Below are 243,850 nucleotides of genomic sequence, written 5' to 3'. Positions count from 1 at the left end.
CTCTCTCTCTCACTCTCTCTCTCTTCCTGTATTCGAATTCATACAAAAAAAAAAAAAAAAAAAAAAACGCAAATAGAAGAAAAAACGGAACGCCTACACTCACGGCCGACAGGAAAACGCACCAAGAAAAAACGCCGCACACACACCAGTACGCACATCAGCCACTTATTTTAGAGGTTCTCGTACGCAGTATGTAATATGTACACGTTGGACTCGGGAACACACCACCGCACTCACACTAAAAAGTCAGGATCACTGTAGTCTTCGTCACTCTCGCTGCTATCGGAGACTCTTCTCCTTTTCTTTTTTTTGTGTTTTTTCTTCACCTTCTCGGTCTTGTGCGTCCGATGTCTGCGGTGTTCCATCGTGCCCTCCTGGTGGTTTTCATACATCGTTAGCTTGGACACATATAACGTCGCTATGTGTAACGCTGATACGATGTTTATGCGACGCGTGGACCGGCGTGGAGACCGGAATGAGTCCACTGGCGGTCATCAAGTTCACCGAATCGGATGCTCGATGGACGAATTAGATTACCTCGTTTGTATCTTCTTCCGGTTCTTCCAAGTCAAACTTCAGCATTAACTGTTTGAAGTCCAAGTACTCTTTCACTAGCTTCCTCCTGCCATCGGAGTCGAGCTCAGCGCTACTCACTCCCTCCTTCAGTCTCTGCAGAGTGGCCTTTGGTTTGAACAGCAGATTGCTCTTACGGCTCACCGCCTTCTCGTACACCTTTGCTGCCTCTGTCGGCGAGTATTGGCCGATTTTTTGGTCAGAGAAGCCGTACAAGTCTTTCAAGTGCTGCCTTAGAGTAAGCAGCAACAAGAAGCCTTGGCTGGCGGTAATATAATCCCTCAGCAGCGTCGTGTCCTCTGGTAACCTCGCCAGCAGGGCCTCTTCGTCCTCTTCGTCATCCTCTTCATCTTCTAACACCGATAACAGCTGGTCTGGTCGCGGCTGTCCATCCGGTCCAATAGATGCATGGGCCTGATGTTGCTGGTGTTGATGATGGTGTTGCAGTTGAGATTGACTGCTGCCTTCTTTTGGTAACAGCGCCTCTTTAAATGACTGCACCAGATTTGTACCAGACATTGAGATGATGATATCAATGTGATGGATAATGAACAGAGGCTCGTCTTGTACTTGATATGTAAAATAAGCGAGATTGTCAGCCAAGTAGAGCATCTGCGATAAGCTTGTCTTTGCAGACTCATCGAACTGCTTCAGGAAGGACAAGACGATGGCTCTCCTCTGTTGTTTCGTGTTCCTCAGGATGGTGTACAGAAAACCGTTTAGTGCACCAGGAAACTCGCCATCTTTTACTCGCATTCCTCTTACCGTGATGTCGTTCTGCAGGATCTTCTGCAGCCGGTAGCTCAGCTTGATGCCTAATTGCGATTTCATATGAATAAAGCCCGGATATTTCTTCTCGATGTCCTGAAGTTGCTTGTCTGCGCTGTGACTCACTGCCTTTTCGCAGTCTGTGCTCATGCAGATCAGGTAGGGAACTATTTGGACTGGATGAACTAGACCTTGAGCCAGAATTAACTGAATTACTTTAAGTGCTGCGTGTCTAACGCTGATGTTCACGTGCAAAAAGGATTCCAAGATTTCTTTCACGTATAACTGGATCACTGTGCTAGCCATCCCTGATGATACGTCCCCCATTTCTTTTAGGTTCTCCTGTTTGGACATCTTCGCCCATTCCATGTCCTGTTTAATCATCCTTTTGTCTTCCTCCTGCAGATAAACCTCAACATTATTCAGCACCTGAATCCTCATATGAACCAACGCATTTTCTGAAGTGAGCAGATGATGGTACAGTTCCTTTAATTCAGGAAGCAACATAAATTCGTAATGACGGATACATAAAGAACCAATAGCGGACAGAGTAAAATGTCGAATATCGTCATTGTCCAGATGCACGAAGTAATTTAATGTTTCGAATACCTGATCCTTTATATTTTCCGCTAATCCTTCGATCACTTCAGGGTCGGTAAAATTGAAATGTCTGAGCAACAAGCCAACTGTGAATAACGCTCTCCTGACAAAAGGCCGATACTTTAAAAGCATAGGATTTGTAGGGTCTTTCTCATAAAAGGATTTGTACTCAGTCAGATGTCCGTAATATTTCTTAAAACAGTCTCGTATTAATTTAAAATTTCTGGTTACATTGTTCACTATTGAACCTAAGCAAGAAAGACAGCTAGCCACGACAGATCTATCGTGTTGCAAAATCAGCTTCACCGAATCCTCTTCCAACTGTGCTAAAAAAGTCTCGCTAGGATGTTCCATCAGTGGTACGACTAACTCCAATGTGTGAGCTACGCTACTGATAATCTGATAATCGCCCTGCGTTTGACACTTCAAGCTCAAATAAGGCTGTAACGTGATCGCGTGATTGACTAGCAATTGCGGTCGTATCTTAGCAAACAAATACAAGGTTGTCAAACAAGCGACCAATCTTTGAGAGGATCCTTTTTTCTCAGACTTCTCAGACTCTTCCAGGTTCGTCTCTTCTAGTCGAAGAACGTTTTCAATCAAGCAATCAACAATTTGTTTGCACGCCGTCAATAATGCCTTTGTGGGCTCGGTTTTCATCTTTGTACTATCGTCTTTGTCTTCCTTGGGCTTGAACAAGCTAACCAGCAGCTGTTCGAACCACTCCAAACCCATATCTTTACTAGCTGCCACAACATCCGTGATATTCATGACCTTCCTTAGCAATGACTCGGAATCTAACGTGGGACGTTCTCTGACCGGTGTGAACCACATATTTTGAAACACCTCCATTACCAATTTTCTAATACCTTCCTCGTCGTTCACTCGTCTGATCATCTTCACGCAGATCTCCGGGATCTTGGGAAAGTCAGGACACTCCATGCAGATATCCTTGAGAATCTTGATTACGCGCTTACGAACGCTAACGCCAGTATCAAGAATTCTAGCTGATAGCATGTCGTAGTATTTATCTATTAATTCGGGCCTACTTAGTACAAATTTTCCTACCAGATCGACGGCTGCCTCGCGCACCGACGTCGCATGGTCTAGAAACGAATGCTTTACACCCAGCTGCATGTCCACTCGCGCCAAAACGCTTGGATCCGCTTCAACGATCATCGTCAGGCACTTCATCGCCTTTGTCCTGATCGCTATAGACGACTCTGTGAGCACGTGTAGGATCTGCTTCAGGTATCGATCGAAACTCTGCGAAAACGGCCTTTTCGAAGCGAGATACTGTGATATCAGTTCTGCTGAATTATAATCGATATATGTCTGAAGAATATCCGGTTTCGTACCAGTGCTATACGGCCTTATTCTACTTATAATGTACTTCTTTTTCTCTTCTATGATTCGGTATGTTTCTGAGTACTTTTGTTCGTTATTGTCGTTTTCATCGGCATCAGGTTCATCTAATTCTGATTTTGATTCCTGATCACTCGTGTGATGCTTGTGTTTCTTTTTCACTCTCTTCTTATGCATTTTCTTACTGGGACTATTCTTTACCTGACCAACCCTGGATTTTTCTAACGCACAATCTCTATACCATTGTGCTAGATAGAAATGGCGGGCGTAACCTAAGGCAGAGTCCTTGGTTCCGTTTACAGCCAAGTAGTCTAGAAGCACTTTCTGTAAAAAACCCGTCCGCTCTTCGTCCTCGCTCAAACCTGCAATCTCTTTATCTTTCACTTGGTCATATTCGGAGTCCTTTTGCTGTTCAATCTTGATGTCCTTTATGATCTGGTCAATAGTAGATAGTTTGCATTGAGAACTTACCGCGTCCTTCCTTAATCTGGCTGCGACAACGCCGAGGTAATCGATGGAGGCCACCCTGAGCGCCATATCTGAACTTTTATTAGAAAAATGACCCACCAGCAAGTTTCCAAGTAAACTCAGAAGCAACTCAGCTGCTGGCCATTCCGGTTTGTTGACCGTAGCCAACAGATCTTGCACAAAATTCTCGAACAGTGGCCTGTAATCAATTTCCTCACCTTTGCTGCCGCATTTGTTCAGGAACACCGTTAAAAAATTCCCCGCTATTCTGGTGGCGGTTTCGTACTTGTTTATGATTAGGACATCTGCATCTACGTAATTTGTTTTTTTCTCTTCTTTCTTCTCTTCATCATCTTGTGACTTCTTATGTTGTGGGAGTACATTTTCGGGTAATACAACAACGCATTGAATCAGCTGTAAGACCAACGCTGTCAACATCTGTATGTGATCTTCAGAATTTAACCTGTAAGTTCTTAGACTCCTTTTGCTGCTAGGAAGTCGAGCTATAGACGCCAAAATATCATCTAACAACAATCTCCTATGCTTCTCGTACTTAGTAAATATTATCGTGACCAATTTTAAAGCGCTCAATTGAAGATCACTAACAGATTCAACAAAAAATGGCGCGACACCTAATGTAGAGGCATGAAGAACACTAGTGTCTGTTAGAACCTGGATGTTTAATAGTTCAGCAAGAAGACCAACTAATTCGTGCATTTTGTTGTATACTTGAAGGATACTCTTCTCACGGACTTCTTTCATATGACCTCTTTTCTTACGACCACTAGAATTATAATTGTCAGTCTTGTTTTTTGTGTCTATTTTGTAAACCGGATCGAATGAAGGATAAATAGTATTCTGCAATTGAAACTTCATGAAAAGGACTATTCTGTCGATCACGTCTTCCAGGTAGACCATTTTTGGCATGTTGCTAGATGTCATGATGTGTAATGCAATTAAAGACGCATCCACAGCACGTTGTACTCTCTCCATGGCCAGCTGTGTCCATAATCGACTTTCATCAACATCGTCGTCCGGATCTGCCAACGGAGACACCTTGGCTCCATCCCGAATATTTTTCTCTAAAATGTTTAATAGTCTAACCAATCTATCTGCTGGAATCGACTCCATTGCTCCTAATGCTTTCAATTTAGCTGCTTCTGTGCATAAATCGTGTAATTGGTATTTAGGAATTAATAATTCTGGAGGCACATCACCATCGTCATCCAATTCGGCATTAGTTGCTATATCTTCTGTGTTTTCAAATATCGTTTCGATGGTTGTGTTGAAACGTTGATACGTATTAGTTTCCATCAGCTCCTCCACGCTAAGTTTAGCCAATACAGGAACAAGTTTCTTTTCTACTTTGCGGATTTTTGGTTTCGTGGGTGTAAAAGGTTCTTTCTTCTCGTCTTCGTCATCATCATCTATTATCCTTTTTCGTCTGCGCGTTTTATCTTCGCTCTTCTTCCTCTCGGCTTTCTCTTTTTCTCTTTGAACCTGACGCTCTTTCGCGCGTGCTTTGAAATATTTATTATTTTTACCGATTTCTTCCTCGCTATCAGACTCAGACTTTACATCTTCACGATTGGAAATGCCCATCTTCGCGGCCCGGCTTGGCGACTTCTCAGCAAACGCGGTTAGACTCTTCTGCATCAAAGCTTGATCTGCTAAGGATAGTCTGTCCAACATGACAATCGGCTCTTTTAATTTCTCCGGCAAAGAAACGGGTATTTTCATCCCCTTTTCTGAATTGTTGTTCTGTTGGTGCTGTATTACTACTGGTGTCGTAGTGTTTAATGTATTTACCATGTCGGTGGTATCCATGCTTGGATAAGACGTGGTTTCCGTTGTAGATAACAGATGTTGCGTCACGTTATCCATGCTCTGCTGTTTCGCTTCGATATTTTCTATCGGTATATCAATGTCAGGAAGACCTGTGACTGGATCAAGTAAAAACTGCTGATTTTCTTGCACTGTACTATCAATGTCCATTGGTTGATGATTTCCTAATGGATGATGTACTTGTTGATTCATCATAGGATCGTACATATTTTGCTGGATATTAATAGGTTGATGTTGTTGTAAAGGTATATTAGCACGCATAGGAGATGCCATATGCATATTATGTTGAGGTGTCATACCAGCCATATTGTGGTGTTGAGGTGTTACATTACCGAGAGTTGTTAACGGCGTCCCAGGAGAACTCATATGTGCTGGAGAATACATATTTGGTTGCGGAGTCATGTTGGGTAGTGGGTTTATGCCGCCAGGCGGGGGTAGCACTGTTCTAGCAGCAGCAGGATGAGCTGGACTACCTTGAGGCGTCTGTCTCGACCCTGAAGAACTCGAGTAGGATGGAGAAAATCGTTCGTAATTAGCGGATGTTTGATTGGTATGCATCATAGGTGTGCCTTGGGCCCAGTTTCGTGGTGAATTGTATTGAGGCCCCTTAAACACATGCGGATTTATTTGTAAAATTGCCTTAAGTAACTCCGGCGTATTTTGCTCGGTTTCCAAAGGCTGTTCTGCATTTGCATAATTATCTTTCAATTCAATATGATCGGATGAAGTTTGAGATAAAGATAATATTAATTGCGGCACTAAGTTTTCATTACGAACACTTAGTAATATTTGTGCTTCCTCTGCCACTCTTGGATGAAATAAAAGGGACTTGTTAGTTAAAGTCTGAGGCAGCGGTGTTGGAAGGGGCATTTCAGGTAACAAGTCAGTAAGACTCGCAATACCAGCGAGAGTTGTGATTGGCACACTCGGTATAACCCCGTTCATCTTGAATTTGACTTGTTCTGGCATTACAGCCTGGACAAAAAATATTATTGAAATTAGGTCCAGTGTCCTTATATGTACCTTGAGGTTCATAGAATTATCCAACGTAACAAACACAGCACTGACATATTAGAAAATGTCTTATTCACAGTATATGGTAAATATAAATCAACAGAACATATCTAAATGCACTGTTTCCACGAATGCTTAAAGAAATCATTGTTAAAATCTTTACACTCGCATTTTCAAGGCATTCCGACATAAGAGATCTTTCACTGTCAAGGAGAATTGTACCTAACGCTTATTAAAGAACACTAGCACTAAGGCATATATTGGGAACTTAACAAAGTCTCTTTTAAGTTCCCATGATGCAGTAGCAATTATCAACCAAATTTTGATGAAGCACGTGGATCCTCCAACAAACGGTCCATTGTTAGCAATAATTTTTTGTCCTGAAACAGACATGTAATAAATAAAATGGCATTTAAATTATTAATTTGATATATTTTATGTATATAAATTAAATCTATATAAAAAATAATATTTTAAGACAATGAATAAATATACTTTTATTATTATTTCAATTTTTCAAATATACAGTATGAAATGTAGAAATAGGTATATTATTTTGATAAACAATAAGATAAAATTAATCTACACTTATGTAACGTCAAATTAATGACATGCTTTTATGAAAAAATATTAATTTCGGATAAATTTATTTTTCAGATCTATATTATATAAAATTAATAAAAAATCAATTTAAGTGGAAAATAGGATATTAATACTTTATTATATACTTAAAAACATTAAATATTAACAAAATATAAGATTCTTTCTATAAAGGTTAGACTAATTACAAATGATTTTCTGAAAGCTAAATAAAACAGAATTTAAACAAGTTCTGGTTTAAATTTAAAAAATCACATTATATTCCTATTCTGCGAAACTTACAACAATATTTCACTCAAATTAATTACAAAAATAATACTAGGTTATAGCTCTATATATTTGTACATACATATATACATATATATGCATGCTATAATGTCATAACAAAAATGTAACCAAATCAATTAAATCATTTCCAAAATCAGTGCAATATTTTTCACAAATATCAGCATCACTAATGGATTAAATATAACACATTGAAACAAGTCCACATTAACTCCCAATTAAGATCGGCAATCAAATGAAGAAATTGCTTCACACGAACAATGTCAAACGGAAGTGTCATAGTTTCTCAATACAAACCATCTTTCCTTCAATGATCCTGATCATTTGTCTCGTTGGAACAATTTTACAGAAAGTATTTGTCTAACATAAAATGATTGATTCACTATCACCACATCAAGTTGTTATTATTACCTCCAATTGTCAGGTATCTACCATCCAACATCATACATATGATAACATGGCCTTAACCAGGTTGCTACAGGCTGGAAATCTCCCAAGTGTGCTCAATTCCACTAAATAATAGAATTGCCATAGTCAGTGATGGTAACTGCGACGATCGTATGTCATTTGACAGATGAAAACAAACATCGGTGGAAGTTTTGTGTCAATTGCCTTACCTGGCTGTCCAACAACGATTATTTATACTGCAGAATGCGAGTAGTGAATGGAATTTTGGCGGGAGGCGTATCAATATCCAAGATCCCAGTGTTGTTCGACGCGTGGAAATCGTCGGTATTTACACGTTAGCCAAAAACAACGACTCAGTTCGTGCGAGTCTGTTCGAAAAAGTTTTCGTCGTGAAACGATATTCACTCAATTGTCATCCGTGGTTCTGGCCTATTTGGTTGGACGGGTTTTCTCGTCGATCACCAAGGAATGCACTTCGATTCGTGGCGTGTCACGATTTTCACTTATGTTTCTCGCGGTACCGCGCAAACATCGCCATGTCAAAGGGGATCCATCGCAGTGAAAACAGTATTTATAGTGTGAATACGAGGAAAACAGACACAAAGGCGTCCATTTTGCTCAGCAGCGAGTTAGCGGAAGTTGCGTAGTAGATACAGGCTAGATACAGGTATACCGGCGCTACGGCGTCTTATTTCGAATTACGATGAACCGTTCGCATGAAAGCGATACTGTTAATCCGAATTTTCGAACTTTTATTACATATATATGTATCTTGTAACATCATTAAATATTCATTTATGCTATAATATAAGTTTTTTTGGTAGCTTTTGTTAGTCAGAAATAATTTTTACACAAGAACAGCTATTTATCTTATAAATGTTATTATAAGATGATATATAATTCATATGAGAACAATTATTCATTTACTTTTATTGTATTTAAAAGATTTAGTTATTAGTAATAAAATGTTCAAAAAAGTAAGTTTAGAATTTTTTTATACATTAAGCGCATGTGAAATGTTACGTGTCCGCCTTCATATGATACAGATAATGGTTGTGAATCTCTTCTAATATTTCTGGCACGAATTTTAAATATTATCAAGCGTTTGAAGTAATAAATAATAGCACGTAAATTTAAAAATTGTTTCACAGTTTCGTTCAATTTATATAAAAATTTTATACAAAATGTAAGAAAATTATTTATAAAGTTTATCATTTATTTGAAAATCTGCGTAACAACATTGCACTGTTCACATAAAAGCGGTACAGTTTATCCAAATTTTGTAAATTCTATCAAATATATTTCATGTGTAAAATATATACACATAATTATATTGCATTATATATTACCAGTTAAAATTTGTTTCGTTTTATCAAATAGTTGTCCAAAAAACAGTTGGCAGAACAGTTGTCACACATTTTGAAGCACATTCGATACTATATTCAATGACCTAGCAATAAAAGTGTTCGTAGGTGGCGCCACTAGGCCTTTTAATTATACAACTTTTTGATAATTAACTTCTAAAAAGATATCTTTCAATTAATTATCGCTTTAATTAGTTGATTTAACATTGACATATATTAGTAGATTCAATCGTTGTTCTCGAACAACATATCTGAATGCTCTTAAATAATATCTAAGAATCGATTGTATAAACGATTAGTTATTCTTTTAATACTATAACGAACAAAAGTATACAAAAAGTAATGGAAAATTTTGGGATATTGACACGCGTTCTAATCTAAAAGCTTGGATATAAAACAAAAAGACTAATATTTATTAATTATTTACATATACATATGTATATATATAATTCGACACAGAACGTTTTCACGAATTGGCCAGCAGATCGCACTGCGGTCGATGTAATTTCACTTCTCGTGGTCGAAGGCTTGAGGAAAAATAAAATTCCGAGTAAAACTTCAAAATGGCGCGACTGCTGAGTGTAAACACCCAGTTTTGATGTTAAGTAAAGTGAATTAATCGCGAAGTGTTCGCGTGAAAGTTCGATCGACTGTTACATCCTTTTTGTGTTTCACGGTGTAACAATCAAATTTTACCTGAATGTTCACTGTATCCACGATCGCCCATTCCATACCAGGTAAGTATCGAAATTGTTTGACATTGAAAGTATTTTCTCATTTCATCCAATTTAACCTACTCGCGAATATCTTATTAAAAAGTTTTTTAGAAAACTTATTTTCTCTTGTGAACAGTGTTTATATTGAAATTTTGACAAATTCCGAGCAATTGTAAAGTGATGATGTCCAAACGAATTTTAGAACATCTTTCCCTAAGTGGGACGTTTTTCTATCATAAAATGCAAATTATTTTCTGTGTGATTTACCATGCTTAACATGCAAATCTGTTGCTCTAGTATAGTACGAACGTCTATATTCTTTAGTCTATCTTTAAGTAATGATTTTGGTGACAGAATGTGTATAGAGCTATATGTATAGTTTTGATGCACAAAAATGAAGCTTGGTTAGAAATGGATGAAAGTTTCTGTAATTCTTTTAATATGTCTAGGTAGTAGCACTCATAGGTACATTTATATAAGTATTATAATTTGTACACAGCGAATGTTTATGTACATTCATATACTTGCAACTGTGGATAAATACAACATTGGAGATCTATCTCATTCTTTATTACAGTTTATATATTTTTGTATATAATGTGCAGTATATAATGTATATAATGTGTGTAGATTCTTACATATATAAATTTTTCATAAATGCATATACATTCACAGTTTAATAATCATTGTTAAAATTTGAACAATAAAATACCAAAGAAAACAATATACGCATGTATATTTATTTGAATGATATTACATTCGTAGTACTTTATGGAAGCAGTTTATATATTATCTCATGTAAAATGAATATAAAAAATTTATTAAATTTATTAAATTTATAGAATACCAATATCATGATAAGATCTTTACTATTTGTAGTTGTTTTAGGAAGTGACCCGAACAAGATGACGCAAAAGCGTTGTGCTGGCATGTCACATGTTGGGTAAGTCCTAACGAAATTATTATTTTTTTATTTACCACAATTGCATTCATCAAATACTAGTTTATTAGATACTATTCAAATTATCTTTCACATTTTCTAATTAGTTAAGTTTTATGTTGTTGTGTAATTTTTTATTCAAAATTATTTTTTTAATTTATTAAAACTTAAATACATAATGATTGAGTATACTACATAATGAGTGATTAATTATTATTATCCAAATTAATTCTACATTTTTCAATTAATCAAGCACAAAGCTCTAATTTTCATTCCCAATCTTGCTTACTTCTAGTAATCGAATATCATTAATTATTCTTATTACTTTTATTGTCATTACTATATTATTACTGTGTTTTAAATTATCTTCTTTTTAAATTAATTAATCATTTGATTTTTAAATTAATCAAGTCTTCGTTTTTTATCAAATTTTAATTGTAAAAAAAAAATTAAAGAATGGTAAATAAAATTCTGGGATTCTTAAATATTGATTTATTCTAATTTAATCTAATTTTATTTGTATTAAAAATATTCTGGAATTTTTTATTTCTTAGAAAATATTTTGTAGGAAGGTTTTGTTATTAATGTTTTATTTTTAACAGACAGTGTAATATTTTTGTCGACACATATTGTGAATTGAGGAAATTTTGAGTCGTTCTCGATTAACACGATTCCAAGAAGTATTACAGTGGCAACAATGAGCCGGGCTACGATGTCTGGCACAATGGTAGGCGATTTTCTGGGTTGTCGATGCCCGCTAATATTCGTTCGTACAAGCGGTTGCGACATCGCGCTAGAAACATTTCGTTATCGTAAGTGTTGCATACCTTTACCTCCGTTGTAAACGGTTCTCGAACGTTACAACGCCTTGAAATGGCTCTTTGAACTGGGCATTTGCACGTTAATCGTCTATAAACGATCAGCAGATAAGCTTCTTGTTCATTGAAGCGGTAAATTTGTTCAAAGATGAAAAAGATACTGTGAATAATCATTAGAAACTAAGAATTTTAGTAATACTAATGAAATTCAATATTGATTTTTTAATATAAATATTAATTATTAATAATTTATTTTGTTTTATTAAAATTATATACAATTTTAGATAATTTCTTCAAAATTCTTAAATTTTATTTATTGTAATTTATTCTAATTTAAATTTGTAAAATTAAAAGATTTCCCTTTTCTAGATTTCTTTCCTAGAACTTTAAGACTTTTCCTGGAATACCAAAATTTTGATTTATCCCAATTTAATATAATATTATTTGTATTTAAAAAATTCTAGAATTTTTAAATACCTATATCTTTTTAGGTTTCCGCGATATGAAAGTAAGATTTCCTGATTTCTTGAAATGACATAGCAAATTAGTATTCCGTGATTAATTTTATATAAAAATTTATTAGGAAGGCGTTATAGCCGTTTCAGCCGTATAATCGTTTTAACACAAAAAGATTGCAAGCTGTAATTGTTTATGTTTATACAAAGTTTGCCCTCTAGCTCATATGCCGCTACAGTTATTTTTCTTGGGAAAAGGAAGTTATGCAAAGAAAAATAAAAATGTAATACCGCTTAAATCACAAATCACTTATAAAGAAAATCATACCGATATTATATAAATGTCTATTACATAAAATATACATTATCTGAAACGATAACTACAGCAATGATTCGATGTAATAACTTACTTCCTTCGGTGGCTCTCATTAGCCTGTCTCCTTTTATTCTAATAATTCGTTTCATCTGTCTAATAAGTAACACAATAGGCAAACAAAGTTTCCTATTAGAATATTGCTATCTGTCGTCTTGATAGGATTGGAAACTACAAATTTTCATTTCTTTTCATTTGGTTATCCAAATGAAACCAGTTTCACTTGATGGGCAGGTCGATTGAGTGAAAAGATCAAGGAAATTCTCCCGAAAGAAAATCACGAGCATTATTGCAAATCTTTCACAGAGGAGAGATAGCGCGGAACCTCTGAATCTTCTATGGAATTTCATAAGACAATCGTAGGAGTTCTAAGTCCGCGACATTGCACAAAAATTTCAAATCCTCTACAAATCAAAATGCACCACAGAAGCGCTAAATTATTTAATGAATCTTTCCAAGAGAATTAAAAAATAATGAGAAAAATTTAAGAAAAAATCCTACAAAAGCTCCAAACCCCCTAGGAGAAGCTAAAATCAAAGAAGATACCAAAAATTCTATTTTCTCTAGAATAATCTTCAAAATCTTCTAAAAAAAGAGAGAAAGAAAAACAAGACCAAAGAAATCTCCAAAGTTCCACCTTCTCCGCGAACATCATCGTTCAAACTGTTCTCCATTGCGACTTCACACCGGCAGGAGCGATCCTGATCCTGGTCGTCCTCCTCGTGAGCATGTAGCGTGCGGAACGAGGACGATGCATCCCGGTTAAAAGTCATGCTTTACACAGTGGCTGTGTTCCGCGGCTCTCTGGTGGGAGAAGTGATAGTCCTTACCGGGGTATAGCACAGCGGCACATTATGCGGCTATGGTGGAATCAGTCACTGGCGAGTTGTGGGTGGTGACTAGTCGGCGACCCATCCGTCCGAGTAGGAACGTGCTTCCGCGTTTTCGTTCCTTTCGTTTCGTTTCGTCTCAACCGTACCGAAAATCGCGATCAAAAACATCGATCCGTCGATCGATCGTCTCAAGTTACTCTCGAGCACGTGCCGTCGCGTTGCCTCGCTTCTTTCACCATAGTATTTTCTTTCTCAGAGTATCTCGAATCGTTTCATGGTTTTGGACGTCCGGACGAAATATAATATACGTAAATATATGAACTAAACGTTTCTTTTCAATTATGGAAGATTGTTCATCGACGGTGAAAGTGCGACGGTGAAGTTGTAATCGTGGCGGGATTAATTATGAGAAAGGTTTGGACGGCTTGGATTTGAACTTCTGCAGTTTGATGGAGGTTTGGAGATTTCGTGAGTCGTGGGGTTGTCGGAGGTGCATTTGAATATGTGAGGATTCTTTCGTGGGAGACTCGTGCCTTGTTTGGCTTTGGTGGAGCTGAAGATTCTGATGGGATTGAGATTTGTATTTTGTGTGGAATATTCGCGAGTTAGTGCTGTTGATCGAGAAGATTCTTCGAACAGGCAAACGTACTCTCTTTGATGAACATTATTTTGAAAGCAAAGAGTAAAAATAAAACTTTGTTATTTACGTTTGGAATAAGATCGATCGAGAAGATTCCTTGAGTAAGATGGAAAAATATTCCCTTTGCTGAAGAAGGCTTTATTATTTGCATTTACTGGAAGAAGTAATATTACCCTGATTACTGGAACTAATCTCGCAAGGCGTTTGGTCGATTGTCATATGACAAAGCTGGAGTTGAATTTCTGTTTCAAAAATCGAACCACAATTTATCGAGAAGAAGTCGAGCCGGGTCTCCCCATCGGTTCTAATGGAGCCAGGAACGAGAATCTCAGATGAAACTTTGTCTGTAATAATGGATGTCATTCAAGGGTCAATGGTGTAGATTACTTGGTTCTCACGACGTTCGAGTGAAAATATTTTGTCTGCAAAATGACACCAAAGTTGCCAATATTGAACAATGTTCGTTCCATCGAGTTGTTTTTTATTCTCATCGAAGCTTCCTGTAATCGTGCCAGAAATTGGACCCTTACTGAACTTTAAGTGAAAACTGGATCAGTATTCTGAATAATCCAGTTAAAAATCCAAACTTTGCAGTTTTTATGCAAATTTTTACAGAAATCTGTCTATTGTCAAAATATTCGTTGTTGAAATAGCAACTTTGGATTACGGTTTCCAAATAGATATCAAGTTACTAGAAAAGCTGAAGATTTCGTGTATCTTGAAGAACAGAGGAGATCCTTCGCAATAGCGTTGTCCAAACACTCGAAATAATTAAAAAAATCATCGACTCAACATTTTATGGAAATGACTATTTATCACTGAAATATCCATCGTGGAAGTGCAACACCGAATTAATATCCAAGTATAATTAATAATAATATAATTATTATTGCAAAAGTGGAGATTCAAAATATGTTGAAATATAGCTGAAGAGTTCCAGCTCGAGGATTGAATAAAATTCATCAAATATTCCAGATACTGTTATAGAGCCATGTACTCAACTTTTCACAGAAGTAACTATCTCTTGTTAGAATATTTCTTGTTAAGAATGCAACTTTGAACAAGTCAATGTATAATTACATTTAGTTACAGCAAAATCTGAAGATTTTAACTATCCTGAAGAATGAGACTTTTCGCAACAACATTGAGCAAAACAGTTATTGCATCATCGAAGAAATATTTATGACTGGAAATTCAACTTTGAAAAGTTGCTTAAAATTACAGAGAAGTCGAAGACTCAGAGTATCTTGAAAAACAGAACAAATAATAAGTTTGAAATATCCACGATAGTATTGCTGGAAAAGCTGGAATAAAGGTTGGAGGAGGCACGGATAATTCCTGCGCGCGTCACCCATAAATACCTGTTGGATCTCTGGAAAAAAGTCACTGGGGATATCTACGAGCAACAGGCCTGGAATATCTGGCAGAGACAGGCCCGCCGCGTCGCTGTGAACCGGGTGTAAAGTATCAAAGATTCGTCGAGCATAGATCTCTGCTAGAACCAGATGACGAGAAGATAACCCTGGCCAAGGTGAACGAACGGTCTCCACTTTTCCCATTCGAATCTTCCAATCCAATACGAATTACACATCAATGGAATTGCCATAAAGATGATCATTGAATTCTTACCAATGAAACTGTTACAAAAATCATAAAATAAAATAATTTTATCAAAAGCTCGATACAGTAGAAAGGATTTTCTACTTTGAAAATTGAAGCCACCAATGAAATTCCTTTGAAAATCGTCGAATAAAATCACAAAAGAATTCTGTTCTTGGAAAAATCATTTGTTGCAAAAATCATAAAATAAAGTTACGAAAATTTGGTACAATAAGAAGCGTCGAAAGATTCAGAGATGAAAGTTATAAAAGTGGTAAAATAAAATTGCAATAACTCGATATAGCGGTAAAGATGAGACTTCTGCAATAAGTCGTGTAACTATAAAAGTAAAATTGAGTGAAACTCCACATAGTAAGAAGGATATTTTTGAAAAACTATACAAAATAACGTGTGATGATTTTAGATTGCAAGAAGTTGGAAGGAATTATAATGAAAGAAATTTGTAAGATTGTCGATGAGAAGAGCATGCGTTTCGAGTTGAAGCTGAGAGTAGACTAGCTTTGGACTGTAAGAGAACTGTGGAAGATCCAGGTAATCCCTGTGGACACTTCCTGTGCAATCTGTGGGCCATCTCGAGATTTCGCGATAACCGGAGGAATACATGGAGTAAAATTTCTTTTAAACTGACCACGTAGAATCTCGTACTGAGATTAGAGGTAGCAAGATGATGAACTGATTTAACAACCTTTATGAACAATTTCAGTCTACTGTACGTGGTTGTGAGATTCAACTGTGACAACTGACTTTTCATAATTTGATCGAGGATTCAGGGATATTGTCTTGAGGATTCCAACGCAACAGATGATTGAGAAATATATGTAGGTTCTAGAACTTTATAAGCAAGATTATCGCTGATGTCAGATAGAAACTTTCAGTAAAAGCTCAGCATAAATCCATGATTAATGAACACTCTATGAATAATCCAGAAATGAGTCTGATGTCTGTAATCTTTGTAGAAGTCGAAAGAAATATTTTAGAATTAACACTGTAACGCTAAATCTCTGGATAACAGAAAAATGCTGTAACTTCGGCATTCCCAAGACTCAGAATAATAATTACCAATCAGCTTACAGAAAAGTCTTTAATAATTAACGAAAATTTGTCACCAAAACCATACAGTACGCCGGAGGAATTTAAAATAGCGAGAAAGTTTTATTACTGTTAAGACTGTGAAGAAATCTTTATTATTATTCAAAGACTTAGTGCTCGAAATGAATATTTAACAACTTCTACATGAACTAAACGAAATAGAATTTCACTATCCAACACAATAAACCCTAAAGCCATGAAACACTGACGAATGAAATATCTTCGTTCAATAATTATACCGTTCAAAATGAATATTTAATATTTATCACACCAATTAAATGAACTGATATTCTGCTACCCAATACAGTAAACTCTAAAAGCATAAAATAGTGGTAAATCTAAAAACATGTTTATCCTCGTTCAGTAACTCAGTGCTCAAGATGAATACTTAATATTCATTATATGAATTAAACGAACTAAATAATTCTACTGCTTTAATATAGTTCAAACTTTAAAAACTTAAAATAGTGGCAAGTTAAACTAATTTTTATCGTCGTTTTATGTGGATATCTAATACTCTTTATACGAACTAAATGAAGTAACATTTTCTGGGAGGTGTTCGGTACGAGTTTTCGGTGTTGATCACAGTGGCAAAAAGGCCGACAAAATAGAGTACCCTGGTGGTAGCGGTATGTATGGGGGCGGGACGGGTGGTGGCGGGTATGGGGTAGGTTTGGGCCCAGGAGCGGGTCCATCGCATTACATACCCTCCGCCACGTCCGTCGGCTACCAATTGCCGCCCCCGCCGCCTCCGCCGGCGTGTCCCAGCGCCGGAGGTCAGCTGCTCTCTTACGGGCCTAACCTGTCGCCCCATCATATGCAACAGACCCATGGGGACGCGCAACAGTCGAAAAGAAGGAGGTAACTTGTGTATTTCGATTTTTTTCTTACATTCCTTTGGGGCGCCGGATTTTAATTCTGCTACGATCCTCGAATTTTAATACTCGAGTCTCTATCATGTTAGCGACGAGAAGGATTTATAGCGTTTCAAGAAAATGTTCGACGTAAAATTGAGACGAAGAAACGTTCCAGCGACGATTTTTTTCGGATTTTAATCGAATTTGAAATATTATTTAATGTCAAGAAACAACATCGGGTCGGAAATGATGGAAAGAACGTAGTTGAGTTAAGACGAGTGTGAGAAGGGCTTAAGAGTGTTGAAGATTAGCTGTCGAGTGGAAAACAAATTTTAATCTGTTTAATGTGTTGTAGTTTGGCTTTTAATTCGTTTGTAATTAAGAGAGATCAGAGATAATCTTGATGGATAGGTGGCTTGATTTTGCGGACGGAATGAAGTTAATATTTTCAGTTACGTAGGTTAGTTCTTTGAGTATTTAGTATGTTCATTGTTAGAATTTTCGTTGAAGAAATAGGCTGTTTTCTTAAAAAAAAGAAACCGCGCAGTTCGGCGTAATCGATATAGAATAGTTATAATTAGCACGAGAAGATGGCCAAGTGAATTCTTGACCCATATGCTTATGAAGCTGCCTTGGTCTGGTCTTCTCTTTGATTAAAAAGATGCGGCCTTATAAAAAGAAACGCTGCATCTTTCCTTTAAACAAAGAACTTGCATTGTGTTACAATATCATTATGTGAATCACTTCCACTATATACTTCAACTCATGATTTGCTTACTAACACTCTAATTTCCAACACCTTGATATGCCGTCTGTAGAAAGATTTAGAAAAATCAATCGAATACATAATCGCTAAATCCCTTTGACTTTTTACGATTGAATTTTTCTTTTCTCACGACGAAAAAAATGACGATTAATTATATCTTTCTAACAGGAAGAAGAATAGGAATTCGCAATTGTTATTAACGAGTTGTTTCACAACAATGCAGCGTTATTAGAATAAAATAAAATAATACCTAAAAATATTTATGCAACTATTGACCATTCGGCGGTATAATAAAATGAAGGTTTTAGAACGAACAATTTTGAAAATAATTATACATTTCTTTATCCTCAAGATTTCTTGTATTTCTAATATTAGGGAAAAGAAATGACTGAATTGAAATAATTACAAATAATATTACGACACATTAAATCTCAACTCCATAGAAACTTCTATTCCGCTAATTCTATCGGAAATTCCAACAAGAAACGACTACATTCTCGGATCTATTAACAACTCATTCCTTTTTCTATCTGTTTAGTTTATCTCTCCTCAAATCGTTCTCGATAGAAAACACGTGGTCAAGTGAGTACCAGGACATGAATTCTAAATTGTAAATGACTATTCTGCATGTTTAACGAAGGAAATAAAGTAAAGAAGGAGGGAAAAAGAATGAGATCGGAAAGGACAAGAGAGACTGGCAAAAGAATTCCAAGCTATGCTGCGTCGTGTTCGATCTAGTTTCACGTTGAAATCGTGACCGTTGTTCTCGCAATTGCTTATTGAAATTGAGAGAGGCAAGCGTGTGTTAGCGGTCATGGATTCGCTATTCCCTTAAATCAATAGCCCACGGGGGATACTTCTGCGGTTACCGTTCGGGAATTTCTTCTATCAGACCATTACCGTGTCGATTTATGCCAGATAGATCGGACAATGAGGATTATCGCGAAAGTAATCCGGATTTCTAACTGAACCACTTCGAGGATTACTCTACGTGTGTCCTTTCAGCGAATTTTTATCCTTTCTAGTTCGAAGTATTATCAATTTTCTTTCGTTTCTTTTTTCGGTGGAAGAGGGGGATTTTTATATTTACATTATGATGGAACATGATCCGAACAAAAGTTAAAGAGATATTGGAAAAATGAGACAAGTCTTATTGTTAGCGAAGGAAAGTTTAGTTCTCTCTTTTTCTGTTCTATGAATTCTTTTAGAGTATACAATAGTTTCAAGTTTTGCCATTTTTCTTCCTTCCTTTTGTTATACTTTTATAAAAACTCTGGTGGAAATTTGGAGAAAAGATTAGAAGAGTATTGTAAGTAAGTATCATATAAAAAAAGGAAACAGGAAGTGGAGGTTTGGTAAAGGTAATATTAATCTTCTTCTCTGTTCTATGTTAGTCCATTTGCAGAATTTCGTTGGTTTCTACATTTCATTTTTGTCGAGTCATCTAAACGATTAACAAATCCAACATTAAAATCGAATTGTTTAAATCGATCAAAATCATTAACCGTCTCTAAAACATCTATGTGCTATCGAAACTATACGACTTTGCTATCTAAAACTTCCGAAATTTCTCAATTTGACCTCCTTAATCCACATTGATCGTTGATACGTTCGCAAACCTATTAAAATGAGTTAAATATGATCAATGCCTTGTATTTGATTGCAATCGTTTCCTCAAACTCTGAACAATCAAACACTCGAGTAAAATTAAAATCGCCCTGTTATCTCTGAAATTAATCAAAACTCGATTAATATTTTAAGAAAGTATTAAATCTACAAAATCGATCTATTTTGATGATGAAACAGGAAACTCGAAATCGTGGAAAGAACAATGTAAGATAAGAGGACAGAATCATAAGAGACGATTGAAAGGAGTGCCTTAATTGGCCAAGTGAACTTTGATACGGACGACGATCATCGAAATAGCATCGTCGAATGCCGAGTTTCTACATGAGAATTATCACGTACCGTGTTATCAGTGACAAAACAGTCCCGTCGTATTGGTAATAATTTCGCGTGGTTTGACGATTGGCCAGAAACGGTAGCTACTACTGTTGTTTTTGAATCGAGATAGTTGGATTATCGGCCAAATCCGCGTAAAAACAGCGTGGACCGTCGTAAAATCGCTTTACCGTCATCACGTGGACGGAAACATAGAATAGATAGCGAATTTGAAAACGTATTTACAGTGCACTAATACCATGTTACTCTGGTATTTTTATTCTTCTCTTCTTTTATTTCATCTTTTTCTCGTCTTATTTTTAACAAGGATTTCTTATTTAACATGTTTACCGTGACTGTGGTCATCGGTTATGATTACGTCGGTTACCAAATTTTGTTAGAACGATTAAAACGAAATAAATTTCATGGACTAACAAATTTCCAGCGATGCGACTGACTTATATACTATATTGTGAGAGAAAATGTGCAGATAGAATATAATATTTTGCAGAAACTAATCAACGTTAAAAGATTAGGAAGTACTGTACTATTTGTCAAATGTGTTATTCGAATAAATTTGCGAGAAAGGAAATTTCAACGGCTAAGAATATGAACTGATAACTTTTAAAGCGGTTTTAATCGCTTTGCTACCTTTTTCGTATCTTTAACGCTTGCGATACCTAAATTCAGCTATTCAAATTCTCTAAACAAATGATAAAGTCTTCTGGTCTATATAGAAATTTTTCTTTACATTATCGCAATTTTTGTAATTCTTATTGTTTCATATTTCTCCTCCTATTTACTATGCTTACCTATTTTTTTTAATTAATCCACTCTTTACAATCTTCTTAATATTTTCCAAATCTTCTCTCATTTCTACACCATCATAAAAAAAATCATAAAAAGTAACATTACTTAAGTGAACACAATTAAATTTTTTCCAATGTGATCTTTAACCTACAACGTGTCGAACATAATACTTGTAGATGGTATGTAAACAGTTTATTACAAGATCGGCAAATTTTTACAATGATATCCAAAACACGTCGGTTGGACGGATTATAAATAATGTCACGTTTTGGCGGAAGTAAATTGCTTCATTATTGTACAATGTCTTGTGTAACCAACGGCAGAGTTCATTATATATACAAAAGGACTAAAAAACGAATGTGCGTACGCGTACGACTTCCTCATACTTCGGCCCCCCGATACCTCCGGAGTTATAATGTTTATTCCGTGACTGTTTTTCAATCAACGCGATATCGTTTCTACGAAATCTTTTCCCCGTTTAATTTCCGTTTGATCAAAACGAAAGCACAGAATTTTATACGGCATAAATAGCACATAAAATTGATTTATCAAATTAATTATCGAAATTAATTAATTGAATGAATGAAATTATGTAATTGAACGAATGAAATTAATTTATGAAATTATGTAACTTAATAAATGGAATTAATTTATGAAATTGATTGTAACATGTAATTGATTAAATGCAATTAATTTCATCCGATACAGAAGACCAGAAAGGGTATCGAAATGGAAAAAGGAACAGACCAAAGAAACGAAGATGATTAAGAAACATCAGGCGACATTTTAGTCTGAAAATATTTCGCAGGAATACTAATGTGTTAATTCAAAAAAATTGCAAGAAATTTGACGAAGTTACAAATTTACCCCTAGTCTCGTTCCTTTTTCTAAATTAATTTCATTTATTCAAAACCACCTCAGAAAGAGGAAACCGAGCAGAAAAAGAAGATAAACGAAGAACACGAAATACGAAAGAGGAACATCGGATAACCCGTTTCGCTTTCCAGCTATTGCTATTTTCTATCTTCACACGTCGACAACAGGGGTATAAAGATCCCTTTGTTGGAAACGAAAAGAGACCCTGAACAGCGGTAGCCGAGCATTGGCATTTCTACGATCGCGTAAAAACTCGATCTATCGAAAGGGCAGTCGTTGCCGGTGGTAGAGCCGTGAAAGGGGCTTTTTTTTCCCTGCCGCCACCGCTGCCGCCTCCGCGATCCTCCACGCGGTTTTTCCATCGTCTGGCCATTATCCTCGCCGGTTTATTCTCACTTTCGTCGAATCCGACCGAGTCACGCTCCATCGACTTCTTCCTCCTCCTCCTCCTCCTCTTCTTCTTCTTCCTGTTCCTCGTCTTCTTCGTCAACTACTGTTCCCGGACATTCTTACGGTTAGCCGCGTCACGAACGAATCTTCTCGTAGCCTTGATGATGTATCAGTCGGGGATCTGGCTAGTTTTTACGAGATCATCGTTGTCTCTCGACCATCTCAAAGAGATGGCACGAGAAGTGATTTGATTTTCCATGGATTGCGATTCGTTTCTGTTTCTCCGTTTCGTTCTTCTTCCTGTTTCTTTTCTGTGTGATGTTCTTTTATAATTCTTTAATGAGCGTTCTAATCTGTTAACTGGGTCGTTTCTTAGTCTAATACTCTTTCGGAAAAGGAATTTAAAGCGGAAATCTGGTGGAAAGCTAAGCCAAATCATACTGTGCTAGACTGAGACTTATTTGATATATTAAAATAGAAATGAACAACAAGATAGAAACTAGAGTCTTGCGTGAGTATAAAAACAATTTTTAACTATCTCCTAAACCTAATCGAAACAAATTTAAGGTAAATTTGATGTGAGCTATTGATATAAGAAAAAGAGAATAGCAATATTTTGATATGTTAGATCACCATATGTTGATATATGAAATACTAGTCGTTAAGCAAACTCCAGCATTTCATATATTTATAATTTGCCTCGAATACTAAAATAGTATACCTTCATTTATGACATTTTAAGACAATGTGATATTAATTACCAATATCTACCAAGGATAGAGATAACACTCAAAGGGATAGCGTAAATCAACACTATACCAAAAGAAGAAAAATTGTTACTTATAATACGTACCGGTATACTTTTATAGTAAAAGATATTAATTTTCTACTTAAAATACATTTGTATGCTGTTTATTACCTAAGCTTATAATGAGCGAAAGCCTAACACAAGAATAATAATGGAAGGAAAATATTAACCGTTAAGCTTGATAAAAGATCAGAAGGGATTACAAAAGAATACATTTAAGAAGAAGAAACCACTTAACATTTTTCATAAACTCTTACCTTTTAAATAATGCATCAATAAATACATTAATCATCGTTCAAATAAATAAACCTGCACTTTTCAATGAATGGAGCTTCGCTTTCGATTAAAGAGTTAAATCTAAAATAAATTGGATCTTATGCAACAATTTAATATTTAGATTGAACCATTAAAATAAATTTTCTTCGGTTGGTACGATATTTGTAACAATGATTCTTTGTTGAGATTTTAATTCGCGTATGTTAGACGCAGGAATTATTCGTCTGTAATACGTTAATTTTGCTGAACAATCATGGCTCGTATGAAGATGCGTGTCGATACACGTTGTATGACATAAATATGCATTACGCGGTGCGTTTAGCGAGCGTTACTAATAAGCAGTTAATTATGAACGAAAATAATAAGCACGGCCGCCTCAATCTTGAAACATACTTTTCTCGTCGTCTGTTCATCCGGTTCAACGACTCCTCGAGAGAAAAGCGTCTATTGTGAATTAGATGATATATTGAACGATTTGTTATCATATTAATTAGATAAAGTTTTTATTTAGGATTTCGTATACAATTACGAAAGATAAAGATAGATTTCTTTAAATTAAACATTTTTTTAATATCAACACTCGTAGGAAATTTAAACGTAAAACATCTACCTGATGCTATAACACGGAAAAATATAAAAAAATATTCATTATGACGTTCAATGCACATAACAAATTTGTATTTACATTCGATTTCTTTGATTCCGTTCATAAAAATATGAATATACAGAAATAGTCCATCAATAAGAGCAATGAATAAATATTACGCGTATAAATAAATAATGTATATATAAATAAAGAAACCAAACTTTTCAATGAAATTCAAAGTTTATTTTAAAAAAGGTACAGCAAGTTGTTCAATCAAAATGTATTTCGCCGTTGCTTTCTATAACTTTGAGTCATCTATCAGGTAAGTGATGAATTGCATGGTGGAAAAATGCTACGTCTTTAGGCAAGATCCAATCGTCAAGTGATTTTTGTGTCTGATCTTCTAATTGAAAGTGGGTATCGGACAAGGCGCGTTGCATCCGACAATTAGTAATCCGAAGGAGTAATGTCTAGCGAATAAGCTGGCTGCTGCAAGACGTGCGGAGCAAGACTCATTATGACGTCTTTCATAGTAGAAGCAATGTGTGGTCCATCGTCGTCACGCAGCAATTTCACAGAACGTCCTTCTTTTTTGGTGCTAATTTGTCATGAGGTGATGTTGCCAAAATCCGCAATCACTTAGTTGTCAACCTAATAGATAGATCAAAGTCATAAAAAGCAGCGATATTTTGATCGTACAGTTTGTGGTATTTTTCTTTTAAACTTAGACTTTGAATTTCATTAAAAAGATTAAATTATTCGTTTGTATATTTAATATAATATCAAGTACATCGCAGATTAGATGTCTGCCGTCGATGGTGAAAAATGACTAAATGTAGAATAAAAGTGTATATATAAAATATAGAAATTGAAAATAAATTAAGAGATATGTAAGATTTAAAATTTACTAAAGTTCATCATGTATCAGTATGAAATTTTCTGTTATCCTCCATTATTGTATACCGTCCTAAAAACAACAGGGCCGAGGCGAAGAATTCTCGAGTGGTTAGGATGTTACGTAACGTAATGATCTGGTAATCGGCCGCGTGAATTCGCGAACGGCCACAAATCTCTACTACGTGACGAATTCCGCGAGCAACGGGTTTTGTTTGGTCGACGCGTACCACGTTAAGCTGGTTGGCATTAGGCGGACAGCTCGTGGCTATCATCGGAACAGCTTGTGTTTCCTGCATCGTATTTAAGAGGAATCCACCGATAACACTATCCAGCACAGATTCTTCTCGTTGAATTTTTATCGTTCTCTGATAATCCTCCTTCAAGGCTTCTTCGCGTAAATATATTCCATTTTACTCTTTAGTAAATTTGTGTACGTTATTTGAATAATAGCGATTATTTATCGTTTGAATCTATCTTTAATTATCATTTTGTCGAAAAGTTTCTTATTCTTAAGAGAAAAATACGGAAGAGTCTTACGATTAAGAGTTTCATTCTTGTATCAAATTCTTCCCCCAAAGCAATACGAATCTTCTTATACGTTAAAAGGAGAACGAGACTGGGATATAAAAATTCAAAGACCATAACGTAGTTAAGAAAGCTTGTTACATAGATAGCAACTCTTCTTTCTCCAAACGATGTTCAGAACAGAGTGAAACTTCATTAATTACATCCCCTCTTAAAAACAACCGACCACCCACTAATTAAAAAACTTTTCACCCGGCAACCAAAATGTGGCCTAAACAGCCTGGAAAGTGGCGTAATCGTTCTTAAACGAGCGTGTAATAACAAAAATGAGAGAAAAGAGCGAGATTATGGGTAGAAAGTGGGAGCTAGAGTCGATAGAGCAGTTACACGGTGCATGAACAGGGTGGTAGCAAACGTTCGGCCGGCAATTAAGCGGATCTCCCTCTAATTTCCTCTTCCTTTTTGCGTTTTGGTCGCGTGACTTTCCGCTCGAGGCGAGCCCCCTATACTTGTATCGGAAACAACAATAAGAGTTTCCTCAGCCGTGAGAATGTTCCCCTTCATCGTCGTTTTCGTTCCATTCTACCGTGAAGCTCAAACCCCGATTCTCGTCCACTCACATTGTATCTTTCGTCGCGGTCCGGACGACCTAAAACGACCCAGAAATTTTCTGGCAACCGATGAAAATCCACCCTTCGCGCGAACGTGCGCTCCGATGCTTTCTTCTCCCTTTTTGTTTCCTGTGATTCTATTGTTGCCTGGAAGTAATTCCATTCGTCGAACCGTTCCGCTATGATTAACGAACTGAAACGATCCAGATAAATTGCTCTATTTTTGCTACGTTTTTATCGAGCAAAAAGCAAGAGAGGAGAGTGTGAGGAGATTTTGGTAAGAGGTGGAAAGAGGCGTGAGTGATCGGTTCATTGAATTCGAGGGTGAGAGTTCCTGTGAGGGTGCAACAGGTATTGGAGCGATGTTGATGACATTGATTCTGACGAATACTCTCTGACAAGTTTTTTAATGTACAGTGGCTATAGATAGTATTGATATACCATTGTATTTATTATAGTTTTTACGTACTAATTGATCAGTCTAAGTGGTGAAATATTAATTAGCTCTTACGTAAGTAGTACACCACAAGTTATCAATATTTGATACCATTATTTGCTTATTTTTCTACTTCACGTGTAAAATTTCGCAATTGAAAGCCTGGTATGATGTAATTGTATCGATTGTAATTGTGATTTGTCGTTCATATAGTAAGATTTCACGATAAGCAGATTCAGTCACGTGTCACCAGATGTGCATTTAATCGAGTACTATCCTAAAATTTCGTTTCAATGAATGCAGTTCTATTGTACTATAAATCCGAAGCAGATGATGTTTAATACTAAAAACAAAGAACATTAAATTAAATCATTTTGAAACAAATCACTCGTCCTCTATAAATATTTGTCACTCAAAGATTTAACCTCCAGTTATCTGATGCAAATAGTCCAAACTCCTCGGCCAAGCTCTACGAAATCAGTGGAATTCTATCTATGTGAACTTTGGAGACAAACACTTTGTATAATGAAAAGTCACCGATTATTTCCATTACCAATGACTGTTCCTTCGTACAAAAACAGCTCACATTCAGATAAGCGCTAGCCCAGACAAGTTTCAACAGAAATATAGCTTTAATTGGGTATTAACTAAAATTCTATTCCGATAAATAGAGCTCTACTATAAATGCAATACAAATCACAATTGATACTAGAATAAATTAAATAATCCTGAAACGAGCTACTCATCACCTACAAGTATTAAACATTCAAAGGGTTGAATCTGCACTTAGCTAATCCAGGTAACCCGAGTCTCCAGCCAACCTCACTCTACTCTACAGAATCTTGTATAGCGATCGTGGCTCGCGGAAAACTCGGTGCAAGAAGTCGGCGTATGTACAAGAAGAGGGTCGGCAGGAACGATCGGGGAGGCGGTGACCAATAAGGTCGGCGGAGAACGGATAAGAGTCCCGGAGTCGGAGAACGATGGACCGCCTCCTGGGCCCGTTCCCCGGGCCCGCCAATAGCTTCGCTCTTTCCTTTTAATATGCGAACACTCGCCGCCGTTCGATCGCCGTTCTCCTAATGAAAAAAACTCACGCTACCTACCGCCTAGGTGTTAGATTTCTGGTCACCGTCGCTGGACATTTCTGCTCGCTTGCGCTGCGCCTTTCTTACCCTCGGCTCACGTCGATTCTACTTTGGTTTCCTCCTTTCGATCCTCTTTTTAGGTTATGGCTAACCTTGCATTTCTCGAGACATCGTTCATGGGGTATCGTGACCGAGGTTAATTGAAATTAGTGTTTTATAGAATTGTCTAGAAATCGATGAGAGTATGAGGATATGACATTTCGGGAATTAGGGTGCATTAGTTTGTTGGATGTTGGAGGAGCTTCGCAAAGATAGTCGAAAATTTGGTAATGTTCTCGTCGCGTAATTTCAATTTAAGTCATGACTAAGTCCTGGATCTGGAAACGTTGTTTATGGAGTGTCGTGGTCGAGGTTAGTTGGAATTTGCGTTTTGTGGAATTGCTTCGTAGTTGATGACAGGATGAGTAATATTTTGGTGGTTTTTAGTGAAGTACTAGCTTCTTTGAGGTTGGCGAGATTTTGGAAAGATAACAAAAGATTTGGTAGAGTCTGTTGATTAGTCATTTTATTTTAAGTATAATTGCTATTGCTTCATTTTGCACGTCTTTTTGTCTGCGCTATTTTATCGAACTCTATGAAGAATTGACCCTACAGGACCGTAATGTTTGCATGATCCTGTATACGAGGCAGATCAGTTGCATCCAAAGTACACGGCTTGGGCTGCAGATACGGGCCGAGTGTCGGACGTACTACAGGAAGGAGCCTAGGTGGATGTAGCACACGTGGACGTAGAGGAATGGCGAACGTAAATGTACGAGGACGATCGCAGACAACGAGCAGAAAAAGGGGGAGGAACAGGGGGACAAGGGGGTCAAAGTCGTGACCACGGTGTCGAGCTGGAAAAATGCAAAAAGGCGCCACCGTAACCTGAACAGAGGCCACCGTATCACGTGACTCCCCTTCTTCTTTTGTTTTTTCCTCGAATTATTTCGGTCCTCTGCTTTCATTTCGTAAAGCTCTTAGGTCTTACCCTCTTTGTCTAATTTCGTGTATTTTATAATACAATTTTTGAAAGTTCATTATCTAACCCATAAGCAGTGGTAGCTTTTCATGTATTATGAATTTTAAATATTTCTGTTGATAAACTAATTTAAAACTTGAAGTTGAGTACTTGATTAAAATGTGGTGTTAAGTGTTTCGTTCTGAAAGTTAATTTAAAAACAAGTATCGTGTCTATGGAAAATATCTCTGAGTTGAAGTATAGTTTGTCTCTGGGTCACACATGTTTTTCAGATTGAAAAAATCCAAAAATTTCTCAAGCTTCCATCCGTTCTTAGAATTGAGAAATATCGTGATCATCGAATAGCTTTTCATCAACTTCAAGCAGTTATTTTTCAGAGCTGTATAGAAGTATCGGAATTGATCAAAAAAATTAAAAATATAAAAATTCGTCGAGTCATGAATCTTCTTATTTATCCCGGTACTTGTCCTATAAAATCGTCGAAAAAATTCCAATAAGAACGAGACTAATAACCGTGTTAGTTTAATAGAGTTACCTAGATAACGTACCGTAGGAGTTAACGAAGTAAAACTTGATTAATGAAGATCGTTACGCTTCGTTTCTAGAAACGTATGATTTTTGGTACGATACAGTCTACAGATTTGAATATTTGTAAAATGTTCTCTTCTATTCTATCAACTCCATCATCTCGATCATATCCTCACCAATTCATCAACGGTATCCCCACTATTCTTCATTCTTCTCCTCTATTATCTTTATCGTAATTGATCTCGATCGACTACCTAAACATTAACGTGTTAATATCTTCCCCAATCGTCGAGTTAACAAATCGATCTCGTCTCTATCAAAAACAAACGAATCAGAAAGAAATCCCTGAACGTACAAGGCGACGATCGTTGCTATTCGCCGCGTGTTAAGATCGATCGCAACGCGTGTAACGACGCATCTCATTAACGCAAGCCGATACGAAGGAGAAGAGGAAGAGGAACCGGTCGAGGAAAGGTTATCAAGACATTATTACGATCCTTATACGCAGGATAATGGCCGATCAGGGAACGTGCTGTTCCCGGATTAACGAAGCTATTATTTGTTGTTTTTGTCGCACGTTCCTGGGATGAGATTCGCGCGTTTGCAAGACCGTTAAGAAGCTCTTCGTTTTATGTTCGAACGTTTTTGCACGGTTGGGTAATCGTATATGGTGATTGGGAAGATGTATTTTATTTTTATCGAGAGAGAGTTGATCAGGTTGTTTTATATAATAGCAATTGTAGTCTTGGATCTTTTGTAGAATTTTTACACAATTTAATTTGTAACGGATGAGATCTAGTTGGGATTGTTTTATATCATTGGGACCTTGAAATTCTCGTAGAATTTTTATACGAATATAATTTAGAAATTTAATAAGTGGTTCGATTAAATTTTGTTTGAATAAATTTTACTTGGATTTTATTGGAATGAATAGAAAATAAAAATATTCAATTTATAGCCGGAAGGTTCGGTTAGATTCGTTTTACGTAATTTGTAAGATTTTTATGAATTCGATGTGGTAACTAAATTTAACTTAATCAAATATTAACTAGTTTTCATGAGAACAAAGGGAAATATAAAATAAAATGTAATAGTTTTTAACAATTGATTGATGAAATGTAACAGATAATTTAAATGTTTATAAGAGTGGATCAGAATAATGAATAGAAAAGAATAAAATAAGTCAACAAGAAACGAATGAAAAATAAATAAAAATGAACAAATACAACATATTTAATAAGCTGGAGCAGTGCAAGGGTTGGAGAACGCAATAATTCCTGGTTCGTAACACAAAGATCTAGCGTTGCTTGCTTCCGATGATTTACTAACCAGATAAGAAAGATAAAAATCAGAATCGAGACTCCATTCCCACGGCGTTCGTGGCTACAAATTATCGAATGCTCCAAGATCCGAGAAATACAGAGATTTGTGATCTGACTGCAAAATCTACACGTGCGCGGTCCCCCTCTGAATCACTATACTAGACACTTTCACCGTGTTCTACCATCGATATCCAAAATGTCGTTACCTACGATTTCTAACGCGTTCTCCAAATCGTTTCAAATAATTAAAATAAATACGATAAATATGAAGGAAAACGATCATTGAAAATTTCATTTAAAGAACACGGAAAAAGAAAATAATTAATATGAATTATTAATTCCTGAATTATATTATTGCATCATAGGTGATATCTAATAATTTTATATTTGAATTACAGTACTGAAATTCTACTCAAATTCCAGTTGAAAAAAATATAAAAAAAGATTTCCTCGCAGCACCTGTTTATCCAAAGTATGGCCTAAATCATCTACAACCTATGACTACAAAGACGACCAATTAAAATCTAACACAAATAAGCCGTGCCCACAGATCAAAGTGGTTGACTATACTTTAAAATTTCCCATAAGTGCATCAAAGTCCACAGTCTATTTATATAATTTCATTGGTTTCCCCTGTTTCGTGGAGTCAACCGATTTGTCAAACAAGCAGCTTAAATAATCCCAAGAGCCCTCCACTATCCTCACTCCTACCACCCAAACGCGGCAAATCTCCTAACCGATCTCCGCCACGCACCGAGCATCAACGTCTCAATGAATCCCAAAATCCCCTCCCTCTGGGTCCCCAAAAGCGGCGGCCTCTTACGGTGGTCGAGAAGATTCGGGCCCATGTCCGGGGACACCGCGTGTTCCCTGGCTACCAAGCATGCATACGTATCTGTTAAGTCGACGTAATACCGCGAGCCGCATCATTATGTACTCCATAAGTCTCCGGGTCCTATCGTCTCTCCTCGTCTCGCTGTGTATCCGACTCCTCGTGGCAAAAAAAAGAAAAAGGAGACCAGAAAAAGAGGTTCAAAGCTGGCAGACATACAGAGCGAGTATAAGGAAAGGGAGGGGAAGAGGGACGGTGAAGGAATATGGGGCCTTCTCGTTGTACCCGGATACAGTACGGGCCCTACAACCCCCACCGCCACCACCTCTGTTACCTATGGGTAGAGTGGTAGGGGGCAGATGCTGATGCTGTAGCACAGTGTAGCGTTTGCCAGGGCAGAGGAAGAGAAAAATGTATGTATGGGCAAGGGAAGGGGATGGAGGAAGGGGATCTCGGTTTTTCGCTCAGGGTCAGAGGCGTACATTAGAGATGGGATCAAGTATATCGCAAATAGGCTCGAATATGACTAGAAAGTTTCGAATAGATATCGTGGTACAGTTATGAAAGTGTATACTGGCCGAAATAGTTAAAGGATCGCTGCTGTAAATTGAGAGTTAGGGTTGAGAGTAAATTAAGCAATGTAGTTATGATGTAAATTAGGTAAATGGGCTCAAATATGACTGGAAAGTTTCGAATAGGTAATAAGGCGTATTTATGGGTATGTACGCGACTCGATATAATTAAAGGATAATTAATACTAATTAAGAACTAGTGGCGAAATCGGATATATTGCAGGTGAATTTGAATATGTTTGAAAAGTTTCAAATAGGTTATACGATATAGTTATGAATATATACTGAACACATACTGAAATTGATCCCATCCCTAGCGTACATTAGCTTGATACAGTAGCTTGACGATCGACTGGATTTGTATATGTAGTAGTGTGGCCAACGACAGCACAATTTTCTATCCTGTGCTTAATACAACCGCTTGATCGAGGGTACGCGGCTGACACCGGAGTAACGAGATGCCAATGACGGATTTACGATGCATCCTTCACTCTTCCTGCCATTTCACGTTTCCTCTTTTTCTTCTTCTAAGTCTACCTTAATTAGATCATTCTTGTTATTGACTCTTATTCTTTTGTATCGTCGTTTGATTTTTTCCTTGGACAGGGTGGTTGAGAAATATTTTTATTTTAATATTCCATCTTGAAACATTTTCATCTTAATGTTCAATCTTGATCGGTTACACTAAGAGAACCTTAATCAAGAACAAGTTAAAATGGGGAAGATACCAGGCTTAGAAACGCTAAAGTATAAATCAAGTGTACCTATATCTTTCGTACCTTGGTCAAATCAGTACATTCACACCGGGCATGTAGTAATTTGACAAATTAACATTAGTAGCATATATTCTTCTCTGAAGAACGAAGACGAAGACAAATTGTTGGTTAGGCAAGAAAGAGAACGTATTGCCGAGAACAGATGCATATATCAAAGAAGGGATTATACCTCTAGTAAGAAAAAATGAAGTTTTTATTGAGATATAGAGGAAATTGTAAGGTATTCTCGACTGTATCGATTAATCAATTATAAAGTGTGACTTACGATTTAAAATTAATTAAAAGAATACTCAAAAATATTTCAATAATTTACATAGAATATTCCTTGACCATGTTTTTCTTTTTTTTTTTCTTTTTAGAAAAAATCTTGTTTTATTATATTTAATTAATACACGCTTTTTCTTACCTAAAACTTCTGAAACCATTTAGAATCTAATTAAACGAATATAACATCACGCGTGTCCAAGAATCCAAGTCTGTGCAATGTTTAAAAATTGTATTACTGCATTTACAACTGATAAATGTTTCGTGACTCATGAATAGAGGTATGTCTCATAATTTATAAGTTCGAACCTTTGCTTAATCTGCAATTCCACCCCGCATAACTGCGAGCCTATAGAAAACTAAAGCCGAATAGTATAGTAGAACCAAATGTCGTAGAATAAACGGCCTTGACCAGGCAATATATTTAGACCCGTCTGAAAATTACAATGAAATTCATATCGAAATCCATATTTATCCTTCAAACTCGGCCACGTGAACGCGACTTCGTCACCATAGTGATATAGAGAGCAGAATGCTCGCGTGAATATTGCATGAGAGGGTCTTCTCTATTCGCGCTTACTGTTACACGAACGATCCAGATTTGGGGAAGTTGGATAGGCGACGGCCAATTTTGTAAGGCCTCGTGTCGCGTTTGGTAATCCGGAAGTGATTACACTACGACGTATCGGCGACGCGACATTTATTCACGACGTACATAGAATATCCGATCGGTTAAAACGGCAGATGGACCTCGAGTAACGACGTTCCACGAGAACGAGAAGGTCGAGGAAGAGTTTTCGCGTGGCTTTTTTGCGCAACGGAATCCTCTATTTATGCCGATCGACGTTGACGACCGTGGCTTTTGCCACGTGCCTCTTCCTCACCTTGTTTTATTTTATTTCGCTCGTTTATTTTTTCATGTCTCGTAGTTTGAAATATTAGATATCGGGTATTTTTATGCACAGGTGTACTTGCTAATGTCTTCAGGGATATTGACATATACAGTAAATTATAAATTAATCACATATTGATAAACTTATAGCATAGTTAAAATAACCTTGTTGAAATAAACCATCTGTTTTTTGAAAATTGAACAGTAATCGTATTACGTAGATAACGTAATTGACAAATTTGTAAAAAATGGACTCTATCAATCCCGCTTCTAAAATAAGAAATAAGAAAATCAAAATCCATTTTTGATAATTGTCTGTTATTTTACTATATAATATACTATCTAATTGACTGAAAAACCAAAGATTACATAATTATGTTCTTATTGAATATGAAATATAATTGAGATACTATGCAACGACAAATCAATATATGTACATAGATTCAACTGCAACATGTAGAATGTACAATGATTACTTTCCCTATACTTATTTTCTATCAGTAGAATCTCTACTTTCATGTTTGACATAATTCATTTGAAATATTAAAAAATACATAATGTCTTTTTAACTAATTAATTCCTATTGTAATGAGATACAGGAATAACAATAATAATTGGACCTAGAACGTCGTTCTAAATGATCATAAACGCCTGTATCTTTGCAGATCCGACGAGGATGATCCTAGCGGGTGTAAATATAGAAGGCTGGAGAACGAGAATGTACAGGACAAAGAAAGATTTGCGAGGTGAGTGTCAGGCTCGACGTAACTTGCATGCTGTTCGCCTTACGATAAATGAGAGGGGTCGGTGAACGGGTTAAACGTCTCCCCTTTTTTTTTCGTTGGAAAAATGCGTCCTTTCCTGAGCCAAGGGATTTTTGCGAGTAAACCATTTGCATACTGAACATAGAGCACTTGTTCTCTGGAAATTTTCAACTAGAAATCTGCTAATGAACAGAAGTATTATATTAGTGGGATTTAAATAATGTTAGGCGAGCTTTAGGAATTAAAAAATGTTTAATTTAAAAACAAGGGTTGGTGTTTAGTAAAATTTTTGTTAACTTATTAGAAATTTCTATATGATTCCATCAGCAAAAAATGTTGTCTTTTATAAAAGAACGTTTAATAAGCCTTTTAATTACAATTCTATCAATGCATTTTGACATCGATTTATTTTAAAAAAGTACTTATTTGCTACTTTCTTCTGCTGTGTGAAGCTTCGTACACTTAGTTCTAAGACTCAGAAACGTCAAAAAAGCCGAAACTATCTAAGAGCAATTAATTCCCTTAGTTTTATAAGAATCTATATTTTCGTTTGATAAAAATATTAAGTAAGAGAGAAGCACAATATAACCAGTGTATATATAATTTAAAAAAAACTTGAGCTTATCGAAGCAGTTCGTCTCCTTGGTTTCGTAATATCTTTATTTCGGCTTGACGAAAGTATTAAGAAAGAGAGAAGCAGAGACAAAGGGAGGACAAGTCTCCTTCCTGATACTGATGGAGGAGGGCATTGTTAATTCGTCTCACGAAATCCTGGGCCAATATGTTCCACCGGTACACCCTGTACATGGCCAGCCAAGTACGAAGATACATACATACCTACATGATACCCGCCAATGTGAGTCGATAGCGGAATGGGAAGCCCTCCAGGCTGCTCCAGCGTGGGAACACGGGCCACTTATACGCGCGCAGCGTTCGCATAAGTCCCGTCCGCGGCGAAGACACCGAGGATCTCGATCTTGCGACGCGATACCACCGTTGACACGCCAGGATCCATCGAAATGATATACGACGAGCGATCGATATTATGCCGAACTGTTTGACTACAGGAGTGCTGTCGCGTTTCAGGAATAACAGATGGGTTCTGATGAGTTTGGCTCTGTTTGCGTATACATACATACACGTAGAAAGGTGAAAAATGAATTGTGTTAGAAATAGGATGATAGATATTACGTCAGACTTCTCGTCTAGAGAAGCATTGTAAATTTTCAAGAATGGGTTTTGATGGAATTTTGGAAAAGAGAGATCGATATAGGTTGGTTAAAGTTTGAACATGTTTGTAGATGCAAGGTTGAGTATAAATTGTATTAGGGAAAAAGATGGTATGTTCAGGCACATAGACAATAGAAGTATCGTTGGTTTTAAAAAGTAACATACGTTTCATATAATATATAATAAGCTGGTTGATATATGGGGTTGTTTGAATTAGGTTTGAGCATGTTTGCATGCAGGGCGAAGGTTGAAAATGAATTGTTTCAGACATGATTGAGATGGATATATCAAACTTCTCGGCACAGCAACTCTTTAGATCTCAAATCCTTCAACTCTATACCCTCGTTCTTCAATTCAAATCTCCCACGCCAACTACAAACTTGTTCTTCAACAGCAATTTTTCCAAGGGAGAAACTACTCTTCGCTCAGAGAACAAAACGAAACTTTACTTTCAAAAAAAAAAAAAAAAAAAAAAGAAAGGAAGAAAAATCAAAACTACCACCTACAACTGGCTGAAGTTCTAAAGAAGACATAACTTCCGTTCGAAAGAACTGGATGCAGCATCACCATCGCAAATTCTCGATGCAAAGGTATACTCGCGGTGGACAGACCTTCGTCTGTAACCGCGAATTTGCGTCGGAACCGCTGTATTTTACATTCGCCCCGGCACCGGGGCAAACTAGGGGGGTGTAGTGATTGTAGGGATGGGCCACTGTACGTACGCGTTTCATGGAAAAGTTGCGGCGGCGGCGATGTCGCGGCCGCTTGGATACCTCACTTTTAACGTAATAACGCAATTACCGCCTCCCGCCGCAAGGCGTACAACCCTCTTATCCTCCTCCACCCGGTGAAACAGGCCCGTCCACCCGCCTCCACCGCCATTTTCTTCCTTTCGTTGAGTTTCTCCTCGGTTTTCGGCGGCAAGGTCACCGCGATAAACCGCGAAATCCGCGATGAGGTTGGTTTCTAGTTGGTTTCTCCGTCGGGAATTTTTTTAAGAGAATTTTTTAAGACTGTATAATTAAAGAGAATTAAAGAATTTTTACATATAATCGTTCCTTCTTTCTTTCTTTTTTCTCTTCGTTTGTCTGTTGGATAAGAATTTTTAATACTGCAATTAGTGGGGATGCGGATGTTTATGCATTTACAGGAATCTCAAAATGCTGAAAATGCGCAGAGTGTATACGATACGCAAAAATAGAAATATTGTATTTGCTGTGATATCTAATGGATGAAATGAATTTCCGTTGAAGTTTCATTCCTTTGGTTACATTTACAAAAATTTATAGAAACTGTTGTCATTGTCTAGCGATAACTGAATGGTAATTAAAAGCGTGTGAAACGGAAGAAATGGAGGGAATAGAGTGAGGAGCGATGAAGGAAATGAAGGGAGAAGAGATGGTTAGAGAAGGAGGAAAAGAAGAAACAAAAAAAGAGAAAGGATAGAAAGAAGCACCAGATTGAATCAATATTTATACATAGCATATATTGATAATGTGAATATAATATAAATAGGTATGTTCGTATTATGAATTATCGATATTTGTTTATGAAGAGTTTCTTTACAAAATTTCCATTTAAAACAGAGAAATTCGAAAGAATCATGGCGGCATTTATAGAAAGCAGGCAACGCTTTTAGATGCACTTTCGATGGAAGTCGTCGACACGATACGATCTTTCCGACCGCACGAAGATAATACAGAAATATTTGAACTATGAAAATATAAATGAAGATTCGCCGATGGAAATGATTTTGCGAGCTGGTTATAGTCATTAGATCCTGACGGTCTTCCATTACCCGTAATGTCAGGCCTGTTCCTGCCAAGCATAATGGAATTATAAGACGATCTGCTCGTACAGTTAATGGCGGTCAATGACAAAACGAATAAAGAGTCGAGGGAACCTAAAAATGAAGAACAAGAGTTTTAAAATGTCGTTAACCTGCTGTAACCAGATTTTCCTTTGCTTATAAAAAGATCAAAAATAAAAAGATTGCTTATAAATCATCTCTCGTTATGATTTTTAATAATCAAAATAAATAACCATTTAGGTTGTGCTTCTTTAGTTATGTCCATCAAGATAAAGATATGAAATTAATGAAAAATTGAACAAATATAAAATTGCGAATAACCACTTAGCATAGTGGAATCAACTTCTGTGTACATTTATAGAGTCCCGTACAGGATTAAATTAATAACAATTGACGTTTTATACCCAATAATTACTACGATATTATCCCATTAAAAAAATTATTCTATCATGTTTAAAGAGTATTATTACTTGAAAAGATTATTATATATGCATGTGCAAGGTTAAAAAAGGACCATTGGAAAGATCATTGGTTGACTTACGGTTGCACAGCAGTAAACCCAAGACAGGAGAAAATTTATCGTTCGACACTGGCCGAGATTATAACATCTTCGTTCGTAAATGATTTAAAGGGCTCTCAACGGGTCGCATATTCGACGTGAAATTGCCTATTCCGATGTTCTATTATTTTATGAGCCGGTTTATGTTTGCACGAACCTCAAACACGACTGCTGGCGACCCTTTTCTTCTTAATCACAATCTTTTCTTTCCTAAAACTATTTAAAATTGGTTGTGTTATCAGTGCTTGAAAGAGAATTCAAAATTATTCAAATGGCAAGGAAGAATTGGTATAATTACAAGAACTAATTAGACACTGACATTTGTGTTTTCTGTTCAATCATGGTGCCCTATTTTGCCAGATAACGTTGAACCGTAACCATTTTATCAGCAGGACCAAACATGATACTGATTTTTTTTTAAATACAGAATTCCAAGAAAACGTTATTACAAATATTCCACAATTAATCGATTTTTTTACTAAACACTATATCATATCATTCGCTGTTCTTAGGAAAATACGTCAGAATTAAATATCTTTATCTACTTAATTATTTTATCATACAGATGTTCTTAAAGTTACATGAAAACTACGTTTCAGCAATAAATTTATTTTTATATTTATCATGAGATAGTAAATATGTAAAATGTACACAACGGGACATTTTCACTCTAATGTCGTCTTCATCATCGAAATCCTAATCCTGAGAGAATTAATCCTCAACGATGAAAAATTCTTAAGTACCATCTTCATTTTGTTACCACTCGAATTATCCAGTTTCCAATAATAGGAAAGGAAAGTTGATCGAAAATCGGAAGCGTAAATTCCTAATCATAAAAGAATTAACGCTAAGGGAAAAAAGGGCATGAAAATATCATTCTCACTCTAACACCATCGTCAAATCTCCAACGAATAAGAGAAAGAGAAGGAAGAAAAAATCGAACTTCCGCGAAACGAATATCCAGAGCCATTAAGCATTCGGAATATTAAGATTTGGCATAAATCAATCGGTGTCTACAGCTCGTTAGCATACGTCCACGGCCGGAATATATTCGATAACGAATAGGATCGCATTAAACGTTCTTCGATCGATTCATAATTCATTTCATTGTTCGAACAGGAGGGTGTACGTAAGTTCTATCGACACGCCGGCGGACTCGATCGTTAGACGAATCCATAATTCACATACGGACATTGTCATTTATAGGATTGCCTCGTAATACCGAGCGTATCGATGATGACTCGAAACGATCTCCTACGCGATCTCCTTTCCTACCGTATCTATACGTGAATTTCTCTATGTATATGTTTGCAGGTGTATGTTCGCGTGTGTCGAGGAACTCGTTTTTTCCCCCTTAGAACGATTTTATGTGTGCGGTACGTGCATTTCAGTGCCGACTTTGTATCATCGTAATGCACAGATCGATATACTGGGTGGCAGCTTCTTTGCTATATCTCTTTGGTTGCTCTGATGCTTCAAATGAATATTTTGCAGATTTTGAAGTAGTACAGCTAATGATTACTGTATTACAAGTTTAGAGAAAAAGCGCTACAAACGACAAAATCGTTGATCCTGTAATCCACACCTGTTTCTACACCTGTAGAAATGAATATTGTAGGTTTTGAAACGGTACACTCTTCGTAACACTGTGTGTGACGAGTTTAGAGGAAAAATGGTACAAATGACGAAATCCTCGATCCTTTAACACCACACCAGTACCACCGAACATAATTATTATTCAAGTGAGTTGAAAAGTAGGCAGCTCGACTTCAATTCTTCGTCTTTAGTATTTCTTCCGTCTTTCATTTTTGAAGGACACGAATAAATCGTGACTGAAGTACTTCAAATTAACGCGATCAATGCAAAGCTATGACAAAAATGACCGATCTTTCAACATTTGAGAGAACTTGAAAAATTCTCTAACTTGTAAGAAAATAAATATAAAATCGTGTTAACGCGTACGTACTAACGATATTGAAATTGGATACATTATTTTTATTCATTGAAAAGTTGATGACAAAATTAACATCACATTGAAACGTTAAAATAGTACATTCAAAATATTCTTTTTTTACTCTTAATTTTTTCGTGGCTAGGAATTTACTTTTCAAATCCTAAAAACAAAAGACGCATGAAAATTGAAAAACACGCGAAACATAGGAAAATTGAATCGCAAAGGGACCCACCGTAAAACGTAAGAAACGTTTGATCTGCCCACCCTGTATAGCGTTCGCTGGACCCACGGAGCGAGCGGGCAACTTCGGAACGTCTGACCCTTGACCCAGGAGGTTCCCTCCGTCCTGCTCTCGTTGGATCGCGTTCCTCTTCTGCCCCCTTCCTCCTCTTGTGTTCTTCTACCGTCCTGCACGGTACAGACTCTGCTTTATACTTGCGCTTTAAGCGTCCTGGCCTCTTTTAAATAGCGGCCCTTGCGCTGCTTCGACTTCGAAGCCCCACGTCGTCGAGGGCAGCGTTACCGATTCCAGCCGACAACTCTTTCTACGAAATGGATGAGAGAAAGTCCTGAAAAGTTGGAATATATGTAGAATATAGAAGCAACTGAGATTTGGCTGATTTTGGTGTATGACGAAGGAAAGCTTCAATTTTTTTTTCTTTTTTTTGAGAATTCAGGTGTGAGAAAGTCCAAGGTTAAATGATTTGAATTTGGTAGGAGTAAGTCGACGAAAGTGGAGGATTTGGAGAAATCGTCGGTCTTTTTGAAAATTGGGAGAAGAGGAAGATTGCTTTTGATTTCTATAGTATCGCAATTGATATGTTCTATTACTGTTCGTGGTACGGAAAATCGTAGAATTAGGCAAAGTTATGCAAATTGCAGGAATCTTCTGAAACGCGTTTTTCTTTCTTGAGGAAATGTTGCGTTAGGGAAATTCACAGAGCATACTCTATAATATACTTTAATAGAATTTTCTGGAAAAGTTGTTGAACTTTCTGAAAATGAGAGCAGGCGAAAGATTCCTTTAATCTCCTGTGATTTAGTTGCATTACTAACGTTCGCTGTATGAACGTTCATAAAATAAATTTGTCGTCTCTTAATTTTATAGAAACATTGCCAAATTTCCGGTATTCTCAGCCTTTCTAAAAATTAAAGAAAAAGAAATTGAAACATTCGTAGTGCTATTGAGGAAGAAACCCAATAATTATAGCTTCCCAGTTGTATTTCACACTAAACTACCTTAAAATCGAGGATTTGGTGTGTTCAAAAGCACAGAGTATCTGAAACTAATTACGTTACAATAGAAGTGCTATCGCCGGCTTGGTCAGAGCAAGCTTTTGTACATGGAACAAACTGGAGAACAATTTTTCTGGTGCGAGGTCGCGGTGTTTCAGACGGGGTGGACGTCCTGGACGCGGAACTTAACGAGAGGTCAATGTTCACGACACGAAGACATCAGCCTCGCGTCAACTTCAGCAATATTTCACTCGAGAATCCTTTTGTCCGATCGACAAAAAATGCAAACTGCTCCTCCATTCAAAAAATTTAGTAAACCGTAGTAAAACGTAGAACGGAACACAAGTTCTTCAAACTATTTCCGTTGAAATTAAAACAAGACAACATTAGAACTTTACGTATGAAACGAGAAATTAATTATAGCTAAACTCTTCATAAATATATATCATTCGCATAGAGGTTTTAATAAAAAGATTTGTAAAAGATCTGTAAATATAAAGAGGTTAAAAGAACTATGTAATAATTACTAGAATTATTAAATAAACTGTAATAAAGAAAAGAAGCATCGTAAATTAAAACTACTTCCCTTGAAATCGAGAAGAGTCCTTACATATAAAATAAAAAATCAGTTATAGCTAAAGTTTTCATAAATCCAAAGACGTTCGAAGAATGAAATGAAAATACATAGAGTTTAAAAAATTCAACAAACTATAGCAGAAAAGCGTAAGAAGAAGCATGGTGAACTAAATGAAATTAGTTTCGACGAAATTTCAGATATGAAACGAAAAATTAATTACAACAAAACCTTTTACAGATATAACGGGTTATAAGTCAGACATAAAGATTACAACAATTAAATGAAAAAATATAACTAGAGTTAAATTATAACAGTCAGGTAAATATCATCCCCAATCACGTTGGATACGATGAAAAAAGAGAATCGAGTAAGAGTTGATCGAATCTAGAGTCGGTTTGCACGAGGGAGAACGAAAGCTGGGAATCTGAAAGTGGAATAAGCACGGGGTAATAGTTCCTGATGGACCTGGAACGAGATGGAGGGTCTTATCTCGCGAGTAGACACAAAAGGAAGTTCTCTACCCCATAGCTGAGAGAGAGTCGCGATAGTTGAGCCAAGGAGAGAAACATCCCGGATACACCCGGGTCTAGAAAATAAACGAGTTCATTCATGTATTTCAAATTGCCTTTAATCTTCCGCAGTGTGCCTCTTCCATCCACCGAGAAACGACCTTGGTTACTTAATAAGAGGGAAGTCGTGCTCGGAAATTCTCACATTTGATATGAAGCTTTGCAATTTTTATAAGTCTACGTGCATTATGGAATTTTTATTATTATTATTATTTTGCTGTATATCAGCAGCGAGGAATGAGAACAATTTTATTTTAAGGGAAAATTCATATTGCGGAATTTTGATAAATCAATTTCATAGAATTTTTCCTATTTCATTCTTATTATTTCTTTTATATTAATAGTAGAAAATGAGAAGAATCGTATTTGAAGAGAGAAGTCATCTTAAAGAATCTTTCGTTGCATAATCGTAATTTTCGCTTCGAATCGAAATTCTCACAAATCAATTTTATCGAATTTTTACCATCTTGCTTTTTTATTTTAATTGGAAAGTTCATCCTGAAAAGTTCTTAGACGTACCCCCATTTCTTCTTTCTCAATTTCCAATCGTAAATTCCACGTTAACCTAATCCTCCAAAATTCATAATAAAACATGCCCCCTAATTTCCGTGTTACATATTTTTCTTACTGATAATGATTACTTACAATCTTATAAACACGTATCTATCCATATTTTGCAATGAGCTTAGTATGAACATAGAATTTCAAGAAATGGATAAAACAGGGGATGTTTCCGATAAATTTCATACGTTTCACTCTCGCGACGTTGAAAGTCGTTTGTTGCTCGTCCTTGTTGTTGTGTGGTACATTCGACTGAAATTATCAGGAATTAAATGCCATTAAATTTACGATTGCTCGCCGACAATTACCGGTCTATAGAATGCGGAGAAAAGAAGCGCGCCGTTATTCGCGCCGGTTACCCTCTGGTAGCGGTAATAACAGGGGACGCCTGAAATTGTGGTTTCACCCGATACCCCTTTTCTCGATCGGAGCATCGTTTCAGAATTTATTGGCTGCATTGATCACTAGTACCCTTATCAATGACGTCGCCAATCAATGGAAACGCACGTCCCATCCGTGAATAGTTTTCTTAATGTTCCACGCACACTCGTGCTTCCATTATGGAAGCAGATGTATGCATATGCATATCGTATTTTTGAATTGTAGAGATCTCTCTCTAAATCTCTCTTCTTTTCTTTATATTGATGGACGCGTTTTGAAAGATTTGCTGAATAGAAGTTTAAGTGTAAACAGCTTTTTTTAGCGTTTAAACGTTTTTCAGCTTTTTTTTTAAATTTCCAGTCATTTAAAGGATTTAGGGATGAAATAGTTCTCTCGAGACATCAAGGCTTTTAATACCTTTTTTTGGATTTTTTAATTCGGAATAGTTTGCGGATTTTATGAACGAAAGTCTTAAGGATGATTAATCTTCTTAAGTCCGAACTTTTTAACGTCTCTTTGTACTCCTGATTATATGAACTAATAAGCGCTGACATGTTGCGTTACGCTTTTCAATCATCCAACCACGACGACTCGTGCGTTAAAGTCTCCTCTGTCTATCCATTATGCGCACGTTTCACCGTCTGAAAATCGCACAATACAGAGCGGCGTAGTATCCGTATCTTGCACCTCTGAATCATGGAAACGAACCACACGCATACGATTGGGGTCATGCGTTTCCATAATCGACGGAATCGTATTCACGGTCAAGTTTCTTTTGCAATCGGATAACAGGACGCTGGAGGGGGAGTGTACTAAGGATACTGGGATTAATTTCGTATTTGTATATAGGTGGAGAAATTTGTTGTTGACTGATATTTATTAATAATTGAGTTTTGAAACAGTAACTTTAGGTTTGCTTAATTAAGATATTAATAGAAATTAGCTTGCCATTTTATTTCTATATTAAAGAAAGATCTAGATTTTTGTTTACTAAAATTTCACAGGCATCTGGAATACATTTTCGTCACAAAAAAAAAAAAAAATAAAAAGATCTATACATTTGATGTACCTATCTATCGTTCAGTGAACTATGCAATTACCTTGGTTTTGTCTTGCGTCTTACTGTAGGGAGAATCATTGCGAAATTGAACGGCGGCGGCGGAACAAGATGACCGCCTATATTACCGAATTGTCCGACATGGTGCCGACGTGTTCAGCCCTCGCCAGGAAACCGGACAAATTGACCATACTCAGGATGGCGGTCGCCCACATGAGGAACCTCAGAGGTAAGTCCCTTTCTTATCTCCTATTGTTTTTCGTACTTCAAGAAAATAAAGGGGATCCTAAGGACGATGATGATACGAAACAATTGGAAAATTTCTTAAATTCTTTTCAAAATTTTCTAGCATTTTCTTACACTGATAAACATTCATTGAAAATTTTAATCCAACCAAACAGAGTCGTTTATGATCAAATGCAAATTTCCATTGTTCCAGGCGTTTAAAAAATTCAGAAAAATTTTGAAACGCCTGTTGAATTCTTGTCTGCATTACGCGATCAATTTTTAAGTCAAACGTTGTAAAGGTTTTTCAAGAAAAATAAAAATTTGTTTTGTAAACAGTCATTAGCAAAATCTCGCTCAAAGCGTAAATAATATTAATTGTAATTATAAATTTCGGCACGTTTCTCTTACTCAGTATCATACTATAGATATTTTTATATAGAAACGTTAAAAAAATCCGGGCGATATTTGTTATGACTGTTTATAATGATCCTTATCGTATTTTGTAATTTCTTGTTCAACTTATGAATCATGGAAGATAAAGGTTAGTTTACAACATCTTCTGCAGGATATTAATGGTCCCTGACTCGCTCGATATTTCCAACCTTTCATATCGATAGCTGCGAAAGAATCGAATAAGCTGTACAGAGCGTAATTCAATCGGTCCGAGTCAAAGCTTAAAGATCGCGTTGCCAAAGTTATTTTACTGCTCGTGACGGATAACTCAAACATCGACAATGCTTAATCGTCACGTCCCGCATTGAACTACTTTGTTCCTTATCGGACAGCCAGCAACTCGTTGAACATTTTTATTTTCCTGTGTAACAATTCTATAACTTGTGATTATTTGAAAAACAGTGTTATCAAAAAAATAATTAACTACTAAAATTACTCTTGACAATGAATTAAATATATTATTGTAATTGAAATAATATAACAAAAATTAATAGATAGATACAATTACATTTTTATCCGAATGAAAGTCAACATCAATATTGCAAAAGTTTCTTCAGGTTCTTGATATTAGGTTGCTACATAATACACTAAAAACATTAAAAATAATTCTGATTCACTAAATAACCCAACTAAAATCTACTCTACTCCTACCAACTAAGAGAACCATCCATCCCATCGGTTTTCCTGCACTACACTTGCAGATACTCGAGAAGTCCAATTTTGAAGCTAACATTCGCATACTCCAGTTGAAACAATTATCCTAAAAGAACAATGCCTCTATACGGTATTTCCAATAACACACTAAAGGTATTAAAAATAATTCTAATTCGCCAAACAACGCGATCGAAACCTACCCTACTCTTGTTAACCAACAAGACCATCCACCCCATCAATCATCAAAAGAAACACTAAGAACAATCAACCTTGAAAATATACTTTCAGATAACTCCAAAGTAACTTTTACAGTCCAGTTTGAAACTGAACCTCGTATTCGGAACACTATCATTCTGAAAGAACCACACCGTCTTCATAATACAAGAAGTCCAAGTAAGCAAGGGGATGTCGCTTGCGGCACGGACACAGTGGGTTCTTTCTTTACTCGCGTCTCTTTCTCCGCGGAGAAAATTCATCCGGCCGAGTCGCACCGGAACGGTCGTAATTCAACGACGGTTTCGTCGTGTGCTGGGTCATATCGAATGCAGAAAGCGCGATATATGCTTCCGGTGCAAGAATGGGTGGAGTTGCCCCGTCGGCTATCCCTTTAGCCCCGGCTCCCTTCTACGATGCGTGCACACACGCGTTCGTTCATACGACCTCTCTTTACCTCTTACTCTGTCTCTCTTTCTCCTCGTTTTGTTGGTGGATCGGTGTGCGTGCCGTGATTCCAGCTAAGTATTGGTGGTGCGTCGCATTGTTTATAGCCACTTCTCCTCTTTCCCGACAACGCGGCCGCTGAATACAAATTGCTCGAACCGGAGAGCTTCTCTCCTGTTCTTGCCTCGTTGCCTGTCTCTCTATACAATCTTTACCTACTGGGAGGAGAGAGGCGATCGCCTCCGGGATACGTAGCTCGTTCGCGCGCGTACACGCACCCACCCTTCGGCCAGGACGCGGTGCACCCACGGTGGGACGTCCAAGAGACGCTTTTCTACGGAGTTTTCCTGCTTTTCTTTTTTTCTTTCTTTTTTTTTTTTGTTTGTTGGTTTATTGAACCGATATATTTTTCGATAGTTTTGATAAATCAATACACATTTACCGAAAACCTTGTTCGATTCCAATTAACGTATAGAGTTTCCTTGCTCTTTCTCTTTCCTTTTCTTGCTATTTTATGTACCAGTGTATGTTTTGCTGGTTTTACTAAACCAATACGTTTTACCGATGGCTTTATTCAATTTTGATTGATGGTTTGATACGTTCGAACCTGATGACGTCAAATTACGTGTTCTAATAACAGGCCACAATTGACGTAAAAGTACGTGTTCTCGTAACAGACTACAATCGACGTAACATTACTTCTTTTTGTATGGTATTACTTATTGTAGCTAACGTAGAATTAAGATTGGCGTAAGTTGTAGTAGGTTACACCTGACGTAACATTACGCCGCTTCGTAAAACGTAGCGGGTTATCATTGACGTAATATTACGTTCCTTCCAAAGTTATAACTGATACAGGTTAACGTAGAATTACATCCTTTCGCAAAATATAGCTAATTAACACCAATGTAAAATTACATTGCACTATGAGGTACGAAGAATGAAAAGATTCAAAGTATGTAATACTAGTAACAAAAGTGTGTCCAATTAGTAGTTTGTAGCGAAAGAAATTTAATCACAAATAGGTGTTAATGATTGATTTCTCTTGAAGTTTTATTTTTACTGGGTGATTGACGATTTACTAATAAGAATTATTTCTGTGAATCGATAGATCGTATCAGCTTCCGGTGTCTGTGTCCCATACTGTATAGGAATTAAATTCCAATGAAACTTAACAATGATCAGAACAACAAATCTAACAAATAGAATCTAAATTCCTTCCATTCCGTTTCTAATAACTACCACAGAGAAACATGTACTTAAGTTGCTGAATGACTTCATCGGTGAATGGGTTAGGTTATCAATCATAAATTTACTCTTCAGTATCCTTCTACTAAACGTCATCATCGTTTCTTTCACTTTGCACTCCATCATCAATTACTCCATCATTCGACCTATCAAAAGATGTGTCAAACACAATCAATATCTTTTCCTCTATCAATCCAACCATAATTTTAGTATCGAACTCTCTCAAAACTTCATCACGTATTTTCCTCTTCAACAATTCAATCGAAACATTCCACAGTCCACCCATCTATTCACTTAAACATATTTCAGCATAATCGACATTATTCCCTTATGAACTTTGAATCATAAGAACAGAACCACAGATGCTCGATTCCAGTATTCAATTTTTCCAACACCTCGCAACGTTCTTTTCTCTTCAACAAGCCCCGTATAAATAAAAAAACTCTAGCCCGTACACATAAAATGAAGATGAAAAGCGTACTAAAACCACCTCTAGGAACATGTTTCGCTAGATAGGTCAAGGGGAGCATCCGCGTCTTCTTTCGATGGAAGGAAACCGAGTAGAATCACGGCGGCATTAATGTCCATCGAAAGACCGTTCCTCTACGTGGAAGGTAATGGTAACGAAGGTCAGCCGGGGTCTTCCATAGATCTTGTTTGGAAGTCGTTAAAGTACCTCTTCCCGGAATTTCTCCGTATATCGGGGTAAAGATCGCATCGCGACCCTCTCTCTCTCTTGTTGTTTCTTTCTTTCTCCTTCTACCGCCTCATGCTCGCGGGATCCTGTCCGCTTTGCAATTCCGATCTTGCACCTCGATAGTTACCTACGCTGCCGAGTTGCCCCGTCCTCATTTTTGGTACCACGCTTCTTCCTTCTCCCTTCCTCTTTTGCTTGTTCCCCTCCGTCTCTTGCTTTAAGTTGGCGCTTCTTGTTGAATTTAAAAGATTTTGTCGTTTAATGTTGTCCTCGAAGGTTTGCGAAGGAAGACGCTTTTTGTAGTTCGTCTCGTATAAACGTTGGGTCGCGGCTAAATTATTATTCGCTGAAGCAAGAAATAAAGCATAGAAACGAGCCGCTTATTTGCCAAATCGATGAACTCAACAAAATAGAGGGTAGAGAAGATTGATGAAATCGATGTAAGATAAGAGTGCTTAGAATTTCAAAGATAGCAGAAAGCGGAGTTTATCACTTTGAGCTGTGAACAGCGTAATACGTAATTTAGCTCTAGAAAGATTGTCACTCGGGACGACACAATCGTCTCACATTTTCTCTCTCTGAACTCTGACTCTTATTATAGTGTCCTCTCCATTCTTCAATGATTCGAATCGGAGATTTAGCAACGAATTAAAGATTTCACATATGTGATACTTGGTTCTTGCAATTTCCAAATGGTGTCTCAGTTTCGTTGCTATAAGTATTCTAGCATAAACACTAGTTTTCAGTTTTCTGATTAAATTCTTTAAGGTCTAATTGAACCTGTCTTTCACATGAATTCTTGGTCTCATGGTTTTGATGAGACTAAGAATTATCGAGGGAAATAACGTGACGAGATTTGAGGTAGCTTGAAGAAGTTCTTAAGTGGGTCTTATAGTAGTCCTATGTGGACCAATGACCCTCTGTAGAATTATAAGCGGCATGTGATAGATGAGACGAATATTATGTGATTAGTATACGCTGTAAAATAAAATGATTTAACTGCTCCTGGACATATTCTGATCTGTTTTTAATTGCTCGTATTAACAATGAAGTATTAATAACTCGCGTGTAATCGTCTGAATTTGGAACTGCATTTAATTCCTTTTGCACCAGTTACGTCGAATATCGTAGGATTCAACTATTACAATTCTTAATAAGAAAGGGACATTTCATTCGAGTGGACACACTTCGAAAAAGAACGCCCGATCTACACGTGGAGAAGTAGTGGCACGTATCCACGGACAAGCATTCGTTTCGCTTGAAAAGTGTTCCTCGTTACACGTGCATTCGATGTCGAGCGACCAGGTAGATCCCTCGATCGATACGGACCATTTACATCAAGCGCGATATAAAAGTTCAGTCTTCGTCAAAGAAAAAACACGTGCCTTAAAGGAGCAACTAATTTTCTCTTTCGAAAGGTTAATTCTAAGGTTAATATTACACCAATCCTTCAATACCGAAAATCAATATCTTCATTAAATAAGAATAATTCCAAATCCAATATGCTTTGTTCCTTTAAACAAAACACTTCTATTAAGAAAATCCTAGTTCTAGTAACAAATCAGTTTCATAAATAAAATTAGAAATAAAATTAATTTTACAATAAATACACCACAATCTACAGTCAAATGTACTGCAAATATACCACTTCTATGTCAATACTAGCCTGCTAAAGTAAATTTATACAAATCAAAAATATAAGTCACTTGAATATTTTCTTCGATTAATTATTAGGTTGTCGCAAAAGTTTCCTTCGTTTTATAAGGAAATAACAGATGCGGAACATTTTTTGTTTTATATTATTTCATTGAATTATGTACGACCGATTTTGTTCCAATAAGACAACAATTTTTGGGAGAACCTAATACAATTAATTAAAAGCCATAGAAAAAAAGATATAAATTCTGTGGCAGGAACAGGAAACACCAGCTCAGATGGTGCGTACAAGCCTTCGTTTTTAACCGATCAAGAGCTGAAGCACCTGATTCTGGAGGCGGCGGATGGCTTCCTCTTCGTCGTGAACTGCACCAGCGGCATGATCATCTACGTATCCGATTCTGTGGCGCCTGTTTTGAATTACACTCAAAACGATTGGTACGGCACCAGCCTCTATTCGCAGGTCCATCCGGACGATACAGAAAAAGTGAAGGAACAACTGAGCGGTGCCGAACCGGAAAACGGTGGCAGGGTACTTGACTTGAAAACGGGAACGGTGAAAAAAGAGGGACAATGTAAGTATATCTTCTCTTACTAACTTCTTCAAAACTAAATATCCATTGGAGGTGTCCTACATAGCTTGGTGTATAATTTTTCTTGGCATAGTTTATTCTAAACTATATATCGAGCCCCCAAAAACTCCACGTTTATATAAAATTACTGTATCCTGAAATTACAACAAATTTCTCAAAAAGCCATAGTTAATATCTACAACCTCATTTAAATCGCTACATTAAAATTCCGTTTATACGAACCTGAAAAACAATTCACATAATAATAGTTCGGACAAGCGAATTCAATTAATCGACGATAATTCATTTAATCAAACAATAGGTAAAATCTCATTGAAATAAACGGAGTTCTATTGTATGTTCTAAAAGAAAACCATGCATAAATACACTAAAATCCTGCAGATCCCATAATCGGTACAAACAATATATTAATTAATAATGAAATACAATGAAATATAATATGAATATTATAATAATAAACTCTTAATTAATATGCATAGCATCGATGAGACTGTGCATGGGCTCGAGGAGAGGGTTTATCTGTCGCATGAAGGTTGGAAACATGCAGACGACTGGCGACATGGCTGCCGCCCATGGCCTCCACCACGTGAAGCAGAGGAACTCTCTCGGTCCTCCAGCTCGCGATGGTCAAAATTACGCCGTAGTTCATTGTACAGGGTACATCAAAAGCTGGCCTCCAAACGGTGAGTGTTCAACATAGGTTCCAACTTGTCGATGTTGTTTCGCCAATTGATTGTCATGATGATGGTGATGATGTACATCGTTGTCGACGTATAACGGGGCCGCTCTGTTGATGGCCGCGCGCGAGACGTAGCGCCAACTTTCTATTTTAAAGCGAGGGAGACGTCGGCGTGCAGCAAGAATATGAACGAACCCGACGGCTTCGTAGAATACACGAGGATAGCGACGTTTGTACTATAAATTAAGGGGGCCGGCACTCGGTGGCGGTCACGGATAGTATGATCGGTTTATAAAGAATGAATGGAATCGTCTTGACCTAACAGCCGACAGAACGGCTGGAATACCGATAAACTATGTCGAGACGGGGCCCGATACGGAATTCGTATGCTTTATCAAGAACCTCAATGCATAATAACGGGCTCCTCTGCGAGCCATTTTTCACGCGTTTCCGCCTTCTATATCGCTCCATTTTCGATCATTTTATTAGGTCGCTCCATGAGTAATTTCATCTCTTATTTTGTGTTTTAAGCTTGCAAAGTGAATTGAAATAGCAACTGGTAAAACTTACGATTGGAGAAATTTCTGAAGAAAAAGTTTTGAGCGAATATGTACGTAGGTATGGGACGTATTTTCTAGTTGGATGGATTTCTATGAAACTTTGATTTATTTTGTAGATGTAAAAAGGACAAAGTCTTTTTGAGAGTTGGTTTTCAGGGATTAATTTATTCCAGTTATTTTATGTCATGGAATTGTTCTCCAGAAATGTAATTCAGTCAGCAATTAAAAAAATTAGGGAAATTGTTATCATTTAATTAAATTTTTATTTTAAAATTATATACATAAAAACGACATTACCCATGGAGTGATCTAATATGTAGAGTTCAAGGTGTCCTTCCATTTAGATTTCTTACATAGAGATTCGTTGGGAATTTGTTTGTTACCATTGAGTGCTCGCGAGGGGATATTTTTGGAACTCTGTAATTAACACGTTCTTTACCGCATTACTCATATGTGAGTTATGATGTTATCTTGTGATATACATACATACATATACATATGATCTTTTTTAGAACCGCGTCATGCATGTGTGATTCATAGAATCTACTGTTACTTATTTTAAATGAGCTGATAAAAAACAAAGAAATAATTCCAATGAAGAAAAGAATAAAAGTAACACAAGTTGGATAGAAGTTGTAAGAAATTCTAAACATGCATGTTTATATTGAAGTGTAATTAAATAATATTCGAAATTCTATCCATCTTAAACGTACTTAGCATTGTTGTATCTAGCAGCATGTAAATCATAATCAGTTGTCGGTTATGAGGAACCATGGACTGACTCAACGTTTTACGCTGTAGGTGATTTTGTTCCCCCATGTGTACCAGGTATGGGACTAGCTGACAGAGAGGCTGTTCAAGTCGGACATGATGGGGTGGTCGCAGATGAGAACGTCAGCACTCACTGCTGCCTGGTTGCCATTGGGCGATTACAGGTCACCAGCACACCGAATAGTAGCGATTTAGCGGGTTCGAACAGCAATAACGGTAAGTATCAAGCATCTTTATCCAAGTAATTTTGGTTTAGGAGTGACTGACTTTGACTCGTTTTGCAGTCTAAATATTTCACTTTGTATTTCACAATATCCACTTTGTAAAATATGAATTAGACAATTAATTTTTTCTTTTTCTTTTTTATTTCAGAATTTATTTCACGCCATTCAGCAGAAGGTAAATTTACCTTCGTGGACCAAAGAGTCGGTGGAATTCTAGGGTATACGCCGTCCGAGCTCTTAGGTCATCCGTGCTACGAATTCTTTCATCCAGAAGATTTGACGCATATGCGAGAAAGTTTTGAGCAAGGTGAGGCTTCTTAAGACTGAGAAATATCGATTGTACTCGTGTTCCTTATTGTTAATGAGCATCTATTGTTGCAGTATTGAAGTTGAAAGGACAAGTGGTGTCTGTAATGTACAGATTTCGAGCCAAAAATCGTGACTGGGTGTGGTTAAGGACGTCTGCATTTGCATTTTTAAACCCGTACAATGACGACGTTGAATACATTGTCTGCACGAATACACATGCCAAGTACGAGACGTCATGCTAGACACTGAACTGTTTATTTCACTTATTTCGTATTGTGCAATTGTTTTTTTTTTTTTTTTTAAACTTAACACGTTCACGACATCCCAATTTTTGTATACATATGACATAAAAAATTGTAAATGTGTCGATACAAGAGCAAACATAGTCAATTAAAACATCTGTGTTCTAATGTTGAAGGTCGTTCCATCCTGGTAGTGATGGTCAGACAGAAAATGAAGCTGTACCTGCTTATGGACAACCTGGCCTAGATTATTCCCTGCAGAGACATCCTACAAGGGATCCTCTCTATTCTGGGCATCATATGATGCAGCATCCAGCAGCTGTTGCTACAGCTGGTAAATTAGTTTAGCTCTCTTAAATCATGATAAAAAAGATCATGATATTAATATATTCAGTATACTAAGTTCTAGTTTGGATTAGATTTTTTACTAGATTCTTTATATTTAAAGTTGAAAAGTATATTGTATCAATATAATCATAAATTCATCAGGTCCTCAACAACCTAGGCCGTCCAGTACACAAAATGTTTATCAGGGATATGAAACGACACAGTCGCCCATAGCTTATGGTTCACCTGGTCAACAAAGCGCATCTTCTTCTGTTTTAAGTAGAATTCAGAAACCAGCTAACACATCACCAACTCCTGTGCAACAAGCCTGGGCTATTGGAAGACAGGTAAATATATAACAATGAATCTGTACTTAACTTTAATCTAAAGAATATTTTACAAAAGTTAGATTATAATACTACTCATTGTTTTAGCAACCTGTAACAGAAGGATACCAATACAATCAGTTAAGCCCTTCAAGGTCACCGAATGGACCAACATATACTCAGTTAAGTAGCGGTGCTAGGACACCAGCTACACAATATCATGCAGTCACAACTGTACCTAACAACCCCGGTAAGCCTAACCTTTAATTTAATATAAGTAGTCTGCAGATGTTCGTGCATTTATGGAAATTTTTAAAAGTACACAGGATGAATATAATATGCAAAAATATACAAAATATCCTACATAAAGCTTTCATATAACATTAAATAAATCGAACAAATCCCTATTAGATTCTATTCATAAAAATATAAATAATCATTATGATGTAGATGAATGTTATGATGATAATAATTTTATTTAATCGTAGATAAAACAACGCTAAAATGGATTAAAAGGATAAATAATTTAATTTTTGTAGGTATGTGGGGATGGCAGAGCCAGCAACATCAAGCACCTCAACAAGATGGCGGACAATCAAATCCTCAGGTGGCCGGACAAGCACAACAGCCTCATCCTTCTCAAGGTGGACCTGGCACACAACCCCAGGAACTGTCAGATATGTTACAAATGCTACAAGACCAGGGTGGGGCTTCCGGTTTCGAGGAGTTAAATATGTTTAATACTAATTTCGAGTAGCGACAAGAAAACAATATGACCGATAAACATCTACCTTAAGGAAGCTTTAAGGTTCGAATTTCATTGGTAGAGTCCCGGGATCGCTCGAAGTATCGTAAATCACACTTTTACTCGAGCAATTAATTAGGATATGAGAAATCGCCAGTCAGCACCTCACGCGCAAAACTTCAAACGAATTAACTAACTTCACAATAAGTTTATCTGAATTTTATAAATTGATTTGTTAACGCATCCGTTTTGCGAGAAGTTTTTATTTTATTGATAAACAGTACAATTTTAACGATCGTACGACAGCACAATAAATTATTCGAAATTCGCGAATATCGTTTTCCAAAGTGCCATGAAATGTCATATTGGGAAAATATAATATAGAAAGTGGGGACTTATAATATGCACAGATGGATCAGTTGATGAGATACAGGTTTTAGCGTTTGATATCACAAGTAACACAGAGGGATTTTCTGAAAGGAAATTATAATTTATATTTTTAAGTCTTCTTTTTTTATTCGCTTTTTACAACTAAAATGTAGGTTAGGCTGTATTTAATGAATTATCTTAAGATAATTTTCTTGCTATTTCTTTACATAAATCTGATTTTGCGATAATAGAGGAAGTAAGTTTAACGAAAGCAGCGTAAATTAAAGACAGAATTACTGACTTTCCTTCCTGTTAAAAAAAACACAATTATGGTAAGGTAAACTATATTTAAATTGTACATGAAATTTCAAGAACGATAAAGTAATAGGGTGGCCTGGAGTATCATCGAGCTATTATTAAATGGATGTGAGTATCTGTATAAAATTTTGGATTACAAGAAAACAAAAATGCGTGCAAGATTTGTAACTGTTCGAGAAAAAGTAATGTTTCATTAAGATTCCAAACGAACACGTTCGTTGTGTATTGGACTGCATGTATTTTGTACGATTATTATCACTTTACATTTTTATAGAATTTTAACGCCTCATCTGTGCTTATTAATAAGTAGAAGAAAGTAATCTCTCTCCTTTTTTACGTGGTAGTGATTTTATTTCGAATAAGAAGCTGGCGCACTTCAATAAACGTTCAAAGGGGTGCATTCTAAACGATAAGAGAAAAAACAAAAAATAAAACAAAGTATTTTTTAAAAACTTCTCAATCAAACTTACAAATCATGGTAATTTTAATACCAGCTTATCATTAGATTTCTAAGATTAGCTTAATTATTTTAATTTAGACCTTTGTAATTATAAATAGTGCAATCGTCAAAATCGACGCGGAATGAAACGGAAGGCATCGTTTGAACTGGACAACAACAATGATGTACAAAAAAAAAAATTATATGTAATCCACTTTGCTTCTCTGTGCAAAACAAGAAAAAAGCAAAAACACCATTTTTAGATATTTCTAAAGAAAAATATAGATAATGTTACGCATACGAAAACATAATTGCATTTATAAGTAACCATGTGTGATTTAGTGCATTGTAGATGTACATGTCTAGCAAATTCTTAAGTAGATCGAAGGAACAGTTGCAGCATATCATGATGAATTGGGAACATTTGTCACTAATATATATAAAAATTTACATTACACGTATAATTCTTTTTAATCATCCTTTGTCGAAAGTAGCTACGATTACTGACAATAATTAACATATTGAAGTCGACGAAGGCATCAATATGTATAACGCAAATAATTGATTAAACTCCGAAACATATTTCTGAAGCATTCTATGATCCTTTCTCCTCTATTATTTGAAATTATCTTTCCTTCTTTTTATATTATTAAAAAAAAATAATAAAATTAAACTTACGGACAACATAAGGGGTAGAGAAACCGATATTGCATATAAAAATTAATTTAATTTATTAACTTTAACTTAGGATCGACTTGGGGACAGATTAGAAATCAAATGCTAATTATATAACATTTTCAATTTATATTTATATAACTTTATGCAAAAATTATAACTTTAATTTCATCGCAGATAGAACATTGTTTTGCTTCTTCTTATTATCTGTGTCAGTCTTCGCTTTAATATGGCTCTTTACTTCGTCTTGCAGTTGATTAAAGAAAGCTGTAGAGGACTTAGGAGCTCTAAAACTAGACTCGTCCATTTTTATAATATTCCGATCCTTGCTCAATTTCTTTACCAACTCTGTTGCCTTTTCTTGCTTGTATTTCTTAGCAATGCCTGGTTTGAGTGCATTTAATTTTTCTTTTTGCTCCATGGCCTGTTGTCGTGCACGTTGTCTCATCTTCTTGCGTCTTCGATCTCGTTTCATATCCGTTTTGGTTCTTTCCGATTTACCAAGCACATCACCTCGTGGTTTGGCTTAAAGAAAAGGAAATGAAAAGCATAATTGAATATGATAAATATGAAAAATTTAAACAGTGTACAAAATTTCTTCTACTCAATATACCTTTAATTTCCTCTGGAGCTAATAAAGCGGCATCACTCATTCCAACTGGTGCCACTTCCTCCATATTGATTGCAGGCATGTTATTAATGATCCTTATTTCAGGTTTAGCCTAAAAAAATGTACAATTATTGATAAGCTGTAGAGAATTACAACATAAAGAAACAAGTTTTTTTTAATAATCTTCTTACCCGTGATGGTGTGTAATGGAAGTTAGACAAAGCATTTAACTTGGAGAACACAAAATCCATCCTTTCACGAATTTCTGTATGTAATGTTGGTTCCTCTTCTTCTTTCTCATTGTTATTTGGATTTAATGCTTCCCTTTGTCTAATGTACTCATTTTCGTAAATTTGAGATAAACTTTCTTTACTTTTTTCCTGATTCAAGATCAACTTCTTTTTGTACTCTAATGGTGTCTCAACTGGTTTAAATTTCTTCTCAACATCATCCCAAGCTTTGTCTTTTATCCTTTGCTTAATTATATCTTCTAGTTTTAATGTTGTTTGTTCAGTAATTACAGGTGCGGGTCGAGTTGTAATGTCAAATTCAACAAATTCCTCTAACAATGAATTCTGTGGCCTATTTGATGCAGTGACTTCGCCCTTTAATTGCCAAGGTTTGTCTCCTATAGCTTCCTCTTCTAGCTTTTCAATCCTCTTTTTTAATCTCTCTTGTCGCGTTTCCAGAGAAGACTTAATTTCTACATCTTCTTTCAGATCGATATTTTTATTTTCTATACTATCTGTTTCATCAGAATCATTTGTGAGATTAAATGTGACCTTCTTCTTGGAAGACTTTGGATCTTCCATTTCACTATTTATATCCATTTCATTATCTGAATCACTACCATCAGTTAGCGATTTATTATCATCAGACTCTTTGTCATTTATACTTTTGCGTCGTTTGGAATAATGAAGATTTTCATCTTCACTTTCTGGACTATCAAAAAAGTCTGCATACTTTAATAGCTCTGCTTTTTCAGTTTGGTTGTCATCATCGGAAAAATAATTGAATAAATCTACAGATTCATCACTAGATTCTTCTTCATTCTTTTCATCCTCTTTCTCTTTTTTTTCTTCTTTCATTAAGTACTCATCCAGCTCTTCTAATTTAAAAAATTTGTCATCTACTATTGATGATTTCTTCTTTCTTTTCTTTACATTCGTTTGCTGTTTTAAAATACTTTGTAGCTTCTCCTCATCTTCTGAGGTTTCATCCTCTATCATCTTTTCTTCATTATCTGATAAATCTTCTTCATTATCTGATAAATCTTCTTCATTATCTGATAAATCTTCTTCATTATCTTGTTCAGGTTCCGATATAGGATTAGTTGTACTAATTGGTATTTTGAATACTTTAGTTTTGGCTAAAAGTTTAGAAACATCACCAATCAGGTGATCAAGTTCACCCTCATTTTGCAATTCAAGCTGCTGCCAGATCTGTTCTTCATCAAAGCCTTCTGTAACAAGCTCTGGCAAGGCATTCGTATTTGTTTGTGATTGCTGTTTTGTAAAATCATATAAACGCTTTATGGAATTTTTAAAATCTATAGCAATATCGTGTTGTATACTATAAACAAATGATTGTTATTATACAATGATGTAGGTTAGGAAAAGAGAATATCGAAGCATACTTACCTTAAAAATTGCTCCGGCTTCTTAGTATTATTATTGATCGTATTTAAAATGCTATTAAATATTTCTGTATCAGCCATTATATAATTTTATGTTTAACTTACTATAAACAAAAAATATATAATTGATAGGTTATACTCTTGTTACAAGAAACCACCATTAGTATAGATTATGTACTAGAGGTTAGGTACTAGAAATAGGTTATAGCATATATCGATTTATTAATACATGTAATACCATTGATCGGTATTTGGTTTCATGTTACCGATAGTTATATTTCTCATGCGACATTATCAATTAAGTATAGTAGTGGTTTGAATTAAAATTAAATTTTGGATTAATATAATTCATTTTTAAATTAATATTTTCGGCATAAGAATGATGAAAATAGCAAACATTAAAAACTCTTTTTAATTATCTGCTCTAAAAGTGTTGTAGTTCATGGACTGAATCACCAATCATACATTTCAATTTTGCGCGCGACTTTACACGAATAAGAAGCCGTTCCACATCAGCCAATCAGGAGTCAGCTAGATGAAGTTTTGGCGCGGTTCGTCATTGTACTGTTGAAAGGCATATCAAGAGATATTATCATTTGAAACGCGTAATTTCAACTACGTAGTATTTTTGTTACTATTCTATTGTTTTCTACCGACTATTATCAGGTACGTTTAATTAATACATATCTTATTTAGTTTATTATGTGTTGTTATGACGAAATTCTATAGCTTTCCGAACTTTTTCTGTTCGTTTATCATCGATTGCTTATTTAAGCGTTAGCGTTACCAATAGCTCATATTATAAACTTTTTTTGAGATAAGATTTGAGTTGGATTATTTCTTTATTTTAACATAACTACTTGAATTTTTTACATTAATTCTAAATCTTTAGTTATGTTTTGTGTAGATCACTGATAACGTTTAATTTATTTTAAGAAAGATGAAAAAATTGACGTCTTTAAAAGTAAATTATAATATCCCATGCTTTGTTACAGACTTTTCTCAGCTTCCAATTCCTCTATAGAGTTCTGTGGTTTCTGTTTGATAATTGCTCTAGTGATGCCTTCCTGTAAGCTACTGCACCATCGATAACAATGTTTTCGCATCTATTTTTCCTTTGTAAGTTATTTTTTGTTATGATTTTGTTGGCCCTTCTGGCTAGAGATTTGTTCTCTTTTTCAGCAGCCCGTAAATTATAAGGACTATTATTATTTAAAGTATGCATTGCTAAAGTATATTTGTTTGTTAATACTCGCCGTAGTAAATCACAGAGGGCGTAAGAAACACTCCGACTTTTCAAAGTCGGTATTTCAGAACGTGATACAGTGAGACACAAGTATTGACCATCGGTGCTATAGAATCTGGTCTGTGATTTTACCAATGATTTACTAGAACTGAATACAAGTTGTCTCTGATGTCAAAGAGCAAATTGTAACTACAAATGGAGATAAGATAAGTAAAAAATTGTTTAGAAATAATTGTTTTAAACTCGCTTAAAAGTAAACATTTGGTAATTTTTTTCACATCTGCAATTATTTCGTATAATCTTATACGAAACTGTAAAATTCTAATCCAATTATATACATACATACATACATACGTACATCGTCAGTGTATATATATAGATATTTGTTTCATCAATAAATATAGTTACCGATTGATGGTCTTTCGCCACCATTAGTCACCACTTATAGCGTTCATGTTAAGAAAGTTCAAATCTTTCAAGAACTCTGTATGATGTCGAAATGGAATCAGTTGCATATTTCAATTAAATTAATTATGAATAAAGTAACGAGTTATTTTAATCTTGTTTGATTTTATAACCATACGTAAGAAGAAGTTTTAAATAATTACCGGACATTTTAGAAAGAATTTTAGAAATCGTAGGAAATACTATAAGTACCAGAATATTGATGTACACAATATCCTCATCTTTCTTACTTACTTCCTCAAACCAATAGGAGTCTCGTGAGGCGTTAATGGTGTACGTTTTAACGTTACATCACATCGCGACTTTCTACATCCTCTTCGCGATACTGTTATAAAAATTCCCTCGACATTTAATCACGTGAAAGGAATCCTACAACTCTCGGACCCCGAGTTAATGCTTGTATCGACATAGATTACGCTCTTTCAGAACCGATACAGAAGAAAGAGGTAAAAGTAGGATTCTAATTCTAGTATTAGTCTCTATAAAATATTACCACGTCTCGGTGGTCCATAGATGTTTACTGTAATGTTCTTAAGAATCAAATTTATTTTCCTGGCGAATGGTCTTGGTTTCGAAATATTAGAACTTGAAACTTGTAAATTGATACCTTTAATTTTCACTTTCCACCGTCATTATCAACATTTTTGTATATTTACGATTCACATAGATTAGAATTCAGATATTTGGGGATTAATTATTTGAACTGTCAACCTTTCCATGTTCGACCTTCAACTTTCACTTGGATCCGGCGTTTAGTCATTTATTTTTATTACTATATATATATATTTAAATATTAAAACTGGAAAGCCAGAAATTCCTTAGAATTTCTACTCCTTCATGCATCCGCAAATATTATTCTTCAAATATTAGAACTTGAAACTTGCAAATTAACTGGTTTCTAAATATTGAAATTCAAAACCTGCATTTTAGTTGCTTGAATTTCCAGTTCTTATCCTCCTTATCACCACTCTTCGTAATTTCCACGGTCTCCAAATATTAAGACTCCTAACTTACAAACTAATTGCTTGAATCTTCCGACTTTTACATTATCAATTATCCTCACTAATTATTCATAAACTTCTGATAAAGATTCTCGAGGCTTTTAATTTTTCCGACCTCGAAATATCTTTTATAAATCTATTTTTCTAGAATATCGATTATAGGGATAATATATCGATCGATGGCGGATCTTCGGCGAAAGGATGCGTGTTTCATGTTTTCACGGTTGATTTTACGTTGTACCGGAACCGTTTACTTTCTCAGCGGCGTTCTACCGTGACTCGTTGGGCACACGAGTCCTTTTCCTGTTTTCCCTATCTTTTTCCCTGAACGTTATCCCGCGATTAGGCGACAGGGCTCGTTACGTGAAATTACGTAAACTTGTTTCCACGAGTTTCAGACCGTATTATCGGCGTAATCGACGTAAGCCGTTATTTTGATGAGATTGAACTTCCTCCGACGATTAAACGTAATACCAAGCAAGCCGTGTATTTTATTTAAAAACATATTGCTTATTGGTATAGTCGAATTGCTGGTTAACAGAGTATAGCTCATAGAGAAATAGCTATATTATACTATAGTCGATTCACCTGTGCCTGGTCGGAGGAAACGTTGATATCAAAGTCACGATTTTCTTATGGTTTTATTAGTACAGCAAATGGGCCGCATAATGTAACGGTAGGAAAATAATGGCGATGATCAGAAATTGCCGTATTAATCTGAAAATATCATATGCGTTAGATGTTACTGATAACACAGTAATGTATAAAAACATTTGATATATCAGTATCATTTAAACGTACAGGTATTCCGATAATCAAGTTATTCGCGTAAGATCTTGTGGACGAGTTTACAAGTACCGCAATACCAAAGTGAAGATCGTGCTGAAATATTAGAAATTTCAAAATACTTAAATAATCGAGATGTAAGGGGGAAAATAAACTTAGCCATTGAAGTACTGAAATTGACGAAATAAAAAGGAACAGGATAGGAAGTGACGAAGAAAAATTCCTCTGGTTAGTGTTGAAACAGATAACCGTAGAAGGTAGAGGCCCCATTTTTATACGGTTTAAGTGAATTGTCTGGTAGTTTCCGCGTCAGTGAGCAAAACTTGAAATCAGTTTTTCAGTGAACCTTCCTCCTTTTCGTTTTCCGTTCCTTTACTCTGTTATAGATGTCAGTCCCGTTGGATTTGGCTTGGAAAACGTGTTTCGCATTCCATCGAGCCCGGAGAGAACGCGCATACCATTCGTTAGGATCTTGTTTCACCTAATCGTTGACAAAGGTGCGAACTGTCGTTCACATGCACAGCGTTTAGATTACAAAGCTTCAATTACATTGATTCTTACCAACGATTAAGTATTTCTTGTTACATATGTACTGCCTTTAGTTAATCCATAGTACAGATTGTAATTTACATATTACAGCGATTGCGAGGCGTGTATTTCAAATATTTTACGATTATATGTTTGTTCATGGTTCGTTATAGGCGAACTGTTATTCGACAATTGTGCTACAGAGCGTTCAGATTAAAATGCTATCCCCGGTTAATTCTTAATCTCATAGAAATTGTAATTTTCAATATGTAGATACAAATTTGCCATCTGCGGATAAATAAACGAACGTATGGAATATAAATTGAACAAAATATAAATTTGAATAAATGTAAACCGACTGAAGTATAAAAACATGAATTTAAATAAATATAAATTGAACGAAATAGACATTTAAATAAATAGATACAGATTGAACGAGACGTAAATTGGCCAGCCGTAAATAAATAATAAAACACAGTAAAATATAAATTTGCACGAATAGCGCGACTAATTACTTTCAAACTGCACGAACAAAGAGAATACGCTTTTTTCCATAGTCTAGACGCACCTTGAAGCGACCTTACTTGCGAATGGTTGAGTGCTCGAGTCGTCCGCGAGTTCGCCAACGATACTTAGCGCATCTGGTTAGCATTCGTGGCAGCGGAGGTGTACACGTTCGCCGCGACTCGCTTTTGTCGATGGTCTCCTATATCGGGTGACCCGAATAAATAATACGACTGGATGATGATCTAGCTCTAATTTCTTTTCTCCACCGTTTTCGTCATCGCGCGGTCGGATACGCTCGATCACCTGTGCAAATCGATACTCGTGGATTGAGCAACCAAACACGATCAATAAACACGATAGATTTTCATTTTAATTAATTTGTATCTCTGTTCGCGTGGTTAGACGGTTGTAACTTCGAAGAGGAGGCGTGACGACGCGTGTTAATTAATTGCAACGAATATTTCTTTTTCGTTATCAATAAACGAAAATAACTCGTATGACTTCTTCAAAATTATAGGAAATGGACAGAGGAACTTTGTACTGATTCATATACGCAAGGAAGTATAGTAGAAGCAAGATATTTTATTCTTTTTTGGTCAACGAACGAGTCAGTGATCTAGTTAGATACATATGGAGGGCTAATTTGTAAAAAGTATCCTGATTAAGTTAAAGTTTCCTTTAAAACTTGTTCAATATCTTATTATTATTATGTTATATTATATAATATAGTCGAATATGAATCTTTGTTTAATCATCGAAAAATTACGAATCGATGTTACAATTTGAGGATGGTCCTTTTCGTATTTAGTCGACCGACCGATGCTCTACATGCAGTCCGTCCTTGCGAATCGTCTCACATATTAATTGACCTGAATAAATAATAAAGATAAATAGCCAGGTTTAGTTTTAGCCTCGCCTTTCATTTATATTCGCCGATTGGTTCTAATCCGCGCGTGCCGGGTTAATGTAATCCGCCATTGCTAATCCTAACCTCGTCCACTTCATGAACTGAATAAATATATCCATCGATTAATAAACTCCAAAGAAACAATTACAACGCAATATTATAAAGAAATGAGGTGGTGTTAGATGTAAATGACCGAGTAATACTCTCGATGTTCAACAATAAAGTTTATTTAACAATTAACAGTCAACAATCAACAATCAATGATTAACAATTACACTCCTCGAATATGTTTGCTTCGCTGTTACGCTACACCCTTCGCACTTCGCTGCTCGAAACGGAATGAATCTTTTGTTCGAAACCAAACGGATTCTTTTCTTTGTTGCCTCTCGATATCCCCTCTACTCTCGCGTTCGTTAGACGTCCACGACCATTGCCGCGTAAGCTTTCTTCCGAATATTCGGCGAAAGGACCGTAGGGATATCGATGGTACATTGGGCATGTCTGCCTTACGTTTTGATGGTATAGCGCTTTGTGTCGCAAAGCCATCAGAAAGTTCCGTCGTCGAGTGCTGCCACAGAAACATCTATCAATAAGCGAAAGAAATCTCTATTTAGATTTCAGTTTTTAGATCGTTCATAAGAATATCTATTGTATTTGCATAATCGTCTGCAGTCTGTTTATTACATTTTCATTAATTTTGCAGAATTTAATGGTAGACGAACGAATTGATACAAGTAAATGATTTACTTTTAACGAAATGAAAATTAATCGTATACCTGGATAATGAAAGTGGAAATTTTACAATGAGCGGAATTACTCATTTTAACTTCTGAATGGCTAGATTTGTAAAATTTGGAATTTCGGTGTGATATATGGTTACGATTGGAATTTGCACTGGAACATTTGAGTATAGATCAGGGCTTGGAGTAAATATATTATTTTATTTTCACTCGTGCGATACGGACTGTATCATTGCTGATATGTGATACATTTCGTTTTGTACGGTGCGCATACGAAACTATACTGCGGTTTGCTATCAGAGAACTGACGGCCTATAATTTGAAACAGTAAAGCTGAGTATTTCGATGATCGACTCGTACGATCTGTCGTTACTACGCTTCGGTCGATTCTGGAATTTTCCGAGAAACGATAAACTATTATGTATAAGATACTACACGTATGGTATGATCATGAATCGATTTTCTTTTGCTTGTTAATGTTGTATTTTAATCTTAAGTACCGTAATGTTTGCCTTTCTTCATATACGTTTTCATACTATTAGGTCGTCCGAAAAGTTTCTTTCGTTTTATAAGGAAATAATAGACGTACAATGTTTTTTTATTTTATATTAGTTTATCGAATTATGCACGAATATAATAATAGAAATAGAACGAAATGGATCATACCTAATTTAATAAAATGATATAAAACAAAGTTGTTGTTCATCTATTATCACCTTATGAAACGAAAGAAACTTTTCGGACAATCTAATACTCGATAAATATTCGTCCCTTTTGTCTCATAAATGAAACCAGGTTGTAAAAAAAAAGGTAAACGTCTTTTGGACCATTGTTGGCTATTTTAACGAGTAGGAGTAGTCGAAAGAAATTTTCATTCAATGATTTCTCATGTAACAGGACTTTATGAGTCGTTGTTTAGACCGTTACGATAGGAAAAGCGGAAAAGCACCTATCAACGTGGCACGTGTATACAGGTAAAGAGTCATTAAACAGATACATACGTGGACGATGAAATGAAGTCATTTGTACCGATGAAATTCGAACGGCCCCGAACGAAACGATCGTGTGACGCGGATGAATATGAATTCGTCCTTCGCCAAGCAAGAAATTGTAAAAGCCTCCGAGGGAGCTTTCTATAAATGCGTATTTTTACGATGCTCGCGTAATGTTTATGGCATCCGTGAATTATGAATGACGTTATGCCGTATGACAGCACGGTGAAATTGCTTTGCGTTAGACAAACCTCACGGACAGCCATTAAATTGCCACCTTTTATTAAATATTTTCCATTAATTTACGCTCGTGTTCGATAAATGGGACGGAAAATAGAAACGTATGGATTGCTTTGCGTCGATCGGGGTTACTTCAAATATTTGTTGTTAAATATTGGATACTTATATCGATGCTTATGAGTATCATATCCGAACACTTGCTTATTAACATTCTTAGCAATCTTTTAACGTTCGAATTTCTTTTTTTGCGCCATGGTAACATTTTTTAGGAAAGAAAAAGGATTACTGTTAGTTTACTAAATTAATTTATTTTTCATTTATTAAATTATTTTACTTATTTAATTAATTTGTTTACATCGAAAGGATTACTGGAGTTTTATGCAAATTCATATTTTTGTGAACGTAAATATAAGAATGGATTTTAAATGGAGATTTATCTCGCCTATTATGCATTTAATAAACGACTATATTCAATTTTAATATGCCATTGATAAATTCGGAATTAATTAAAATTTTGAATTTTTATTATTTTTTACTATTAGCTTATTACTGGTTTGTACGTATTACTACCACACATCGACGAAAGTGCACGCACATTTATAACTGGTAGTATAATTATCGTAGATGAATAAGCGGATTTGAGCGGATAATCGGATTACGAGAGTTGGATAACATTATTATTCGAAGAATTGCGCACTCGCGATTCCGTAGGCTCACGCACCCACCTTTGCAGAATCTTCTTCGTGTCACGGTTAATAAGACCACACAGGTCGGCGTCTCTCTGCGATGGTTAATTGCATTGAACATGCACGAGCGTATCGCCTTCGTTCACGCATTCTTATTTGCCCTGGACAGGCACGAAACCTCGTCAGTCATGGAATTCTCCAAAATCGCGATTATCTAGTCGAGAAAAGATAGAATTTGTTTTTGCAAGAATCACACATTTCTATAAAAATTTTCGGATTTGTCTCAAATTCTGACAACGTAATCTCGCAATAATCTGTCTGAATATAGTAGTAATGAAGTTTCAAAAGCTTGGATATAGCACACGTAATACAGCCGTAAAGAATTCCTGTAACAAATGTTCGAATAATTTCGCAATTGAATAATTTCACTATCAATTTAATGTTCTTTCTCGTTACATGCAAGGAGGATTTTATCTTTTATTATTGTCAGTAATAATTTATTCCAATCGTATCTCGTAAAATATTACGTGGTACGTTAACATTTATTCCTAGTGGTTAATGTGCAATAATGGAATCGACATCTGTAAACGTCAATCTGTGAACCTTACGCAGGAAGTTTATTGGAAGAATTCTTTAGCATCGACAGAGAGATAAGATAACCCTGGAAGCACGATCGGTTGCACCTTCCGATCTCGTCGGTCGCTCGTTAATCGGTACACCCTATAGAGGCACCTGGCATCGGGTTAAGCGAGTCGAAGAGTATCTATATAAACGCGTAGGTGGAGGGGGCACGGTCCCCGTTGGAGGCCTCGACGGCAGAAAATCGTATTGGGGGACTGTATCGAGCTGAAGAAGGAAAAACCGATACGCAGACCGAATAGAAAGGAGAAGAAAGATAGTAATGGGACGGAGATGGCGCTAGTTGTGGCCAGAAGAGGAATCGCCCGCCATGGATCTGTTGCTTGCATTAGCGGTAGTGATGGGACCGACTTGATACTTATCTACCTGGTTTCGAAACCCTACACGTTAATTTGAATATTACGATTCTCCACGTGCACGTGGCAAAGCGAGATGGAAGGGAAAAAGGAGCACTCACCATGCCAGAAACATAGTCTTATACTCTACGTAATAATAGTTTTCATCTGCACAAGCTGCATCTCTGATGTTATCCTGCAAGAAAATCTCAGGTTTTAAGTTCAATGACTAATATCTGCCATCAATTTCGCAACATGTGCGAACACGATCACGTCCATGAAACCAGTGTAGCTCGATTTCACGGGTATATAACCAGACTGTCCAACGAGCAACGCTTGAACCTGACACGCTAACATTTGAAGAGAGAGGGCAGTTGAAAAAGTTGACAAGCAATCGACACCAGCCGCATGTTGTTTCCATCGCTAATCAATGGGGGCCTCTCTCTACCTGCCTGCCTCTTAACCTGCCATCCTCGGTGCAGGGGCAACGCTTACCGAGGAGGCTGAAACGGTCAGGTAGGGAGTCGTGGACGAAGACAGACGAGGAAAGACAAAGAAAGAGTAAGAAGGAAGGAGCGAGAGAGAAAGGGGAAGGGGCCCGGTTCTTCCACCACCTCCACCACCGTTAATGCCATCTCTTTCCCTTTCCAGTGTCTCTCCTCTTTCCTCGACGGGCCCCGGGACTAAAATTCAGGACAGAAAACCGTCCGGTTAGTTCGAGGCTGCTGGCAGAGAACGCGTTACCGGCGATCGCGAGTCGATCTCGGCAAGGTGTGGCGGTTCGTCCGAAAGAGAGAGGAGAAAGACAGGAGAGGAGAGCGCAGAGAAGATCAAGACCCGTCGAAACGGGCATTCGAAACGAGCGAGAGATTCCTCCCCTCCCCGCTAAAGGACAGACATAACCTCGACTCGAGTCGGTTAGTTTGCCTCTTTTTAACTAACTTTGAAACGTAGCTCGGCCTTTCTCGCTCGCTCACTCTCCCTTCGTCCGCGTTTCACTCGAGCTCTTCGCGGAGGATCTCCGCCGTGGAGTCAGTATCCCGTGATGGTTAGGTACGCGCGAATCCACTCGCGCCGCGTCGTTGACAAGTGAACTCTGCGAACAACAAGCGACGCCTTCGTACATATACGATATACAGAATTATTGGAATTTTTCTATATATTTTTGTAGCATTACAAATCTGTGTTTTCATTTTCTAAACTTCGTGCTTCGGATTACGTTTCCGTTCCGTTTCGTTTGCTTCTGCCTTCCGTTCCAACCGAGTTTCTTTGGCCAGCGAGGAACGTACACAACAGTAAACAGAGAAACGCAACCGTGTGCATATAAAGAAACGCCTGGCGAGCGTGGAAAAGTGCTTTGGACTGGAGTCGCGCAGCTGTCAGATCGACCGAGGCGAGCTTCTACTCTTCTTGTTCTTCTTAGTCTTCCTCTTCTGCTTCCTTCGCTTCGACGAGCTGGTGTGTGTCTGCCACAGGATTTGTGTACACCTATAGAAGCGCTACAGAGATACGGTTGTGCATGCTGTATGCACTACGTGGGCCGTACGTACCGTACAACTTGTTCCTCTGCTCACCGAAACCAGCCGCCGCCACCGCCGCCGCCGCTGCTGTCTGCTTACCGAAGACCCGTTGATTCTTGGCCGCGGCTGCGTTGCTTAATTTCTGCGAAAATCGCCGCAAGCTCTCAGCATCCCGGACCCGTTCCGCTGCCGGTCAGTTTGTTTTACCATTTCTTTTCTCTTCCCTCCTGGCATTTTTACCTTGTACAATATTAACACCATCTTTTTTCTTTTTCTTTTTTTTCGAGAAGCTAGTAACGTAATGGAGATTAATTTTCGTTACTTTTGCGTGATTTTGACTGGAAAGTATGGCACAATAATAATTTGTACTTCATAGAAAATTAATATGATTTTTCTTTTTTTAGTTGTTTAGAAATTAAATCGAATCGAAATTTCATAAGCTCGAAGAAATAAAAAGGCGATGATGTGTTACAAACACTGTTTTTCAAATTTACCATTATTTAAGATATCTTCTTGCAATCAGTGAATTTATGAATAAATTATTTGTTTCTTGAGGATTAAATATATAAGTATAGCTATAAAATAATGAAATTAATAAATTAATAAAAGGTTGATCAGTTTGGCTTCTAAGTGGTTCTAATATATACTATCGCATATAATATTACAAATTATAAGTATAAAAAAATACAAGTTAAAAATAGGTTAACCAAAGTATCCGTATTTTATGAGTCATATTTGAATTTATTAATACCAATTATTTCTGATCAGCAAAATTTTAGAAACAGTCTCAATGCAATTACAACAACTCTATTTTAATTTTCTGTTGATTCGACACATTACTCAAGAAGATGTTAATTGACAGAACTCTTTAAAATCGTCAAGTCAAGGCTGTTTATAGCTATTCATGCTCGTAGTAAATACGATTTAAATTTGAATACACGGCGCTAAGGATGAGACGATCAAGCTAAACGCTATAAATACTATTTGAATTTGAATACTCGCCGCCGAACATGGAATAATCGTTTACAACATCAAGTCGAAGAAATTCGAATCTAATCATTTCCGGCGTGGTGATGAAAGCTACAGATTCGAAAGTTGCAATTCTTACATCGCGATTCTCGCATTAATCCCAACTGTTCGAGTAACCGTGGTTTTGTAACGTTTAAACGATCGTAATTTCCATTCATCGGAATGTTCCCAGCATCTGATAACAAGTAATAAACGACTTGAAAGTTCATAGATCATTTCTTTTTCCTTCTTCCACGCTTGTGATCTCCACGTTTCCTCTAACGAAGTTTCTTTTAATAAAAAATACTTCCTTGTTGTATGTAGAACGCAGATCGAAAGTCGATGATATTTAGATATCGTTCGCACGTGATCCGTAAAAAGAGGAATTTCGATACGATAACATTGATTTTTTAATTATAATAACTACTAGAAAATAGTAATCATAATGTAGCTGAAACTTGTAATCGTCAATTTTTCTTACATTTCAATCTTGCTCTCACTTTAACAACGTAAAAGATTCGTACGATTTAAAAATATGTTCAACAGGTTGAACGTGCCACGTGAATTTTATGCTTTGTCCTGGCAAATATACTACTGCACGATAATACTGAATTTTTGCAAAATATTACAAATAATAATAATAAATTATCCATATCGTCGAACATTTTCTAGTCCATAAATTTCATCTCATTTTAATCATTCTATGAAATTTGATAACCTGAACCATCGACGAACATCGTAGCTGGTCAACGTGTTAACGTAAAATTGAGTCGATTTATATTTCGTTGAAACTTGAGATATTTCTTCGCGTTAGAAGGTTATAATTGGATCGAAAATGGGCGAAAGAACGTAGCAGGGTTAATATAGATGTTGAAAGACTGTTAATCAGGGTTTGTACGTTGGATGGTGTATATGTAGCCGGATAAACGAATGCGATTTATCGTTAAAAGAAACATAACTCTTTTTGTAAACGGTTCTGTGTCCGTAGGTAAAGCGAGCCTATTACATATTTACGGCTACACGCGAGCGTATAAGATTTCGAAACGCGTGTAATGCATAAATAAAGAGAACAACCGTAAGAGCGGACAGTATCGTGTACAGTTTCGCGTGCTTTAGTCGCATGTATATCGAGCGGATCAAGTTCGAGCATTTCCAAAAGCGAGAGTTCACACTTTTTCAACGTTTCTTTGAAAGTTAGCTGGTTTTTACAGTTATAAAAATGTACACGTCTTTTTTCTTCCTAACAAACACATTTTATTCCTATTCGAGCTATCCTATTGATTGTGCTACGATTCTTTGAATTTGCTTTAATCGTGTTTTGTTTTCTGTCTAGAAAAAGACTCGATCTTCCAGAGAGATTAGCACGCCACTGAATTATATGTATTAATAACGACTCGTTTAAGTTTCCCTTACGTTTTTAAGTCGGATGTAATCCTGGAATTATTTAAATCTGAATCTTGTTTGAGATTCAACCGAGAAACGGGTTTTCAATGCCTCAAGAAAATCACTAGCACGTGATTAAAACTGAGAAGTCGTATCATGTTGTAATAAGGATTCCTTCGTATTTTTCTTAAATTTGAAAAATTTTCTGACGACATAAGAATATGATTGGAAAATAATTCAAAAGATTTAACAGGGTTAGAAAATTTGCAACGAGAAATGATCGTGATTTGTCCTGGAATACAATTCTATTTATCTTAAATGTTCTTTTGTATCCTATTTCGAATATCTTGGATATTGTATTATTCTCTGTATTTTACAATGCTCATTTATAAGTACTTCGTTCATTTAAGTGTACATTTCGTTTCATTTACTTCGTTTAAGTTTAATAGGCAGTTACTTTATTCGAATATTTAATTCGGGCTTAATCAGTTAATTGACTGTAATCAAGCAAAATTTATTGAGAAAGTTAGACAAAAATTAGCGTTAAATACGTACTAAAACCAGTTGAATATTAATTTCTTGGAAAAGTACTTGAAAATTTCAATCTCGTATCTCAGGACAGTATCTTGGACAGTTCAAGATAATTGTATGGAAGCTATCGAAACGAACAGGTTATGCATGAAAAATCGGTGGATAATCGATCGTCCGAGGTCGACATTGATCCTGAACGTGTTTTTGTTCCGGTTCCTGGGATATTTTCGCTTTAGATCGGCATGGACGCGATGCAGATCGGTGGGAACCGATTCTTCGCGAGACGGTTAACGTAGAAAACGGGTTTAAGCGTGAAAGTAATTGAGGAAGCGGATGAACAGACAAGCCGTTCGTGTTCTTCGCCAGTCAGCTACGGCTGTGTAAGCTTGCCTCGTGGAAAATCGCCGTTTTTGCGCCAGGGAAACGTTATGAACACGCCATGTCCGATAAAAAGAATCTTTTATAGTAAGAATTTCAATAATTATCGCGCTATGCTGAAGTGTCATCTGGTGTCCCGATTCTCACACTTGGCTTGAGCAATGTGTTCGATTAACTATCATCAAACTTACGAGAATTTTTATAAACTATTGACAGTTTTTTCTTCAAGAAATATATTTTTAAAATTATAAATTTTCAACTAATAAATTTGAATATCTGGACATTTTGGAAAATGCGCATCTTTGAAACTTTAATAGGAATTTCAATATTTGTCGTGCTATGGTTTCTCAAATAATTAAATCGTAGATTTCTCAATTTCACAGTCGTTTAATTCTCAAGAATTGCCACATTTTCAACCAGACTTTTAACCAGATTTTCAACCAAACTTTCAATCAAATTTTCAAGCAAATTCTCAACCTATCACCGTTTCCTTCCTCAACTTCCAAGCGTTCATTTCTCAAGGAGTGCATAATCATCCCACCTCTGAATAAACTAAAAGCTTCCAAGCTAACGAGCGATGCATCTTTTCTTTAGTCGAACAGCGAGTGATGGCCCTGCGTCTGAGGAGCAGCAAGGATGTCAAGAAGAGCTCGTACTATGTTTGGTACCTGGGCGCTCGAGAGGCCAAGGGGGTGGATGCGATGCCTGGTGCCATAGCTTACCTGCTCGAGCGAGAACGGCTTCAGGAGCCTTTCAAGGTCACGCTGCAGGTGAGCGGTACCATTTCGGAGATCCGGTTTCGTGGCCGAAAATATCGCGCGAAAGAGCATTAATTGTCCGGATCAGAAAAGGGAGACCACGTTTCTTCATTAAGTTTAACCCTTTGCGGTCCTGTAGCGGTCCTATAGCGGATGTAACTCAACACCACGTTTCGTATTATAATAACATACAATTCGTACAATATAATACAATGCGTAGTATATAGGAACATTATTGTATTCTTTTCTTGATAAAGGTATCGAAATACAGGTAAAATCATAAAACACGAGATTGATTTGATTTGACTGAAATGAAAGTTGGAAAATCTGAGATACAAGGGCTTTGCTGGTATAGAAGTTTGAAATCTTGGAAATTTGGAGAGTGGAGAATTAAAATTCTAAGATGCTTGGAAAGTCAAGAATTAAAAGTTCCGACAAGTTTGGAAAATCGAGAGAAACAGAAATGTTAAAACTTTGCAAGTTCGCGTTTTATATGCTTCAAGTTTTGAGTCAATTGATATAATACTAGATACGCGAATAATACAGCGTATACCGCTGTCATAGCGATACCATCCGACTATGAAGACAAGTTTTAAATGCTTCCACCGTAACGACATTCGACTGCAAAGGGTTATTACTTGTACGCGTCGATCGGTTGCCAGTGAAAGCAGTCTGCAGGTCGAATAAAAATCACCAATTTATGACCTCAGCCTACATACTTGAGATCGCCAGTCCTCGACCTATTCGAGGCGGTTATCAATTTCCCGGAGAACGTTCATATTTTTCCACCAAATTCACCTCGAAATAAATAAAAAAATTTAGGAATGGGGTTGTACCTTGAATTAATGACTCTGTTTTGATCTTTTCGAGGTTACACAGATAAAAGCAACAGTTGTAAAATCGAGATATGCAAATGAGTAGTATAAAATGGTCAAGGTGACGGCTAAATTTTACGAAGGATCTTGTTTTGGAAATTGATAGCCACGAGTTTTCGGGGGTGGAGTTGGATTCGTGGTTTAACAGCGGTCGTAAGCCAGCTTTTTTAAATTCCTTCGTCGTAGAAATACCATTTTGGGAGCGGTTCTTTGTTTGGAAAACAGTTTGGATGATGTTGGAACGAAGAGGTGGAAAAAGTCAGTTAGAGCAGGATTATTTTTAGATTTCTTCGGATTTTTGTTGAATTGTTTGGTTTACAGTCTCAAAAATATCCGGACGCTCGCTTGTTTTCGATAAAATGTATGAAACTACGTACAATACGATGAATTAAATGTTTTGTATTATTCATGACAATCAATAATAAACATTTTGTATTTTCATTATAGATCTTCTTCATATTATATTGTCATTTATAACAAATTTCTTCTTCTTTATTGTCGTTGGTAATTGACGATTGGACAAAATCGGATGGATGGTAATCTGATTAAATTGGACTTTGGAACTCAATATGCAAAAATAAAACTGGTGTTTGTAGATTGTTAAATCTTGCGGAACTATTTTCTTAGAAATTCTTCTGGACAAAACATTTATCTATCGATTTTTTTCATTTCTGAATTATGAGATAGATTGAGAAAGGTCTTCTAAACTAATAGAACATTTTTTATGTTAACTAACAAATGTAGTTGGAAAACATAGTACTAAAATATTAAAATATATTATTGTTATATCTCTTAATAGATAATTTAGATTTGTATCCTAATGGTTGCGTAAAAAGGTAGTAAGCGTTGTCCGTAATTAGTAATTCGTCACTAATTTGCATACTTTGGTGAAATTCACATACTATCACTAGAAATTGAGTCAGAGTATATGCTGCTCCTAATTAATGATTCATCATTAATTCGTATACTTTGATGAAATTTACATACTATCACTAGAAATTGATGAAAGTATCCGGATATTTATGAGAGATAGCGTATATAGAATTTAATGCGGTCTCTTAAAATTCGTTTCGTGTTGTTTCTAGGAAAGTTTCGTTCCTTGATTCCCTCGAAACCTAGATTTTGTTGTTACGAAAACGTTCCACGAGCAATTGTTGCATCAGAAAGTTAGAAAAGTTCCTGGAACGATGTCAAGCAATTCTTCTTCGCCCCCGCTATAAATCATTCGTGTGAACTTTCGTTGAACTTTCAATAGAATCGATAGTTTCTTCAGGTGTTTCTTTTTATCTCGTTTAGCCAGAATTAAATACACTGACTGGCTTATGAAATTATTTGAACACTTACAGATTCGTTTTCTGAATGTACTACGATTTCATTAATGCTCTTATGGGACTCGATTATTATAATTATATTAATAGAGTTCGAAACAAATCTGAAAATTTACGCAGAAGCTACAAGATATTTGGCGCAAGTGTACATTATTCAAGGATCCGAAAAACATTTAAATTGGCAATAATAATAGGATATCGTATACTAATTTTTTACTACATATATAATGTTCACATTTGTATTAAAAATTTCGTAACTGCTATATTCATTTTCAGATTGGTTTCAAGTTTCCTGTTCTAATCGTAATAGTCAGATGTAATTACAGTGCTAATAGAATTTCAGAAAGTTTTCCATAATACACACAATATATTCATTGAACATTTCTACGTTTAATGCTGAACCACTGCTGTGAGCGTATTAGTAGCATCTATACACGGATGTAAATAAATACATTAGAAGTTAGACTTCTCAAAACATTTTTCAGGCTCAAAGATCCAGTTATATATAAAGACATTAATAAGTGGTTTCATTGAACCAGATTAATTAGATAAGCGCAATAAATGATTCGTTGACCCGAATGTTAGCAAAAACGAGCACGCCGCTAATACATCCGGTGCGTTCAATATGGGAAAGAGAAAATAAATGGATGACACCGAAATTGTCCCGTGACCGTTAAGCTGGCATGTTGCTCGACATTCCCGTTGCATGTCAATCGAAATTTACTGAAAGGGGTTGCATGTCGATTTTAAAATCACCTCGTTATTCTTCGTTCCTTACCAAATTGGTCTTGTCTTCCTCGTCCGTACGAAGTCCACGATGAATGATCGTCTTTGAGTCGTCTTTTATTTCTTCATTTATCGGAAGATGCAGTTAGCTACAGTTGAAGAATCTAAAAAACCTTTATGATTCGTATTTCTTGTTCATAAAGAGTATTAAGAATTTTTTGCAAAAATTTAGGGAACCTGTGGAAGAAATTATTATTTCTTCCTTCTGGACAAACAAAAATATATAATTATCATAGTAGACTTCTCAAAACCGAAGAAGTTGTTTTTTCATCTACTAAAATATACAGCTAACTGCAATCTGAAAGTCTGAAAAACACTTATGAACCGTATTTCTTGTTCGCAAAGAGTATTAATAATTTTTTGCATAAAAGAGGAATTTAGAGAAAAGTCACTGTTATTACTCCTCTTTGAACAGCATAAAATATAACCATGGTAGACTTCCCAAAATCGACGTTATTTTTTTATTTACTAAAACATCCAATTAACTACGATTCGAGAATCTGAAAGAAACCTTTATGATTCATATTTCTTATTCACAAAGGATATTAGTAATTTCTTCTAGGAACTTGGAGAAATGTAAAAACAGATTATTATCATCGTCCTCTGCCCAACAAGAAAAAAAAATCCTATAATCATAGTGGACCTCATATAAACCGACAAAAAATCTTTATAAAGATCTGAATCATAGAATTTAACAGGTGTCGTCATAAAAAAGTGTATCTGGCGTCCGAGAAGCTTATCGTTGGGTGATTTATTGCGCGTTTAGGTACCGGCAAGCTTCTCGAAGCTTTATCGCCTGGAAAACAAAGGTGTTCTTCTTATCGACGCGTTCAATCTTAATGGGCGTCGTTCTGCGTAGATTTAGGCGGCGTGTTAATTCGTTGCGGGCACGTTTTACAAGGAACAGAGAGAGGGAATGGGCGCGAGAAGAAAGAAAAAGGAAAGAAAAAGATCGTTGCGAAATTACGCGGGGCCCCCCTAATTGTTGTGCAAGTGTAATTGCCAGGTCGTTGCGAGAGATCGCTCGCCTTGAGAATATTTTAACGCGCCGAATTTTCGCGATGGAGACTCGCGTCAGCTGTAATGAACAGTCTTCGCGGCCGACGAAAATTGCTCGCGTCATTTTCTCCTTGCCCGATCTCGCCGAAACCGCAGACGCGAGGACAGCGCTGATTATTGTTCGTGCATCTGTTACGATGTTCGCTTCGGAATTGGATTTTGTAATTTTCTTGCCATTCCAACTGCGAGCAGAGTTGTTCTCGGCGTATGGGCAAAAATGCCTGAGAAAATTTCTTAGTAATCGCGTGTGGTAATGGAGTTTTTCAAAATACATCGGATATTTTAATGCCTCAATGCGAATATCACAACCTGAAGCAATATTTTGTTAACAATTTGCAACTTTTTCAGATAGTTTCTAAAAGGAAGGTTTAATTCTGCGAATCAATCGCAGTAGAGAAATAAATTCGAGGAAGATTCTTGAAAATCGCGAGCTAATGGATGTTTGAATATAACATTGTTTAAATATCAAAGAATTTCCTTAAGTTGGTATATTTTTAACATAGCAATGTTTCTGATCTCGAATAATCTTTCTCGACGTGCTTATATTCTATATTTTTTTAGTCATCTTCCGAAATGAAAAGTTCATTGTAAGAATCGACAAGAGTCAGGGATTGACACTCGAGAAATTTTCTTGTAGTTCGTGAACTCTCTCCCTGATGGACTTTTCTAAACGATATAATTTATCGACGTGGAACAATTTGTTGCGGTTGATGCACTTTTGGAAGATCTTCGCGAATTTCTATACTTCTAGACATCTTCCGAGAGGAGACTTTAATTGTAAGATCAGAGATTTCAACTTCTCAGAGAGAATTTACGTCGATAGAAACAACTTATGTTTTTTACCAATGCCATATCGTGTTTACGACCGACCCATGTTGAAAATCAGTTACTCATCAGGTTACTCATCGACTTTTTAATGGATCTTCATGGCCGCTAATAAAACGGCGTTGCTGGTAATTTCAGCACCTTGGGGCGAGCAATAATCATCGATATGCTCGTACGCACATTCCTAAGAGCGCGATCGTAAAGTAGAGAAAGTCCATTTTTTTTTTCTTGAACTATCGTGTTCGCTTTCATCGTTACGCTGTTATTATATGCTTTCCAAAAGGAAATTGCATTTTTACGCAGCAGCAAATAACATGCAGAACATGGTATTGTTACGGGGAAAGCATTTCTTCTTCGATATTATTGAACAATAATCAGAGTGTGCTTGTAACTATCGTCAAAACTTAGTAGTACATTAGTAATGGTATAGCAATTAAAAAATAATTCAGCAGTATATCAGTAATAATACATCAGCAATACACATTAGGAGATAATTATATGCTCGAGTACAAGTTATAACTGTAACTGCATGATTCAAGTGCATTTGTATTTTTATGAGCGCAGAGCTAACTGTATCTGTAGATGTAAATTATAAATCGAATTGGACCTTGACAGCGCAGATGCAAATGTCAATTATCAAACGTCTATAAATAACTATATTAGACTACAGCAATAGGAAAAGGAGACACTCACCTCATTGAGGTTCTTCCTTGCACATGTAGATACTGTACACATCCGAACTGCAGATAAATTCCACAGAGAGACTGTTATAATTACATTGTGATAATATTGTAAAAAGAAGAAAATGAATTATTCTACGTAATTTACCAAATTTTAGTGGCAACGATTTAGATGTAAACTAACAACGTATAGATATAAATATAAGTACAAACATGTGTGAAAATATTCTTTGTGAAACGAGGGATTAAAACAGAATAATTTAAAGACTTAAAAATAAGATAAGAATTGCAAATAGAGAAAGATCTCACAGCTCGCGAAAGATTTGAAGTACAATTGCATTTGTCAACACGAATTCGGGTTAATTGAAACTGTAAGTATAAAAGTGTCTTTAAAGCTTCGTTGAAAGACGAAGAATTGAAAGAACGTGAGTTTATCGAGTCAAATAAAAAATAAATAAAAATCTCCAAGATGATAACTCTAAAACGAAAAAATGCAAAAATGGTTGCAACGTTCCCTCGGCATTTCGTTTCCTTTTAAGGCAGAAAATCGAGGCGACGTTAACGTTCATTAAAGCTCGGTCCGCCGATGCGTTACAGCCATCAAAGTAGCACGATCCTCGCTAGTATAATGTATCCATCGGTCGATTTGCATTTTAGTACGCAACAATGGTGCGTTTCCGTGGCCGCGTAACTCATCGTCGAGGCTACGTCGAGCGCGCGTTAAACCACCGTTAAACGTGTACCTGCTATTAAAGCGGCGACCAGCTGATCGTCCACGTTTTACGATTGTCAGGTGAGCAACAAAGGCCTGAAGATTATACAGACGGTCCATCCCGGCGGTTCGACGAGATCGGCCGTGAAGCATTTAGTGCCAGGACACGCTGTACTCGCTGCGGTGCAACGTGAGGACGTCGTCGCCGCCACTCTTCTGCTTCCAAATCCGGCCACCAATAATCCTGTCCACGTGCACGCCTACAGGTTACTATATACACGCTTTTAAGAATCATACTTTCGACCAACTTGCATAATTAACCCTACTGCGATCCTCAAATTTTTATATTTCATTGTTGCTCGTTTTAGCAATTCAGGTGTTGCTCTATTCGTCAAGTATTCTTTATGAAACGAAGAAGCAAAACGACCCATGAAACAGAAGTAAAGATGAAGTAGGAGAAATACGGAAAAATTGTGCAGCTCGCGAAATATTCAGGGTACAATTGCATTCGCTCTGGTTTAATTAATATTTTAGAAGAACGTTTAGTACAAAATTGAAACGAGAAATCATACGCTAAAATTTTTCATCAATGCCGACATACTTTTTAGTATCAACAAAATGTAATTGGGTTGAGGATGACCGAAAGGACGCAGCAGGGTTAAAGTAATACTACAATAGAACTTCGTTTATTTGAACTTATCGAAGGATAAGTAGTCTGTACGATAGGAGTTGAATGATTAAAATAATTTTAGTATACAATTCTCTGTCTGAAACAGACCGAGTTCACTGGAGAATCAGTAGTTCATAAATTAGAAGATTCAACTACAAAGAAGTTTAAATTGGACATTAACTAAGGGATTAAGTCAGGCATCGTTTGAAATCGCTTACACGTAATCCAATGAGAGCATTCGCAGTGGACGGTTCGGTCAAGTCAAACGAAAATCTGACCGTGCCGTGACTGCCAGTCTGAATCAAGTTTGAATTTTTGTCCTAACGTACAGTTAGTAACGGAATGAAACGATGAACCAGGGCGGCCCTGAGGCAGTAAAACAGTATTTTTCGACGCTCTCTTTTTCTCTCGTAGAGATCTTTGATACTTATTATCATAACTTACCATGAATCTCTAATTAAATAGAACCACGAGAAACGACTAGTTCGCACAATTTGATCGCATTAGTACCAATTAACAGATAATTATCCGGCAAACGACCGCGTTACCGATTCCGTGAGATCGTTCGAAATGCGTTAATTTCCGGCCACAACCTCGTTAACTCGGCTAACCTAGCGCCAGTAAGTTCGGTGAACGTAAAATGCCAACTTTTTGGAAAATGAAATAGATACTGATCGCGTACTGGCAATTAAATTGAGAAATTTATAAAAGGTGGAATTAAATCGATTTGGCTCGCGAGAGTCTTAGAAACTACACTCTGACAAAAAGAATTTCTGGCGGCCACTGTGTGACCATTTTTGTTAGTTCAAGGCGTTCGCTAATTAACGATCTGCGCGATTGTAACGGGTCACTAATAACGCTCAGAAGCCAATGTTCGCACATGCTAATCCCATTGGCGCTATAGAAGAACAGCCTTGCCATTGAAAACAAGATTACCGTATTTTTATCCCGTGAGAAGAGCGCGTTTCTTTTTTCTTTTCTTCTCTTCCATATGGTACAATGATTTCCTGATACGTAATGGAACCGCGGATTATACAACATCGCCATTGAATTCATGAATCGACTGTTTCGATCGAAACCAGGTAAATGGTTCATTCGGGAACGCGGCTCGTTTCGAGGCATGCGATCGTTCGTTGGCCGCGATTTCTTGCCGAGTTCATGGAAAATAATAAAAGGTCATCGATCGCGGAGACTATGGTTTCAATGGCGGTCGCTTTGAAATTAAAAGGCGACCTCTGCTCTGGTGTGAGAAATAGGAAAATAAGTCGATATTTGTCTTGATCACGAGGTTGAGCCTTCTAGTACTTTGGTTCTTGAACTTGTAGAATCGTAACAAAATTGTGCAATTTATAAGATCTTTCTTCGAATTTTAACAAACTTACCGAGTAACTTTCTCTAGTGTTTTGGTCTTTGAACTTTTAAAGTTTGAAAAGAGATTATGAATTCTCTTTACTCTCCTTATTGATGTCTACTTGAAATAAATGAAAAATTCTGTTACTAGAAAATTGATGAAATCGCAAGTTAAAATAATTAGCTCTACGCATGTATATTCAATAATAATCAGGTTATCCGAGTACCCACATACGAGGAAAATATTAGATTGCTGCCAGAGTGTATTTACAAATTCTATTTACAACATTCATCTATCTAGATATTGCATTAGGCTTATGTAAAGATCTGTAAATTTATCGTTAAAAACTAACTTTACATTTTTGTTTAAAATTATTTAATACTTTTCGTCTACATGTATTAAGATTTATATTATGTTTATACATTTATCATAAGTTTATATAGCTTACTCATATGAACGAGGAGGTGAATAGAATTTACAGAACAATTTGATATGATGATCACATAAAACATTCAATTTGCATAAAACACGCAATCAATGAAAATAACATCTCAGCGTGGCAAATACATAAAAACGAATATTTATTACAATAACCAGATTCTCTGTAAAACATCAATCTGTCCACCTATTGGGTCATAACTAGTCGTTAAGTATAAACAGACAGAAAAGAATGTTAACTCATAAATTTATTGGTTATTGAATGACATTGAAAGCTTTTAGTCACTGACATACTTGTTGAAAAATTCGAGAAATTGAATTTAATTAAAATTTTGATTCTAATCCTAGTTAGATTAATAAGTTTTAAATTAATAAAAGAACCTTCCTAACATACGTTGTTCTTACGCGTGGATTTGATTCTTGTAACTTTAGATGCGACTCGGTTGAGACAGCCGAATTATTGGGTGGCCAGTTGAAAGCATTGGCATCACACACCGACAATTTGGCAAGGGTGAACTCGCTTGAAGGCAGAGCTCGTAGCACTTTAGGTAGCGACGGTAGGAGCACCAGAGAATCAGAGTCATCGGAGGGTAGTGGCGAACTTAGACACGATACCGTGCAAACTACCACGATATACGAGTCTTTGGCTGCGGAATTGCGTGCCAAGCTGGGTAAATATTTCTTTAAAAGTAATTTCCACCATTAAATTATTTAAATTAGAAAAATCTCTATTCGAACGACGTCAGTGAATACATCTCTAAATTAGAATCTCATTTTATCAGACGAAAATACAGTTATATTCGTGTCATAAAATTTAACACTAGAACTAGCAGAGTGGTCAGAATGATCAATTCGTTTTCATAGAAATTTTGTAAATTTACGCTACATTTCTAAAGATTTGTATGGTATTTCGTAAAATATATGAATAAAACATTATATTGTATAATACACATAGTATACCTATAAATACAAATTTTCTGTGCCGAGTGTTGAAATACCTCGAGGCACTACAAATATAAGAAAAGTTACAAACATGGGTACAAGTAGGAATATCGATGACTGTCTTGGTACGAGAGGGAGATGAGCGCGAGACACGGCTTATTCCTTTTCAGGCAGAGGCAACTCAGGGGACAATGACGTGGGTCCGATTCTGCTGCCTCCGCGGGATTACGATACGGTGCACCGACACCGGGGCAATCTGGCTGGGATAGAATTCAGGCGCTGCCTGAATCAAACGATCGTAGGCGGTAGTACTACGGTTGACAGAGGTGGCACGAGGAGCGCGGCGAGCAGTGGAATAGGCTCGGACAGCGCTGCTACACCTCCGCCTTATCAGAGTCATCATCCTTTGGGCCCTAGACCTTCCAGACCTTCTAGAGATTCTTCCTCCGGTAAGTCAATCATACCAGCTTCCATTCTTTTTTCTTTTTTTCCTTCTGAAATTCCTATTTTTATATGTCGACTGCCGTCAATACAAATTTTCATTCTCCTTGTTCCCTTCGAACTTCTATTCTTATTCTTTGACGTCCTAATACGAGCCTCCATTCTTATCGAATTTCGTCCCACGAAAAGTATTCGGATTTACAGCGGATTTATCGCGGTGAATTTTCCTCCGGTAAGAAGATTATACCGTTCTTCTCGTTTTCTCTAAAGGAAATTTCTATTTTTATATTTCAACTGACAATAGAACTCTATTCGTTCCTTTTATTTTTATTCTTATTTTATACTTTCGTTCGTATCGTCCTCTTCTTTCCGGATTTCATCCCATGAAATGTACTCAGACTTGCAGTGGATTTATCGTTGTAAATTTTCCTCCGAGATTTTCCTCGTTTTCTTCTCCTCGGATTTCTATTTTTTTTATTTCGTCTCTCAATAGAAGCTTCCATCCCATTTGTGTGCTCTGAATTTTTACTTTCATATTTTGACATCCTTTCCGAATTTCATTCCACGGAACTCATTCGAATTTCATTCCACGAAACTCATTCGAGTTTATCGTCGTGGATTTATCGCGGGACTCGCGAGAATGATGTCACGCGAAACATCGAAACGGATTCCGTAACGAAACGCCAAGCTAAATAGCGCGAAAGAGGGGAAATTACGACAGCACGGAGGCGTTACGTTCTCGCGGCGATTCGATAGTCATGCTGAGCAAGTGTGAAATTTATTGTGAATGAAAAGCGCGAGTAAACTCGTTGTTTACCGTGACTTCACGGTGCCAGCGACACGTAGCCGTTCAAACGAGTCTAGTTTACTTTGGTAAAACCTACCAAAGCAATTGCAGTTTTTTTTTTTTGTAAATATTTGTATCGTTTTAATAAAAAGGTCAATCCACACCGTGAGAATTGTTCTCCTCGAATTTTGACCAATTTTTTAATCCGAGGAACCTGAAATTCTAATACTTTTGTATAATATTCAACGAGAAGAAGCTTTCACAGCCATACACAATACCATCGTTCACTCCCTTGAATAAAAAGATTCAATAGCATCGTAAAGAAAGAAGAATACAAGAGTAATTACACACGATTGTCGTCTAACTGCCAAGTGGAAAGCGGTTGAAGTGTTTTCCTGGGAAATTAGGCGATCTGGCTGAACGCGCCATTACGCCCGCTAAACGATCGCGCGTACTGTTGGTTGATGCTGCACGAAAGTGAAAGTCTTCGCTTCTTGTTTTCCTGGTCCCGCTCGGGAAACGATCCCGTGATCCTTCTCCTTCACGAAAACTGATGAACCACGACGCAGTTGCTCTTCCGCGATATTAAATCCTGGAAGAAGTTCGTCATGCTTTTTGCTAACTTTAATTACATATAAAGATTACAGGAAAAGGCATGATAAATGTATTTCTGTTATCGTTTTTCCTCTTAGTATCACATTATTATTAGAAAGGAACATTTTTACGCACGATAGATAAAAATGAGACGAACCTGTTATACGAACACATGGCTCATCTAGAAGCAAAGACTGTAACTGTTGTGAAATAAACAATATTATATAATATTTTTTAAGTTAAGACTCAGATAAAAGAAATACGTTTTAGCCTCAAGACCAAATAATTTATCAAATAAAAAGGAAGGAAATTATATTTGTGTATAGAAATGTTATTTCACTATACTAAGAGACCAAACAATTCAGAAGAAAAATATTTGTATTTTCGATAAAAAATTTTGGCTATTTACTGCTGTCCTCTTTTTGATAACGATATCACGAATGTCCACAGACAAATGTGATATAATCGGATAATTCAGAGTAAATATAATCGTCACTTATTTCATATTCATCGTGTTAGAAATTTATTCCATTTGCCTTTTTTGTTACTTCCCGAAGAAAAAAAGACGTCGGTAAACTTCAAAGCTAAAAGCCGAAGCTATAAAATTCTAAAAAAACTTTCGTAAAACGTGGACGATACACGTAAAAAGTGAACTTTCTCCGAAATTTCGAGCGCAATGAAAGAAACGTGGTCGAACTTGAAATACGAAAAAGAAAAAAAAAAGGGAAGCAGCATTGCGTCGAAGATTCGTGACGATGACAAAAATTTGGACGCTTTCTACCGGGTTGAACAGGTGGCCGCGCGTGTATGTTCCACCTCGAATCTTATCGGCGCTCGTAGAAAACCGGGCGGAAGGCGACCCGGTAACCCAGTTTCTCGTCGAGCTACGAAAAATCGTTTCTTCGTACGTTCCTCGTCGTCGTCGTCGTCGTCATCCCTCCTCGATTTTTCTCTCTTCGCGTCATTGCTCCTCGAGCTGAATGCAAACGCGCCTCTAATATCGCCAATCCTCTCGTCTGCTTTCACTTCGATCGCTCGACGACGATTCTCCTTCGGAATTTTATCCCGACGAATCGCTAAACGAATACGCCTTCGTCGAAGAAAGTTTCGTTTTTCGAAACGTTTCTAGGAATTTTGCCTTGTCCCGTCCTTCTCGATTTATTAACGACACTCCGCGAATTTTTGTATTTCAATATTGCACTCACTTTGGCAAATAAAAAGAATTCGTAATATTTCGACGAGAAACGAGAAATCATAGTAAATTATGTAGTACCAATGAGATTTATATTTCATCCAAACAGATAATACTTTCTATCAATATTTTTATTTGTTAGAAAAATATAATTGATTCGAAGATGATCGAAGAAACGTAGCAGGGTAAAGTTTGAAATGCAATAGCGAGATAGTACGTCTCTCATTTATTTTTATTGTAGTTTTTTAAGAGATAATTGTTTGTTATTTGTGTGTCATTCGGCGATCTTTTGATAATAAAGGACAGGGACTATTTAATAACAGATTTGTACTTGTTTGAAATACCCGTCAGTACAGTTTCAAAAATGTCGAAAAATCTACTTATATGTAATCTACTTATACACCTACTTATCCAGGACGAAGAATAACTGAAAATTGACAAAAACCAAATTAACCCATCCGATTCTTGGACATCTTACATAAAACGAAAACGAGGTAAAAAGATTGGGATAATCAAAAACAAATGAAAGGTAATAAAGAGGAATGGCTGAAACTTGTCTGACCACATAGCGGCGCAAGCTACTTAAACCTGCTATTACCTGGCGGAACACTACCTATATTCAAAAGCGTGATTCCTAAGAAAAAACAACGTCGCGTTTGTCGAAACGTGGCAAGCTCCCGCAGGTTGCCTTTAATCGGCGATAAAACAGGATTAAAGAGGGCCTCTCCACTCGCTCAGGGATTGAAACTTCAAAGTCAGTCGGCGGTCGTTGTTAAGGCGTGCCGCGTTCCCCATCTCACCGTGAAACACGTTTTTAACGGACGACTGACCTATATAGCGAATAAACGAATAAATTTCGCGAACGAAGGAAGCCAATGAAAGAGAGAAGAAAAAAAGCACGAGAGAAAAAAAGGAAACAAGAAGAAGAAGAAGAAGAAGAAGAAGACAGAGGAACCAGGTTGTTTTTGTGGTCGTGTGTCGGTGCTGACCGAGCTCCGTGTTTTAACTACGTGCACGAAGAGGACGTTAGTATTGGGCACCTGTTACAGTCCAAGGAATACCGTTAGGACGTCGTGTCAGCGGCAGGTACCAGCCTACGGGTACACGCATACATCTTCCCCGAGCTCCGCAGGCAGCCGCAACCGGGCAAAAATCGAGCTGCTTCGACACCAGGCCCTGATGTCCAGACGCCGCTACCGGAATCGCTACACGCGTTCCAGCCGGAGAGTATCTGTTCCGCTAATTCGACGTCTGTCGTCCGACTAGGGTTATCTCCTGAGCACCTGCACGGTTGAGACAGTCGATGTGTTGTAAATTATGTTTGAGTCGGAGAGGAGTTAGAAGAATGTTCGATCGATGACAGATAGGATTGGAATCATGAGTGTTAACTGGTAGATGGTTTTTTTTTTAATTTGTTGCGTTAGATTGCTTTGATGGGGATTTGGAAATGGAGAGCGTCGAGGTTGAGGAGATCGATATTTGAAACTTAGGAAAAATGTTACGAAATTAGTTCAGGCGTTTTGTAAGTGGATTTTCGATTATGTTACATTAGGAGGTTTCTAAATTGGATTTTGAATTAAGTTTCTCAGGAGGTTTCTGACTGGTATTTCAATCAGGTCTCTTTGGTAGATTTCTAAATAGCGTTTCTTCGATCACTACCATTTGTCAGTTCTACCTATAGTATGTTAATGAGGCGTGTTTTCTAATTCGAATTAACCGAGTTCATTAAACGAAGTGTTTCAAATAAATTTATAGTTCGACGAATTGAATTGCTTTGATTAGAAATTAGAGTATGCAGAATGGTCTCTTTGAATTAAATTAATTCGAAAGGTTTTCTAACTGGTACTTCTGCCAGTCTACGAAACTAAATTCCATCGAAGTGTGATTATTAACTCGAATTAATTCAGCCAATTTGTATTAACGAGCGTGGAATTAAATCAGCGAATATCCATAAATCCCAGTTAAAAATTTTAATTCCGAGATACGACACGGTCGTTCTTTATTCCTGTGCAATTTGCATTCTGCGGAGCTCGAATGACTAGAAAGAAATAAATTTCAAATGTTATGAGTTGAAATCTGTCCAGGTGTCGTGCAGTTGTTTTTTGGTCCCATGCAATTAAATCGTGAATGGATCGGAAGTCATTTGGCAGATTTACGACCTTAAAGCGAGCATACATCAGCGGCTTAGATAATTATGCGATTTTTCATTGAGCACCAATGTTTTCTAGCCGAACGTGCCACTGACCGACTAAAGCCGCTTTTCACCAACGTCAGTTTTTATGGACACTCGCTATTAATCTTTCCTGGATTTTCGGCTCCATTTAATCTTTTTACGGCGACCTTAATACACACAGCCTTTTAATACTTTCTCTATGAGCTCGAAATCTTTACAAATCGTACTCAAAAAGTAAGCTTCGTGCTCTAGGGAATTTTCCCTAAAGCACGAATTTTCGTTAGATCGTTAAACGCAGAAGTTTACCATAAAACAAAATAGATTTGCGCCTGTAGTAGAAATTAAGATAACTTTATTAAGAACTGTGCCATTATCTACACACCATTATCTACGCTGTCGATCAAGAAATTAATTTACATACATCTACCGAGTCTTCTGTCAATTTAAAATAATGTTTATAATTTACCTCGTTACTATATACAGCGGCGAATAAAAGGATATTTAAGATTGCTACACTATGAGCCCCAGTAACTTCTGTGCTAAAAATTTATTACCGTGTTGATGACAGTCATCTGCGTATTATATTCGTTCACTGCTCCCATTAAATGTAAATCCATTTTTTAAACTTTTCTTTATCCGTCACGGTAGATGCTTGATGAAATAATTTCCTAAGACAACAGAATTCTCAATTCACTTCCTTCTTTAAATCCTTGACTTCTACGAGGCGCACGGTGATCCCAAACGTTTGTCGCGAGCGTGTTAAAATCAAAAGACGACAAAGAAGGAAACGTTGAAGTCTGTTTAGGAAAATAGTTCGGCTCGTTATATCATTGGTGTTCTACGCGGCACGAAGGAACCCGTTTCGCAACAGGTGTCTCGGGGACACGGCTCGATCACGATTTCCACGTTCGTATCTCCATATAAGCGGCGCTTCTCGCTTGTTCGCGATCTGGCACACTTTGCTCACGATCCGCGATCCCTGTATCGCTGTTTCTCGCGCGCTGATGCATCGCGCGAAACCATCCTGTGCTTGCCAGATTCTGACCGTCGATTAGAGCGATTAATTTATCGCCACGTTCGGTAGCTACTTTATCCTCGAAGTGTTACTTCGTCGCGTGTACTTTTGATATAGACCTTAATAAATGATTGGTAGATTGCAGATTTTTATGCATTTATGGCAGACTGAAAGGTGCAGCATTGCAGAAAATATAAAATATCCACTTAAATTCTTAATTTAACACTGCCTGTAAAGCAGTAGACATAAAAATACACGGTCTAGCGATTGGTCTAATGAAAAATGGATTTTTCGTTTAAGTAATCATCGTTTGGGGTTTCAGATTCGCTAATTGTCTTTTTTGTGCAGGAAGTTAAGTAGGACATTTTTCTAAAGGGGTTTGTAGTTGGATAATCGTCCTGTATATAGGACATTTTTTCTAAAGAAACTTCTAATTATACAGTTAATTATATGTTAGGGTTATAAATTTGATTGCCGTAGAAATGTCAAGCATTCACAATGTGATTCTTAATTGGTGTATGTGTGCAACTGCACAAAGAATAAGTAATTAACTTTTATTTCATTTTATAAATCGACTGTCTTGCTTTCAGCGTTTAATTCGTTCTATAAATCAATCATTTTACTCTATCTTTTTAATCAATCTTACCATTAGTGCTTAGTATGTTTTACAAATCGACAACATTTCCTATCCACTCAATTTCAATATAAAATCTAATCCCTTTTTTCTCTAAAGACAATCCACTTTCTCATTCAATTACTCACGAACACCAGAACGACCGAGAAAAAGCAATCGAGCCTATAGAACGGGTAGAACTATAGTTGCAACCTCTTCTCAGGATCCCAAGCATCGTCGATGATATTCAGAAGAATCTCAGGCTCTTTGCCTTTTAACTTTTACCTGGTGCGGCATTCGCGTCCGCACGGTGTATTGCGCAAAACGTTAGCTCTCGAAAGGCTGATTTCCATGAACGTTCGCCTTCTCGCGTCCTTTCTTATTTAACCCGTGTTCTGTCATGCCCTTTGATCATTTTCGACCGATTCGTACTTCTGTATAGTTAGACAGTTTCCTAAATTTAAGAAAACTACAAGAGAATCGTTATCGACGCGCGTCAAATTTTCTCATTTAATTTTTACACTAGAGATATTTTTTTTTAATATTAACCCTGCTACGATCCTCGAATTTTTACATATATATTTCAATCCTGCTTTCGTTTTAGCAAACAAAAAGAATTTGAAATGTCTTAAAAAGGTTTGTGACATAAAATTGGAAAATTAGAAAAATATAAGATTGAGTCGGAAACGACCAAAAGAACGTAGCAGGGCTGAGAGTCTCTTTTTTTTTTGGCGAAAGTAAAACGAGACAAAGATATAAAAAAAAAAAGATTAATAAACGTCATCGTGTATCGAAAGATAATGACGAGGATCGATATGAACGTGTACCAATCCACCGACTGTTGATGAATTCGCGCGCAAATCGACCTCGTGGGAGGTCACACACAACAGCGGAATAAAGTTCCGCATTCTCGGCCCACAGCCTGAGGCAGCTGTTAGCCTGCCTCCTCTTTCGGCCTCGTCTCGACGTCACACGTTGCCTTCGTGTCTTTTCCAGCTTCTTTTCAAACCTTCCTGACCTCTTCGAACAGATCTGAGAAAGAGACACGCGTTGATCTTTTTCCTCCGTTTCTTCTCCCTTTTCTTGGCCAAGCGACAGGTTGCTTGATAAAAGAGAAATTGAGACTCTTACCGAAGACTCTCTCGATTCTTCTTCTTCTATCCTCGTGTTTTTAGCTGATCCATTGTTCAATCGTAGCTTTCTACTTTGTAGAACGAAGGATTCATGGCGGAGTGATTAATTCTCGAAATGATGTCAATCATTTTCTATACCGATAGACTCATTTCAAACGCATCTGTACGATATAAGGGATATGCGCTTATAAGATATATCAAAAGGAGAAAAGCTTGTTCAATCACTCCTCAGCTGTAATCATCATAATACAGTAACGTGTACAGTATAGCGTTGGTGAAATTTCAAAATGTTTGGTATAACGTATAATTCATTCATAAAAATTTGATCTGTATAAAAACTGTACAAGAATATAGTCTCTTTACTAATTTATTTACAAAGTTATTACGTTCTGTGTATAGAAGATTGATTGTAAATAAGCTTGCTATATAAGAAAAAGGGAATGTTAATCATTTGTGATTTATTTCAGACGACGACTGGGGAGTGCCAGCAGAAGAGAATGATTATTTGCCAGAGACGGAAACGACTGGGACGAGTCTAACGCTGCCAAGATTACCAAGAAGTCCTGAAAGATTGCCCAGTCAAGTGAACAGAGGTGTTTCACCAAGTTGTAATAGAAGTCGTAGAGCACCAGAGTTTAGGCAACGATCGCCTAGCCCTCAGTATCAACCGAGGATGAATCCTGGTGAAGTGACTAGCCCTAGAGAAAGATTCCAGGATGCTAAGGAGATGTTTCGAGCTATGGAGAGAGAGGCTGTCTCTAGACCTGTCCTTTCAAGACAGAGAGATGTTGACAGTCATCCTGCTCATAGGTATGGCTCTATTATCGTGATCTTTCTTCTTTTCGTCACTTTCTTACTCTTTATCTTCATTTTTTATCTGCAGTCAAACCTTTGATCTTCACCTTCAAGTAAATTTCCTTGATTAAATAAAGGAAATAGGTAATGGAGCACTAAAAAATACAGATATTCCTCTTAATTAGTATTATCAGTTAGAACCATTTCGTTTTACGTATGAGTCGCTTAGAAGTCAACTGAATCAATTCTGTCTTTTACGCATTTCCTCGTTTGTGTACGCAGTAAACGTATTATTGGTGTTTGATCTATGAAAAATAAGATTAATACATTTTCTCGATAAAGGTAATAAAATTAGTTTCTGTTTGGTTGACGTGCAAATCAGGAAGATTTACATTGGTTTGACAAGCGCTAAAGCTATCCATAACTAAAAAGAAAAGATGAAGAAAAAGATAGTGAAGAGACAGTTCCACTCCTTGTTATGAAATACAGATGACATAACCCAGATACCATCACTGAAATACCTGTAATATCTTTATGTCTCTAAAACATTTTAAAATCATAAACACTTTTTTTTTTATTAAAGACACTATTGACAGAGTGGTTGGCAATTGAGAAAGACACGATGTACCACTAATAAAAAGTAAAAAGTCAAGGTACATATATATATATATGTAGCGATCAGAATCAATTGGAAACAGCTTTCAGTACCACAAATGCCATTATGGCAAACGTGGATCTTAACGAGTTCGACGTATTCGTTTTCTAATCCAAAGAATCTGCACCGATTCCATTGTGAGGGACCGATTCGACCGGCCTCTTCTCATTTTCTCCCGTGCCCAGACCAGAAAGACTAGTTTTAAAAGGCCACGCGGTTGTCTTTGCTTTTTCCGCCGGTGGCATTCGTTTTGGGCCAGCAATCACCGGTGTCAATCTCAAGTAAAAGCTGCCCGACCAGCTGGAGAGCGATTCCAGAGCAAATAGCAGCTGAAAAGTCGACGATTGTCTCATAGATAACATATACCTATATGCGAGCTCGGTCCATTGATGCCAGTCAACAAACTTCTCATTCAGAGCACGAAGAATATATCTCAATGGTGTTGCTTGACTTCCTACTAACTTTATTTCTATGAAAATTATCGTTTCACTCGACGGCTATCCGAGTTAAATAGAAATAAAGCGATTCAATTCTATCGAGGTTAAAGCATTAGCTTTCGAAAGGTTTGACATTAATCACTAGATTGCGGACTTTTTTTGTAAATTTATGAGAGGTTTGTAAGTATGAAAAATGAACAGAATGCAAATAATACATGAAATGTTTAGTGTGGAGTGTTTATCGCAATACTTTATAGGCGAAAGAAATTTCTACTTAGGTTTTATTTCTTTCATTGAAGCTATAAAATTTAGATAAATACTCGCAGTTTATTAACAACTAGATTACGGATATTTGCTTATCTATGGAAAATTCACAGGTACAAACATTTGCAGTGTACAGGTAGCTTGAAAGAATATGATATTTTCTCTAAGTACACTATTTACTGGATGAAACAAATCACTGTTTATATTTCATAAAAATATGAATTCCAATAAATATCTGCAGTCTATTGATCATACAAACGCACACACACACACACACACACATACACATACATATTCTGTATTAAGAAATTGTTGAAAATTGGATAGTATGTTAATTTGGTTTCTAAGCGACTCATCTAGGATTCTATTTATAAGTTTGTAGTTTAAGTTCGTTGTAGGATGTTCAGGGAAATTGATGAACGTCCCTATCGATTTATTTCACGACAAGCGACTGCCAGAAGTAGCACATGGCAAGTGGAACGAATTCGGAAGTGGCACATAGTGATATAACTCTGTGAGCTCTTCCAAACGTGTCTAGAAAATTCCAGATACCTTGTCCATTTGTTTTAAATAGACTCGATGACTTAGCCTCTGAATTTAATAGAATAGGCTAAAAATTTCCATCGATGCGGAAGTATTAAAACTCGCGAATGATCCTGATAAACTCCACTTTCTATTAATTTTTTCATTTTTCATTACATAAATGTACAATTAATATTCAAGAAACGAATGTTTTATTCCCATAGGATCGTTAGCCTCAACAAGAATAGCGAAAAATTCTAAAATAAATTTAGAAAATAGAATTTGTAACGTCCTCAGTTCTTTGTACTTTTCAATTTATGGAGATGATCAGCATCGTGACTTTAATTATGGATCAACAGATCCGTAGTGTCACGTGAAAATTTCCCTGCACGTTTGCTGCGTGTTTATGGCACTATGAGTGTCTTGCGTGTCTGACTATGCGATCTGCATCTCCTTAGAATACCGAGTGCAACCTGTTGCACGAATTCTACTTCCGATTCAACGAAGACAGGTTCTGATTGCAATAAAATTTGCTTTGAAGTCGGAGCTCTTGTTGTTTATTTCTTATTGTTCATACGGAAAGCAAATAATTAACAAGTTGTTAAGTCGTGTTGTTAGAAAAATATTAACAAGTTAAAAGTTCAGCATTATTAAGAATGTTGAATAAAAACATCTATTACCTTGAAAATAAGAAAAATTACATCTTTCCTGGGAAAAATTATTTACATCATTTTATCATGTTTAAATATAAACATTTATCGGTTTCCTTCAAGAAATTAAAAAAACAAAGAGTTTAAAAAATCTGTTATCGAAGGAGATAAAAGTAAACTTGGTAAGATCTACTTATGTTAATCATCATTTGATGTTTTCTGATATGTGACGAATTTTTATATATAATAGGGTCGAGTCAGCGAGGCAGAGCCACGAGGACCAATCTACTCGTCAGCATTCGGCGAGCAACAGTTCAACGACTGGCCACGAACACCTGATCAGACGGAATCATTCGGAGGTATCGGAACGAGAGAACGATATTTCTTACAGGGCCCGACCACGGCCGCGAACCCATCATTACGCGATGGAACGCCCACCGGAGCAAGAGGTCTCGAGGCCTCGGCCGAGAAGCTTCTACGAAAACCCAACCGTTGGAAGAGACTTCCGAGATCAAAGGAACGTCGTTGATCCGAGAGAAGTAAGGGTCATTGATTCCACGCCCTCCTCTTCGACCATTCCTCGAGTTTCCTGCCACGAAAAAATCCTGAAACTCGTTATTGTCATCTCATCGTCAGAAATTCTCTGGAATTATTTCCATAATATGTTTTGTATATGTTTTGCGTATAATATATGAAGATCATAGGGGATTGACATAATATGCAACATTTTTCGTCTCACATACGAAGATTACAGGAGAAGAACACGATAAGTTACATTTTTCTTTCTAAGATAAAAGAAGGTTTTTAAATTCAATATGTTATCGTGTATGTTACCAAAATTATCTTTTTGTTTGCTGAGGAGCTGCAGGCACGCATATCCCCTTGGTAATTTTAAAAATACTGCTTACTCTTAGTATTATCATTTTAGTCATTTTTACAAAACATCGTAAACTAACAAGCTATTTTTAAGAGGCTTGTATCGGATATAAGGGATGGTATTCATTTTCAATTATGTCATACTATTCTTCGATCATAAAATGACGTTAGAATTAGAAAATCAACAAAATTATGTTTGTCATATTTTTCTCCTGCAATCCTCATATTCATATTTTCTAGATTCGATTTACAAATGTATTTCAAGATTCTCGATTTTGCGACTGCATGATTCCAAGTGTCGTCTGAAACTTTCTTATTTGGATTTGCACTTTCTACAACCACTAGTGGTGATCTTGCATGGAAATGCTAATTGCTTGTCCTGTGGATAAGGAGTTGCGTGATTTCTTGCTTCTTCTACTATGTCGTTTGCTTGTGAATTTTACTGCAAATAATGCTGCTCTCTAGTACAAGCCTATCTCGTAGCACTGTTTGTGCTTGTAGGGTAAAAAGAAAAGCGTATTACTGTGAACTTCCATAGCGAAGAATGTCATTGCTAGTCATTCATTGACAAGTTGATGTCTTTTTTAAGAAACGTGAAGTATTATACTCCGTTAATCACTTTCAATTCTATATGTATTACTACATCTACGAGTTTCTACTTTATACCGACATTGAAGTATTCAATGAATTGTTGTATTAAATTCCAACATCTTATATTATATATCGTAGTAATCGTTATATTATCAACATCCAATTCTTCACAATCTAAGCTGTAAAGGTTCTCATTTTGCATTGAATTAAACTTCTTCTATTTACCAATTATTTTTGTTATTGAAGAAGATCGAATTATGTTTTGCATTCCTACACAATGTGACATTATGTCGTCAGCCTGTTACTATTTGAACAATATTTTATTATCGATAAACGCATCATCTATCAATTACACCTGTTACATTTATGTATTCTGTGCATGCCTTATTACGTTGCACATTTTCATACCACTGAGTTTCACTACCACTTCTACATTTTCACGAGACTATAGTCGTATGTGTCTTCTATCAATTACGTCTGTTATATTTATGTATGTTATGCACGTCTACGATTATATTATACATTTCTACGTAACTGAACTTCACTACTACAATATCTTCATTAAATTGTAGATGTACTCGTGCACCTTCTACCAATTACATCTTTTACATTTATGCATGTTTGCTATTATACATTTTTACATAATTTACCCTTACGTCGTCAATGCTTAAACCTTTATTATCGCTTCTACAATAGGCATGTTCATTAAATCATCAACTTGTTTAACTTTTACCAATTGTTTCTGTTACATTTACATATGCCTACTATTACTTTATACATTTCTACATAATTTAGGATTACATCGTCAATGTTTATATATTTATTATCACGTCTATAATAGGTATGTTCATTAAATCATCTCGTCTTGTTTAATTTTCGCCAATTATTTCTATTTCATAAAATTTTGTCGACAGGCTCGAGATTTCCGTGACCGTGCACACGTGCGAGAGATACGCGAGAAAGTGCGTGCCAGGGCAACCACGTACCAGGAACTCTCCGAACACGAGAGATACCCAGGTCTGGATCGCGACAGCGCCAGGCCACCCTTGGAAATTGTGCCCACACCGGGTCGATATCGACACAGCTACGCAGAGCCGCCTAGACTCGGTCTAGCAGCCCTTCATCCGTACTGAGTCGATTTGCTCGTTGTTAACTAATAAATTATTTAATTAATCGACCGTATCGTTATCGTACTATTCGCGGCTGTCCAGCGTCCTCGACGATTCTTCGTGAAGACGTTAAGTGTAGTAATTACGGGAAGCAAATGTAAACCTCATGACGATGATTTCATATTAGGATATTTTGTTGAGAATTTCTTTAGAAAACGTGATTCGTTATAGAAAAATCTAGGTGTATCTTCGAAGCTTCTGTTTTTAAATAGCAACATTCTTTAGATTCCTCTGTTTAATTAATCCTTTCAGGAACAATTTTGTCGACCCTGTAGTATAGAAACTTGTTAAAAATAATTATAGATAGTAATTTAGATAAATATTTATCTTTAGAAATTTCATTTCACTAAATTGCATTGATGAGTAGTAATAATAATTTTACTCCAATAGAAACACATCTTTTGGAATGATTTTTTAAAGAAAGTACATCGCATCAAAATTTCAGATTAATTTTACAAACAAGTACGGTTATCGTTTGTATTAATTAATAAGTTACTAAAGTACGATGTTGCTCGACATTTTCTGTTGACATTGCATAGCGTGAAAGGGTTAATTGAAATCTGATAAATCTTCTCATAAATCTTATAAACCTTCTTAAGTTTACAATTATTGCTGTTATAATGTTCACTGCCATATTGCATCTCTCTCAATTGACATCAGAATCGAAAAAGGAAAAGGAATAAAATTTATTCTTCTGAAATTATATTATAATGGCGAAGCTACACGTCTTGTGTGCTTTTCATTTCGATGGTTTCGTTTGCCTCACTTTTATACGATAGATTCAAGGAGGTCGTGGATTTTTCTATGGAAAAACGTCGATGGCCCTGAGCGATCGGGACGAACGGCGATCGAGCATTTATTATTCTCTCTTGAGCTCGTGCCGTTCGTCGCGACATGATCCTCGAAGTCGTGGGTCGTCTGTTGACCTTTGACTTCCGTCCACTATATTGTTATTCGCGCCGGATGCCAGACTAACGATAATGATAGGAACAAGTAACAAGCAATAATATTGACAGTAACAGTAACAATAATAACGGTTAATAACAAACAAGGATTGTCGTTCTTTTCCTTCATCTCCTTCGTGCATCCTTCAGATCAGATCGTGGCTCCCATTTTGGAAAAATTTATTACGAAAAATATTTAGTTTATTTATTACGATAGCAGTGCTTCAAAGGTAGTTTAGTGGCGATTTCTTCTATGTTATTTCCTTCTATGATAATTTTGTTAAAAATAATTCCGCTTAAGATTAATTTTTTAATTAGATTTTTAAGTTAAGAAACACTACTTTCTTCTTTGACATTTTTGGCTCTTTTAGTTTAAAGATAAAAATAGGTATTCGAATGTATTACAATTTATAAGAACGTGCATCATCTAGACATAGTTTACATCTTGGAAAATATATGCATCATGTTAACGACGTTTTGAGGGTAGTTTAATGCTAGTTTCAAAAATGGAAAAAGCAATTCTGAGAATAATTTAATGGTAGTTTCAGAATTAGAAAAAGTGCTTTGCTTTGAAAATAGAAAGGCGTGTTTGAATGTAATTTTTTCGCATGTGCAGCCTGTAAACCGATTTATGCCTTCCACTTTGAAAGTAGTTGATATAATAATCGCAACTAAATATTTATTAAATTAGCGATGTTTTGAAGATAGTTTAATAAGAGTTTTCGTGGTATTCCTTTGGTTTAATAGTAAAAGTGAGTATTTATTTATAATTTATAAGAATGGTAAAGGGGCAGTTTGTTTAATAATTCATGAGTCGACGCACTCAAGAGAAAAGTTTCCAAATATATATGGCAAGTAAATCTCAGAAGACCGTGAAATAAATGTTTCATGGAGATAGATTCGTCTCTGAGCAGCATAATGCGAACTGCAGTTGGATTTTTGTTTCCGTTTATCTTTTCATTGCCTTTATTACATTCTTTTTAGTATTATCTCTGAATAAATGCGTAATTACAACGATTATCTTAATGTAATATTTAGACACGATACACTGTTGAAATCTCCTTCTTTTATTTTTCGATTTACAACTTTTTATTCATAGCCTGGATGATAATTAATTAGAAAGTATTTCCCGGTACCTATCTCAATTTTGTAATAATTAATTCGCGCACGAAATACTTCACGACACAGCGAATTATGGAAAGCAGTTTGGCTTGAGAAAATGTGCGCACAATTATCTCCTTTGACACCTCTGTTATTGCACATTCTTTCATCGCAATTTATACCCATTTCATCTTAATACCTGCTCCGAAACAACCAGCATACCACGCGTAAATACACGTAGTCTTCGTTAAATTTAGAACTTTCACAAATTCTTCTTCCCCTGAGACATGCATTATAAAATGTCAAAAATAATCGTAATTTCCCTTTCCAACTAAATTTCAAAAATAAGCACGATGAGTCCCCGTCTCGTTCAATTTTCGATATTAGATACTATATACCAATTATCATGGTCACTTTTCTTCTCTTCAAGTTCTAGGAATAATCGTGATAAAATAAAGTACCCGCTGCAAGGTGCGCCGAGATTCGCGTGTAATGATATGCGGTCATTAACTTACTCGCGTATACATTTTCTCTCTGCAGATCGTGCGTCAATTCATTAGCACCGTTTCGAGACGGCACGAAAATTTCTCTGATAAGCCACCGGCACACGTCCATTGGCTGGATCACGTACGGTGGCTCGTTAAATTGCTTTCATGGTTAACGGAGCAGGAAGTGGCCGGTTTGCATTGTTTCGATGTCTATAGTTGTTGCACGAATAACAAATGAATAGAAAGTCTTTCGTGCCAGAGCGACGAATAAATCTCAGGCTCGTCCGTTCCGTTTTTTCTCCCAATTGGATAATTGAATTTCCTCTTTGTTTTGAAAAAATTCATTTACCCGAAGAATTCTTACTATTCTTCTTTTCTCATTGGAAGAATTAGCGTTTAACTAGCTTTTTCAATCCTTTTCGCGATTTAAACAATTCTTCGTATCACCGTGAACGGTATTACTTCGTGGTTTCTTGAATTAATCAAACAGATTGCAGAGAATCGTATTAGACCGTAGTAATCGTAATCATCGCGATTCTAAGAAATCGCCAAGTTCTAAGAAACCGCCACAGCGACAGCAGTCGCGTTCACCGCACAAGCCAGATCCACTTACCCCCGATTTCTAATGCGTCTCGGTTAGCCCGCGGTTTTCCTCGTTTCTCGGTGGAATTTCGCAAGCTTCGACCGGCTTGTTACGTAAGATATGCCGCTGAACTAAAGTATCAAAGTATGAGCGAAAACTCGGCTCTGCCTCGCGAAACAAAGTGGAAAAATATCGGACAGAATGGAACTTGTGTTCCCACAAACATATATTGAAGTTCTTTATCTCTATTTTTGTCTAGTCTAGGATCAAAGAAAATTCCAGTCGCTCTCGAAGCATCGTTTTTGTGTTTTCCATCTGTCACAGGTCCTTTAATCGCACAGAAAGAAGAAAATTGAAGAAATTAAATATTCCGTGGCGAAAAATACTTTAGGTTCTTTATCACGGAACTGAAAGACAATCTTCTTGTTTTAGACTCGAACAAAACTCTTCAATTTTCGTCCACGTACCATTTTGGCATCTCTCGTCCTTCATAAATACTTTAAACTCGTAAACTGATAAACTAACCGAAAAATGAAGGAAGAAAATGGGTTAAAGAATATGATAGAACTCAAAGCTTGCGTGTCTTGTTTATTCTAGAATCAAAAAAAGATTCTCTTTCATAGAAGTAAAATCTTCCATGTTTCTTAGAGTCGAAGCGTTGATTAATACCATCTACCTGTTTTTATCCTCCATTTCCTAAAATCGATGTCGATTTAAAGAGAGAAAGAGGGATAAGATAAAAAGAGTCGTAGCCGTTGGCGAACTTTCCTTGTTAGATGATGGAGGCCAGAAATCGCGCAGAACGTCGTCGGATTCGCAGGCCAAACCGTTATAGCGGAGACGTGGGGAACGGTATCGTGGAGTAGGTCCGGTTGCCGTGATTGGGTAATGAAATTCGCGCGTCTAGTGGAATTCAGAAATTTGATTACCGTTGCCAGCGACCACGCTGACGCATTCTGAACGGAGTTGACACCTTGGCCTTGAGAAACGAGCGAGGACAAACGCGGTTTGGATGGAATGCGAAGAAAGAAACGAAACCTTGATTCCAAGGGAGCTTGAGGGAAAAGTGACGAGTCAACTGCACAGGAATGTTGGCAAAAGGAAACCGCGTCTTGGTTGATTTTACCTGAAAACGCAAAGAGAAAGTTCTTTGTTTTTGGAAGATGATATTTGTTCTGTCTTGACAGAGACTTGAAGAAAAAGGACTTGAATTTTAAAACACGAATATTCGCAATTCTTTACGGCGTACGAAACTTTTTAGTCGTTTGTTAAACCATGTACGAAACTATTATATTAGCTGAAGATGAAATATGCAACGTCACGTGATAAGAATAATTTTAAATGTAATTTTACGATCGACAAAGCTTCAACAATACGTGTAACTAGTAATCAAAGAACGCAATATTGTATCGGAAAAATAAAAATCTGGAGAACTTCGTGAATTGTATAAAGCTTCCTATCGAGGAAAATGTTAAACGATACTAACATATATTTTTATTATATTATACTTTGTTATGTCTTTACTTATCTTTCTAATGTTAAAGAGGCTCCGGTTACACTTACTTGAAAAAATTCTTAACAAAAGTTACAAGTAGGACGAATGTCGAATTCCTCGAAGATAGACTTCGGAAGAAATCTTGATTAAATATCGTTTCTCACAGTTGGATACTTTGACGTTTAAAGTTGCAACACGTACGGTTCGTCGCAGGCCGTGAGAGAAACAGATTTACGGATTAAAAGAAGTAACTCGACGATGATTGTGTGTGTTCCATGGACACGTACATGGAATAAAGTGGATCCCCTTCTCCCATAAAGAGACCTGGAACTACGAACCTGCTCGCTTCTCTCGATGGCAGTGACCTGTTATAGGTCTCTCTCACGAGGCCTCATGCTTTATGCTCACGTGCGATCCCTCGGTTAAATGCCAGGCCTTTTGTGCGGCTAGGAAATTCGTCCGTCGATGTTATTGTTCGCCATTACGCAAACCTAAACCGCGAGAAATTTCGTAAGGTAACCGGGCGACTCCAGTGGATTCCACTCGATCGAATTACTCGCATTTTGAACTTTTAAAACTTTTAAAACATTTTCATCGTGGGTTGATCAATGATGAATGAACGTTTGCTTTGTCGTACTTTTACAATTAGGAAAGTTCAAATTTGTGATATTTAGATCGTAGATTTTTATGCAATTATAGGATATTTGAAAATGCACAGACACATATAATGCACACATTATGCAAGAATATATAAAATATCGGAAATATAGTACTCTTTATAACATTTAATAGGCAAAGCAAATCTCTGTCCAGATTCTATTCTTTTAATTGTATGCATGAAAATATTTGCATACAAATTCACAGTAGCTACTTAATAATTTTCCATTTCACACCAATTTCTCAGAAAATTTATTTCCCCGGTTTACGTCAATCTTCTATGAAATCGACAATTCGTTTCTCCGAAGCTACGAATTCTCGGTATGCAGAACAGTCTTCCAGACTAAAGGATACCTGTCTCGGCTTCTTTCTTTTGGGCCATTTTGCTGGACCGTTTCCCATTAAGATCACGAGATCAACCCTTCAGAATGTGTTTCTGCGAACTCACCTTGAAATCTCAGTTTCCTAAAATTTCTGCAGCGTAACGAAATTAGGAACGGACAGAGAAAGGTTGACCATCCTGGGATTCGGAGCAAAATCGTGAAACGAGCACGGTTCAGTGCACAAGCATCGATGAGGTCGTAGAAAGAATTGGAGTGGTATTCCGTGAGACGCCCATGGGTGCACGTCACTCGACGCTGTTTTCGCATGAGTTTCATGTTCGTGGCTCCTGCCATCAATAGTCATGTCGATGTATTGCAAGCTATGACCCGATGACTATCTAAAGGCACACGGCTACGTGACGGAAAAGCGGATATTCCGTGCCGGAAGTTCCCGTTGCTCCCGATGCGCGTACCTGAAAGAATTTTTCTAGTTTCTCCTGCGGTATTTGCGCTGATTATGAATATAATCCTCCTTTCTTGGTGTTTGTCAGACAACCGAGAGGCAATTAAAACGTGGTTACTAATTAAGGAAGAAAGTCGAAGGGAAATTTATTACTTCTCATGGATCTTCTTTCGATCCTAGTCCATATGACTTATTTATCATTTTCTTTTTTCATTGAAATTTTGCAGGTTTGCTATAGCATAGTCTGGAAGATTTTTATGATATTTGTGATGAAATGTATACTAGAGCAATGAGAGGCAATCGAAGCGTGGTTACTAATTAACGTGGAATAAAATCGAAGGGAAATTTATTACTTTTCATGGATCTTCTTTGAATAGTAATCGAGATGAAGTATTTGTAATTTTCTTTTTTAATGGAAATTTTATAGATTTGCGATAGTATAGTTTGGAAGATTTTAATAACCTTTTGTGTAAAATATATGGACAAGGGTTTGTACTTGTTTGTTAGACCACTAGGAGGCAATTAAAAGCAATTAAAATAAAGTCAAAACTACAGAAACAAAGATCATTTTCGTATGTACGAATGGACTCTATAAAAACGTGTAATATTATTCAAATCGATTCAGAAAGATAGGTATCGCGAAAACGGACAATAATTTCTAGATTGCGTGCAGCAAAATGATGTTTACAAAATGTGTTTCTCAAATATTAGAAATTTTATTTTATCAGACATTTCGAATGCATTTCTCGGAGCATTCGCGAGAGCATTCTTGAGAGACTATCAAGAATGTTTGGTGCAAGTATCTTGGTGCATATTAAATGAAGTGTTAATTAATAGAAGGAATGTTCAGTGGAACGACACCCGTTAGATTGGCAGGGCAACGACGTCTTAAGTCGGCCGCATTAGTAAAAGTGAACCGCTATGGAGCAACACACCTCATCTCTCCTTCCGTTATTCTAACTGGCTGGAGATTTCAATGCGCGCATATACACAGCGCGAACTATATCGATACAGTGCAGTCAATAGATGGTTGAGCCTTATGGTTGAATGAGATTACCACAACGGGCGTACTAAGAAGGATACTCTTAATATAAAAATGTAAAAATTAATTTTTATAGTTCATTAAGCCGTTTCTTTACGATATTGGCTCTATTCAAATTGTATTCTTATTTTACTTTCAAATTTTAGTTCATCACATCGAAATTCATTAGAAGCAAAAGTTGATCACTTTCATATCATGTTTATGTATTTATGAGACATTTAAAAATACAATCGTATAAGTATAGTGCTCGTACGATGTTCACCGAATGAAAGAAATTTGTGTAGGTTCCATTTAATTTTCTATAGTTACGTTCATAGGAAATATAAATTTGCATAAACACTCGCCATCCATTTGTATATGTTTCGAAAGTGAACAGCTCAGTTTAATAAGCGAAGCCGTAAAACAAATCATAGGAATAATCATCAAACGGTAATTGTCCAATTTTCCAACCACCGGACTAGTAATTTAATTATAGAAAAGCGTTCAAGCTGAACTCCTCGACTTTTATACTTTTGTATTCATCTAGCTTCGATGCTTGTTTTATGATAAAGGAGAAAGTTTCGTAATAATCGAACTGCAGATATTTTCTCAAGACGTAAAAACATTCCGAAGTAATCGCGCTTATTAGCAGAACCGATTTCGCGTTTCTTAGACGTGCTTTCCACGGATCGAACGTTAACCAAATCGTCTTAATTAACACTCTACTCGTTTGGCCAGTCGCCACGTAACCGGAAGAGCGATCATTACGTCAATGCAACCCCTATTTTTACGTTCGACGAACTTTCTCGCGTTCCTGCGACTCTCAAACGATCCTCAGACTGGAAACAGCTTTCTTAGTGTTGGAAAATGATGACGCGAGATGGAAAGTACGAGGTGTTTGAAGTGTTAAGGAGAGATTCTTACGTGCGTCTTATAGCCTATGGCTTATTTGCGTAGAACTTTCGAAGCTTCCTCGGCACGAGGTAGTAGAAAGCAGTCAAGATCGTCGACGTGCCTTGCAGACGATTGATCTACGACTCAAGGATCTACATGGTACGCGGCAAGGTTGAACTTCGCGAAAATCGTGTACAGAGCGCTCAGATAGAAACGTAAGAAGAAACTATTTAGTCGGTGAAATAATTTGATTACGAAACAGAACGGTAGGAAATTTAAAAGGACTGTGTATTTTGGGCAAAAGTAGTTGATATTTTTATATTGAAATAAATATCACATAAACAAAATATTCGAAATATATAATATAATAAATATTAATATGAACAATCGATGATATAAATGACCTGTTAGAAAGTTATTTGTGTAAGTGAAAGCACTGAAATATTTTAATCTTTTAAGTATGACGTGACTTAAATGTTCCTGATAAATAAAATATTCCGTGGTTAGATGAGTATAAATTTCAATTATTTAAGAGTAACTTGGTTTCCATGTGTTTGCTGAATAAAATACTCAAATTAATCGACACGAATTTAATTTGATTTTTATCAGGTGTAAATTACATTAGGATTTAATTAAATCTGCCTTAGCTATATGCCTATAATATAGTATTATAAATTTGAATATAATATTCTCGTATATGAAATATCGGAAGCTTATAAAATTAATCGAAGAAGAACTTAAATTTTTTGAAAATAATTCCGTTTTAAAACAACTTACTCTCTCAGATGGAAGCATCTTTTCGATGGAAAACGAAACATTCAAATAACGATTCCACAGACGAATATAAATATTTCTTTTTCGCAAAGAATTTAAAAATACACGCGAAGCGCTCGGGTCGCAGACGAGAAAGGATACTTTCTTTCCTTTTTATCGGGGTACCGTGACTCGAGTCGCTAACGGTGAGGTTATTGCATTTCCACCGGACAGGATTCTCTGCATATCTCTTGGCTTTTCTTCATACCGCAATTGAAACACACTGGATCATCCCGTGTCATTAGCTCGCTCTTTTAATTTCTCGCTCGAAATTATACCTCTTTTAATGATTAATATTAACTGTACCACTTTTTCACGTTGTTCTCTTGAAAAACATTAATTCCTTACCTGTCAAAGACGTTGATAAATCGTGTAAAAAGAGAATCATCAACCGCGATCGTTCTCACAGAGAGCAATTAAATTAAGAAAAAAGTCGCCGATCTTTTTGAGGATGTTTTTAACAAATTCGAAACGGTATACCGTTTTATACCGGAAACTCCGAGGCTGTGTCATGCATCGACGCTTAGAATATGTTGACCGATATTACTCTTAGTCATGGGAAGGCTTTTTGTTGCAGGCTCAAGCCGATCAGAACGGTGATTCGAAAAAGATGTCAGCGTTCCTTCGGAAGATTGCAATATCATTTGTGCATCGTAATTTTTCTTTTTATTCGTATTACAGTTACGCCGGCCATAAGTATTTGGCAATATAATGCAGTTCTATCAAATGGCTGGTATTTTCGTTACTAATGGATTGATGAACTGTTTGCAAACGTACAAAAACATAATGTTACAAAGTATGGAGGAAAAGGAAACGACATCGTAACATTGACGATCATTAGAGGCTAATTAATGATTTTTCTAGTAAAATGTGCAATTGAAGTTTAAGTATACAAAAAAGGAATTGAGATTCCTCGTCGAAATCGGTATACAAAAAATATATAGAATGCATATAATTTACAATTTACTGGCTGAAACAAATTTGTGTAGGTTTCACTAAACTTTCACAAAAATTGTATTATTCAAAAATTGTTCAATTATTAAAATAGTAATTTAATTATAGTAATTTATAATAATATAATTATTTGTACACGCGATGCAATTCGATGAAAATATTGGTATTTCTATTACAATTGGATTGACGAGCTGTTTGCAAATGTACAATGAAAATTACAATGTTGTGAGCTGAAGTATGGAGGAAAAAGGAAACGAGCAAGTGTCCCAACATCGTTAACCCGGAAAAAGAGAAAGAAGATTGCCAAGTATCTTAAAAGCTTTCCCCGGCTACCTCGAGACCGGTATTGCTCTTTTACCGGAAATATAAGTGGGATTTCTTTGTAGCTTCGAACTCTCCGGTAAAAGTTTGTCACGGTTCTGGTATTACTCGTTACTCGACTATCATTATTCGTAATTATTCAGTCGCAAACCCAAAGACGTTTAAGCAATTTACCGATAAATATCGCACAGTGGAGTATCCTAGAATGGGCAATTTTTGTCAATAAATTCAGGACGTTATAATGTTATAACGAAAGCAGTTACGCTATAACGATCGCAATTTATCCTCTTCATACAAGTGTTAGATTATTTATTCTTCCTTTTAGGGAAAGTTTATTCACGATTTAACAAATAACGGTATATGAAATTTAAATAGGTCATTATTATTATTTTTATGTTATTTTTATCCAGCGATGACTTGGAGTTTCTCTAAATAGAAAATTTTAATATTTTAATTAAGCTGTCGGCTCTAGTGTATAATTGACTATACTGTACGTAAACGGTTTCAATTAAAATAATGTAAGGAGAAGGCATAGGTCTGAATAACAGCCGTAAAATAATAATCGCCCGTTATTCGTATCAAATAAAAATCAATTTTCCTGAAACCATTTACATATTTTCAACAATTGGAAAAATTTGGAACTGAAACTCATCAAAATGCCAAATCTCGCTACGAAACATGGGGCTAACGTATCCCATTGTGTAAATTTCGGTATAAAAGATATTTTTCATTGCGAATATGAGTGACTTGAACAAAATATGATTTATATGACAGGAATGTACAACGAAACGTTTCATTTCCATGTTGTGATTGTCGGAAATGGCGAGAACGAAAAGTAAAGGAGGAGAAGCGAAGAGAATTCCTGTACAAGGAGGTGATTGCTCGAGGTGTACGCAGCCTCTGGATTCCTCGTAATTAACGTGACAACGACCCACTGACCCACTCGATCGACGATTTCAGGAACCTTCGAAACGTCAGGGTGCAACCCACTCTGTTCTGAAATAAAATCGCTCAACAGGAATATTTTTCGCATACCAACGATATTCTCACCCATGAACCGAACTAAGCCGTCTCTTCTATAAATATAGAATCGTCGTAAAATTTCTAAGAAAGTCTAATCTCTTTACCAAGTAATAACGTAATCGATTTATACAGATATTAAATTTATTATTTAGCAAAGTTTCTGACAACGATTAGAAAGCTCGTCCTTCTCAACGTTCTTCTCATTTTCTGCGAAGAAAATAAAATTACTAGCACCGTGGAACAGTTCTCTCGGCGTCGATAAAAAGCAAACACGGCACAGAAAAGGACACGGTTCGAGTTTAGATAAGATCGCAAGGAAAATCATAAAACGAGGATACAGCGAGTCGAACGATTTACGTCGATTTCAACGATCGTCCTTCGAAGGATCTCGCGTGGTTCCATCTTCTGAAATAAATACGCGAACGAGTCGGCCCTGGACCCATTTGCATACTAATGTTCCATTCTCGACTGGTCCAGTGTGCTCGCGTGTTTTCGGCGTTCTGCCTTTTTTATCCACTTCGAACGAGACCGTAAAGATCGGAAGATACGCCTGGTATTCGTGATATCTCCGCGGGATTTTATTTTCTAATTATAGAAGTTAGTGAATTCTGTCGGAACTATTTTGAAGTTTCTTCGATGCTTCGATTCTTGATTCCAAGTTGTCTAAATCCATTAATATATAATATAATCGTGTTTGATCGATTTGACAATTCGCTCAAAATGTTAAATTTTGTATTCTAGTTATTATTCTAACATATTTTTCAACGTTCTTCTTGTCAGAAAATTTCGTTACAATGGTTTAAACAAACTACTAGATTTATTTAGAAATAGACGTGAAAGTCGTCTCTATTGCAAATTCGTCTACCTGACAATCGTGCAAAATATAACTAAAGTGCTTTTATACAATTTATTCGATAATATGTATACCTGAATGATTACTATAAAACGATATTTCCGATTTTTAGCATTGCCTTTATTATCGTTTATTTTCGACAGTTACAACATGCCTATGATTTTGTGAAATTTTTCTCACATAAAATTGTAAGTACACAAGAGCAAAATCTGGCGACTTTTCGTCCATTATAATTTCAAATAATAATGAAAAATATTTCCTTTGCTACTGACGAAAGTGTACAAATAATTAACGTCCAACACGCGCTTCTTTACAGAACAGTTTATTTAGTAACATTACACCGTCTTTTTCCTTAATTTTAGTTTTAATTAACATTTACGATTTATTTTCGAAAGGTTAAAATACGCTTATGAAAGAACTCTTCAGTCATTTTATTCCATCGTAATTTCCACTAATAAAAGTGAAAAATATTTCTTTTACTGCCGTGGAATTAAACGATCGAGTGAAAAAAATACGAAGCTATTAAGAATCCTGTTTGCGGCGTCATACGCAGACTATGAGTAATTCCGGTTGGAATTTCCGGCGTGGAAGAGCCGTTCCCCCACAATTTCTACGTCTTCCCTTTGGATTAAGAGCGGACGACGTTTTCCATATAATTAGTCGCGAGTACAGGAAGCGGCGAGGAATCGTAGAACGCGAGCGTGTCACGTGAAGCCAGAAAACATGGAATCAGGGTCGCGTGACCGAAGACCCTGACAGTGGCCAACTCGCGAGATTTTGTCTTGTGAAACCACTTGAAAATGAATAATTATATAAAATACAGGAAATGTGACTTAACATGTTTCCCACCTGTGATTTACAATCACGGGGCATCCTGTAAAACGAACAGATAGATAGAAAAAAAAGGTAACTAAGAAATTGTAACTTTGATTCGATTTGGAATTTATTAGAAATAAAAGCAAGGTCTATAAATCTTTCTCATTAGCGCGTGTAATTAATGTTTCTTATCGTGGGTTATTGGAGTGTGAAATTTTCAGATTACGAAGTGTAGATGTTAATTCTAGATGGAGGGAAAAAGTTGATAATGCAACGTGTACCTAATGCTATTTATAGCGATTAAATTAATTAAAGAATTCGTGCGAGATAGAAGTTATTCGACTGTGATAAGCGGAGAGTATCTAAAGATTATATACATGTATGCAAAATGATAATTAATTCCTAGTATATGTATAATCATTCGCCAACATTTACATGCTGTTTCTTCTTTGGAACTAATAGGGGATAGTTTGAAACATATGTTGTTTAATATCTGACAGCCGTCTGCTTTACGTAATTAAAAATCTTATCTCTAAGAGGTAGGAATCGCTAGATCTCATAAATAGTATAAAAAATTTGTATATCACGGAATGACAGAATCGTTGCAATTTCTACTAACTAACGGGAGTTGAGGAAGTTACAAGAGATTTATTGCAAACATACACCGAATAAGAAATTAATATACACTAGGAATAGCAGTCTTAAACGTGCAATTAATGCATTATATACACGATAAAGTATATGCGGTTTGTTAATATAGAGAATAATTGATTGTTCGAATACTTTGATTTTCTCTGCTTCCAGCTTCTAATATAAATTTTCAAACCCTTTCCAAGTTTTATCCATATGATCGTGATAGTCTTATTACAGTGTTCTAATAAGATTTCAAAATGTTTCCTATAATATGCACTATAAAAAGATTCTAGAAGTGTTCGAATATTTGTATGAATCAATGGTCGCATTGTCTACGATAGCTAATGGTCCTCCTGTCGAATGAAATACAAATACGTTGCAGATAAAATGACAGATGAGAGAAAACTAATCAAGTGGCAAGTATCGAACATTTTGACACCTGTATGTAAGATCACATATGCCGACCTGTCCTTTATAGGTCAGAGACTGCACGATCACAGTGAACGAGGTGAACGCTTACAATTCTCTTTTGACAGAGGCCGATTCCAGGTCTCCAGGTCGAGTCGTCTGGATGTCCGCTTCGCTTCGCGGCTCGTCGCGTGGCCACGAAGGCGAAATCGCGAATATTTATTGCGCAACTGCACGAATCGAAGCATTCGCCGTTAATGCTTTGAAAAGGGAACGCGCCTGTGAAAATCGAATCATTGCCATTTAATGGTAAACTGGCGTTGCAATTCCTTTCGTTATCTAATCCACTCTTTATTCCGAGGAATTTCTGATTTATTACGTACATTTTTCTTTGGCGCTTGAATTTGTGGTTGGCCTAACGAAATTTCCAGCCCACTTTCATCGAACACTCGATTTTTTTAAACAAAGAAAGAACATCTATTTTTGGGAATTTGGAGAGGCTCCAAATTCCCAATTGCTCCTTATGTATTTTGTTCCTCTTTTGGAAAAATTGACATAGTATTTCGAGAAAATTTGGAAATAGTTTTCGTTGAAAAACGTATCTGTGATTTAATCGTGAAAAGGATGTTCGTCACTAGAAATATATCGTGCCGTAGTTTAAAGGAGAGCTGAATTTCAAAGTTCAGACGTCGATGCTTAAATCTTGCCGCGAGATATATCGCTACGACGCGAAACTGCTTCGCTAAATATTTATGAACGGGGTATTCATGAATTCGATCGTAACGTGTATCGTTTTCGCGAGTAATCCGTGTTAACCCTTTGCCTGCGATTTCGTCCGTAAATCAGGGTGTCGAAAATACTGTGTCGACATACAGACTCTGTCGATTTTCATGAAAGCTGCCTTTGCAACACAAAACGCTTACTTTCTTCCACGTTCTAAACAGCAAGATTTAATCATTCCTTATTAATATTAATAGAACTATCAATGTGAATAAAATTCTAATTCTTAAGTTTTCAGATATATGTCGGATTTTAAAAAAATGCCTTTTACCGAATTTTATCTGATTTGTTGGAAAAATTTGTAAATATGAACGCACCTGTTGTATCACGAAGTGTGATATTTGTTACACGTTGAATGCTTTTCATTACTTTAGTTGTGTGCTTGTATTTAAAAGAAAACCTCGTTGTTTCATTAGTATAGCACATATAGAATATAAAAATATTAAATAAATTAAAATTTGTTAGATTCTGCAGAAGATTGGTGTCTTAATACCTGCATTTAGTAATGCACATTGTACGTGGTTTTATCTTCTCCTGCATTATGTAACATTTCTTATACCATTCATTTTAGTTTCTTTGGCGTTATTTCCAGCAAATTACTTGAATGGCGTCGAAAAAAGAAAAAGGTGGTACCCATTCGTTTCTTCTCTTCCGTAGCCATAAACTCTTCTGACTATAAAATTTACGACTTCGCAATTCAAAACTTATAATTAATTCTCAGAAATGCTGTGAGTATCGAAAGTGATATATCAGATTCTATCAAACCGTCTCTTGTTCCTCTTGTTTTCATTTTCTTGAAATCGATTGGAATAATTTTGAATCTTAGAATCACCAAACTGGCCAAAATAAATGGTTCCTTTCAGGTCCTTTATTTTAGCCAAATATTCCAAAAGTACTTAAACGTAATTTTCATGCTTCGTTCCTCGCTAATCCTAATCCTAGTCCTAATCACTTCTCCATTCCCATTACAAATTTCTCCAGCTTCCTTCATCGTCATCAGGAATCCATTCAACCGAGAACAGCTCGGAACAAAACACTGTTGGTTGCATCACTCTATTCCGCGAAAAAGAAGTACCATGATAGAAAGAGAAGGCTATCGGCGTTCCTCGGCAAAATCGGCTCGGAAGAATGTCCATTTTCCTCGGCACAGTTCCAGACACCCCATCGGGCGAAGGGTTCCCGAGGCAGATACGGCCTTTGCCAGGGAGTGCCTTTCCCGAAGCAGAAAAGCGGCAGAAAGAGAATCAGAAGAAGAAGGAAGAAAGAGGGAGAAGAAGAAAGAAAGAGAGAAGGGGCCTGGTGGAATAGTGGGGCCCAGTCGGTCGAAGTCTCACGCCTTCCGTCAGTCTTCAGTCTGACGGGGAGCGTACAAGCGTCAACAGCCTCGCTGTTCAATTCCTACCTTCTCTCCGTGCGCGTTCTACCATCAGAAACCTCGCTGTGGAACAGCAATCTCGTATTCCACTTCTACGTACCCAACACGATCCTCCAGGGACCATAAACAAGAAATAAATTCGTCAAAGTGGGACCAGTCGTCAAGTGAATGCGACCTCAGCGCCATCTATACGAAACACAGTACAGTAATAGTGAAGAACGTCGGAAGTAATCGTTGAAAGTTCGGCTAATAATATCGGATAAACGCAATCAGGATATAGGTACACGTATATCTGGATATTTATCCAAGTTGTGAGTGCCGATGAGACATAGAGGAACGTCAGAGACGACGGCCTGCGTGGCTGACGAGGCCTGTCGACCGCGCCTCTGGATTCCAACGGCGGCGACACACTCAGCGCGCCCGTTCGATCGTCGGTGAGCGTTCCCTCGGTGAAAAGAGTGTCTACCTGTCGGTGGATCGGTACACGTGGAGGTAAGGGGCAACCAGGAGGACGTAGACGCCACTGGTGTACACCGCATACCACAGGAGGACCTGGCTTGAGCGGCTGGTAGAGGAAGGTGGGAGAAAAAGGATTGGTGGGGGGTTGAAAAAGGTTGGTAAGAGTCGGGCTGGGACGCGCTGGTAGAAAGAAAAACGGACTGACACAGAGGAGGAGAAGGCCAGGTAGAAGAGGAGACACGGCCAGGTAGCTAGTTGGTGGGGAAGTCGTCAGAAGGCGGCCATAATGGCCTGACGCGATCTCTCGCGAGCGGCGGCTACAGCTGCTGCGAAATAGCCGAGAGCGGCTCTCTCGTCCACGCACGCGTATTTTGCAACCGGGCTACGTCTTTGGAAAGTGACTGCGTAATCGCGAGTGGAGTGTGTTACCGGGTGGAGTCCTCTGTAACGTTGTTCCGTGTGTACCTTACGGTCGCGTGTGTTCCTTGAATTTTATTCAATCGAATCGATGGTTACACGGTGTCCGATGATTCGATGGTTCTGAATGGTTGCTGACTTCTTTACGCGTAGTATGTTTCTGCTCCTCTTCCGAGAGTATTCATCTTGATAGAAGAGGATAATAAGCCAAAACGACGTAGAAGGATCATCGCAAGAATCTTCGGTCTACTGATCAGTGATCGCTAGTATTGGATCCGACGGACTGACCCAGCGAATACAAAAATGAGAGGTGCCAATCAGGATACGGCGACGCCGTACTGTCGCTGCAGAGTCCTTTACTTAGGCAGCTCGGTGCCCCATGCGAGTAAGGAAGGTTTGCTAGGGGTGCAAGAACCTTTGAGAGAACTATACCCAGAACAGGGTGCCTTGGGAGCACGTGGACTGGACTCCTGGCTGAGCGTCTGGAGCAACGGCCTGCTGCTGGAGAATGTGGACGAGCACCGCAAGAAGGTCACCAGGTTCTTTCCCATCGAGGCGCTGCACTACTGCGCTGCTGTGAGGCATGTCAAAGGCGGAAGCGGCGATGCCTCGAACACGAGGTTCCTTCCCTTGGACTCTCCCTTCGCTAGAACGCCAAGTGCCAACCATCCGCCGCTTTTCGCCGCGGTTCTGCGACGAACCACGGGTATCAAGGTTCTCGAATGTCACGCATTTATATGCAAGCGCGACATGGCGGCCAACGCCCTGGTCAGGTGTTGCTTTCACGCGTACGCGGACAGTAGCTACGCCAAGGGCCTTGATCCCTCTGCCACGACGACCAACGGAGTCACCAGTGGACATCCTTCGAATAACAGTCTCTACCACACGCTAGGAGGATCCAGTACTACTCTAGACAGTCCACAAGCAACTCGTTTAGACGCTACCTCAACAGACGACCTTAGCTTGTATAATGGAGATGAGAATCATAAGGTCTGGGCCAGAGGTCGAGAAGAGGTAGACGGTTTATATCAGGAACAGGGGACTCTGAGAAGCACCAAGGGATCCAGACCTCGTCAGCTGGTCGCTCCACCTCCTCCACCGCCTCCGCCCCCTCCACCTTCCCAACCTTTACTCCTCGAAGAATCTTCATCGTCCTCAGTCCGCAGAAAAGCGAACAAGAAGCTCAAAAAGCTCAAAAACCGATCCTCTCACGAAGATCCCTTGCAACAAGCTCACCTTCATCCTCAGTTGCATCAAGGAATATACACTAACGGCCATGGACACCATACTCTGGGTCACCCAGTGAGGCAACAGCACTATCATCCTCATCCTCTGCCACCTAGCAGTCGATCAGTCGCAGGAACTTTGGCCAGACCAGCGCCAGTTTTATTGGTACCAGCAGCAACTTTACCTAGGAAGGCTCACCATCATCCTAAAGGGCTCAGACCGATTCCAGCAGCCGCTCCAATCGTTCCGGTGTACGCTCCACTACCTGTGGTGCCTCCTCCACCCGCTGCAGCCATTTATCCAGCTGGAACTTACGGGACAGCTGGAAACAGAGGCAGAAGACAGCATCTTGAGGCGGATTCTTCGACCCTAGGAGCTTCCAGAAGACTGGCTGCCTCTCACGCGGATCTTACCACCGCAGAGATGAGCAGAGCAGCTGATAGCCCGGAGAACGAATCGCGTTTTGGAACTGGAATCTACAGAAGAAAAGGTCACTTGAACGAAAGAGCGTTCTCATACAGCATTCGCGCCGAGCATCGTAGCAGAAGTCACGGAAGTTTGGCCTCTTTGGGCTTCAGCGGGCAAAATGGAAACGCGCTGCCCAAAGAAGAGAAGAAGGACAGGGAGATTGCTCAGTTGGTGGCTGGTTTGAACCTGGATGACAGCCCTGAGAGGGTACAGCCGATGCCAGCTAACTCGAGGAGCGGTTACTCGCACCATCAGCAACAGCTTCAGCCCCTACCTAGGCCACGACCTCGTTAGGAATTTGCCGGATGTCGATTCTTATTGTAATCATGAGAATTAATCGATGAGTCAAGTCTGCAAGTTATACAGTCGGTCCAATATGAAGGCAGATGTTGTTCTATTTGGATTTTGGTTGTTGAAGACGCTTTGTTGCTTCATGGTAATGTGAAAAAGCTTGTTTGAGACTGGACCGTTTAGTCAGAGACCAAATAACAGTGTGAACAGACGACTTGGACCGATTGTCTTTCTATTTGTTGAATAAGAACGTACGGTGTTGTCCATTGTTTTGGATGGAAAGTGATTCTCATAGGAAATTTGGACTCGGTTTCTGGAGTCTACGGACTGTTAATCGAGGCACTAGTTTATGGGGGAAAAGATTGGTTCGTGGTGTTAGCGTGGAAAATCGCGATGGGTGGTCGAGTGCCCGACTGGTTCAGTTGGCTTTCGTTTCTTGGAAGAACCTTGCCCGAGTAGGAAAATTACGGATAGGCAAAAAGCTGAAGAACACCCGGCCTCATCTTCGTCTCGCTGGTTTCTACCTGTGACCTCGATCGTCTTATCTCGAGAGTCGATCACCTTTGTCGAATTCAGGACTTTGATCGTGGGACGCATCGAAAAAACTCGAGTAGAAATCCAATTCGAATAAATTGAGTTTTAAAAGATTTTTGTGAATTTTTAGATGGGGTTGTAATATTTTTATTCTTCTATTTAGAATTTCTTCGGTTTTATTTATATCTTACTTATTTTCTTCGTAAATTGCCAACTATTTCTATTTCTACTTTTTAATTTGGAATTTTATAATTTTTATTTATATCTCGATTCTCTATATAATTTGAAATTTTTCGTTCTTTAACACTGATTATTTCTGTTGTCGTTTTTCGTTTGACAAAAGGTCCGAGAATTTTTATCGCAGCTGGCGGAAAAGATTGACGACGACGTAATATTTTTGCGCGACCTTCCTGTCGCGAAATGAACAGGCTAATTGGGCGAGCTCGAATTATTGTCGTCCAACGAAGATCGTTCTAATGGCCGGAGCTCGTTAGACACAGACACGCAACTTTGCAATGCTTCCTTTGAATTCGCAGAATTACAACTCTGTTTAGGATCCTCCTTCACTAATAGAAAATTACTCAGGAATCGTAAAAATTTGTCAACAATCAAAAAGTCGCCTTTTTCCAATATTGCAATCGTTCTTTATTTGGCAATTCGTTAATGAATTTATTGCGCACGAATTTTTGAAATTTCTACAAATTAATCATAATATAAAATTTCGTTTAATACAATTAGAGGATTTATTAAGAACCTTTTTAAGAATTTTCTCTCACTTTATTTTTTAAACCTTAGAATTTCTTATACTCGGTTACAATATGAAATTTTGTATGAAACTATTGGAAGATCGTCTTTGTTTAATGAAATGGTCATTTTTCGTGTTATAATTTCTCTATGAATTCGATTGAAATTTCTTTGCCGTATTAATGATGATTACCTCGTTATATTTTGTTATAATCGAGGAATGGTATCAGTGGTTTCCCCTAGAAAAGATTACGCGACGGTTCGAATCTCCGACGCACGAGTTACAGCCGACTTGCTCGTGAGAACGTGAACGTTAATCTTAATTGCATGAGAAAAAGTTATGCTGCGAGGGTTTCGAGAGCCTTAAGAAACAGAGAACTTTGCATTTCACCGCCTTTCTTTCGTATAATGCTTCGGGAAAAGAGCGAAATAATTAAGACGCTTAGAAACCATGTTGATCAATTCAATGCATTGAAGCACAGCAAAAAAATAACGATATTGCAAACATTACTTCTAAAAAGTCTGTCTTGAAATTTACAATTATTTATCATAAATGAATTTATGAAAATCAGTAAACTTGTTCTAAAGAAATGGAATGTTTCATAATATCTAAGCGATCTTGCGCAGTTAAACTAATATCGTTAGTAACATTTTATAACTTACAAGTTATTAGTATTAACTTTCCTATATAATAATCAACAAGTTTGACGAGAAATGAAATTTTAAAAATTGTGATTGGATTTTTTATGGAAACTTTCTAAGGCGTAGAATGCATATAAAATGCGTGTAAAATAAAAAAATATTCAAAGTGTAGTATTCGTTATGATATCGATGACAATATTATTAGTTATTAAATTGTTGTGCAAGAACGCTCAAATATAATAAAATTAACCAATTTACAAAAGACAGGATAGAGCAGATTTTGACTTCGCCAAAATTCTTCACTAATAATTTACACGAATCTATCAGAAAGTTAACGCAAACACGAAGAATGAACGATCAACGTTATCGCTTTCACGACAAATCAAGTTTCGTAAACGCGATTAATCGCGAACCGGCCTTGCGGTATTAGCCTCAAATCCTGTTACGACCGCTAATTACTCAGATCTATGAAATATCCCACGCAACGCATGATAATTACGATCGTTTGCATGGTGTTCGCTTCTTTATCTTTTTATTTGACCTGCAACACGATGAGAAAAATGAGAGGAGATTGTAGGGGCGCCAACATTAACACGAGGGGGATTTGCATCGCATTCCTTTGACGTACGGCCTCGTTTTTCCATGAGAAAATACAGCGATAATGAACGACTGTTTAATAACCACGGAGACATCGAGATTGCTTAAGTCTAATAGTTCGACGCGATTTCGCGCTTATGAGAACGAAATCTGGGAAATCCCAGATGCAATCTCGAACACTGTGCAACAGTATCACCAGCTTACGGAGCTGGCAAACACGTTCCAGACAATTAACCTAACGATCGTAATTAGAACGCGGTTTAATGGCGAGGAAAATTTCGCGAGACCTCTGATTCTCCACGTTCTAATAAAAAATTGAGAGATCATTTTGATCTCCGTGCCTTTTTGTCGAAAATATTTGACATTAGAAAATTTGCACGGATTTGTCCTTGGCGATAATTTGAAAATTTCGTACTTTGAGAGAAATATTAAAAATTGAAAGGGCGAGCCGAATAGATTGGATTCTCGTTTTTCAATATAATAATTATCGATAATTTGGCGATAATAAATATCAAATTATTTGAGAAATATCGTCGTTTCCTAATTTATTTGCAGGCTACATTATTGTTAATTCAAAAGAATGATAGGTATTGTTTGAAAAGGATGATAGAAATATGATATTTTCGGAAATAAATGAATGCAGTGAACATGCATAAATAATGAAATAAAAATATTTAGTAATCGTTGTTTTAACAAAATGATGAACATACTTGGATTAATAAGTCGAAAATATTGAAAGATTATTTTTTAATCAAGATAAATTCCTCGTCCGTCGAAAAAATTACACGGAGGAATTAGAAACTTAATTAACAGCAACGATGAAATGGAAAAAGAGTCTGAATTAATTACCTGAAATTTTACTATTCAATTCAGAGACGCGTGTTTGCTCAAGCATCGAGCATGCCTGTTTCGAAACTGGTTACAGATATCTCGTATGCTCGGATGAATACACATTCCTATCGTCGCGTATGCATATACAATTAAGCTCAATTATTATCGATTCGTAGTCGACGCGAGTCTGTTACGCTTGCCGCGACATATTTCGTCATTTAACGTGGTTTTTCTCTCTGGCTTTCTCATCTCTGTACTCTGAAGAAATATGTACTTTAGCCCGATGAAAATGAAAAATATCTTTATCCATCGAGTCATCTGTCTTGTTTGACTTTGCTAATATTTTTCAGTTGTTTTTATAGGTATATTAAGCCATCGAATATGTACTTATGAATATTATTTAAATATTAAAAAAGCCAATACATTTGATGCTTCAGCTTAAGAATAATCCATGGTCATGGGAGTGAAAGGAATTTTTCGTTAAGCAAAATAATGTCAGTGTGTTATATTAAATAATATCGGTAAATAATAACGAATAATTTCATCGGTAAATCTGCATTTCCCTGAAAAACCGGCAAACTTGCTTCCATCGATCTTATTAAGTCAAGAATCGAACACTATTGTAATTTCTTCAGCTTATAAACGTTTCATAATCTTTCGGGAGGAGCAAATCTTTTTTTAACTGCATGTTTTATTATTAAAAGACGTCAATCGCCTGTCTGTGGCTGGAAGGAAAACAAAGTCGGAAAGATTACAACGTCTACGATTCTCGACGTTCCTTTCTTGCTAGTCGAGATTGCGCAGCGATCTTCTGACAGGACGAGAAAAAGGACCTAAAAGGATTAAAGGCATAAACGTGGTTAATGATCGGCAGACGAACGTATGCAAATGAATGGGTATCACGCAGCATAGCCTGGAAGCGTTGCTTTTTGCTGCTCGCGCTTCATCGATCGCATTGATCGACTCGGTGAAAAGTGTCGCTTCGGTTTCGCAACGAGTTTCTCCGTTCTCGCGACACGTAACTCGCGACGATTGCAATAAGAGAGAGAGAGAGAGAGAGAGAGAGGGGGGAAGAAAAAAAACTGGAGAAAAAAAGAATGAGTTGCGTGGTAATTTCAAGGTATCGCGAGTGCAATGGACCGAATTATGCCGCTGAATATATTATTCATAGATAGCAAAATCCCACGTGCTTTGCATGATTTCGTTTAGCAAGGTCGTAGATACATTTTCGATGGAAGAATCGAAAGGAGAATTGAAAACAATCTTTCTGCATCGAAACGAAGTGATTCGCAAAAATTGCTGGAGTTTGCAAATTTTCGTCAAAGGCGCGATTAAAATGATGTTAATGAATATATGAAACTGAATCTTTTTCATAATAAAATAGAAAATTCACAAGAATTGTCCATACAAGCGAAGAAATCGCAAAAAATAAAAAAAATTCACAAGTTTTCCATAAGAACCACGTTTCAGAGTTGATTTTTCCAGAAGATATATTCACGAACAACTATTTCGTCTATTCTTGCCTCCACCATGTGGTTATGGGTTTAACAAACGGAAACAAGTACGTGGACAGGCCACGTAATCACTTTTCGTAACCACATTCGGTGGTCGAAGGAGTTTATGAAACACTGACGACCCACTGACACTTATCAGGCAACAAACTGAAGTCTCTATCTTGCGACATGACGAAAATTCCTTTCACTGTTCGCAAATTGGTTGTTCTCGAGTGGACCGTTCTTCAATTCTGATGGCGTCACTATCTCAAACGAATCTGAATACAGTCTCGTTATAGCAATCAAAATGTTTCGAAAATTTCTGTGAAGAAATTTCAACGTTAATTCGATTTTATGCAAACGATCTACCAATTGTTCCGTTCGTTATAGTACTAGAAATGATTTGCTAAATTGGCCACTGAAAGTCAGAAAGAACTGGAAAAATACACAGAAGAAATCTCAATTTCAGTTGCATTTTATGACAGGGATCTTCCAATTGTTCCATTCGTTATAGCAATAAAAAGAAAAAAGATTTGTCAAATTGGTTATCCAATTTTCCACGCTAAAATCACAAATTCTTCCCTTCGACAGCGAACTGTTAACTGTGCACGCAACGAGTGCGGTAGCTTTTTTATTCTGTAAAAGTTCGATAAACAGCGACAGCTTTAGCAAAGCGTTAGCCAGCATGGGAATCAGTGCCAAACGCCATAAATTGTCCGACTTTGCAAAATTGTATCGCGACTGTTTTTGCTCCTTTCAGAATGTCACGTTTAATTCCTTCGCTGTGCTGAATTTAACAGAAAGAAGTGTCCTGTTCCTTCAAACTTAATGGGGATGACACGCGAGTTTTCGTGAATTCGCCTAGTCATTAAGGTTATCAGGCTGGAACGGAAGTTTCGCTCGTTTGTTCCTCGAGGTTGACAAAAATTAGTTTTAGTAGCCTTTTTAACACGTTGTCTACCACGATGAACACCTACGTTACTATATCTTTTTAGTATGTTCAAAGGAAGATAAATTTCATGTACTAAAAAATTATTAACAATATGAATGACTTAGGTAACATTGTTAGAAAAAGCGCAAATGTGATATAATATTTTGTAAAAATCGAATATTACACGACGCAGTGTATATATCAATGTACCGCGAATCCCAGTGCAAAATAGTATATAAAAGTGTATATAAAATTCGCGTGGCAGTCAACGTGTTAATTATCAGATGGTAGCATAAGTAATCTCTAGACAGCGGATTTTTATGCATTTGTAGGAAATTTGAAAATACAAAATAGTAGAGAGAATACACATAATATAAAGTATCCGAAGTAGATAGCGCTTTCTATGATACTTGGTAGGTAAGACAATTTTCTACCAAAGTTCTACTTTTTTAAATATATATTCACATGTATACTCATAACATATTTATATTCTCAAAAATATGAATTTGCATAAAAATCCGTCATCTAGTAATCTCACTTTTTATTTTTCGTGCTGATTCGTAAGATGAAATGAAATAATACGTAGACTGCGGATTTTTACGCGATTGTGGGATATTTGAAAATGCAAAATTACACGGAATGCGCACAATATGTGCGATAATACAGAGAATATCCGAAGTATAGCACTCGTTATGATATCTTAGCAGGTAAAGAACATTTCTGCTTAGGTTCCATTGTCCCAGTTGCGATCAGAAAAATTTTAGGTTTGCATAAATATCCGCCGACTAATAATAAGTAGTACGATGATTTATATCGATGCTAATAAAACGCGCAACCATTGAAAATACCTTACGATATAGTAAAGCCAATATCACATAAAATGAAAGTTATATTTTTCATTCCTGTTAACTTTAATACATTTATTTTATTCTAAAGTAAAATTTACTCGAAAATAAAATGAAAGTATTGAAAGGGATACTAAAAATACTTTGTCCGCTTTTCGTCGAGCTTATCGAATTTTCTTATTCGTAAATTTAGCTTCACAGCGAAAGGATCGAACGAAATATCGAAAGAGCGACACACGGCTGCCTTCGACGTTCTTAAATCGCGATCGAGGACAAGGTTAACAGTTCCGTAACAGAGATCAGCCCGGTGTCATAAAAGAAGAAGAAAGAATCGATCTTCGAGAGTTGCAAGTCGAGCAGGAGGTGTGCAACTGGAACTTATTTATTTAATCGTATGTGCCAGATGATTGTATAGGAAGTTTCAACCAGTGGAGTGTTTTCAACTCGACGATAATTATTGTACTCGAAACGAACCCTTCGATCGAACAGAATCGTATAAATCGTGGCAAATATTTGCAGAGAAAGGTTCTCTTATATTCCTTCCTCGATGAAGTTCAACCTTCGATGATAATTGCATCGCGGATAACAAAAAGATATCGTGTTTTACTCTGCGAATAATTGTACATTTCTGTTGAAGGGTGAAACGAATCGTTCACGGTCGATGGTAGTTAGAGTTTCTTAGGATTTTCTAGGCGGGAATTATTGTTATTAACTCTTCGTTTGACGAATAAAATCAACACTAACCATTAAAGAGTAAAGCAAAAGAGAAAGAGGTGAAAAGAAATTAACAGATCAAGGGAGAAATGGGCTGCTCAAACGAAGAGTTAAACGAAAAGCGGAGATTGGGCCATTCAGAAGTCAAATTTATCGAGGAGTCATTTTTTTTAGAATCTTTTTATTTTACTTCAATAATAATAATAATAACAATAATAATAATAGTAAGTAAATTATTGTTAATCGTTGTTTACTAGAATATATGATTTTACGTCGTTTGATTTTCGAAAAAAACGCAAGATAGACGTCGATGGAGTTGATAAGTTTGGTTTCTGTGTGACTCAGTTGCGCGAGATCATGACGAAGCGCAAACGATTATTTATTTATCGTGGTCTGTGCTTGTTTCGCGGACGTGTACCGTAATGAAAATGTATTTATCACACGGCGAACGCGATCGAGTCTCGCATCTGTTTTCTGGTAGCTTCGTGTTGCCCTGCATAATGCAAACTTCTCTCGTGACACGCTTATGTCTACATCCATCCTCTTACGTAAGCCTTTTAAAGATCACCGATTCGAGCATGCAGAGTGCTATTTTCTTGTGCACGAAATATTCAATAAAAGTCGAGGAATTTCCCTTTCAACTATTTATCTTGTATTTTTCTGGAATATTTGTGTAGTTTAAAATTAAAAAGAATATTAACTCGGGTATTCTTTTATTCTTAAGATAATGCGATTTTTGTTTCTATTGAGATCTAAATTGATATGAGGTATAAAAATTAAAGTTCCGCTGTTATTAATTAAAGTCTAACCCTGTTAGCCACTTTTGTAAGAAAATAGATATTGCTTCGGAAGAATGTTGTTAGAAATCATAAGATGAAGTAATTTTATCTTCGTCATTTTGGAAGATCGACAGGCATATCTGATTTAATTCGATTCAATTTTGTTGTGTTGCGGGTTTTTTGTTTTTTATTCGATATTTGGTTTCTATAGCGTGTGCAAAAGCGTCGTGGTAAATTTTGTAAATTGAATGGTAAGCATTCTGCATGGGACGAGTTCGATTCAAGCTCGAAGAAGAGAGCGAAGACGTTTCTCCTAAAAATGGCGCGCATGAAGTACCAGAAGCGGAGATCCGTCCTATCCTCTTGAATTACTTGTGAACATATTATGTATATTGTTACGTGTCGATTGCCATGCAAGATTAATTAATAATAAACTAACAATGCAACTAAAAATCGGTCAGCAGAATTTTAATTTTCTAAACTGAAAGCAAGATGTAAAATAATAATCGAGAGGTTGAGCGAAGAAATAGCACAAATTACAAAATCTCCGATTTGGAGAAGTTGTTTTCAAAAATGACTTAACAAACGAAACACTGAACATAGTATAAAAGAAGTATATTATAAAAAAGAAAGCTTCTATTACCTGAAACAGAAATATTCCTAACAGAAAAAGAAGAGAAATGCAACTCTAGATGTGGATCATCTTACGAACCATTCAGAAGCCACATTGATCAATTCCATAAATTGAAAAGTGCAGAAAAGCGATGATATTGCAAAACGTCGCTTTTTTCCATTCACCTTACAATTTACTATTATTTATATGACATCTTTTTACAAATATTTTAGGCAAACTTAAGTCATTTGTTTCTTGATAATTAAAGATTAGATATTAGAATCGTGTACCGATATGGTGAAATTAAAAAATTAATAAAAAGTGGAATTACGATCAATTCGAAGTCACTTCTAAGAGGTTCATCGATATTTAACACTCTACAACGTCAGACTGCGGATTTTTGTGTATTTAGAGGAAATGTGAACCTTGCACGTACTATGCAAAAATATACGAAATATGCAAAGTAAAGTACTTATTATCATTTGAGTAGATAAAACAAATATCTATCTAATCTTCATTTTTTATCTATATTCATAAAAATATAAAATCGCATAAACATCCGCAAGTCTATTAACAACAATTGTATCGATATGTAAGTATAAATAATTTTATGACAAATAGTACGGTCTTAGTTTTCTTGGCGAGATACGCAGAGTTCGATAGATATTAACATACAAAGCAGCTTTGATAAAATAAGCAATAAATAACGTAATACTTGAGCGGTGCTATGCGCTATGTGCTATTTTCAGTCGATAGGGATAATTAGTCACATGTGTAGACTTTCGTAATTGACTATACGCTGGTCTCTTCACGCTCACACATTCGTCGACCACATTCCATTCTCGCGTGCAATTTTCAGGGTTAACCACAGCCGACGATACGCCAGTTTCGCGATCGCGGTAAACGTCCCTGGAATGCAAATCGCCTTGATTGGCAGCCTAAGTGGAACGCTTTTTTTCCTTCTTTATTTCTCCTCGACGGTTTTGAAAACGAGTCTCGTTGAACTCTTCTATCGCGAATCCTTCATTGGTAGACCTACGTTAGACGTGTTGTATTTCCAATCCAACGTGTCGAGAATTTTAATGAAATTTCCTTGCATCTCCTTTATTGGCTCGTTTCCTTGTTTTCATCGACTTGTTCGCTTCGCTGGGATTTCATTGGAAATTTCCACGATTAAGTTTATTAATAATTGAAAATTGATTTCACGAATGTTAGCTTCTAAATCGTCCATTCGAAGATTCAGATATTCGCGATTAATACTTCGTCGTAGTAAATTAGAAATTAATCATTAGAGATTAGTTGCGAAAAGTTTAGCTTCAAAATGAAAGCTTTGGAGATCGGAAAGTTCTCGATTAATAATTATAGAAGATTAATCTCGAAGCGTAACAATGATCTTCCCGATATTTCTTATTTTTTATTTGCGCCACCTTTACAACCATAATAAACAGGATTCCCATTAACTCGTCTCCAATAAACAGAACTAACGAGTCTCCTAATCACGAAGAAACGTGTCTCCTTGCACATGATCACTGCCAATCGTCACGTTTAATCTGCAAAAACAGCATCACGGTTGATCAGTCTTAAAATTCTCGTGATACGCAGATTACCGGGATCGAGGCGATGACACCAGCTGTTTAGACGTGCCAACCTTACGGCAGGTCGAGTGCATCCAACCGATTCGCGTTCCTACAGCTAATTATCGTATATTACGCGTTCGTACGCCACTTTCTTCCCCCTCAACTCTATGGAAGTCTCAGAACATCCATCTAAATTACGATTGAAATTACATTTTGATACTTGGACGAGCTTCTGGAATAGTCCTCGATGATGATAGACGATTACTTTGAACGATGACAAGATATAAAGAATATAAAAAGACAGCCTTGGATTATGAACGCGCGAGAATCGACCTTCGTTGTGCATCTGCACCTGACGTAACTCAGAAAATCCGTGTCCCATCCTTTAATCCGTTTTCCTTCTTTTGAAATCATCGATATCGCTATTTTTAGTTTTATCTTTAAAACTTGCATAATTAATCATATAGCAACTGATAGATCACGGGTTTTCATGCAATTATGAGACATTTGAAGGTACAAAGATTACTTTATACGTATTAGTTATTTTCTTAAATTTAAGAAATAAATTGTACGATAGTCGAAGATAATCAATTTTGCTTAAAGAAAAATTATAAAAAAAAAATTATTCTCAAAAAAGATTTTGCTTTTTTTTTATAAAATCTTTCTTGCTCAAAGGATTTTTCAATTTTAAATAAATTGATTTTTCCCAACAGCTATACCGTATCAACGTGGGAGTGAACGGTATAACAGTACTTACTAAAACAATGGTAACACAAGCAGTCCCGTTACAGATTGAAATTTACAAACAAGAGTTACCGAGCACTGCGAATAATTCATAAATTATAATATGATGGCGATTTACGCAAACTGCCGGCAACTAAATCGTGGGAAAGATTCAGGAGAATAAAGATCCACCCCCACCCCTCATAGAAACTTTTTCAAAATTTCTAGATACGTGTTATTCATAATAATTACATTTTCTAAATAACTAAATTTTCGGCATACCATTATCTAAGCAATCGATGATTCTTTTAAAGAATTTTATGAACGTTCAGAGACTTTTTCATAGACTTTCCTCTAGAAAACTTCCACGTTGATTATGAACTAATTATTCTCAGGATTTAGATTTTTTAAATGCAATTTCCGATAAAGTAATATCCACAGCTTCAGAGAATTCTTCGTATACCTTCTCTGGAAAAACTTTCAGATTCTTTTTAAAACTATTTTTTCAAGGATTTTCCGCAATGAAACTATTCAACCACAATCGTAATTACAATCGAAGGACGAATACGCATAATCTCCTAAGACGTGATTACCAGATAAGAAACGCGTCCTCGTTTAAAAAATACGAGAGAAGGGGTGAAAATGTAGAATCGAAAGATTTTACATGCGTAACTGTGATTTTCACATTGAAGGTAATCATCGATTGGAATATGCCATCGAGAAAATTACTCGTTCCATTCGAAGTACATGATTTTACAATAAACTAAAACTTTGATCGAGCAGTTTTCATTTTACGACAATTAGAGAAAATTAATTTTAATTGAAGAAAAATAAAAAAAGAAATATTATTTTTCTCCTTTTACGATATTTTGTTCCTAGAATTTTTAATCTTTCACAACTAGAGAGTGAGCAAGATTAGTAAAAATCATCAAAGAAAAATCATAGTGTCAAGAAAATTGATGAAACAAACAATTCAATGATAAAACAAATGCACGTATACTGCTGCTCATAAGAGTATTATGGCAATATTCTCGTTATATTTATTGAGAAGCTATGGCAAATTTTATTTTATTTGCTACTTTAAATTATACGACAGATACGAAGCAACTGAAACAACATATCTGTAGAAAAATATCAAGTAGATAAAAGCTGAAGAGAAAAACATTCGATTTGTACGAGACATCAGAAAGTGTTTGAAATAGTTACGTTCGGCAGTGTACGCAATGCGTAGAGAGAAAAATGATCTTTGTTAAGTTTCCATGTAATTTCGTCGTGAGAACATCAATAGCCTGCATTACAGTTAGAAGGTAACGCGACAATTTTACAGTTACATATACGTGCACGCACAAGCGTATACGCTTTTAGGTAGAAACAAGGTCAGCGACGAAACGACACGGTCATTCGTGAAATTCCGTGCATCAGTTATCGATCGATATCTAATTACTCGTAAAATTTATTTTTCTAACGGGACTATGTAATTGAGGCGATTTGCGAATCGAACGCTGCACCGTTACCATATTAAAGTAATCATTTTTTCGTAGTATAACGACTTTGTTATCTGCATCTTCGATCTTTTCACGGGCAAGAGTATTGGTACTTTAGAGGTACAGGGATATTTGCAAGAAACGATGCTAATGTAAATATTTTCTGAGAAATTCCAAAAATGGTAAAATATTCAGGGAAATTATTGTATTGAAATAGAAAATAAAAAAGAGATACTTCAAAAGGTTTCTGGATACATTTAATAAGGATATTAAATACTTTGAAAACTTTGAATACTTGAAAACCGTACACTATCACGATCAAGTTTGAAAATGCAAATTATTACGAAATGGAAAATGTAATAATTACTTTATTAATTTTTTTTTTTTTTTTTTTTTTTGAATCTAAATTATGATCGAGTTATTTTTACAAATTCAAATGACCATTTGATTCTTTTAAAAATCTCATTTATGCTAATTATTTCTAAGAACGCAAGAATTTCGGCAAGTGAAAGATTTTTAATTTCTAAAGAAAGGCAAGACCAAACTACATGCAGGCACTTCGGTTCGCACGAGAGATTTTCCTCTACAAATGTGGCAGATGAAAGATTAAAAGAGACCTCCAAAGCAAATTACACTTTCAATCGTCTAGGTCAGCGAATCCGAAAGAAACACGAAGGTTAAAAGACGAGGTACGATAAATTCCAGTATTACCTCCAATTGTCCACGCGTTTCTCAGTCGTTGACAATCGCGCGTTCCTTTTCGTACGAAGCAGACTGTGTAATTGCATCACGCATGCTCGCGACTGGATCAAGAGGAAACAAGCGGAGAACAGCACAAAGGAAACTTTTAAAAGAGGTCTGTATTATAAACGGGGAACTTGTAAGTGGATAATGTATCCGGTTTTGAATAGGAATGAGAAAGAAACGACCGATGCATGACGCGAATTAAATTAATTAGATTAAAGTTGATAAGTTGGGGATTTTAGTTTCGTTTTAAGGTAGAAACGACAAAGGCCTTCTTGTAGAACAATTTGATAAATAATAATGTTGGTCAATTGACAAATTATCAATTGCGCATTGTAAACTTATCTTTTATAATTTTATAGCTCTATGTCAAATATAATAATCGAATGATCAAAAAGTATGACGAATCGTTTGATAGCTTATCATAAGGAAACGTCAAATTTCAACCTGGTATGTCAAAAGGGAGGGTTGTTACAATGAAAATTCAGATTATTCATTTTTGTACTATTTTTCTTATTTAATGGCATGTAAATGTGTTAACAAAATTCTGGAATATGTTACAGAATATTTGTGGATCCTTTTGCCGCGAATCCTAGACGCAAGAAATGAGAAACGCTAAAAAATATAGATTTCATGTTAGGGTTATTAGTTAGAATGTTAGATTAGGATTTCGGCGTAACTATTGTCCTCAATATTTATTTTTCTTCAAAGCATCGATTGCAATATTAGTACAATAAATAAAATCGACAACACCAATGAATGCAATAAATATTGTTGTGTTCGCTATATTGGGAAATATATGTCTGACATCAAATGGCATTAAGGACTAACGGTCAGCCATTTTCTTCCAGGAATTCCAATTGTATTTCGCTCCACTTTTGCAGAAGGATATAATTGAAGAGCGATTATCACTGAAACACAGTTTCAGCGTCCAGTTGTCGCCTTCGGAAGGAGATAATAGAACCAATTATGAAACCAATGTGAAAATATGATTGAATGGTGTAATTACCGAGCAAATAGCAGTGCTAGAGATCATTTTCGAAGATCAAAGGATATTTATAAACTTTGATATTTGTGCAAAAATCTGCAATAACCAGAAATGCAAAAACATCGAAAACTTCGAAAGAAAGCAATGCAAATAATTGAAGTATCAATGTGAAAATATGGTTAAACGATATGACTATAGAGAAAACAACGATGCTAGAGATAATTAGCAAATACCACTGGATATATTTATGAACTTGGATATTTGTATAAAAACGTTGCATAACCGGCGATTGAAAAAAGAAATAGGAGGCAGCGACAGCTGCGAAAGCGAGTCGATGAAAAATCAGCGGCCACGATAACTTCCGCTTCAAAGCGGTATCCACCAGCTGTCGTTAATGAAACGATACCTACGTAGTCGTATAATGGTACAATGCATAAAATAACTGGACATTATTGTAAAATTGCCGGCATGTATTAATCAAAGCAACCGCAAACATGGGAAAGGAGGAACTTCGCCTGTCTTCCGAGAACCTGAAGAGTAGGTGCAATCACTTTTTGCTGTCAATATCGGTTCTTGCAGCTTTTAACAGCCATTGCCCCCCCCCCCTCCAAGTTTTACGTTCCTTTCGAATAAATCGTAAAGAAGTGTCCAGTTTTTTCTTTTTCGCCGAAACTATCCATATTTTTATAAACCGAATTAAGCAAATATAATCAATTATAAGCAGAGATTTATTTCATCAATTAAATGTTATAGCGAGTGCTATACTTTGAATGTTCCGCATACTTTCTTGTATTTCTATATATTTCGGTATATTTTTGTATATCTTTGTATGTGGTGGAATAATTTTACATAATTTTGCATAATTTTGCATATTTTTTCATATTTTTGTATATTACGTGTATTTTACTCCTGTTTGGAATTTTACTTTTCCTATAAATGCATATTACTTAATTATTATTTAATTATTAACAATGCTCTCTTTTCTCTAATTATCTTTAGAATGAAAACGAAACAATTCTTTTTTTACGAATAAGAAAGAAATAATTCTCAATTACTACGAAAATAATTTTAATTATAATGTCGTTTTTCATTTTTTATAAACCTACTAATGTTGACAGCTTTCCAAATTATGATTGTTTATGAATACATATAATTGGAAGCATAGGCAGTATCCGAAATATAAATTTACTAATTCAAGGGCTAGTGAATAATTGTTTACCTTAATATCTAGAATAAATAAATCATTGATAAAGCAATGTAAATTGTTGCCTGTGTCAAGGGATTATGTCTCAAAAATTGGAATTGAAAAAAGGGAGGGCTCAAGCTAAATTCGTGGAATAATTGTCGGTTGAAAGCAGAAGAATTTGCTGAGAGCGCGTTTATCGTTCAAACGATTACTTTCGCCGCGATAATGTCGCCATAATGGAGAAAAAGGCGATCAGATACGAGGATCGTAAACAAGAAACTAAAATATGCAAATGGATGGACAGGGAATATACCTATAAACAGGGGTACTTTACAGCGTTCTTGTACCGTTAAAATTACTATTTCCAAGTCCACCTTATTTCAAGATGAACTTTGATCCCATCGTGTATGAGCGATCACATTAGTGATTATTACATAAGAATAAGCGTGTCTAATGCGATCCATCTAGGCATACACAGCTTGAATATCAAGTTCAGGATGAAAAGAAACGAAAGATTCGTGTGGGAAAATATTTTTTTATGGAAACATAACTGGATGCATTTTTCTCCTAGATTTTTGTCGTCGATTTTTCTGATAGATCCCTTTCATCGTTCGAAATATAAATTAAATCTTTAGAAAGCGCGAATGTATTATAGAATATGTCGATCTTGCAATTTGCAGCTGTTTTTATAAATGTTATTTCAAGATATACATAAACAATTTTAAAATTGAATAATCGAATTCCATATTACCAAAACTGTTCTTTAATCGATTATGAACTTACACATGTATTTTTATACCCTCTTCGCCGTTCAAAAAATGATTTTTTTATTAAGATTTCATAGCTATATTACCCATTTTCAGGAAACTAAACTTTTTAAGTTGTATGACTATCAAAGTTGTTCGAAATAAGAAAGATGAACAAAAATGGCCATGTTTCGTCCATGTGCTGCATCTATTATTAAAGAAATAAAAGTTAATATAATTGTTTTATTTCTAATATAATTAATATAATTGTTAATATAATTGTTCTGTAAATATCCTTTATTTTAACGACAATGATCTCGTTGAAGTCTAAGAGCGACTAATTGTAAGAACAAATTTCATCCTTTCTCTTAAAATTAAAATTTTCATTTAATAGCCGAATATGTAAACCCTTTTGTTACTGCTGTCTCATTATCACTGCTAAACCTCGTCTACTTGATACCCACAAAATTACCATTTACTATTACATATTCCCAATATATTCTCGTTATCGATATAATCTATTCAACCCCACATCTAATTTTTTTAATTAGAAATTTCATTTAATAGTCACTTACGTAGAACCCAATCTCCTGCTCCCCATTTTTCTCAAAAAATCTCTTTCATTGCCACTACTAAAATCTCGTCTACTTGGTATTCGAGAAAATTACCATTTACTTTTACATATTCCCAAAATATTCTCCTTATCAATTTAATCTACTCCATACTTAATTTTCTAGCATTCCTCCGTCAACAACGTTCCTGTCGAAGGCCAAAGAACGACTAACAACCATCCGTGTTGCTTCACGCTCGCCGGTCAGTGAAGGAGCAGGACAAATAAGACCAACTAGTCTATGGTGGAACAGAGAGGGCAACTGCATCGTTGGAATAACAGTACTCTCACATTGGTGAACGCCGTCGAAGCAAGGTACCGTTATCGGTTACCGCGTTACCACGCCGACGAGGACCAGCGACGGAAACCAGAGAATCCAGACTGCTCCTCAGCTTCTCCCGTAAGGCTCCTCCTCCACCTCCTCCTTTCTTTCTTCGTGTTCTCGTTGCTCCATGTGTTTCCTTGACCCCACGCGTCCTTTCCCGGACAGAATAAAGATGTTGGTCACTAGATATACGATGCCAGTGAAAAGTATTATTATCAAAAGTACTACTAAAAGTATTATTATAAGTATAATGATACTCTAATGGTATTATAAATATGTTGATATTTGGTATAGGTCGAACGCTTCTCACTGTTTCTAGTTTCTAGTTGCTTTATTACAAACCTGTTGTTTCTTTTGCGACATATCTGTCTTTATAGGAATTTTGTCAAATTTTCCATAAGTGTATAAAAATGTGTAGTGATATGTTAATAACTTTTGTATTAGATATTTTTCACGATGTCGTTGACAGTCACTTATCCTGGAATTTATTCGTGTATATGCTCGTATAGTAATTTTTATATTAGATATTTTTTACCGTTTTGCTGATAGTCGCCTATTCTGGAATTTAGTTTTATATATGCATATATTAATAAATAGTGACTTGTATTGCAGATTTAAACATATTTTGTAAAATTATGCTGGCTTTTATTAAACTTTCTTCCGTCCGCTGCTGTATATATTCAGAGTAAATCTCGTTATAGTTGTTTGGTAGTCTGATCTTGGTTAAACATTTTGGTTTATGAGCTGTCTTTTTAAATTTATAGAGATGAATTTGGGGACGATGTTAATGGATTAACAATTTTGGATTGCTTTCTATATGCTAATCTCAGGTCAACTGTTTGGACTTTATTTTGACCGGATGAAATGGCATGGTTTCTGATGACTGACGTTTAGTTGAGTGGAGGATTTTAGGGCTAGAATTTTTGGATTTTGTGAAAATTGTAATTAGATACTAATTGAAATTTATTGAAACTAAATTTTTAACATTTTGATTATTAAACAGTTTAATTGATAGACATTTTAATTAACAGATCATTATCAGAATAGAAAATATTCTTTTTAGAAAATATTCGCTGTATTCTTTAGAATAATTATTTTCGGCCCACAAAAGTCGAAAGAGTTAAGAGTGTCTGTTATTTTCTCGAGGGAAATTGTTCGTTAGAAAACGTCTCGAAATTTCTTCGATAGTAATCACATGTGTTCCTGCTGTGAGAGACAATGGGGTTTGGTTTTCTTCTGTAATTCAACTTCGATGTAAATGTTTCAATTTAGTATTATAATGGTAATAAGAGACAGGAACGTTTTTCAGTTCCTCGATACTTTCGGTCTTCCCTGAATGATGGTTACCACATTAAATGCACCGTAATTAGCGTAATATACGTAACTAGTTTTCGACCTACTTTCCTACTGTTGAATTTCTTCGGCTTGCTAAAGCGCAGGAGTTTAAATAAACTATCATTACCAGTAGTCTATTGTAGTTTTCCAGTACCTTTTGTTCCACAAAAGTACTCATCGAGTACGTGGAAACGTTTAATCGTGATCTTTGAAATTTCGAAATTGGTATTCTCGTGTGTCCTACTTTTCCTGTCTCTTTTTGAAGAATATTCCGTATGATAGTTATAGTGGAAAAGGAACGAAAAGAAACAGGAATGAAGTAAATTTCGTAAAAGATGTTGTTGGAAAAATCAATACTAATTAATAATAAAATTAATAATAATAAAGAAACACAAAATATCTTTAATTAATTGGTATTTCTCACGATCGAGAAAAGATTGGCATTTTTCTTATTAATATTTCCTACTGTTAAAAATTAATATTTTCCTCGTTAATATCTTTTAAAAGGAAAATCAATAGTTCAAGTCATTGAATTATGCCTCAAAATATTGAAGTGTGTAATTCTCCTCAACAAGCAAAATAAGCAAGAAGAAAATTATCTCTCCACATCTTCCAAACTATCCACTTCCCCAAAAAGTGCAAAATTTCTCCAAAAAATAATTCTCTAATATATTCCAAACTGTTCCTGTTTTCTCAAAAAGGCCAGTAGTGACAAATTTTCCTTAAGAATCGAACAAAAACTAACATTTCTTAAAAAACTAATTTTCTAAGATATTCTAAATCGTCTATGCTCCGAGAAAAATGATAAAGTACCAAATCTCCATTAAAAATTCAAAAGCTAATATTTCTTCAAATATTCCAAATCTTTGTGAAAAGCCCAAAATCGTTAGATTTTCGTCGAAAATCGGTCACAACAACACGTCTCATCTCTTACCCTAGCCACGAACGTCAAACTCACGAGAAATAGATATCGATATTGGACCAATTAATCGCAATGATGCGTACGTGTCAGGCGAGGCACGACGCACAAGATTTCCGGTAAAAAGCCGCGACCAGACATTCACCCTTCCCGTGGAGCAGCAGAAAGGCTCTCTCCGTCGATCTTTATCCTCCTGCTCCTCCTGTTCTTCCTCCTTCTCCTCGCTCCAGCGTGGAGGAGCCGACTCACTGGCTAGAGAACTCGAGTCTCTCCTGCGGAACATCCCCGGCAGTTTCACGTCGACGGTCATCCGGATCGACTCGTGGCCAAGGTCGATCGTCAACGGCAACGTTCTTTTCGTGTGAAAAACGTCGGTTTTTTAATATTTCTTGCTGAGCAGTCGATTGTCTATTGAAAATCTGTGCAATTATAACAGCTGATCATCCATTGAAAATTTGTGAAATTACAAAAATCGATTGTTCATTGCGACAGTCGATGATCTATCGAAAATTTGTGGAATTACGCCAATTGGATTATCCATTTGAATATTTGTGAAATTACAAGAATCGATTGTCCTCTGTTACGACGATCGATTATCTGCTGAAAATTTGTGAAATTTGAAATCGAACAAGTGTTTCTTACATTTCATCTCATATTGTGGTATCGATACAAAGAAGATGGAGGAGTCCGGGGAACCGTGGATCTATACGATCTAAGTGATCTATACGATAATATGGGATTCGTGGCGGTGGTGCGCTGGTGTTTTTCGAGAAACTTTAGAAAACTTTTGTTTAGGAGACTCTGTTTGAGGATTTTTGGGCGAAATTGAGATCGTGGAGCGATTGGAAAGTAAGTGAATGAATTTTGATAGTTTGTTGCATATTCGAGATCACGTTCTACAGAAGCGTCGATGGATCTCTGACTCTGGGATATTATGGTGGGGTACTGTGTCCTCCATTTATTTTTGATTTAGTTATTTTTTAGATATCGTAGCTTTCTGTTATTTACACTTTCTTGTATCCGACACGAGACTGTTTAATCATTGGTTTGAACTTGTTTGAAGTAGACATTATGATATTAAAATTGTACTTTTCAATCATCTTAATACCCTACTTTTACTCATTCTCATTATCTATTAGGCTGATTAGAGTTCACATTTGCTGATAATTTTCTGACATGGAGAAACCAAGGTTATTTAATAACAGGTTTGAACTTGTTTAAAGCAAGTAGTATGTCAGATTATGAATACTTTTCAACCATTTAAAACTATCTTTCTATCTTGCCCCTCATATATCATAGAATTAGAAATGCAAATAACGAATTAGAATTAGAATTACAAATATCATCTGCCTCCTCGATTTTAAGCAGATATCTTCTTTCATTATCTAAGATTCGAACGGTTGCTTAAATTGTACTTTCTTCTACCTAGATTTTATTTATCTATCCGAAATTGGCACTTCTACCGCGAAGAGACGACTCCGATACGATTTTCCCTGGCACGCGAACAGTTTCGTGCGTCCGGTTACTTCCGTTCGTTTATTCGATTCCCATTAGACCGAACTCGGCTGGTAAACGAACCGTGAACTTGGTAATTGCAAGTTGAACGATCCACACACGCTTTAAATCCGGCCGCGCATGTTAGCTTCTCCACGCGATTCGTCGACACGTGATGCTGTAATCTGTTTGTCGACCTTAATACCGTTGCCTTCGACGCGGCGAACGAGGATCCTTCGTCATCCGTAGCGCTGACAGTCGCCTAAACGTCCAACAATTGGTTTACCTTGTAATTGGCTGTAAATTAATGGAAACTGGCAAACCAAGAAAACTAGTGGCTTAGAAAGATTAATAGCAGAGTAGAACAAATATTTCGATAGAGATCCTGAATAAGAATTTCTTAATTAATATAAACCTTCTCCCTCGAATCATTAAATTTTGAATATGTTGATTTTTTGAATACTTCAAATATTAGATATTTTAAATTAAAATTGTGTTTCAAATGTTTGAATCTTTTAATATTCGCAACGTCAAGCTTTTTAGATTTTGGCAAACTTTCATTTGTATCCAGTAACTTTCAAATCCTACGGCACTGCAGTGGATATAATTCGGACTCTTTCCTTCCAACGATTTGAAATCGAAGTAGAATCTTGTCCAACGAGGTTTAGCCGAAACGAAAATAGGAATATTTAATTGATACGGTCAAAGATCAGAGAGACGTATAACTGTGAATCGAGTCTAGTTGTAAAATTTACCCTCGTTATTCATCTTGAGCAAAAATTAAACGCGTGCCTTAATTGTCGTTAATTGACCGTGCCTTAACTTAATGAAGCATTCAACAAGATTCCATTTTGTAAAGGCACCAGAAACAAAATAGTGGTCCATAAAATTGAACGAAATCTGTTTCTCGTGTTCACGAAGCGTTAACTTTACGACTACATCTTGTCAATTAGATTAATTTTATTTTTAAATAAAAAAAAACAATACGTTTTAAAATAAATTAATAAACATAATAAATCGTATTATCCTTCTAACCAATCCGTCTTTCAGCCTTAGAATTTTATCAATCGACTTTCCTGATTTCATAGTATGTACGTGATAACAAATATTCAAACGAAGAGCATAAATTAAAAATCGCTAGGATTTAAACGAAATTTTCATGATATTCATAAACGAAACTCATACGTAAGATTTTCCAACACAGAAATATATTTATACAAAAATTATTTATCAGCACATACATAGGATAGAAACTAAATCGTTAAAGCAAATTTTGAAAGAAATTTGCCATCGGTATTATTGTGTTACTAAATCAAAATTTCATATTAGTCCATAATTCGAACGAACAAGTAATCGAATTGAAAGTTCAATTGAAAATCTATGACCAGGATTCCAACCATGATCATCTCGAAATCGATTCGTTCCCGTTGCCGTAATTAGCTGGTCGGATCGGTAATCGTCCAATTTTCGATAATCAGTTTCGTCACGACCTCGGCGTGCAACGGTGAACACGTGAACAGATGGGCTCCGTTTACGTGTACGTGTCAGCGACAGTTATTCTCCATAATACGCGAGCCGACAGACGCCTTTCTGAAAAGTCCCTCGATCCGGCTAACTGTAAAAGATTTCACGCTGCTTCGTTTCCCAGCAGAATACGACGTAAAATTAGAAATTATAATTACCAACGGATATTCTGTACCTTCGACTTATTTTCGACAGAATTTTATATGGTTCGCATCAGATATTCTTTTATCGGTTATTCTTTATTCCTTTCTCTTCCATTAGACCACTTATACAGGTTTCAAGTGGAATAATAAAGAGTAGCGTTAATCACTAATCGTGACGACATCGCTAACGTTTTCGAGGATATCAATATCCAAATGTCGAGTGGATCAATTTTTATATACAATCGGTGATAAAGTTTTGCAATGATATATTAGGTTTTACGTAAGTGAGAATTGAGTGGCGGATTAAACGAATTCTTTTATTGTATGGAGAACGATGAAATTTGGCAATAAATTGGATATTTCTACGAAAAAAGGAATTGAAATTTTGGGACTATGAGTTGGGCGTGCAATGGCTGAGGACTGCAGTAAACCATTTTAATTCTACGAGAAATTGGGTAGAAATTTGAATACACTTTTTGTTTCGAAAAGAATTGAATATCGAGTAAGGAGGGATTGCAATAGATGTTTGGTTTTATAGAAAAAGGATGATATCTGCGGACGATGGATTGGAAATTTAATAGTTAGGTATAGAAAAGAAAAAAAGAATTGAAATTTTGGAACTGCGCAACAGTCAACGTATTAAAAGAAACGCGACGAGCCTCGCGTTGAAAATCGAGCGGCGGTATGCCGATGGCATGCACGCGATAATTCTACACGAGTGGGTATCGAGTGCCGCGCACCCGCGATTTCTACCGCGGTGAACAATGCGATCTTTCGCGAAATGCAATCCCTTCTTGCCACTTGGAGAACCATATTCTTCGTGTGATTGGCGAGCTTGTAAATGAGTGACGGCGCGGCGCCACGAGTGTGAAAATTTCGCTGGAATTCGCTGATGCAACAATAGCAAAAACGTTCCAGTTATTATGTTTTGCGAGCAGACACGAACTATAGGCAAACAATGATTCATCTGACATAGTTATGGGACAGTAAATCTTTTCGATGATATACACGAAATGTTTGTCGGGAATTATAGGCTGAGAAATGCTCGTAGGAACGATATTATTAGGTTAATTAGGCTGATGATGTTTATGCAATTTCATGTTTTATGAATGCGACTTACGATATGGAACTTTAATTAGAGCTTTGAATATTTCATAAATTTCTGCTCTTTGTTAATGTCCCCAAAACTTAAATCAACGCTCGTAGAATTTTATATAAATTATAATGAATATTCTTCATTGATGATGTTTATCATTTAAAATGTAAAATGTTAGGTGATTAAGTAAGTCAAAAACAAGTAACCCGATAAAGCTTGTCCTAGCTATTTACGATCCAGAGATACTTGTTAAGATGGATAACCGATCATAAATGTCTCACAATCTCTGTTCCAACAAGCACGTTTCACGCTACATGTTTGAAAAGGATACAGTCGATAGCCTTGATTAAAAGTACCGCCTTAAAGGGTGAAATTACGAGCTGCCCGCCACTTTTACTCGAGCCCAGATTCGAAACGGTGTCTGTCGATCGTTCTTCATCCAGTCCCGTCTTGCAATTACAGTTTTAATTGCCATTATCCGACGTGATACGTATTCTCGAATAAATTTAACGCAGACTGCGGACTGGCAGCAAGGGTCCGTGGAAACGAGGTGAGATCCTGTCCAGATCTCACCTCTTTCCAATCTTTCGAACTTTGTTAACTGCCAGTGTTTTTGAACAAATTTTTGAGGCGTTCATTGTTTATGCTTAGGTTCGATACAGATGTTACGTGGTTGATTTTTCAATAGCGATACCGTGTAATTAAACAGGTCTATAAATACAGTCACAAAAGTCTACACAAATCTCTTAAATGTAAAATACAGTAAAATCTCTATGTATATGTTTTGAACGCGTTAAGACACATATTGTTAAATATATAATAATTTACGTGGATATGTGTGGTGTCTGTACTTCCATGAATTAACACAATTAAGTGAAGATGCATTGATCGATAGGAGAGATGGTGTTTCCATGAAATAAAACACGATTTTTACATTGACTTTATATTTAACCTTTTTACGTTTACATAATACTTAATATTTCTATAATACTTAATATTAATTAGACTTTTAGAGAGCAGATTTCTGAAATAAGTAGACTAGTTTCTGCTTTATTTTTATTATTTATTTTTATACGTCCATGGGAGAATTTACACAGAGTGTATATAATATAGAAAAATATATAAAATATCGAAAGTATGCCATTGGTCGTTACAATATTTAACGAGTGAAACAAATCTCTCTACTTATTTTCAGATTCTATCTCTTTACTTGCATTTATAAAAATTTAAGTTGGCATAAATATCCGCAGTCTAGTTATAAGAATTGCTGTTTGATATAAAATAATTACTATTTCATTGGTATAATTAATCGATAAAATTATGAAAGGAGATCGCACATACATATTTAGAAAACGATCGAGACTAGATATTCTTCATAAGGATGGTTGAATTGTTCCAGAACGAATGACGTCGCTCGATGAAAACACGACGAAGAGAAAAGCTCCAGGGAGCTTAAAAGAGATACAGACGTGGATCGTGCTCTAGTTTAGATCTAGAGCCGAATATGTCTTGCGTGGGAATGTCCTGTTACGAGGATGGCTTCCGGTTGGCTGGTCCCGCATCGGAATGCTCCCTCAGAAGCAAGGCTCGCATCGATGCCCTGTTCGAAGATTCGAGGTATGATTTTCAGTTAGTAATTCAATCGAGACTCGTTTTAGAATTTTTAATACAACTTGATAAATTGTTTTGACTCGCTTTACAATTTTTAATACAAGCCAGTAAAAAAGTACTGTACCAAACTCAAATAACAAACTATACATCTCTTCATTCATTTCGCAAGACAATACAAATTTTATAAAAAGATTCCTAAAAGGCTACAATGAAACTTATTGATTCAGGTCGATCTACGGATCGAACATTGGCGGTTGGTATGGCGCGGTATCAACCATGAACTCGAATCGTCTGGAGGACATGGGGGTGGACGAACAGAGAAGGGTGAACAGCGCCGTGCAGGCGAGGATCGAGGCGATGTTCGCTTCCGTGGAAGCCGAAAGCGAAACACCTGGAGAATGCGCCGCCGCGATTTTACCGGTAAATATATCGATTACTTTCCTCCGTGGTTCTTCGTCGTTTTCGTGCCACCAAACACTTTTCTCTACTCTCGTGAACCTGTAGAACGATATTATCGCTCATTGTTGGTACACTCATTAATCAAACTCATCGTTGGTATCACTGCTAGTAGTGTATTGATCTCGAAAGTATGCATACAGTGGCGTTTATAATAGAATCTTTCTTCTGAAAGAATTTTTCTTACATTAAAGATGCAATATCGTAATTTTAACTGTAGCAATTGTGGTCTTTGTAATGAAATATTACAGCGTAAGTTTCAATGCACTTAACTTAATATTATTAAATACTCGACTTACATTCCAATATTATTAAAAGACATTTCTTTCTGCTTTTACTGTTAAAGTTTCTTTTATTAAAGATAGAAAATATCACAGTACAAATGTGTTAATGCACTTGTCGTTTCAAATGTCGTTAGAAGACATTGCTTTCCTTTCATTGTCAAACTAGAGTTGGTCAGAAAATTCTTCCATCGTTCGAATTTCTTCCATCGTTTGTATATTCATTCGTCGAGATACGAGAACGAAGTCAATTCGATCGAAATTAGTTGTCGTAGAGTCGAATGCAGCGCGGATCCGCGCAACAAAGATTTCACTGCAATTAGACGGGATCACGAAGAAAAAGAGGATTTTCACTTATGTTAATTCGATCGTACGGCCGCGTCGCCGCGTCCCTGCCCCCGTGCACAGAAAAATCTCGGGGAACGGCCATTCGTTCCACTCTCGAGACGAGTTCGCAGCTGTTCGCGCCTTGGCCAAGGATTCACCTACTTCGCGGCCTGAAAATCGCCTCGAAACACGCACCGACCGCGTATTTCATATTTCGCTACGAAAACCTCGGACTTTTACGGACGTTGCACGAAAACGCCTCGCTGTCTTTCCATATTGCTTTTCTCGTTTAATTTCATTGCATTTTTTTTAGAAGAAATATTAGCAGAACATACGAATAGACTGGGGATTTTTATGCATTTACGAGGAACTTGAAAATCCAAAAGTGCACGTAATATGCAAAAATATTTAAAATTATAAAGTTATATTTTGCCTGAGTTTCTTTTTTTTTTTAATTATATCTGCAAAAATATGAATCTGCATAAATACTCGTAGTCCAAATATGGGAAATACGAGAATATAAGAAAGAATGAAATATTCAAACGTCAAACGAGTTTAAAATAAAAAATGTTCTAATCATTTTATATAATCCTGACTTACTCGACAATTCGTTCGTGTACAAAAATCAACGAATTTATCTGATACATTTACGAATAGAAATAAAATCGAGATCGACGTATAATTGGTCTGGTGAACTGCTTGCTCGTTCGAAGACGAGGAGAAGCAAAAAAAAAATAAAAAGGTAGAAAAAGGGTAATAAAAATAGAATTTTTGCAGTTTTGTGCTCAACTGGAATATGATCTAGTGTTATTTCTAGTTAAGTATGAATTTAGGTGGATGATTATGAAGAATATTTTTCGAATATTTTTGTTTAATGTCGAATTAAATATCTTTGCTATCTGATGCTTCCATACACGCGTGTATTAAATAATATTTAGTTGAATGAGAGTAGAACGAAACGTGCTGGCAGAGATTAAGAACGTCGTAACACTTAATATTGCGTACTACTAATTATGCGACACGGTCGAGCGCAATTTTCATCGAGTAGGAGGCGAATATCGTTCTTGATGTCTAGGGAACGGTGGAAAATATGCCGATGAGGATTGTTCGTACTATGGAAACATTATTTCCGTTCGATTTCAAGTTCCATCGCATGATATCGTGCCATAATCTTTTTTAAAATTTGATTTCTCCTGGGAAAAGCCTAATTTGAAGTATATAGCTGCAGTATGAAATATAATTGGTGTAGAAATTGAACGATATATTATATTTTCTTCAATTCAACAGAATGATACACGACTTTCTTTCTTTTTTTATTTTTCATAGTTCGTCCTCTCCAAGTTAGGGCCTAATAGGTACTTCCACTTACATTTATTACATATTGATTACGTTTGATTTACGCTTATGGTCTACTTTTCAATCAGCAAGCTTAACATTTCTCGTACTTAAACTTGACAATTACAAGAGTTAGAATGTACAGTGGAATCTCGATTGTTCGAGTCCCGTTTAACCGAAGTGCTGTACTATCAGAGGTGCTCTGAACTTTACGGTAACTTCATTTTTTTTCGAAACTTTAACGCGAAGAGTACGAAAGTATAAATAGTCAAGTATTGTGAAAGTAGTTAAAAAAACTTTCAACCGTTTAAATAATTAATTAAACCTAAATACGTGTTCAACATCGTACTATCAAAAGTTTTCTACGATTTTACGATTTTATAATTTATGAAATTTATAATTTAGGAAAGTTAATAGATTATTCCGTATTATCCCAGTTTTCGACTGTCCGAGATCGGCTCGGTCCACATCACCTTGGATAATCGAGATTCTACTCTACCTCTCCTATCCTTATTCTCTATACTTTTATTAATTATATTCTATCGACGTCTACACTTCGATAACATACAAATCCAAAAGGGGAGATAAAATATGAAACTTCGATAATATAAAATATAAAGATGCAAAAATATAATATAAAACACACAAAGTAAAATTTGTTTTTTCCAGTCATGTCGGTCCGGTGGTAAAAATGCAAAATCATATTCCCCCGAACGTAATTACGTAATTAGTATTTGGATAAAAAATTGTTTTATCTGTTAAATATTGTAAAAGGTACCATACTTTGGATATTTCATATATTTTCGCGCGTTATATACATCCATTTGCATTTACGCATCTTCAAATTTTTCATAAATACTAAAAAGTCCGCAGTCTCTCGATAAGTACCCTAAGTCATTCTTAAAGACAAATTGCATGACTTTCCTCGAGCGGCCGTGGTCCCAGCGATTTTTAATCATCACTTTCATTCCGTTCACGATTCGCGAAGCGTGACGGGGCTTGCTCCTGACTATTTGGAGCATTGAAAAATTCCCCTTCGTTGCCGCGGATCGGTATGCGGATTTTTCTTATTGCCCCGCTTTTATGGCCTCCCTCTTCCGCATCGTTTCGTTGCGCCATCCTCGATGATGCCTTCGTCGAGGTCAGCAACAACTTCAGATCATTGCCTCGACGCCCATAGAGATACGATCTTAAGACCTGTAGAATTTCATCCACACTTCGAATTTATGAGCTTTTATACTTATCAGATCTTAACCGTCCAATATGTGCGGATGAAGAGCACGTTTTATGAAAGATAGCTGCTCTGAAGCTGCGATGGGACGATAAAGAAAATGGGTAAGTAGGTTCCTGAGAAATTTGAAAAAGGGATGCAAGAAGAACTCATACAGCGTCTCGTGAAAAACGTATTCGAACACTTGTAGAACACTTGTAGAAACTTTCATGAATACACGTATATCATTTACGTGAAACATTCTGAAATTTCATTAACACAGATCTATGAAATTTTATACAGAATCGAGCAAAGGATCATTTTCCAAATGTACAATGGGGTGCAAAAGAGATGCATAATTAATTCTACAACTAATTGTAGGACTGCATTGCTAACATTAAATTGATTATTTAACTTTTCAATTATGGAATTCTAAAATTTTGAAATATATGACAAAATATCTGATAATGATAATAATATTAATTTTACGAAGATTATACATTCAAGATAGTTATTAATATTTTTTGGATAAATATATATTTCTATTAAATTACATAAATTTTCAGAATATTTTCAAACTTGACCAATACAATCATGAAAATCGTGTCTCATTAAAAATATTATTAATACTATTAATTTACTGCAAATAATTCGTAGAATTTATATGCATATTCACTGGAAATTATGTACATACTCGACCTTGGTACATTCAATATATTCTTTTACGTATTTTATAAACCGTAAAAATGTCAAGGTATCTCAATTTCTTTCGTCGTGTGACGTTCAAATATAATCCATTACCATATCGACTATTGTCCATCATCCGCAAATATGTGTCCCCATATGCAAATCAGCCTCGTCATTACATCGGAGGATGGCGAACGAAGACTCGTAGAACGATAAAAGAATATGTCACGTTGTTGTCTCTTCCAGAACAGGATAAGAATTCATCATTTTACTGCCTCGATTATAATCGCATAATTGCGTTTAGAAATAACTTCTTCATTAAGAGCCACTACAGTCTATATCTTCATGAAATAAATATCCATTCCTTAGAAGACACGAAAGACAGGAATTTTTATAAAAATGGCACTTTATCTCGTGTTTTGACGTTCTTCCAATGAAAACACGCTGCGTCTCATAATTACGAAACCTCAGAGAAACTTTCAACTTTATATATTGTATTAAAAATATTTTACATGTTGACACAAAGTTTGAAATTATATTAAGAAACAAGTTAGCCTTTCCTTTCCTAAAAAAAAGGGTAAATTACGTTCAGTGGAAAAAAGAAACTCGTTAGAACGTAAGAAAAAAGTAGAGAATCGTTTATCTTCGTTTCATAATTGCAAAACCAGCACGACATCCAAATTATACAAAAAAGTGGAATTGGACAAGTTGACTCAATAATCGAACTCGCGACAAAAAGAAATTGTAATAGGAACTTTCAGTTTGGCTGCTCACTTCTAGATATTTCTAACCGGACTTATCCTATCTGTTATTATCCCATACCAAGTACTTGTATAAAAATGGAGAAAATGGTTTCACGCTTATGACAGGCAATATACTTTTCGTTTCGTTCATAGAAGATAAGGAGATAAGGTTTAGTAAGTATTCTAAGCGTGAAGATAACCGATACTTTACGTTTCGCTTTTAATGGAAACGTGTTTCGCGCGCATCGTGAAACGTTTTACACTGGTCGTAGTTGGTGCTAATGGCCGATGAAAACTCCTGATAACGGCTCACCATCGATTAATCTACGTAATTTACACCGTACTTGCATCTTGGTGAACTTTCATTATCCTGTCGTTCATGGCGCCTCCTTGTGCTTCTAGTAGATGTTATCTCTTTCTCGTCCTGGTGATGTCGGTAAAAAGCGAGGTGCTTGCCACGAACTTGATGCTCTTCGATATTTCCTAATTTGGAGTACTATAACGATGTATCGATGAATCACATTCTATTGTATTTCTTGTAATTTGGTGCACTATGAAAAAGGGGCTTAAGTGGCCATTAAATGGCCATTAAATGACCATCAAATTATCGTTCCAGGTGAAATATATGGGCGCAGCACCTGTGGGAGGTCGCGTGGCAAGCGTTCGAGGCCTCCAAGAACCCCTACGTCAGCTTCTGGAAAGAATCCAATGTTCTGTGCGGGCGGAACTCGAAGTCTCCAGACGAGGGTTGACTTTCCGCACTTCTGACACCTGCGAGAAGAACAACCCCTTCCGCAGGATCGCCGTGTGGAGTGCACTGAGGCTTCGCAATAAACGCATGCCATCGGGAGAGCTGCATCACGCTTTCTTGCCGTTGGTCGGCGATCACGAACAGAGCCAGACAAGCGAAGAGAAGCACGCAGACTTGTACAGGTGAGCATGGCGATGGAAAGCGCCATCAGGTGAAATTAATGGCGTTGTGGCTACCTGTAATTAATTTTCAGTTCACGCTTGGATTGCAAAAATTACTTTGAAAAGGTTTATTCGGTTGATTTCAGGGAAACTTTGGTTTGAGAAACTTTGTCCAGGATGTGGATATTTCAGATTAATCATTTTAGAGTTTTAGGTATCTCGGTATTATGTTTTCCAGTACTTTACAGGAACATACTGAATTTTTAGGTATTTCAGGAATTTTCAGATAATCATTTTAGGATTTTAGGTGTTTTGGATAGCCAAATTTTATATCTTGCGGTGTTTCGGATAATCGTCTAAAATTTTTATATATTTTAGATAATCAATCTGGCTTTCTGGATGTTCTAGGTAATTATTTTAGACTTTTAAGTATTTCAGGTAATCACTTTAGGTTTTCAGATATTCTAGATAATCGTTCGAATACACATAAATAATGATTAATTACGATGATGGATATAAATATAAAAAATGATTGCTTTTTAATTACTCTACATTATTCTACGTTTTTGAAGCGTATTTTTGGAATAGTTGATATTTTTTAATTAGCGTTATGCTTCATTCAAACAAAAGTCCAAGTAGAACTACGAAAGTAGGTTTACAACGATTTACGAAATTACAACTAAATTTAAAACACACGTGTTTCAGAACAATGCGTGGCCTGAAAACGACATCAGACCACTATTCACCGATATTTGCAGTAGTAATGCGACGACCAGGGGCGACCAGGTTACTAGAATGTCACGCGTTCGTGTGTGAAACGGAAGAGGATGCAGTGGCTGCTGCAGCGACCCTCTACAGATCTCTACTCGCTGATTTGGACGCGAATCGACGTCGGCCAAGGCACACGAACGGCGTTGGTTGCATGAGCATAGCCTCGGTAGCCTCCAGCGCCAGAGAACCTAGTCCAAGCAGCAGGCTCAGCACCAGAATGAACATATTACAATCGGAAGCTATCAGATCGACTCCTCAACACCCTGTGAGACCTCCAAGAACGAAGAAGACCTCCGTGTCCAGCTCGGTAACGGAGGAGGAAACTGAAAAATCATCTGGTTTACAAAAAGCTCCTAGAAGAAAGAAGAAAAATTCTGATATCAAAGCAGAAGACGTTTTGGAGGCTCGAGGAAGAAGAAAAGAGGCTAGTCCGAAAGAAAAGATCGATCCAGTGGTCCAGAGCTTCAGTTCTATTCAGACGAACTTCGACTCGAAAGTTTCCAAGAAAGAGGAACGCGAAAATTCGAAAAATAAAACGTTCGGAATTAAACAAGAATTAAACGCTCCTGAAAAGATCGAAGTAGAAAACTCGAATAATTCTGCGAACAAGATTTACGACATAGGGGCCAATGGATTCTATGAAACAGTCTATAACAAATACGAGAAGCATCCGATAATTGGAAAAGCGGGGAAAGTCGAGAGTCCGGCACAAGAAACTCCGATTAAAGAAGCAGATGACGCGAAGGAAAGAATGTACGAAAAATCTCATGGTTCCTATGACCTGAATAATCCCGCGTCCTCGAGAGACGCGTCTAAGGATCAAGAAACACACTCTGCGAGGTCAGACGTTATAATCTATGACAGGATCGAAAGACCAGACTGCAAGAGCGAAGAAAATGCATTGTACGAACGAGCTTTGAAGAGAAACAGCAAAGAGAGGCTCTACGAGGAACACTTTAAAGATGTTGACAAAATATACAGTCTTGCCCAGGAAGAAATTTACAGTGGCAGAGGTAGCAAACTGGGACCAGGGAAGATAAAGAGTTCGCAAGAAGATATATTCTTCGGTAGACGAGATAATAATAACGAGATTTATCAGTTGAGCCAGGAGAGTCGTGGGGATTCTGTGTCAGTGGAACGGAAAAGATCCAGGGACCAAGAGAAGATCATACCTGGAAGACGAGTGAGCAGAGTGGTTACCATGGATAAACCTTTGAAGAAGCAACTGAGCGATTCCACGTCGAATTTGAATTTGATAGAGCATAATCAGCCAAGAGTCAGGAAGAGAAGCAGAGCTGGAAGTGAACCACCTGTTAGCAGGTCTGAGGATGCTACGAAGGCTCTCGAGGAGACTAGATTGAAGAGATCTCAGAGTGATATAGACGTGGATAGAGGAGATTTGATGACCAGAGTCGAGTTGCCCAGGAGAGGAAGCTTTTTGAATCCTGGAAGCGCTAGGAGACCTAATAGTATCAAAGGTGGCACTCCTTTGGGATTCACCGAACTTTTTGATGAGTTTAGGAATCAAGAGGGTCTGACTAGTGTCGACGACATCTTGGCTGCTATTATCGGTAAGTATTAATCGAGAAAGCTTCAAAATTGAAGATTTACTATTGTTTGATTAATTTCAAGAAGCTTTGAAGATGCAGAATTATAGCTGACCATATTAGTTTTTTATGAATTGCATTTTTTTTATAAATTGTAGGGGAATAAAATAGAAACGATGACGAGGAAGAAACGTATATTATTATACTAATATTATTATAGCACTTCCTCTTACTTTTATGTTAATAATATTATATGTATTCTTTTTCTTTTATACATATAAGTTTCGTTTTTTAGTTAACTTTTACACGCTGTGTACTATTTCACTGTGCCTAGTCCTTAATAGGTTAATATGAAATGCTTTTCTATTTCATATTAAATGCCTCTTCTATTATCACATTCTATTACTGTGTTATTCGATTTCTTTAGATCCTGAAGGGATGTCATTCAACGACTTGAAACCCCTGTACAAAGAGTTCTTGTTAAAATTGGCCGCCACACTGACACAGGATGAGCTATATCAGAGATCAGCGAGCATAATGAGGAGGCGTCGAAGGCCGCAACGAAGACGATCCAGTCGACGAACCTGCTTACTTGGCAGGGCTATCAAAAGGTCTGTGTCGAGGTTGAAGGGTGGACCGACGGAATTCACTTCCGTGATCTTCCCTGCGAGAAGACTGAACGATAGTTTCGGTAGTAGCTCTTCTTGCGACGCCAGGAACAATCATAGGAATCGTGTATTGGCTAATAAATTGGGCAAGAGAAGATCTTCGTGGAGGACGAGTAAAAATGGCGCCTGCCATACTACTTCTGAAGATAGCGACACTTGTAAGTGTTGTAATATATTTCAGCATCGTCTTAATATTTCTAATTTCTTATCTGACACTAATATGATACAAAACTGATGTATCCGAAGGTGTAAAACTTTCTGAAACAACGTATACGTTTACACGATGTATCGTTTAAGATTCAGCATTTTTCAGACAATTCCGATAATCTGCCAAAGAAATGCTTTGAACAAAAATATTAAAAATTTCAAGGCGACCTTAACTTTTTATGGAATTAAACATTTATTGGAAACTTTTAATATCGAAATGTATGGCGCACTGCAAGTTGACTAACTTTTGTTCCAAACGTTTCTTTGGCAGATGATCGGAAATGTACATATATTTCGTTTATAGGGCAGAAAATTTGTGTAGTCGTATGAAAATACTAAAAAATGATACGAAACTTAATGTACTTAAACATAATTAATTAGTATGTAAAATAAGGCAATGGTGTTCAAATATGTTTCTCCTTTTTTTTTTTTTTTTTTTTGTACCCACTGTAAAATAGGTTTTACTAAAACCCGATAATATTGCTGTTCAGGCAGAAGACTAAACAAAAGCGCAGGAGCGGCAGCGAACAGGAGCAGCAGCGGTTATGTGAGTTGCAGCGAGTGTAGCTACGATTCGGAGTCGTGCACCTGCGTGTCAGCGGACAAATGCTACTGCTCGTTGTCGAGGAGGATCCCGACGCAGCCTCACGTTCCTCCAAACACGGTGGTATGTGCTTGTGACACTGACAGCTGCTCTGAAAGCAATAAGTGTTACTGTGCTCGGCAGCCGATCCGGCCGACGATACTGGAGCAGCTAAGGCAGAGAGGCATCGTGCCCTCTGAAGGCACCCTCAGCCGAGCCGGAAGCCCGGACAAAGCTCGAGCGGTCAAGACCGGCAGATGTCGAACGCCCTCCCAAGGTTTGGATGTACTCAAGGTAATTCGAAACGTAAATATCCTAATTCCTATACAGGGTAAGTTGTAAATGTTCGTATTTCAGGAGATGAATCTATACACATTGCAATAAGTAAAATACATCTGATGAAAACGCGTACCATGTACTTCAGTTTTTGAGTTGTATACGATTATACAGGGTGGTTGGTAACTGGTGGTACAAGCGGAAAGGAGGTGATTCTATGCGAAAAAAGAAGTCGAAAATATAGAATAAAAATTTTTCGTTTGAGGCTTTGTTTTCGAGAAAATCGACTTTGAATTTTCGTTCGGTACGCGTGTACTTTATCACGTCTCGTTATAACGGATCTCACTTGTCGATTTTCTCGAAAACAAAGCCTCAAACGAAAAATTTTTATTCTATATTTTCGACTTCTTTTTTCACGTAGAATCAGCCCCTTTCCGCTTGTACCACCAGTTACCAACCACCCTGTAGAACATTTTTGAACTTCATAGGACACTTCTAAAATTCGATATATTCTTCAGTAATTTTATATCGAAGCTATCCTTTCATTCGATTGTTTCATTAAATATGCGTTTTTCTCGTTCTCTAGAACGCTTAAACAGTTTCAATAACATTAACGATACAGAGTAATATTAATCAAGTTAAATTAAATCGAACTGTAGGAAAGTTACCCCATCTCCGATTTCGATTATTTTTGGATATGTTGTAGAAATCGATATTTTGAACAACTTTTTCATACGGTGGTTTTGCTTAGTTTCCGAGATATTCGCAAAAACCTGTCGGTAGCGCTACAGTGAATTCTGCCTATAGTTGTGAGTTTGTGGCAACGTGTGTATCAGCATTGATTGGTAAATTAACGTAGGTAGTAAAATAATCGTTTCCTAAATTGTTGATTGTTTTATCAACCCATTCTCTAATCTCTTGTATTTCTTGATCTTTTATAGAGAATTGTTAAGATGAGAGGAATGAACGGTTCATCGGTCCATTTCAACTATTAGAAAAAATGTTTGTTTGATTATAAAAGAAGAAATTTTAGTTGATTATAATACGATGAATGAGGCTTCTTATTGTTTTTATTCGTTTCCAGAAGCAGTCATCGTCAAGCTACGGTAGTTCGAACAACTTCGCCCTAGATTACGACCTGTTCAATCCAGGACGAAAGTCTCAACAGTCTTCAGACAGCGAGAAGGTGCTAGTCGTTAGTGCTAGAGACACACAGGGCCGTTTAGTGTACGTCGGTGGCGCTGACAGAGACAAGAAATGCCTTTCCCATTGTTCCAGTCGATCTGGAGCGCATCACGAAGCCCTTTCGATCAAGAAAAGCGCGGAAATCGCGGCCATCTTCGGCGCTGAATCGAGTAGAATCAGCAGGCGAACCAGTAACGCTTCCAGCGTCAAGAGTTCCATTAGTCTGGAGGCTGGTTTAGGATATTTACCATGAAGATCCTTTTTTTCCTTGATAAAATTACACCCTCTACTTGATCTGATTGGAAAATTATAAGGATTAGAAAATATAGTTATATCACAGGATGATTGTAAATTAAATTAATGCGTCAAATTATACAGTAATGACATTTACATGACCTTAAGTAAAAAATAAGGTACCGAAAAGATTAAAAGATATAAATTTGTCCTAGCAATTTTCTAAATTCTTTTTTGATAATTGTTTTCTTTTTTTTTTTGTAGAGATAATATCAAAGCAGAGAAATTTCTTTTTCGCGTATAATTTTAATTTTTAACATTTATATGCGCATTCTTTTTAAAATTAAATAAAGTATAAATCATTAATCAATCGTCATGTTACAACTTGATATCGAAAAATATAAAAATGTCTATTCTTGAGGATGAATTTCCGATCAGATTTAGTAGATATTATACATAAATATACATAAATATACATAAATATACATATATAGCTATTTTTTTATTTTTTATTAAAAAAAGACACCATTTAGCAAAGAGGTGTATATACCGAAATAAATACTTCAAAGAGAACGTCTAGGAAGAAATACGTAAAAGATATCGAACTATTTTTTACGACGGCATAAACGCTCCAGCGATAATAGTTTCTATTTTTACTTTTAGAATATTATTTGTCTTTTACTAAAGAAATACCTTGAACTCGCGTTTTTGATATTCAATTACTATTTAGTTGATTCAAGCTAATTGGCATGAAAAATCACGGGAATGTCATGTCTACGTATATATTGATATTATAGCGCGTGTATATTTAATAACGGTACCATATTCTCGTTTCCGCGAGACTTGATCTCAGCAAAAGTGGCTCTGAGTCGAGCATGCTAAAATTAGCGATTTACTGTTCGCACTACAGACATTATAAAAAAGGAAAATATTCAATATCGTCATTCATGATAACGTGTACGAATATCTTGCAAGTACCTGCATTATCACTTGTAAAATTTTTTTTTCTTTATTTTTGCATTCTTGACAATTATTTATAGATCAAAGTATCTATTGAGATTTAAACAATTTTTTTATTCATCTTTTTGACTGCTGTTTAATGTATGCGTGAAAATAATTCGCAATGATAGCTGATCCAGTTTAGTATAGATCTGTTTGTAAGATTTTTGGTTGAATATGATCAATTATTAGTTTGTATGTTTGTCAATCCTCTGTTGCTACACAGGACCTGATAACTTGACTAAAGATAGTTTAACAAACGAAGCAAGGGAACAGTGCAATACCACGCGCAGCCTCGTCTCTCCTCTCCTCGAGTCGAGGTAAATTATCGTTTTATTATAATATGTACATTTCTCGTGTAATGTGTATGAAATATGAGGCAATTCATATTGCTGCACAGATATTTCTTCATGTACTATTAATAAAATCTTGATCCATTTTATGGAATTTTTCTGTGTACTCCGAGGGAACTTCTATGTCTTTCAGATTATCCAAGCCTATTTCCTCTTCTGTCCTAAAATTTAAGAAATATTCGCTAAGAATTACAATTTAAAAAGGAAATTGGAAAAGATATAAGATCGTAAAATAGGAGCAAAAAATTCGTACCTGATCAAAATATCTACAACATTCTCACAGGTTAACAACGCATTCTTATCCTGTTCCCATTTATGATACTCTCTGAGTATTATATATGTATTTTGTGTTCTCAATATTTCCCTGCCTTTCCTCGTTGCACAAAGTTGAGCTAAGGCTTCTAGTAATATGATCCTAAAACACAAAAGAAAAATAACAATTTCCATTTAAAAATATTATTGATTTCATAGACACGTTTCTGCACCTGATATCCAAGTCTGGCTCTCTCTGTTTCGTCTCTGACAAATATTGCAGACTAGTTGGTAATTTATCATTGTCTTCATCATCAAACTCTTCTGGCCCAGCCAATGGCAATAGAAGGTATGACAAAATATCCACTTCAGGACTTAATAACCATTCATGATTTTGTACGTCAAAGCAACAGTTTTTTAAAGTGCCAGCAATTCCACCGCGTCTCACTAAGCTGCCTGCATATTCTGTAAAAGGAAGTAGTCTCTGGATGACACTGCGTTCTTTGTCCATTAAATACCTATGGACAGTAAATTCGCAATTTGATGAATTATAATTTATAAACATATTAATTAGCGATTAGATATAAATTATAAAAGATTAATTAATGATCACCTTCTTACATGTGGAGACTGACTGAGATTACTGAAAACTGGGCCTAAATAATGAAGGTTGGCTCCAGAATTGTTATAATGCTTTGCAGTAAATGCTGCCACTATAGAGTCCCAAGTATAACCGCTCGTTTCAATAAGTGCTATAACTCTATCAACCAAGTGCTGTGGTCTGGTCATATTGGAAAGGATCATGCAGCATGGATCTGCCAAGATGCTTTCTTTGTCCATTATACAACTACCATGGAAAGGAAACGATGAAAGAAAAAAAGAGGAGTGTTATTTGGTTTTGTTAATAATGTGTTTACCTAATACAAACATGTATTAGATTGTAATTATATTTTCCATCCTCTGGTTGAGTTTCTGATATCAACAGAAATGCACTGGCTCCTGCTTCATCTGCAGTTATGTTTATTAAAGCCAGAGCTGCATCTTTGGAGATTGCCGCAGAAGACTCTTGTGTCAACGCAATTAATTGCGTCAATAAATCTGGAAGTTTTAATAGCAGCTCTCGTCCTTCTGTGGTTCCAGTTACGCCTGATATTCAAAGATTATTATGAAAATTAATAAAAATAAGAGGTTAGGATCACAAACATTGACACTTTTTGATCATAACTACTCACTGAGGACATTTTCCAATGCAACAGCTTTTAAGTCTAGTCGCGTATTCGGATTTAAGTATTGACAAATTTCTTGAAGGGACTCCATTGTAATTCAGTAACTTTATAAAATAAAATATGTATCATATATTGATCGAACACGCGTGAGAAAACAACTATAGTGGCATCTAACGGTCAACGCGCTAAACTGAATAAAATGGTACTAGGGTAACCATTGGCAGTACCTGTTGAAGTCAAAATAAGTCACGAATTTATTTTGGGTAGAAATTTCCAGCATATGTTGACAGATGTCTCTAACTTATCAGGACCATTTTCAATATGGTGTTCGTAACCACGTGGGTACATAACCTATTCTAATTGTTTACTGGTAAAAAAAGCAATATTTATTTATAATACTGTTATTGAAATAAAAATCGTTAATGAAAAATGACGACTGACGAAAAAGTAACCACAGCAGAGGAAATATTGAGTGACAAATTGTCTGATATTGCAGACACAAATAATATAATTATTGCCAATAATACGAAAAAAGTAAAAGCTAAGAAAGAGAAATCATTCGAGCAACAAATTCCAAAAGGTAAACCAAAGTCTGGTAGGATATGGAAGGAACAAAAGAAGAGGTTCGTAGAATAAAGAAGAAAAATATATTTGATTTTGTTGAGGTTAACCTTAAGGGCTGTGTTTGTTTTATAAACAGGTTTTCATCTATCGTGAAAACACGTGGCATACGATTGTCCTTTGACAAGAAACAAAAATTGAGGGATGATTTAAAACACGTTAAAGAAATGTCAAGAGCGATAAAGGCAGAAAAACAAGCAGAAAAGGAGGCGAAGAAAGAGAGAAGGAGGGCTAATCTAAAACGCACAAAGGAGAATGAGAAGAAGGGTGAAATTGTACAAGTTGTAAGTGTCATTGTTAATAATTAAAATTGTTCCAGTATAAAATTAAATTAATAATTTAAAAAAATGTAAAATTACGATTAAATATAACGTTTATTTATAGATTACAAATACTGCAAAATTAAAGAAGATTAAGAAGAAACATCTAAGAATGATACAAAAAAGAGATACGCTCAATCTGTAGAAAAAAAGCATTTGTTGGAACTAATGTTTGTGATCTATTTAAGATGAATAACAAAATTGTCTTCCTTTTATGTATTAAGAAAAAAAAAACAAATGTTTGTGATGTATATAAAATCTAAGATTATGTCATTCATGGTAAAAGTTAGTATATCATGTGATATATCAACAAAATGTGCATTTCGTTTACAAATACAGTTTTTAAATCGAATATATGTATATGCTTTTTAAATGTCATCACAATTTGTAACACGTACATAATCTTACTAAATATCATCATATTCCTTAATTTAACCAGTTTCGTTAACTGTTCGTAATTCCTAATTGTTTTTCTTCTCTTGCCTTTTGTTTTGATACAAAGTCTTTAAGATTCTCTCTCAAGTTATATCCATTTTGATTAACCCACTGAAAATAAATCATTAATGAAACTATTAAAGCAATTAAAGCAATGCTAAGTTAAAATGCTAAAAAATTTACCATCGTTTTGACCCATTTTGGGAGATTTTCCTTATTTTCATGCATCAGAAACCTAAAGAATGAACGAATCAATCATACTTCTAACAAAAACTTTTCATTTATATTCTGCTAAATTATCAACAACCTTTCATCGACTAGCAATACAGCTCCCCAATCGTTTATATGTCTCAAGCAACGACCTAAAGCTTGATTCAATGCCCTAAAAGCCTGTATACTGTACCACTCTGAACCCTTCAATAATCCTCTCTTAACGTTCATATCATTATAACTCAATTTCATATCAATCACAGGATCTTTCCTTACTGCATATGGTATTCCAACCTAAACAACAATATTGTAAATTTGTTCGTGATTTTCTCTTTTCAATTCTATTAAAGTGATTTAAGTGGTAGAAACTTACAGTAATTACACAACGTGCTTCATTATCCTTGAAATCAATTCCTTCTGCTACTTTTCCTCTGAAGACAGCCAGAAATAAAGCTCCAGTGATTTTTCCTCTTTGTTTATCAGATGTTTGCTCTATCACTTGACGATATTCATACATGATATCTTTAAGATCACCACCATGGCGTGGTTCTATAAAGATTTGCTTCACACTGGTGATTTTCGTCCAAATGGAATTATTTATCCACCTCTGCATTTGTGTGTGCATCACATTATAGGATGAGAAGAAGCAAAGGATTCCATGTGGCACTGATTCACAAACATCCAACAATACAGCACCTAGTTCATCCTGGAAAAAGATCATATATCAGATATCAGGAAATCAGAAATTTTATCAAAAATTAAATAAAATTGTAAAGAAAGTGACATAATACTTGAAAGATCGAATTTTAGTATGCAATAGTGAATACGTTAAACTATTCTCAAGAGAAAATGTGTAATTTTGTTATTAAAATTATAAAGAAGGAAATATATATGCATAACATACTTGAAAAGCCCAGCTGTTCACAGATTGATAATTCGCCCTTAGTTTAACTTCATTCGGTCCTTGAGGTATGCAGATTGCGTAAACTTGTTCCTTGGGTATCACGTGGCCGGTGTTGAGCACGTGTGCAAATGACGTTCCCAATTCGCTTTGGAACGATGCAGTCGGACTCAGGGTACCGGACGCGAGGATTATAGAGCGCGCTTGTCGAGCAAGCGGTGCAAAAGTCACACCCGGATTCATGCACAGTAGTTTCAAGGTTCGTACACGCTGTGTACACACTTTCGAAGACAACCATGTATTCTCAGTGGCCTGCGATTTTGGGAAGAAATCAGAAATTCTGTGAAATTCCTTTTAAATACAATCTTTTTTAGGGGAACAGAGATTTCAAATTCTATTAAGTCAATTGGATCTGAAATATTTCAAAATAGGAGAATATAAAGAATTTGTAGATCTTAAAAAAGTAAACTTATCATCTTTTTATTCAACATTTGAAAAAATAACTTTCCAATGATTCCTAAATCCTAAATATAATATCATTGGTGATTGCAAAATTTTTTAAAATAATCGTCTTAGAGAATTCTTCTATTTCAAATTATTTTTTCCATTCATAACTTGGAAAAATTATTTATATGTGCCTTGTAAATTTGTTTAATTCTCTTCAATTTTCAATTTTCAATTTTACACTTACGTATTTGAAATCCTTTACTGTGGTTTCTGTTATACAGGCCCTAAAGTCGTTCATGTATTCGCTAGAAGTGATCATCCGTATAGTGAACATTAGTTGTTCAATTAATTTCTTGGTGGTGGGTGAAATGACCGGCTGTAACACTTTCTGAAATATTCTCCTCTCCTCTTTCGCTCTATTTGAATCTGCAATTGCTGCGTTGCACGCTCCCAGGAAACTAGTATACATAGCTTCGTTTAAACCGTTCATGTTAAATAATTCTAACAGCTCTGCACCGGTCCAGTACGGACTTGAAAGATTGTCGCTGTTGTAGCCCTGTTAACAGAATCTACTATATTGCAATTTTAGAGGAAGATCTTTAGAAAATATTTAACTGTTCGAAACAATAGTTTTACAATTTTATAACAATGACATAATCGGGTTAAAATGAATGTGGTAAAAGAATTAATAGATTAGATTTCTCTAGTATTAAATAATTTGAAATTAGATTAACTAAAAATGAACTAAATACTAAATAATTGTGGAATTTCAATTAAATTAATTAGATACCATGATAAAATACATAACAAGGTATAATATCTTGAATTGAAAACTGGATTGAAGTGCCAGATATACCATACGTATTTTGATATCATAATCAAGCGATCGTGTAATTTTATTGTATAAATAATTTCTTGAGTAATTAACAAAAGGCTTACGACTTTATCGACGACCGTGGTTTTCAGAAAATTCATCAGCTTGAGGGAATACGTTTGAAGAGTTCCATAAATCTCGGAATCTGCAGCTCTTTGCTTCATAAGAGATTCACATTCAGTCGCAACGGCTGTAAGGTGATCCTCGCGAAAACTAACGCTTGCAACTTCTCTGCAGATGTCTTCTATATTATGAGCTTCGTCCAAAATAATCACATGGCCGGCCACATCGAGTTGCATCTGAATCAATTATAAGATATTCTATGAAACTTCAGTAGAATATTTTCTACGTATTATTATAATAAACGGACTCACGCTTTCACGAATATCGGGATCGACGATGTAGTTATAAGGGCAGAAAATAATGTCCGCGTGTTCCATCAAACTTCTGGCAGCAAAATATGGGCACAGTCCTTCGTTTTTTCCGATGGCTACCAAGTCTTCGATGTCCCATATATCGTCCAAACCTCGACTTTTCGCCCCGCGAAACGTTGCAATGATCTTTTTGTTAGATTCGTTGTAAAACGGACAGCCTTTGTGCTACAAGAATTTTTTGGATTTTTAACTATATTGGAAAACTCGGCTTCGAAGTTGGGAACAAAATGTAGAAATTCGTCTGGAGAACATTTTTACGCAAGGCAATTGTTTGGGAAGATTATCGAAGAAATTTTGGAAACTTTGCAATTTAGGAATTTCTCCACGAAGATTTCCTTTTCTCGAAACATTGGAACATTTCTTCGAAAATTAGAACTTGGAATTTGTTTACGAAGATTCTTTTTACAAAATTAGAATAGAGTCAAAGCGTTGGGAGGAGCAGTTTCGAAAAATTTCACGGACAATCAGAAAGTCGATTAATTTTCGGGATCTGAGTGAAAACAAACATTTTGGGTGTCCAACAGGTCGTTGCAGAGCTCAGTTTTATTTTTCGTAGTCTCTTGGATGCAAGTGTGCTCTCTACTGCTCAAAATAGTCATTCTGAAAAAAGAAGAAAAAGAAAGAGCAATCAAATTAGAAATTTCCTTCCAATGTAAGCCACTGAAGAACTTCTTCTTACTTTTTGTGTCTGTACGAAGTTTTCCTTAATTCCCTTACAACCTGTTCGATTTGCTTGTGCGTTCGCGTACCGTAGAATATTTTTGATATCTTTATCTTCTTTCTAAAACGATAATATACATTTATATGAACGAAAATGAATTGAACAATTTGATTACGAAGTCGGAGTAATTCTCACGATTTTTCATACGAATCCTCGAAATCTTCCTCCTCGTCGTAGTCTTCGCAATAGTCCGTACATTTTGTATTCGAGCTTTCAGCAAGGTCTTCTCCATTGTTTTCGTGCGACGTCGTTGATTTGCAGTCCCCTGAAACAAATTCCGCTTGATAAAAATATTTAAATCTGTGCTTTACCGTCGTTCAGTTCAAGAAATTATGCTTGAGATTCTTTGACGAGAGAAAAGGTATGTCAATAATTCTTTTCTTCGGTAAGTATCTTTCTTCTGCAACCACACTTTTTACAATTTATTCGCTATCAACCGAGGAACTCGTGTTATTAACTCAAAACCTTCCAGTAACGTAGAATCGTAATACCAATGAAACATAAGAAATTTTCTAATTTTATTTTTTCGAATAAAAATCTTTCTTCCACCTCTTGCGCCCAAAAATGTGACAATACAAAAAAATACAAATTATATATAAATTTTCTTTCCATTTCTAGAAGCTTTGTTTCGCTTCGTTTATTAAAGAATTTACCGATCCTTTACTAAAATTAAAAAAATCTATATCTTCCTTAATGTAATCTTCCCTGCGTCTTCTTATACACTTTGAATTTGTTTATTTATATACGATAAAAATACAAAGATAAACAAAGATGCGAAGTATAATAAAATACAATGAAACACTATATAACAACAAATGTCATTCCATTGGAAAAGCTTGCCAATTTGAAATCTATATGCGCTACATCTCAATCTTCTTCAACCCTTTCTCTCATATCTTTCCTTGTATATTAAAATTTTTATGGAAAGAAATCCTACGCAAAGATTATTAGAGAAATTACGAATTTTTCCCTGAAGATTTCTTGAAAACTTGGAATATTTCTTCCCGGTCGTTCGTAGTAATACATTGCGAGATCCTGTGCACAATAAAAAAAGCCGAATGCGAAATAAGCGCCGAATCCGCCGATTCGTTCGTGGATCGCAAAGAGCAGAAAAGGCAGCTGCAATAAAAAATATCACATTCTCAAGAAATTTCCTAATCTCGTATAATAAAAAGTAGCTCTCGAATCTATATCCGTTATATCTCAGCCCTCTTCAACCCCTTCCCTTATACATTCCAAGTCCCGCGCCATTTATACACAATGAGGAAGCCGAATAAGAAATAAGCAAAAATCCGCCGATTCATTTTCAGATCACAAAGAACAAAAAAAAAAAAAAAAAAAAAAAAATTACAGAGAGTAGAAAGAAGAAGAAGAAGAAGAAGAAGAAAGAAAATAAAAACGAGGCCAAGGGGCGAAACGTCGAAAAAGGGACAGGAATCTTTCATCGAATTCGCATGATCCCCGGGCGCATCCTCGATGCGAGCGATTTCTAAGGGGCGCGCTCGACTAACTGAAAAGGATTACGCTTATTTAGGAAGTTCCTCGCCGTTGAAAAGGATCTCTTCTCCGCAATACAGACAGAAAGAGAGAGAGAGAGAGATCATCTTTCCTCTCGTTTTCGCTCGTTCTGTTCTATTAATGCCTGTGAAAACGAGACGAGGAGACGAGCGAGAGGAATGTCAAAACAGCGGGATCGGTGGCAGGTGAAAGGGCAGGGAATCCATTGAGCGGGATCAATAGGGGTGGTTTAATCCACCCTCTCGCTGGATGTCGACAAAAGGGGCCAAGCTACTCGAAGGAAACGCACAGATGGGGCCGAAGAAGATGGAGAAGGGGCGGTTTTAATCCTTTCGCGTGCCTCGGTTTGCTTCGAGTCAGAAAAATAGAAATGATGGTGAAATGACAGTGAAAAGCCAATGAAATGGATGTTTATTCGTAAGCGGATTTCGACGAACGCGCACGAAGATCACTGGCAGAGGTCCTTCACAGGCTATTCGAAGATTTTCGAGAGGTAAATCCATTTCTCGATGCAGATGGGGTAGTTTGATGAATGATATTTGACATGATGTTTGACGAGGAGGAATGCGAGGTGAAGCCATTTCGTGATTGAGGACGCGGTACTGTGATGGATGATATTTGACGTTGATAAGATTCGAGCAGCAGGTGGATAAATTTCTACCGATGTAGATGGGGTGGTACGTTCGACGTTATTTTTGTGTTCGTTGACATCGTCTTTATACAGACAGATTTTATTTTTATATCGATATTTCGTGTGCATAATATATTTTAGATTGTCTTTAGACTGTATTTTAAGATTGTATTTGTGGATGGTTGAACCAATATCGATAGGATACGAAGATTCTGTTTTGGAGGTGGTACTATTATGAATATTAATCGACATTATTTTAATGATTCTTCGTGAGTTTCTACATAGACGTTTTGTAACATTGTGTGATAAGATTATTTATTAATTTAGGACGATCATAAAGTATCTGATTTTATCTTATCGCTTCTCACGAAAATTCTTCTTGGAGATTTAAAATAACAAATATTTAGAATGAAATGTAAAAAGTGTATCGTTTCCATATTAAATACATAAAATTTAAAAAATACACATTTTAATTACGAAACTATCGTCTTCTAACGAATTTCACGTCGAACCATTTCCTCGAAGCGATGTCTCCACCAATATTCAATATTCAATATCCGTATATGAAGGAGAAAATCCTAAGTTTCAACATGATATACAAAACGATCAATGAAGATGAAAATATTTGACGAACAAAAGGAAGGTTTCAAAAATTGATACAACAAAATTAAACAATAATTCATATAATATAAATTTTCTCGACGCGATGTCTCCGTCAGTATTCAATATCTGTATAAGAAAGAGAAAATCCTAAGTTTCAACGTGATATACAGAACGACCTATGAAGATAAAAATATTTGTTGAACAAAAAGGAGATTTAAAAAATTAATACAATAAAATCAAACTATAATACGTACACCGTAGTGTAAATAATTAATAATTCATGTACGTATGTTATAACACCTACTTTTATAATCCTTTAAAATACAGTTCCATTTTCATAAATGATTCGCTCCAAAAGTTAAATACCAATATGAATAAGTAATTCTACCTTGGAGAACCACTTACGTACAAATACAAATATTTATTTCGTAGAAAAAGAAATCTACAGGACAAACACAAAATGCCAATTACTCACATAGTAAAGTAATCTATAAAACAAATTTGTCAACAATTTTCTCGAACTTTATTCAAACGTTAGTACATTTATAGCTAACATCCTATAGTTATGAACAAATAGCTAACAATAAGAACAAGAAAAGGATATTCAAAATCTATTTCTTTAAGCGGAAATTTACACGTTCATGGCTTTGGCATAAACGAGACGATACCATGTATAGTGTAAATAATTAATAATTTCTCGGTATATGCCTCCGTAAGCAATTCCAGCCGATATCGACTATCCTATCGAAAATTCCGGCTTAACGAACGACCATTTTCGAACGAATTCGAGGTGGAAGCGTGTCCTCGACGTCTCCATCGATCCCTTTTGGCTGGCACGAACGCAACAACCCGCAAGTGTCCGGACGTCGAGGGCGTAATTCGATGGCGACGTTAAAGGGGGCGTCTCTCAGGGGTGCGATAACTTTCGGCGTCGACTGTATCGCTGGATGATACCCCTCGGGGTTTTCTCCCCTCGGGTGTTGGGGTGTGTTTCGTTGCCAGGCAACGACACCCTCAAAGTCCCCGCTCTGATTGGCCCCGTCCCGCTTCTTCCTGTCTTAGCCTCTCTCTTCTCACCCCCTTCGACAATCAGCCAGCCGCGACCGTGCCTCCTATCGACGATCAAAACCACCCTTCCCCTCTGCGCCCCTCGCTTCGCCCATCGAGCTGTTCCTCAGCGACGAAAATGGAAAGTCGAACACCTTTTCTGCGCTCGATTGAGCCGAATTCGATTTATTTGATATCCACTTCCACGATTTTGCTAATACGCGATTAACCCTCCATTCATGAGTCACCTCTTTATTTCTCTGTACAAAATCGTCGAAGCGATTTACATCTCGTATAGATTTATCATCGAGGGAATTTTAACGGAATAGAAAAGTTGAAGTAAATAGAAAGAAGAAACAAGGGAAATATTTTTGTTCGTTAACTTACGACTTACAAACAGTGTGATCTGCTAAAATTAATAGAATAGAGCGCGATTTCGAATCTCTCGACTTCTGTGATTTCTTCGATCGTTTCGACTGCAGTGGATCGAATTCGATTTATTCGACGTATCTACTTGTACGAGTTTCGAATATGATATGGGTATTTGATTAATTTTCTTCACTTGTGATTTCTTTGATCATCGCTTTCGACGAGTAAACTATAACGCGGTTGGATTTTATAAAATCTTTCATTAAAATTTTGCATCTCTTTTCTTTTTGCTTTGATACAAATGTACAGTTTCGGTATAAATTTACAGTCATGTTTGAACCATCGATTTCGTGCAGGATTCCGTGTTGAGGGAGAATAATCTCAACTTGCCCCAAGGACCTACTTTAAGAACCTTCTCGTCGAGATGTTCCATTTTTCGTTTGTTTTAAAGTATCATCACAAAGTTTCTGTTACATTCTCTGTAAAGTAGGACGCGAACGTTAACCTACTCCAACAAACGATCCATAGATCCACAAATAGCAATAGTTTCACGACACTATCTTATCAAACGATGTATCCAAATGCATGTAAATGAATTCACAAAAAAACGTTAGAATTATATCTATAGAAATATGAATTTTTCTCAAAAATTCGTAGTTATAAAATAAAATTATAAAATAAAATAAAAGTAGATCACAAAAGTAACAGAAAGCATTCGACTTCTGATTAGGCACAGCATAGGTATTAATACTTATGGGCGGCAGTATGATTGCTAGAAGCATGAATTTCTAAGTGAAATAAATAAATTTAACAATTACACTTTACTACCTTGTGCTATTAAATTATTTTAACTAAATAAATTTAGCTGCTTACGCGTGGCCAGTGTAACCGCTAAAAGTTTACATTTTCGGTATAAATAAAAAATACTGGTCGCTAAAAGCTCCAATAAATTATTCTAACAAGATAAATTGAACTACAGTTGATGTAACTCATTGCGTAAATGGATTGAAACAATTTTGCTGATCATGAACGAAATTACAATATGAGATAATAAAAACTGTGCGGTATTCGAATATCAAAGTTACTCGCTGTACTTAATTATACGATGTACAAATTCAAATTGGAATTAACCTCGTCGAAAAGCGATACGCGAGAAAAGTGTTGCATTCGAAGATCATCAGTTTGGCGCGCGAAAATGTCAACGAGACCGCTCGAATCCGGCAATTAATTTGATTCTCGGTCCACACGAGTTAATTCGTATCACCGTGGCGATATTTTGAAATTTATTATACGGCGCGTAAACCGAGCTTCCTCCGGCAAGCAATTATACCAATTAACCATCGGCTCTCATTTCCATTCGTCGATTCGTTAAAGTATCGCGCTACTCTTTCATTCGATCCATCCCCTCTCCCTCGCCGAATTAAAATTATCAAACAAAAGATTGACTATAAAAACGGTATGACTGTGTTAAAAATGAAAATCGAGCGCAGAAATATGCGCTCGTATTTTTCATTGATCGAGGAGGATTTAATTGGTATTTAATCGCGGAGAACGACCTTTGTTTGGAACGAAATCGAGGTCAAGATGCGTTCGATGATATCGCGCGTTATTGACAGACCCCAAATGAATCGTCCACTGTGCCGCTTCTTATCTTTGCGAATAATTCTGGCCGAGAAGGAAGAAGCAGAAAAAATGGAAGAGAAGAAAATCCAAGAGGAACAATACGGTGTCGTGTCCCGTTGCGTATTTCATTCCCATTCATCGTGGCCAGTATGAATGAACTCGTTTCACGTCGATCACTCGCTCCGTATCTCGCGCATACTCGTTCACGTATATCGCGAATAAATAAACAGTTGATTCCGCGAGCATAAAGCGGTCGATTCTTCGATTCTAGCCCGTGGATCGTTCGTACGATTTGCTGCGGAGGATAATTAATATCGGTTATCGTAAGCATAATCGCTACTTGGAGAAAATATTGGAATATACAGGGTGTGGTCGAATAACATGCACAGATGGGTACGGGGCGATTCTTTATGGAAAAATAAGAACGAAATGTGGAATAAAATTTGTTCATTTAAAGTTTAGTTTTCGAGAAAATCGAGTTTGAAAATTTATCAAGTATACTTGAACATGAATATTAGCTGCGATCTGTGGATCGTGAATTTGACGCGAATTCTTCTACGTCAATTTTTCTCTCGTTTAAACAAACGAAAAATATTTTCTAATTTCGTAACATTTCGAAAAGATGTCGAACGTAAAATTGAAACGAGAACACGCATGCCAATGTTCTTCCATTTTGTTCGAACAAGAAATAATTTTTAAAATATAATGGGTCAAGGAACGTAGCGACATTAAGCAACAAGGGGTAAATAATCATTCTTCAAAATTCGTACGAAACTACTTTGTTCCTGAGTTCGTAGCAAACTTCCTTCGAAACTATCTCTCCTGAAAAAGATCTGAATTTTTACTTCCTAGAAGCGAAACGTTCTCCATCAAAATATCCGTATTTTTTCTTTTTAAAGGGTTAAATATCAACACATTTTTGCGCAAAAGAAAGAGAAACGAGGAATACGAGGGGATAAATTAAAATATGATTGGTATCGTAATATCGTAAACGAATTTATCGAAAGTTGGAGTAGAGTCACCCCGGCATTCCTTTTGTCCGAAGTTGTCCAGAGAATTAGAGATTATTAGCGGGGGGATTTCGGTCTCTATCGATATGGCTTTTGTCTTGGCTCGCCATAAAGTTTCGCGAGGCACCGCAATCCAACCAATTAGCAACGATTTGCTAAATCAAGCCGCAGCCACGAATTAATTGGTCCTCGACTTTCTTCCACTACCCCAACCCCCTGCCATTCCGCCCTTTCTCGTTTTCTTCCTCGTCTGTCGTCGACAACAAATACTCTAAGTCCTCTTCGATGAGAGAAACCACCGCTCCTCTCCAAGGTTCACCTCGTATTTTTCTTGCTCGTTTTTCCCCGCCCGGCTGGAATATCGCGTTAAGAACACCGGAAGAAGCCGCGATCCGGGATCCCAATTATCGGTTCTGTCGAGGCGATCTCTTCTTTTTTAAGCACGAATCCGTTTTATTCTTTCCTTCGGGACCAAATAGGGGAGACAGTGTTTGATCGATATTTTAGAGCAGGATAGAACGACAAAAAAAAGACACTCAAAAACAGATATTTTGAGATCGAGATACTTGGTAGATGAGGTCTGACTTACTATTTAGCCAAGATAGATTGTTGCTCAGAATTATAACATTCATCTAATTCTCTATCTATAGTGCAGTTAATTAATTATTGTACGACTCTTCCCTACATGTATTTTTTATAATATGAGATAATATATATGTGGATCAGTGAATTGGATTCTTTTTTAGAAATGAAGTTAACACAGTCACGAACTAGGGCAACGAATTGTTTCTTATCTTTGATTTTTCGAAACGCAATACCTCGAAACGATTCTTTCCTTCTCCTTTCTTTGTTCTTGTCGGCAGGCGATAAACGAAAAAGAGAGGAAAAAAGAAAGAAAGAAAGAGGAATCGATCGTGGCCATTGTACCGCTGGAGATGGATTAGAAATTCTGCGATGCTGTGGCCCTCGACAAAGGGATTACGGGAATTTAAACGATTCGCCGTAGTTTACGGGTGCATCGTGTCCATATGTCGCGCACATCGGCGCCGGCATTGTGTCGCCGGATCGTTTCGCAATTCGCTCGCGCAGCGGGTGCATCGCGAAAACGCGGCAATTTCAATGCGAACGTTTCTGCGATGCTGCGCCCGAATGGGGTCGACGCCAGCTCGTTGATTAATTCGCGAGATTTTTCTCTTTTTTTCTTTCTTCTTTCGCTTAATTATTCGCCTGTGATTCGAATGCAGTTAGAACAAATTAGAATTCCGAATGAATGCAAGTAAATAGAATCAATCTTCAACGTTGTGCGACGCTTTGAATTTATTATATGTATTTTACATACGTAATTTTATTTATGTTTTATTTGTTATATATTACTAAATATTATAATAATTAATTGAAATTGATATTTTCATTGATATCTATTCTTACTGCCTGTCCATTTATTTGTCTGCCTAACTCTGTACGAGGAGCAAGGGAAAATCGAGGAATGTCGACTTTTCGTGATTTTCCGTTTTATAACTGCGACATATTTCGTTTATGAGAATTGCACAACTATCAAATTACAACGATTATGATGCTTCGAAATTTCTGCATAAGACAGCATTAAAAATTTGGTATAGGTACTGGTTAAAAACAGGAAATGTTCACTCTGTACTCGAACAAAACAGTAAGTATATAAACTTCATTTTATGAACAGTGCAGTCGAATTCACTGAATCTTATTCCTCTTCTGGTGGACTACAATATTCAAAATTAATTTTCCCAATAAAACCATTTTGTGACATTCCTTGTTTTTCTCCTTTTCCTTCATCAATACGTATCTAAATGAAAAATAATTTCGAAACTATTCCTAGATTATCAATATGGAATAAAAGAACGTTTTCTTCCAGATCCTCGTATTATCCTTCGTCCTCGTCTGTTCGTATAGAATCTTACTAAGCTACTCTATCTTTTATTTCTTCTTTCGTAAATTTTCCCTTTGTTTCTTGGTAACAATCATTGTACGATATAGATAGATGGAGAACCTTAAAACAACCCCTGAATAATCAACAGCGAATGAAACAATAGCCTTTTTCAGTTTATCTATTGGATTCTGTGTGGTCATTTCAAAAGCTGTTCATAATTCAGTAATGAATAATGTACAGTGTGGCATAGAATTATTCGCACAGTCGAGAATGAAATAGAAATTTACGAAACAATAAAACGACGGAAAGGACTTCTTAATATTTGCTGTTTAAAATTGAAAAATTGTAGTTTGAAAATTTACGAGATAATTAGTCATGACAATCCTTTAAAATTTTGCCACGTCACAAAATTAACGCTGACAACAATAGCAACGATACTAAAAAAACAGCTACTCTAAGTTATAACGCAAAAAGGATATCCTACGTTCCAATTAATATTTCATAATGAAAAGTATTATTTTCAATTCCGCTATTTGAGAATCTCGATCATATTATGTCTAAATAAAAAGATGTCAAAAGAGCCAATTTTATTACATTTTCACCTGTTGACGTACTAAAATTAATTCATAGTACAGAAGATTAAATTGTAAGGAAATGAATGAAATGGAACATCAATTGTCTGTCTTTCCACGTAAAGCGAGAAAGAATTAAAATTGCAGCAATGGAAGCTACGCGAATGGTGGTTGAATATACGCCATTTCTTTGGCGGAATAAAAGCAACGTGGAATCATTACATTCCTGGGCAAATAGGGGCGACGTGATCGCAATCCTCGGCAATAGTTCACGGCGTAGAAAAGACCGAGCCAGTGGAGGCGGCCAAACAAAGGGGGTTGCTGGCGATCGGGGCCTTCTCGTTTCGCGAAGAAAACGGGCAAAGAGTCGACGAGAATGCGGCATCCGGGATAGCATCCCCCGTGTCGTACAGAAACGTTATTAGCACGAGCCTCTGCTTGTACAACCACCCAGTGACCTCATCCCTCTGTGCGTTGCCTTTGCAAGGATGAAGAGAACGCGGAAGAGGAAAAATTGAGAAAAAGAGGGTGCATTACGATGTAACGTATGAGATGCACGTTTGATCGTTCCAGATTCTTAATTTGCATTGCATCGAGAAACGCGTACGTTCGTAAGCGTACAGTTATGGATAAGAGAAATTTAATGAGAAATTTAAATAAAAAATCGTTCAGCTAAAACTTCTCACTGAGAAACCAGTCGATGTGAGAAGCTACGATGAGAAGTGGACGAGTCGATTATGAGAAATTCAAAGGAGTATGCCAAGCATCCGAATCTAGTTTGTGGAATTATTTACCAAACACGTGGGATAAATACAATGGAAAATTCAATAGTGCAAATACCGAAAGACGAACGATGAGATGAAAATGATACGGACGAGACAAAATCGTAGCTGTATTAGGAGGTTTTCTTCATATGCTTTGAGATTCTAAACGAAATTGTAATTTCAAAGGTCGTAACAAGTTGCTAACGATTTTTTAATAACATCTAGTATTCAAGAAAGGAACTGTATATCTACGGAGATTCGATAAAGTTTAGAACAAAAGTATCTTTAGGAAATTGACGGCCTTAAAAAATTAACGATATTTCGTTAAATTATTATTTCAATGAAACGTAATAAGATATTTATTTCGAGTGAAAAAATTGACATCTTTGTATGTTGCGATCTAACAAATTCGCTCGAAGAATACCAAAACTATTTTGATAAAATAACGAGAAAATAAGAAACGAAGAAAAGATGAGAAAAGAGCCGAAGTTTCTAATCGAGAATGCTTAAGGGCAAAGCAAATACGCAGGGGAGAAAAATGCCTGCCTTAGTCGGATCGAGATACGGTTACTGGCGGAAAGTGAAGAAATAGGTCGAGCAAATACATAAATAAAAGGAAAAGTAGCGAGAGGAGCGTTGGGATTAAAGTGGGATGGGATCGGGGAGGCAAAGAAATACTTTCAGCGTTGGAAATACTTTTCTCCCAGCGATATTACTTTTTCTCGAACCAAGAAAACATTAGCTCCGAGTGAAAATGAGACACAGAGAACCTGGCAACCACGTCGATATTACGTTGAACGGAAAGAAAAAGGGATGAAAAACCGGCCGGAAAGAAAAACGCAGAAAAACCATCAGATGGAAGAACAGAAAACTAAAACTCAGAAAAAAAGGATAAGTTTGAAGGAACAAGATGGACGGGAGGAGAATTGCAAGAATCGTGAATGATCTATCAGTACATATGTCGATTACTGTTGTTAGCCCTGCTTGGAGGAAGGGAAAAATCGGGAAACGACGGAAAACCATCCAATATTAAGAAAACCATTAGAAAGAGGAACAAAATGGAAAGTTAGAAATGGTGCAAGAATTCGAATGACCGAAAAACGGCCAAATAGTAAGAAAATCACTAGAAAGAAGAAGAAAATTAAAACTCAGGAAATAGATGAAGACAGATGAGGTGTATGACGCAGGAATTCTACGTCAACTACTACCACTAACGCTAATGCTGTCCCTACTCGAAGAAAGAAAAACTTTGAAAACTATAAAGAGCCTTGCGATACTATAAAAACCATTAGAAAGCAGAACAAAATGAAAGCTCATAAAATAGACGAGATCGAGGAGAGTTTCAACGTGGAACAGAGTACGGCGCAAGAATTCGAAGAATCGCGGATGATCTACCACTATACTACAGCAAACTTGTAGCACTAATACTACCCCTTGGAGAAAACGAAAAATCGTAGTGGAGGAAATGGTTCGAGGAGGAAGCAAAGAGACAGCGAGAAACGAAGAGGGAAGTGTGTACCGAGGGACAGGAACCGGTGTTTGGTCGACGGGGGTTGGGCGAGGAGGGTTCGGTCGCCATGGCGACAAGCAACCCCCGGGACCCACGGAGCTCGTCGCCGGGGTTGGTCGAAAAGGGTGGCCCAGGGCGTCTGTCGGGCAGGTTAGGCCGGGCGTATAGCCCGAATGTCACTCGACACAAGGGGGACACAAGGATGTCCTGGACGCGAGCGAGACGGAACGTTCGTTCGTGGGTTGTGTGAGCGAGCAAGAGGTTAGGGTGCGAAAGGTAGACGGGAAATGGGGGGATCGAGCTCGGTACAGAGAGAGACTCTGAGCGGAGGAGAGGGTGCAGGCCAAGATGGCCGACGACGCGACACCCACCATGTCAATAACACCCTTCTTCGACGCAAAACCGAGCCAACCTCCCTCGTTTCGCCCCGAGAGTCACCCTCAGCCCACCCAACGTCGCCCACCCACGCCACTCTCTCACCCATCCCTGCTTTCTAGCAGCTGCTTTTCCTTCCACGACCTTTCGTCAGCCAGCCAGCCAGCCAGGCCTCGCCTGTTCCTGGACTATATTCACCGAGGACGACGTTGATGCGCTCTCTCGCCGCGATTTTCCCCGGCTTCTTGCCTCCGCTCGCGGTAATTAACGCGACGGATCCCCTGCCACCAGAAAGGGAAACGACTACGGAGGGTGGCAAGAGGGACAGAAAGAGAGAGGGAAGAAGAGAGAGAGAGAGAGAGAGTATGAGAGAAGGGAATTCACCGACACACGGAGCGAAAGCAGCACTCGCAGAGGCCATTGCTAGCGAGGGCGTAATTCCGTTAAGTGTCTTCGTAAACTTCGTTAGCTGCATTTCCCGACATTACTCACCCCAGCGCGCGTTTCTACGCACCCTGCGCGCTCGCTAGCTCGCCCCTGATACGTGTACCGAGCATGTTCGATGTATCTCGGGCTACGAGTACGACCAGTGAAAGTGCGAATAGTTTTTCTTTTTTTCTTCCTTTTTTTCCTCTTTCTACCGAGTGTTCCTACTCTGAGAATTTAGAGAATTTAGTAAAGACGAACGTAATGTCGAAAACTTCTGATGAAACGTACGAGCTTCTCGGAGACCATGCTGATCAGCTGAAAAGATTAAAATGCAAGTGTTTTCTAAAATGTAACTTGGAATTTGCGATTATTTGTGTCACGTCTTTGTGATAAATAAATTCGTAGAGGAATATCCTCTGTTTTTTGAACAGTAACCACGCGCGTAGGTACATGGCTCGTAAATAGGGGACTTTATAGAAAGTGGAGTCGGTCGGTTTGGCTTTTGAGAAGCTCGTATTTTAATTTAATAGCGAACGATGACGAGATGGAAGAAATATTTGGAGATATTTTATGAAATGGTCGCAAGAGAGGATTTATCTTTATTGGAGGAATCAATTACTAATATTCGGATCGTGTAGTTAATGCGCAATTGTTCTTGACAACTTTGGCGCTAGCAGGCATTAAACGGTATCAAACGAACGCATTGACAATCTGTTTGTACTTGCTAAGCCCCCTTAGGACATTCGATTTGCAATTCGTGTCATAATTAACGATCATCATTATCATTCGTAGTCATTGAAATGAAACTACAATCGGATTCGCAACATTAATATGCTTTACATATTATCGACGGAATTAATAACCGCGTATGGTATTCATTACATCTCTGCCGGGCCATGCATCAACATCACTTAACATTCTAATTTAACAATAAAATCATTCGATCCCGTGTCCCACGTTTCCGTGCAATTTTCGATGACGATCGTACTTGCGTTTGTTACCGTTCGATGTGAACCTACCGTGTCTAAACAATTTCGATTACGAGCACGCGTTATTTTATCCATTAAAATTGCTGTATACATTAAATAGGGAAATATAATTAATCATAAATATTCCACGAATCGTATGGTTTGGACTGCAAACTTACTTCTAACAGAAAATCAAGGATACACTTCGATATGCTCACAATGCTCCAGGATTAACCAATTAATATTGGTTCGCGTTATTAATACGTAATTGAAAAAAAAGTAATTCTTCCTCCCACATGCCAGAAGCATTTAGAATCGTTGAAAAATTCCTGAAATTCTTTAATCTAACGTCTTCCGCATTTTTCTTTAATTCCTCCGCTGCAGTCTAAAAAGAACAACAAAACGCCAGGAACGAAACTTCATTTGAGAATCATTCGAGGGTGTGGAAACTATTTTCACGGCGCGTTGTTCAATACAACTTCAGAAACTGAACGAAACAAGTTCCTGTTTCCTTTCGAGATAATCAATGCGGGTCGAGCTTTCGCTTTTCAAAAACCGGCCACGCGTTGTACCGACGCGGGAAAAGCAGATGTTGCAAAATCGGTTAGGTCTATTAAATATAATAACCAACAGGGGTTTTCATGGTTGAACGAGCTGGAATATGTTACGTAATATTCTTCGTTCTTTTGCTGTCGGCCTTGCACAATGGAAGCAAGAGGCTGGAAGCTACGGACGATGCGGACTTGCATCCGCTTCGAAAGAACCTTTTTCCATCGCGAACTGTTACCATATTTTCGACTAGGTTAACCATGATTAACTTACGTGAAATATTCTCCTGGATTTGCTTTTCCAGTTTCTGGTTCTGCACTTCGGCTGGAACAGAGAAAGTATCGAGCATATTAGAAATTTGAGCTATATTTACACGTATCGTGTAATAAATGCGTAAAGGTATCTTTTAATGTGGCAATCAGAAAGAAATCATAAAAATTTATTTTGACTGATTAACGCGTAAATCGACGTAAGATTACAAATATAAAGACATATATGTAAAGATTATAAAAATCACATATTTTTCTGTGGCACATCGAGATCCGCAAAATTTGTTTGAAGTTGTTTCACCGACGTGTAACAATGTTCCAGTCTTATACAAGCTTAAATATAAGAAAGTTAAAATACCACAGTGCAATAACCACTATTTCGCTGTACCTAAAAGGGAAGTCCTTAAACGTTAACGTTAACGTTTCAGTTACTTCAAGAACCCACGTCGCCAAGTGCTCGTACGTAGCTGTATCACGAGTCAAAGAGTGCCAACATGCCCGAAAGAGATCGCAGTCGCAGATTAGCGTCGTTTCGGAGGTGATCCCATTCGAAACGCTTAGCACGCGTTTTCCGGTAGCACCCAGTGGCACGCATCGGCTATAAAGCTAGACTCTATCTAGGGAGCGAGAGCTGGCAAAGGGTAGCAAAATGGAACGAGACGACGAATACTAGTTTACCATGGAGCATAAGAAAAAAAGAAAAAGAGAGACGAAGAAGAAGAAGAAGACAGAGATCAAAGGAGAAGGGAATTGAACTGAGTAGTAGGAGGCAAAAGAAAATATCCCAGGGCAGGCACACACACGGCAACCCTCTGAAAAGATCTCTGCTAATGGGCATTATATTTTTCGTTAGGAGAGCCGACGGGATTATGGGCCTGTCAGAGGCCTAATAACTGGTCCCTCGGTGGGCCACCTCGCATCTGATACGGGAAACGGGGCCCTTCTCTTTATACAATGTGCGCATTAAAAACACTAATCGCAATGCGCACGAGCACGATCGCGTATTGTACTAGCGCATGGGATCATCAAAGGCCGCCGACCAAAGGCCGGGGGAAAAGCTTTTGCACAGTGGCCTCTCTTCACCTCTCTTTCCCGCTCGCTCCTCTTTTTACCGGCCGACCTCGTGAGACTTCTTCCAGGCCCAGCGAAGAGTTTCGTTTCTATCGCCGCCCACTCTTTCGCCTTTTGTGACCCCCCGTTTGCCTCGCGGGATTGATTTAATTTCTTGTTCCGCGAGAACTCGCTAACTTCGACAGAAACCGTGGTGCGATACATTTTTTCTTCGTTTTCGTATTTCTAATACGACTTTCGCGCCATGATCCTTTCCTAGCAAGATAACTCGCGGCTCTTCGTAAGAATAAATTTTTTTAACATTCGGAATAGATGTCTCGGAAGAGAACTTCTCAGCTCTATGTAATTTGAATATGGAGCGTCCTATGATCTTTTCCTGAGTCACGACCTTCTTCTATAATGGGGAAATAGCTAACCTTTAATCTCTTCGTAAAAGAAAACTTGTAAGAATGTATATCATTTGTTCTATAAAAGAATATTCTTGATAAGGTAAAGAGACTTGATAAGTTACTAAATAGAAATTGCAGAACAGAGTTTTTCATTTTCATTTCTTTTCAACATAGTGTCTTCTGAGTCACGACTTTTCCCCTATAATAACCGAATACCTTTAACTCCTTTGTGAATGAAAATCCCCTTAATACGATAAAGAAAATACATAAGAGAGGTGTCTCAGAATATAATCCCAAGTTGGTTTTTAATTAGTGTTAGAAACCTTCACCACTAAAAAGATCACGACGACCCTCGAATAGAAAACACTTTGCGGCCCGATATACCATTGGGAACACAAGTTCCATAAAAAAAGAAAAAGAAAAAAGAAAAAAAAGATGAGTTATTGAGCGAATTTAAACTGACTTAGAAACGATGGGCACGATTAGGAAGGGTGCTAGATCGAGTGGTTGACATACCTTGCTTTTACGTGCTTCCTTTTGTGCTAGACTCGTGTTTTGAGTACTATAGATTGATCTTTGTTTTGTTGTTTTCTGGTGCAGGGGATATAGATGTAGGTTTTTTTGTTGATCGTAGAGGCAGGATTGAGTGAAAGGGTTGTTTCGGGGATTGACAGGGTGGAATGACTGTGGGAGATTATCGATGAACCGTTTCGCTGATTTCGAACGATGAATATGAGAATTAAGCAGGGATGAAGCACTTTACAGAGGGTAGTTCGAAATTTGAAATAAAAAAGGAGAACCAGGATTTTTTTTCATTGCAATATTCTAATAAAATAGATTTGAACGCGACGAAACGTAAATTGTAAAATGATTTTAATTAGTTAATCTGAATCGAGGCTCTCGGTCAATCCGATCAACTTAGCTTCCCCTTAATTTCTCAATTTCATTACATAAGTACACGATTAACGTTCAATTCTTAGAAAGAAGCAAATTACTTGCTTTACTACCAGAAGAAGACATAAATAATGGGAAATCCCAAAGCAAATTTAAAAAGATAATGTTCGCAACATCATCCTCTTTTTCTCCTTTTCAATTTATGGGGTTGATCAATGTGAATTCTGAACTGCTTAATTATTGGTAATGTTTTATTAACCAGCGAGCTGGCGCGGCGCGGTAATTTCTGGTGAATTTGTAATCGGAGTCGAGTGTTAATCAGTTTTGACAATTTCGTTGGAATTAATTGCGTGCACGCGATTTCAAAACTGCATCCGATATTCAGCTCGCGTTGGAATACGTGATCCCGATAAACGCCAATTTAATGCAAAAAACAAACACCTTAACGAGATTTATCAACATCGATTTCGCGCGGAAATATTCATAATTTCATTACCAAAATTTTCCACGGGGCAGACTTTTCTCTCATTTTACTTTACTTTCTCATTTCTCATGCATTTCTCAGAAATTTGTTTCGCCCTACGAAGAGCGTAATATATACTTCGTATACTTTTGCATATATTAATAATTAACTCTCTAACGAACCCTAAAAAATCCTCCTTTTATCTAACATTCATCTAAATTTCCCTACAAAGAAATATAAGTTCCAACTAATCCTCCAAACAACTCCAAAAAGTTTTCTTCGTCACTCACCATTCCCATTATAGATAAATCGCTATGACTAACCCTATAAGCAATTCTAAAAATTTCCTTTGTCACTTATCTTCGCCTAAATCCCACTAGAACTAAATACTAAATGTGGCTACTCCTCTAAATTATCCTGAAATTCCGCACATCCTATTAGAACCACAACTCCAGCCACGATAAACGACTCAACAAATTTTCTCCAGTCACCTATAATTACCTAAATTCCTAAATCATCGCCACAACTAAATGCTAAGTAGAAACTAACCCCCAAAGTCACCCAAATCATTCTTTCTGTTCGCCTATCTTCGCCTAAATCACGCTAGAATTACATATCTATATCATCTACAATTACAACTACCCCTCTAGACGACCTCTTACCTTACTAAATGTTCACGTTCATCTGAATCTCACTGAAATAAAATATTAACAAAAACGCAGAAAATGAAAACTGGATCATCGAGATCGGCCATTTTCCGTGATCGAACCGGCCCCTCGGCGTGCCGACAATTTCCTCCATCGTTTCGTGAAGGGGTTGCGGGTCTCCTGGAAGAAGGGGGGTTAACGGTGGTGACGCGCTGACGGCGGAGGGTCGCTGGTACGGAATTTGAAGCCTGCGGGGACGGCCAGCGAGATATCCGAGGATATTATCCCTCGGGAAGCCGTGTAATGAAACCGTTCCGGCGCCCCCGTGCTATTATCCCCCCTGGCAATATAAGCCGGACAAGGATATAGGTGGCTGATACGTGGCGCACCAGCTGCACCCCGCCACGCCTTCCCCCTTTTATATCTTCGCCAGCCGCAGCCCACACCAATACACCACCCAGCTCGCCTTTCGCAGATAAGCGGAGGCGCAAGATAGGCGAGCCGCGTCAGCGGAATAACGCGACGTCATCGTCATTCGAGGGTTCGCGTAATTGCCTGACCGTTCCAAGAACCGAGCAGCAGCAGCCGCCATCTCGCGCAACCCTTTCGCCAAGGGTGGCAACGACGAGGCAAAACACCTCAAGGGTGGAAGAGGATAGTGGTACTGCGACAGGGGCAGACGAGAAATTCTTTGGAGATTTTTATCGGTTCTTCTCTCAGGCCCTGGACTCTGTTGGTCTTTTCTTTCTTCAAGGTTTGAGAGGAAAGTCGATTTAGTAGGTTTTTTAGTGGGAAACGAAGCTGGCTCGATAATTACTGTACGAAAATAATTAAACATTATAATGAACGGATCCGTAAAAGTCGTTTTGTGCAACTCAAGGGATAGTGTTTTGCAAGTGACGATATAGATTTAGGTTGGGATACATAGTTAATGATCTCCGACGTGTGAAATATAGAAATTAACACAACGAAATTAAATATAATGTAGAAATTCATAATTTGGCATCAAATTTGTCGCGCAAAATACAGAAATATAGGACAAACTCAACTAACCTATTATCGAGTAGTATCGGTAAATTTAGTGAAAAATGCATCCTAATGTTAGGAGGAAAAGCAAGATTGATATGTTTATTTCAGAATAAATTCTTTTACATATTTCATGAAACACGTAAATTACACCAGGGCGTTGCATCCGAAACGCAAACGATAACAAGATTGACCGCGTGGTAGGGGATTATCTCTCGTTTTTCCGCTTTTCCACCCTCGTTTATTTCGTCGACGAACGAGCGGAATAAGGGCGCAGGCTAGCAATTACACCATTTTTTGTCTCCCTTGACCTTCGCGGAAATTAAGCCGCTGCGGCAAAAAATAATTCGCCGGCGAGCAAACATTTCCGTCCGGCCGATTTTTCCCTCGGCGTCCCCGTGTTTATTCTGTTTACGGTAATTAAATGTTCGCTTCCGGACCAAGCATTTCGCCGAAACGGAACGGAACCGTGTCGTGGCGCGATTAGCCGAATTAAAGAGCCAGCGAAAGCGTCGAATCATCCCCTAACTGTCTCTGCCGTAGTAAAAGAACGCGTATCTAACATGTTTTCGGAAAATGTTTTCGGAATCTCGAAAAACATTTTCACGCTATTATAACCGTGCATTGTAACTAATCCAATTATGACGTCTAATGAACGCAATGGAAAGAAATGGAATGTGAACAGAAATTTATTTCATCCTGTAAACGTTATAGCTAGACTGCAGAGTTTTATGCATTAACGAGAAATTTAAAATTGCAAAAATGTACAAAATGCACGCGATAAAAAATATTCAAAGCGAAATACTCGCTACAATAATTTAATGGGCGAGCAAGTCTTCATGTAGGTTACATTCTCTCAGTTACGTTGATAAAAACATGGAATTGTATAAAAATCCGCAGTCTAGTCACGATCTACAACAAACCATCTTCTCTAAACAAAGTCACTACGATATACTCCAAGTGGAAATCCTACGAGAAACCATCTTCTTAAACAAAAATCTATGAAAAACTTTGCTCTCTTCGTACAACTTTCTTCGACGAATGAATCGACGTCTTTTAAAACCGATCACGAAGAGATCGACTACGAAGTGTCGTAAGAAAATTCAAAGCAAAGAGCAAAGTTTAAGATCGCCAGAGAGTGTGGTGGTAACGAAAGCAAGAGAAGGAAAGGAAGCAAGAAGAAGAAGGAAGAGGAGGAGGAGGAGGAGGAAAAGAAAAACTAAGAGAAAGAAGAGAAGAAACGAGAGAGGGCAGAGAGAACGATATATTCTGCTCTCGGCACGTGCACGCGGTTAAAAAGGTTCGCCGCAAGAGAGAAGTTTCGACGTGCCGCGCGCTGGTTTATAAAAGCGGAACCGGCTGTCGTGATACGGATCTGACCAATCATAAAAGCCGCATAATGGCCACTTATTCATCCATGCCGAGCCGTGGAACGAACAAAGGCGGAAATTAGTCAGCTTCGGTATGCTTATTAATTGACTGACATTTCCGTCATATTATTGTACAATGAATCGAAAGCGGACGGTAGAGCCCTCGAAACCCCCGCGGCCAAGTTCTACCCCCCTTGACAAACCCCCTCCATGCCGCTCGTCCCTCCATCCACCATACACCATAGTCGTCATCGTCGTCGTTACTTGGGGGTTGCACATCGGGTTTCATAGAAGGTTTGGAACGTAATGCCCGCGTTTCTCGTCGCCATCGATGTCTTCGTCGTCGATTGAGACGTTTGTGTTAATTGTACGTGGCGCTCTTTCATTTAAATTTCATTCGAATATTTTTATAGAGAGTAACAAAAACGTACACTGAACGGGTTATTCCAGTGAAAAACCCATTTTCCGGATGGTTTTGGTGATTTTTTTTAAAAAGAAACTATAGTACTCTTTGCAGTCAAGCTTTCAGACTATGTTTATACATATTTTAATAACATTTGTCGTTTCTTTCGTCGAGAAAGAATCGAAATTGATGACATCATATGCCTCAGGCAAATGACAAAAGAAGAAGCTTGTCTCGCGATATCCGCCATTTCGTTCTACTTATTTATAATGAGAACCACTCAAAGAGATTCTTAATTAGGATGACTTCGGCTAGGGCAGGTATTAAAATGAAGAAAGTAGATAATTAAAAAATAATTAATAAATTGTGTGGTCTTCATATTGGCAATTATTTCTATTATAGCTATTAATTGCATCGTAGAATTAAAAATCTATTAATTTACATCTGTTTATGAAAAATCTGTTTATCTTTAAATTGCTCAATGAAGAAGTATCATAGTATGGAGATTGCAATGAGATACAAGAAGACACAAATATCTCCGTGATTTATAATTTTACTAGTTGATAAATATACAACAACGAATGAAAAATCTGTTAGTTTATAGATTGTTTTCCTTCCTGGCGACCTGATACAAGATTAATTAAAAAAAAAAAAGACGAGGAGAAACAAGGATAACGAGTTTCACAAAGAGACAGACAGAGATCCTTTGGAAACTCGAAGCCAGTATTAGGCAGGAAGGAAACGACAGAACGTCGAACATGCCGAATGGCGAACGAGCGGCCGACTAAATGGAGTCGCTCCCATCCTCGAAAACTAATGACAGTCGAAAACGCGATCGCTTTGCGAAACGAAATGGGGTGGCTGGTACAACCGAACCAACCAACCAACCAATCCTCGCCACAACCATGGATGATAAAAAAGAAAGCAAATAGCGAGAGAAGAGAGAGAGAGAGAGAGAGAGAGAGAGAAGAGAGAAAAAAGAGGAAAGAAAGGAAGGAAGAACCGCATGTCTCAAGGGTGCTTGGTGCGATTCCATCGCGAAGGACTCATCCTCGGCAGCCTGAATACTATGGGCATTCAGAGCCCTTTTTTCCACGATAATTACACGCGAAGCCACTAATTACGGCTTTGCATGGCGCGCATCCTCCAGCCAGGAGAAAATGGAAGAAAGAAGGAGGAGGGTGGACCGGTTGAGAGACAGGGGGTGGAGAGATCGCGGAGAACAGGCGAGACCCGGGGATTGGAGATAGACGAAAGATGGAAAATGGGGCGGAAATTAAAACGTTCGCCGCGGATTTCTTCGATTTTCCCACGAGCCAGTTCTCTTTCTTTATTCCTTTTTTCGAACGAGTTGCTTTATATTTGAGGTATATTTCGAGAGAATTTGATACAATAAACCGAGGTTTGTAAATAGAAATACATTTACAGGTAGAAATAAATTTCTAAAGGGGAATCATTGTTTCTAATATTTAATAATTACAGACATTATCGCAGGATTAACGATCATTGACAGTCTCTTTCTTCCGAATTCCAGTCATTTCTTTGTGTTGTAGGTAGGTAGATAGATTGGGGTTGAGGGTAACTCCGTCTTACGTTATTAAACGATCGTTTAACTTTATGGCGAGTAATATTAAAATTATCATTGAAAAGTGGGTAGAAGGGAAAATGAGACACCACCGCACTAAGTCAATAAGACTATTAGAAGCCCAATATAAAATATACGACAAAAAGTACACAATACGCGATACCCAAATTATAATAAATGAACACGAAACGAGATAGTTGTCTTTACAAGTAAAAAAAAAAAAAAAAAAAAAAAGAAAAAAGAAACACAAGAAACAGAGGATGTCGATTAAATGTTCACTGATTGAGCGGTGATAATATTACATACAACCGCTGAACGTGTAAATATTTTATCGAATTTGAAAAAACAAACGTAGCACTCCCGAGGAAGGGAAACCTGTCCTGAAACGTAAATTCAGAGAGTGCCCTGAGGGAGCGCCCTGAGGGAGCGCAACCCCGGACGACACTTTCATCCCGATTCCTGTAATTAGAATATTAATCGCGGGGCTGTTCGAACCCGGAGTCTGCCCTCTCCCCGATTATGCATTCCGTTTTCCATCCCCTCGCCATTCAGCCGGTACGCGAGTCCCATCTATTTTGTTTCTCCCTCGAATGATGTCGCGAAAGGGGTTGAAAACTTCTGTGAAGATCACCGACGCTTTAAACGTTTTCATTTCGTGCTACTGTCCTCTCCTCCATCTTTCTCGCGCCCTTTTTTTTCTCTACGTGAACAGGCATCAGAGCATGAGAAAGAGAGAGATAGCGAGAAGAAAGAGAGGAAAAGGAAATAAAAAAAGCGACAGAAGGGGGAAGAAGGAAGGAAAGCAAAGGGGAGAAGGGTCGCCATGGCGTCCACGGATCTGTAGCTGATTGGACGATGGCAAGGGTACGCGTTTTTAGCCTCCCTTCGGATCTGCCCTCATTGTCATTTTAATTTCAATCCCCTCGGGGCCAACCAAAGGTGGAGCGAATCAGGGGCGAGAGCGGTGCACGCACGGCACCCTTCGCAAGATTACCACGACGACTTCGGTATAACCAAGGGGACCCTCTAACGGGTGTCCCCCGAGAAATTTCGGATACCACATGGATTACCCGGGATGAATTTTATGGGTAGACGACTCGTTTTATTGCATCGCTAAAAGCTACGTTTTAGACGCTTGAATGTTGATTTGGTATTGGGAAGCGTGGTTCTGGCGTTTGATAGTGGTTTTTGGGAATGGCTTTTATACCTATCGACAACAGTCATTCGTTCTATGATATTTATTCTACTATTCTACTATTTATTCGTTTCTTTTTTCTTAAGATATAAATTCATTTTGTAAAATTATGACGACGCATTTTTACGTTTCTCTATATAATAGGATTTCTTAAATGCAAATAGAGATTGAATTAGAGTGGACGTTTTAATTCGAAGAGGGTTTACTAAAGAACGAGAAAAATACGTACTTCAGGGTAGAATTGTTAATTATTGATTTCCAGCTTTTTCCCGAATTTTATTGTCGTTCGCGTATTTTATATGCCACTATCCTTCCGCAGCCACTTCATTAACCTTTAAAAGCTACCATCAAAGGAAATCACGTTAAATTTATTGAGGGCAAGATTCCACCGCGGCAGACATTTTTTCATTTTAAAGATCAATAAAGTCAAACAAGTGGAATTATATATTTTACTATTTTTTAACATTAGACGAAAAGTGTCGAGATTATCGTTTGTAGTAGTTATAAACAATATCGATTAATATCGCTGATGGCCTCTAAACTTTCTGTGATGAAAAATTTCGACCTTTAAAAACATCATATTCGTCAATTAAAAAGTTAAAAAGGTTCAACTTTTAAAAATCTCCAATTTCAAATGAAAAGGGTTCAAAGCCCGAAGCATACAGATCGTCAAAGGGTACGCGCCAAAAACAGTGAAGCCAGCGTCAAGATACCTCAAAGCATGGAAATTTGCATATTTACGAATTAATTCTAGCTTAAAAAATTCAAGCTCCGAAAATGTCCAGTTTCAAACGAGAATCTTCCAAAAGCGAGAGCATCCAGATTCCCACGCGTACATACGAAAAAGCTGCAAGACCAGTGACAAGAAAAATCAAGAGACAAGAGTTTCTCGCTTTCCCGTGACTCTCTGCGAGGTACAGAGTTCATGAGCGGAAGTGTCGTCGGCGGAACTAGTTTTTCCGGGGGTGTTCCACGGGCGAGAAAAAAAGCCGTGGCAGCCAGCGGTGGTTGTTCTTTCGCCGAAATTAAACGAGCGCGGTTCATCCCTCAGCCATCCGGCAGCTTTTATTCGATTCGCGATGCGACAGCCGAGATAGCCGACACACACCGTGCGGCTCATCCTCGTCCCCTCATCCCCCCTTAGACGCCTCTGAAAGCTTTTCCACCAGTCAGAGGGAGTAGATAGGAGACGGGGAAAGACACGAACCGTAGGAGAGGAGAATAGAAGAGGGAACGGCCAACGACGACAGAGATTCGAGATAGAAAAGGCGAGATGTTAGGTATAAGAAAGAGACAGAGACTTAGCTAAAAGAAGCGATATAGAGAAGGGAGTGGAAAAGAGAGAAAAATGAAGCAGAGAGGGGGTTGAATGAAGGAGGATGGCTGATGTTCCATCATGGGGAATGAAAATCAGGGACCCCCTGGGGGCTCGGAATTAAAATGGCTGTCACACGCAACCGGGGGTTGTGCTCTTCCTGCGGAAAACCTCGCCGAGAGGAGGCGGCATGAAAAGAACCCCTTCCTTCCCTCCGATCCTATCCTCTTTCCTACTTCTGCAACATTTTTTCCCTCATTACCTTATCTCTCTCTTTTTCTCTTTCTATACTTTCTTTTTTGTTTTCTACGCTACGCTTTTCCCATCGCCCTTCTCATTTTTGTTGCTTTTTCTGTTTGTTGTTTTCTTCGAGGGGGTGGAAATATCCGTAGGGGATGGAAGCGCGAGTAGTAGCTGTCGTTTTATTTCGGTGTTGCAAATGAGGTCTAGACGTTGATTATTGTAACCTAGAGTTAGGAAATGTTTACGGATGGCGAAGGGTTGTTTTGACCACGTGATTCGAAGTACGGTGTGTAGACACGCGATTGATTTGAGTAGGTTGTAACATATGTGACACGCTCGATTCTCAAACGAATCTTAAAAGACGTGGCTCTTAAAGAAGATAGATTACAGACGTGTAGATATTAAAAGGTCGGAACTGAGGAAATTTTAATGATTCAATCGTCTTGAAAATAAGGGAATTTAATACATAGATATGTTTTTATTGTAAAGATATTTACCTACATTTAATGGAGAAAATTTTAATCAGAAAAATATGGAAGCACAGTTTTCAAGGTAGAGGAAATGTATTTCTTCATTCTACATTGCAGAGAAAAAGCTTTTCGTAGCAAAATTAATCGAATTTGTCTATTTACTTATTCATAAACCTGTTAGTACAGTGTTTACAAATTTTAGTATGATACATTTCGATGAAGAATAATAAATAATATTGAATATTCAGCAGCAAGTCAAATGGTAAAAGCGATCTAACTGTTCGTATCTACAATTATGTCTAAGTGGAAAAAACTGGGGTAATTTGAAATCGCTAGGTTAATGGAGCGTGACTCGTCGTTTAAGCGAACGTTTCAGCGACTACGTTCAATCAAACGTGATGCATTAAAGTACTCGACGAAATACACGAAGAAACGGTATTCCAACCGGTAATGAGCTATAAACGTTTCTATTTATTCAACATTACTGACACGAAAGATCTTCTTCTACATCAATATTTATCGAACTAAAACACATACACATACAAAAAAAGAAAAAGAAAGAGAAATTGAGTAAATTATTGACGAATTAAGCAAGGTTTCTATAAACATAAATTTTTCTGAGGCTTCAAGAGGCATACATCGATCGTTGGATCACGAACCGAATGAAAACCATGCCGATTGAAACGCTGGCTTTTAAACAAAAGTCGCAAAACCGAGATAGCCTACAACTCACGCAGTGTTTCATAAAATCCTGTCAGGATAGAGTTGCGTTACAGTTAATTGGAAATCAACTGTGATCGCGTTTGCCCTGTTTAAAATAGTATGAAAGGGAAACCATCTAGCAGGACGCTTGCTGAGCCGCTTTGAGCCGCGATAATCGCGGAATACACAGTGAAGGCTCGATTTTTCTTCAATAACGACCTCCTATTCGTCTTTGAAACCTCATAAGTTAATAAATAATTAACTAGATCAAGTAAAAAAAATATTTATACACCATTATATTTATTATAATATTTACATACTAATTAATTGCAAGTGCATTAAATTTTGTATCATTCAGTAGCACTTTACATGATTGTAGAAATGAAACGTGTATGGAACCTGATAAATAGATGCTCTATAGGAAAACAAGATACGCGCAAATACTGTTCGCAATTACTATACAATTATAAAATAACGCGGAAATCCACCACGTGCTTCAGAGATACATTTGCAAATATCGGATGATCTTTCGTTGGAGGATCGAGTCAACCTTAAAGTCGATCAAAACTACCCACGTTAACTCCGTAACATACAAAGATGTCTGGCAGATGTCAGGTCTGCGAGATGCCAAGAATTGTACATAGTAATGTACAAAAAAAATGCTATTTTTAATACACATCGAGTCCTATTTCATTATAATCGTGCAACCAGAAGTTGAATTCATATATGTATATTGGTTGAACCTCCAAACGTTAGCGGCGGATTCTTGTGTAATAACCTGTCGGCTAAAACTTGCCTGGTACAAACGTGACGTAACCCAGCATATTTTTCAATTAAAAAATGACCCGAACCTAACCTGAACCCGAATGAGAAAACGAGAAAGAATGTTAAAAATCAAACCTTGCCTAATCCGCGCACAACGTAACCCGCGAAACTACACACTCGCAAAAAAATTACACAACAAAGCTAAACAACCCCTAAAAAGAGAAAAAGGAGGGAGTACTAAAAAAGACGAAGAGAAGGGCAACAAAAGGAAAAACTGGTGGCTGGAGCTGGTCGAACGACGTGGCCTTTCTTCGCCGCGAGGCTAGACGAGGGGTTAATCCCCCGTTGGCGGACGGGTGATATCACGGGGGGTGTGGGCGCGACGCACGCGAAAATTGCGCCTTTTTTTTCGCGACGATGCCTTTTTCCCGGGCGTATCTGGCGCGCGATATCTCGCTGTGCGCGCCGTCTTTTCTTCTCATTACCCGGCTGCCCCATTCCTGGCGTCTCTCATCCCTCTTTTCTGGTCGTCGACGGGGGAAGAGGGGGATGAGCGTCGCCCGTGCAGCGTCGTCATCCACCCCTGGCCTCACTGACTCATCGGGGGCGTCTAATAATGTCGCCAGCCAGGCGTTCCGCGTACCACACCCCCCTCTCGGCTTCGGCCACCCTCCTCCACCTCCTCCTCATCCTTCTCCTCCTTCTCTATCCTCACTCGTGGGGGTTGACGGCGGTGGAAGGAGGGAGTGTGACGGGTGGCGAGATAAAGCGGGGAAGACGGACGGAGTGAAAAACGAGGCGAGGGCGCGAGTAGACGGTGACGGGGCGCGGTGGGTTCAGGTGAAAATGTGAACAGAGGGAAAATACGAGGGGGTGAGAGAAGGGAGAAGCGAGACAGAAAGAGACGAATAGGATAGAGGGAGCAGAGAGAGGCCGCACCATCTCTGCCGCCGACAAAATGAGCCTCGCCAGCCACCGTCCTCTTTCCCATCCCCTCTGCCAGCCGTGCACAGCCCTTCTAACGCAGGCTGCAACCCCCCGCAACCGATGCAGCCGCGGGAAAAGCAGCGAGAAAACGATTCGCGCCATCGGCTGTACTTTCCTATCTTCGTTTCTCTTTCTCTCCCTTTCCCTATCCTTCTCTCTTTGTTTCTCTTCCTCTATTTCTCTGTCTTTCGAAATGGGGAGGAAGAGTTTTCCAACGGGCTTCTGCAACTTGTCCCGCGATTGTTTCGTCCCTTTTCCTCTCGTCTATCGTATCCGCCTCCCTGTCTGCAATACCTCGCGAGTTCCTCGTCTTTGTTCTCGCGGATTTGCCCGCGTTTCTCGCAGGCGGCTGCACGGGTATCATGCCAGCTAGTGGAAATTTTGCAGGAATTTTTGGTTTTCCGTTTTGGTCTCGCGGTGGGTCCGTTTCTTTAGCGCACCAGGTTGATTCTATCGCATCGTTTGATCGAGTCGCGACGCACCGCTTTTTGACGCGATGTCTGTAGACATGTTTTTCAGACTGCAAATTGTCTCAGGTTTGAATTATTTGGAATTGTAACGCGAATATATAATCCGTTAAGATATACAGATATAAAAGACTACAAAATATAGTATACCACCTGTGTCACGTTCGAGATTTCGAGTTATTAAAAATTTCGCCAAAATATTTTTCAAACGCTACAGAATGTTAAGTTCAGGATTGCTTTTATCCTAATCTTTCGTCCAAAATGTTTTCTAGAAAAGTTGCTGGAATTTTCATAGACTGCTTGATCCGTAAAAACCAATCGTAAATAGAGAAAAATCTAACTTTTGTTATTACATCCCTGTGCATCGCTCGGGATGTTACAATACGCTGGTAGATGGATTAAAAGAGCCAGTAAATGTTTAATACTTTAATAGGGAAAGGAAAGCGATACCGCGTAAATCGAGTCTCGCAATATACGTAAAGCCGGCTTCCTGATATTGACAGGAACCGGGAGAACTTACTCCCCTATCGCGACGATTTGTTTTGCCCTTATACTGCCAGTGACACGTTGCGCAGATAGGTGTGGTGCATGCCTCCGTATAACCACCCCCGCTTGTCAAGCTCGTGCGCGCACGCGGATGCGTGAAACGGTGGAAGCGGATGGTACATCCGCGACAACCAGCAATAATTAACTGGAAACTAAATAAAGTAACCTCGTTCTGTAATTTGTCCGCAGAATTGTTCAGTTGTCGCTCGAACATTTTTTTAGTTTATATATTTCGAAAGTTGAGAAATTTATACGATTAGCAATTGAAAATTGGGATATTTAGAAATTGGAGATTTTTGCGTTTGATTATTGGAAATTTGTGACCGACGAAGATTAAAAATTTGCGAGTAAATCAAAATTTCTACATTTATGGAAATCGGAGTTTCGAAATTTGTTATGACTAATCGAATGTTCGGGAAAGTGGAAACGTAGGAATTTCTATATTTCTGAATCGAAGCGTGGGAGTTTCTGCGATTGGAAATTTGACGATCTCAAAATCCAGAAACGTCGACATACGCGACTTGAAAGTTTAGGAGAATCAAAGAGCGGAAATCTTCATGCTCTCGAATCGAAATTAAAAAATTCGCGATCTTGAAATGACCAGAATTGAAAATCAAGAGTGTCAAAGAATACGAATTTTTACAAAGAAGAAAACGCAAAATTTCAAGCTACCCAAATGAGCTGTAAAGTTTTTAAATTCGAAGTACAAAAGTGACGAGAGAAATTTTGCAGGTAGCAGCGTCCGAGAAAACTGATGATCTGCGCGTTATTAATTATCTCCAAGTTGCACACATTGCGCGGTGTAATTCGAGTTTCTCGTAGGATCAAATTATTTGCGTTTTACACTTCGTTAAATGAATTGAAACATAAGTAACCAACGGTTTAATGAACGCAGCGCAGAGTTCGTTTATTTACGTTTTAATTATTCTCGCTTTCCCTTCGCCGGCCCGAATAAACACGCCCTTAAAAATCCACCGCACGAAAGAAGTTTATTATTTTATGCTCATTACCATGCACTGCACGGCAAAAATCAATTATACCAAGATCCGCGAAAAATTGTAATTTTCTACCATCCTGTTAACGCTCGAAAATAATGAATAAAATTAATTATGCCGAAAATCGATATAATTCCACAGCGAAACTTTTCTTTCGTTTTATTTCGATTAATTCGTTCCGCCTTTCCTGTCTTAAATTAATTTATATCATTTTACGCTTCTTCGATTATCGTTTTTCATTCGGTAATAGCAGAAAATAAATTTCTATCATTATAATATAATTTCATTCATGAAATTTCGCTCATTCAGGCATCGTTTATTATTTTCTCCCTCGCCTCCTACGCATTTCATTCAATCTTCCTGTGTTATATTTCCGAATAAGAAGATTCAAAGATTCATCTGAGAAAATTTTTCACAGAATCGCTCTTTTTTCTTATCTTGTTCTACCTTTCAGACTTTTCATGAAATATATCGTTCACAACATATCTATTACGTTATTATTGCAGATTGAATGGAAAATCGACTGGCTAACGACGCTTGTGAGAGATAAAAGTCGAAACGTAGAACGAGTACTAATTCAGGTGAGCGTAGGTCGCTTAGATCGTAATTATCATTGAAAGAACGCCTTCGTGATTCCTTTTTTCGTAATTTAATCCGGCGCGGTTCGCGTTCCCTCTTTCCAGTCAACCTAATCCGCTCGAGTTATTTTTGTTACGAATTAATGAAGCAACAAACAAAGAAAAATAGAAGAGGAAGTAAAGGAACGCATGTATGTATGCGTGTATATTTTTTATTATGAGAATTCATTAAAAAAGTATGTATGTTTATTTCCAGTATCTATATTTTACTAGAAGAAAAAAAAAAACACTTTACAAAAGGAAATTTTAACTTATCAATTGTTTTCATAGTTCATATTTTATATTTGTATTATTAAATTGCGTAATTAGTTAGATCGTCTTTTCGTGACATATTTATTATAGCGTTTAACGAGCAATAAGATTTTTAATTTACTAAGACAAATTTTCACATACATCTAAGACAGGAAATTACGTATATCAGAAACGACTTTTTCGCACATTCTTCAAACTGAAGTTGGTGGACCATAAAAAGCCACGATTGGGTCTAGAATGGTTCAAGAAATTATTGAAATATTTATTGTACCACTAATGTTAGAAAAATCGCAAAACGTAATAAAATTACCTTCTAACGATCGCTTCGATGACAGAACAAAATCTCCAGACTTAATAGAACACGTAAATTACTTAATAGTGAAATAAAATGACACCTAAATCGTTATTTAAATAAAGATTACACAACGACCTTTATCCTTTGAAACAAACACGAACAAACTAGCCGCACGATGTGAATACATTTTTATCTTTCAAATGCTGCGAACTGTAACATTTTCATTTTCGAAAAGTCACGTCCGTTCGAAAAAAGAAAAGAAACAAGAGAGGGAAAATAACCAGTGGAAACAGTTACATTATCGAAACGAGCGTTCTCAATTACACGGAAAAAGAGCGCGCTCGAAAACGCCCGAAAATAAATATGACCCGAGGCTAGAATGCGCGCGAACGGCCTTCACCACCCCCTTTGTGAACATACACAGAGAGAAGGGGTGGGTGGTTAGTGACTGTATTTTGACTTCTACATCGTTCGTTCTCACCCCGCGAAATATAATCTCGCCGATCGCGCACCGCCATCAAGTAGCAATATCCTGGAGTAGACACGTGCAATGCCGGACAAAGCGCTTCGATTTCGCTGATAGCGATCAAAGTAACTTTGTTCGCGGTTCGCCGAGCCCTGTATTCTCGTCCGCCGGCCAGATTGTTTCTCGTTCGTGTTCCGTACACTCTTCGCAATTGTCGCGAAAAATTTCCCTTTTTTACTTCACTCTTTTATCAATATCCCTTTTTTCTCCCTGTTAATAATTTGACAGAGAAAAATGGTCGACGGAGAATTTTTATCTTGCGAATAAGACTGAATTTTGTTGATTAGAATTGATACAGAAATTTCGAAGAATTTCTTCATCGTTTGTTCTTTATTATTCGAATTTTATTTATCGTGTATATTTTGGATCAACATGTTGGAGAAACTTTTGCTGTTTGTTTTTTAGGTAAAACAGGTAGAAATAAATTAGATTCGAGAAATAAATCAATATCCTTCGTTTTGTTTAATATATCGTTGAATATAATTTCTGTAGAGCGCAGAACGTCTATCAGAACCGGAAATAAAAAGGCAGAAGGAAATAATTCAACTGTTCAAGAAACAGTTAAATTCAATTTAACCAAAATCGAAGGTCGGTCTTGCCCAAAAAATTGTCAAATTCCATGTAAAGCCTTCATCAAAGCGAGAAATAAAAAATAAAAGGAAGGAACTATTTCAATTTTATAAAGACACACAAATCCGTTCCGAATAAAATCATCTTCCTCGAAATAATCTTCCAATCACAACCTTGTAAAGAATCTCTGCAGAAACTAGGAATAAAAAATAATAAAAGAAAGCTATTTCGACCTTCCAAATCCACGGTACACAAAATTAAAAGTAGACTTCATTTTCCTGAAAAAGATTTTCGCACAAATTACAACGATGTGTAGAATCTCTTTGCCATAATTAGAAATGCAAAATGAAAGAACGAAACTATTGCAATCCTCAAAAGGACATACAAACCCTATCCAAATTGCAACCCTGTGCAGAATCTCTGCCAAAATTAGAATTGAAAAATAAAAAAAAGAAGCGATCTACTTCAACCTCCAAAAGAACAACCAAATCCGTTCTAAATAAAATCAAAAGTACACTTTATTTTCATCCTTCGAAGTTAATAAATTACAATTACTATGTGCAGATTCTCTGCCAAAACTAGAAACAAAGCAACTATCCCAACCCCCGAGAGAAGCTAAAATCAATCCTAATCAAAACGAAGACTAGACTCCATCGTTTGCAAAAAAATCTTCAAACTAAAACCAGAAACAGAAAAAAAAGAAAAAAAAAAAGAAAGAAAGGAGAGGAGGAAGAAACTTGGAAAAGAGGTTAGGTCGAAGAGTGGAGCTGGCGCGTAGGAGGAAGAAGAGGCCGGCGAGGAAGAGGGAATTTCGTAAATCGAGTTGGCCTTCCCGTGGAGGGTGTCGGTGCGTCTGTCCACCATATTGATCGCGAAGGCACCCCCGGTTGCCTATACAGCCACCTACACTCCCGTACCCACTCGTACACCCTCTCACTTCTCTCTGCACACACAGTGAATCAATGTGGCAGCCACAGGCGCACACACAGACGTTCACGTCTACAGCGAAAGATACACGTCCACGCTAGACGGTTGGCGCACATAACGTATAATATGTACATGTATACGTGTATGTACGAGAGGACAAGAGGGTGGGAATAGAGAGAAAGAGAGAGAGAGAGGGGGAGAATAACATAGGAGAGAAGTACATAGAGATCCGTTACAGGACCAGGGTTTAGGGGTGGCTTTCACCCTACGGTCCAGAGGGGGCTGTCGGCTGGCGCCGGAAGGAGGGTGAGAGCAAGAGGGTTGGCGGCTGCTGCAGGCGTGGGCGAGGGGTGGCTCCAGCTCGCGGGGGTGGCCAGGAAGGGAGGGAGATGAGGGACTCGGCTGGCGTTGGAGCCGACACTCACGGGTGCCGGCGTTTCCATGGCTACCACCACCCTCGCTGTGAACAAGCCCTCCACGTCATATTGGCATAGTATATTCCCCGCACCATAAAGCCAAATAATCTACCGAGTGATCCAATCTGAGGGGCCGCGCGATATACTGGCGCACAGCTGCGTAGCGACACGCAGCACACGATCATCCCGTTTCTTCCCTATTGCTCGATGCCTTTGATCACGAGGAGTTTGGCGAAGAGAAATAATGGACCAATGGAAGCCATCGAGAGTCTATTCTGTAATGATGACTGTGTATAGCTTCGACCCCTTTCCCTGTTTATGATTTTGCAGTCGACTACATGGTGTTCATGATTCTTTACGGTGCATGCGGAGGTAGGAGAGCTTCTTTATCTGCGTCTTAGGATTTGCGAGTGACAATTAGCAGCTGGCATTTGCGAACGAATGAATCGTTAGTTTGAAAATATATACCAATTACCATTTTCCGGAAACACTGTATATATGAAAGTATTTTGACACTTGTTATACGAAGCTTTTATGTATATATTGCATGTGTCATACTAAACATTTTGAAGTTTCATTGGCACTAATTATATTGGACAAATTTGAAACTAATTTGAAAACGTATGTAGAAGCTACAAGATAGTTGCTGCAGACATACGCTTAGTAAATAATTAGTATACAGCATGTTAAAGATAATCCCAATGAATATTGTTGCTTATTAGTATAGTAGATAAATTGCTGTTTAAACATGTTTGTATAAAATATCTTCTAGTTATTATGTGCATTTTCTGATTTGTATCAAACTTCGCCGATATAATCGTGATAATCAAGTCTCACCACAGTGCTAGTAAAATTTCAAAATGTTTTACATAAGACACATAATATATCCATAAAAATGCGTTCGAAAGAGCAAGTGTTCTAGTACTCTCGCGAACAACTTTATTATTTATATAAACAATGCATATGTGTATATAAATAATGTATGCCATTATATATATGATATCGTCACATTTGTGATAAAAGATATAAATAGTCGGACGAACAAGAATGATTACGCAGAATGTTGATGATGTTTTTGCTGGTCGAAACTGTTTTCATCCGAACAAACATGTGATCAGTTGAAACGAAACTAAATAACCGGAAATCTACCGGAGATTTTGTTCGTAGGAGTAGAAGTGTGGGCAGAGATCTTTCTTTTTTTTCTGGAGAATGAGACGCGGGGAGGTAGAACTCCTACGTTCTCGTCTAAAACTCTTGGAAGCCTGAAGAACACTCGCGGATGGAGTATTCCAGCATCAGCTTCTGCTTAGTACACTCTCGCTCGAAAACTTTCCATCTTTGTAGGTCGTAAATAAAACTACGTGCAGTTGCTTGCTGCTGTTTAACTTCCTCGACACCCCGTCGTTACATCGGTATGCTACACCGAGTGTGGTTCTATCAGAAGCTCGATTTTCCGATCTTTCACGAGTTTCATCTTTGGATATATATATCCATTCGATTAATCGAAAAAATATTGCAAACAAAAGCTCGTTGATATGGAGCGAAAAATTTACCGACGTATAAAGATATTGAAAAACATCATAAAGAAGAGAAGTTGTTTCGTACTTTACAAAAAGCGTCATAGTTTTTATTCTATTTATTTATATTGTAGGGGAAGATGAATTCAATGACGTTTAGTGGAATATGTATCATTGTATCGTCGCTCGAAAAGATCGTAGCGTTTTTGTTAGACAACGAAATGTTTAAACAAACACTGCTCTTTGTTAGATGCTAAAGCGAGTTAGAGGCAGAAACATGCAAAGTTCGTTAATAAAGTAGGTTCTTTTTTCTCAGTAAGACTCTATGTCGAACCTCGCATATACAAGAAATTTTGCATCATAGCTAGTACCTTTATCTCTGTCACATTCGCCACATACGCTATAGTCTAATTATTATTTATCAGTCTTTGCAAAGCTTATTCGAAAGACAGGCGACAAATAGCGGTAATTCTAATCGCAGTTAAACTTTTCTTAACTTTCGCCAAGAATCTTTCGATATTTTGTGGTTTGTGGAAATGGAAATTTTCATTAAAATTATAACGTAACAAGCTGCTCGTACTGTTTGTTTCGGAGTGTAGTCTCTGTTTTCTGTTTTTAAACGAACATGGATAGCTTTCGTCGAGGAAGATACACGGTTGGTAAAAAATTAGACGCAGTACCGACGTATTGGATCGAGACTGTGGAAACAAACTGACCGCCTCGAGGTACTTTCCGCGAATCGTTTAGTTACATTTGTTTCCGCTCCCTGTTTCTGGACCATGGGTTTCCCCCTTTACGTGTACGTGTCTCACGATAACTACTCGACAAAATTGCACAAGCCGCGATTCGCCACCATCACGCGAACCAAATTATGAATTTTTCTCGCGATATTTCAAGAATTTTCCTTTCTTCCCATTCCAGTGAACGGAAGATTCTACTTATTTTTTTACCGAAAGATTTCTCGTTGATTTGAGAATTTTCTGTTTATTATTGTAGTTATTATTGTAGTAGCAACATTTTCTTTGTTAGTCTGACGATGAGATTATAATAGGATTTAGGAATTTTCTTATTTCATTTAATTCGAATTTTTATAATTTCTTTCAATTTACCAATTTTTCTCCGATTTGAGAATTCTTATCAGCGGTACTATCTGTTTTATTTGGTAATTTGAGGGTGAGAAGTTATACTTAGGTTTAACTTAAACAATTTTCTTCTTGCATAGTAGCTACAAATTGAAATATACAGCTATTTTTCAATAAAGCATTTCTTTTACACGCTTTCACGTTTCATTTCCTAATTTCCATATACGTGTGAAAAAATACTATGAAATTTAATATATCTGCACGTAATTTTCCTGTTACGTTATCCAAAATAATTTTGGGAACTTTGCTCTGCCAATAGCAAGTAGTTTTACCAATTCGAAAGCCACAGATCGAGCCGTACGGACTTACAAAAAATTATAGCACGCAGCACGGCGGCAACGAGATCGCCAACTAGAGAAATCCAATTCACTGGAACTGGAAAGGAAAAAAGAAGAAATCGCGTTGAAAGTCGATCGAACGAGTACGGCGAGAAAAGCAAGCAAAAGCTCCGGTCGGATTTATGAATTTATATCGCGAAACGTCGGCGACGCTCGATCTTCCCTCGAATTTGTTAAACAAATCTTCGCGTGCAAACAGGTCGGCTCGCCGGAAGCGAGTACGCGCGCGCCAATGAAATTAAAGCCCGCGCGTTGTTCGTGTGCGATCAAAGAAACAAGAAGAAGGAAGAAGAGAGAAAAAGCGAGCAGAGGAGAGTGGGCAGGAAAAATACACGAATTGCAACGATTCAAGGGCCATCGTCGAGAGTTGAAATTACGAGTCCATTTATAACGCGAGACTGATAAAAGCGATCTGAAACTAGTTGATATAGGTTTTAAATTTTTTCCCCGGAGAAATAAAAAAGATACGTAGGAAGGAAGGGTAAGGGGTAAAAAAATTGAGGATTATTAAAATATTTATCGACGCATCTCTTTACGATCGAACACGTCGGCTCCAGTCTCGAATTTTAATAAAATGGAAAAAACGTTCCGGGCTTCAGGTGGATTTGACAAACGCGAATATAATGTATTGTCACGGTTTCATTTTATTTTAAACCCGTATAGCTAGAATTTCGCTTCCTCGTATGAGAAAAGATTCTCACCGATTGTAGTCTCTCATTGAGATCGAAAAATTAGAAATTGGTTATTGGTATTTGCAAAGGATATACAGTAGAATGAGTACAGGGACGGATGAATAAGATGTGAATTACGAATTATATATAGATTGATGTAAATTTCAAGTCACATCATGTTGTACAGAATTATATCGCTAATGGCAAACGTTGTATCATTGCGATATTTCATTAATGCTTTTCTTAAACCACTAGTAGATCATCCAATAATCATTTCTTGATCGATTCAGATACATTCTAGAACTCTGTTTTTTAACATCGAAATTATGAAAAAGAATTTGTTATTTCAAGGATTTTGTCGTTGTTTATAATTCCACCCGAGTTCTACAATTTTCTGAAACTCGAAGAAACGGAAGTATTTCAAACACCGTGGTAAACCATGGAAATTTTTGTTCTTTTACGTTGTTAATTTGTGCAATGGATTCTTGTAAAATACCTATTATTCTAAAAAATGTTGTTTCTAGTACAAATACTTAGCTTCCACGTATTATATTGATCTTAATAGATTAAATTTCTGAAATAGGATAGAAAAGGATAATAAATAAATTCTGGAAGAATATAAAATTATATTTAACGCTTCCTGATTTCACTGTTGCGTACCGCCACGACTCTTAATTATGCCAATAATCCACGACGGGCGAGAAGTTTTCGGGACCCCGGCTTTTTCCAAATAAATTTCACATCGCGCACACGTAACTTATCATAAACTGCCTCGTAACGACCGGCCAGAATAATCGTATTAAATTAATGGTCGCGCTCCTGAACGTCCAATTAATTACAACTTTTGCGATAAAGCCGGTTTAACGCGTTAACACGCTTTAGATTCTCCCTTGCCGTAGTTCTTCAAAGAATCTGCTATTCACGTGTTTTACGTATAGGATATTAACAACGAGTTTCGTGAATTTATTTTCTTTATATCCAAGCTAATTGGCGTCAACCAGATTGATGCAGGTTTTATGAAAATGTAATTCTAAAGGATGTTTCACTTTGACGAATTTTTAGAAACTGAGAACATGTCGCTTAGTTAAGAAGTTTCAGAATTCTGTCTAATTCTGTTGTAATTTCTAAAAAGCTCTGCTTTTATTTCGTTTCCATTTTCGTGGTTCTGTTCCGTTCTATTCTAACTATTGAAAGGTCCTATTTTTATTCCACTTTAATATTCTTAGGGTTGCACTTTGTTTTGTTTGGTATTTGTTGTACGAGAGAAAATTTCCAGTACACAAGGAAACGTCTAATATACGATAAATGTACTAAAAGCACATAATATGAAAAAATGCCGTAAAATTCAGTGTGAGCTATATTTTAGAGAAACTGTGCTGATTCATTGTAAATTAATTGTAAATGAACGTTGTTGTTATTATTGAAAATTTGATGCAGACGACCAAATAAAGTAACGTAGGTATTCAATCCGATACAAAGTAAGGAATAGACGTGTTGCAATTCATGTAACAGAGATAAAAAAATAGAAAAAGAGTAAACATTTCTAAGGATATTAAACTGAAAATGAGAGAAAGGAAGATGAACGCACGAACATAAAATTTCCCAGACAGAGATCCTCAAGGGATCGGTCTTTCCTATCAAAAATACGTGACGACGAGGAAACACTGGTGTTGCGCATGGAAGAGCAATTAATAACGCTCCCACGGAATTATATCGGCTACGGAGAGTAGGGCTCAGGTGTGCAAACAAGCCCGCGGCTGAAATTACCGAAAACTCTCGGCTGCACCGGGATTTAATCTCTCGCCTACGGCCGATTGCCTTTGCTTTCCGAGCGCACACCTTGTCGCCATCGGCGATGCAGCTAACCCCTACTAAATATACCCCAAATCTAATTTCAAACTGAAATAAATAGAAGAAAAAACAGAATTCACGAAAAGAAAAAAAGAAAACAAATAAGAAGGAAGCTGCATCAATTTTCTTTAAATCTTCAATAGAATAAAATCTCGGAATAAATTCAACAGACAAAGAACGACGTCTATGGTGATCCCAGGGATATTTGCGTTTCTTATTTCGCTTTAATTCTTTATGCGTAAATTAAATACCGATTTCTGGAAATATCGATTGGCGAGGGAAAATTGTGGAGGGCAAAAATCAAAAAATGGCAAGAGCCGGAATGGCTGCTCCCAGGCGGATTTCCTTTGCAGGCAAAGTCAGGTAAGGGAGCGACAGTTGGCCCTTTGAAATTCGAATTGTTCGTCAGCGGCGAGTGAGCAAGCGTTTCGTCGGCTTCTCCGGTTTCAACCGTCTAACCGCTTTCAGCACACTTCGGCCTGGACACCGTGCGACAATAAAACACATGAAAAAATGTAAAATAAATCGTGGACCGCTTCCTTTTTGGGGACGCGGCCGCCAGGGCCACGGACGGAACCGCGGCTTATTTGCTAACACGGCATCATCCGGCGCACGCTCTTTTAATCCTACGATTATACTGTTCGCGATGCTCGTGAAAATTTCTCGAGAAACAGCTGAATAGATTTTAAAGAGAGAGTTGAATTTTGCACGTTTTTACGGTATCTATCTCTGAGAATATTTTTCTTCCCCAGCTGATTAGAACAGGAACATTGAAAAATTCTGATTTGATTTTTTTTATAGGCCACGAGAATAGAAATAGGTTTACACGTTTTTTTGGAATATCCCAATATTAATTGAAAAAGTGTTTGGGATGCTACGTGTTCATTATCTGTTTGAATTGTTTGCAGACTGCAAGATTAGAGTGGTAGTTAGCAATTTTTCGGGTAGCCGTTTCACCTTCCAATTTTATACAACAATTCTTCTTAATAGATTAAAAGACTCTTTGGTTATGGAAACAAGAGCAGAATCGGGATATAACCATTGGAGACTGCGTTACTTCGTAAAATATCGTTTTCAATCGGACCATTCTTCTTCCGGTGCTGTGGAACAACGGCGATGTAACGAATTTCAATTGGGAAATAAAATTTCACCAGTGATTGCACGTGAAACTCGATACATTTTCAAGGGAAACCCAAAAGTGAATAGAATATTGCATCGAGCGGTTTAATTTGTGTTACCGCATCCTGCTAATTTTTGAAAAATGGAAGAATTGATCTGTTCGTTTCGATTCATAGTCCATAAATCTCTGGATCGCTCGTAATCTACTTAAAAAGCTCCGCGTGCTTATCCGCACACTGTATTCGTGTAATCTACAAACCAACACAAACTAAAGATTAATCGATTCACCAATCCTAACCAGCTGAAAGACAAATCTACAAAAAACCTAAAATTACCCAATTATCCTACTCTTTCTATCCTAAAACGGTACCAAAATGTCCTAAAAATCGCCAACTTTATTCTCACAACTTGCAAAATCTTAAACCTGTTAGAACTGTTCGCTAAACTGCGCGCGTTATTGCATTTTTGGGAGGTTTAAGGTTCCAGAAATATAGAGAGCGCATGTAATATCCAAAAATGAATAAAACATCTAATACAGAGCATTTACTACGATATTTACTACGATAGACGAAACAGGTTTTTATTTAAACTTCATTTCCTCGATCAAGTTCCTAAAAAGCACAAAATTGTATCAACATCCGCAGTTCATCGTTCGCCTCGTCTATCCAACTCGAAAAACAGACAATTTCACAGCAAATCCACGGCTCGAAGAATCAGACCTTACAAATACCAATTATCCATTCCGATTCGTACGAATGAGGAATTCGTTACGCGATGTTTATGCCGCGTGTAATGGACTTAATGCGATAGAGAGACAGAGTCTGGTACGAGGTGGTCAGATGGACGCACAAGCGGCAAGCTGATTGTTAGAAAGAGAGATCCATGGAATAGGTAAGCTCCGAAGCTGGGAATTAGCAATGCAAGTGGAAAGCGCGCTCGTGCACGCGCCGGCTGACCAATCAAAGGCCTCGCGGCTCTCTCTATGAGGCCTATCGGATCCCTTACGTTTCACCCCCGTGTATGCATACGGGCACACGTGCACCCGGAACGTGGACGCGTAGCCAGGCCACCCTATTAACTGGCCGGTCCCTTCCCACCCTCGATTGAATTTCCATGTGTGGAATTAATTGCACGCCGCGCAACGGTTTAAAGCTTACAGGATGGATGCGCCGAATAGCCGCACGCGCGATGCGTAATATCGTTTGCTCTGGCGAAAGACCATCGGGCTCTGTGTTTTCCTTCGTCGAGTCATCAGGACTCTAGAGAGAATCCTGCCTCGTCTTTTGTTCGTTCCTGTTGCCGTCGATGGCGGTTTGTATGGAGCTGTGGGAATATTTTTGACGATGATCGGCAAACGACAAGATGGATTTTTAAACGGTTGGATTGGATGTTCTAGGTGTGCAGGGAAATGCGTAGGATTATTTTAGGTGGTAGAAGCATGGACTAAATTAAATACACGATGCAAGTTTCTATGGAATTTTAGGACCAAGGATATTCTTACGCGAGCGAGTTGAATATTTAAAGAGCTTCTTGGTGCATGGGTTAATAAAGAGGATTATCGTAGGTGAGAAAGTATAGATCGAGTTAAACATGTGCCGTATGATTGTTCTTTAAGGATTATCAGAAGGAAGCATTCTAAATTACCTCCGTTAAAATTACCTTTATGAAAAAAAAAAAACTATTTCTGCAGTGACAGTATCTTCTATTCTCGACCTAAGCTAAGCTTCAAATCTCCAACACTTGAATTTTTCTTCCAGGTCACCAAGAGTAGAACCAGGCTGACTCCGGTACTCGACAACCTGACGTTCAGCCCGAAAACGCGAAAAGCTTCATCGTAGAAAGACAGTGACGGAAGTGGAGCCGCTTGTTCGTCATTTGCCAGGGGGTTTGTTTGCGCTCGCTGTTCTCGCGTAGATACCGGAGCCCTATTATCGCGATGGCCGCTTGTTTCCTTCGCCGTGGCGAGGGGAAGAATGTACGAAGGCTATACGAAGGGGAAAACACAGAGAGAAAGAGGGAGAGACAGAGAGGAAAAGAAGCGAGGAAGCTGGATGCTTGTTAGCAGCGGTAACTTGTTAGTCGAGCCACTCCAGTAGAAACTAGAGGAGGAGGAGGACTCTTCTTCTCCTCGGATTTGTTCCAGAGAGACGTTTCTGACGCGAAACTCGCCCCAAGAACAAGGAAATCCCTAGGTTTCTTTCGCAGCATCCTTCCTCCGGAAAAGCCACCGGAAACCGATCGAATCTCGATCGTTCCACCAGCTCGATACGCCCTTAACCGAGGTTCGTCTTTGTTCGAATGACCTCTGCTACTTTCTTCGAGAACCATTGTTGCTCTTCGATAGAGTCTTCCAAGAGCTTTCTTAAGTTTTCTCGCGAGCGACGTGGTAAAAGATTTATTAGGAAATTGGTACGAAGCTTGCGTACTTGTAATTTATAGGTAGATGATGAAGCATTTGGCAGATTATGGGATTTTTGTGATCTTTCTTGAAGAATTTTTCAAAGAAAGATATATAAAATATATATTGGTATGTTGATTGGTATTTTGTAAGCCTATCGTTCTCTTCGTTTCTTCATGTTTGTATCTCTTCGTATATTTCGTTTTGTTTGAATACTTCGTTCACAAGAAATTTGGAGTAGACAAAAGGGAAATTAACATTGAATACTACAACCAAATAATTAAAAACCATCGATATTTTAGTAATATCTATCGAGATGTAACAAGATGTAAAGTCAATACTCTTACAATAAATAATTTTATAGAAGTAAGTCAATCAAATAACGTACTAGGCAATGAAATTCTCTTACGTCAAATAATTTTATGCGAGCAAATTATTTGTTTCTGAAAAATTCAGTATCAATAATTTACTTTGGTAGTGAACTAGTGAAATTTAAAAATTTGCAAAAGATGAAATAATAGATCAGTTTTTGTCTTCTGAAGTGCATAAATACGTATGAATGATGATATAACGCAATGTGAATGATGCAAATATGTACGAGATATAACGTGCAAATTGTATAAATTTGTTTATAACCGAATTTTCTCAGGTTATAAGAATATTTATGCGATTAAATGATTAATATGCGCAAGAGATGTTTCTGTGACACGAAAAGGGGTTGTTCGATTGGAACAGGCCGCGTACTTTTGGCTGACACTGTACACCACTTACGTGGCGAATATGGGCACCGTGAGGGCAGAACTCCCTACAGGGTTGACGATCAGGGTAAATATGGCCACTGTAATGGCGTCCATGCGACATTTTACTCTTTGACGTGCCGAACGCCTTTACCAAAGGGATACCCTCTCTATTTTACAAAACTAACCGGACAAATTCGATATTTCACTTTCAATCAATTTCAGCTAATCAACGATAGAGGAAAAAATGGCATTTCGATCAGACTCGTTTATTTTCTTTTCGACATGTTTCGAAAGATCAAAAAGAAATTTATTTTCTATAGAATACACGAAAGCCATCGAGTGTTACTATTTTAGAAGATTTCTTTTACGAATTGTTCAACCAAGCTGAATTATATTTATCTCTTTTTTTCTTTTTCAAATAAAAAATTTCGGACAAACAAACAAACAAAGAATTTCACGATTCCACAGCCAAGTTGAAATAAAAGATCGTGGTCCATAGTTAAAAACATTCGACGAAGCGCGCGTATAAAAAATAGAGAAAAAAGAACGAATTCGAGAGGCAGGAAAAAAAAAGAGTTCGTGTTAGTGTTATAAATGCATTAAAATGGATAATTCGCGTGCTGACGTTTCGTGCGATATATCGGCCGTTTTAGTCTTTTTTTCTCTCTCTCTCTTCTCTACTTTTTTCTTCCTTCTCTATCATTTCCTTTTTTTTTTTTTTAAAGCCCACACGTTTTTTTAGTTTGAACAAAGTTTGACCACGTTGAAAACTGGAACGTTCACAGCTCTCGTGTACACGAACGGACTTTGTTTACTTTCATCGACCACATGATTTCATTTTTACCGACGATCTGCTTCAACGCACCCCAAGTGTTCTCCTCGAGCCTTTTTTCCTCCGCGTACGCGGAAAATACCATCGGCGGTTTTTCAGGTTAATTAAGTCCGTTAATTTTTCACCGGCTTTTCGTATCACCACGACAACTTTATCTCCTTTTTCTTTTTGCACGCTGTACGTTGTACTTCAAGAAGGTTCTCTTTCAATTTCGGCGTAAAACTTAAGCTTTACACAAAATCGATTTAAAAATTACACACAAACATCCACATTAATCAAGATTTATATTATTGGCGGAAAGTTTGAAATTATTAGGCGTCCCTTAAAGCTCAAAACTATAAAATTGTCTGACGTTAAGAAACATTTTTGTCAAAAATCTATTGAACTAGAGGAAATGATAGTTGAAGAATTAATTCAGAATTAATAACAATATATATCCATGTTCGTGGTCTTCGATTCTATGCGACTCAATCGCGAAACTTTTAATTCCAAATTCCTAGTCAATAATGTATTTCTTATAAAAAGAAAGAAAAAAGAACATGATACACACAGCTTCGTTAATTCGTTTCGTCAAGAGCATTCGACAGGAGCACCACCTCGCAGCTTCCACTCGATGCTCGACATCACTCTGATGATCATATCATTTTACCATTTCAAACGATTCTCGTCGGACGAATCGTTTTCGAAGGTCGCGTTGCGCCGAAGAACGCTCACTCGAGAGCGGGAAGGGAGCTAAAACGAGGAAGTAGAAAAACCTTTATCCTCGTTTAAAAAACACACCACTTCGATCCCTTTATTAGCCGATAAACGAGGAGAATCCGTCCTCCTGGTCTGAAGATCGCGTTCTATCCAATTAGAAAAAGAACGAATCCTCCCTTTTTCTTCCGGCATCGATCCTTACTCTTTCTCTCTTTTTCTCTCTCTCTCCCTTATAGGATACACGCGACGAAAGAGATAAAGAAAAAAGAGAGAGAGGGAGAGAGGGAGAGACAAACGTCTGGCTAACCAGCTCGGATAGAAGGGTGCAGGATATCGAGAGGAGAGACAAGAACTCAGCATTCGTAAGGAGGAAAGGAAAGAGAAGAAAACGAATGTCGAGGTCCTGCGGGGATCCTCCCTCTTGGCGGGAAACGAAAACCTCGGCAACGAACAAAGAACAAAAGAGGGACGAGGCAGCAGCTTCCTTCATAAAGGCACAAAAGTACCATCTTCCTCGAGGAAGCCTCGAAGCCAGGAACCAGAAGCAGAAAAAGAGACAGTAAGAAGGAGAGAGAAAGGGAGAAATAATAAGAAAGAATGGGATATCTATTCGGTAAACAGACGGACAGACAGATGGACGGACAATGATGCTCATCGTTCGATGGACAAAAGCGTCTATTGCGTAAACACTCGAGGAGGAGCTGACCCGAACCAGCCCGTGCAACACAATGCTCCAGCCAGACGAGAAACAGGTCGTCGTGCAACAGCTACTTTTCACCGTAGATTAGCGGGATCAACAGGAACCTCTTCGTTCTCTCCTCCTGCCCCTTTTTCCATCAAACCGTTTCCCTGTTTCTCTACCGTCGTGTGTTTCGATCGATTTTACCGTTTGATAGGATTCAGCGAAATTCAACGGAGATTCACGGAGGACGCGGAGGTTAAGGATCGTTTTTCGCGCAGAGTCCGATTACCATCGAGGTTTCCGTTTCTATCACCGAATGTGTTTCTATTATTGAATGGAGTAAACGATCTGATCTGTGGTCGAACCGGAGAGGTTACGATTGTTAACTGTTGCAGAATGGGGACATCGAGACGATTTTTTGGTACAGGTTTCAAGAGTTCTCTCGTCTTCTTGGGATTGTTTTGTACAGTGGGACGAGGATTCTTTGGGAATGGTTTCGTTCGATGGAATTCCTTGGGAAGAAAGTTTCGATTGGCGATAGCAACGCGATTACAAGCGAGGAAGCCTGAAAGAAACACAGATATCGGGGAGCGTAAGGTTTCCTGCAAACTTCGTGAAATTTCATTTCGATTAACTCTAAGAAACCTTAGAAACGAGCAGCCGTGTCTTTACAGTTCTAAATCTACGATTAATTTTCTTGCTCGAATTGGTAGGATTAAATTCAGGAAAATTGGAAGATAGTTTAGTAGAGATATACTCATTGTATCTGTACATTGTAATATCTTTTTTCGATTTAAATACAGAATTTACCATTGCTAGTATTCAAATATTGAAATATAACAGATATCTCGAAGTATAGCTTTACTTACACCTTAAACCAACATATATATACACCTATTTTTTTATCTATATTAAAAATGTTAAAAATGTTATCCATATTAAAAGAAGGCAATACGTTTATGGCCACGATTAAAGAAGCACAAGTTAAATAAAAATTCGTTTTACCGATTAAAACTTACAACGAGTATTCTACTGCACGTATATCACGTACCCTCCACACGCAGTCTGTATATTTTTGCATTTTCACATTTCGCATAAACGCATAAAATATTCGCAGTCTATTTATAAACGTCATTTATCATTGCAAGTGCTAAAATATCCAAATGTTACTAATATACCGTTGTAAATGATTCCAGTTTCAAAATACGAACATATTCTCGCTTCGCGTGTAGCTAAGCAAAACGCGTACGAGGAAAGGAATTAAGGAGGATCAAAGGGGCCAGATCCCGGAGTATTTAATTAAAGGAATTAGAAGCTATGCGATAGACCGACGGCCGGGATTACCAGTGTACGCGTTACGGAGAAGAGGGATACGAAACATCCCGCGGGACACTTTGCTCGTCTAGATTTCCCAGCAACGGTTGCTTATCGTTTCCTCTCCCTTTCTCTCTCCGGGGAACGCGAGTCGATGAAACGAATTTTGCGGCCCTCCCACGGGACTAAATTAAAAGCTGCAACGCGCCCGAATCTAGTTTGCCCTCTACTAGACTGTTTCAATCATTTAGAATGCGCTTCTAGAGATCCCTAGACCGACAATCTTAGAATTTTCGTGTTTCGCAAAGTTTTGATGCGAAGTTTCAAAAATTACATTTATTTATATTTCCTATGATAGATCCTTTCTTTCGCAGATATATGCAGATTGAATATAATATCTTTCGTGTTTCGCAAAATTGAGGAAATGAAATCAATTTGTTCTTCATTTCTTATAGATACGTAAGATAGAACACGATACATCTAGCGTTTCAACTGTGTTACAATTCCCGAATTGTTTACGTGTTAACCCTGTTATATTTTCCCGATCATTATCGACCTTGTTATATTTTTTCAACGCTAAAAGATACCTTCGATTCGAACGAAATATGGGGAAAGTCTGACTGGCGTGTACGATTTCACCTTAAAAACATCGCAAGTTGTTTTTGCTTGCCAGGATGAGAACGAGATTGAAATGCAAAAATTTGCACATAGTAACAAGATTAAATCTCAAGTGCAACAAACACCACGATCGACTAGGATTTCCAAATCTTTCGCGCATGAAATAAAATTACAAAAATACATCTCGTTTCTTCTCTAACTTTAATTACTTCAATCGAACGGTGATTAATATCATCTGTAATCTCCAAGTTACACAGAACAAAATGTTAAACTGCTAATTATTATTTTACAAAGATATCGCGATAAATCTATATGATATTGATAGTAGGAAGTAATTACGCTTTTGCTGAAAAAGATAGCAGTGTCTTTTTTTTTATCGACTACATACTAGCCCCAATTCTCGATTTCATTCTTATTTGAAGAGCACGGGCTCTTCGCGCTCAGTTTCCGCACTCCTTTCCCCCTTTAGTTTTCCCAACCGATCCACCACTTCTAACTTTTCCTCTCTACATAATAGTTCGTTTACTGACCATTTCTCTACAACTTCTCATCAACCGTTCCCTCCGTGCAAGTTCACGTTTCGTTTCTTTTTTCTTTTTCTTTTCTCTCCGTTCTCGTTCGTTCAAAAGCTTACAGGCCACCCCTCTTCTCCGCGTTTCACAGCGATAGATCCTTGGATCCTTCTTTTCCGCCCTCGAATACTTTCACGAAGGTCTACGGAGCATAAGAAACAACTTGCCCCTTCGGAGGTTGAACCTTGCACCGGTAATAAGATTTCCAAGCAAATCGATCGACGCTCAAGAGTAAATAAATAAGACGAGTATGTTAGATGTTTCTCGAAAGGAGAAACGTCAAATTGGATGACCAAAATCGCAGCAAAAGAACGTTGAACTCGTATGATGTTGTTGGTGATATTGGCGAAACATCGTGACTTTCATACGATAAATTATCCGATATTTAATAAAGATAACAAACAAAATCGTGGATTTTTTTGGTAAAATATTAAGTGTCTCGGAAAACCGTGGCTTTCGCTGTAAATCATTTGAAATTTTAGACCTTTGGAAACGTAACAAAGCGATAGAGAGAAAGTAAATGAATTTTTGCAAATGTATGAAATTTTCAAATACTATAAAATTTTCTATTTATGCTCTCCTTGTTATAAACTGCCAGATTTTTTTTTTTTTTGTAAATTATTTTCGAATAAAAATATTCATTTCGAGTACCTAATACAAGCAAACTAAATTAAAGCTCTCTATTTACATTTCCAAAACCACTGAATGTATCAAAAAATATGCAAGTGCCTTGAATAAAAACGTGAAATAAAAAAAAAATCGAATTTACCTATTTATGTTTCTGCCACTATAAAAGAGAGTATGAAACATAAGAGAGAAATTATATTCTTCAGAAATATCCCAAATGGCTGTGCCCAAATGAAAACTGCGAAAACTTTCAACACGATCTATACCATCTATGATCTATCAAAGCTGATAACCAGAAAATTTCACAGCACCCGTTATACCGTGCGTCAAGAGTGGCGTCTAATGTCTGCGTTCTCATCTAACTTCGCCAGCCTTCTCCGGTCGATCTGGAGAAACAGGGGGGAGAAACGAAAAAACAAAAAGGGGAAAAAAGTGAAATACAGGCAGAGAACGAGAGGAGAGAGGCGAAGAACAGAGAGAAGAGGGGACGAGTTATAGTGGAGGAGGAAGAAGAGGCACGCTTTTCTCCGGAAGATGGAGTAATGAGTACGGTCAGCTAGACGAAAGTCTAAAAAGCGAAGTAGCTTCGTCCTCCTTCACATGTGTTCAACAACAAACGGCTTGGCTGCCACTCGAAAAACTCATCAGTGCTCCTAGATGCGCCTTGTCCCTCCTAGGACCAGCTCAGCGATAGACTCGATCCGATCTCTGGTTCCAAGCAAACGTTCTCGTCGTGAATGTATAAAATGTAAAAAAAATATATTCTTCGTTCGTTTTACGTTCTTTCGTAAGAGCGATGAAAATTCTAGGGATTTTAAGAATCACATAAGAATTACAAGGATATCGTTCGTTCATAAGGATAAGTGAGAAAGAAGAAGCGTATTTAGAAGAGGGTGTAAAGTATCTAAACTAATTTCAGAGAAAATTAAATTGATAATTTTTAAAATTCTACTTGGATATGATTTTGAAAACTCTATGGGTATTTCTAAGTCTCCAGTTACGAGATAATTTTCTTTGGATAATTTTAAACTCAATTTGAGCGCTTTTTATTCGTAACAAATTTCGCAATATCGAAGAACGGCTCGTTGTTAATACGCATAATTTCTTAAGTGTATGCTATAACGTTTCCTGAGGCACTAAAAATTCTTGTGCTCGCTAACGAGATCGTAAAAATCCCGAGGCTGTATCGCGGTTAGTAAAAAGTCTAGACAAAACGTTAACGAGTTTGATATCTCAATTTTGTACAAATTATATGCCGAGTTGAAACAAAGTATTCCATACGCATCTCCATGTGAAAAAGTAACTTTTTAAATTTATAGAGATAGAAAAACACGAGCAAATTTGATAAAATTTAAACTACCCTCGGATCGATTTCATCAGAGCAATACAAAGTCAATGCAAAGAGAATTCAAGAAAGCTTGCCCCATTTTAATTTTCACCGCGACAGAGGATCCACCCTTGTTCGCAAATTTTAAGCAACCCAATACTAAAGCTGTTCTTGTTGCGAAAAGTATTGCGATTATTCAACAAGCGTATAACTAATTGCAAGTTTAAATCTGCGATACTTAAAATTCCTTCACAAATCTCCACCTGTCGATTCAGAATAATTTCGTAACATTTTCGCTGGAAGCCCCAACAACCGCTAAAAGAAATTAACCTACGCTAGTACCTACTAAACGCTTGAAAATATTCTCATGCAAAGAGACGCTACTGCCAGGAAGTTTTCCACTTCCGCTATCCTATCAGTTACAGTACGACTCTGGCTCTAATCACAAGCCAGAAAACCGCAAACCCAACCTAAACCTACAGTACCGAGAGTGAACGTGAGTGCAGGTGGAGCCAAAGTCCAGGGTGCTTAAATTATTCAAATGTAATCGCATAATCGTCCACTCGATTCCAGGAATATTTCCTGGCTCGTTATCTCGAGTAGTCTGACAGGAGATGATTGGCGCGGGCCGATCGCGACAAAGGAAGTACAGAAATAAATCGCGGCCGCGGCTCGGAGCTCTCGCTAATAACTCTGCCTCTCTCTTTTCCTCTGTGTTCCTCTGTTTGCGCGAGGGTAGCCTGAATCCCGGTTACACTCTTCATCCGTCGCTCTCCACGGAGGCTCTCCCGGTCCCTCCGGCTGGAAACGGAACCGAATAAGAGAAGCGGGAGAGGCGGCGTGGCAAGAGAGCCACAGAAAAGAAGGGTAGGACTCTACGTAGGGTGTGCACAGAGGGCAAAGAGACGACCGGTGCATGTGCAAGGAGGAACACGCCTGTGCACATACACGCTCGCATGATTCTTCGTACACACACGCACGCGTGTGCATGCGTTTAATTAAACGTGTACGTGTACACCTAGGTATGTATAAACACGTATAAACGCAAGTAAGGAACATAGGTACATACGATGAACACGTATCTGGATATATGTGTGGATATACATATGTACACACGTATATGGGAAACATATATTAAATATGAATGGGGAGAATATACGTATAAACGTGAATAAGGAAGAATATACGGACAAATGTATATACGAAGAATGTTGCACGCATACATGAAGAATTTATACAGTACATATGTACTGTACATATTCCTCATACACATGTGTTTCCGTATATTCTTTCTTACCTGCGTATATACGTGTTTGTACGCATATACGTACACGTACAATGCAAATAATGAAGAATAAAGGAACAAATATATGTATGAAGAACTACGTACATGCTGTTATACACTGTATATACATATATACTGTATAAATTCTTCATACGTATGTGTTGTCCATTATTCATATATTTTTAGACACTATGTATACATATATATGCATACGTATATATAGGTGTGTATGTATGTATACACTGTACATATAATACATACACATGCGTTGTCATATATTCTTTATACCATACATATTCTTCATACCTGTTCATACGTGTATTGTGCACACGTTTCCAAATATACACACGTATACATGTACTTACACGTATAAACGCAAATAAGAAAGAATATACGATCGTACACGTACAAGTATGTGGAACAGAGGAGGAGAGAAGAAACCTTGTCCGGGTCGGAGAGAACCAGAGGAGAGAGAAAGAGTCTCTCTCGCTTCGGAAGCTATAGGTGAGCCTCTATAGAAGGCCAGATGGGCGTGGTGGCTGTGACGGTTTTCGTCCAATGGGAATTGAGGATCCTCCTGGCTAGAAGGACAATGTACATGGGCATTTTGCGTGTGATGGAGACCATCCACGAGGACGGATCCTCGACAAAGAGCACCAAGTCGAACGACGAATGCCATCCGCCTCGGCGAGATCCCTCAGAGAGGCCTCTTCCTACGAGCAGCATCCGGTTTAGTCGGACGCGGAGGACCGTCGCGGAGGGAGATCCCGTGGATCGATGCCACTGATCGATCCGAAGTGCACTCGTATAATACGCGGCGGAGACGTAGGTCTTCCGACACGATTCCACGATTCCTTCTCGGTGATGGAAAACGGCCATGGTGTTCCTCCTGGGGATTTTCAGGCAACGAAGAAATTGCGACTGCGGGATATGGACTGAGCTGCTTTTTAGTCTCATCTTCTCTTCTTCAAGTCCTTTCTGTTTCAACTATCGTGCTGTTGGTCTACGCGGTCAATTGGAAAAGGGAAATTTTCTATTGTCTATCAGAGACGGCTCGGATTGTTGTTTAGTCTTATGCGAGGAGATTCTTAACTTATTTTTATTATCGTCGTTCGTAATCGGGAAAACGAAGAAACGGATATTCCTGTTTTCACAGGAATTTCGCAGATCGTAATTTCCAAATTACAGGAATAATGGGAAAGAGTGTAATATTAATGGCTATCGTTGATGTTCGTGGGAAATTGAAGAGCAAGATACCTGTTCTTGCAAGCAAGCATCTTCGAGATTGTAATTTATTTGCGCGCGAACAGGCGGATAATTTTGATCCGCGTATGAAGCCGAAGGAAAACGTTTCTGTTGTGTATAGAGAAATTCGTAAGACCGTAATTTATCCTCTCAACAGAGAAATAGATCATTTTGATCAAGATAAATGAACGAAACGGTTGCTCTTCAGGGAAAATGAATTGTGTTTGTAATTTATTTTTAACTGGAAAATATCATAAATAAATTCAATCGGAATAATAGGAAATTCCGGGTACCTGGATTTCTTTGAAGCTCTCTCTAAATAATTAATAATATACGATTGCTCGGTGAAAGATGTATTTTCCGGGAAAATAGAACGATACGCCATCACGATAATTGTAAGTTAAATAAATTTAATGACTGTAATGCACAAGTGCTCGAAAATGTGATATACATCGAAACACGATAATGGCAGAGGGTAATTTCGAGAGTGGCGATGTTTAATAACGCATCAGGCACGGAACGCGTAGTCAGTTTCCAGCGATGAAGGTTGCGGATCGGCGTTAATCCTCTTCCGGATTTATTAAATGTAATATTTAATTCTCGATTAATCGTCCGCCAGGTCCGATTCAGGCGTCGATGCAAATTACTCTCGTCGACGAGCGGTGGCAAACAAATCGCGGGATACCTTGTCGAATATCGAATTTTGCAAATATTAACTCGACAGCTTTCACCACTTTCGCGGGCAAATATATCGTCCGCTTTCACTCGCGGTTTATCTCCCTTTGAAAGAAACCGTGTAAAATGTTTACCAATGATAGATAGAGATATTATATAAGCATACTAATTTGATACAATTTGATAGAAAATTGCAAGTGTAATAAAAACAACGGTGAAATTAGAGATGGAAAGAATATAAGCACCGGTTTAGTCGAATGTAACATTCTAGGAACGATATACATTACAATGTAAAAAGAAATGTGGTTTTATATGAATAATATAACGAATAAATATCGCAGGTTCTGTTTCAATGTGTAATTCTTCGGCTGAATATGTTCATTACGTATGAATAGCCGTAATGAAATTGATATAAGGACAATAAATTTATGGATAAATATAACCGTGTTTCTGCCTCGATAAAAGATGAAATTATCTAAAATTAACAGAAATAATTACGAAATGGAAGTCTGGACGTTACGAAAGGAGTTTAGAAAAAGGATAATCCTAAGAAATCTCAAAGGAAACTGATCCAAAAACCAAACTATCGCAAATCAAAGAAATCTATCCTAAATCAAACTACTATATTGGGAAAACAAATTCAAAAGTCAAACAAATCTAAAATAAATCTACTGTAAAACCAATCAAGGATTATTCAATAAAAATAAAAATGTACATGAAAATACCTCTATTGATCATTTTCCCGTGTATAAATCAAAGAAAACTAATCCAATGCAAGCTATGATAATGCAAAGAAAACTATGCCAAACCAGAGGAATCTAAAATAAATTTAATCTATCGTTATATTCTCTGATAAAAACAAGAATATCGCATTAGCATCAAAGTAAACCTACTGATCATTTGCGCGTGCTTAACTCGAAGATACCTAACCCAACCCAAAGCATCATAATCGAAAAGAAACTAAACGAAAGCCAAACGGATGAAAAATAAATCTACTTCACCAACCAGAAAGAAATTTTTCAATTAAGAAAGACGACAAATATCACATAAACATCAAAGTATCCCTATCGATCATTTTCTCAATTATAACTTCAAGATCAATCCAATCGAATCCAACCCGAACCACCATAGCTGTAAGGAAATCAGGAAACCAGGAAAAAGTCAAGATCAAACAAATGTAAAATAAAGCTACCCTAAAACCAAAAGAGAAATCTCCAATAAAAAAAAGAAGAAAGAAATGCCAAATATCAAATCAATAGGGTAAACGAAGCGCATTTATCGCTTCCCAATTTTTATTCTCCCTAAAATAAGATTGTTGTCTAAGGCAGAACGCTGAAAGGCGCGTAAAATAGAAGCGCGTGTATCCGTGTTTGCCGTCGGCGTAAAACAAAATGGAAGCCCTCTCGTTAAGAGGCGAACGGGACTGGTCGTGTCTCCTGGCCGATCGATATTATCATAACAAATTCCCATCGAGTGGTCGAATGCCCGATGAAGCTCCGTACCGGTGGTCTCATTAAACGCAGCCTCGTATAGCGCGCGCGGCCACGTAATGAGAATCAGTTAATTAGTGCCGTAGCACGGGGCGGTTTCGCTTCGTGTATACCAAGTGCATCACGTGCATGCTCGCCTTACACGCGCGTGGAAGGGAGGAAACGGATATCGCCAGCGTAGGTACCGAGAGACCGATGAAGAACTTACGGTACAGACGTACCTGACGTATACTAACGTACTACACGTTCATATAGTACCACACGTATACAGAGAAGTACAGACGAAGAGGGAAATTGGAAGAAGAGAGACGAGGGATAGGAAGCTGTGAGTGGTCGTGAAATTTACTGCAACATGGAAGTACCTTCTCTCTCTCTCTCTCTCCCAGAATAGATCACTGCTACTACTCTTGATCATAGGTGGACTGCATATTTCTATGCAAATTAGTACCTTTGGAAATCTAATTAAACAAATGGTACTTAAGTAAAAACTGATTTTTCATGCGGTGAATATCACGACAAATGTATATATCTAGTCAGTTTGCGAATTCTATATTTACTTTAGCGTGGAAGTATCTTCTCCTTCTGAAGTGATCACTGCTACTCTGCTTGCTACTCTTGGTCATAGGACGGACTTTCTCTTGAGTTAGAGTTAGGTGTTCTTGTTTGAGTAGATGAGGTGGTTGAACTGCTGTGATGGCCATTTTGAGAATCAGTTGTCGAGTTGCGACGAAGCTACACAAGTTCTCTTGTCCTTGATTAAAGGCTATTTCATATTCTGTGGAATTTTCTTTCTGACGTTTTCTTTATGGAGCTGTTGAGTTATTTCTACGAGGATGAGATTACGTTGACATACAAAACTTGAAGTCCCTCTACTTTTGACTATAATTTTTATTTTTTGAAATTTCTCATAAGAATCGACTTTTACTTGCGATCTTCTCAGGTTTGCGATGACTACTTCGGGAATAAATCGTCCAGTTGTACCGAGGAGATTCGATCGATACAGGAAATATGAAGTTTCTTCTATTTTCTTTCTATTGGAATTTCTCTACAGTTTTATTAATAGCAAGCTTTACGATTAATATAATGTAATCGAATTTTATGTATATCGCATTTATTACGAAACAGAACACAGGTAACGCCGCAAATTTCTCGTGTCCAGAATTTCGTTTTCTTCGTCGGAATTATCGCAGCATCTTGAATCGGCGCATCTTTTTTGACGATGCTTTACCCTCGAGGACGAGTCGAAGCGGCTACGTTCTTACCCTCTGTTTTACGTATCACGTGGCCGACAGTCGCGTAACTATAAAACTTCCATTGCCTGACTACAGATATTTTGACAATAGATCAAAAGATAGAAATACAAACATGAACTTTCCTATATTTCGCTTTCATCCCCATCTTTCGTGCTACTATTGCCAATTCTAATTCTCTATTCGTCAGATTGCAGTTCACATAGCATAAATGTGTTCTTTGAACCGATTCAAAGAGAATTCGTAGACTATTTTCGACGTATTATATTTCGAAATACAGGATCTATCGACGGGAATGGAGAAAAGTTTTCGATAAAAGTAAGACGCCAGATCTCTGCAGACTCGCGATTTATACTTTCATTTCGATACAAAACTTGGGAAGTTTTATCAAAGCAACATGGGGTTGAGGATTCAAGAAACTTCTCCGATATGAAGTTCTCATGTGTTAGATTCGAAGATCACAAATTAACGCTACGTCTTATTTTAACCTTTAGGGGAAATTATAAATTAGTCATTTTAATTCTTTCGCTACCAGAATATCCACCAATTCGGAATCTATCGATACCTAAACTGCACAGTTTCCGTAAAAATAAACGACAGTTCCTCGAGTGTTTCCAAGCGACTCTAATTCCCAAAATGAAGGACAAAGGAAAAGATGAGAAATATTTCCTTTTTGTAACACATTTTGATCGTGGCAGCTAGGATTATGGAACTATCAAAATGTACACAAAATGTCTCCATAAAATAGCGTCGAAAATTTAACTAGCAATGGAAAACAGGGGATTTGCATTAAATTGAAACACGAAATTCGAAGAGAATTATAATTACTCTAAAATAATAACTCGAATGGGGATTCTTATGGAAATTGATATTTTTAAAAATATAATTAAGGAAACAGAAGCCAAGTAAAAAACTTTCCTGTGATGCCTAATCAAGGTATACGCTTCATTTTATAAACGATACAGTTAAATTCATCGAGTATCGATCGTTGAACATGGGTCATATGTTACAATCTAATATAAAGGTACTAAAATATTGAACAGATTCGAAACGAGCGCAGGAAACGGCCGCGAAGTTCTTCGATGCCCATAGACATCGGTGGGATAACCGAAGCCAGACAAAAGCGCGCGATGGAAGAAGAGGGGTGGATGTTGCAGAAGGAAAGGGATAAATATTCGAACGTGGTTTTCATGGAAGTTCATCGACGCGACGCGTGGAGGGCGCAGTGACGCGAAGGCGGCTTTGTTTTCCACGCTCGGGAATATCCTGGAATCCTGGAGGAAGCTCTCGTCCCAACTCTCTTGCCTGCGACTCCTTTCCAGCCGCATTTTTAATTTCCATTGTCGTCGACCGTACCTCCTACCGGATGCATCGCGAACGCCCACGACCAGCCACTTCTCTCTTACCCCTCTCTCTAGCCACCCCATTTCAACCCCTTCGGTTCTACATGCGCAAAACGGAGACGTCGCGATAAGCCTTCTGGCCCGCGCGATCCTGCCGCGCTCTCCTGCCGAGAGTAATCTTCGCCTGACTTCACTTCGAGTGCCCCTGTATGCTTCTTTTCGAAAGAAGCAGCGGTAATAACGAGCAATTTGGTCGGTATCTCCGATTTTTTTCAAAGTTCAATGCGTTGAAACGCGCGGGTGTTTGAATAAACAGGGTATCGCGAAAAAGAAAGTATCGCAAACAATTCTACGTACTTTTGATTGTGAAAGGTAGACGGGTTAAGAAGAAGTTTAGTTTAATGTATATTAGTAGAGTAGTCGATTAACAGGATTAGATTTAGCGAAATAAAAATGACGGAATAAAAGTTAACACGGTATGTGCTCAACCGAGGTTTAGGTAGTTTTATATTGGCTAGGCAACTAAGTGATTTTGTCAATACCATCTAATGGCAAAACCCACAATCATTTAGTTGCCCAAGTGCTTATTTCCTTGCGATATTTTGCTTATTTAGATGGCCCTTTTTAACGCGCTAGAGCTTGAAACAGTCGAAGATACAGACCAAATTGCTCACTATCATCGAAGCTGTATAGAAGCTTCCCTTTTTTGAAGGTGGAGGTTGCTAGTTAGAGAGAGAAATAATTGGCGAATATTAAATGTTTGTTACTACAGATCATCATTGATTGCAGACCTAATAACAATTTAGGGTGGTTTCTTTCAATTCGAATTAATTTATTTATACCAATGACGAATATTTGGTAGTGCAAAATATTCCTCTTGTCTTTATAAATCTATTTATGATTTCAATTCATCAGGTCTAGTAGGAATTTAGGGTGGTTTCTTTCAATTCGAATTAATTTATTCGCAGACAGAGTGTTCGTTACGATACAATAGTTGAATTTATGATTATTGATCACAGATGTAATATCAACTTGAATAATATTTGCCTATCTGAATTAACATGTCTATAATCTATATTTATTACTTTGTCCATCGACCAAAATGATTGATGAATGTTGCACATTAATTACAACAGAATATTCAAATTTATTATTCCTCACAGATCTGGTCTTAACTCGGACAATTCTTTCCGATCTGACTTAATTTATTCATAAATAAAAATGATTATTATTATGATAAATAAATGTAATGAAATATTAATCGCAGCAGAAAGTTTCAATTTAATTACCGATCACGAATATAGTATCAACGTGGATGATCTTTGCAATCATGACTTAATTTATCCGTTGACAAACATCGAATATTAATTACAAAGAATATGTTTATGCAGAATACATGTTACGCATAATATACAAAATGAACTATGAAATAGCAATTTGTACAACTTCCTCAACTTGAATTAGCTAATTCAATTTCTAATTTCAAGTAGGAGCAATTACTTTTGAACAGGTGAAAAATTCTATCAAATTCGATAAGCCAATTCAATTTGACGAGTCATAGATGACTCGTTGTTCAAACTGACTGGAGAAAGAGCTTTTAGAATAAAAATCGAATCATGACGGTTGAAATTTTCGAAACTGAATGGGTTGACAAAAACGTTCGAAACGAGAATAAAGATGAAGAGGACAGAATAGGAGGCAAATACTGCGGACAGACGCTTTTATACGACTGCGATCCCGACCAAGAGAAGCGCATAAGCTTTCCAAACGAATTGCTGCACGAATTTAATGCTCATTTCCTCTGTGTGCGGCTCATTTAAATTTTTGATGCATAAATCCCACTTATTGTAATGAAATAGTTGTCCCTCTGCATCCAGTTCATCGAGTTTCCCGGGATTTTGTTCCCATTCGTTTTCGGCTTTTACAGTTGTACGTTTTGAGATATTATACTTCCTAAAATACGAACTAACGCGTGAGTATATGATGGATGGGTAGATAAATCGACGACTAGTTTACGTGGAAAATACTCAAAGGTCTTGCGTACAAAATTTTTCCAACCAAGATACCAGATTTTTACCGTTCTTTAATTTTCTCCATACTACGTGGGTCACAAACAAATATTACACTAATGTACTAACTAATATACTAACAATTTGTACTAAATATCAGCATGTATCCTAATACATATTGCTAGCAGTGTATTTATCATTCCATACTTTAATGCAGTCAAAAACAATACTCATTAATCAAATAATGGATCTTACTAATATTAAAAAAAAAAAAAAAGAAAACAAACAACTTTCTTTCCATAAAAGAATTTCTCTGCAGATTATTCTCAAGATTTTCTTCTGAGTAGACCACGGGATCTCTATGCAAATTTACATTTTTACGAACACAATTATAGATCTAGGAGAAAACTTGCTTTACCCATTAAACATTTGTAACGAACGCTTTAAAAAATCTAGACATTTCGCATATTTCTTCGCGTCGTATACGTTTTGTATAAAAAATGTCAAATCTCTCATGAACCTTCCAAAAAGCCGCGGTCTACTTACGAGTCACCGTGTATGTAGGGTTCTGTTCCATTCTAACCGCGCCAGTAGCTTCGCACCGCGTCCACCAGATGGAGACACGTACACCAGACCTGGAATTCTGCATGGGGGCGCGATCAGAAATTCGTGACCTTGAAAAATTAATCGAAGGATCGCGCGGAGGGATCGATCCATGGTAGCATGGCCAGTCGACTGTGGGAAAGCATAAAGGGGCTAAGCGTAGCTCTCTGGAAAGTCACGGGGCGGCGTGAGTGCCCGCGGATCGCCGCGATCGCCAGTGACCAATTAAGAGAATTAAGGGTCATTAATTAGCATCCGCTTCCGCGACTCGCTCGACGATTCTTCGCCGCTGTGGGCACATTATTCGACGAAACGATGTGCCCGCTTCTCTCTTCCGTTTCGCAATCCGACTGAGTAGTCTCTCATCGCCGGCTGCCAAGAATTTTCTCACCTAGTTTAATTCACGTCGTTTTGCGCTTCGATCGCAATGGCGGTTCGCCGAAGAGCGACGAGGAGAAATACCAATGCGCCAAGGGAAAACATAATAACGAGGAATTGCTTCGTGGAATGACAGAACCTCGAGGAACTTGCGAACTCTGGTCGTGAGAATCTGGTGTTTCGATCGAAAGCTCGAAAGATCACGAGCAGTTAATGAGCACACAAGGAACGATCCCTTGTTCGCGTTTAGAATTTCCTTTAGAATCTTTCGTGTCTCATCAATATGTAATTCCAATCTTTTTTTTCGAACCAGAGCTTCCGGATATTTGTCCCTGATTCTTCCTCGTCTGTAATATACCTCTGTCACTCGAGCACTTAGCAAAACATCGAAACCGGCTTGAACAAATGCAAGACAAGTTCGCGGTTGTTCGTACGTTTCCTATCGTTCGGGACAAATACTCCCGTAGAATGGATTAACCACGGCCATAACGATATAATGTGTAGATCCAATGTTACACCCTTCAAATAATGTATCGTTGTGGAGATCGTGTTCCTTTACAAAATTATCGACAGTAGGTTAATTGACCAGCTCGCATTAATCTTAATCTAGTGAAATTATGTGTACCTCGTCACACTGTTAGACAACCGAACCTATTTTATCAGGCTTCTTACACATCTAAATACGGTCACGCGGATACCATTGGTAGAGTTTGCAACGCGGCCAACAGATTTCACAATGATCTCGATCTTTTCTCCGATACCGTCGATAAAGTTGAACATTCTATATATTGCTTATCTTCGCCATACTGTTCCTGTGCCGGACTAATCTCAGCGCCTCGATCCATGTTAACCGATGTATTAATTCGCCTTCGTTACGGACCCACACCACAGATACACTAACATTAACTTGCGTAACCTATGAATAGTGCATGCGTCCTCGCGCACTATCTCTACTTGTGCTTTTCATCGAGCGGAGCATTTTGTTTCGTTTTGTGCCTTCTATATCGTAAATGTATTCTAATTGTAAGTTTTTCGTTGTATAAGTCCCGGAAGGACTTTGCTCGTTTATTATACTAAATGAAATAAAAGGATAAATAAAAGGTTCGTCTTTAGGTTCATAATTAGACCCATATAAAAGGATCAAGGTCTGACTTATCAGACGAAGAAATTGAAATATTGTAATTAACAACGTTCTACGTTGTTTTTGTAAAATCGACTGTTGTGTGAATACCTTTTACACCCACTGTATATCGTTTTATATGAAATTGAATTGATTATGTCATGAGGCCCGCGTCTGATTATTGCAATAATTAGTAATTCACATCATCAAGAAGCTTAACGAAGATCAGTTTTAGGAATGACTTATTAAAAATTTTAAAAGTGTCTTTTTAACGCGCGAATAGTCGATATAGGAATTTCATATTTTACGTGCATCATTCACGACAATTACCGATTTTCATGTTGATCGATTATCAATTAATTACCGATGATATTTGATAAAAAATATTCGAGAAATGTTTATATAAATAGTATATCAGCATAAATGGTATATAAAGGTTATATATATAATTATTTATATATTTATTTAATTACATGTATAATAGTATGAAAAGGAGGGGGAACTGGATTGTTTCGAGAGGAATGCGGATACAGTTCGAGAGGCTGTGTTCGGCATGTGAGAAATCGAAATCGAGCAGAGGCAAAATAAGGGCAGAAACATCGTTCACGGTACTTTAAAGTTCCATGAAGATGAAAGAAGACGAACACACTGACGAGGAACTTTTCTGAAAGCACACGCGTTTGAAAAGTTCTGTACTTAATTCGCTGTACTTGAAAGTTTTCTCGAGGTATATTTTGACGAAGATTGTTGAATGCGCGTTCAGTCGATAACGTCGATGGACTTACGAAGACCTACCGCAGTCTAAATGAAGACATTCTTTTTCTGAAATTCACATTTTCGCAATTGTAGAACGAAAAGCTCATCGAAACAATAGACAAATTTTGTACATATATTGCCCAAACTATCGATTTATTCGCGTTGCGGATTAAAACATTCTGTCGAGATAAATATTCGGGGTAAATGAAGTTTTATTTGAATCCTTTTTCGAACTTCGAATCACGATTTTCATAGAATCGTATGAAATAGAACGACCTACATTTTGCGCATTTTTGCATCCTCGAATTCTTCATAAATATAGAAAAATACGCGCTCTATTCGCCATTGTTCGAATCGTTCGTTATTTAATCCTATCGCGAGTAATCAGGTATCTATTTATATATTTACATTTTCGAAGAATCTTTTCGATTTTTTAATAACAAAATATCAAAACCATTGTGAATTCTCACTCTTCTATACCAAATTTCGACGCATCAAAATTTCACGCTTACTCGTATAATTACATATTCGAAACTAAAAAGAATAGATCGTTTCGAGACTCGTCCGTCGAACGCTAAAAAACCAACTCAACAAGAATAGTAGCAACATCGCAAGAAAATAGTTACATCGCAAAAACAACGCCAACCTATTCCTCGATGCCGGCCCGAAACTTCGGACACCCGTTTAAATACCCGATAGCGTTTATTTGCCTCGCAGGTTGCGCGCTTATGGCCGCTGATAAATTTCTGCGGCAGAAAATCAGGCGCGACCGTGGTTCTCGCAAAACGAGAAAGAGTAGAACGAGAGTACAAAGAAAAAGAAAAAAAAAAAGGAAAAAAGAACAGGAAGAACAAAAATCCAGCAACGAGCGAACGAGCGAGATAGAGAACGTTATATACGGAGAATCTACGGTTCGCGTAATGTACACTCGCGCGAATAAAGCTGGTTGACGTGGTGGGGGTTTGACAGGGGCCGCGGAGTGGGGGTAAGAGGAACCGCAGAGACGCAGGAGAAGAAAAAAACACGATGCGAGTAGAAGCGAGAGAAAAGATAGGAGAGAAGGTAGGAGAACGAGGAGAAGAGAGAAGTGGTCGATTAACCGGCAGAGAAACGAAGAGAAAGGATTAGCAGAGAAAGGAGGGGGGAGGGGTGGTAGAAAGAAGGTGGACGGCATCCTTTGATCTTACGCACACACGCTGCTGGAAAAAGGACACGCGCATATCTTCCGCAAAGACCCATACATATTCATGATGCCGGTGTGCACGCACGCGCAAAAAGCCGCGCGAACACGGCTCGCACACAACGCCACTAGCGTTCGCCGGCGACGCGCGCTATCGCTTTTGTTCAACGTCGTGTGCACGCATATTGTGCGTATGCACGCCATAAATTCGTACGGAGAAAGAGAGAGAGAGAGAGAGAGAGAGAGAAGGAGGGAGGGAGAAGCGCGCAGAATGCGCGGGAGAAGTTTCTGCACTTAACTAAGCGAGGAGGGTGTCGCCCACCTTCCACGGCCGCCACCATTCCTTGCTTTTCTGCAAGGTAAGGTCCCGGAGTCGTTCGGTGAAGCTTGCGATAATGAAACGCTGGACCTGGACACGCGATCCGATCCTACGGAATGGCGCGCGAGGATACGCGCGCAGTTCGCTGGGTTCGTGGGAAAAGAGGGTTGCTTATGGTATAGTGCGTTTAGAGCGAGGGAGCGGACGCTCGCTCTTCGTCCGCTTTAGCTTAACATTGGAAGATGAACAGATTAACGCGGCGAAATTTTGTCTTTGGTAAAATTTAGAAATGACGCTGCAAACGAGGCAAATGTTTAGTCGAGAGGCGACTGTAGGTTGATCGTCGTCGTGAAGAGGACAGTTGTTCTGGCTGTGCAGGTGGAACGATCGACGCGACCTTGATCTTTCTTGAACAGCACGTTTACTGCACCGAGGAACGATGATCTTTTATACGGAGAGCGAACAATGATCAAGACATGACACAGTTTGACGATTAAGTAAAATACGGAAGCTTCGTAATTCACGATGATTAAATATACAGCTGAATTGTTGGCGCCACGACGTACGATTCTGATTTCTTTCGTCGTTGGGCGATTGCTTGCCGAATCGGACATCGAACATCCATTTGATTTAAGAATGCTTTATGTCGTGCACGAACGCGACCAAGTAAAGACCGCAAAACTTAGACCGAGCAAGAATCGAACGAGCATTTTTGTAGCATTTTATGAGCATCTTTTCGATTCAGCAAGCGAGTGCCAAACAGCAAACTTTTCAATTCCATTTTCTCGAAACCGTCTTAAATGGAAAGAATTATATTGTACATTTTCGATACAAATTTTCATGTAGAATCACCCGAATCTCATTTGCGCGTGTAGTTTCAATAAATATCACGCTTGTGACTTAACAAACCAGATTTTATAGGGAAGATTCTTTAAAGTGAATTGTTCAAAATGCTTCATAACGAAGACTGTTTATACACCGAATTAAATAATTCGAAATTATATAAACGAAAAATAGGGTACACCATAGTATGAAAGATTCTGTGTGACAGCGATATCTGCAACAAAAATGTCAATCAACGCAGCGACATCTAGAACACTAACCTACTTTATTATCACAAAAATCGTCAAAAAATCACTACACTCATTCGAAACGCTAAAAAAACCGCGCACGCTAAAAACAGTTCGTGTAGCAAAAGAGGACGCGGTCTCGTGTTATCGCAACTTTTCGCGTCGTTATCCAAACGCATTCGCCCGAAAAGCTTAAAACCCAGTACAAGCTTCTCTGCCAAACAAAAAACGGAAGGGAAAAAAACGGAAAAGTCGCCGAAAAAAAACGAAGCGTTTCACGCGATCCAGGGGGTTGAATTTCTCTCTTCTATCCGCGTGTTCTGTTTAGATGCGCACGGGGTTGCGGGGAAAACAAGCTATTTTTATATCGTTGAACACAGCAAACTGTGGAAACAGAGGTGGAAAAAGCGCGAGATGGGACGCGCCGATCGCGAGGATCAAGAGGTCGAAGGTCCAGCCTTCGAACAACGGTGGGGAAAACAATCGAAATTTCGATGCCGTTAATTCCCAGAGATTCCACTGTCTGCGGTCGGAAAACCCTTCGGTTCCTGGAACACGCGAAATTCCCGCGGAATTGGAGCGTTACAGTGACGATTAAAAAGCCGATTGATCGACGCTGCTCGATCGAACGCGTCGCGCCGCCTATCAAAAATTTATTTATTTAGACGGTTCCCTGTACCATCCTGTAATTCGACAAACTGAGTTTCCACGTTCCGAGCTTCCGTTCGATGAGGATTCCGAAGCTACGAAATAAAAACGAACGAGATAAACAATCTCGATAACCACTTTTGTGCCTTCGTTCGCTCCATTTTTACATCTACTTTTGTTTCGTTTTTTCGAAGGAACATCGATGCACGGTTACGTAGAATATCGCATATCTTATGAATTGTAGTGATTTTGAAATGCGTTGTCAAGGCCAACGTGCTGAGTAGTTTCATCGATACACGTAACAGTCGCTTGGCCTGGATTTCTAAGATACGTGTAGAGGACAGAATTTTCGATGCCACATGTCGTATTTCGAAGATTTGATACAAGTTTGAAATAGCCTTTGATTAGATTTAAAACACCTATACGTCACTACTCGAAATTATTCGAATTACTTCGATAGTTGCTGGACATTGCCTGAACGTAATTTAAATATAAAACAGTTTTTATAGCCCTGTGTTTGGATATTTTTGCATATTCCGTGTATTTTAACGCCTTGAAATTCCTCGCGAATTCGCAAAGATCCGTAATTAATTTATATAATATAAAATACCAAAACGTGAAATCAAACGTTAGATATCGAACTTGAACGATGGTTGGATGACACATCGAACGTGAAAATTACTTCGAAATGTGCTCTGAAGAAGCGAACTTGGATATTCGCTAAGCGCCGGAACAAGCTGCAATATACCGATAAGGACGCTATAATTATTCGACCAACTGAATCTCCCATGAAGATGCTACAATTTGATAATAAAAGCAAACAGATAAACAATCGTCCTTCCGCGATAACCATTCATCTACCTTCGTTTGCTCCTCTTTCGGCTCCATCTTTTCCCCTGTTCCTTCTTTTTTCTCTCTCTTTCCCTCTTCTTTTTTAAGCTTGGAAGGCTGAAAAGGAACTCGAAGTTCCAGCGTGGGAAGGCTGGACGTTTTGGTAGCTGAATGTTGCCGTGCAAAATAATTCCGTTCGCGCACGACTCATTAGAAATTCAGACGGCGCGCAATTCGTTCGGGAATATATGTATTTTACTGCTGGATTATGCCGAATTAAAAAGCCCGAATTACTGCGATCTTTGGCGCACACCAATTAAATCTAATTAGCCGATATGACTGGATGCTTTAGTAGAAATAAAGGAACGTCAACCTCGCTCCTCACCATCGTTTACGGCCTTTGCCTTTTTTTTATTTTTCATATTTAGTCGCATCGTTGAATCGTCGCGTGACATCTCAAGTTTTCGAGATCCCTCGAGGAATATGTAAATTTCGCCGCGCTCGAAAAAAGTATCTTAACGATGTTTGCACTTTCGCCACGTGAAAATGCTGATATTCCACTGGCTACCGGTATTGGTCCCTGTAATCTTCAAGGCGGCGCCGACCTCGAGCTAATCGGTTGGAATTTATTAACACGGTTCGGCAATTAGCTTTTACAAATTGATATATATTATGTGAATCCTATCGTTTGCAAGTCCAACAGATTTATAAGTAGACTGTGGATATTTATGTAAATATATATTGTTATGAATTCATCGAAGGAGATCGTCGAATGTAGACACCGGACACTGAGTTTGTCGAATCAAAAAATTGGACAAGGAGAGCCGGTTAACCACCTGCACGAATCACCAACGTAATTTTAATGTACTATCGATAAGATTTTAAATATACAATTTTGATTTCATATGATATAGAATGACGGATAGAAGAAAGTTTAAAATTAATACAGTGTGTGAATTTTAGCAACTTTGTACTGTATAAATATTGTATTGTATATTACATCATTACATTTATTCATTGCTTTTACTAAATATACTTTATACTTTCTTTTATCCGCCACTGCGTATCTACTCAGACCATAAGAAAATAGTAAACGTTCTTTTTCATTATCAATCTGTCACTAAGGAAATCACAGAACCGTATTCGAAGATCGTCAGTCAATCTCGAGGTACGTCATTTATGAAAATCATCGATAAGACTTTGACGTATATCATCCATTGGAAATAAATTAAAGACCCCACGCACACAAATACGCGCAAACGAGTACGTATTCCTATCACGTGTCGCCAAATTTCTACCTAGCATTTCCAAGTAATAATTCTCCACTATCTAGATCATCGCTAACATTTTCAACTGTACTGTTCGAATCACTCATTCTAACTTACACGGACCAACAGATAAATCCTACATTGGTCCAGGAAAGCCAACACCATGTGGACAATTTCGAGCAACTCAAAGTGTCCACTTCCGTTCGTTCTCCAAAAAAGTGTCTACCACCGTGTCCTGTTTTAGTCTTCCTATTTTTTTCTTTTTTATTTTTGTACAATGCGTATAGCACGGTAGCACGTCACCAGGACGTTAATCGTGACGGAAGAGCCGGGTATTCGAAACGAAACGAAACGAACGAACGCGAGAAGGCGAAATCGACGCGATTCAGGAGAGGGAGAAAAATTGCTCGCGGAGGATCGGCGTGAATTGGCCGAGCTGGGGCGCCTGGCGCCCGCAATTTACCTGCAAAACATTTCCGGCCGAACGAAAAATGGCCACAGCACGTCGGCCCGTTCCACACAAATATACACGAACGCACACAGGCTGTATGATACACACGAATACAGAGACGATCGATTCCACGTGAATTACATCAGGGAATGCGCGGTCGAATTCGTCGGACGAGCCAATTCACCGGGCCGCGGATCATTCAAGGCCAACAGTCAATTTATCTCCAGACGGTTTATACGCGTCATTTTTCATTAACTTCGAGCAGCGCCAGCCGGAAGGACTACGAACGGGAACACGATCGCGTTCCCGAGGGCAATGGATGCTGGTTTTATGGAAATTAAGCAGAGCTAAGGAGAAACATGGTCGATAGAAAGAGAGAGATAGGCTCATAATGGTCCTCCGAGTGTCGGGGCGTAAGTGGAAATCTATGGTGAAAGGTAGCAGACTGATTGGTCCAGAGATGTTTTTTCTTTCTTCTTGAAAAGTTAGAGCGGTAGAAGCTTGAACATCTTAGCGCACCTTGTATTTCAAATGAAACTTTAATATCTGGCGAGGATCACAAACTTTAAATTACGCGTTTTTTTGGGAAAAATGTATGAATACATTACCATTTCATATATCAACTATTTTATTCACATACAAACTAATTATGTATAAACATAAACGATCTGAAGATAGTATGGAAAATTTAAAACTGTCTTCTACATTTTTAATTATATTCTAAAAAATATGAATTGTAATAATTGATACCGAAAATAGAATGTAAAAAGAAAAGATATTGAAATATGTGTAAACATAAACCATCAGAAAATAGTATAGACAATCCGAAAATCGTTCGTTTTCATGGTTTCGACAGTGTATTTGATGTATCATAGGTGGAGTCGCGTAAGGAACTCGATCGAGCAGCAGCGATTGCACGCTCGGTTTGACCAAGCTGGCGGCTCCACGGCTCCAGGATCTCCCTCTACTTCCGAGAAAGGATTCGCGATTCAAAAAGCGCCGCCCCTGCAGATTCCAGACGACCCGCGATCTTACATAATTCCGCGCGCCCAGCGAGAGAAGATCGGCCGCCGTCCTGGAATCGCCCGTTCCAGGAGTTCTAGGGCTGGGCTAACGATTCCAGATAGCCGGCCCCTGCTTCTGACTAGCATCTCTCCCGCAGACCCCCGATTCTTTTAATCCGCCGTTCCAGAAATTCGTTTCTTCCTCCAACACCGTGCACCCTTTGTTTCAGCCAGCACGCGTTTCCAAGGAATCAGCAAACGTTCAAACAAAGTCGAAGTTTTAGGGACTAATCCCGCTTTCCCTTGCGATTTTCTTCCTTTCTGTCAAAATTTCAGGTCTCATCTCCTTATTTCTATGTATATTGGGTCATGTGTCCGAAGCAATGTTGCGATTTTTCGAGTGTTATTTCTTTGGTAAGAAATGGATTAACGATTCCTTTCTCGTTCATGAAAAAAGATCGTTTTCTCGAAACGAAGTGAGAATTTCTTGGTTTAGGATCCTTTTTTCTCGAAGACATTCAGAATTTTTCCTCGTGTACGAAATCACATTCGTTAACTTTGCTATCAATTCGAAACTAATGCTACAGAGATATCGATAGAAATTTCTGGCGGAAGAAATTCGCAAGACAGAATTTCAAGCAGAGTTTTGCCATTATGAGATTCTTCGTTTCACCGGCGCAACATAGCGATATTAGATTGATAATTAGAACAAGTTTATGAAAATACTCTACTTTGCACAAGCCAGGAAAAATTCCAAATTACTGTGATGAATTCTCAAACCGATATCTCTACTAATTCAACAAATACAATCCCCGAAGAAATCGCTTCGTCCATAATAAAGTATTAATTATAACCCGCAATCGACACCTACAGAATATTTAATTACATATAATCACGCTAATAATCATCATCCTCGCAAGGAAAAAAATCTGAGACTCCACCTCTTGCTGGAGTCAGCCACGAACCGGAAAAGAGTTAGAAAACGGTCGATGAAAATGGACGAATCATGATCGTGGAAGGACGAAGAGGAGCAAAGACGAAGAACAGAGCGCGGAAAAGGCACAGAGGGGTGAAGAACGAGGAACGTATAAAGGGAAAGGGTCCGGAGAACGTCGGGGACCACCCGAGAGAGGAGTTCAGGACTGGTTGGCAACCGGCGGCGCACGCCATACCTTTGGGGGGTCCCTTATCTTCCGCGTCTGACCAGGACCATCCGGGACAGGCAAGACCTGTCCGCGAACCTTTTGCTCCCGCGAGCATTCTGCATCCTATTATCGATCAATAGCCGCGTATGCTCTTGCATAACGTCACGCTGTTACCGTACCTACCTTTTTGGGAAAATTCCAGTAGATCGTATTTTACGCAGATACAGATAATTCTTGCCTTACGAGTTTCTCTGTATTTATATTTTGACGGATTTTTATCTTTACGAATCTTTTGGATCAGAATTTTTACTTTAACACTAAATACGTATAAAACAGTATAATTTGAATGGTATTAATTCAAGTAAATTGATTTATATAATTATCCTTCGATCTAAAAATAAGAATCGATATTGATTTTGGGAAAAATAGCTGTATGCTATTAGCAATTTTAAAGAAAAAAGAACACCTATAATCCGTCGTTTTGACGGCCTTGGCGGTTTTTCTGTTGGATTGTAGGCGACGAAGAAGACTGAGGATTTTAATACGAGTTTGTATTTTTATTAACATAATTAAGGAAATGGATCCTACTATGAAGATCTATTTGCCTATTCAAGGTCATAACAATTACTTCAAATTGAGTATTTTTAATATTTTTGCACGCTACGTGCATTCTGTACATTCTTACAATTGTAAGTTTCCCATGAACGCCAAAAAAGGTGGTAGCCTAATGACCATGTATGTTTGGGATAATTAAGGTTAATTAATCAGCATTCTGATTATTGAAAATTTTGAAACCTGTATCGATAGCAGATACGAATCATTCGAAGTTGGCAATTGGGAGAGAGCTGTACGAATACTTCGGTGAGTCGTATTTGCGAAATTATATCGTATTTTCAAGCTATATTTTGTATTTACAAGACTCGAGCTAATTAATGGTTCATTAAATTGATATAATATTTTTAATATTCGAGATATTTCAAGACCTCGCACTAACGGTTAATTATAGATCATGGCTTTCGAGAATCATTTGAGAATTCAATCTCAACACCGTAATGATTGTTGGCTGTTAAGCTTATAGAAAACTGAAGAAACAAGAAGCAAAGTTACGTACGAACCTCAAACATCGCATGGCACGTGATGTTTGAAAATTAATGGGAATACGTACTGAAACAACACTACTTTGCATAAACACAGCATAGCCGAGGATAGAAATAATAAAGAGGAGTAAGAGGTAGCCGGGAGCGACACGAATCTTCCCTTGGGACACGTCCACGAGGCTGGGTATCGGTGGATATCGGTAAACAGAATAACGATTAGCCGATGTATTATTTTTTCAGCGTAGTCGGGGCTTCGTATCGACTGGCTGTGAATAATTGGCCTCGTTAACCGCCGCCACGCAATCAATTACGTTCCCCGGCCCCGTAATCCCTGAACGCCGCGGTTTATTATTGCAAACTTGATAATTTCGAACGTACCTGCTTACCCCCGAGGAACCAATCATCCTCGTCGAATCGAAAAATCGATCGTCAAAATAACGTCAACGAGATTAAAAAAAGGGAACGAAAAAAAGAGAAAACTACCACGTAAGCTGTCGTGGTCATTGAATCATAATAAGATCACATCCAAATTGCTCGGCTGCAAATCAAATTGGTTAATGGCATAATGATGTGATATAACACGACGCAGCATATTATTCTAAATTACAGTAGCTCGCGAAAGTGCTTCAACACTCATAGAAATTTTTTAGGAATATAATTAGGTGTGTTATACGAAACGTTTTGAAATTACCATTTGACATTGGTCGAATTTGAAGCGAAATAAAAATGCATATGCAAGCTGCAAGGCATTTATCGCAGATATATATCTCAGAGATGGTGCAAGTATTTGAGCGAGGCAATCTCAGCCACTAATTATATGATTAAAATCACTGTTTTCATCACCCACGTTTTTGCTCGTTCGTTCTCTCATTTCTGATGTTTCTTCTAGCTGAACTTACAATGTATTTGCAACGTTTTCTCTTTCTTTCGTTATTACTCCATCTCCACCGATCATATCTCGATATTTGCAATGGTTTTCATTATCCTGTACCAAGTTTCAGATCGAATTCCAAGACGTTGAAGTCTAAGCGATTACCTCGCTACCTACGACCGGTTCATCCGCCAAATCGCATCGAAACCAAAACAGAGAAAACTGAGAGAATCATGGAATACGAAGCAAGCGTGTCGCCATTAAAATATCAAAACTCTCAAAAACTGGAGTTAACCACTTTGATTTGCGTACGGCTCGTGCAGTACACATATGGTCGTGCTTCTCGATTCTTTCTGTCGAACTTCACAGACATTTGGCTTCCCCCTATGAGGAATAATCGCGTAGCGATCGCACGAGCCCCCAACGAGAAAAATCGGCTCTAACGTTTCGGCGATTCGCGAAAAAGGAGGAACAAGCTCTACCTTGCGCGTATGCCAAAGCAGGACAAAGAGCGGTACGCCGGCTGAAAGCTGAAAAGAGAGGGAAATAAAGGGAAGAACGGTAGTTGAGGAATGGTGCAGGGCTACCCGCAGAGCACGCTACTTGCTGTGGCAGCTTCACGAACGAAAGACAAAGGAGGGCCCACGCTTTCATCCATGCCGACATTAAGGTACCTACCGTATACGCTCTTTTGGGACACAATAAGGTCCGCATGCGGGTCCAACGGATCTCACGTCTTCTACGTACGCATACAGCTTTCTTCACAATGAGAATCTGTCTCTCTTTCTCCCCCTCTGAATCTCCCTTCCTTTCCCTCCTCTCCTCCAGGGTTCTCCACTGTTCTCGTCACTCTATCTCTCGATCTCTGTTCCGTTTGTTGCCCTCCTTTCGCTCCCTTTCGATTTTCTCTACGCTTTTGTGTCTTCCTTTGCTCGCTTTCGCCGACATTCTCTCCCTCTTTCGCCTCCCTCCGCGATTCTGTCTCTTCCTCTCGCTGTTTCGCAGCGCCTTCCGAAAACCGTCCTCTGCGTGCTTCGTTTTAGTGCACTCGCGCGATGGCACGGCTCTTGGTTATTGATACAATTAGGAGAAACTTGTGAGGCGTTTTATTTTGTTCCTTTTTCTCGTTAGGAAAATTGGACGTCAGGACGTAGAGGTTCGAGTCGATACGTATTTCTAAATCTGCGTTTTGTCTCATAGTTTCTCTTCACAGGGCTCGAACACTAATCGTAATGTACATGTAGATGTCTTTACATGCGGTTTTAGAACGAATACTCGCGAGTGGCGAGTAAAATCATGAATACAATTTGCGATAGTGTTACGAGTGTTCGACAGCAATACGAGTGTCAACGCCAATGTGTACCGCGACAGAGTTTTAAGAAGACCGGAGATAATTCGCATTTAACAGAAAGGACAATGCATCATCCAGACGTATTCCAAAATAAATATCCTCGTATGGTGTATTGTAAAGAATGATCGCACAGAATATTGAAAAAGAGAAAATACGCAAATAAGGAAAAAATCGATACGAATTAGAGACGATTTGGCTTTGAAGGAGGAATAAAGTGGGATTCGTTTTAAGATTGGGTATCATCTACCGGTGAGCCATTAAAATTTCACGAGCCACCAGTTGAAACCTGCAAAAATTCTACCTCCGCGCAGCCCTTTAAACCATTTTCTCCCTCCACTTTTTTTGAGAAAAATTCTCTCAGAAACGCGACTCCATCAAGAAACGCGATCCCGTGAAAAATGCTATGTAACTTGAAAACCAACCGGGGAAAAACATTTTCGCTGCCAGTAAAATATTCCATTTCAAAGGTAACAGATTTTAGTTTTAGCTACGTTTCAACGTCAACGTTTCTGTTAGCCCCGCTTCCATTACCGACTCTTGTTCAAGATGTCTAGATTTTAATAGATAAAACCTCAAGGGAACAAATCCCTTTTCCTTTGCCAAGAACAGACCGTCGGCACTTGTTCTCCCTTTTTTGGCCAACTTCAAATGTTCTGCCACGATCCTCCAAATTAAATATGATAATTAACCAACATGTAAAATTATGAAATCGCACACAAAGTTTCGTTGGACGTTGGAAAATTGCCAACTTCTACTAAACCGTCTAAAATGATAGTTTAGAATTTAAGATAAGGAGATTCTAACATATGATCGAACAGATTGCTGGTTCTTCGTAGCTCGCGACAGAATCCTTTCAGTTCGATTCAATTCTTGAAATTGCCTGTGTGTAACGTAGTAATCGAGCAAGATAGAAGATTGCGATTTTACAATGTGCAAGTGAAATTCTACAAAATTGCTCGAAGGTTCACAGAATTCTACAGGAGTTTGTAAACTTACATGAAAATTCTACAAACTGTCATAAAGTACTACGAAGTTCCATAAAATTTCCCAGGGATTCGTGAAATTCAACAGAATTCAACAGAATTTACGTGAGATTCTAGAAACATTGACAGCAAGTTGTACAAAGTTACGCAAAATTCCACAAAATCCCACAAAATTTCCTCAAGTTCGTCGAATATCTGCCGAGCTTCGTCTTTCACAAAATTTCCTAAAACTTGTCAAACTTTCGCAAAATGCTGTGAAACGTCAGTGAACTTTCGAAAATTCAACAAAATCTCTAAAATTCCTTAAGAAGCCACTGGCAACCCATGCCAAAAGATGCAAATAAGCTTGGAAATCAATTCAGACAGCGGTATAAACAGACGATTCGTGCAGCAGGAGCCGGATTGAGTGCGGTGAAGCGATTATGTTCGTTTCTGGGAACGATGCTCGACGATGGTACCACGGTTGGTACCTTTCGTCGCAACAAAAGCCCCGGGAGGACCCGGGCCGCGGGTTATTAATGTCAGAACGTCACAGAAGAGCGTACTCCGCGCGGTGGAGTTGCATGCTGAGGCGCAAAGACGATTCACGACGACGTCGGGGCCGACATTGCCCGGGACACAATATATAATTCCCCGTTCGCCGATAATTATTGCGACTCGGCAACTTTCATACAATGGCCCCTTCTCCGTGGGCCAGCCTATTCCGAAACTCTAGCTCGTACACGGCGAGTCGAGACGAACCTGCGCCTCGTAATAAAGTGACATTAGCAGGCATGCGATTCCGCGATAAACTTTCGAAATTTATACCCCCCACGACTTCTCACGATACACCCCTTTATCCCCTCGAAGCCAGAAACATCGTTTATTTGCTGTTTATACGGTAAGAGACAATTTCGACTTTGCAGATTCTTCGATAATGACGAGGAACGCCGGGTTTTAGCGATGGCTGACTAATACCAGCTGAATTCACGAGATAATAAATCTTTGGTTTGACTGGAGTACGCTTGTTGTATGCGCTTGTGCGAGCTTGTTGTTTGGTCGAGTGCTTTTACAGTTTGGTGGACGTGAGGTTTTTAACCCATCAATAGATTGGGTCGAGAGAGACTCGTTGTTAATTTTTTATTAACTTTGCCATTTAATCGAGAACGTAGTCATTATTAGACTGGGATTTTTATGCAATTTTGTACTTACTGTAACGTAGCCAAAGGACGCACCTTACACAGCGATTTATCGCGTAATTGTTCATTCTAAACTTTCTGTCATTTTGTTGCCAAGGGAATGGGAGAGCCAGTTGTTGCGTGTTACGTTCACGTTATTTGAGATCAACGATTTTTCTCGTGTCCGTTGTTTTATATCGTAATATGGGATTCTGACAATTTGGGAAGATGGACTCATTTATGGAATTACTGCTTTTTTTCTTTTCTTTTCTTTTTTTTTTTTTTTTTGTTGGAGAAGAACGACTATGCTACGTGGTCGACATCGAAATTTTTCGGTAGCTTCTAGATGTCACTGATTGATATTCAGATCGAGAGGCATAGCAACTGTCATATGCGGAATTTAGATTTTTGGTATTCATCTACGTGCTCCATTTTGATAACTGTTTTGTTGCTTGCCATCGTTGAATAATATTTCAATTTGCAAGTGGTCTTAAAGCCAATTCTTCTTTCATGAATTCCGGAGCAATTATTAAGAAGACTATACGAATGTGTAACTATCGGAAATTTCTAATTTATGGAAACCACATCTCACCGGACAACCAGAGAAACCATGTCTCCGTTGCGAAAACAGATTACGTTTGGTTAAATAATGATCAAAAGAACATAGCAGGATTAACTTAGTTCGAAATCGTATTGAGAAACAGTCAAGTTACACCTTAAACATGCAAAACTTCAGCAAGCATATGTATAACTTCAATTTCCAATTAAAAAATTTCTTTCTTCTTTTTTAAGGAGCAACTCGAAAAAAAGGACGGTTCAAACCATCCTGTAACTTTCATTATTCTATGTCAACAAGGTATTGTATTACATTCTTACAGAATCTCGTTCTCTCACAAGCTTCTGTATATTCCTTATTTTTTTAGTGAAATCCATTCGTAATCGCGACTTGCTTCAAGACTATATTAGGAAATATATAATATAATATAAATAAAATGATATAAATAGTCTATATAAGAAACGAAAGAGAGAATGAATGATCCCTGCCTGACGCTAACGAAAAAGTGGATTATACTTAATATTTATACTTAAATATCAGCGTGTGTGATTAGACAGAGAGATAAACATTCAAAATATTTCAACTAAGCCAGAAAGTAGGAATATACTAAAAAATGTCATTCAAGTTTCAGGAAAACTGCACATTATATGCATTTCTTCATCCTTGTCCCGAATCCTCATTCAAATGTCGCACTGTGCGCAACCTCGATGGTCATCGTGGATCGTGTGTATCGATTAAACCAACGTCATAGGGAGAGTTTTCTAGCAGTGGTTGGAGGAGCTAATGATTTATTTCCGCTCTCTGAGGGCACACGAGTCTACGGCGTTTCGGCGGCTAGCAGTACCACTCGACCTCCGTGCTGGAGCGTGACAGTGGCAGATTTAAAGGAGCAAGGGAATTATAACTGGAAAAAGGAGCATGTCGTGCCCGGGCCGAGTCGCAGGGACAGGCTGTCATGACTAACGCTAATCGAGGCACCGCAGTACACTCTTTCGTTCGCCTAATTACGAATGCGTACTACAAAGCGTATCGAGTGTCGCGCGACACGAGTGTTGAAATCAAAGTAGGCCGCCGGGGATCCGCACGCGCCTCTTTCGATCACGTTCGAGGGCACCAAACAGCCAATTTTTGCTCAATATGAAGTAGAAAAATATTCGAACGCTCGTTCCACATCTTTTTTACGAGCACGTTAAGTGTGTTATGGTTGCACAATTTTGAAATTTCGCTGGCACTGTTACGAGACCCGACTATCGTGATTATATTGGTAAAATGTGAAACACATCTGGCAATATACATACACAGGAATTAGAAACACAAGGTGTATTTAATATTAATTACATATATTTCATGCGGATTAATTAAACAATCTATTATCTGTTATATTAATATAGTAGGAAAAGAGAAGAAATTCTGTCAGATTTTACATTGATTAATATTAAGCAATGATAATCTTCATCATCCTTATTCCTGTCGAATCACCGCACGTTTTTATATGCAAATTTTGTTCATCGTTTTAATATCTACAATATACCCTATAAATATCTACCACGTATTTCGTGACGTCCTGTATAACGTATGTTCTCAAAGATTTCTCACAATTAATGTTAAATATCGAAAAAACGACCCATAATAGAGAAATTAACAAAAATTGTTTAATTTAAAAATTACCGAAGAATAAAATCGTCCTATTATGTAATATATCTAATCTGTATTATCTTCCTATGTTACTACTATTATCTTCCAATCCAGAGATCAAAGATTCAGTTATTTTCTGATTGAAACGAGTACGTAACACCTTGCACGATTTTCCCCTGGCAACGCGACATAGCGTGGAAACGCGAGGGAAACTGCTGGCAACGATGATACGCTAGCATCAGAAAGGTACCAATTAATCCCAGGATTTCCTTCCTCCACGCTAGGACACATTCGATCCGCCAAGCGGAAAGGGGTTTCACGTGCTCGATAATTCCAGATTCACGAGGACGTTGTCACGAGAGAAGGAAGAGAAGGCGGAGGAGGAAACCCGGGGAGGTTCCATCCGTGATTTCGGAAGCGGAACGATGCGCTTCCTGACTTGTTCCAATTGCTCCTTCGACGTTTTCAATGGGAAAATACACAGTGCACTGTGTTTCTCATCGTGGATGAACAAAATTTTATCCCTCGTGAAAATGCAGAAATTTGTCATCGACGATTAATGTGGCAGAGAAAGTCAATCTTTTTGTTACATAAATTATATGAAACTTATACAAATTAGGTATTTTTTCCACAGAGAATTACGGACGACTAAAATACGAAATTTGTATCAAAGAAACTAAAGTGAAAAATATGTGACAAAATATATAACGCAAGAAGCGTGACAAAAAATCAGCCAAATCTCGAATAACATTTTTTTAATACTGAAACTACGGACAATTAAGATGTGTAATGCAAGGAGAAAAATAAACTAAAACATTATTTATATATTTTATAAAAAAATCGTTTAAGTTTCCAAAAATACAGAATGGTAGGAATCTATAAAATTATTGATGTCACTTTCATCACTCTGATGATGCTAGTATCAAAGACTTGTTACTTTAATTGCATTAATATTTCAGTATTAAGATCCTCAATTTCACTAATTAATATTTAATAAATAAATCGTTCAGAGCTTATCAGAAGCTCCTACGCAATTCGGCGATAGATATCACGAATAGAAGAAAGAAGAAGCGAAGTTATAGTCTCCATTCGGTATCCGGTCGAATATTAAGATCACGAGCTATGATACGTAACCCCCTGAAGAGTTTGTGAATCATCGGGCCCGACTCTCGAACCTAACTCCACCCCCAAAGAATTTTCAGAGAGACAATGGCCCGTCTGCGTCGCGACTCTCCTGCCAGATAAGAAATGACGCGATTGTCGATAGAGAACGCTCATTTTTCCTCTCCTCGAACCGTAAGAAGCATCAGATAAAACGTTTACGAATCTCAGATTGTTCTCTTCGACGATCAATTTTAGATACAATTCTCGCGTCATATTTATTCCTTGGAAAAACGCATGAAAGATGATTTTCATATTATGCACTATTAATTCTATGATTCACATTGTTGCGAAATATTACACAACCATCGAAGAATCTCAACGCAAAAAAACGTTTCAGAGTCATCGTGTCACGATTTAATAGTCTGTGAATATTTATGCGAATTCACATTTCTATAAATGCAAATAAGAAAATGGGATAGATATATTGACATTTATTTTATCTTCTAAATATTATAACGAGTTAGTACTCGTTCTATATTAACAATAACTCTTATACAATATAATTATACTATTACTGTGATACAAACATAAAGTCTAATGTATAAGATATACAATAAATTTGAAGTATGCAAAGTCGAATAATTAAATTTACACAGAATGTATATCTGTCCTGTACGCTTTCGCACACCTAAACTTCCTACACACGCACGAGCATCCTCAGTCCACGAATTACAGAAGAAACTTGGATCATTACTTTCCTCTATTGCCAAATTTTACGTTTATTACATCGAACAGCCAAAATTAGCTTCACGAAGTAACATGACACGAAACATTGGAAATTCCAAATGCTCGTAATTTTTCGTCCTTTGGTATACCTCTAATTTTAGCAACGCTGCCATTTCATGCCCCTAAATCAACCGCCAACGATAGTTTCCACAGTGGAGAAAACTACCGCGACAAAGTAAAGTAGTCAGGCAATTATGCAAATGCGAAATAATAACCGAATGGTAAAACGCAGACGCGAAACTACGCGGAAAGGACGCGTCGTCGTCCTTTCGCGAGCTGGTACCGGTAAGGACGAGGCGATTGCGACATCCAATCTCGATTCTAATTGTTTAGAAATTGCGCGAATCCCGACCAATTAGCGGCATGCACTGTGAAAACAAGCACGGAATCCGGCTAACGTAAGGGCTAACCGAAATGGTCGAATAATTTAAATTAATAGGACAGCCGGAGGACAAGCTGACAGCCGGTTCACCCCGACTTCCACCACGGAACTTCTTAAACGTTCTCCTTCTCGTGCTGCTAAAGTCCTTGATTACACGCTTCGTACTTTCCGCACGCCACATAAATTCCTGCTTCGAGCGATTTCGAGTGAGGTTTTAATTATATCTTGGCGACTCTTTATTTTATCGGAGGTAACGACTACTGTAGAAAATTGATACTTTCTTTTTTTATTTCCTGTATTGGAAATTCAACCTCTTAATATAAAAAGTCTTGTTTGATTTTTAAGTCTACGCTGGCGATTCTTTATTTTATTGAACGAGAAAATTGATTCTGTTGTATCTCGTATTGGAAATTGAGAATTGGAGAGGAAGATTGAAACTGACAACGCACAAATTTTTCTTTCGTCTGTTCGATGTATCAAACTTGTTTAGGGTAAAAGACAACATAATAAAAAGATAATAATACAAATGAACATTATATAGATTTATAAAGATTAACGACTAAAATAAGCAAATTTTTCTTTTTTCTACCTACGAGTATTTAGTATGTATTAGAATGAGAAAATATCTGGATTCCTATTATTTCACTGCATTAACTTTTAATTCTAAATAAAACATGGTTTCCTAGGATAGAAACTTAAATTATGGTGTAGAATTACCATATTTCGTATGAAAGAAAGTATGTACAATAATCAGAAAGCTCCAACTCCAGATTTCTAACTTTCTACATTCTAATTCATAAATAAAATCTTAATATTAAATAAATATATGTAAATGAATTTTTGAATGCAAGTATTTACTCACCACGTTTTTCCATGGAAGTCGACCTTGCATCAAACATGTAAAAGCTACTACATGTTTATTCTAAATAGATGGTTAATTTTCCAATCATTTCTCGAGACCGTTCACGACAGTAACAAGTTCCCGAAAAGTTCACGAACTCGAGCAGCGACGAGCCGGCCAATTTAAACGACGAAGACGTGGCGCGACGTGGAACATTATGCATCTCCCGCGAGACAGAGCACGTCGTTTGTTGTACTGACGCGTTAAGAAATTGTCTGCGAGACTTTCTGAACTTTCGAGCGAAACTCGACGAAACTTTAATAAAGTAAAGCAGACAGCAGTGTTCAAGTTTGAAATTTGTACAACACTCGAAAATCTGTCGCAATGGGGTGAAACGTTTTCGATCGAACGCGATTTCGATCTAATAACCGATTATCAGGAAGTTATTGCGAAAAGTAAATACGAAATACGACGAGTTATCGGTAAAATAGAACAAAGACATGACGCGAGAAGACAGGCTTAATTTACAAAACTGTTTCGATGACTTTGAGATACGGGAGAGAGTTTGCAAACATTATCAACACCGTGACCGTAAATAGAGAGGTTCCGTAGTCGATACATGTAAGTTCATTTTTTCTATCGTCTCATAAGACATTGAAAATTTGTAATATGTTGATGTATATAATTTATATATAACAATGTAATAATACAATATATATTATATTACATAATATATATAATTATGTAATAATATAACATTATTGTGTATATAATTTATAACTAATTAAAAATTAATTAAACTCACCAACATGATGATCATGCCATGCCAGGACACCACAAAGAAGAGCCAAAGTTTTCCCACTTCCTGTTGGACTCTCCAGAAGGCAATTTTCCTGTTTTATACAACCTTGTATGAGCTGTAAAAGTACAATTATTAGTTACTATTAATAAATCATTATAGCAATATTCCATCTCTTCAATTAGATACTTAAATTATAAAAATTCTTACCTGATTCATTACAGCCACCTGACACGAGTAAGGCTTCACAGGAAGCTTCACTTTAATTCCAGATATCATTTGCTCGTGTTGTATATTCACTTGAGCCACAGTTTCTTCTTTCTGTTTATCGTCTGGTTCATTTTTTATTTTGGTTTGTTTAATGTGACTACCTTTGTGTTTCTTTGCATTCTGTATTTTTTTAAACCATGTTGGTTTTGAGTTGAAATCATCAGAAGAATTGGAATCATTGTGATCGTGCATGTTTCTTTTTTTTGGACTTGGACCTTGTTGGTTCCAGTTAAACATGGAAGTCTTGGATTTTGAACTCGTGTTGTACGTAAGTTCTTTAATATCTTCATCTGATTTTATACTATCTGTAGATTTTTCAAATTTAGATAGTGTCTCTTCGTCATAACTTGTATCTATTATCGATGGGTCTGAAGAATCCTTTTCACTTTCTATTATTTCATTAGTTAGCACGATATCACTTTCATCAGAAGATATCTCGATATTATTTGGGCTTTCTGGACATAACCTTTCAACCTGGGATCTTTCATAAGTTGAATTATCTCTTTTCAGACGTAATCTACTCATTCTATGAACAAAAATATGCACAATAAGCTAGAATCATCAAACAACGAATGATACTTAAACAAGTATCTTGAAATACAAAAATGTATAATATTTTAAAAATGTCTTGTAACTTAAGAATTTTTTTAACAATTACTGCATCACTGTGAAGTCTTTTCAATGATATTCATAAAATGTCATACAAAATGAATGCAAAAATCTGAGCAAACAGAGCAACAAGCTAATATAACCTCAAAAATCATATACTATCACGTGTACAGTTACATACTTTGTTTCTTCAAACCACTCTTCTACTTTTAATTTGACTCCCGTGTAGATGATGAACACGATCACTGCACTAATCACATAAATCACAAGCATCGATTAAAATTGATTAAAGTGGAAAGAATCATCTGGTGATTATGACCACACGTCACACGTGTTTCCCGCGTCTTTATTTATCCTTTGAAACGCGATAGTTTATGTTATTCACATTACGCGCGATATTTAAATTACATTTTCAAAGAAATTCATAAATACGGTTGCGTGTTACAACGAATGGAACTATGAAAGTATAAATTAAACGTGAGAAATATAACTCTGCAAGACTGATAGATGTCAAGTTTTTGAACAGTCACGTGACTAAAGTATCACGTGCACGATATTTGAATTTTGAATGTCTTTCGTGGAAAAAGGTAGCCTTACAATTTATTTTCTAAAATACAATTACACATCGTTATAAACATACTTTATAGAAAAAATTACCGGAAAATAATTATATTATGCTGCGTATCATTTCATAGATATGCGACACGATAGAAGAAATGTTCTCTTTCATTTTCATTTTTGAAATTCATATTATTTGAGCCGCTTATTTATTAAATCGATATCCTCATAAAACAAAAAATAGAGAAAATTGATGAAATTATATAAGATAACCAAGAACCAAGTGCTTCGGCATTAAAATTTCGATAATCTCTACTACTTTGACCAATATATGACTCATTTAAACATTACGCGCAGTATTTTTTCAAAAAAGCCAAATTTAACCTAGGAAGACGTTGTGTATCTTGCGGTAATTCGCTTTCATAACATATAAAGGAATCCTGCCATCAGCGTCGACTAAATATACGGGACATTATTCCACACGAATCTCGCCGCGGAAACATAATTTCTGAAGCGAACAGGATTAGACAGGTGAAACGCGTAGCCCCTCGGAGTCTTAATTCCGATGTTGTTCGGTGACCTTCATAAACAAGATACGT

At 37.4% G+C, this 243,850-nt stretch overlaps 9 protein-coding genes across 20 annotated transcripts; 5 read left to right on the top strand and 4 right to left on the bottom strand.

Moving 5' to 3' along the window:
- Positions 1-398: 398 nt before the first annotated feature.
- Positions 399-8,589, bottom strand: LOC100643330 (nipped-B-like protein). The gene is made up of 3 exons (XM_003397241.4): positions 8,136-8,589; positions 7,930-8,030; positions 399-7,013 (listed from the first exon to the last, which is right to left on the bottom strand). The coding sequence occupies exon 3, from the start codon at positions 6,652-6,654 to the stop codon at positions 529-531; it is 6,126 nt and encodes a 2,041-aa protein (XP_003397289.3). The 5' UTR covers positions 6,655-7,013; positions 7,930-8,030; positions 8,136-8,589; the 3' UTR covers positions 399-528.
- Positions 8,590-9,792: 1,203 nt separating this feature from the next.
- Positions 9,793-56,626, top strand: LOC100647973 (aryl hydrocarbon receptor nuclear translocator homolog). Of its 8 annotated transcripts, none has more exons than XM_012311118.3 (13): positions 9,793-10,027; positions 10,886-10,949; positions 34,514-34,594; positions 44,618-44,775; positions 50,400-50,717; positions 51,215-51,418; positions 52,776-52,961; positions 53,118-53,276; positions 53,351-53,501; positions 53,697-53,854; positions 54,010-54,194; positions 54,282-54,423; positions 54,713-56,626. In XM_012311118.3, exons 1-13 carry the CDS (start codon positions 9,991-9,993, stop codon positions 54,928-54,930), a joined length of 2,061 nt encoding a protein of 686 aa, XP_012166508.2. In that variant the 5' UTR covers positions 9,793-9,990; the 3' UTR covers positions 54,931-56,626. The 8 variants fall into 8 exon arrangements, with proteins under 8 accessions (XP_012166508.2, XP_012166512.2, XP_012166510.2 ...); XM_012311122.3 differs by having other exon boundaries at positions 9,794-10,027; positions 10,899-10,949; positions 44,615-44,775; XM_012311120.3 differs by having other exon boundaries at positions 9,794-10,027; positions 10,895-10,949; positions 44,615-44,775.
- A 132-nt stretch (positions 56,627-56,758) lies between these two features.
- LOC100643084 (U3 small nucleolar ribonucleoprotein protein MPP10) lies at positions 56,759-59,155 on the bottom strand. Its single transcript, XM_003397239.4, has 4 exons — positions 58,970-59,155; positions 57,521-58,901; positions 57,333-57,441; positions 56,759-57,244 (listed from the first exon to the last, which is right to left on the bottom strand). Exons 1-4 carry the CDS (start codon positions 59,044-59,046, stop codon positions 56,874-56,876), a joined length of 1,938 nt encoding a protein of 645 aa, XP_003397287.4. The 5' UTR covers positions 59,047-59,155; the 3' UTR covers positions 56,759-56,873.
- Positions 59,156-59,277: 122 nt separating this feature from the next.
- Positions 59,278-98,236, top strand: LOC100642965. Of its 4 annotated transcripts, none has more exons than XM_003397238.4 (9): positions 59,278-59,631; positions 59,961-60,084; positions 73,452-73,627; positions 79,962-80,146; positions 82,772-83,010; positions 83,452-83,730; positions 91,697-92,039; positions 94,803-95,091; positions 96,934-98,236. In XM_003397238.4, exons 2-9 carry the CDS (start codon positions 60,060-60,062, stop codon positions 97,150-97,152), a joined length of 1,755 nt encoding a protein of 584 aa, XP_003397286.2. In that variant the 5' UTR covers positions 59,278-59,631; positions 59,961-60,059; the 3' UTR covers positions 97,153-98,236. The 4 variants fall into 4 exon arrangements, with proteins under 4 accessions (XP_003397286.2, XP_020719779.1, XP_012166505.1 ...); XM_020864120.2 differs by lacking the exons at positions 59,278-59,631; positions 59,961-60,084 and adding exons at positions 65,861-68,954; positions 69,461-69,749; XM_012311115.3 differs by lacking the exons at positions 59,278-59,631; positions 59,961-60,084 and adding an exon at positions 65,861-69,749.
- A 14,886-nt stretch (positions 98,237-113,122) lies between these two features.
- On the top strand, positions 113,123-124,558 carry LOC105666002. Its single transcript, XM_048408211.1, has one exon. It carries the CDS (start codon positions 114,313-114,315, stop codon positions 115,996-115,998), a length of 1,686 nt encoding a protein of 561 aa, XP_048264168.1. The 5' UTR covers positions 113,123-114,312; the 3' UTR covers positions 115,999-124,558.
- A 5,690-nt stretch (positions 124,559-130,248) lies between these two features.
- Positions 130,249-154,091, top strand: LOC100642847. Of its 2 annotated transcripts, none has more exons than XM_048408210.1 (9): positions 130,249-130,771; positions 132,904-133,091; positions 141,012-141,229; positions 141,451-141,643; positions 146,879-147,195; positions 147,880-149,516; positions 149,920-150,318; positions 150,859-151,244; positions 152,311-154,091. In XM_048408210.1, the coding sequence occupies exons 3-9, from the start codon at positions 141,117-141,119 to the stop codon at positions 152,662-152,664; spliced, it is 3,399 nt and encodes a 1,132-aa protein (XP_048264167.1). In that variant the 5' UTR covers positions 130,249-130,771; positions 132,904-133,091; positions 141,012-141,116; the 3' UTR covers positions 152,665-154,091. The 2 variants fall into 2 exon arrangements, with proteins under 2 accessions (XP_048264167.1, XP_012166503.1); XM_012311113.3 differs by having other exon boundaries at positions 132,904-136,204.
- Positions 153,943-155,643, bottom strand: LOC100642729 (protein HGH1 homolog). Its single transcript, XM_003397236.4, has 6 exons — positions 155,482-155,643; positions 155,167-155,395; positions 154,863-155,096; positions 154,483-154,767; positions 154,251-154,412; positions 153,943-154,158 (listed from the first exon to the last, which is right to left on the bottom strand). Exons 1-6 carry the CDS (start codon positions 155,564-155,566, stop codon positions 154,053-154,055), a joined length of 1,101 nt encoding a protein of 366 aa, XP_003397284.1. The 5' UTR covers positions 155,567-155,643; the 3' UTR covers positions 153,943-154,052.
- Positions 155,644-155,782: 139 nt separating this feature from the next.
- LOC100642608 (coiled-coil domain-containing protein 86) lies at positions 155,783-156,768 on the top strand. The gene is made up of 3 exons (XM_003397235.4): positions 155,783-156,098; positions 156,176-156,380; positions 156,481-156,768. The coding sequence occupies exons 1-3, from the start codon at positions 155,905-155,907 to the stop codon at positions 156,559-156,561; spliced, it is 480 nt and encodes a 159-aa protein (XP_003397283.1). The 5' UTR covers positions 155,783-155,904; the 3' UTR covers positions 156,562-156,768.
- LOC100642492 (Fanconi anemia group J protein homolog) lies at positions 156,714-243,215 on the bottom strand. Its single transcript, XM_012311107.3, has 15 exons — positions 242,875-243,215; positions 242,025-242,610; positions 241,821-241,932; positions 174,583-174,633; positions 160,574-160,703; positions 160,397-160,498; positions 160,224-160,317; positions 159,658-159,882; positions 159,349-159,582; positions 158,654-158,965; positions 157,966-158,274; positions 157,435-157,767; positions 157,159-157,355; positions 157,035-157,086; positions 156,714-156,962 (listed from the first exon to the last, which is right to left on the bottom strand). The coding sequence occupies exons 1-15, from the start codon at positions 242,964-242,966 to the stop codon at positions 156,861-156,863; spliced, it is 2,931 nt and encodes a 976-aa protein (XP_012166497.2). The 5' UTR covers positions 242,967-243,215; the 3' UTR covers positions 156,714-156,860.
- Positions 243,216-243,850: the final 635 nt, after the last annotated feature.

This window comes from Bombus terrestris, chromosome 8, assembly GCF_910591885.1.
Source record: "Bombus terrestris chromosome 8, iyBomTerr1.2, whole genome shotgun sequence".
In the NCBI taxonomy this organism is placed as follows: Eukaryota; Metazoa; Arthropoda; class Insecta; order Hymenoptera; family Apidae; genus Bombus; species Bombus terrestris.
Note: the sequence above shows the minus strand (reverse complement) of the source record. Positions and strands in the feature narration are given on the sequence as shown.

Coding starts and splice junctions, on each gene's coding strand:
- LOC100642965 (XM_048408080.1), top strand. CDS start 71,686: ATGTATATCGAGCGGATCAAGTTCGAGCATTTCCAAAAGCGAGAGTTC. Junction 71,759..73,451: donor TTTTCAACGTTTCTTTGAAA/GTTAGCTGGTTT, acceptor TCTTTTCTTTAG/TCGAACAGCGAGTGATGGCC. Junction 83,011..83,451: donor GGAATTGCGTGCCAAGCTGG/GTAAATATTTCT, acceptor ATTCCTTTTCAG/GCAGAGGCAACTCAGGGGAC.
- LOC100642729 (XM_003397236.4), bottom strand. CDS start 155,566: ATGGAGTCCCTTCAAGAAATTTGTCAATACTTAAATCCGAATACGCGA. Junction 155,396..155,481: donor TGCATTGGAAAATGTCCTCA/GTGAGTAGTTAT, acceptor TTTGAATATCAG/GCGTAACTGGAACCACAGAA. Junction 155,097..155,166: donor CTAATACATGTTTGTATTAG/GTAAACACATTA, acceptor TTTCCATGGTAG/TTGTATAATGGACAAAGAAA.
- LOC100643330 (XM_003397241.4), bottom strand. CDS start 6,654: ATGAACCTCAAGGTACATATAAGGACACTGGACCTAATTTCAATAATA.
- LOC100642492 (XM_012311107.3), bottom strand. CDS start 242,966: ATGCTTGTGATTTATGTGATTAGTGCAGTGATCGTGTTCATCATCTAC. Junction 174,634..241,820: donor ATGGCATGATCATCATGTTG/GTGAGTTTAATT, acceptor TCTCTGTTCCAG/CCGAAGTGCAGAACCAGAAA. Junction 160,704..174,582: donor AATCCAGGAGAATATTTCAC/GTAAGTTAATCA, acceptor AATTTGTTTCAG/GGGACTGCAAATCAACGACG.
- LOC100642608 (XM_003397235.4), top strand. CDS start 155,905: ATGACGACTGACGAAAAAGTAACCACAGCAGAGGAAATATTGAGTGAC. Junction 156,099..156,175: donor TGGAAGGAACAAAAGAAGAG/GTTCGTAGAATA, acceptor TTTTATAAACAG/GTTTTCATCTATCGTGAAAA. Junction 156,381..156,480: donor AGGGTGAAATTGTACAAGTT/GTAAGTGTCATT, acceptor GTTTATTTATAG/ATTACAAATACTGCAAAATT.
- LOC100643084 (XM_003397239.4), bottom strand. CDS start 59,046: ATGGCTGATACAGAAATATTTAATAGCATTTTAAATACGATCAATAAT. Junction 58,902..58,969: donor AAGCCGGAGCAATTTTTAAG/GTAAGTATGCTT, acceptor ATTTGTTTATAG/TATACAACACGATATTGCTA. Junction 57,442..57,520: donor TCCATTACACACCATCACGG/GTAAGAAGATTA, acceptor ACATTTTTTTAG/GCTAAACCTGAAATAAGGAT.
- LOC100647973 (XM_020864279.2), top strand. CDS start 17,406: ATGTATGGGGGCGGGACGGGTGGTGGCGGGTATGGGGTAGGTTTGGGC. Junction 17,636..34,513: donor CAACAGTCGAAAAGAAGGAG/GTAACTTGTGTA, acceptor GTATCTTTGCAG/ATCCGACGAGGATGATCCTA. Junction 54,424..54,712: donor AACTGTACCTAACAACCCCG/GTAAGCCTAACC, acceptor TAATTTTTGTAG/GTATGTGGGGATGGCAGAGC.
- LOC100642847 (XM_048408210.1), top strand. CDS start 141,117: ATGTCTTGCGTGGGAATGTCCTGTTACGAGGATGGCTTCCGGTTGGCT. Junction 147,196..147,879: donor AAGCACGCAGACTTGTACAG/GTGAGCATGGCG, acceptor CACGTGTTTCAG/AACAATGCGTGGCCTGAAAA. Junction 151,245..152,310: donor AAGGTTTGGATGTACTCAAG/GTAATTCGAAAC, acceptor ATTCGTTTCCAG/AAGCAGTCATCGTCAAGCTA.
- LOC105666002 (XM_048408211.1), top strand. CDS start 114,313: ATGAGAGGTGCCAATCAGGATACGGCGACGCCGTACTGTCGCTGCAGA.